We start from the raw sequence: 288,358 nt of genomic DNA, 5'->3' as shown, positions 1-288,358 counted from the left end.
CAAATAATAATTTAACTAATAAACTCAACTGAATGTCTGACTCATTGCAGCTACTGAATTGTGAATGTGAAACTGCAAATCCCATGTGTTTGTTGGCAACTAACATGTTCCCAGCCAGAAAGTCTTCCAGAGAGCATTTATGGGATATCCAAAGAAAATGCTACTAAGATTTGCAGTTTTCAGTAGAAGTGGGATGGCAGGAGAGAGCAGTTGAGTTAGGCTTGGCCAGGCACACCTCAGAAGACTCACCTGGCTCACCTGCTGCCTTTTGTAAGCTGTGATGGAAGAATGCTCCTCCAATGGGTGTTCGAGGCCACCCAGTTGAGTGTCCTGCCTTGGAAAGACAGCAGCAATTCAATCAGGGTGAACAACTCCTCCAATTTCTATGGGAAGACCACTACAGGTGTCAGAATTACTTTGTATCCTTCTACTCTTTTACTGAGCTCTTTTAATGCAAGTAAATGTGAAACCTCTCTCCCGCGGCCGCAGGGCTGTATGGGAGCCCGGCTGGGTGCCCCCGGCCCGGCCGAAGGTGGCCACACGAAGTGCCACTCCCGGATTCCCGCCGGAACCCTGGCAGTGGTTACCGTCTGCAGCGTGGGTGGCGCAAGCGGGATCTCGGCTACGAGGTACCAAAGCAAAGGAAGGAGGAGGGATGCCTGTATAAGTACCAAGGATCTTTTAATCTTCTTTCCCGGTGGGTTCAGGGACAGGCGGCAAAGACAAGGTCCCGGGGGGACGCTGATAAAGGGAGTGGGTGTGATAGGAGGAGACACAAAGCTTACCAATAGCAAGGACCCAGGGAGGAGCGTGGGTTACAGCTAAGCCACTGAGGATCACACAGGAGAGGGGAAAAACCACAGGGGCAAATCATACATCAAATTAAGGAATGACTGACACAGAGAATTCTTGAGATAAGGGGGGTGGTCACCATGACTGGCTGGGGTGGGGTGGGGGGGGGGGGGAGGGGGCGGCGGCGGCAGCAGTTACAATAAGGAGAAACCATTGTGAGGGAAGTACATGGGGGGGGACCGAGGACCAAACCATTATTGAGTTACAAAAGGAATAACTGATTCTAAAAACACACAATGCCACATAAATGCTTTAAAAGAATTTTTTTAAGGAACAAATGATTAGGTGATGCTGTAAAAAATGTGAACCAATGAGAATGAAAAGAACTTACAGATCCCAATTTTCTCCTATGGCTGCAATGACAAATTGTGGTTGGATGCACAGGTAGAAGACTTCCGATTGGGAAAAGGGACTAAAAACTTTTCCATCTCCAGCATAGGAATGTCACTGAGGAAATGGTGTCTCCAGGACTCTGTATCCAGCTTTACATGGAATTTCATGCTCTGTGTCCCCTGCTTCAAAGAGCATCTTCACTTACTAGAAAAGTATCAGAGGGCTAATCTGAATTCTGGAGAACTTACCTTCCATGAGACAGGCAAGAAGTTTGAGCTGTAGTTTGTAAAAAGTTCTTTAGGCAGAAGGGGGAAAAAAAAGATATAAATACTTTAGAAGAAGTGGAATCTTTAGAAATTCAGGAATTGGGTTCAGCATTTTAACTCCTGCTGCAGTTCAATATAAATGCATTCTGCCCTTGCTCTTTGCACTGCTTAGACGTCCTCACCAGCCTCTTATGCTGGCACTTCTCAAACAGCAGCACAGTGATCTGGAACAGTAAATTTAACATTGAAAATTCCACCAAAAGATGAGTATTCAACTGGGATCTGCACCAGGCTTGATTTAGTGAGTTGTTTCAGTGGTGCTTGATTCAGCATGAAGGAGACAAGGACAGGGAAGCACACGTTCATTCTGGTCACTGGCTTCACGTTCATTCTGGTCACTTCTGTATTTAGATACTGAAGGGTATCTAAATGATACTCTAAAGGTAATAAACTACTGTATCCAAGTGCCAAGGGTCACAGTGGGCTCTGTGACACAACACAAATACTTAAAATACCTGGGCTTCACCCTCAGACTTCTGAGACCAAAGAATTATGGTGGCTTTGCTTTAGAAATGCCTGTCCAGTGTTGGCTGCTCCACTCTGTTTGGATCTCTTCATTCTTCTTCTTGACTGTGGTCTTAAATCTATCTAGTGTGATATGTGGTGAAATTAATGCTTTCCATAACATCAAACTGGATCAGTGTGGGAGCACCAGGGGAACTCTGGTACCTACACAAACTTGAGACCAGGATTGTCCCAAAGTATTGCCCGTCACTAATAAAACAGGTGGATTCAATGTTACCTAATGCTTGCTAGTGTGTAAAGTGAGAAATTAAAATGCAGCCCTGTGCACACATAAGATAACATTTGGATGGCAAATGCAATTTCAGAAGAATCCCACAGAAAAATTAAGATTAGAGTAAAAGAGACCAGGTTTTTTTCAATTTAACTCTGGCCCTGCCATCTTGGAAGGGAAACCAAGCTTTGCTCCCAGTTAAATGCTGTACATGGAATATCAGTCACTGGAGTCAATTCGGTTGCTTCAGACTGACATCAGAAAATGACTCAGGAGCTTCAAACCAGAATGTTTGAACAGTGGATGATGCAATCAGTGGAGCTGAGATTTAACTGATCCATAAACACATTCTCAAATATTGAGTATAAAGGAAAAGAATGTAGCAACTTATTAATGAGGGGGAACCATTCTTACGCAAATAAAATTAATTAAGGAATAAATGTGCTTTAAGGATTCATATCCATGTCTCTGTTCAGTAGGTTTTTCCAAGGGAAAATCTTTTTGATTGCATATTCCTTTGCTTTTGTTTCCAATGTTTTTGCAGCTCAGGAACCCAGCAAGTGATTTCATTTTTGCAATGCAAAACCAGTTCTATCCCTTTCCCCTAGGCTGTGAAAAAGCAGGACACAAAGATGGTCTCCACTCCAAGGACTTTTTAGCCTCACTGTAAAATAAAGAGGTAGTGGGCAGACACAACAAACACAGACAAGTGGCCTAGTGAGATCCCTTCCAAATCAGTTCTGAGCAAAAGTTACAGACAAATGTCCCAATCGCTGAATTTAGGAATAGCACACAATTCATAAACAGCACCTTCCACCCCTACAGAGTCTTACAGGCTTCATAAAACAGCAGGATAACACTTGCTGGGATGAGAAAAAAAAGGGTAAATTCTTGATTAATTCATTGACCTCTGGAGCCAGACATGGTCCCTCACTGGAAGTGTGAAGAGGACAGCCCAGAGATAACTGGATGCCAGTCATGACTTGTACCAGATGGGCTCACTATGAAACAGCCAAATGTCTTGGCTGTCCCCTAGGACGTGTAGAATGTCCCTGAAGACACTGCCTGGGTATTTGCTTGCACTCCTTTCTCCTTTCAGTCAGCAACAGGATAATTCAATCCTGGGTGAAAAGAAAACAACAGAGAAAAGATTCAGGAATGCTTTTAGAGGTGAGGACCTGAAACAGCAAACTTTTTTTACAAAAAAAAAAAGGTATTTTTCTAATCTTTATTATTGCTTATTATTAGATTTTCTTTGCCATTGCCTTTACATTTTCAGGAATTGCCATATGGATTTTGTGGAGAATTACAGGAAATGACAACACAGCCATCAACAGAGGAGAGGAAGACAAAGGGAGGAACCAGAAACACAAACCCAAGGAGAACTCCAGAGACAGTTTTCCTTCTGACTGCCATTAGTGCTTGCTGTAAACTTTCCCGTCTCTACAATTTGTAAAAACTAGAAGTTTTAAAAATCCCAAAGTCTTCATCTTTCAGTTCATGCCAGCCTGAGTCAGGCCCACTAATAATGAATCAAAGACACTGCACCAGATTCTGTCCGTGCACTTCTCTGGGGTGAATCAGAGGGAGCAGGATCCCAGTCTGGAGTCTGTGATCCTGCTGGTAGTGCCTGGCTTTGAGTTTGAGCAGCCAAAGGGCTCTTTCCAGAAAAGCTCAGCAAAGGGAAAAGCCTGCTATACTAAACTGAGATTTCTAGTTATCAGTGTGGGGCTGGAAGACAGCAAACACGGCTCTGATTGCTCCTGCTGGTGTAACCTGGGCACACTAAACCCTTGGAAAACAGCCTTACAACTTCTGGAATGAGCTGGCACTGCGTTTGCCTTTGAGATCCATGTGCTAATGCTCTCAGGATGTTTGTGCCAACAGGTTGCCTTAATTTTCAGTGTGTGAGAGACACGATTTTAAACATAATGGCTTCCTCTGAATATTCACCGAGGCCCTGGGGGTGACATGCTTTCAGGCAACTGCAGCAGGAATGTCAATAAAAGGAGCAGTGCTCAAAAATCATTAGCAGGGAATACTTCTAACTATGCTCCTTGAATACATTGTCTTCCACCCAGGCAGCTTGCTGACACTTCCATCTCTTGAAATTTATTGTAACAGTGGAAGTTGGAATTGGCTCAGTTAAAATAAAGGATGTTGGAGCCGCCAGCTAAACCCAGAAGCAAACCCAAATGAGCTGTATGAGCTGTTAGAGGTACAAAACACACAGTGCCTTTTTACTCCTCATATCTCTTTTCCTGCTAATTCTTGGTGAAAAGAGGGACAGAAGCTATCAAAGGCCCTCTGAGTGTTCCTGGCCCAGTAAGGAACCGAAAACAGCATGCAAGCATCAGCCACGTTTTCAGAGTGAAAGAAATCCGTGAAGTCCAATAAAGCTGAGATGAGCAAAGTACAAGAGGCCTTGGTGTGACCAAGATTTTTGTGTGGCTTTGTAGTTGATGGGAATCAATCAGCAGACTTGAGTGAATTTTTGAGGTAACCTTTTTACTTAGGCCTCCTGCAGTCACACTTCTCCAGCTCCTGATGGACACCTGGACAGGGATTTACTCTGAAAGTACTGCACCTTATGCTAGAGATGAGTCAAATGCACAGGGGGAGATACCTCAGCTCAGACTGGAGGCAGTAAAAATGCCTGAAAAGCAAACCCCAGAATGTCCTAGGTGGAATTCACTTGGGTTGTGTGAGCTACATCCTCTCTACAATGCCAGCTTCAGGTGACTTGGTTGACTTATCTGGCTTTTGGCTGCTTTATCCAGACTCCATATTTTAAGGTGTAGGCACAGACATAGCATGAGAATACAAGGAGAAAGTTACTGAAAATTAGTTGCTTGATTACTTAGCAGAGAAGGATGTATGGTGTTGCTGTTGTTAATTTGCTGCAAAATGAAAGTTTGGGAGGAGCTTTTCCCCTTATATTTGCATTTCCACTTTGTCCATTGTGGTAAGGAAAGTAAAATCCTTTATGAGTTACTGTCAAGAGCAAAATAGATTTGGAAGAGAAAACAAAACAAAACATTAAAATAGATTCTGACAGTGAAACAAAGACACAAATATTCAAACAACACCTTCTCTCCACCCAAGGGTCTTTCCCAATCCCCCCTCTCCCCTTCACTCCCAACTCCCATGGGGCACAGGGGTGGGGATAGGGCTGCAGTCTGTCCCTCTCAGCCCCTCTGGGACACTCCTCCTTCCCCCTGCCCCAGGCTGGGCCCTTTCCTGGGCTGCAGCCTCTCAGGGACAGCTGCTCCCCTTGGGGCTCTCCATGGCAGCAGCTCCTGCACTCACTGGTACAACCAGAACACTCCAGAGCTGTTCCAGGATGCCCACATGGATGGTGAGGGATCATGCTGTGCATTTACTGTCTTCCCAGCTGCCACCTTTTAGCTGTGAGTGTCTTTTTCCATCTATGAAAAGTCCCAAAGGCCACAGCAATGCCCGTGGAAGCAGAGAGAGAAGTCCTGACACTCTTTCCTAGACACTAATTCCAGAGATAATCCATGGTGTAGTCAGAGAATCACAGGATCACAGAACCATTTAGGTTGGAAAAGATCTTGAATATAATCCAACAAAACATCAACCCAGATGTGCCAAGTCCACCACTGCACCTTGTGTGAAAGAGGTGTGGAAGATTTTTTTGTTTTTCCTCTCAATAGTGAGCATGTATTTTCATGCCTCTAATTCAATTAATGCTTTTCCATCATCATGTTTCCTCTGCTCATGTTTTTTTTCATTTTAGAGACCTGTCAGTGGAAGGTAATGAAAATGTAAGCAAGGCAGTGTTGTGTGGGAGGGAAACAAACTTTGGTGTTAAGTTAAAAATCACAGTTTGAGGTCTGGGTGCACTTCCAGAGGTAATTCACTTGGTAAATCAAGCAGTTTGTCCTATCATCAAGCTGTCATTTCTAAGCAGTGCTGCAGCAGGTTACTGCCAGAGACTATTAAGCAAGTCATTATTATTTCAGCCCCATTAGCTAAGGGGATACACCTCTCTGCCCAAGGAAAGAAGTTAATCAGCTTTGCCTTGAAGCAGTATATTCAGCCTTTTGCTTCCAAGATATGACTTTCTGCACCATTACTGAAAAATCAACTCAGAGTGAGGGGCAAAGAGCAGAGTGTTCAGGGGTGAGATGGAGAAGGGTGATGAGCCCTTCTTCATCTGTCTGTGTTGGCAAGCAGCAAAGACAGGCATGGGACCAGGAGTTACAGATTCCATCAGGACAAGGATAAAAACACAGTCCTAGTTTCCAAGCTGAACATGGTGAACAGTTTGTTCCACCTGCTTCCCTCCTCCTCCAGTCACTTTTGCAAACTGAGTATTTGCAGTGAAGCTGTTTGGGTGATTTTTATTTTGATAATTTCCCTGCTGGTCTTAGTTAGACACACACACACACACACACACACACACACACACACTCTCTCTCACACTCATTACAGGCTCCACATGTGCCCAGACACACAGATAATGCAGAAAGAGATTTTTTTTTTTTTTTGGTCATCATCCCCACCAACACACCCAGCACTCAGAAACATGAACAAAATGAACAAAGATGGCTCAATCGCCTCCCCTCTAGCTGACCAGGACTGAAGGCTGCTATTGAAATACACATCCACAATGTGGATCTCACCAGCAGCTGGTCTGTGACCTCCCTCCTGCTCAATAAGCAGCCTCTGAACCTCAGTGTTCTCCAGGTGCTGGCACCCAGATCTCTTATCCCAGTCACGTGGAAGCTCACTGGGACTGAGACTTAATTTGGAATAGAGAGGATGGCTGGAAATAGGATTTTATGGGGATGTAGGAGAGATTGTAGTGATCAAGCACAGTCCACTCACCAGTAACGTGGTAACACATATCCAGCTCATTTCTCCTTTATATCCTGTTTTTTTTCTCCCCAGTTCAACTTAGTACCTTCCTTTCCCCACTTTCAATTCTTCCCCTAATCATCCCATAATTAATTTTGCACATTTACAGAATCCCCTTAAAGGCTTAGTCTTACATCCTAAATTTTACAAAATCTTAAAATGCTCTTCCCATGTTAAATCCTGTATTCCATTATGCAAACAAGCTGTTCAGGTGTCGGGGATTTCTGTGGGCAGAATGTCCCTGGCTGGCTCCTCATGGTGGGCTGCATTCCAGGGTGATGGAGTCCTTCTCCTTCGAAGTTCTGTTCATCCCTCTGGTATCATTGTTCAGGTTTTCAGCATGCAGATAGATGCTGTATCTGTGCTTAACATTTTGTGCTCCATTTCCTCATCATAGATGTTTTCACCTCCATCAGCATTTAGTATCTCTCTAATGGTCTATTTTTAAGGTATCTGTGCATGGTTTCCCATTTTTTTTTACCACACTGCTTATTTTTCATGAAGTTTGAAGAAAAAAATGAGGTTATTAGTTTTTCAAACATGAGCAAGTGGCTGTGTCCTGCAGCCCTAGAAAGGGTTATTGCAGCAGTGCTCCAGCAGATGGCTGGCTTCTGTCAGGAATAAAACTTTCCCAAGGAAAACACATCATGCAGCAGCACACTTGTAGGAAAGAGCAGAGATTTATTTCCTTCAGCTATTGAGTAATGCAGCAGCTCTCTTTCCACTCTGGATTCGTTAATGAAAACAACCCTGTGGAGCTCAAGGAAGACAAATATGACAAAGCAAAGCAAATTGCTGACATGAAAAGATTCACAATCCCCTAAAGAAAAGCCACTAAAACTCCATTCCTGGTTCAGCTCTCCTTTTTAAGGACTGGTACTGCTAATCACAGAACCACGGGATCTGCTGAGTAGAAGGGGATCCACAAGACTCATTGAGTCCAGCTAGCGACCCTGCACAGCAGCATTCCCAACATTCCCACCATGTGCTCTGAGAGCACTGCCCAAACACTCCTTGAGCTCTGTCAGGCTCTGGGCTGTGACCCCTTCTCTGAGGAGACTGTTCAGTGCCCAACCACCCTTTGGGGGAAGAACTTTTTCCAAATATCCAACCTAAACCTTCCCCAACACAACTTCAGGCTATTCCCTTGGGTCCTGTCACTGGTGACCAGAGAGAAGAGATCAGTGCCTGCCCCTCCTCTTCCCTCCATGAGGAAGTTGTAACTGCAGTGGGGTCTCCCCTCAGTCTCCTCTTTTGGAGGCTGAACAGGCCAAGTTCTTGTTCTTAAAAATTTTATTCTGGATAAATTATTTTTAGGTCATGCTAAAATAAGTGCTGTTCTCCCTCCCTAGAACCAAAGGGAAAAGGCTGAGAGTATCTCAACAAACTGATTTGTCTCAGCAGGAGAAGGAAAGATGAAATAAGAATGGTCAAGTGAGATGATCTTATAGTTCTTGAGCATTTAGATTCATGAGTTAAGTTGAAGTGAGTGAGGTCAACAGGAAAGAAACCTTCAAAAACTGGAAGCTGTTGGACTCAGGTTGTTTCAAACACAAATGTGCCCTGAAATCTTTCAGTCTCACTGCATGCAAAAGTAGATTACCAGTTCTTCCCAACTATAGAAGTGAAATGGAGAAAAAGGGCCCTGAGTTCAGGTGTCAAAAAGGATGTACCTGGAAGCCCATCCAGAACTGACTCACTGGTGCCATCACTGCTGTCTCTCAATAACTAAGCTGACAAACAATTTGAAGTTTGTCACTGCAGTCAATTAAGGGATGAAGCTACAACCAGGGAGCCACAGCTGTGGGGTGAATCACAGAGAACAGGGTTTAATGGACTTTCAGAGACTCCCTCCTACTCCATGTTTCTGCTCCATACAAATCTGTCCTAGTAGCTCTAACTCAGTTCTAAATTCTAACCCCTGCCTCCCCTCAACCTATATTTTCAAGAATAAATATTTCATGACTATTTCTTTCTGTTTTTACTCTGACAGTTTATCTCCCTAAAGACAGCTGAAACCCACTGCTTGTTGACCTAACCCAGATGGGTATGCAGGAAAATCTACTGCCTTTCTCCTTTCAGCAACTCCTACATATTTCAGGACTTCTGCCACATCCACCCTCAATTTCCCCTTTGCTAGGCTAAACAATCCATTCCTTTCAATCTGTTTTCTTAGGTTATGTTTTCCTGACTTTTGAGCACTCATCCAACTCTCTGAATAATGCCCAGCTCAGCCACTTTATTCTTTTAATTCGGAGCCCAAAGCAGGACACAGCCCTGAGTGTGGTATAAAGCTGAAGTTTAGGAGTTGTGGATAAACAACTTTGAGTCTGCAAATGAAAGCACCTGTTCTGCCACGTGCCTGTTGTCAATACAACATAGACTTTTCTTTTTATTTATTTTTTTTAGTGTAATGCTCTCTCCAGGTGAAGAGGTGAAGGGATTAAACATATCTGCCTGTACTCCAAGTAACTCTCGAGGAATTTTTATTTGGAATGTGAACAAACCCATGAAAGCAGATTGAAAAATGTACTCTGAAAAGTATTTTGAAGGTTCTCCTTCACATTCTATCTGCACCTCAGGAAAAAACAGACCCATAGGTCCTCCAGAAGGGGTATTTTCTGTCTGATGGTTGTCATCTTTGATAAAGGTGGTCCCATTTACCATAGGCAATCACTGTGGGATGCTGTGGGTATGGAAAAGTGTTTAAATCCTATGAGAGAGAGAGATTGGCTAATGCTTTTAAATCTGATAGATTATGTCCTCTTTTAAGAGCCTGGTATAATTCTCACTCATGAAGCTTGATCAGGTTCTCAGACTGATAAATTTTGGGATCCAAAAGTCTGTGACATCCCATTAAAACAATTTATTCACCTTCCTTAAGAAGTAATGGATGAGCAGATACAGGAGAAGTGACTTAATGGTACTTTATGACTTATACTGGTTTTTGGTAAGGCCTGATGTGACATTTTCAGATATACACAATGAGCAAAAGATGACAGGTGGATGACAGATTGGAAAATCACTCCCAAAAGCATTAGTCAGTTTGAATGGAGATGCTGAATCCACAGTTACTGATATGTCTTCATTAAAGACTTCAGTGATGGAAGGGAGTGAATTTTAGAAAATGTGTAGCTTACACCAGGGGAAAAAAAGTTGAGAATAAATTATTCCTATTTATTTATGTCTATTTATGAACAGATGACTATTTGTAGCTACTGACATAGACTTAAATACAGAGACTAATTAGAGAGGTGTGAAAAAGCAGCAAGGCTAGCAAAAGCTTTTGAGGATATGAAATAGGAATACTGAGGAGCAACTCAATAATGCTCTTCAGGACAAACATTTTAATGGGGAATGTTGTAACAGGTCTATGAGTAATAGTTTAAAACTAAGTATTAAGAAAATAATAATTTTTGAGGGCAGTCATCATTATCCATGGTTGGCTTGGTGTGTGGGGAAGGTGAGACCTCCTACAATCATCACAAGCTGTAATCCCTAAATAGGATTTTCAGTCTGGGAGAGGAGCTCCCAGCATTGACAGAAGAAGGAGAAGGTCTCAGGCCCCCTTTGATACCATCAGTTAGATCCTACAGGGGATTCATTCTCTGAAGCTGTACTGAACAATTCACCAAAATTACTGAATCAGTTTTTGTCTCCATTGTAGTATTTCTTTTCATCACTACTGAAAACAATTATAAAAAACCCATGAACAATGTGTTGTGATGGGGCTTTTCACCAGACCCACAAAACTGTTGTAGCAGTAATAGGAGAACAACAAGCTGGAAAGACCAGGCAGAAATTAATGTCCTGTCTGATGAAACAAGAGCAATTCTTTAACTGCTCTGACATTTGGGAGGGCAAAGATGTGGTAAAGGTCAAATCTGCCTTCCCATTTCTTAGCTGCACTTGCTGATCATGATTGATTGTTGTGTCTGGTGCTTTCCACATTTGTTGCCACCAGAAAAGAGTCTGGCCTTTAGTCCCCAGGTGCAGTCCCTGCCTTCAAGCATGTCATGACTGGGCATACTGGGAAAACCTGATGGTCAGACAGTTGTTCTGTGCATGAGCTAGCCTAGAGAACTGGGTAAAAATTTCATGAAGAATCTAGAAAGAAAATCAAATTGCATCACAAAGTTTTGCCCCTACATAAAATTTATCAAAAATCCTCAAAATTAAAATTTTCACATTAAAAATACTGAGTGAGAAAGGGAATTTTCCACAGGAAATCCTTGTAGTGAGGCTTTTCACCTTATGTTGATGCTGCTGGGTTTCTTTCCTTGTTTTATTATTTCTACTATTATTTCTATTATCTTTGTTTCATAGGACAATTGAATGAATCTCCTCATACACCTATCTGTGATTCAAAACACTGGTGTCTAATCCAGAAAATCCCTGCTGTCTTCTTTTTCCTATAGTCTGGCTATTTTTCCTCCACCATAAATTCTTGGGCTTGTCTTACTCTACCTTTTCTTTTGTAGTGACTGTCAGTGGGGATGTGCATGTCCCTAACAAACTGCCTTCCTTTTCCATGCTCTTCTAGGCCCATTTTATATCTGATTTATTGCAGGTAACTCCCACATGTAGATTTCCAGCAATAGGCAGCAGAATTATACAGCAGAAAAGGAAAAATCTCATTCTGGAAAGTATTAATGGGCAGGAAGGTGAATTATTCCATTGCAATTAAAGCCTGTGAGATTTAATTTGGAACACTGGATGTTGTTTTGGGCCAAGATACCAAAGTCTCTCGTGTTTGCTCTTAGACTTCTTATTGCAGCTTCATCGCTTCCTGCATGAAAAAGCAGCACTGGATAATGACCCAAGGGCTTTACCCATGTAGGAAGTATTCTCACCACATCACATCTCATCTCATTTCATCTCACCACACCTTTCACCTGGGCTCCAGTGAGGCATCAGGCTTTGCTGAGCAGTGAATCCAGAGGACCTGGTGAAGGGAGTGAAGCAAAAATCTGATGAGGAGCAGCTGAGGGAAGGGGAGCTGTTGATGCTAGGAAAGGAGGCTCAGGGGGAACCTCATCACCCTCTACAATACCTGAAAGGAGGGTGTAGACAGGTAGGGTCAGTCTCTTCCCTCAAGTAATAAGCAAGAGTTTGAGAGGAAATGGCCTCAAGTTTTGCCAGGGGAGGTTTAGATTGGATATTAGGAAAAATCTCTTCCCAGAAAGTGTTCTTAAGCTTAGGAACAAGCTGCTCAGGGAAGGTGTTGAGTCACCATCCATGGAGGTACTTAGAAGACTTATGGATGTGTCAGGGACAGGGTTTAGTGGTGGAGTTGGTGGTGCTGGGTCAATGCTCCGGAGGGTCTTTGCAATTCTGTGATTCAGTGATACCTCCCTGAGGGAGTGCAGCTCATCAGACCAGCCAAAGGAGCAAGATCTCATCACTTACCTGCTGAACTTGTATTTTACTTTGAACAACACCTATGTTTTTTCATCTGATTTCAGGGAAAAGTTCTATATTGGGATGCAAAGGTTTCCCAGAACAACAAATGACATCAGGAACCTTAGAGGCAGATTGTCTTTTTAATATATTCCACTTTCCTGGAAAGCAACTAGACATGGCCAGCAAAAGTTGGATAATTTTGCCTGTTTTTCAGGCTCCCCAAGTGGCAGGCTTTTACTTTACTTAGAGCTTCCTACAATGCTCAGTGCAGAGCTCCACAGTGGTCAGAAGTCACCTGTGGAGTCTCACTGGGGTGGTTACAAGCAGATCTTGTCCTAGAAAACTAAGTGAATAGCAACAAGGCAAAATTATAGTAATACTATTGCTACCTTAAGTTTTAGCTTTCATATTTTCCAGATCCTGTACTGAATTAGTTTATTTACTCTGAACTTCATATACAATGTTAGCAAGTTCTTTTCACAGCTTAGTTAGACAAAACAATCTTTTTCCAGCCTGAGAACCAGGGACACCATTACAGCTTCAGGCCCAAAAAGTGCAAACAACAGAGAACTGAGGAGAGCAAACTGGGAGGGTGAGACTTCATAACCTGAATCTGTAATTGGACAATGAACCCCAATATGTAAAAGGACCAAAACCTACAAAAGTGTGAAAACTCGTGACTCAGGGTCCATCTTGGGTAGAGCCAGGGCCAGGCTCTTGCACTGCCCAAGGTGTGTCCTTTGAAGGCCTTTTGAATAAATCCCTGCTTTATTCCTATAACTCTGTCTAGCCTCTGCTCTAGGCAACCTCTTTAGGCATCAATAGCAAATCATTAATGTTAGAAGAGAGATCAACCAACTGTACACAGAGACAGAAAGCCTTAAGGACAGTGAAGGAGGAAACAAAACTGCAGATGAAATTCCTTATTGCTAAGTATAAAGTGTATACACAGAATGATAAATTTTGGCCCAGTTGTTAGAAGATGTTGGGATTACAGTAGGTAGGTCCATGAAATGCTCTTAGTAGTCAATGACAAGAGCATGTTGCAACTATGAGGAAAATAACTGAGACCAAAGCAGTAAGAACTAACTCACCACATGTGTACATCATGGCAGGAGCAAATCATAACTCCTGCCTTTGTTACTTCCCAAAAAATTCCCCACCTTAATATGAATAAACTGAAATTTGCAAAGGCACAGAGAAGACTGGCAGGGATAATCAGAATTTTGAGGAGGTTTTCACATGAAGGTCAAGAAAATAGTGTGCTATTGTCCTGCAGGAAACAGAGACTGAAGAGGATATGATAGAGGCTTAATTAAATCGTGGATGATATGGACAGTCAGAACAAGGAAGGATTGCATTCTAGCCTGATAAGGGTATTAAGGGTCATCAAGTAAAATGAATAAGTGCCAAATATATAGAAGAAGTTGGGTTTTTTTTTTGCACAATGTGTCAAAGTTTTGAAACTTGCTGTGGGATCAGCTCAGCTTGTGTGAATTCAAAAAGGAATTGTCAATTTCATGAGGAAGAAATCTACTGAAGGTTGTTAAGTACCATCCTCTCATCTAGGAACAAACAAAAATAAAAATTACTGGAGCAAGGGAGATTATTTTGGAGAGCTCTACTGTAGATTCACTTTGTTTTTCTTTAGGAGTATTCTATTAGCTATTAATGAAGTCAAGATTAGGGACTAAATGCAACATTGGTCTAACTCTGTAGAGCTCTTCTTATATTCTTCCAATTTCTAAATCACACAGAGTACCCCACAGTCTCCAAAACCAGCCAGTAAAATCATTCTTCTGGCTTGCCACTCTGCTAAGTCACCCTACCATCCTGCCCTAAGGTGTCTGATGTTCACTCTGTGAAATCCAACTTTCTTTGAGTGCTCCGTCAGAAATTTGTTCTTTCAACTCCCAAATTTTCCATCTGTTCATATTTTACATTGTGTCTGAAGACCAAACTGTTGATCACTCAACTGTGTGGTGCATTTATATGGACAGAAAAATCTTCAAAATTGCTCCTCTCCCTGCTTTCACTTCAACTTATCCTGCCATTCTGATAGGACAAACCTTGACTTTTTTTTTCCATATCTTTTCTTTCAAAATGTCTTTTTTTTTTTTTCTCAAGACTTTTCTCAAATTATGTTATCTAATATGTTTTTATTTCTTTAAAGGCACCAAAAAGAAATACATCAAAATTCTCAATTGAAAAATGTATTTCATACTCATAGGGGTTTTTTGACCATGTTGCTCAATCTGTAAATTCAGAGCAGCTGGGTGCAAATGTTACTATCAACACTTACAATGATTTTTCTGTATTTTTAAGTCCAACGGAAAGGAAAAAATATGCTCTGCCTAGTAAATATACTATGCATGAGTTATTGATATCCATGTAATAAATTCGTATATTATTTCCTTTTGACCACGTCACCAGCTTGATGTCCTTTAAACTTTCTTCCCAGACTGACTGGAGTATTTCAGACCTAGAAAAAATACCAGTCAGTACCCATTTAAAATAAGTTTTCCTGTTTACGAATTTCTTCTTCATCTCTCAAATTTAATCCTTAAAATTTTCCTTCTATATTTGTCTTGGCTTGAGGCCATGAATAAGCCATATTCAGCCTGGGTCATTATTTTGTCTTCTGTATATAAAAATCTGCAGAACTTTATTTTCTGGAAGTCATAGGAGAAGAAATTTGACTTTATCTTTAGATAAATGTGATTTTTTTTCCTCTCAATGGGACATAAAATATAACTTACAGACCTAGGAGCTACCAAGATGCAAAATTATTCCCAGTGGAAAGTTCTTTCTGCATTGAAAATATTATTTTGCATTGAAAATATCTGGAGAAAAATGTTTCAGAAATATTTCTGGCCTTTTAAAATGGCTTCACAGAGAATGATAGAGAAGGTGGTGTAAGAATGGGAAGCTGTGGTGGAGAGGATAAACAGCACCAGCCTCCAACCATTTAACCAAATATCAGCTGAAAGACTAGTAGAGTGCAAAAAGGAAATGGTTGATTAGCACTTGCTTGGGCTGCCCAGTTTCTTTGTATTCTGAGTTATCCCTTCATCTAAACTGTGCCCAGTGAAAGGTTTTATACCCCCAGCACTCACCCTCATCTGTCTCCTTTGTGTCTGACATGCACGGGCTCCCCTATCTGATTTACTGCTGTCTTGCTGCAGGTGAGCTCAGTTGCAAGATCTCCAGTGTGGCTCTAGAATCAGGCAGGGATGCCCAGAACATGAAGACATTTCACTGGTGTGGAGCTGTTGCAGGATATATCAAAAAGTACCAGCTGGAGAAAAACCATTTCAGATCAAGTGCTTCAAAAGGGTCTTCCAGCACAAATAAGGGTCACAGTGCTGCCTGAGCTACCAGAATAAATTTCTGGTCTTGTAGGTATTGTTGTAAGGTCATGAGTGATGTCAAGAGTCACAGTCATAGAATCCTAGAATGGCTTGGATGGTGAGGGACATAAATGATCATCCAGTTCCAACACTCTGCCATGGACAGGGACAGGTTGCTCAGAACCCCATCCAGTCTGACCTTCAAGGCCAGGACACAAGGTCATTAAACTGGTTAACTGTCTCCTTAAAAATATAAATTTTTAATATGTTTCTTGGCACATTAACTGTAGACTTATAAACATATTTTTCTTCTTCTTCTTCTTCTTTTGGGTCTCTTTTCCCAGGTAAAATTGTCAGAACCAGAGGAAATGGCATCAGGTTGGACCAGGGGATGTTTAGATGGAATATTTTGAAAACTTACAAGGGTTCAGGGTTACCAAGCATTGGAATACATTGGCCAGGGAAGTGCTGGAGTCACCATCCCTGGGGGTACTACAACACTTGAGAACATGGTTTAGTGGTGAACTTGATAGTGCTGGGTTAATGGTTTGACTTCATCTTAAAAGCTTTTCCAACTTAATGATTCTATTATTCTATGATTTTTTTAATTCTTGCTCCTGTTCTGCTTGTCTCTAATTAAAAAATAACTCTTTGATTCCAATGCAACATTAGCTCTAAAGAAATAGACAATATAGGTAAAAGTAAACCTGCCTAGGGACGCAGTGTATAGTCTGTATCTTTTCACTCAGTCTGCATTACATTCTCAAGAAGAGAGAGAAAAAAGTAATTCTGCTCACGTTTAAAGGTGAAGTGCAGAAAACAAAGGATTGGTGATGTTCAACATTGAATTCTGTCCTGAGCAAATATTGATGATGATGGGATCTTATGAAATACTACATTTTTATATGGTTTAGGTATTAACTTATAAAAACAAAGATTAATTTTTTTAATGGGATTTTTATAAAAAAATATTTAAAAGACTTATGTGAAAAAAAAATCAGAAGTTAGTGGCTGAGAGATGGATAAACATGAACACTGTGCTTTAGAGAGATGGAGAACTATGAGACTACCCTTAGATAAGTCAGGAAACAAGAAACACTTACAAGGATTATTTGTGTGAGTTATCATTGTTCTTACAACCATTTTATATTAAATGGGATTCAGGTATAGCTGGGGTTATCAACACATGAACAAACCATATGTGGCTCAAGAGTCAACTGTTTTTTCTGAAGAGTAGGAAGGAAATACTGAAAATTTTTCTCATGATGGTGGTAGATTTTTTCATTTTTGTTACCATTTCTCTTCAATCTTGAAGGTGTTTTTTCAAAACTTACTGAAGGATTAGAAGAAATTTTATTTGTTTTTAAATTAACTTTATGAGTCTTTTCTTCACTATGAGGATTCCATAATTCATGGAATCTGCAACATGTGATGAAAAGTTGTATGCAATGTTCATCTCACAGAAGTTGTGTCAGGATTTAGGAATTACAAATCCTGTAATTCACTAACAACAAGAAAGTAAGATAAGAACAAGACCAAAACAGAATACTGTCATGATACATGATTCCTATAAAACCTAGAGAAACTAAAGTGTGACATGCAGAACAATAACATAAAATATATTCTTCTTCAGAATTTAGTCTTTTCCTTTCATTGCTCTCAATGGGTTTTGGCATAGAAAATTCTTCACTGCAGGGAAGAGAACATTTCTTTGCTAGGTAGACTTTTTCTTAAGAGAGACCATTTGGATCTGCTTCATGCCTTGAAATGTAAGCCTTTAGGGACTATAATACACAATGTGCACAAGAGAATATATATATAGATAAAAAAGGCACAAGAGTATTCCCCAGTGATGCAAATCCTTGTTTCTCAAGAATTTATGGGTTGCTAGCACACAGCTACTGATCTGAGCCTTGAGAGCATCAGAATTTTCAGGGAATTTGTGTGAGAAACCTGTCAGAGCCCTGAGACACCATTAACTGGACAGAAGAAAAAGCCAGTTATATCTGTGATCAAACTGGATGTTACAGGAAGCAAAGGCACTGTGATTTGCAAGCTGCATAATTCCTGGGAGTGAATTACTGCAGGATATGTCGCCACAAAACATTTGTAAGTAACATTTATCTGGATTCAAACGTGGCTGGTAAATTTACCAAAGAAGAAAGGACTGTGAGCTGTTCAAGTCACACACCATGACTTTGTGAGGAAATCCCCGTGCAACAATCACAGACTGAGACACCATTCTTGGGAAGCATTGTGGAATGATTACTGTTTTCCTATACACCTGCTGAGGCATCTGTTCCTGGGGGTGAGATATCAGGCTACACAGACCTTCTTCTCCATGCAGTACATCCAGCTTTTATATTCCTAACCCCAGGGTGAAAATGGAAATCAAAGGCTCACAATCAGAACAGAAAGAACTGCAAAATGTGGGGAAATGGAGTTATGTATCTGTGCATCAATATTTGTCATAATCCTCTGAGCTGCTGATTTCAGTTTCCCACAGAAATCCTAATAAGACAGCAGCTTGAATTGCCATCTAGATGTTCATTCTTCTTCCAGATCATTGGAGACAAAGTATCTGCAAAGAGAAATTATTCTCTTAGTCACCTTGGTACATTGTAAAGAGAAGTAACGACTGAGCTTGCTTTAAGAATGTTGACAGATGATTATTATGTGCAGTAGATGAAATACTAAGTGCTGCAAGATCTAAATACAAACCAGACCACTGCTACAGACTGAGGGAGCATATTAGGCTTTCTTCATTGTACACAACACTCATCTGCCATACACCACTTGGTTTAATCTCTTATAACAGATCAAGCTAATGTGATTGTGAGAAGATGCTTGTTTGAGAAAAAAATATTCTTGGAAAGATGAAGCTTTAGGGAGAAAACCATCAGCATCCCATAGGCTTAACATTTTACATCAGGTAAAGATAGTATTTGATAAAATACTGGGTGGGAAAGTGAAGCAGCCTGAAGAAGAAGCTAAGCAGAAAGCCAGTATAAAAACCAGCTCTCTGGTATGGAAAAAGTTTTGCTTTGCTGCTTCAATCTGGAGCTGAGAAACCCCCTGCCCTTTTTTTTCTTGCTATAGAAACATTAAGGTTGAAAAAGACCTCTAAAACTGAGTGAAACCATTAACAGCATTGCCAGATGCACCACTAAACCGTGTCCATAAGCACCACACCTACAGGTTTTGTGAGCACTCCCAGGAATGGTGATTCCACCACACCCTCAAGCTGCCTGTTCCAATGCCTACCCACCCTTCTGATGCCATTTATGAGGGCTGGAATGGGGTCAGTTGGAGACAGAAGATTCCTTCTCACATTTATAGATGCATATGCAGCATTAAATACTTCATATGTTTTTTGTAGACCAATGATTTCAGCTGATTCTGATGGCAGAGATGTGAATAAACCATGCAACCTCTCCAAAATCTGGGCACAGGTCAGCAAGGCTATGAGTCCTCAACAAACCTCTTACCTTCCTGCACTCATGGATGTTTTCTTTTGTGCCTCTGAACAGATTGCCTAATAATAATAACCTGTGCCTGAAATGCAATCCTGTCAAGAAACTTTAAGCAGCCACACAATGACTACAAACCTCAAGTCCCAATTCAGTAAATACAAAGCAAAGTGCTTTGGTGGCTCAGGCTCTAACTTGTATTGAGGTAGAGATCCCTGCAGGAAACCTGAAAAGGAAAAGCAAAGGTGGTGATCCTTCAATATCCACAAAGAAGTTGGAGACTGAGTTCTGTCCAAGGAGTGGAGGAACAGAGAGATTAACAGGTCTCTTAAAAAATGCAAAGGAAGGCCATGAGTTGGTCTTAACATACAAAAGATAATAAAATTACACTTTGTCTCATTGGCAGTAGCAGGGAAGAGACTGGGCTGACTGAAAATAACATGTCACTGGCAAGAGGGATTAAAGAAGACACTGGAGACCTGCCTTTCTAACTACCTGACAGGGTAGAAATCTGCTCCATTTAAGCACATTTCAAATTAAAATATATGTATAATGTTGAATGCATGTACCCAGCAAATTCTGAAGTTTAGCAAACTGAATTCAGTCAATGATTTCCCTTTGCAAAGCAGAAAACTTTGTGGACAGGTAGATGCAGTGCTCCTTCAGCTTGGGGGTGAGCTGCAAGACAACAGAAAGGACTTTCTGTTGTATTTGTTGCTACCACGTAGTAGACAGACAAAAAACCCCATCAAATCTGTCATCTGCCTCTAAAGCAGTGTGGGTTTTCATGGATCTGAGCAGCCACAATCCTGCTGACACCAAAGGCCTCAGGCCTGCTCTGGGAAATTACAGCAGAGACAGGAACATCTTCATAACCTGTCTAGATCCTGACCCACTGATCTGCTCTAGGTGCAACTGTGTTTATGACAGAATCAGAATGGTTTGGGCTGGAAGGCACCTTAAAGGCCATCCAGTTCCAAACCCCCCGCCACGGGCAGAGACACCTTCTACTATCCCAGGGGGCTCCAAGCCCCATCCAGCCTGGCCTTGAACATTTCCAGGGATGGAACAGCCACCACTTTTCTGGGCAACCTGAGAAAAGATGTTTACAGTCATGCTAAAAAAAAAACAAAAGCATGGGCACTTTTTTATTCTTTGTATGTCCTTTGGGCATGCTTTGAGAGCTTCATTTTGGAGCAGACATCAGTCCCCATCTGGGGAACACCCGGCCCGATGGGGCAGCTGTGAGAGGCTGCGCCGGGGCAGGAGCTGCGGGCAGCGGCAGCAGAGAGGACCGGGGCCGTGTCTGGAGGAGGGGTGAAGGAAGAGCGGCTCCAGCTCACAAGTCAGAGCCGAAATTCAAGCAAAAATATCCCAGCTGAGGGCTTCTTATTTAGACAGTGAGCTCAGGGAGGAGGTAAAAGCAGAAGCCACCTGTTTGCTAAAACAGAAAGGGCATTTCCTCCCGACATGGCGGGGACTCGGCTCCCCCGATTCTCTGCCCTTCGGGGAGCACATTTCTCTGCCCCTCGGACCGGGACCCCCAGTCCTCTTCCCTCGAGCCTGTCCCTCATCACTCACACCTCCCAGCCCCGTGTCCCCCAGCCCACACCCCCGGACCGGTCAGTGCCGGCCCCATCCCCGGCTCCCTCCGCCCCCGGCCCGCAGCGGGGCCCGCAGCCCTCCCCGCCCAGCGCTTCCCCTCCCCTCGCTCCTTAAACCCGCGCTCGCCCTGCCCGGCTCCTCTCCGGCATCGCCGCCGGCCCGGCCCGGCCCGCGCCCGCTGCTGCCGCCGGTCCCCGCTGCTTCTTCTCTTCTCTTCTCTTCCTCTTCTCTTCCTCTTCTCTTCTCTTCTCTTCTCTTCTCTTCTCTTCTCTTCTCTTCTCTTCTCTTCTCTTCTCTTCTCTTCTCTTCTCTTCTCTTCTCTTCTCTTCTCTTCTCGCGCACAGAGGATGCAGCGTTTTGCCAATCCCCATCACTGACATGTCCCTGTGAGCGCCTGTGTGCGCAGGGGGGCTCGGGGGAGTGTGTCTGTCTGTGTGTGTCCGTGTGTCTGTGCGTGTCCGTGTGTCTGTCCGTGCGCTGCTGCCCTGCCCGCCCATCCCCGCCAGGCTGACAGCTCTGCAGGGCGCGCCCGGGTCAGGAGCCGGGCTCCAGGTACCACTTCGGGTGGTGCGGTGTCTGTGCAGGTAAGAGGACATTGCTGGGTTACAAACCTGGCTCCCGGGGCACTGCAACTGAACACAACCTCTGCTATGTCTTTTCATTTTCATTTTTCTCCCCAGCAGGGAGAAATATCAAATTCAGAGGACTAATTTTTTCTTAAACTATGCAAACATGCAGAAACAGGGTCTGTCTTTCACAAAAGAAATATAGGAGGGTCTGTGTTCCATTATTCTTAAGCTGGATTTATTTATTTCTCATTTAGTTAACAAAGTTTTCAGACCAGAGTGTGCTAGGTGAGTTGGTCACCTGAATCAGGTCTGGTGAGCCCTCAAATTGGGATTAGCAGATGCAGAAGACTTCACTGCAGGTGATAAAGCAGTGGCTGAGGGATGTGTAATGCCTTCATTGAGGAAAGCCATGGACAGGAGGTTGAAAGATGTCAAGATTACACTGTAATTACTGTTTTCAGGGTTGGTTCTCCTAACATAAATACCTTGGTGACCTTACACCTTTTTGTATTCTGTCTCTGTGTTGGTGCAGTTTCTGAGTATGTGGGAATACATTGCTGTGTTAACAGGATGTTTTCTCCATATTTATTACAAATGTGCTCTGTGTCACCTTCTGGCTATAGCCTCTAAGCCTTCCTCCAAAGTGCCTAATTCATCAGTTCCTTCTCTTCTGAGTTTTTACATAGCTGGAGTTCTTAAAAGAGTGGAGTGACTGTTGACACTTCACAGCATTAGCATGCACGTGATGCTGTGCCTGTTTGCATATATTTTGATTAAAACCTTAAAATAACTCAGCCCATCTGTGCAGTGTGGACACTAGTGGGATCATTCTCAGGAAGATGCACCTGCAAAATGTATCTGTGCTACTCAATGTGCTCAGTTAGCAACCAGAATTACTTTAGGTGCATGCCTGAATCTCCCTTTGCTCTTTGATGAATGACTGTTTAGACATCTGTTTTGGGGGAGTTTGTATAGATACTAATTGATAAAATAATAGGGAGAAGTGTTGCCAAATAGGTCAGGCAGACAATTGCAAGGTTTATGCCACTTCAAAAGCTAGATGGCTTCTTTTTTTTCTTAAATAATACACATTCAGTAGTTTTAACTAAATTTTTAATCCTAATAACCATCTTACATATTTTCCATTAAGATGCTGCTATTCTGAATATACAAATGCTACTGTTTGGACAGCTGGGGCAGTGTCCTGAGTAACTTCCAGTTAGACATATCAAATACATGAAGGTAGATTTTATATCAATGAAGTGTTTATAGAATATTATTGCAAAAGAAACTCCTGAGTATGTGTTGTAGATTCACTGTGCATCCTCAGTAAGTGCATTGTGCTCGAGTGCTTCTAGTAAGAGGCAGTGTTGGATGTTTTGGCTTCCTTTCTGGTGAAATGGAGAAGAGTCCAATTCTGGGCTTAGGGATGGGCAGCCCACCAGCTGACGAATGCCATCTGCTTTTGTGGAGAATTACTCCAAGGAGCTTGCAGAAAGGCAGCATACTGTGGAGCAAAGGGAGTAAACCAGGTCTTTTGACTTTTAAACCAGCAGATGACAGTGCCTCTCTCTCCTGGGATCAGTTTGGGGCCAAATCTTGTTTGTTTCAGCAGAAAATAATATTCTCTCTGATTTGAGTGATTGTCTCTTGAATCTGAGTGAGACCTGTGCCATGAATGAGCCTTTGGGTTGGAATAGCACATCTGATGGAGGACTCATTGCAGGGGAAGCATCTGTCTGACTCATGTTACTCTGACTTATGTTACTACAGTGGAAGAAAACCTCCCCAATGGGGACGTAACAGAGGAAGAATGAGGTGGAAGGATTAGTTAATTTTTTTGGTCTGTGGGAAGGCTTCTATGAGCTCAGAGACCCAGACAATGAGTGGGTGAGCATGTCTATAGCACCTATACATATGTATTTTCTTATTTCTTGCATTTCATACAGTTTTAAGGCAAACATCTTTGCTACATGCCAGAGCTAGCTTTTGATTCTGGAGATTATGATACTGAAAATAATAGGACTAAAAGAACCCTTTTGTTTCCAGCATGTGATAACTGTCTTGCTAAAATATATTCCTGAGATTTGTTCCATAATTATATTGGCTTCAAAGGACATTGCAATTTGTCATACTGAAACGCTTTCTTCTAAAACTTGTTTTGGTTGATCACTGCTGGGTGATCACAATTCCTCCTGTTTAAAGACCATTCTTGAATTCTTCCCATTTCTCATGAAGAGGAGAAAAACCTTTAAGAAAAAACTTACATTATATCAACATCTTGTCTGTACTACTACACCTGAAGGATACAGGTGGTACTGGGCTATTTCAGCTTTTCAGGCAGTGACAAACTCCCCAGTCACTCTTACATGAACTTTAATTATGTATTGTCTCCTATGACATTGAAATATCTCCTTCCAGGCTTCCCAACCCCATTTTCCATTGCAATGAAATGTAGGGGCGCATTTCTTCTTTAAAACTGCCTCTTTAGAGAAGGCTGATTCCTGCAGGTCTTTCCATGGCTGAGTGAGTCTGAAAACAGGAATGCTGGGTGGTGACTAGGCGCTGGTCACTTTGTTTTAGGCACTACCCTCTGTTACAAAGATGTTTTGAAGTTTGAGAACTCAAATTTGGGGAGTGAGGAAAGGGGGAGACAGCATCTACAGATATCACTGAACTGTAACTAAAGAACTGGGAATTTTTTTTTTTTTTTTAAATTTTTGTAGCATATGTAGGTACAGCAGGAAAATGGACATATTGGAAATTGGTCCTTTTTGGACACAAACTCATTCTGGCAATTTTCTTCATCATGTGCTTCATTTTATTTGGTGTTTTCCTAGAGGCTTCTTCCAGTTGCTGCTGGAAGTTTAGTGATCCACTTCAGTGGAAATCACATCAGGCTTCTGAAGCTGGCAGGAGCAAAGGTTGGCTGAGATGGCCGTCCCAGCTCCGTGAGCTGAGCCAAGCAGAGGAATGTCTTCTGCAGAAAGAAACTTCTGCAAAGATGTCCTCTTGTGCTTTTGGGAGGCTTGTAGGTCTTAAGTCTTAAAATTATCTGCTCAAGGTACACTTAGACTTTCATTCTCCCTTGCAAGCAAGTATGAAAACTTGTAAGTCAATAATAATAACATTTATTTTACAATTTTTGATTCCAAATTTTGTTTAAAATAGAAATATATGCTAGGTTTTGGTTTTTTTTTCAGTGGAAAGAAGACCTTAATCCTAATGTTTTTGACTTATAAATGTCATCAGGGGTCAGTAAATTACAGGAGAAATCAAGGATTTTTACCTTAGACTTGCAGCCCATTGAGATGTAGTCAGGAAGCACAGATTAAGGATGTTGCACTGGCAGCCTTTGGCAAGTCACTGAATCTGTGAGCAGTCAGTTCTTCCAGCTGTGACTAAGAAATAATATTAGAAAGAGGTTTTACATGAATTGTGAACTTAAGTTCCTAAAAATAGCCCAAACAAACCTGAAGGTTTATATAAGTTCAAAGCATCCTGATTTCTTTTTAATTGAATAATATGCTCTCTAACAATTGGCAAGATTTCTAAAATTTGAGTGGTGAAGAGAAACTAGCTGGAGCTGATTTTTTGAAATGTATAGAATCAGAGAATAATAGAACTGTTTAGTTTGGAGAAGACCCCTAAGACCATCAAGTCCAGCCATTAACCCAGCACTGTCATGTCTACCACTAAACCCTGTCCCCAGTGCCACATGCATTTTAAATGCCTGCAGGGATGGTGATTCCACAGCTTCCCTGGGCAGCCTCTTCCAATGCTTGACAACCCTTTCAGTGAAGAAATCCTTCATAATCTCCAATCTAAACCTCCCGTGGTGCAACTTGAGGCCATTTCCTCCTTCCTACCCCTGTCACCTGGGAGAAGGTACCAGCCTCCTCACAGGTCTTATATTCAGAGATAATAAAGGAGCACCAAGACTCCTACAGCCCTCATTTTGTCAGGTCTGTTCCTTTATGTGATCTCCTTTGCCCCTGCTGGTGCAGGATGCCACGGGGTCCTGATCAGCAATTGCAAACCCTGGGCTGGCAATCACAGCAGAGGAGCTGGGGTAGGGGGAGCATGCCCTGATTTCTTCTCCCTGCTTTACTCTTGATGTCCAGCTCCACCAACCAGGCTAAAAAAAAATATCCTGTGAATGTGAGCCATGAAACAGGAGGGATAGCTCTGCCTGTGGGACAAGTTGCTTATTCCTTTCTAGTCTGAATATGAGGTTGGGAGTAGGCTGATAATATTTGTTTTTCAGCATCACTTAAAGGTCAGTTGAATAGCTCCTACTTCACCTAGGAAAGAAAAAGTATGCACACACTTATTGCCCTGAGAAAACTGTCAGTAAGTGGGTACATCACCTACCAGGAACTTGTGTTAGAGCTTAGAGATTTAATCTGGAATGAGGAAAAAAAGAAACCACCCTTCTCTCTAAGAACCATTGTTGGTATACAACACGTATATTGTTTGGTGGACAATTAACTTCACAAATCAAGTGAGGCAAGTAGTGAGATATCTTTTGCTTCCTTGTGCTTCTAGCTGCAACCTAAAAAATAAAAAGGTTGTTTAGGAGATAGAAGTGGGCTGAGTTGCTATTCTTTGTTACATTGAGCTTTTCATGGCAAATACCTGCTATCTTTGTGTACACTAACAAGGGTGTTAGATTTACAAGGCTTCTTTCTGTAAAGTAGAATGAATTCTCTCTAAAAACTTCCCATTTCTTTCCCAGTAGGGAGGAAATTCAGCAGTAAAGAAGGGGCAGGTACCTGTGAGCTCTGGCACTCACTTGTAAACTCTTGCTCTACAGAAAAAAGCAAAGCAGCCTTTCCTGGGAGCCCACTGAGGAGTCACCAATCCCTCTCCAGGGTGTGTGGGGCTGTGGGGCTGTGGCCAAAAAGTGCCAAACCTGGGCCTGATCTGATCACATGCCTCAAAGCTTCTCCAAGCTGTGTTAGCCTTGATTATTCATTAGGAATGAATGAAACTGAGTTATGGGTCATGTTTTGCAAGTGCTGTCAGTCCTGATTATGCAGTGGTGTAGATTTCCTGTGCTCAGGGAGAGCTGTTATCACAGAGCTCATCTACTATGCAGTAGATGTAAGTTATCCTTCTCCAGCTCATCACAATCTATTTACTTTGCATTGATTCAGTTCCTTAGAAATTAATCTTTGATTCTTTGCAGAACAGAAGCATCCCTTGAGTTTGCTTTAAGCAACTTGATTTGATTATTGTTATGTCCTGAATATTGATTCTTAAGTGACTTTAATAAGGGATGTCAAAACTGCCTTATTTCACTTCACATTTGAGGGCAAGTTTAAACCATTGACAGATTTAAATATTTTTGAACTGATGGTCTTTCTTGTAACCCTAGCCAACACTTGTTTGTGGTTTGACTATTTATTGCCCAAGTGCAATTTTTTCAGTGCTTAACCATGATGAAGTATTTGCCAGTTGTCAGCACCCAGGTATTTCCTTCCAGAACAACCTGGTTACCATTGATTACCACATTATATTTGCATATTGATTGCAAAGATTTTCTTTGAGCTGTAAAGTTTAGAGGTACTGGGGGATTTCTGTTGGCTCCATGCTAAGTGTAAAAATAATTACCTCTTGTATGACAGAACTTCACTGATTCCAATTTCACCAGCAGATAAAGGCAACAAATAATCTGTGTGGACTGTCTTGATTGCCAATGCAGTTCTTAGTAATGAAACAACAGCTGGTACCTGTTTTACAGCACCTCTTGTGCTTGGCATTCCTGAAAACCTTGATCCATTTCAATGGCAGGACTGATTTTCTTCACATTAACTTAAATACCTTATTGAATCCTCAAGGAAAAGGACACATAGTTTTCAGTCCTTTGTCATGCTTGATAAAATAATGTTTTTCAGTGTTTATCTTTGCAAAATATACCAGAAAATCTGCAGCAAACCCCACTGACTAGGTCTAGACAGGGTGGTCAGGTACAGTGGTATTAAATTCTGACTGGGAAATTAATTCAGCACTGGCCAAGAGGCAGCAAGGCACAGCCCTTCTGTAGCACCTGGAATTCCTCTGTGGCTGTGTGAGCACTGACAAAGCTCAGATCTGCCTCATTTCCCTGATCTGCTGCAGAGAATGCTCAGTCTGAACACGGGACCTGATGGTGTGGCTCTGCAATGGACAGTGACTTCATGCTCCTGCAGCAAGAAGAAGAAAAAAACCCATTCCTTTTGTAAAGGACAGTGCTGTAACATAGATAATAAATCTGCCTGGGAGGCTGGGGCAGGAGTGAGCTGCTCATTCCTAACAGATGGGTTGACAATCCTTGTTCAAGTCTGGTATTTCATAAATCACCTAGAGTTGTTCCAGGGCAATTTCCCTTGTCCTGCTTTGCTGTTTAATTATGGTACCACCTCTAGAGTGTTTCTGAGAGTGGTTTTTATGCTTTCTGGAGGATTTTCTTAATTATAAGGATCAGTACTTTTATGATTGATTCCCGAAATTAAAACAGTTTACAACTGGGCTTATTTTATCTTCTTTCTTTGCCATCCCTTGGGTTTTTTTACTGAGTACATTTTCTGTTCAGTTTGTACTCAAGCTATTTGTATATATTTGATTACTTTTTTTCTTTTAAATTTGCTGTTCTGCCTTTATTTATTTTTATTGGTGCCTTTGATATTTTTCTCCTTTTCAGTAGATATTTGTACTGCCATATTTTCTTCACTTAGCATCCTTTCACTTCCCTTAGCAGCTGTTCCCAGACTATGGGCCATGACACCAGGCAGGCTGTGGCAGTTATGAGTGGGCTACAAAATTAGGTTGCTAATTTTGGATGTGGTGACACAGGGAAGTCAGAGAGTTGTTGGTTTCCTTCGGCAGTTTTCTGAGCTAAGACTGATAACATGTAGGAAAACAGATAAAGCATCAAGTACCCTTCTACCAGATGCCACTGGGATGATAAACAACTTAAACCTATTTACTCTTGCTTCAATTTCTCCTCATTTCCACGTCAGTGGTTCTGCTCCCTGTGTCTCTCCCAGAGAGTGTTTTTGAAGGCAATAACCTGCTAAGGCAGGTCCTGCCCAGCCAAGGAAGCCACAGAGGGTGCTCTGAGTTTTGGGGAGTTCTGGGAAGTCTGTCCCCCAAGTTGAAAGAATTGCAGTTTTGTGGGCCTTCAGGATTCAGAAGGAAAAAAAAACAACCAAGGACAACAAAACAAACAAACAAAAATCCCCACAAACCCAAAACAAAACAGATCAAGAAAAATCCCTCCAGAAATAAACAGGAATAATTCTGGTTTAACCAGTGTCAGTTTTTCCCTTAGCTCTTTGCCTTTGCACTTCTCTTCATTAGTGACTTGCAGATGCATCATATCATGGGCTCAATTCCCTTAAATAATTGCAGTGGCCCATGACATGGATGGAAATAACAAGGGACAAAAGGCTGTGCCACTGGTTTGTGTGGCATTTAACCCATCTGCCTTGGGTCTGTCTGCCTCAAGCAGAGAGGCTGAGTGTGTGTGGAGATGGGCCTTTTTTGCCCAAGATGTCATGCTGGGTCATCTCACCTTGTTTTAGATGTCTCTTGTTGATCCTCACTTTCAGCCAGACATCCCTTTGCTGCCTTAAAATTGGTGGGAAAATTACAAAGTTTTCCAGAGTAATTCATCTGATCAGTTTGAAATAAATTACTCCCTAGAAGTGTCTGTTTGTCTTCATGGGTTATAGAGGGCTGGCAGGTGGTTTACTCAGATTTAGACAACTTCACTGTAAATCTCTGTATCGGTCAGATGAAACCCCATAATTTCAATCAGGCACAGCAGAGTCTTGGCAGGACTGGTTCCCACAGCAGCTGGGAGTGGCCATGGCCCAATATCAGTCAATAAATTGAAAAGTTCTGTATTGATTAAAAAAGCAGTTTGGGTGAGCAGGAGGGTATGGAATAGCTGCAGAGGGGTGATGTGACTATTTTACCCCAGGTATCAGGTATAGGATTTTTCAGGACATGTGTGAGTGTCAGTGGTGTCACATAGCTCAGTGTCAGGCACATGTAAAGATGACAGAGGGAGCATGAGGCTGTTGGACTGCACATTGTCTTTAAAAACCTCTTTTCTCTCTTGTCCAGGGCCCATGGAAGAGGAGGGATTACACTGGTTTTGGGAAATAACAGCCTTTGTGTTGATTTAGTGCAACTTTAGGACAATTCTGACAGAAAGCCAGTGTTTCTCCTGCATTGAAACCCAAATAATTGCTGGAACATGGCAGGGAACAATTTCCTGTGAAACAGACACTTGCATAAATGATCATTTCACTTATTCCTGTAACAAATAGGACAAGGTTTATTAATTCTCATTTGTCATTAAGAAGCTCCACAGAGCATGGATTTTTTCTTTTGTCAGTCCAATGCTGCCTGCAAAAACTTGGCCTTTATCTATTCGAGTGTCTCAATTAAAAATTGGCCTTTATCTATGGAGTCTTTCAATTAAATAGCAGTATTATGAACACTCTTGATTCATGCCTAGGTGGGAGGATCTGTGCCATTGTGCAAACAGCTTTTCTGCCTCATTACTAGCTCTTCTTGTTTGGCTAACTTGTTTGCCCTGTTCAGATCAGATGATAAAAGCTAATTCCTTCTCTGTTCTGTGACATGATGCTGAATTGGATGGCTGCAAAGATCATAGGAGAGTTTTTCTCCTCCAAGACCATCAGGAAGAATGGGAGATTTGAGGAGGCTGTTAGCCCCTTGGACCTCTAATGCTGTATGCCCATGGGATTAGTGAAATCCTGTTCAGTACAAGGTAAATCTTTCCACACAAGGATCAAGTCTGGCAATCAGGGCACCCTTTGCTCCTGTCCCAGCTGAGATGATGCTTTTGATGCATGTCTTGGACAGCTGAACTGACCTTAATTCTGGCTCTGTCACAGTAATTTGATACAAAATTAACCATAGAAATCACAGAATGGTTTGGGTTGGAGGGAACCTCAAAGATCATCTTGTTCCCACCTCCTGCCATGGTCAGAGACACTTTCCATTAGTCCAGGTTGCTGCAAACCTCATCCAGCCTGTCCTTGTACACTTCTAGGGATGGGGCATCCACAACTTCATCTGAAATCCACCCAAGTCCCCATTCCTATCTAAAAAAAATGGCATTTTAAAGGTGACAGGTGAAGAGTCTGGTTATAACCCTATTTGTCTCACCATCTGCCTGCATTTTTTATTCATTTTCTTAAATATCCTTTCTTCATGAAAATCTCCATCTTGGTAGCTTCTCACATTGCCTGGGAGATGAGACAATGGCAAGAGCAGCACCCAGACTCCTGAGCAGGGGACAAGTGACTGAGAGGGTCTTGTAGGTTTTACAGCAGGTGCCTGCTGTCCTGCAGGGTTAGCATTTCATGCTTCTGGAATTGCTGCTTCAATTGTGTTGCCTACAGTCATTAGCAGAGTCTTCTTCCCAAGAATTTGAATGATTATTGGGTTAATAATGATCTAAACTACCTAATTCACATCTAAGCAGCATTTTCACAAGTGCTAGGACTTGTGAAATATTTTCTTTTACAGGAGATGGTTCTTTTTATCTTATGATTTATCAAAAAAGACAAGCATATGGCCTTCTTGGAGAAGTCAAACTGAACCACAAAACACTCTGAATTTCATCCCCTAGAACACAAGATCACGGAAAGTGAAAAGAATGGGAGTCAAAACCTAAAAATTGCAGAAGGAGCTTGTAAAGTGTTAGATACCAGGGGTAAATTTTCAAAAGTTTGTGCCAATATTTTCTAGGAGAAAGGAGAAATATGATACCCATTTCTTATTAAATAAAAAAAAAATATTAGTCTGATACCTGAAGGAGAGTGAAAACTCACATCTTCCATCAGTGGTCACAGAATATCTGAGCTGGAAGGGACTCACAAGGATCAGTGAGTCCAGCTCTTCAGGGAATGGCCCATACAGGAATGGAACCCACAACCTTGGTGCTGTCAGCAGCAGGCTCTGCCCAGCTGAGCTCATCTCAGAATAGTGGAATAAAGGAAATAAATTCTGAAATAAAATAATTCATAAATTATAATGAAATAAATTCTGGAAATCCTGGAGAATGCAGGCACCAATCCTGCTGCCCACTACTTTATATTTGCTGCCCAATACTCTATATTTAAAGCTCAAAAATTCTTTTGCTAAGGTCCTTCATTTTATCACCTGAATTTGGGGAAAGGCCTCTGACCTTGTTCACACTGATGCTTAGAGAGTAGAAATCAATTCTTTTGGATTTGTTTTAAACAATCTACAAGCAGAATGGGAACTAGTGATAAAAAAAAAAATATTGTAATCTTTCCCGTGAGCTTAATGCTTTCTGGCAATAAATCCATGAAGCCTAAGAAGAATTCTGTCACTAGAAATTATTTTCTGTGATTTAAGGTTTCATCAGTGTCTTTGAAGTTATACAGACTTAAGTGGAAAATGACCCCCAATTTATTGATGTTCTTATTGTGTTGTCTGTAGTAAGGGACAGATTCTGTCATTCCAATAAAAAATTATGGAGTACTTTAATCTGCTAAGAGGTGTGCTGAGAGACCAGTGGGATTGCCTGGACATTGATCCTTTTGTGAGCTGTACTACTAAATCAGCAGAGCCTGTAAAGACTAAATCACAAATCTCAGGTGTGATATTAAAAAAATCTATTGTCTGTGTTGGCTTCCACTGATGTGGTGAATTCAGATGGAATACCAGAACTATTAAAAATGCATAATTTTAAAAATAATAACTTTTAAAATGCATATCTTTTAATGCTTTCAATAATTGTCAAAACCTGTAGATTTAAAATTATGACTTAATTGTTTTTTTTAAAAATTGTATATGACAATATTGTGGGGGGAAAAAAAATGCCATCAGACTGCTCTCTGTGGCAAACCAGGTGAGCTGGAACATTTCTGGCCATATCCTTGCTAGGCAGTTTCATCAGGAAATACTTGAAATCACAGACCAGAACTCACTCACTGACCTGTGAGTGCCAGGCAGCATCTGGATTAAATGAGATCTGCAATCTCCAGTGAGTCCCCCAGCCCACGAGTGCTGATCCTGGCACCAGGACAGGCTCTGGTGGTTCTGCCAGCAGAGGACAGGGGTGTTAAGCTGTGCCCATGTGTTCCCCCAGGGCAGGCAGGCTGAGGGCAGCAATCATGGGAGGCACCACGACAGGGGTAGCCCTTCCTTACCATCCCTCTCTTCTGCAGTTGTGGTGGCTCTGAGGCTACTTTGGTCCCTGGGAGGGGTAGAAACGTTCCCAAGTTCTGCCCACATCCTGCCTGTCCCTGCCTGTTTACTTGCAGGGCTGGAGCCTGCAGGAGAAGCATTCCTAAAGGCAATCCTCTGCTGCAGGACAGAGCTCAGGAATAAGGTAGGTCTGAAAGTGCCTCAGAGACATGTGGAGGAAAAAAAAAATCCTTTTCCCACCTCTCATTCTTTTCCTAAAATCAGAAACAGGATGATATAATCCATTCCTAGATTAAATCTCTGAATTTCCCCTGGAAATGTTCCCTTTGCTGTGAGATTCACACTATGCAGAGGCAATGCTCCTATTTATAACTTGTGGCTGAATAGAAGTCTCTCATTAAGTAGAACAATCTTGGAGTAACTGTTGTATGGATTTCAATGCTTTGGTAACATTTATTTTAGAAGCTTGTCCTCTGCAGAAAGGTTGGTCAGCCCCAGCACCAGGGTCTGTGTAGCTTTATTCCTACTTTGCACTTGTGTATGTCTCTTGGAGTTTGGGGTTGCTTTTTTATATTATTTTTTTTAGTTTTTGGTTTTGTTATCATTTTTTCTTTTTGATTTACACTAATAGAGTTGCAGCTGCACATCAGGATGGAGCCAGGCTCTGAGATATGAGAGCTTTGCCACGACAAAAAATAATTGGTTCCTTCAATTTGGAATCTGATGAAACTGAAGCGTGTTAAGGTTGAATACTTAGCCTGCTCTTGCATGATCTTTCCAATAACTCATGTTCCTTTGAAGTCACTTCATTGTCCTGACTTTCCTGGGTTTGAATTGTTGCCAGTGAAACTGAGTCCTCCTGGTGTAATTCATAGGCAGAAATCATAAAGCTGACACTCTTGCACGCTGGTATGTGGGGAAAAAATCTTTTTGCCCCTAGGATGTTATTAGGAACAAGATGACAACTTGTGAATATTTTCCAGGTATCATAATGTTTTAATATATTGGAAGGTTGAATAACATCAGTGATAACATCACAGCAATGTGTGACATAGTGTTTCTGTTGCCCTGAATTGCAAATCTGTTCTAGCCTATGGTGAACATCAAAAGTTTTAATGCTGAAACTTTTATTATAGATTTTAATACTATTTATGTCTTTTAATACTTTGAACCTTACAAGGACTTTACTCATGAAGTACACAAAACCAGGGAAAACTGTGGTCTTATGGATATCCAGTGGCATTCCCGTGGATATAACTGAATACTTTAGAAAAGTAACAGACTGGTTTTTACAAACAGCATCCCAAAGCAAATCTTATGGAAAAAATTTAATGGTCTGTGAAGGATTTATTTGTGCATATTGTTTTGTATTCCATGGTGAACTTTTCATAAATAGTGCAGTTACAGGCAAGTTAGACAAGCTGCTTCATGTGAATAAATGAATCAATACATCAAACTGACGCAGTGGTGTGGAAAAGCAAGAAGTGACCTATTGTCAGTGAGAAGAGACTTGGGGCTGTGAGGCAGGATATGCTTTTCAATTTGCTTCAATAAACATTTTTCCAAAGACTTCAGGAGTGGAAGTTCAATATAAAGACTGAAGACCTGCGTTAAGCTCCCAATCTTTTGTTTCGTGCACCTCAGAGGGAAATACAATTCTGCCTTCTCTAAGGGGAGGTCAAATGTGAGGAGATAGAGCAGTTGTCTCTCAGACTTGAGAGTCAGAGTTATGGTTCATGTGGATGGGAGCACCAGAGAGAAGAGCTAAGCCCACACCAGACTTCTGCTCAGAGGGTTGGTTAAAATACAGAGACCCAGCAGTGCTCTCATCTGTCTCACATGGACATTTCAAAGGTGGGGAAATCTCTTTGAACAGATAAATGTCAAACCTGTCTGCTGTACTGCATGGGGCCAGTCCTACACAGAAGACTGTGCTGTGGAATGGCATCGTTCATGTGGGATGAATTCAGTACAGTGACTCTACAAAGCCTTCATACCCCATGAAATGTTGAAGTTTTTAGCTTTACAGCTCTTGCTAGTGAGTAAATGCAGCAAGACCAGAATTTCCATGCAGCAAACCATAGAATATCAGAGTGGTTTGGGTTGGAAGAGACCTTCAAGGTTCTCTGTTTGCAATCCCCTACCCTAGGCAGGGACACCTTCCACTAGACCAGATTATCCAAGCCCCATTCAAGCTGGAACACTTCCAGGGATGGGGCAGCCACAGCTTCTCTGGGCATCTTGAGGCAGGGCCTCACCACCCTCCCAGGGAAGAATTTCTTGCTAATGTCTGATCTAAATCTACCCTCCTTCAGCTTAAAGCCATGCCCCCTTCTCCTGTCATTGCATGCCTTTGTAAAAAATATCTCTCCAGGCCTAGCAAATTAGAGTGCTTATAGATTATTTCCTTTCCCATCCCTGTTGTAATATTCTGGGGCATATACCAGTTATTGCTCACAGTGTAATTCTCTAGGATGTCCGATTTGCCTGAGAGATGTAAGTATTTGTGCTGGCATGGAACTTCATTGGAAATGAAAGCCACAGTTCAGCAGTTTAGATTTAAGCCTGCTGAATGTTTGAAAGAAAATTCCTTCCCTGAATTTGGGAGTAACCCCAGCAACCCACATGCCGTGCATGCCAAGTGGAAGAGGGGGTGTGGAGGCTGAACAGGGAGCAGGAGGCACCAAAAAGCCTGGAAGGTCGATACAAGATAACAGCTGAAAAATTCACTTTCTTACCTGGCTTCAAAAAGTGGTTCCTAGTAAAAATACAGTGAATGCAGTTGCTACAGCTACCAACAAGGTTTTGTGCAGAACTTCTTGAGGTACTTACTGTGTAGTTGTACAAAAGTTTTTCTTAGTTTGAGGATTCGGTATCATCTTGTATTTAGTTTTTCTACATTTAACCAGGCACTGTTAAGCACCAGCTGTGTTTTCAGTTTCTGTTCAAAGCAGAAGAAGGCAAGGAGCTTGAACATTTTTATTTTCTTTTTCTCTTTATTGTGCAAGTGAAACACTGTTGATGCAGCTGAGCGAATGTGTTATTTAATTTCTTACTTATTTCTCTGTTTGTGATTATTTTTAGGCCAAGAAACAGCTAATAGCATTGTGGCCTTTCATGGTTACCATAGTACAGAAAAAATTAAAATTCTTTCATGATTAACCACCAGTCGAGCAACTTGTTCTGGGCCCTGGAAGTCAGGGAAGGGTTTCAGATTAAAACATGACACTGCAAACAGAAGAAGAATGCATTCATTTTAGAGATCAAGTGCATCAGGTGAGGGTAGCTGAGCACTCAAGCAGCTTTCTAGTCCTAGTGAGGGAATGTTCTGTCTTAAATCAAAACCAATAGTTCTATAGATCAGGAAAAGTACTGCGACTTTGAACAAGGCATAGATGATATACTGGGATTGTTAAGAATAATTTTGGGTTTATGTTGGCTGGGAGGTTAGACTGCACATTATTTTCTCTTTCAGCTGTACTAATCTATAAAAAAGTGTTGGTCTCTGAATACATTGACATGAATATGACAAACTTTCACACATCAAATTAGATCTCATATGTATCTACAGAAAACAAGTTATAACACCTGTTTTATCTCTTGAAGAACAGGCTGTCAGTCTTGCTAACAAAGACAAAACAGCAAAACAAGCACAATCTCATCTTTTTTTTCTTTTATTGTTTATTTGGCAACAGATAGATTAAAACAGCTACTCTTCAGACAGCAACTGTGTTGAAAATATATGCTTATCTGAATATGATGTCAATTCATATGCATGTCTGCCCATGGCAATGTCTTAGTACTTTGGTATTTTCCTTGGCATCAAAAGGAAAAGAAAGCAAAGTACCTTGCTCCTGAGTGGAGCAGGAAGTCTAGTGCCAAAACAGATGTAGAAAGGCCAAAGTGCTCAGGGTCTTTTTGTAACCTTTATTTTCTGGTGAGGGTTCCTGAGCCTCCTTGCAGTCAATGAGAGCAAAGCATCACTCGCTGGCATTTGGGTCAGCTGAGCCTCAGGGCTGGCTGCATCCAATCCAATTCATGGACAGACAAAACTCAGAGTGAAGTTTAACAATTTTAGACAATCCAAAAGTGCCCTGTAGTTTTGGTTCCCATATCTGTTATATTTCACCCAAAAACAAGACTAAACTCTGCACAGAATGTTCTTAAGCTCTCCCAGTGGAAGCCACTGTTAAAGTTCAAAAAGAAATTGCTTTTCCTAGCTGCATTTTGGTTCTTCTTCCCAAACCTGTCTTTCTTGGACAATATCATCATTCAGGAAGGGGGGGGGGGGGGGGGGACCTGTTTAGAAGTCAAGTTGTGCTTCTTCTCTTCCCCATTAGGCAAAGACTTTGCCCTCAAGTCTATTCCTCCTCTGCCTCTGAGCTTGATAAAATTTCCTATCATTGCCTTTACCATCTTTAGCTGTTGCTGCTTTTGGCTGAATTTCTTATATCACCTTGACCAGACAGACATTTGCTGAAATATTGGTATCTGTTGGAACACCAATATCTAAAGCTTTGCTCTTTGTCTAAACTTCTTTTATTGTGCCTGGGGAAAATAATCACTTCTTGTGAGTAGTTAATTTATTTTACTCTTCCTCATGAGAAAGAGATAAAATCAATCTGACTATGGATTTTTTTTCTTTCTTTTTTTTTTTTTTTCTCTCCACGAACTTGAAAAGAGCTTAGTATAAAACCACATAAAATGTTAGTTTAGACACATACAGCCTAAACTTAATTGAGATAAAACCCAGACAGAGCTCTGCTATGTCTTAAGAAAAAGAGCATGGTGTAAGACCATTTGAAACTAAGCTTTACAGTCCAGGAACACACAGATTTAATTTGTTTTAAGTTCTAGCACTGCTGTCTAGTAGGTATCTCTTTTCCATTTCTGCAACTTTTCCATGTCCTTTCTTCTCCACCAAATTTTCAAATTTTTGTTTTGTTATTATTTTCCTGAAAACACTCTAGGTCTTTATCCGTTTCAAAATATCCTCTCCCCAACTATCAAATAAAGTCTTTGATACCCATATTATCTATGCAATAGCTCTCTCTTCTTTTAAGATAAATATTCAGGATATTGCATATAAAGAGGTAGGGAAAAGGGAACTAAGTAATTTTTTGTAGTTTCAGGTCTTTTTGAGACAGTTTGAGGCCCTTCCTAGTACAGTTAATTGTAAAAATTTTAAATATGAGGGAATGATAATGTTAGGAAGACCTGAGTGTGATGTTTCATTCGTGTGATCTGTAAATTCCTTTTTTCTTTTGTCATCCATTCCCTTTTTGCTTTCTCTTTTCCCACTGCTGTTTTTGAAGCTTGTGTAAAGAATGGCAAGGATGGAAGCAGAGTGGAGAGGATGAGACAGGGTGAGCGCTGAAATGGCCCCAAACCCTTTGAGCCAACATCAGAATTATTGATCTGATGCTGTCACACCCCTAGCCATAAGCACAGACAGGCAGACCCAGCTGCGCTTCAGGGGTAGCTGCAAATATCTTATCAGCTCCTAAGTGATAAGCTCCCTCTTGCCTCTCAGCTGCCTGACATAAGAACTGTGTGTGGGCAGTAGAGCACAAGATTTTGTATCTTATCCTTCCAGTGTGAGTGACAGTGGTAAAGAGAGCCCTTCCTGTAAGAAACTAGGGATAACTTACATGCTTTCTCCAGCTGCATCTTTTCCTGTTAAATTTACTGTTGTCAGACCCCTATTTGCTGTACTATTCTTCAGTGTCTTCAGATCATCTTCTGTTCTCACAGAATCATTAAATGGTTTGGGTTGGAGGGGACCTTCAAGCTCACCTAGTCCTGACCTCACTGCCATGGGCAGGGACACCTTCCACTAGATCAGGCTTCTCCAAGCCCCTCCAACCTGGCCTTGAACACTTCCAGGGATAGGATATCCACAACTTCTCTGGGTAACCTGTGCCCAGTGCCTCACCACTTTCAAAGTAAAGAATTTCTCCCTAATATCCAGTTTAAGCCTGCCCTCTCTCAGCTTAAAGCCATTATCCCTAGTTCTAGCACTACATTGTCCTTGGCAAAAGCCCTCTTTCAGCTCTTTAGGGGCTGGAAGGCTGCTATAATGTCTTCCTAGAGCCTTCTCTTTTCCAGGCTGAACAATTCCAATGATCTCAGCCTTTCCTTACAGGAGAGGTTCTCCATCCCTCTAATCCTCTTTGTGGCCTCCTATGGATGCACTCCTACAGGTCAACATCCTTCCAGTGTTGCTCTAAGTGGGGTCTCATGAAAGTGGAGTAGAGGAGCAGAATCACCTCCCTTGGCCTGCTGGCCACTCTGCTTTTGATGCAGACCAGGATATGGTTGGATTTTTGGGCTGCAAATGCACATTGCTGTCTCATGTCCATCTTATCCACCAGCACCCTCAATTCCTTCTTGACAAGACTGCTTCCAGCCCATTCATCTTATTCATCCATTCATCCATCCCATCTTATTTAGTTTTCCATCTTACTCACAGCGCTGGAGGCAGAAATGACAAAAAAAGTGACAAGGCAGAGTTTTCCTGCAGGTCTCCTTCTGCTGGAATCATGGTGAAATCATGGAAGGATTCACAGTCAGTGATTTCCTGCATGTCACATTCAGAAATTGAGAGGAGTAAAGCGTGGGTTTTTTTCTCAGTCTTGGACTTAGGATCTCTGACACTTGATAAATTCTGCTTCTGCTTTACTCCCCTGTTTTCCCCACACCTGCCTGTCCCATGCTGATGGTGACCATGGTGGTGGGCAGAGATGGCTGAGGCATCAAAGAGCCAACTTGTCTTCACTCAAAACTGACCTGCACTGAGGCCATGCTTCTTATTTCTCTCATTTTATAGGAGTCTGTGTTGATGGTGAAGACATTCACAATGCAGAACTTTGTGGCCAGAGGAGATGACTCTTCCTGCCTGCTCTTAGCCCAGCTCCTTTCCTAAGAAAGAGAAATCTTTCAGGTCAGAGCCAAAAAGAGTCTGGAGGCAGTCACTTCCAAGATTTTCAGTCTTAAATTCTCCACACAGCCTCCCCACTCTGCAGACACCTAAGCTGGGTAAGGTGTCTAACCTTAGGGTTCTGCTGTTGGGGCTTCCAAGATTTGCCCGTGCCTTAAATGACTTGAGTTATAAAATTGTGAGAAATTAAGTGGCAATCCTACATCAGTTCTGGCACCACCTTTTGTTTTGTCTCAGTTCTCAAAATGCTTTGTTGCAATGTCAGCTGTGAACAGCTTTCTACCCCAGGGCCCTGCTGCCACAAGGAGGTAAAGACTGGCCTGTTTCTGGAATACCTGTAGAGAAGGGGCTCCTTGCAATCTCCCTATATCTGTTCAATTTCCCTTTTTCACTCCGGTGTTTTAAAATAGAAATGGCTGTGCTTCTCCTCAGTGAAGGAGAGCATGGAGATTCTCAGCTTGGGTGGCTTTCAGGCAGCAGATACAAAATCTGGGAGTGCTGGATGGAGAGGGAATAGTTCAGAGCTGAGGATGCAACCCTGCTATCTGTACCTCCAGAAGTAATGACAGATACCTCTTATTTTCATGAGCTTTATTCCCTGATCCTTCACTTTTGCTGGTGTGTTGGTGTCCACAGTAGAGTTCTGGGTTTCATTACAAGGGTCAAGACCATGCAAATTAGACCATGGAAAGGATCTGCAGTACTAAATCTTTTAATCAAATACACTTGTTGTTTTTGAACAAACTTTCATTACATTAGATGTCCATCATCTTTTTGGAACACATGGAGGAGGAACTCAGCCACGTGGTTCAAGAAGGAGGCATTCACATTCCTGTATTTGGGAAATTTTCTGTCATTTGGATAGTTCAGCAGGAATGTTGGGAAGTGGTAGGTGAATGTGTGGTACACATCCAATTAGCATGGCCCTGTTAATAACCCTGAGAGTGACAGACAATGGGCATGAGCTCATTTCTGGAGTTTGTAGGGATTCTGGTTATCCAGGCCATTATCATAAGGCGTAGAGCAAGGAATGCAGAGCAATTCTTCCTTGCCCCAGTTAAGAGTTCTGGGAAATGCGTTCACCAGGCTCCTCTTTGTTAGAAAGTATGTTGTCTATTTTCCAAATAGATTTAGGCTGTTACCCCATCCCAATTCCTCACTCCAGCTCTGCTTACTAACTATATAAAGCCATTACATATGGGTCTTTTTACTGACATAATCCTCGACTGTACTAAAAAAGAAAATATTAAATTTCATTCCAAGAGCTGTAAGAACTTCCATGAGGATATAAAAAGCAGGAAATTGGCCCTGTAAGAGTGGAGTACTCTCATATTGAATAGCCTTCAGGGGCTCAGTGTTAAAGGCTTCTTCCTAATAGCTAATGTAGGTTGGAACAGTTTGGCCTCTGCTTGAGAGGAAATGGGATTTGTAGGACTTTGCCAGTACAGGTTTACAGGGCTTAGGCCAAAGGACTGGTGTTCTGTGACCCTGTACAAAATCAACATGCTCCATACATACTGCACTAAGGAGTTTGAACATGCAGTACTGAGGAAAAATCTCAGGATTTTCTACTCCATCACAAACTGGTCCTACCATTACTTTTCTGGACATCATTTTGGTCTTTGTCTTCCTCTTTAATCTGGACCTGGAGAGATGTAGAGTTTAATTTAAATGTATGAAGCTCTGGGAATAATGTTATTTACTACCCCAAACAGCCAGTGTGCTTTATATTACCTTTAGGTGATGGATTTTCCATTTCCAGGAGGTCTGTGTGCTGCAAACCCCACTTCAGCAACAACATGAGAGACATTTCAGCATCGTGCTAGGTTGAAAAGAGGACAAAAAAGTATGGGCAAAGTTTTCTAACTTAGCCTTGTGCAATACAGTCATTATTAGGATGGGTGAGCCGTGCACCTGCTACTTGGTAATGTAGTTTGGAGTGTGTTCTTCCAAGAGCATTCCTAAATTTTTATGTATCTAATAATATTATTGTGCTAATATCCACAAGATTCAAGTAAATTTGCATCCCAAAAGATGAGCCACTGCAGAGGCAGAAAATCGACCAACATATTTTGTAATTGACTTGCAATCTCTGTGACTTGAATTATATACTTGAGGATCTCTTGGGGGTAGAAGAGGATAGTGCAAATATGACAAGTCAACCGACCTCTGAGTATCCTTTTCTCTTGCTAATTCCCTGGTCCATGCTAAAGGGGCTACAGCTTTGCAAAGGAAAGTAAGTACAATTAAGGGGAAAAAATTTGTTCAATTGAAATGCAGCCCTGAGAAGCTACTATGCTTTTTTTTTTTTTTAAGCATCTAGAAGTATTGAACCAATGCTTCAGTTTCAAGTTCAAGACATTCTTCCTGCCTTTGCCAGTGAGTAAATAAACATGGTGAGAGAAGCTGTCAGTACAAGTGCTACAGGTGCTGGTGCCTGGTTCTTGGGCATAGTCTGTTTTCAGGCAGTTTTCCCAGATCAGATGTGCAAAGCTTCCCCTTATCAGCCTCTCCTTATCAGCTTTTCTAATCCCTTCGAACTCTGAGACACTTCCCATGGGTCTTTTCCTTGATAACTATTTCAGTAAGGCTTACCAAGGTGCTTGAGCAACTTCATTTACACTGAACCAGTCTTTTAGATGTAGAACTTATTTTTAAATTCAATCTCCTTGTTAGCTGAAGTGAGAAGGGGTCACCCTTTATGGACTTGGCTGGTCCATAAACACATTAATTCATAGGGTGCAGTGGAGATTTTCCTGACAGTCTGGTCAATGATGCCAAAGCCAAAGAGTCTGTCACAGATTTTGATTCCAGGTTACCTTGGGGTTTTCTTGGGCAATCAGTAAAAAGATTTCTAACCTTGATATGCAAGAGTACAATTTAAATCTGGATTTACTTCCTCTGGGCAAAACACTGAAAAGTTATACTTGGGAATATTGCCTCAAGGTTTCAGCCTGCAGACACTGCGTGGCTGCAGCAGGCAAAAATACACTGCAAAGTCCTCTTCCAGCAGTGAGGATGTTTTAGAATAGCAGGGATTTGGCAGGCAACCAGTAAGGGCTTGTTTTAAAGCGTCTGTGGTAAATGCATTTATGAGGGGTCAATTTGTGGAATGCCTGATCCAAGCATAGGTTAAGGAGTCAAGAGTAGCTGTATTCTAATTCTGACCTCCCCTCAGGGTTCCTTGTGTGTGCACGTGCAGCACCACAGAGGTTTAGGGAACATTTCTCAGGCTGCAAATTAGGAAATGCTCATGTTGAGTTAATCCTTGGAGTGTGCTTCATGGCCCTCTAGGACTCTTGGCTATGCTCCTTTTTAGGATTTTTTCCACTCAACTCCTGTTTTGTTTTGTCTCCTGGACAGGTACCTATCCCTTAGGGAACAGCCATGTATTATTTTTCCCCTCCTAAATGATCAGTATGTACTTTATTTCTCGCACAATCAAACATTTCCAATTGCAGCAATATTAATCATTCATGGGCCTGGGCAGCTCCAGCACCAGGTACCTCAGGGCATTAATAGAGTTCAGCAAAGGCAAACAAATCGATGGGTGGAATGGTCTGCTGATCTTTCCCACTGCCCTATTTCATCTCCCATAAAGCTGAAAAACTGCTTTGGCTCACACTCATGTTAACCATCACTCTGCATCTGATCAGTTTTTTAGGGATTGGGATAGAAGTTGCTTTTAAAATGTGATATAGCCCAGAGAAGCTGTGGATGCCCCATCCCTGGAAGTGTTCAAGGCCAGGCTGGATGGGGCTCTGAGCATCCTGGTCAAGTGGAAGGTGTCCCTGCACATGGCAGGGGTTGGAACGAGATCATCTTGAAGGTCCTTTCCAAGCCAAACAATTCTGTGATTCTATCATTGCAAATGAAGAGAAGAAATGTCCCACCCCCTCAGAGCGGATGTTGAAGAGTTTTTTGCTAGCAGGATGCATGAATGCCTTCATCCAGCATACTGTGGGTCTGCTTACACTCTCATCCTTGATTTCAGCAGACTTTGGCTCAGTTGTAGTTGAGCAAAGTACCTCAGGAATAGCTCTGGTGTTAGCAGAGAATTTTCTGCCCTATTATTCACATGGGTTTTTAAACAATGTCCACTGAAATCAATGTCCCTCTTTTCATTAACTGCAGTTGGCTTTGGATCAGGTCTGGGAAGATGCACATCTTCCAGAAATGCCATCAGATAATTTCTTTAAAAATCATCGAACAAAGATATATGACCCATGGGATGATCAGCAGGGAAGAAAGTCCCATCTCTCTTTTATACAGTTGGCTTCCTGCTCATATCAGCAATAATTTAGATAATTAAATTGCTTAGTTCAGTAGTTGGAAGAAGCACAATCAACAAGCTGACTCTACTAAGATGTCAGATGTATTAGTGTGCTGGGTTTTATATTTGTTTTTCTTTTTTGTGTGTGTGTGAAAAGCTGTATAATTGGACACTGTCTTTTTCACCCCCAGCTAACCTCTTCTTCAGAGGAGCATACCAAAGACATTTAAAATCACATTATGAATGCCAGCATAGTTACAACATTTATATGGCATATGGTGATGTTCAGTGGCAGCAGACGAATGGATGAAATCAAGCACAATAATAGAATCAGCCCCCCTTGAATTTAACAGTAAGACAAACAATTCAGCGGTATAATTTAGTAAAATGCAAGCAAGAGCTCGAATATTTTAATGAGGAGTCTAAAGTACATAACTGGGCATGCTTTTAACATTTAGCTTTGATTCAGTGGTCTTTGTTCTGTCCCTGTAGGGTCTTTGAACTTTTGCTCACATGAGATAGAAAAAAGTTTTATTAAATCACACTCCTGAAATGCTCATCTTACTGTGACTCCAGCTTTATTTTGTTATGTTTTATGAATATTTGTGGCTGAATCACTCCTCTGAAGAATGAAGGAGATCAGAGAAATTGTTCTGCATTGTTCCATCTCTAACTCACATGGGTTTTGCTGTTTGTGACGTCTTTCAAGCCAGGACAGAAGAGCAGTGTTTGGAGAGGCTGAGATTGGGTATATCCAGAGCCAGTGCAAATTGCTTCTCCTAGAAGTGCCATGAAGTTTTCTTCTCTGCCACATTCTCTGTGTCTGCCCCCCTCTGTTTCTTTCATTTTTTTTTGAGATGCCACTCCTAAATAAACAATTTTGCTTCTCATTTTGGACAAAAACATTTTTTATCCTTGTTTTCTGAATTGCAGTGTTGAGATGAGAAATCCAAGTTCTCCTTTGGCTCTTTTTTTTTAATTTATGGTTTTTGCCCTGCATTCCCTAAAGATTATTTACCTATTGTTCAAAACTAGAGAGACCTTACCATGGATTCCAACTGACCTAAAACTCTACACTAACCCCCCCAAAAAGCCTTTCTGAAGTTGAAAGTTATATAGAACTCATGCCTATCTTTTGCATATTGTTTGTTCAGCTGTGAGATGGTATGAATAGCTTTATGCTGTGCTTGTATTTTGGGTGTAGAGAGCTCACTCTAACATTCACCGACTTCCCAGCCAGGATGCCATTCCCACATCATGTTTGCATGTAGCCAGAAGTATTCACTTCTTTTTTTCCCATTAAACTATTAAAAAGACAGACACAGAGTCCACAGTTCAGTAATAAACTTGGACGTGATAGGATTTGTCAGTTCTTTTTGCAATATCCCTTAATGCATCACAAGGGAATCCCAAAGGGATGTTTGTGAAATAAAAAGAAAATGGGAGATATTTTTAAATTATGTACATTGACTTAGGCCTCTTTGAGCAAAATTATTCCGACATGATAGGCTGAACTAAAAATAAGATTAATTAAAAAAAAAAATCCATGTTGGCCATTTGGAAATAGGGTTAAATATAGAGAATTTCTTTGTATTGGATCACTCTGAAAACTAAACTGTCTCAATTTTGGCTCCTTTTTGACCTTTTCTCCTGAAAAGGGAAATCAGCTGCTGCAATTTCAAACTGGGCTCAGTCTCAAAGTGGCTGACTGAGGTGGGAAAGAAACAAGTTGGAAAACCCATAGCTAAAAATATTTTATTTCCAACCTTTCTTATAACACCCCTGAAGACTTCAGAGGTGAAGTCTTTGCCATGACATGCGCCCTGTTGATGTGAATGGGGCAATTTTCTGCCACTGGTATATTTGTACATAAAGTAGTTGCAAGTTAAGAGATTTGGTTCAATTCTTTGTGCTATAAAAGGGGATAAAAATATATATTTTGGCCTGAATGCAAGAATAATATTGAGCCATAAATGTGTATTAAAGCCACCACAAGTTATGATTATAGATTTTAAGCAGATGTTCTGATTTGATTTGTGGCTTTTATTTCCCCACTATTTTTAGCCTTAATGGCTGCTCTGTGACACCTTGCAGCACTCAAAATGCAGAAATGAGTCCTTGAAGTGTTTTGGCAGGGAGGGGAGATGAATGAGGCCTTAGAGACAGAGCCCTCAGGCCTGGCCATGCAGGAAATCATTCTGCTGGGGTGGAATCCCACATGTACCCAGTGAGCCCCATCCACCAAGCTGCATCTGCTGCTCACAGAGCCCGAGTTGTTCTGCTGACTGACACCAGCTGGTGCTCAGCTCCTTTTATCCTGGCCTTGTGTGGGTTAGCAGCTGGCCAAGACTGTTTTTAAGAGTGTATTTATAAAACTTCACAGCCGTGCAAGCCCAGATAGGGAGCAAGGACGTTTTGAGCTCGGCGCTGGAGGTGCAGGATGTCTCTTGGCAGATCTGGTTTCCCAGCTCTTGCTGCCGCCACGAACCTGCTGTCCCATCACTTGTACCCAAAAACAATGTTTCCTAAAAAAATCCAGGGGAGCAGAAACCTTGGGCTGAAGGCTCCCACAGATATTTTAAGTCATGCCTGTCCTGATCCCTCTGCAGGCGGCTGCCTGATTGGTATTTCAATAACGTGCTTATTCAGAAGGAAATTCTAACTCCTGTAGGGCACAGTGGTACTTTCATGCCTTTTTTACCCTGCAGCCTTTTCCAGCTGGCTCAAACCTGAACACTTCACTGTCTGGTAAGGACATCGTCTGGCTGAGGTGTAAACTACAGCACCTGATGGTGTCCTTGGTATTTAGGGTTGGTACATGAATAAATATGATTTTTTTTTAATCTTTCTTGTATTTATGTTCCACTGCTGGCAGATACTTCCAAATTTTATTAACAGTGAATGGCTTATTATATGTATTGCTTTTCTCCTTGTCTGCATATGATACAGACTTCCAAAAATAACCTGGTTTTTATCTTTTGGAAAGAGCCTGTATTTTTTGTGGGGATAAGGATTTATAGCGACATCTTGACAACTTCATAAAGTTTTTTCCCCTTTTTAATTTCCTAAACCAGAGCAACATGCTGAGATACACGGTAGAGATAGGCCCAACATCTGACTGATCAAAACGGGTTTTGAACAAATGCTGATGCCACCATTCTTCCTGTCTGTGATTCCTACAGAACCTTATTGCTTTGAAAAGAAATACCCTAGAAGGCACAATTGACTCTGCAGCAATGAGCTACATCAGACAGTGTCCCCTTCATGACTTCTACCCAGCTATCAACAATGAGAAGCAGACGTGCATGTTAAAAGACTGAGAAGGCACAACTTCCCCAAGAAAATGGAAAAAGAAAGCATTAGAATCCTTAAAGAGGAAAAGAAAGAATCAGGAGATGGGAAAAAGTTTTTGAAAATAATGCCTCAGGCAATGAGAGCTGCAGAGTGGAAGCTGGTTTCTACCTTCTGGGTGTCCAAACAGTAGATCAAACTGCAATGACTTTATGATATAATAAAAAATAATAAAACAAGAGCAATAACAGATTTTTTTTTTAAGTGCTGATTTGGTGTTAGAAAGCACAGCTTAACTTTTAACAGCTCAGCCACTTTGCCTGGCTCATTACAATACCTTCTGACTTCAGTGACTCCACTCAAAGTCAACCCAAACCAAAGACCCTATACTGAAGACAACCCTGAGCTTTTGTACATCTTTAAGCTAAATAGTTTTGAAACTGCTGAGTTTACTCCTACAGGGAAGGACTGATGGCAACAAATACATATGTGAAACAGTGGTTTATTTTTAGCATTTGTCATTTTTGGGGCTCCAGAACTGAAAGCAGTGATGGGTGAAGTGGCAACGGGTTGTGTGTGTGATTTGTAGCAGTTTGTATCTGGGCTCTGTGTTGTGTATCTCCTAATGATGAATGTGTGGGAGGGCCAGGTCAGGAATGGTTTCCACTCCAGTGCGCTGATTGTGTAGTTGGCAGTGGGCTCAATTAAAGTATAATAATCTGGTAATCTCTCTCCTGTTTCCATTCAGCTGCTTCACAGTGAATAGAACCAGTGAACGAGTATAGCTTTTGAAAAGTAGGTGAACTCCTGCCTCTTTGTCTGAGCAGTTTATGTCTAGTCAAGTAAAATGACAGGCAGAAGAGGCGACTCTCCAAAACGTTGCTCTCATGCTCTCATCATTACTGCCGTTGGTGCTGCTGTGAGATAACACTTGCTCTTTATTTCCCTTTCTAGGCTGCGGGTTGGATTTCCAGCAAGCTTCGCACCCCGGAGAAAAGAGGAGCTGATGTGAGAAAGGAGATATGGATACGTCCGTGGTGGGAAGGTGCCGCGTGCCCCAGCTCCTGGTTCTTCTCACGTTGGTGCTCAGCGGGGAGAGAACCGCGGCACAACGAGCAGGTACGCGCTCCGCTCGCTGCCTCACGCCCCAGAGCTGCTGGGCTCTCCCGTGATGGGAAGCCATCAGTTCTAGGAGGAAATCTATAAACAACCCAAGTTATTTACTGCTGGAAATACATAAAACAGACCTTAGGGATGGAGAAAGCTCAGGAGTCAAGGCTGTGACTTACCTGGAAAGTTTAGCTCAGCTACCCACAGCAAGAGGAGCAGCTCACCACAGTTTGCTCTGGATGTGCTCCATCTACCCCAGACTGGCATGGAGATCACTTCTTCCATCGCCTCCTGTGGGTGTCAGATGAGACCTGGTGAATCTTCTGCCTGGCTGGGACTTTCTTGTGAGCTAAACAGGGCCAGGGCATTGTTCATACCCTCCCTTGATCCAAGATATTTGAAGGATGTGTTGATGTGGTGCTTAGGGACATGGTTTAGTGATGGACTTGACAATGTTGGGCTAATGGTTGAACTTCATGATCTTAAAGGTCATTTCCAACCTAAATGACTCTAGGAGTCCATGTTTCTCTCCTGTCTGGTTATTAGCATGGTCTCTGGCACAGCTTTTGGCCTGGGCTCATGACCCCTCTCCCCCAGATGCCACTGGGTGCATTAGAGGATGGTGTAACTGAGGGACTGTTCTTACAGGGGTCCTTGATAAGGACTCGGTTTTTGTGTGGCAGCAAGAAGAGTTATTGACATCAGTGATGCCACACCTCAAATGAAAAATGGCTGTAGACCCACACAATTTTTTTATAAGAGTCCAAAGCCATTTTGAGATGGAGGTTTTCTATCTCTTTTTCTAGGAAAGCTGCTGTTCTGTGAGCTTGGGTAATTTATAAGAAAGGAAAGACTTTTTTAGGCCTTTTTCAGTTTAAGGAATAGCTGCTTTACAGCTTTCTTATGTGATCTCTCTATGGTTTTTTTGGGTGAAGTTTACCAGAAATAAATACTTAGGAACCAAACAAAGTGAAATCTCACTTTTTTTTTCTGCTTCTGGTCCTGTCACAGGCAGAATATAGTGAAGCCATTTATATGTTCATTCTCTACTTACTTTAAATAATTTTGGGTTTATGGCTTGTTTGTGAACTATTTTTAAAGGAAATATTGCAAAACAGTTGGTTCAGTGTATGAGTAGATGAGCACAACTCCTTGAATCATGCTCCCGGAGAGCATTTCTGCAATTATAAAACTGAAATTTTGCTTTTTTGAGTTATCTCCCATTTTCCCTTGACATGAATGGAATTGTTTCTGCCAGTAAAAAGTACTGTTATGTCATTCTTGGAAAACAATCAATTTTGTCCAGCAGTGGACATTAGAGCGCTGAAAATGTAGATTAATATTTACTAAGAGCATTTCTGCAGCCTTTCATCTCACTGCCACCAGGTCTGTAAGCAGAGAATCACCACTGCCAAAAAAAAAAAAAAGATCCTGAAAGACCATGTTTTTCCTCCCTGCAATATTGCCTTGAATAGGCATCACTTTTTAAACCTTAACTCCCCCTTGTTTTAAGGCTCATTGCCCTTGAACACAGACAGGATTCATTCTGTCTGTTCTGTTTGTTTTGAAATTGCTGTTCTCTCACCTGCTGAGAGTCATTAAAATAAGTAACAGGAAGGTCTTGCGGGTGTTGCTCTCTAGTTAGTCTCACCTAATTAACATTCTTTCAGCCAGAATAGATTAATATAATAATGAATTTAGGAAGGAGGCAAGGTGGGAAGTGTAAGCTTTTCTTACCTTTTAATATTTTTACCTTTTATAGTCTCCAAAAATCAAGCAGAACCACAATTGAGAGCCCAGCTGATATTCACAGATGTAGCTTGCATGCCATAACATAAAATGGCACAAACCATCATCTCCACTCTCATATTGCCTTCAAGAGAGTTTCCCCAGACAGACTTTTCTTGCTCTGGAGTTAGAGACAAGCACTCCCCCACTCACAAAATGCCATCACAGAACACAGTCCCACATGCCGGTTTCGGCTGGGACACAATTTTCCTCACAGTAGCTGCTGTGGGGCTGTGCTTTGGATGGGTGCTGGAAACAGTGTGGATGACACAGGGGTGTTTTTGTTACTGCTGAGCAGAGCTCACACTGAGCCAAAGCCTTTTTTATTCTTCCTCCCACCAGCCAGGAGGCTGGGGAGCACAAGAAATTGGGAGGGGACAAAGTTGGGACAGCTGCCCACAACTGACCAAAGGGATATCCCAAACCCTATCATGCTCAGAAGTAAAGCTGTGGGGGGCACTAGGCTGGGGACTACTGCCTGGGGACTGTGACTCAGTCAGTGGTGAGCAACTGTTTTCATTTGCATCACTCCTCTTTCTTGGGTTTTATTTATATATCATTGTTATTTTGCTTTTCATTACAACTTCTTTTTATTTTATTTTATTTTATTTTATTTTATTTTATTTTATTTTATTTTATTTTATTTTATTTTATTTTATTTTATTTTATTTTATTTTATTTTATTTTATTTATTTTATTTTATTTTATTTTATTTTATTTTAATTAAACTTTCTTCTCTCAACCCATGACTTTTCTGCCTTTTACCTTTCCAATTCTCTTCCCCCCAGTCCTGCTGAGGGCAGTGAGTGAGGGACTGTGTGGTGCTTAGCTGCCAGCTGGGGTTAAACCACAACAACAGGTTGTTTCCAAAGAGATCCCCTGTGGATGGGCTGGTCCCAATGTGATCCCAATCCCGTGTGCAGAGGTCATTCCCACAGGCACTGCAGCAGCTGGGATGTGCTGGGATGTGCTCTGCTACAGAAGTCAACACAGCAGCAGGTGATGCTCATTTCTCATCACCTGCCACGCTCCATTCAATCACTCTCATGGTCATCATGCAATGCCTTGAGCACTGACCTACTCTTTTATAACACTTTTTAGTCTTTTCTGAAGGCAAATCCTCTCTGTGCAGCAGAGCTATCCACTCCTCCCTTTCCAGAGCCATGGGCTGTTATGGAATTCTTCCATTCCGGGCAAGGTGACAACCCTGGGATGAGAAAAAGATCCAGAGCTAATTTGTGTCAAAATCTGAGTGTGAGAGAAGATTTTGTGACCTTCCTGTAGGTTCAAAGGCTGGAATTCAGTAGGAAATGTGTAATTTTACCACTGGTCAAACATGCAGTTGTACTTTGTGAGACAAGAACTTCTGGAGAAGCAATGGTTGGCAGCTGTGACCAAGCTGACTTTGTGGAGCAGCTTTCAGTCTTAAAACTCTATGGTCTATAATACAGGTTTAAATAAATATAAGCATATATATATACATTTTGTCCAGTTATATTAATAACTCTTGGGCATCAGTGGCACTTTTATGGATTCCTGACTTGCATGTATCCAGAAACAGCTAAAAAACATCTCCCAAGAGATCTACTTTTTTTTTTGGCAGATGTCTGACAAATATGCAACCAGTCTGGATTGATATAGGGCAAGCAAGTTGCAAATAAAATAGCTTTTTGTTCTGGATTATACAGGCCTCACATTGCAAATATCAAGGCTGGAGGCAAAGGGATGGTTTTGGGGGTAAGTAAACTTTTCCCCTACAAGGCAGCTGCCCTTTTGGAACACATTCCAAAATTCAGTAAGTCATCCTTTAGTCAATAGGCAGTGGCAGAAAGCCTCCAATTTGAAATAATCTTGTTATAGACCTGCTACATCAACATATCATGCTGGGCAAAAGAACAGCTTCTAGCTAAGCATAAATGATTTATAACATTAATGCAAGAGTGGACATGAAGGCTTCATTACTCAGGGTCAGGATTGGCATAGGCAAGGTCAGGACAGGGCTTTTGATCTGTCCAGGTCATTTCAGAGCACTGCCTGAGCAAAGGCACTGCGATGAAGTCAGAGAAAAATATCTTCATGCAGGGGGTGTAGCTGAAGGATTGAGCAGAATTAGTTAAAAGCAGAGGAATGGAAAGGGTTTGCATTTCAAAGCCAAGTCTGTGCTGCTCTGTAGATGTCCTGAAACTGATGAGGTGAATCACAAGGAAGAAGGGCTGGGAATCTGCTCTTCCTCTGCAGGATAGGGAGAGGGTTTTCTGCCTTTTCCAAATTGCTCACTAGGGAGCTGTGTCTAGGGAAGATTTGGTGTCTGGTCCTCTGCATTCATTCTCCCTTAACACTGTCTTCTGTCTCTTTTGCAGGCTGCAAGAGTGTTCACTACGACCTTGTCTTCCTCTTGGACGCCTCCTCCAGCGTGGGAAAAGAAGATTTTGAGAAAGTTCGTCAGTGGGTGTCCAATTTGGTGGAGACCTTTGAGATTGGGCCAGACAAGACCCGAGTAGGGGTGGTGCGGTACAGCGATCGGCCGAGCACAGAGTTCGACCTGGGCAAGCACAAAACCCGTGAGGAGATCAAAGAGGCTGCACGACAGATTCAGTATTATGGGGGCAACACCAACACTGGAGATGCTCTCAGGTACATCACCACCTACAGTTTTTCCAAAGAAGCTGGTGGGAGACTTAGTGATCGAACTGTTAAAAAAGTGGCTATCCTTTTGACTGATGGAAGGAGCCAGGATTTTGTCTTGGATCCAGCCACTACAGCCCATCAGGCTGGGATTAGGATTTTTGCTGTGGGTGTTGGAGAAGCCTTAAAAGAGGAACTTGATGAGATTGCTTCAGAGCCCAAGTCTGCTCATGTGTTTCATGTCTCTGATTACAACGCCATCGATAAAATTCGGGGGAAGCTGAGGAGGCGTCTCTGTGAGAGTAAGTAGAGCTTTCCTTTCTGCAGAATTAGAATACGTTCAGTTAGCATAGATATGAATATTAGATATCCTAATTTCATATAGATATGAAAAGATATGACTGTTTTCTTTCATGCTTATACTTCATTTTCATGTCTTCTACCCAGTTCCACTCTGTAAGAGATCACTGTTCAAGGCCAGGTTGGGTCCAGCTTCAAGCAGCCTGATCCAGTGGAGTACTGCTTATGGCAGGGATCTGGAATTCGGTGATCTTTAAGGTCCCTTCCAATACAAAGTATTCACTGATGCTGTGATTCTATGATTTTACTACAGGAGATGTGATGGGTTTTTCTGGCAAGTCAGTACTAATTATAGGTCAGCTTCCACAGTAAACCATGAATTCCCTTTTGGCTCTGATATAGTTCAATTACTTTATAATAATTTGGACTACTGAATATGAATAGTGATGTCTTATTTATACCCAGATTTTGGTTTACTTTGTATGGGACCCTTTTCCCTCTTCTTGCACTGTACTGCGAAGAGAACCCTCTGGGCACTGCCGGGGATGATCCTAAAGGAAGCAAAGGGATGTTTGTGCTTTTCTGCCATTCAGCATCTCAACTCTACTGACAGCTGTGTTCTCTAGTGCTCTGGCTGCCCACAGCAGAAGCATTTGTGATGTTTTGAATGGCTTTTAATGGAGAAAAGTGTGGGGGATTTGCACTGCATAAATGACCCTGATTTTCCAGCTCCTTGATGAAGAGGATGGGAATGGCATTGTGGCTGCTGTCTCCCAGCACTTTAATAGGAGCAGCAATCACACAGCCTGTGCTTCCACCACTGATAAATCACTCTCTTGTTCTTAGTGGCTACATGAAAGCTGCCTGGTTATCCTGCTTTTTGCAGTGTGTGCTGTGATTACTGTGAACAGGCCTCGTAGCTGATGTTGTGAAGATCTGTTATTGCTTTTTGGAGCTTCCCTTTGTAAAAAATAAACTCTGGACTTATGTAGGGTCCTTAAAGAGTGACAAATGCAAGTAGGCAGAGTCTATTTGGCATTACCCAACAATATCAAGATGTTTCTGCTTTTTTAGCCTAAACATAAGTGGGTAATGGAGGGTGTAATCCCAATACAAATGGAAGTGATGGGGAATAATAATTGTAAGCTATGCAGACTGAAGGAGCTTGGTTTTTTTCTGTGAAAATCTTATGTAATCATACACACAACTGGGCTCTAATAGAAAATGGTGAACCCTTCCAATTGGCACACTTGACAAACTCAACTTCCTGTTGCGGCTGTTGAACACCAAAACCATGATTTTCCTTTGCAATTCTGTTACTTTCCTTTTCCAAAGCAAGTGTTTACCCTGCTTTGTACCTGGGACATCATTTGTCACCTGCTCAAAAAAATCTTTTCCCTGCCTGTCAGTGTATAATACCTTCTGTCTGTGGCTTTCTGAGCCCATCCACACAGGCCAGCATAACACTTTTCCTTCTATTGCAAAGGATCACCGGGAGCATCCTTCATCCTGGATGACAGTCACTCCCCAAGGTGCTTGCTTCTACCTGCACTGCTGAGCTCAGTGAGAAATGGGGCTGTGCTCAGTTCAGCACACATCTCTGCTGCTCCTTCCTCCTGGGGGGAGGACTCCTCACACTCTTCCTCTGCTCTGGCATCAGCTTCTCCCTCCATGTGTCCACAGGTCCTGCCAGGAGTTTTCTCCACCATGGGCTGTGTCACAACTTCCTTCAGGCTCCTGTGTGGGGTCCTGCAAGGGCTGCAGGTGGATCCCTGCTCCCCCATGGACCCCCATGGGCTGCAGGGGCACAGCTGCCGCTCCACGGGCTGTGCAGGGGCTGCAGGGGAATCTCTGCTCTGGCACCTGGAGCATCCCCTGAGCCTCCTTCTGTACTGGTGTCTGAAGGGCTACTCTTCTCTCACAGTCTCACTTCTCACCTCTGACTGCAATTTCTTCTGCACAGTAACTTTTTACCCTTTTACCCTTAAATGTTACCCTACAATCCAAGAGTCTTCCCTGAATTTTTCCTCCTGCATTTAAAACAGGGAAGGTGCTCTTTAGCAGAATCAGTGTTATCATACTTATTTAATTTATTGATTTGCATGCAGAAAGCTTTCAAGAGGCATGATGTTTAGATCAGGTCTAAAAAAACATGAAAATGTTGCTGAAACAGAGAATGAGGTAATGAGAGCACCTCCAGCAGAAATATTCTATTAGAGATCAGTGAATTTTTTGTTACCTCCATGTGTGAGGTAGAAATGTTTTGGGGGGTGAGAGAATGGAGATGGAGAACAGGACCAAGTGATTTCTTGTGCATGCACCACTTTTAAATTCCATGTTAATGTAGTAGGGACAGGAAAGGAGTTCTCTGTGCTGGCTAGGCCTTCTACATGTTTAGAAGATCAAACTTTTAACAGCTGTTGCAGTTACCTTTCAGTGGTTTTAATGACAGCTCTGCATAAGACACAAACATACAAACCACGGGGTGGGTGGAAAACGTGACCAGGGCTCATGCCAAGCTGCTGTTTATTTTGTGCACATTCTGAGACAAAAGCATATATTGCCACAGCCAGGTTCTGGTTTTAATAGACATAATCCTGTGTAAGCTCCAGGGAGACACATGAATCAGGGTGGAAATGGGAGGAAGATTTTTTTGTACTGACCACTGATGAGTCCTCCAGCCCTGGTACTGCTACTGAAATGGGAAGGGTTGTGAAGTGCTGCAAATGCTGGATTTCATGCCAGCAGCTGCTCAGAATTGCTTGTCTCAGGTCTCCCTGGACATCTGGTGTAGACTCTGTCATTCCATCTTGCTATATTTGACTGAATTCATTGCTAAGAAGATGTCATTGAGGGCATTAATAGCATTTTAGCTTTCTTTTGATCTTGTGGCAGTAAGCATAGCATAATTAAAAAAAAAAAAATCAAAAAAAAACCCCATGTCTGCTCAGTAGGACATTGTGGCAGGAGGAGATATTTTTGCCCCACATCTCCATTACATTTTGGATTATAGTTGGCTGGCAAGAATGGGTGATGCTTTCGCAGGAAAGCAGGAGAGATAAATTCAGCTAAAAATTCCAGAGCTGCTACATGTTTCCTAAATACAGTTCCTGCTTATATGTTGTAGGGATAACAACAGGCAGCTATGGAATATTTAAAAATATACTAGACCAAAGGACTGTCATCACTTGAATCTCAGATACTTTGCAAACAGAAGGAGATGAGTCTGAATTGAGTCTGAATTGTTTCAATAATGAGCTGGTACCAATGGTTTGCCATTGATTTCTGTTGATTTAGTGAGGTCTGTGATAAGATATCAAAAGCAGTCACATGTCCAGATGACTCACAACATTTATATTTCTATTTTTACACGTCTTTGTTGACTTTGGGTTGTATGTGAAGTGCATAAATATAAGACTTATGCCACCCCTATTCTGTTACTGATGATGAAGGGCTTCCAGCCTTCAAAGCAACACCTTGAACATCCATCAAAAGGATAGTCTGAAAGCTTCAGATGTCTTTTTTTGAGGTTGTCTTTGCCCAGGTTCATGATATATTCACAGAAGAACAGCAAGCTGTTTCTTTTTGGCCCTTAGTGCTAAAAATACCTTATGCACAGAGACCATGACAAAAGACAGGCATCTGAATTGCCATATCTTGATTGACAGTTCCTAACAGACTTACCAGTACAGTCAAATATCACAAAAGTACTGAAATACTGGAACATATAAACACCTAAGGATATATTCCACATTTTGCTGCTCAAGAAGATGTCCAGATTAAGTGGAGGTACCAAGAATTTGACCGTCACCTGAAAATCTAGTGACTTTCAGATGGCTTTGGAAGTCTGTACAAAGCTCAGCAAACAACTGCTGCTTTTTAAAAAGCTGCAGCTGGACAGTGACCCAGCTGATGTCACCTCTGAGATGTCCTGCTGCTTCTTGATGCTGCGCTCCCACAGCTGTCCTGGTGCCTTTCTCAAGCTCTGTAACATCTCCTTCTTCCAGCAATCACTCATGGCACAGACCACAGGATCACTCATCCTTTCATCACCACATTTGCTGGCTAATTGCAGTTTCCTGTGAAGGCATGAAATGTCCGTGACAGAATTTCCAACTGATTTATCCTTTACTTGAAACTAAAGACAAAAAAGACTTCTCATGGATGTCAGGAGACAAAATGTTTGCTTAGTGGTGATCTTCTGCCATTTAGTTGAGGGACTGTCTGGTATCTTTTGGCTCCTGGAAGTGCACCACAGATATTCAGATATTCTTTTTCTCTTACAGAACCTTTTATTTTCAAATCAAATGTCTGAAACTCTCAGATCTAATTTTCCACTTGGACCAGTCATCACCAGCTTAGAGAGAAATGGTTCCAGAGCTGGTGTCTGGCAGGCAGCTTTGAACTCTTTGGATGAGCTGTGGCTGCTGGTTGTCCCTTACTTTTTCCACAGATCATGCAGAAGTGATTGTTCTCCCAGATCATAACTACAGCTCTGTTCTGGCATTGTGTAATCTCCACATCATTTAAATGTTGCATGTCCAAAGAAGGGCATCACAGCTGGTGAAGGGTCTTTATCATGAGTCCTTTGAGTGAAGGCATAGGGAGCTGGAAGTTTAGCCTGGAGGAGAGCAGCTGAGATGGAATCTTATTGTCCTCTACAACTCCCTGAAAGGATGATGCCTTAAGTTTTTAGCTTTTTTATTTTTCAGATCCTGTACTGCATTAGTGTATAACTGAACTCCATTTAGGGTGTTACTAAGCTCTCTTCACATCTTGGTCAGACAAAACAATCCCTCCAGGCCTGACAGCCAGGGACAGCCTCAGACCCCGAAAGCATCAGCAAAAGTGAACTGGGGGGAAGCAAACTGGGGGAATATGACTTCATTACCTGAAGCTGTAACTGGATCATTAACCCCTCATAAGCTAATAGACCAAATTTATATCTCTCTGAAAAACTTGTGACCATTGTCCGTCTTGGGTGTGGTCTCTGTGAGGCTTTTGCACTGCCCAAGGTGTATCTATTGAAGGCCTTTAATAAATAAATACTTTATTTTCTAAGATCTATTGGGGGCCTTTAATAAATACTTACTTTATTTTCTAACTCTGTCTAGCCCCTGTTCTAGGTAGCCATTCCAAGGCATTATAGCCAGATGTGGATTTGTCTCTTCTCCCAGGTAACAAGCAGGAGGACAAAAGGAAACAACCTCAGGTTTCACCAGGGGAGGTTTAGATTGGATGTTAAGAAAAATTTCTTCACTGAAAGGATTGTCAAGCAGTGGAAGAGGCTCTCCAGGGAAGTGGTGGAGTCACTATCCCTGGAGGTATTTAAAAGATGTGTAGGTGTAACACTTGGGGACATGGTTTATTGGTGGACCTGGCAGTGCTGGGTTCATGGTTGGACCCAATGATCTTAAGGGTTTTTTCCCACCCAAACATTTCCATGATTCTAAATAAATTTTTATTTTCCTTGGGACTCTGAAATGAATAGGCTTTTTCTGAGAATTACAACAGCACTGTTTATGACCAGCCCCACTCTAAAAAAGGAAATCTTATTCTCCCGAACTTCCTTCTCCCATCTGCCAGCAGATGCATCTATGTGGCCCCACCATGAACTATAGCAGGAAGCCAATGAATATGTTTTTCCTTTCCCAGATTACTTTTACTCAGATTCGTTTCACCATGCTGTCCCAGGGGAGGAACTGGCACAAGGTGAGAGCAGCTAATAGGAGCAGAAGACCTGGATGGTGTCCTTTGGTACAGTGCTAGCTCATATCAGCCTGATGAACTTTAGTTAAGGACTTCAGAAAACAAAAAAATCCTTCGTGTGCTCCCAAAGCAGACCTGAGCTTGTGATCTGCTTTGCTCTGGTTTATGCTGTATATAAAGTGGATTTCTGGGTGGGTTTTTCCCATTCAAACTCCACTTCTAGGCTTCAGCAAAACTTGCTTGCCTTGAATAAACATTTTGCTTAACAAAAATATCCCACTGCAGATGGATCTCTTCAGGATCCTGTCCCATTTTCCTTAGACAGGCTTTCCAGTACACATAATTGTTGCTGTTTTACTGCTGCCTCAGCTCCTGTTGGTTCAGGGAGGGATGGCAGAGCTCTCCTCCTCAGACAGGCTGTGTCTGGCTGGGAGCATCTTGCTGGGGGCTGTTGGTAGGAGGGATGAGCAAGCTGCCACCACCTTCACTTAGAGACAGACTGTCTGTCAGTGCCTCCAGGCAGCACTTTGATATTTCTGTGCACTTGGGTAGCTTTTCTCCTCCAGAATGGATGTTAGCTCTGTTAGAGTTTCAGAGAGTGATTTATTGATTTATTTTCACTCCCTTGTACATTGGAAAAAGCAATGTCTTAGACATTGCCTTCAGGTGATGAGGGTATTTCAGCATCTGTGGCCTGATTTCTTCTTTTTGCTGAGGGAGAAAAGATATGAATCCAAAAGTCATCCAAAATTCAGAGTTTTAGAAATAAGTCTGTGACAGAAAATGGTTTTACTTCTTTTCTTTGATGCAGTTTGTGAGAAAAGAAGTCTGTTCCATACCTGCAACTTCATACAGACCACTTGGAATATTAATATGGGACTCTGAAGAGAGGAATATAATAAAATGAGATCAATTAAACCTTTTGCACTTGCCTTTCTTATCTCTAGCTTCTATCTTTAGCAGTTACAGGCAAATAGTAGCATCATAAACCACAGGCAATTGCTTTATGTAAAACAGTGAATCTCTGGACTGCCAAAAACATCTTGTCTGAAATCACAAAATCTGCCTGGATGATAACATCTCCCTAAATTGTAATAGGTTTTCTTGCATTTCAGACAAGAAAGCTCTCTGAACAATGTTTGATGTACAGTAAAAATAATTGTAAAGACAAAGACTCAGATTAAAGTAAGTCCCAGATTTAGAAAGAAATATTGAGGCAATCAGGAAAAGCATGGGTCTCACAGCCCTATGAAAAAGTGATGTGCTGCTTGGAGGAAAAAAAAAAAGGGGGGGGGGGAAGTGGTGACTATGAAAGCCATTTCTAAATAATGTAGAAGTGAAGGAGAACTACAGAAATAGGAACAGGCAAAAAGCTGGAACATATTCTTATATGCTGGAAGTATCTTGTTTTTCAACCCTTTCTGCAGCCCACATTGATTTTGCAGGAGCTGTGGATGCTCAGCACTTTCAATATTCAGCTGTGGAGCCCAATACTTCTCCAGCTGCAGTCAGAAGGAGGCTTTCTGTCTGCTCCAGTGGAGCCCAAATGATGGGGCAAATGAGACAGGTCATCCTTGGGGCAGCACTGTTCCTCCTGGTGTGTTCTGTCTGAGGGACTGCTGAGGAATGCTCAGCAGAAAGAACAACCTCTGAAGATGGCCAGATGCTCAGCAGGAGACTGGGGCAAGGCACTTAGAAACCTCTGAGGCTTTAGGTTTAGTTACAGGCTTTTCTGTCCAAGAAAAACAAAGCAAGGAGGAGAAAACCCTTGGCATGTGGCCTTCACAAATCTTAAATGCTTTAAATTTCAGCAGATTTGTACAGTCAGGCCTTTCTTCCTCCTTTGCTTACAACCCCTAAACTGACCTGAAAGGTCACCAGTTACTTATAGTCTTAGTGTTCTAAGCCTGCTTTGTGCTTAATATTTATGCTTTATGTGACTATTCACATCAAAATCTAACTCCCAGCACAATCTCTAAATGGCATAGACCATTGCCTGCTGTGGTTAGGTGCACCTGCAAATTAAAGATTTCGTCTGCTCTCCTTTGATTTGGGGATGTAGTTCTTTTTAGGATAGGAAAAGTCTGGGGAGGTGCTATGGAGATTTATTCCCAGTTCTTCTGATGGACCTGGTAAAATTTATGGGAAATTATAGAAAATCTTGAATCTGCATCAGAGCATGCAATGTAATAAAGTAATAAGATTTTAGACTTCTAAAAACCAGTGGGTTTCCTCAAACCCCCAGCCCCTTGTAAAATGAATATTTCTGTAAACCCACTATAGCAGTGGTGAGCTTGGGCTCTCAGGGCTGGGGGGACTTTCTTTTGCTTCTGGCTCCATAAATTCCAGCTTCAAAGTCTTGTGAGGAGTAACTGCAATGGGAGCTGCAGATCCTGTGATTCAGCCTAATGAGGGAGTCTGGAGATACCATGGTAGGAACTGGATTTCATAGAAGGATGAAGTGTTTGCTGGTAATGGGCTGCCTGTGTCACCTGGGAAAAAGTTTGGCACAAAAACTGAGTTTTCTCTTCAAATAGATTAACCAGAAAATTTGTGACCTGTCAAGGTGTTGAATCAAGTGCTTCACCTGATAATTGAAATTATTTTGGAACAGTTTCACAGGCAGAACAGAACTATAAGACAAACTATAACACAAAACTCTGTTCAAAGCTAGTTAAGCTGTCACATTAACACCTGGAACAAAATGGGCAGGACCACCTATTTTTAAGATCTGGGATGAAGCCATTACTTCCAGTTTTGTGTTCAGCTGGGCTGTTTTTAGAAGCCTGTGTTATTTATTTCTGTGATCAAAGCAAAGCCGGGCATTTAAGTTTTAATGGCTTATTTTGAAGCTGTAGATAGATCATAAAATCCAGAATGGCCTGGGTTTGAAAGGATCATCTCATTCCAATCCCTTTGTCATGGACAAGGACACCTCCCACTAGACCAGGTTGCTCAGAACTCCATCCAGCCTGGCCTTGAACACTTCCAGGGATGGAGCATTGGTTGAACAGTTCTGTGATACCTGTAAACCTTGAAACCTTGCATGGTGTCTCTGCAACAGAGAGATTCATGATATAACTAGAGTTCAAACTCAAGTGATAGAATGATTTCCTTTTTTATCCTTTGGCAATATGAAGCGGTGTATCTTTTCTCCTGTGGAAGTTTGTAAATGCTGTTGAATTTCAACCTTTTTTTTTTTCTTTAAATAAATCAAGACAACAAACAGAATTGCATTCTAATGTACCAGTCTGTTGAGAATATTTCTTGCTCAGTGGTAGAGCTGCAGTGTGGTTTAACTGGTGAGCTATTTTTGTTAGTAAATTGCAGGGTTAGTGGTTCAATCCCATCAAGTTGCCTACAAGTTATTCCCAAATACCAAATTCGTTTTCAAATCAGTAAGCTTGTTTATGATGCAAAACAAAAGCAGTGGGAGTGCTCTGACACCTTGGAGAACTGCTTTTTTGATAAAGTGCTAATTAAGTTCTTTACAATGCAATTAAGAAATTGTTGCAAGCTCTGCTGTATTTGTGTACTTTAAAATGCTGAAGAATAGTTCTAAGTTCTGCATAAAATATTTTTTGGCATGCTGTATACTTTGGGAACTGTGAGTACTGCTGCTAATCCTGGCCAGAAGTAGGGAAGGTCCCTTTCAAGTGAGGTAGCTCATTTGGATAAGGTGATTTTTTTCACTTGTTGTCCTTGTCTGTTGAACAGCAGGGTCATGGGGCATCAGATTCCCATACTCCATTAATTTCCTTATGGACTAGTCAGTTTTGCCATAACTTCATCTGTACTCTAGGAAACAAAGGAATTTATATATAAAATGCACATATATGCAAATATGTTTGGGTATGTGCATAGGACACATGTTTGTTTCTATATGTATAAACTCTGAAAAATAAACCTGTGTCTTTTCAGCCTGAAGTAGCAGTCTTTTTTTACAGTGAGGTAGATAAAGTTATAACATGGTAAAGCTCTAGAGAGGATGAAATACAGGACATTTTTACTTCAGACTACACGCAATCAACCCAATCCACCACCTCTGGGTGAGACTTCATTTTGCTACACTACCATAGGAATCACTGTGCTTTGTTCCTCCAGGGTTTTACAGCAAGATGGAAAGCATTTATTAGTTCTATCTACATATTAGTTCTAAATCTACTGTAAAAATCTCTCTGATTTGGCACTGAAGATGCAACACCTCTGTCAGAGGCTGCCACACTAATATGACACAGGTGGGATGGTGCAGCAGAATTTTAGTCACTAGTGCTAAAGCTTTGTGGCAAATGACTCTAATGGCTTAGATCAAAGGGTGTTCCTGAGCTGAAGACTGAAGTTGGATCAGAACTGAAAGCCTCAAATAGAATTAAACAATTTTGCATCTTTATATTCAGGTATCTTCAGGAGGATTCATATCATCTTACTGCAGTAGCCAGAAAGTTATTTGTCCGTGCTCTTTTGATAGTCAGTGGAAAGGAACAGACATCTCAAGAGAATATTTCATCTTCTTTGAGGATGACTGTTTGAGACAGGTGACATGATTCGACCTCTGAGTGCCTCTTTCTTTTCACTCCCTTTTGAGAGAGCTTATATAACTTTCTCATTGGATTCTTCTCTCTGACAGCCAACAGCAAAAGAGTTGAATCTTTCCCTTCCATGTTCTGGGAATACAATAATGTTTGTTTCCTTATGCCTGTAAATTCAGTCTGATGGAATTTATATTACTGATGGATATTCAGGCCAGTGTTGCAAGCTGAGGTGGACGTGCTGCAATTCTCACCCAGCTCCCTGATCCTGCAGAGTTTGTGCAGTTGAAGGAGACAATGTCAGTTTAGAGAGCTGTTACCAAGTACTACCATATGTTTAGGGTCAAACATTGTACGGCCAAATTTATTTCATCCCTAAGGGTCTACTCCTGAGAGAAGAATGGTTCCCTCTCCCTCATCTTGGCTTCTGCCTAAATCTTGTTATAAATTGGTCCTTGAAGTTACAGTATCATGATATTACCTGCTACAGTCTGTTGACTCATTTATAGCAAGGAAAAAATACTTAAAAAAAAAAAAAATAATGACCGCAATACAATTAAGAGTAACAGAGACAGCTTTTTAAATTGCTATTGTTGAAAGACATCTTTGTTGCTAATAGCTTTGTTGTTGTTGTTGTTAATTGAAGCGTGAATCCACTCATGCTTAATGATCTTTCCACTTCTCACTGTAACAAAGTCAGACCCCAAACCAGACTGTACTTTACTGGCACCAAAATGGGAAGGATGCCAACTCAGACCAGCTTGAATGTAAACCAAACCCATGTTGCTGTTGCATCCTGGTTGTCTTCCCACAGAGACAAGCTAAAAATTCACTTGGAGGACCTGGTGAACAAACCCAGTGGAAGAACTGCTGTGATAAATTCATCCTGCTATGAATGGCTTTGAAAAGCTGACTTTGAACCAGTGGAGTTTTGAGTATGGGTTATGGTAATTAAACAATCTTTCTTATCATCTGATAGAAAAAAACAGAAATGGCTTTAAACTGAAATAGATTAAATCTGGATTAGATAGTAGGAAGAAATATTTTGAGGGTGGTGAGGTACTGGAACAAGTTCCAATGGACCAGGGCTTTGGTGTAGCTGAAGGTGTCTCTGCCCATGGCAGGTTTAGAGCTGAATGATCATTTAAGTTCCTTCCAAACCAAACCATTCTATGACTCCATGAATTATTAATTATAATTCACTCTGAGTGCCTTTTGCAGAAGTGTCCCTGTAAATGGCACCTCTGCAGTAGAGTACTGGTTTTGGCTGGGATCTAGTTAATTTTTTTCACAGAGGCTGGTGTGGAGATATGTTTTACATTTCTACTGAACACAGCATTGAAAATATAGAGATGTTTTTGTTATTGTTGAGCAGGGCTTGTCTGATGGAATAAAGCATGCCTTGTCTCAAATACTTTGACTTGTATATAAACATAACACGTATAAGAAGGATCGTGTTAGAAAAGGGATGTGCTCAGGGCTAACAATCTCTCGGGGACTGAAATGATCCAGAGCAGTCGTAGAGCCAGAGATTCCTGAAAGTCTCAGTGCTCTCTGGTGCAGCACACTGATCAGGGACTCTGGAAGGTCACTTTTGGTGACCAAAGGTCATTTTGGTGTCTAGAATAGGAAACTGGATGTCCTTTTTTTTTTTCAGTTCCTGACACCATATTTCCCTATATATTTTGGCAGTGTCCAGCCCCAAAAGCAAGAGGGCAGATGTTGGCCATAGTGTTCCTTCCCCAGTCAAGCTTATTGACAATCTTCAATCACCACTTCCACTCCAGAGAAATAACCCCACTTCTACACCTGTGGATCTGTTGGAGCTCATGACTCTAGTGAAAAGGGCAAGAGAATATCAAAATAGAAGGAAATCATCATTATTCCTGCTTGTAATGAATAGGATAGGAGTCTTATTTGAATTGTGAGTGTATAATATTCACAAAATAAAACAAAATGTACTGGAAAATTTACTGTGTTAGTTTATTCAGGGATGTATCTGCTAACTATTCCTCCAAGCTATCAGAGCTCTGTGCTGGAAGAGTGAATCATGCATGTTGATTTTTAACAAAGTTGTTTAAGGACAAGTGTAACATTTACAGAGCTGCAAATCTTTCAAAATTTAACATAATTTACACTGGCTGTTCTGATTTCTATTAGCAAGCATTGAAGCAGATGCCTGTCTAATTTACCTGCCTGATAAACTGTTCTTTGTAGTGACCTTAATAATATCCTGAAGAATTAATTTCCTGGGCTAATATTATATTTATAATTTATTTATCACCAGCTGAGTATTTACGTGCTCACAGCTTTACAAGCTGTAAGACACTGTGGCTTCACACAGTGTAAGATGGTACACAGGAATCTCTTTAATGTATGACTGGCTCAGAATCAAGGATTTTTATCATCTATAATTAGGAGTTTATCCCAGTGGGTGGGATGTTTTTTTCATCGTAAATCCTTCTGCATACTATTATTTAGTTAAAAATACTGTCCTGTGTGCTTGCTGACAGCACAAGAAAACAGAATAGGAGCTCTAAATAAATGGAATTTGTAGATGGGTTGCTACACCCTCCCACCACATTCACCTCTGCAAACTATTTTTGAGTTGATTATAAGTAATTTGGCTCTGGAGGTCGATATTTTTATTTGTTCTAGGGGGCCTGTAATAAAGAAAAGTCTCTCAGATTTTTACTTTGATTTCTGTGGGCACATGACTTGACCATAAAATGTTAGGTGCTACTGAAATGTTGAAAAATATCTCCCACTCTCACAGGGTCAAGAAAATTCTTCCTTGTTCAGATCCTAGAGAAGGTTGTGTCCTTCATTTTTTTTAAGGTTCCTTAGTTTGTCTTATAACTAAAGTATTAATTTCTGTTTCGGAGCATAGAGTAGTTTCACTCCTCTGTATTTATGCTCAGTAATATATTACTGCTAATCATTTTCCACAAACTAGTAGTGTGCCAGATAATAAATGTTTAATTAACCAAACATCTGAGAAAGTATTACACTGACTTGTCACGACTTTGTGCAGCTATTTGCATACATTCTGAGTTATTTCTAGTGGGTCCAGTGGTTTTCTTAAGCTTACACAGCAGGGCACTAAAAGACCTCAGAAATAAACCTTGGCTGAGCAGATTTACACATGGTGCAAATCCTCTCCTTGTGGGGTGCTCTGAAGATTTTCCATGAGAGGTTTGATGCACTCAAGTATAATGAAGATGCACATTGAGTCACAGAGATCCAACTCTTAGTCCTAAAAAACCTCCTGTCCTTCCAGCAGGGAAGGCATGTGAAACAACTGCAGAAACTCTTAGCAGATGGTTCCTTACTGCAGGCTGTCTGCAGAGGTTTTACCTGTGGGGGCAGGGGAGGGGTTGGGGGTGTCCCTACACCTTCTTCCTGTGCTCAGCACAGCCCAGCTCTCAGGATGAACCTGGCCTGGCCCTGCAGGGTTCTGGATGGTGTTTCTGCTCATGTGTGTTCCACTGCTCCCTGACAGGCACTTCCAGTGTGAGGCTAGGCTGAGGCTGTGCTGGTGCAGCTCAGGAACGGTGCAGGAGCACTTGAGGCTGTAATTGTGCAAGGCTGACCCTTTCATCTTCTGTTCTTTCCTTTTTTCTTCTCAATAATTGTCTCCCCTTCACCACAAAATGCACAGGAGAAGAACAGCTTGTCAGGAAGTGTTTTCTACCCGTAACTCTGTGGTGGAGTGAGAGGGAGAAATGCCAAGGGGAGGAAGTAAATTGATGTCAGTAAGTTCATAGTCACAGAGGTTGTTTTGTCTGTGCTTTCTCTTCCCCCACCACCCCTCATTATGGAATAAGCTCCCAAGTAACCTGCTATCACCAGAACACTGGGAACTGAAGGCACCAAAGGCCCTCTCCCCTTCATCTGCTTTGTCCCAGGGGCTTGTGACTTTTCTCCTGCAGCTGGATCTGGGTTCCAACTGAGCAGGGTTGATCAGTCACTAAGGGGAGGGGGCTGGCTGCTCATCTTCTTGTGGATTTCTGGTGAAAAATGGTCACTGATGGAGGAGTCCACAACTCCCATGGACTCAAGCATCCCCCACAATCTATCCTTTAAATAAGAAGTCTCTCTTGGCGTACAGACATCCTTTATTTTCTTCTCTTCTGGACTCAGTTTTTTTTACAGCATCCACCTTTTTTTTTTTTAATGTATGTGTATGCACACACATCCATATATATAACTGGAAGTGAATGGAGTGATTTTCTCTCAGTTTACACAAATAAAATCTAGGGAATGGAAACCACAGGGGTGGATAAACATGCTATTCATGCTGGGTGGATCTGTGCTCCCATGGGGGGAGGTGACAGTCCTAATTTCAGAATAGTACAGACTGAGCTTTCATTAAACCAGTACTTGTTTAATTATATAATTTTGAATGGGAAAGTGGAAAGTAAAGACATATATCTGCAATGAATCTATACTTATAATTTCTTAGTTTTGTTGGGTTTTTGGTAGTTTGGGGTTTTTTTTTTGACATGTTGATAATTTTCCTAGGGTTAGTGGGACCCATGAAAGAGCAGCTGAAGCCAGTATAAAGAAAACATTGCCTGTGTGTTTTCCTGCTCTTGGGCTGAGCTTTTAATTTCACTTTCATCTGGAATTACAGGCTGGATGCTAAGTTTTATCCTCCCTACACTTCTGGGTTTGTAGGTGAGGAGGAGCTCTGCTAGGGTGATAGCATGAAGAATTGCTTAATGTCAACTTTCACCAAAGAAAACAGTGCTGTGCTTACTCACCTGTGAGTCTGCCAAGTAGCATTTAACCTTCCCTGCTTGATTGACTCATTCTGCTATGGCAGCTCTTTTTAATGAAGGTGGAGCATAAAGTGATGAATTCCAGCTGTTGGATCCTTTCTGGGTTTGAATGGGCCAGCGCAGGTGTGGTTCATGTAAGGTTCACCATGGCAACATTAACTCAAAAGCAATTACATTTAGAACTTTATTATAGAAATATGGAATGGGTTGGAAGGGACATTAAAGGTTATCTACTTTCATCTTCCTGCCCTGGACAATGATACCTTTCACTGGATCAAGTTCTTAGAGCTCCATCCAGTCCAGCCTTGAACTCTGAGAGGAATGGGGCACCCAGAACCTCTCTGGTCAGCTTGTCCCAGTGCTTCACCACCTTTAGAGTAAAAAGATAATTTTTCTAATATCTAACCTAAACCTAGTGTCTTTCAGTTTGAAGCCATTCCCCCTTGTTCTGTCACTCCAGGTTTTTATAAAAAGTCTCTGTCCATCTCTCAGGTGTTGAAAGGCTGCAGTCAGGTCACCACAAAGCTTTCTCTTTACCTCCTGAAGAATCCAAATTCTCTCCACTTTTCTGCATAGGACAGATACTCCATCCTTCGAATCAATTTGGTGGCTTCCTCTGGATCTGCTCCCACAGGCTGATGTCCTACCTACATATATAAAGAGGTTAATGCAAATAATAGATTGGATGTACATGTGCAGCTTTATGGTTGTCTGGGCAGATGTGTGATGGAAGCTTGGGCTTGCTCAGTATTTGTGCAAGATGTCAAGAGAACCATGACACCTGTTGCCTCCCACTTGAGGCGCAGCACGGCGGCAACCTCTTTTGCCACTCGGTCCAAATACTCGCATACACCAATGTGGTTGACTGTACATGGGGTTTATTAACCATTGGGTAGGGGTTTTTATAGCAGGGGCCAAAGGTAAAGTAACGGTAAAGGGGGAAGGGTCCCTGCTTGCCCATGACATCGCGACATTTGTGCACACTGATCTCCCACATTTCCCCCCCCTTATGGTTAGTTAAAAACATGACAAATGTGAAGGTTAAAACTGACAGCAAACATAAAAATGTGCTGAAACTGAACAATATAACATAACAAACCCGAACAAACAAAATGTTAACTAGCCCCAACTGGTTTGTAAAAACAACAACAAAAATAAAACCATTCAGGACTTCTTCCTTAGCTTTGTCCTCTTCGCAGAGGTTCTGGAAACCTTTGGGCATATCGATTGTTCCATTAAGATAAAGTCAGAACCTGGCCAGGGTTCCAACTCTATCTGATGGACACTACTTTCCATTCAAGTGGAGTCCGAACCTGGCCAGTGTTCAAACTCCACTTGATGGATATTGTTTAAAATAAGGCTTCCAAAAACAACATTTAACTATGATGTCCCTTTGTTGGGGTTTCCTCTGCGCCGGCCCCTCCTTTAACTCAGCCACTGAGCCGACCTCGGTCCGCCATCGGGCTGCTTGATGTTTCGCCACAGCCCTCAGGACGCGAGGTATGCGGGCCGCTGGGGCATCTGGGGATTCAGTCCTGTAAAACAAGCTTTACAAATCTTATTAGTTTTTGCCCTGAAAGTCTGGTCTTATCGACTTAAGTGGGCACCATTTAATTTTATTGTCTCTTACGGCTGCGTACCCTCGCCCTGCGAGTACTAACCTCCAGCCTGTCTCCCACTCTCCTAACTCGTTTTTTACCATTACTTGTGGGCCTTCCTCTAGTGCCTGGGTTGCCCAGTGCCTCTGGGCAGGACTTTTTGATTCATCTCCCCTGGGGAACTGATTTAAAGCTAGCAAGGTGGTTGCTAGGATGCGCGCTTGATCTTTCGGAGGGATGGAACTGGTGAAACCTTCAGTTTTTGCTAGCACCTCCAGTTTATTTTTTAGAATTTGGTTAGCCCACTCAACAATGGCCTGTCAGGTGCTATTATATGGTATGCCGCAGACTAAAGTTATACCCCACCTCAGCGCGAATGCTTGTGTCGATTTCGAGATGAAACTCGGGCCATTATCTGTTTTGATTTGCTCTGGGATGCCTAGCCATGCCATGGCCATCAGCCAATGCTGGACAGCTGCCTTGGAATCAGTCCCTTTGTGCTGCGTGGCTACGATTTTTACACTGTAGGTGTCGACTGTCACTGCAAGCCATGCTCGGGGCTTCAGCAGCTGGCACAGTGTAAAATCAGTTTGCCATATTTCACCGGCTTTGGTGCCCCTAGGGTTGACGCCGCTGGACCAGAGTGGTGATTTTTGGCAATAGGGGCATGTGGCAACAACATGCCTCGCGTCGGCAGTTGAGATCCCGCATTTTGTGGCAAGTGCTTTGGCCCTGATATGTAAGGATTCGTGCAACTGACGGGCTTCTCTCAGCGTCCACAGCCCCTTTTCAGCGGCATCTGCTTTATTGCTCCCGGTCTGAAAAAATCCCTTGACCGGACTGTGGCTGTTGATATGAATTACAGACACGGTGCCCTTTCGTGAGTAGAGTGCTTCTTCCAGCAATGTAGCTGCTGCGGACACTGCTATCCAGGGCCCGGCCATGGCTAGGCAGAGTCTGGCCACGAATATGGAGTCTGTCATGATATTGAGATGATCCTCCAGAAACAGTCGGCATACTAGCGCCACGGCGGCTGCTTCGAGCTGCTGAACGGAAAGTGTGGGGTCTGTTGTTTTAATGCAGCGCCACTGCTCCCCTGACTGCCACACCACTGCTGTGGTGGAGGTTATTGAAGATGCATCCATGAAGACTGCTGGTCCTGGTCGGTCGATTATCTTCAGTGGGAGGTCGAGGTCTACCACAGCAAGTAGCTGCGTCCAGGGGGGCTTCGCTGCATAACAAACTTCTCCCCCAAATCCAGCGAGGGATATAGCCAGGTGCTCTGACATTGGCAGCGACTGTGTGGACAGTTGCTTGCGGAATGGTAGATGTATTTTAGTGGGTTCTGTGCCCAGATGCCTCAAGGCGAGCCTCCTGCCTTTCATAATGAGGCTACCAAGGTACTCAATTCCTGGGGAAAAGGCACGTAATGGTTTCCCCAAGACCACCCATTGTATTGGCTGGGCTTTTTCAGTTGGGCCTTGGGCTAGCACTCCTACTCCCCCTCTCTTAGTCATGTGGACATATAGGTCGACAGGCGTGTTCTCGTCCCATCTGGCGAGCGTGCTTGTCGACATCTGATGTTCAATGTAGTCGAGTGAGCTCGCTGCTCCGGGGTCAGTGTCTTCTGCTCCTATGGGCTCTTCCCCTTCAGGAGGTTGTTCAGGGGGCCCATGATCTCAGGAGGGACCAAAACGATGTTACGGAGCCACTGTAGAAATCCCACCAGCTGTTGCACGTCATGGAGCGTTCTGATGTCTCTGTGGATTTTTAGTTGGGGAGGGGTTACATAGGAGTCAGAGATTCCTACCCTTAGAAAGGTCACGCATGGTCCTCTCTTTATTTTTGCATGGGCAGTCTCAAACCCATGGGCTTCCAAAGTTTCTGAGACCATAGACACCAGTCTGTCCACTTGACTTGTCGATGGTGCAGTGACGAGGATGTCGTCCGTGTACTGGATGACGGTTGCAGTGGGATCATTCTGCCGAACCGGTGCCAGTGCTCGGTCTACCGTGATCTGGCAGATGGCAGGGGAGTTGACCATTCCTTGAGGAAGGACTCGCCATTGGAAGTGCAGGTTGGGCCGCTGGCTGATTGGGAAGGTAACGGAGAAGGCGAATTGCTCCTTGTCCTATTCATGCAGGGGGATGGAGAAGAAACAATCCTTAATATCGAGTACCGCGCAGGGCTGTCCTCTTGGTATTACTGAATTCATTGGTAGCGCAGTTTGGGTTCTGTTTCTTCCGTCTAAGAAACAAATTTCTTCTTCAGATATCTTGGGTCCAGCAGAGGAGTTCCAGGCAGGAGTGGATGTGGAAGTGGATAGTAAAAGTATTTTTCTCAGAGCAAGAGCTGGAAGAGGATATCTGTTCCAAAGGACTTAAGGAAAATACATCTGTCTGCTAGTGTGGGTTCAACCGTCAAGCAGCGCCTGCTGTTGGTAAATTCTGGAACCATTAGTGTACATTTGAAAGTTAAGACATCAGATCAGGACAGCTGCTTTGCTGTTAAACCCGAGGATCTTTTCCTTTTTCCTGGCGAAGACCAAGTAGTGAGTGTCCAGTTTTTTCCAAAAAGCACAAAACCCCCAAGGTTCTTGAGGAAGTGCCGGGCCACGATGTGAGGGGTGAGCTCCCAGCTCGAGTCTGACTCAGGTTCGGAACTCGACTGGCTGAAGACTTCTGGGCTCCCGGACCTTCTCATTAGGCTTTTACCGCACCCCTCCTTCTTGGCTTTGGGCCGCTTCCTCCCTCTAGGCTCCCCCCATCTCCTCCTGGAGGGGGCTAGCATCTTGTAAGCCTTAAAACGCGAGCTCTGAGCAGTCTCAATAACCCCTCCGTGCTTTTCCTTTCTCTCTTGTTTGCGTGGACGCGGGTGCGGTCGGCAGGGGCAGAGAGGGGCTGCAGTACAATGCGGGCACGCGCTCTCCCCACTCCGGGGTTCACCATCCTGCGGCGCGCAAGGCAGAGGCGCCGCCCAGGCCTCGCCAGGCCCTGAGGTAACGGCAGCACCCCGTGCCCCTGAGCCAACGGCTGCGCTCTGCGCCTCAGCGGTAGCGGCTGCAGTCCGCGCCTCTTGTAACAGTCCCTTCCAAAATGACTGCTGCTCCTCTGCTGCCGGTGCGCCCGGGCTCGGGAGCCGGGGAGAATGTTCCCGCGGCTATAAATTCCCCCACTCAGCAACGCCATGACCCTGTGCGTCCGCCCCCGTACTCAGCCAAGGCTCTGCCCACGGACCGCCCTGTACGGCCTCCCACCTTCCCGGCTCCAGCCGAGATTTCTGTAGGGCCCGCATGACTTTTCCCCATAATTTTAGATTTTCCCCCGACTCTGAGGACATTGCTTCCTCAGCTAGGGCGCGAGTACAATTGTCCCACACCTCCGGGCATAAAATGTGTCCCGGCTGCCCAAGAACCCCTATCTGCAGGAGCCTTGTCACAGCGAGGATAAAATCTCCTGGCTCGCAGTCCACCCCTGACTGCCTAAAAACTTTAAAAATGACCTCAGCGCGAGACTCCATTTCACCTTCGCCGGTCATTTGGGGGCGTCCCCCCCGCCGGAGTCGAACCCACCGCTCCGGCCGCCGTTCACCCGCCCAGGCGACCCCCGTCCCCCGGGCACGTTTCTTCCTTCCCAGGTTTCGGCACCACTTGTTGCCTCCCGCTTGAGGCGCGGCGGCAACCCCTTTTGCCACTCGGTCCAAATACTCGCATACACCAATGTGGTCGACGGTAAATGGCGTTTATTAACCATTGGGTAGGGGTTTTTATAGCAGGGGCCAACGGCAAAGTGACGGTAAAGGGGGAAGGGTCCCTGCTTGCCCGTGGCATCGCGATATTTGCGCACACTGATCTCCCACAGACACCGAATCTTATCTTTAAATTACTCTTTTATTTGGACTTGTACATAACCTTGTACTGACTAAGAAAATTCATGTCATATTAAATTCTGACAGTGGTAATGATCAAAACTCCCAAACCACCTGTGGAAGAATATATGATGAGATATGACTGTCAGTACTCATCTTGCCTTTGGAAAGTATGGAAACATGGAAATAGAGGGCACATCATCAGTGTTAAAATTTGTTGCACTGATTGTCTGAATCCCATCAGCAACACAAAAGTGGAAACTAGAAGCTGCTTCTGAAGGGACTTGTAAGATTCATTTTTTTCTAACTGAGCATAGTTAATACCTGCAAAAAGATCACCTGTGGGCTGGTTGAGTGTGCTCTGACTTCTTTAAAATGCAAGCTGATGCCTTTTTAAGAGATGAGGTCTTGTTCATCTCAGCCTCAAACTGCTGGCTTTAACAGCATTTTCTTCTGAGAAAGGAAAGATTATTTTCCAAAAGAACAGATATTGCTGTGGAATATGAGATGTCTGATGTTGTGTGCAAGAGGCCTTGACGCTGGTTATAGTTTTCTGTAGATGTAAAATTTGTGAGTCTGGCAGACAGATGGAAAACAAGCTTTGCTGAGAGATCACCAATATATTTTCCTTGTGCTCTCTCCTAGCAGAAAATCCACCAGAACCTCTCTATTAGACTCTGAGCTTTCAGACCTTGGAGGAAGGATGTTTTAATCTCAAAGTGTCTACATATATAGGAATGTTTGCAGCATCTTGGTCCTGCCATGGGTGGAAGATGGGAAGAAAAATAAAATTGAAAATGAGGCCTTTGATTAGAAGGCAAACTGCGCTCTATTGGAGGTGATTAGAGACAAACTGTAAACTTTGTCTGGCCATAAGGCAATAGAGTGATTTTCTTGTGTGGTGGCCTGGAAGGCTGCCAGGCTGTTTCTCAGTAACTAATACAGAGTCAGTTATGGGCACAGAAAACAACACCACAAATCCAACTCATTCCAGGGAAAGGGCTCAGACACTGATGGTGGTGATCCCTGCAGGGAACAAGTTTTCAATTTCCCAGCAGGAGCACCAGGTCTGTGTCACTCTCCCCAACCCATCTGCTTCCCAGAGAGGCAGTGGGGAACAATTCAAGAGAAGCTGCCTTCAGATCATTATGGAGACAGTCAGTTCTTTGAGAAGCTAATGATGTGATGGCTAGTGAATGGCTGGGAAGAAACAGATCCAAGATGGATCAAGTCTAACTATTAAAAGGGCTCAGGTTTTCCTTGTCTTATTTCTTACCTCATACGAAAATTCCCTCTTTCCCTGTAACACCATATTAAATCATGTCCTGCCCAAAGACATGCAAAGACCTGTGTGGGCCTTTGTAAGATGGGGTCACTGCAATCTGGAAGGCATTCTGCCCATGACAGCCACCACTATGAGCTTAAGGCAGCATCCTGTGAAGCTGAAACTACCAGTGTTACAAGTGACCACAGGTACATTCTTTTCTCCTTTGTGGGAGTTGTAAAAAGTGATAAGATCTCCCTGAGCCTCCTTTTGTTCAGGCTGAACACCCCCAGCTCCCTCAGATGTGTTTTTTATCAGACTTGAGCTCCAGACCCTTCCCCACCTTCACAGCACTTCTCTGGACATGCTCCAGCAACTCTGTAATCAATACTTGAGTAACTCAGCCAAGTATCTGCTGGTTCTGGAAATCTCCATGTGAGCTCTGGGATGGAGGGAGCTCCTTTTAACACCCCAGCTCTCTCTGTGGATGCTTGTGCTGAGCGGCAGTGATGGAGGGCCTGACTCTTCATGTGCACACACAGTGCAGCCAGGAGAAATGCCACCCAGAGGGATGTCCTGGGTCAGCACAGGCCCTTGGAAGCCACACCACTGCCAGTAAAAGTCCTGGGCTCTGGCACTGTCCCACCACAGCCCATGGGACACTCAGTGGGATGGGTTCACTCTGTGCTAATGAGCTCTTTCTAAACAATGACCTGACATGGTTCAGGGAATAGCAGAGCCCCAGGCCAGGAGCCTTTCCCTAATGGGCAGTGGGAATGTGGCATCCCAATTTTGGGTGGATGGGAGTAGGGAGAATAGTTTGGCTCTGCCTTCCTGCCCTCCTGGCCAAAGAATGAGTTTGGATTGTATAGAGATATGGAAGTGCTGAGCATTTTGAAGCAGACAGGATGCTTGAATGGGGAAGCATTGGTCCATACTACACTATTTTGGGGTGGGTGGGAGTTTCCTCAGCTAGTCATAAATACTGTTGCCAGTTTTTGTGTAGTGGCACAGCTATCAGGTTTGTAAGTAGTTCTTAGGCAAATCACATTCTTCATGGTAGTTTCTTTTCCTGAGTGAATTTGGGGTTTGGTACAGTGACCTGTGAAATCTCATCTGAGATGTTGCTGGCATGAGAAGCTCTGTGAAATAAAGTTCTGACCTCATAGCCAAAGCCAAGAATATGATCATGGAGTCAGAGAATCACTGAATTGTTTGGGTGGGAGGGGAAATTATAAGATCTTCTAGTTCTAACCCCCTGCTAGGGCTAGGGACATCTTTGAGTCAATCAGGTTGCTCAAAGCCCCATCCCACCTGGCCTTGAACACTTCCAGGGATGGGGTAGCCACAGGTTTTCTGGGAAGCCTGTACTAATGCCTCATCACCTTTATAATAAAGAATTTCTTTCTTATCCTCATATCTAATCTAAACTTCAGTTTAAAGCCTTTTCCCCTTGGCCTGTCACTACCTGCTCCTGTAAAGAGTTCCTCTCCAGATTTCTTGTATTATGTGAAGGTTTCTCTCTGCTTACCAAGCCAATGCTGTCCTTGACTTCTCCACATAGAGAACTTGATGCAGCTGCATTTCCTACTTTCTGCTTTTACTTCTGTGTGATTTATCTAGATTTATCTCTGTTCACCTGAATGGCTTCACATCCTCAGACTGAGTTTTGGGGGCTCACAGCTGTAACAGGACACATTTGTTTGATAGCAGGCCTTGGTCATCAGGGATAAAGCTGACTTTGAGGTGTCCTGTGCTGTGCTTTTAGCTTTGTTTCTTTGTGATCAGCAACAGCAGCAAATGGGAGCACACAAAACAAAACAGCCAGCTACATTCCTCACTCATTTACACTGATCTAAAACCAGATTAATTTCACTTTAATGAATGAGCAACTAAGCAAGAGAGTTGGCCTATCACCATACTTTGTACTAATTAGTATTTTTCTTACCAGTGCCTGCAGAAAAGCCAATCTGTTTTGTATTCTGAGCTGAAAAACACCCTCTATGGTAATTTTCATCGCCGGCATGTATGTCATTCCTCTGGGCTTCCGCAGCCTCTTAGAAAAACCTGTTGCAGGGCAAAATAATTTCACCAAGCTTCTGGTGCTCAGCAAGCGTGGGGCACGGAGGGCTGGACATGCTCTCTGCCGTGGGGACTTTCCTGGAATTTAGCTGGCCCCCATTTGCTCATGGCTGGGTTTTGTGGTAGCTGCTTTCCATGCAGAATAGCTCAGCTTTTGTGGCATCCCAGCGCAGAGCAGCGTGAGTGGCAGCTGCGCTCCGCGGCGAGGGGAGCTCTGCCTTTGTTGGAGGGGAGGGTACTTGCTCCCAGTTATTCAGAGCCTCAATTAAAGGAGGCAAACTGTGGTTATTAGTTGTGCTCACTGGGGCAGAGCACAATGAGGTCGGCTCAGTGTGCAAGGGAACCCCCTGGATGGCTCAGGCAGCCCAGGCCTCCCAAAGACCCAGAGAGAAATGGGGAGGGGAAAAGGACAAAGCTTGGGGTGCTGGTGCCAGGCAGGGACACTGGGGCTAGAAGTGTCAAAGGCAGCCCTGCTCCCTGGAGGGGATGAGGGCGATGCGTGGGAATGGCACCGGTGCCAGCAGATCTTGGCAGTGGGGCCTTTGTTCACCGGCAGGATTTGCTGAGCTGATGGATCCCATTTCCATTGCCCCAGAGGAGAAGGTGGCAAGGGGCCAACTGGTCCACACTGGGACTTGTCCAGTGTGTTTTAGAGTTATTAAAAGGTTCTTTTAAGAAATGGATTAACTTCCTCAGCTCTGTTTTTCCGTCTTCTGCTTTCCCCTCTCATGTGTGTTCTGATAATTTTTATAATGAACTTGCAGTCTCGTCGTTTCAGGCTTTTGGACACTCTAGTTAATGGCAATTATGCAGAATATTTATAATCTTATCAAAAAGTGCTAATGAAAAGCTTTAATGGGTCTAGTAATTTTCTTGCAGCAGAGTTCACTGTTCCTTCCTTCACAGAGAAAGTCCCAGCCCAGCATGTGCCCTGACACAGTTCTGCAAGCACAAACTCTTTCTCCCATGATCCTCACTAGAAACAATTTCTTCTTCAGGTCAGCACCTAAAATATTCACTCCCAAAGTCAGTACCTCAGCAAGCCGTGTCAGATAAACTTCCACAAGCCTCCACCACATTCACTTAAAGGCTCAAGCCTCTCTTTAAGAGGGGAGGAATCCCACATGCAAAAGGAGCTGTGCACTTAGGATTCCAGTTCCTATGATAACATTAGCTCCTCTTCCAGTTCTCCCTCTGCATGGATAACATAGAACTGCAAGACAAATCTTGCTGAATAGGCAACTTCCCCAGGAAGTAAAGCTGAAATATCATTTTTCCACCTTCCTTGAGGGACAGAATCTGTGATCCAGGTGAAATAACAGCTCTGATTGCTCAGTAGTTGCACAGATGCCTAACTCCTCTGGAGCATGCACCCACACCTTCTCCATTGCCTCTGGATTTTATAGGCACCTGGAAATGACCCTGCAGGGTTGATTTTCTCTCTTTCTCCCTGATAAAAAACCAAAGCTGGTTGCTCTGTCCTTTACTGGGTGTTTGTGAGCTCTCCTGGCTGTTCTCTCTTTGTGTGCAGGGACACATGGATATCCCAGCCAAGCTCTGGCCCTGCTTTTATTTTGCCTTATGCCCAACACACTCCCTTTTAAAGTCTGGGAAATAACTGCTAAAGAGCTCCAAGAATTACTTTTTGAGGCATCAACTATACAGGTTATAATCTACCTTTCTACCAATGCAGAAAGGGGTAGGATTACCTAAGAAAATAGGTTGGATATTAGGAAAACATTATCCACTGACTGTTTAAGAATTGGAACAGACATCCCAGGGAAGTGGTGGAGTCACCATTCCTGTAAATTTAAAAAAAATGAGTGGACTCAGTGATATGGTTTAATGGACATGGTGGTTAAAATGTTGGAGTCAATGAACTTGGAGTTCTTTACCAATCTTAATGATTCTGTGATTCAGTTCTTCTACAGAACAGGGTTTAAAAAACATTAAAGAAGTAGAGTCTGGCTGGTTCTCAGTGCCTGTGTGGCTCTTGGGTGCAATGACAGCATCTTCACTTCATCACTGAACAAAGGTGAAACCCCCAAAGTGGCCGTGCTGTAAAGAATCCTTGTGGATCCCCACACCAAGTGATGCAGACTGAGGATGCAGAACTGACTGTGAAATTCCACTTCTCATCCATGCAGCCCCACCTGATGCAGCAATTCCCAGCATATCCTCTGCAGAAGCATCACTTAGAGAGGGGGAGAAAAAACCTCCAAGAGGAAAGAAATGAATTGGTCTTTGGCCTAAATTTGAATGGCAGGTTTCAGAGATCCTTGGGAAAATTTAAGTATGTGTAAATAAAAAATATTTTTTAAAACCCCAGGCTTGTTGGACATGCTTTAAAATGTTTAGTGACCTTGCAAAAACACTTTGTGGGGATCAGTTTTACTACAGAAAGCTTGCTGAACTGCTGCTGAGGCATCTGATACAATACAGTAAATCTCCTTTCCTGAGGCCACAAGAATTTTTCTGAAACCCCTTTCCTTCTCAGGCTGGAGAGGAGCATGCACAACGAACACCATGCTGGATGTTGTCCTTCAGGACTCAGAAGAAACTATTGAGCTAATACATTGTACTTCTGCCTGCAATTTCATTTTATTTTAGATTGAAATGTCAATTCCAAATCTCTCATTCCTAGCTGACAGCAGGTAAAATTATCCCTCCCCCACACCATATACCCCTAGGTGCATGGGCTAGCAGACACTGTGTTTTGCAGGAAAAGAAACCTCTCAGAATTGATTTGGGATCTCTTAATTAAATGCCTGTCATAGGGAAAACACTAATTCATCAAGATCAAAACTTCTGGGCAAAACCAATTCAGATTAGTTTTTGATCATGGAGAAGGATTGGGAAAAAATCTTTGAAGCTATTGAAATGCTTTATTTTAAACTTGAGGGTTTTTTTGAAGTGGAGAACTTCTGGTTTTGGTTCAAAATATCAATTACTTAATATGTTTTAAAAAATCAATGCAAACCATGTTCCCCTTTGGAGAGTCAGTGTGCTCAGCTCCCTGGAGGGGGACGATGGGGACAGGTACCACTGGGCTGACTTTGCAGGTCCTCTGGAAAGACAAATTCCCTCATGCTGGGATGTCCCTTTTGTGTCTGTGCAGCTGAAAGTTTTACAGCATTAACTCATCCTGCCATGTCTGTGGGGAGGCTTGGGTTGTGCTGCTGGCAGACTGGAACAACAATAGCACAATTTGATTCCAGGTATGTGAATAAGACAGCACAGGTGTATTACACAGTGTGGCAGCCCTGTGTTAATGCAGAGGGCTTGATAAATGGGTTTTTTCCTGGCACAAATAAGCTTTTAGTGGGGATTGAAGATCTCAGTACTCAGAGGTGGCAGGGCTATAGATGCTGATTGATACCCATGTTCTTTCTTCCTCTTGACTCCTTTCTTTTTTGTGCTCAGGTTTGATTCTTTCCCTTTTCCTTTCTTGCACAGTTGTCTTGTCTGAAATATCTTCTTAGACCTCCTCAAAAATGAGTGGTTGACATTTTTGAGCAGGGAAAACCCTGTCAGGAGAAAGAAAGAGGAAATTGGTATTTGAACTGTGTGCACCTGGCTTGAGTAACACAGCCCAGGTTGTGCCTGCTTTTATTTATTTATTGCTCACAAATCCTTATTTTCCAGGCTCCACTTGTTACATCTTTTGTTTAGCAGAGTGTGGAGCGGGCAGATGCCCTCAAAACCACTTCTGGTCAAGTTGCTTTTCTCTTGGCTGCTTTTTAGGCTTCTGAGGAGAGATTGCTGAAGTGCCCATGGGAAGAAAGCACCCGGATCTTATGGAAACCTCCTTAGAAAGTTTGGGCCTTGTGGCATGTTTGGAACTGGCAGGTGAATCAAGCTGTTTGGATAAAATTAACATAGGACTGAAGTTACCTTCCAAAATTTAAGTCAGAAGTGAACCCAGTGCTTTCAACCTGGCTATTTTTAGGTCTGTCTGAAAGCTGGAAAACCCAGATAGACTCCTAAAAGTCTCTAAATCTGTTAAGACCTTTGCAGATTTCAATGGTCTGTTTAAACTCTTTGGAAGTAAAAAAGTGAACGCTGGGCTTGCTTCTGCCACCCTTCACTCATTTTGAGTAATTTCTTTTTCCTGGTGGACTCTGTAGCACCCTGGAAGGCAGAGAGGGAGCTCTGAGAACCAGCAGCTTGTGGTGGCACCTGATCTTGGACAAGTCCTTTTTCCTCATGATCAATCATCCTCAAGCTGTTTCCATTGGTGTCACCAAGGTTTAACCCCATGAAGATTATCAGATGGATGTCTTCCTCTTAAAGGATCTCTTCTGAAGAGCTGTGCCACCACAGAAGTGTCCCACTGCTTTCTCTGGCTGCTCTTAAGGCTGGCACATGCCTGCCACTACCTTCTGCCTCTGTGTGGCCAGTTCCATGCCCTGCCCAGGAAAGGCCAAATTCAGCAGGATGTGGACAGCAACCAGACAAACTGCTGGGTTTGCTGAGGTGCATCCATAAAATAGCATCCTTCAGCCAGGGTGTGATTTTAACCTGGCTTCTTCTAAGCGGAAACTAAAGTCACTTACTTTTCCTAAACCCTCTCCATTTTGCAAAGGCGATGCTACTGTTCCTTACAAAACAAAACCAAACTCTTAGCCAGAGTCATGTCTTGTATTTATACAGAAATTTCTTTGCTTTCTTCTTTTATTTATACTGCTGCTGGTCAGAGTCCCAAAGCCACATTTAGAGTAGCCCCCAGAAATACCCACATGGAAGAAGATACTGTTCAATTTGCAGTCGTATAATTACACCAGAAGAGTAATGGCAGTCAGAGCCCCTCTTTAAACTCATCCTTGAGCTATATTTCTCTCTTGGAAGTTATTTGAGAACAGCTAGTGTATATTTATTGATCAGCTGAAAAGCCATGAGCTTTGAAACAAGTTACTTCTAATTAATTCACTTTTGGAACTACTGTGAGGGAACAGAATGCCTTACCTGGATTTCCCATTGTTATTCTGGACAAGTAATTGCTTTTACAGAAACTTAACAAATAAAATAACATTTGTGGTCTGCTGAGAATTTGCTTTAAAAAAAATCAATTATAAACTGTGACTTGGCATCTCAGCTTTCTGGCAGTGCTCAGAGGAGGAGAGTCCATGCTCTTGTCTCCGTGTTGTGGCACATGGGAGGATAATGGACAGACTGTCTTGTCCCTCCAGCCAGCAGTGGGAACTGATGGCTTCAGCAGATCTGTATCTGCACCGCTCCATTGGGCTCATCTGGGGAATGTGCCTTTGGTGAATGCCCAGTGCAAGTGAGATTGATGGGGTTTTATAGCAGAAATTCTGTATTGTTCCTATTCAGTGAGAACCAACCTACCAGAGCTTCACACCAAGTTTATTTTTAATCATCCCACTTGTTTCAATTACAGGACTAGCACAGAATTGCTATTTAAAAAACAAATAAAAACCCTAACTCTCATATGTTGATGGCATTTTACAATGTTTGAGTCCATTCTAAAATCAGTCATTGCTGTAAGAGATTTTGCATTTTTTGCTACTGCTGCTACCAGCTCCCTGTTGTGAAATTTGCTGCTGGCAGAATTTTGCTTCCATATTACTTAGCACAGGAGAAAAAAATAAGAGAGATCTGCTTGAGTTTGTGAAATGCTTCTCCTGTTTCTACAACCAGCATTTGCATGTGTGGTACTGATCTCTCTAAGTTTTTAAAGAAGTGCAAAGCACAGATGTTTTACCTTTGGTCTTCTTACACACCATAGAAATCTCATTGTTCATTACTCAGGTGGATATTGGAATTGATCCATGTCCAATGGTGCAAAATCCAAGAATATAAAAACTTTATTTTCTAAACCTTAAAGAGTGAGAAGGGGAGAGAGAATGATGTAATTTTTTATGCTTGGCAGTTCTGTGGCTGTGAGATGGTGGGCAGGTGAGACAATCTACCTGGAGTGCTTTCTGTTCCCTCCACAGACTGCTCATTCCCACCTGTACCCCTAAAGAGGCCCTTTGTGCTGATCTCTTCTTTCTGCACTCTTGGGATCCTCCCTTTGGTGGGTGGGGTTGCTTTGTCTCCCCACAGCCAGGTGAGTGTACCTTTGATCTTGGCTCTTCGTCTGGGACACAAGGCCAAGCAGGAAACCTTTCTAGCCTTGCAGCACCCTGTTCTCTCCAACCTCTGAGGCACAGGCAGCAAACACCTAAAATTGTGCCAAAAGAGCCCAGCAGCTGCATCAGGAGTGACGTGTTCCATCTGTGCCAATAGAGCAGCCACTGGGGCAGGGCTTGCTGCTGTGGCTGCTGGCTCCTGGAGGGTGTGCTCCAGTTCAACTCCACACTGTCATCCTGTTAAATATTTTATGGGCCATTAGCATGAAGACATGCTCATGGCAATTCATCTGCTAAGGCAATGGTTGGCCACTCAGGAGAATTGGTGGCTCACTCCAGTCAAGGACACTTAGCATGGTGAAGCTTCACCTCTTTCCCAAAATGAGAGAAGGAGGTGGACTCGTGTCCCAGAGCAGCAATCAGCTCCTGGCCTGGATGGAGAGCAGCTGCTAATTGCTTTCCTCAAAACCTTGTGCTGTTTGCTGACAAGCTCCTTGGCACACAGTCTCTGTGTTTGTTTAGGGGCAGACACAAGCAAATTAGCTTAGAAGTGCCAAGGCCTGATGCTATTTTCATAGTTCCCAGAGTGCCACTTATTCCCTGTGGGAGCATGTGCAAATTAATTCTGTATGCTGCTCACTTAAATGGTGCTAATTGCATCAGTCCCCTTGACAATATCCTTCTGCTGCCAGTCATACTATGAGTTTCTAGCATTTGTGTGGGTGCATTAGAAGGGGAGAGGTTCTCTGAGCACCCTGCAGGGCAGGTATCCTTTGGAAAGATGACTCCTTACCAAGATTCAGGAACTTCTCTAGAAAATTTTAAACAGCATCTGAAGCTGACTTTATGGTTGGATTATGGGGTCAGCCTAGGGATGGGGCTGATGGGCTGTAAAGGATTCCCTGTGCTGGTGGAGGTGTGTAGCTGTCACTTGTGTGCTGTTGGGGTGGGAGCACCTCTAGGAGCATTGTCTTTTTTGGAATCAAGTTCCAGAGCACAGGGCAGAGAGAAAGGAAAAATAAAAGAGGCAATTGATAGTAACAGAAGGAGAAGAGAGAGATGCTTGGATCCAGGGTCAGAAGATGGTATAAATGCACAGTGCAGCCTGCCACATTGTGGGGAAAACAGTATTTTTTACATCTCTCCAATGTGAAACTCCAGTGTGAGGCAGGACAGGAACAAAACTGTGGGAGAAGAATTTAACCTTTTTTTTAAATTTACTTTTTCGCCTTCAAAAGGACTTCAAGTTTGCAAATGCCAGAACTCCCTGTGTTCCTGCTGTCCCTGTTTAAACAGGATACAGTGTTGCTTTGCTGTGCATGCAGCCCCCTTCCCACTTTCCCATTTGCACTGAATGCATTTAAGGATTGGTGGCCTGTGACCACAAAATCAATTAGCATTGTTGCTTTTGATCTGTCTTAGAGAACCCTTAGCCAAGGATGATATTTATGGGCTATATCTGAACTAGTGACTGTAAATGTGGCCAGAAGCATTCCAGGGCAGTGGAATGCACTCCTCTGCCCTGGGGTCCAGCACGTTTCTCCCCAGGCAAGCTGACACTCCACTGGAACATGTCTGGGGCCCAGATGGGAACTTGCAGCATGCCAGGGAATGTTCCTGGTCAGCAGCTCTCTGGGTTTGGAGGCTAAGACCATTTGCTAGCAGAGATATGGGCTTGAACATGCCTTGGCCTCAGTGCCCAGGAATGCACCCAACCATGCTTGTTTTAATTGGATGGATGTAACTCTGGTGCCTTTGATACATGTCTAATTTGGGAACTGTGTGTTCCTAGATTTCCCCTAGAAACAATGGGAAGAAAGTGGCTTTTTCAGGGCTACATCAGGGCACCTAAATTTGGTTTCTACTCTGAATTGCTCTTTGAAGGAGCCCTGCTTCTCCATTCTGTAGAAAGAGCCTTTCAAAGAAGAGTGTCCTCTTGCCTAGACCTTAAATGAGTGTTGCAGGGGAGCTCTCTGGGGTATAATACCCTGCAGTAATTTTGCTCACTCTCTGTGTGGAACACACCATCTGCTGAACAGTGCCAGCACTGAATGGATGGTCACACAGAAATTCACTTCTTCTGGCCTTTGTGCTGAAAAAGGGGAGGGAGCCCTGTGGACACAGATCCCAAGAGTCCCACTGCAGTCACTTGGGACTTTCTCAGCAGACAGGGGAGCCTGGGGAGCAGTTCAGCTGGGCACTGGTGCATTTTCAGAATAATGTTTTAGTGGAAAAATGTGACAGCTTTATGAGGAGGAGGGGGGGCTGTGGCTGTGTTTTCTCCACCTGAAAGCTGTGCTGTGGTGAGGGTTTGCTATTCCCTTTTCATTTCACCATCAGCATTTATGAGCTCTACAAGAGAGCTGGAGAGGGTTTTTTGGCAAGGGTTTGTAGTGATAGAAAAAGGGTAATGGTTTTAAATTGGAAGAGAGCAGGTTTATATTAGATACCATGAAAAAATTCTTCACTGTGAGGGTGGTGAAGTACTGGGACATGTTGGCTAGAGAAGCTGTGGATGCTGGATCCCTGGAAGTGTTCAAGGCCAGATTGGATGGGGCCCTGTGAAACTTGGTCTAGTGAAAGGTGTCCTTGCCCATGGCAGGGGGGTTGAAAACAGAGGATTTAAGGTCTCTTCCAGCCCAAAGCACTCCATGATGCTCTGATTCTATCACTGTAGTGACAGAGAGCCTTTGTATGAGAGCAAATATGGAAACCTCATCCAGCATCACTGCAGGCATTATTTGAAAGAAAAAAGACAGAACCAACCTTGGCTTCAGCAGCCACAAACAAGTGATTTTCCTGGCACTGATGGACTTCAAACCCCATGGTGTGAAGATTCAGTGTGATTTCAGAAAGGAAAGGAGAGTTGCACAAGGCATTGAACTGCAAGGTGTAATCATATAATTGCTGTGATGCTCTGTTGTACCTACACCTTGCTACAAATTATAATGTTAGTACAGACACTATTGCAGTATCATTACACTGTCAGGGCTGCCTGCCTCTGTAGCTGCAAAAAATGCCACATTTTTCCTTATAAATTTGTTTCCATGGTGGGTGGCACTTTATGGATTGTGTTATTTTCAGGGAAAGAATATCTGACAACAAACATTTGCCAAAAAATATTCAGTTAATATGGGCAGAGAGTGGAGGCATTCTTTCAAAAGACACATTTTTAAAAGAGTGAGGGGAAAAAAACCCTTAAATTTGTAAGCTATAAAATGGTCTATGTGTGATGTTTTATAAAAGAAAAGAAAAGAACAAATAAAGGTAGTACTATATATAGGAGTCATCAACTGACTGCAGGGAATTAAATGTGCTGGAGGAAGTGCTGCACAGAGAACTGCCTGCGTAATTAAAGAACAGAGCTAATGGGCTCTGGGAAAGCTCCTCTGAGAAACTACTTTCATGAAATATTCTTGACTTTAGGAAAAAGGTTTCTCACCAGGCCCCTTCCCCTTTAAATGCAATCTTCAATGGGAAAATTATTTCAATGCAGAAAACATTTGCAATACTATCTACATTGCATAAGAATATGAAACCCACCCACTCCTTAACCCAAATTCCTCTTTCTCACCAGGCTGTCTGCCTGTAAAGTTTTCTGCCTGTAAAGTTCAGGGAGACAACTTTTAGGGAAGCCTGCATTTGCCCTGCATTGCTTTATTCATGGGCAGGATTACAAGGGGCTAAACTTCAATGTCAGGGTATGAGACATCTCAAATATTTGGATTGGGAGTATCACACCTTTTGAGAGAAACTAGAGAATTTCTCTTGTGGGAATGGAATAATGATGGAGATTCAGTGTCTGAATGTCTGCCAATGCACTGGGTGCTGCTGAGATTCTGGAATCCTGAAATTCTCAGTCTGGAAAGGAAAAAAAAAAAAAAAGAAACATGATAATAAATAATGTTTGCTTTAACCTTCTTGTGTTTCCATTCTCACCTCTCTACTTTATTCTTGTGGAACTTGACAGCTACACATGTTCAGCATTCATTATACACCAGTCCCCAGAGGAGCCCTTGGCAGCTGAGGGCTTGCTTATCCTTGAAAGAATTAAAATGAAAAGCAAGAAACTGTTTCAGCAGAGTCCTATGGACACAAGGATGGAAAGCTGGCAATGGGGATTTGTGTTTCCACTTTACAGAGAAGGTTTCTCTATAGAAAGCCTTAAGGGGCAGCAGAATCACACCATTCCTGGCCAGAAATTGCTATAACATACACAATAGCCTGCCTTCCTTCCTTCCTTCCGCCACTTTCTTTCCGCCACTTCCTTCCTTCCTTCCTTCCTTCCTTCCTTCCTTCCTTCCTTCCTTCCTTCCTTCCTTCCTTCCTTCCTTCCTTCCTTCCTTCCTTCCTTCCTTCCTTCCTTCCTTCCTTCCGCCACTTCCTTCCGCCACTTCCTTCCGCCACTTCCTTCCGCCACTTCCTTCCTTCCTTCCTTCCTTCCTTCCTTCCTTCCTTCCTTCCTTCCTTCCTTCCTTCCTTCCTTCCTTCCTTCCTTCCGCCACTTCCTTCCTTCCGCCACTTCCTTCCTTCCTTCCTTCCTTCCTTCCTTCCTTCCTTCCTTCCTTCCTTCCTTCCTTCCTTCCTTCCTTCCTTCCTTCCGCCACTTCCTTCCTTCCTTCCGCCACTTCCTTCCTTCCTTCCTTCCTTCCTTCCTTCCTTCCTTCCGCCACTTCCTTCCGCCACTTCCTTCCTTCCTTCCTTCCTTCCTTCCTTCCTTCCTTCCTTCCTTCCTTCCTTCCTTCCTTCCTTCCGCCACTTCCTTCCGCCACTTCCTTCCGCCACTTCCTTCCGCCACTTCCTTCCTTCCTTCTGCCACTTCCTTCTGCCACTTCCTTCCTTCCTTCCTTCCTTCCTTCCTTCCTTCCTTCCTTCCTTCCTTCCTTCCTTCCTTCCTTCCTTCCTTCCTTCCTTCCTTCCTTCCTTCCTTCCTTCCGCCACTTCCTTCCTTCCGCCACTTCCTTCCTTCCGCCACTTCCTTCCGCCACTTCCTTCCTTCCTTCCTTCCTTCCGCCACTTCCTTCCTTCCGCCACTTCCTTCCTTCCGCCACTTCCTTCCTTCCTTCTGCCACTTCCTTCCTTCCTTCCGCCACTTCTGCCACTTCCGCCACTTCCGCCACTTCCTTCCGCCACTTCCTTCCGCCACTTCCTTCCTTCCGCCACGTCCTTCCGCCCCTTCCGCCACTTCCGCCACTTCCTTCCGCCACTTCCTTCCGCCACTTCCTTCCTTCCGCCACGTCCTTCCGCCCCTTCCGCCACTTCCGCCACTTCCTTCCGCCACTTCTGCCACTTCCTTCCTTCCGCCACTTCCTTCCTTCCGCCACTTCTGCCACTTCTGCCACTTCCTTCCTTCCTTCCTTCCTTCCTTCCTTCCTTCCTTCCTTCCTTCCTTCCTTCCTTCCTTCCTTCCTTCCTTCCTTCCTTCCTTCCTTCCTTCCTTCCTTCCTTCCTTCCTTCCTTCCTTCCTTCCTTCTGCCACTTCCTGCCTTCCACCTACCCACCCACCCACCTACCTGCTTTTGTCTCCGCTCCTTTCTCATTGTCTTTTATTTTCCTTTTTGTTTTCTCTCCAATTTCCTTAAATTTCTTTTGAAATAGCTTGGAGGCAAAGAAACTCAAACAATCAGATCACTTTTCCAAACTTGCCGCCCGATGGTTACATTTTAATTGTAATAGGTTATTTAATGTTATTTTAGTGTTAGTGAATGTTCCTGAGCCAACACATTCTTCTGACATGTCTCTTTGCAGAACATGTACTCTGTAGGACATATTGTCTCTTGCTTTTAAAATATTTGAGAGCTTTAGGATCTTTAGGATTTTTTTTTCTTAGGGAAAGTTCTGAAAAAATGATGTTTGAAGGCTTAAGTCCCTCCTCATCAAATATATTTCAGTGTGATTTACTTACAGAAAAGGGGGGATCTGCAGTTAAATTACTCTCAGAAATGCTTCCTTCAACAAGAAGCTCTTACAAACCAAGGACACAGGGGTTTCCTGGGCTGCCAGTGCCCATGGGCAGCTCCTGCCCAGCCTCTCACCCACCTGCACCCCCAGGTCCCTCTGGGCAGGGCTGCTCTCAGTGCCTTCCCTTCCCAGCCTGGATGGATACCAGGGGTTGCCCTGACCCAAGTGCAGCACTGTGCCATTCACATTCTCTGAAAAAATTCCTTTGCCCAGGGTTTTTCTTCTGGGAAGCTGAGAAGCCTCAGATAAAAAAGGAAAACAATTCTCATCTCATTTGCTTCTCCTCTGTTTTACTCATGTGGAATGTGTTTGGAGATTGTTTACCCACATGTGATTGTTTCATTGGATTCTGGTGTGAGTTGTTTTGACTCTTTGGCCAATCAGTGCCAAGCTGATTTGCGATTCTGAAAAGAGTCACAAGTTTTCATTATTAACTTTTTAGCATTGACTGTGTATCTTTTCTTATTCTTTAGTATAGTTTAGTATAGTATTCTTTAATATAATAAGGTATCATAAAGTAATAAATTAGCCCTCAGAGAACATGGAGTCAGACTCATCATTCCTGCCTGCCACAAGGGTCCCTGCAAATACAACACAGCACCAGCACCTGGTCTTTTTAAACCCAATGAGATTTCCATGAGCCACTTCTGGAGCTTGTCCAGGTCCCTCTGGATGGTCCCATCCTTCAGCTGTGTCAACAGCATCACTCAGCTTGGTGTCATCCACAAATTTACATTCTCAGAGCTTCCTAGTACCTCTACTTATGGGCCTTTGAAATGTTGATAATGTAAGGCTATTAGAAGTTGAAAAATGGTCCATATGTAAGGTATAGAGCAATTTTCCTGATCTCACTCACAAAAAAATAATATTTGATATTGAAGCCAGTGAATAAGGTATTACAGAGAAGGAATTAATATGTATCCCTATACAAGAAGTATAATTTTATGAGAAAGAGGTCATTACTAACAAAACTAATTTTCTTCTGTGGAGTTACAGTTTGGTTGATATGGTAACTACCTTGATAAAATACATTTGTTCTTTAATAAAGAACATTTTTTCTTAGGCATGGTTACTATGTTTTGAATTGCATTTGCATTAAAAAGTACCACTCTACAATGGATTAAAAGCTGACTGATCTCATGTAGCAGGTGTCAGTGGAAAGTCATCATTCCTGGTGCAACTGTAAAAGAATATTTAGCACTTCTGTGCTATTAAAAATTTCCATGAACCCCATGGATATAAATGCAAATTCTTTGCTGATAAAAATTTTGGATAAAGCAAATGATTGACAGAATATTATATACGGTTGCAGACAAGAAAGAAGTTTTAAACAATACATATTTAAAGGCAACTGCAAGCAGAGGATGTAACAAGGAGCAGAGGCTGAAAGCTCAGATCAGTCAGCTGTACTTTCTCTTCTGTAAATCTGTAAAGATTTACAAATTAGCAGAGCCTTAGCTGCAGTGCAGATTTTTTACTGTCCCATTTTCTGTGGGTGCTCATTGCTGCAAATCCTCCAAGCATCACAAGTGTTTACTCAGAGTTTTGCCTGGCAGTAGCAGAAAAAATGGGCATAAATTCTCTTTGACACTAAAATGTTCATCTGTGTCAGGAGTTTCATAGAATGGCTCCAACAGAAGGAGGGCAGCTTTGTCTTGCCTTCACAACAATACAGATCTGGGTGTGGCAATGAGACCTGGTGGCTCCTTGGGACTGATGGATGCTGTCAGTCCAGCACTCTGCTCCTTTGGACATACAGAGATGTTCTGCTAACTTCGATGGGAAAGTACCAACTTAGTCTGAGCCTCTGTGAATTATTTTGTGGCTGGAAAGACACTGGAAAGTGAGCATTGCAATAAACTTCTTTCCCTTGCCAGCTATTTATGCTCATTCCTTAGATGCAGGCAGGAGGGGAGGAGTTAAAAGGAGCACAGGACGTTTGTAAAATACAGGCAAAAGTGAGGCTACAGTTCTTTAAGAGGTAATAAAAGATTGTCCCTATCACTATCTGCCCATGTGAAAGGTCCCTTCCACACTTTTTGAAAGCCCCTTTTAATGGAAGGTGCTATAAGGTCTTCCTGGACTTTCCCTTCTCCAGGCTGAGCAACCCAAGCTGTCTCAGCCTGTTTTCACAGGAGAGGTGCTCCAGGCCTCAGATCATCTTTATGGCCCTCTAATAAGTCCAGTGTTATACATATAATGATATATATTTATTATTGCTGTTGTTGTTGTTACTATTGTTATGGTTGTTTTGTTATTGTTATAATTATAATATTGAACATGTACAGACCTGATATCTCCACCAGTTCTTCTCATTAAAATGATCCCTTGAGCTACCTGTCCCCATTGTTTACAAGTGTGCAATAACCTATTGATCTGGGAAAAGAAAGCATAAATAAAAGTTATTTCAAAGATTTGGCAGGAAAGGGGTGGATATGTAGACGGTTCTCTGTGGAAAAGCATTTGTCTGCAATTGTGTTGACACTAATTGGGAGCATGAGAAATGGCTGACAAAGACTGGGTATTTTCATGACTTTTTATAACCTGTGTGTAGGGGTGAATACTCTGTAAAGTTTTAGTCATCTTACTCCAACTTCTGCTTGAACAAAGTCAGGGAGGTTTTCCAGAGTAGGAGCTGTCCTTCCTGAAAAGTTTGGGCGGCACCCCAATGTCAGCTGGCCTTTCAGAACTTCCCTTCCTGCCAAGCTGCGAGTGGAAGCACATTCTGTATTTTCTAAAGTTTTTTTGTAACTTTCATGCAGATTTACAGACTGGAGAAAGACACAAACCCAGAGTGTTGTCCCAACTGATGGAAAGGCTCAGTTCATCTATTCTCCCTTCCTGTCTGGTCAGGCAGAAAAAAAGGGCTGAGAACTAGACATGGTGTACTGGGTTTCTTGTCCATAATGAAATTAGGCTACAGGGGAGAGGAAGGGTATTTAGGATGTGCAGATGGGATGGAATTATTGCTGAGGTGCCACGTGCAAGTTCTGAACAAAACCCAGGAGATCAGATCAGCCTTTGTTAGTTCTGCAGCTTCCACAATGATGTGTTTCCTTGGGATAATTTTGTCCTGGTCCTTTTGCTTTTCAGATGTCCTGTGTCCAAATGTCCATGTGGAAGGAGACCGGTTCAAACACACCAATGGGGGCACTGATGAGATCCCAGGTAAACAGACACTCATTCTGCTCTCTCTCTGGGAACTGAAATAGCACAACTGTGCATGTCTCGTGTGATGCTCTGATTCATTGCACTTTTCCTAGATGGAATTTTCTTATTCCAACACAGGTTCAGTGGTGAGAAAGTGTATTAGAAACTGTGAGGCTCCAAATGAGTTATCTGTTGACAGCCAACACCAAATTGATCACAAACTTTCTTTTGATATGACATCAAATTAAAAAGCCAGTGGAGCTTAGTGGAGTGCAATAAGCCTCGGAGATCACTTTTTTCTCACCACTGCACATTTAGTGAGTTTTAATGTCCATTTATTTGATCTGTGATTGTTGTGGAAATCCAAGCACAGTGGTAATTACCACTGGAGAAAGGTTTATGTGTGCATTTATATAAATAAAAGGTTTTCTGAAGCACTGGTGAGAGATCAAGGGGAAATACTGTCTGGTGATAGCTCTGCTTTTCTGTGAGCTCTGATTTATCTTTTCAGCCAGCTGAAGGACTTAATGTCAGATATTTACATGGGCTGTGCCTCTTTTCTAGCCTCCCAAGACTGCTTGAGCTGCTGGCAGAGAAAAGGTGCCCATCAAGGTTGCATTGGGAATAATTGTGACTGACCCACTGCAGTGGAAGGCTGAAGGTTCTTCTGCAGCTTGATTCTGAGTAGAAATGCTCAGTGTTTGACAGCTTTGCTACTCATTCAGAATTTTTTCTTTGGAGGATTTTCACTGCCTGCACAAAATACCAGCTCCAACTGTGCTGTCTGTGGGCAGCTTATTTTGGCTGCATTCTGATTAGATCTGAGCCTGTGATAATGTTGGGTGGTAACATATTTTGTGACATAATACCCAAGCAGATTATCCCCAAACACCTATTTTGAATTGCTGTCTGTTGCTGGGTCCTGTACTAACCTGTCCTGAAAGTCCTCCTGTCTCTGGGCTGGCAAACTTTGGAGCAACTCAGCCCTCCTGAGTCTGAACGAATCTATCTGCAGTGGAAGCTGCTGCTCAGAATGAGTAGGAGGATTGTGCCCCTTCTCAGATGATCACCTTCTATGTGATTCTTTCCAGAAGAATGGAGCTACAAGTGGATTCCTATTTCCAGTTTATGTTTTTTGATTCAAGTGCTACCTAGTAGACTCTATACTTTTATTTGACTTCCAGAATATATCTTTTGTTGAGCAATGACAGGACAGGAATCCCAATTCAGATCTGGCACCAAAGTTTTCGGTAGAGTGAGGTGTAAATGCCTTATATATATATATATATATATATATATATATATATATATACATATACATATATACATATACACTCCTGTAATATTTTGGAGGTATTTTTTTCTATTATCTTCAAGTCCCTCTTCCCTCCTAGGAAAGAAGTCAATATTCAGAATGTTGAGATGTTCTTTTATGTTCAGAACATAAAAGATGACTTTGCTGTCTTAGATCTGTATGCTAGTTCAGGTTGGAAGGATCCCATGGAAATCATCTAGTTCAAACTCCCACTCAAAATGGGGTCTCCTTCAAAATTTGGCCCATTTTAAAATTATATCAGATGTCTGAGGACCTTGTAGAATTGAATTTTCAGTTTCTTTAAAGATGGACACTTCACAGATCCTCCTGGCACTCTTCCAGTTTGGTCAGTATCACAGTGATTTTCTTTCCCCCCACCATGTTAGGGAATTCCATAAGCAGAAAATAATTTTTTTGCAACATCTGGTCAGGCTGATGATTCAGGGCTGTCATTTATTTGACCTAAGGGATATCTGTTCACTGTAAATGTTTACTGTTGCACTCAGTGTCTTAACAGATTAGTTACAGCATTTAATTAAAAGTGACAACTTCAGTCCCTCACCACCAACGCAGAGGATTGTAGAAGGCTCCTGACTGCTCCAATATGGTGGGAAAACTATTTATTTCTCATCTTGTTACTGGTGATCAGGAAAATGTGTGCCTCTTTCTTGGAAAAACTGGAAGAGATAGGGTGGGTCTGCTAAGGATTGTTGTGCTGCTGGAGATGGATCATATAAATCAAATTGCTGTTCCACTCCCTATGTGCTCCTTACTTACTCCATAGCATCTTCTGGAGACTCTGGGCTCCTGGGTTTGATTCCAACAGAAGAACATTACCTTCTTCCAGCTGAACTGGAACATTTCAGTTGGCCCACTGTGCTGTGCTCCCCATTCCAAAAGGATGTGTTGTGCTGAAAGGCTTTTGTGTTCCGCCCCAAAGGGGACTGCACTTGAGCTGTGAGGCACAGCCTGTGTCCTGCTCCCTCACTCTTGGAGGGAGGCTCAGCTCTGGGATAGCTGTGGGTGACAGATCTCAGGGGGAGGCTGTTCCTCTGCCACCCAGCTCCTCATGTGTACAAGGATTTCGAGTTAACACCTGTGCCTTGTGCTCCTCTAGGAACCAGAACTGCTCCTGGCCCAACAGGCTCCTAAAACCGAGCTTCAGAGCTATACCTTGCACAAATTTGTTTATAGATGGACACAAAGTGCAGTCTCATGGAGTAAAAGTTGCAGTAAATCTCATTTTGGGGACAGATAAAACAGATTTAAAATCTTAGATTTAACACCTTTTCCTCTCTCAGAGAGGGACAAGACCTCAGAACTGAGTCAGAGTGCCAAAAATCTTTCTGAGGATTTTGAAATTCTTTTTTCTTATATTTTTATTGGGTGAAATGCAGCAGCAGAAGGCCCAGACAATTGTCTCACACAAGGCATCACCAATTCCAGCCCATTCTTGCCTACCCTACCTGCATGCAAGTTAAATCATGACCTGCTACATTTAGTTCTGTGTTTGCATTTAAGTGGATGAATTGAGTCACTCTGTATAGCAGAAGTAAAAATAGAAGCTAAAACACAAAATGAGCTATAAAAGGAGGAACTCTGTGAGATAAAGGGAAACAATAGTGTGGCTGAGGTGGAAGATTCATGGGATTTTTTTCAGTCAGAGGCTGAGAATAGGAGTGAGGGTAGTGAGGGTGGCTCCATGCAGAATCAAATAACTGCATCAAAAAACCCCATTGTGATCTGGAGAAGAGCCAAAGCTCTAAACTGGTGTTTTCCTTTTTAAAGACAGATGATTTCAGTTTTTTAGACAAACTGGACTAAGTAAATCTCATCTATCTGCTTTTGGTGAGTACTGCATTGAAAGGCACTGCTAAAGTGAAAAATGGTAGATAAATAAATGTAAAGTGAGCCAGAAACTGCCTGGCAGGGAGACAATCAGAAGTTTCTAGGAAAGGGAATGAGTTAGAGTGTGTGCAGTGATGAAGTCCTTCAGGGTCCAGTTTTAGGTCTAATTTCCCCTGTGAGTTTCCACTCTCTGGATTGGGATCAATGGCTCCAAAACCCAGGGATTTTTTTCCAACTAACTTGATCAGTTTAAAAGGCCTGTTTTGGCAGGTATGGACCAATATCAGGGCTATAAACTATAAACTCCTCCTGTGTGAACTGATGGGGTCTTGGTCAGCAACTGTTTGTGCATCACAATCCTGTAGAGCTGGGGAAATACAAAGGTTGTTACTGGACAAGGTAGAGAAGGGAAGAATTCCTGAGACTGGACCGGGCTTTTGGTTACTGCTCATCTAGAAAAGTTTGCTCAGACCTTAGTTCAGGAAAGATGGATTCAGCCTTGAGGAGCTCTTAGTGTGTTCAGGGGCCAGAGAGAGGCAATTAAAATCCTGGGTTTGGTTAATCTTGCAGTGTGCAGGTGGAAAGGGGAGATAATATTGCTCTCTGCTAATAAATCAGGAGAACAGCAGGAGGGAGATAGGGGAGCCACTCAAGCTGAAGGACAAAGGCAGCAATAGGAAATGACTGTCAGCTGTTTAAGACATACATCCAAGACATCAGAAGAAGGCTGAAGCTGTCAGAGATATGAAGCACTGGGACAAGAGGTGAAGTAGCACTGATGGAGACAAGCAATCAGTGATGGATAGTCCTGAGTCCTCTCAGAGCAGAGGTTTGTACTCTCTGACCCTCTGGTCTCAAAGCATTTAAATAAGAAATCTCCAGCTGTAGCACTCAGGAAAGGCTGTCCCAGTGAAATGGGGTTGCATGAGCAAGAATAGATAGGCAGCTTTACTACTGAGAGAATTTTGTCAGTGAAGTGAAGCAGCACCTGTTTAACAGTACATAACGTGTGAATTCGGAATATAACACTGAATATGTTGCTGAATGTATTAGAGATCAAGAGGGAATTTTGAAGGAAAAGAAGGAATTTACTTAGAATATCACTTTATCATCCCGGAAGTCTGATATTTTAAACAAATGCTTAATAATGGTTTAAACAAAGTCCTTAGAGCATTCTTGTGGGAACTATGTTTTGAATAGGTTTTTTTTAAAGAGAAATAAAGACAAAAGAAGGTTTAACTCATCTGCCCTAAAATGCTCAATAACACCTCCCTCCCCCTCCTAATTGTATTTAATACTTATTATTATGCTGAATTGTCATTTTCATTCTATCAGCATTTAAGAAAGGGTTATGACCAAGCAGGAAAACACAATGATAATATTTTGCATCCTGCAGATGTGACCTTTGTGTATTTTAGGAGCCATAATATTGCATCAAAGCTACATCTGAATATTATTTAAAATGAATTATACTTGGGGTTTTAAGACTTCACATTTGAATTATTTGTATTTTAGACGAAACCTGCTGGACATAGGATTTGGTTGCAGAAATCTGGATGATCCCTAGAATTAAGAATGAGCTGAGCTCTAGTCCTGAACATTACCAGAGGAGATAATACTCCTCAGCAGACACTGGCTGCTGCTTTCAGGGAACTCTGCCATGGAAGTAAAGAAAGGCCTGAAGTGATTTCCTCAGAGTGCTAAGAAAAATAAACCCTGGGAAAGGACAATTCCAACCAACACATGGCATCACACATCCCACACTGGATGGTGTTAATGGGGCAAGGGAGGAACATGAAAGCCCTGACTTTAACTCCTAAGCAGCCACACAGGCTGTGTGTGTGAACAACAGCAGAAACTGCATTATGGGTTGTGCCACAGACTGACCTCAGCCTCCAACTCTCTTCCCTGTCTCCAAAACCTCCATGTGAAGATGACCAAAATTCCAAAACATTTATGACCTGTGTGTTTCCCTGTGACTCTATAAAGGGTGTTGGGGCATTTTACAAGGAAGGCACTGGTTGTAAAACTGGTCCCCTACAATTACAGACTGCAGTGGCTGTGTTTAGCTGTCAGTGTGTCTCCAGCTCCGGGGCTTTGCAGCACAGGGTTCACATTCCAGAGATGCCAGTGACTCTCTAGCTAATTACAATATCCCTGGGACTATTTATATTTGCCCACTAAAGCACGTGGTGGCATGAGAAAACTGGAGTGTCCAGGCTGCTGGACCTGCAGGATGACAGATGCTCTCCAGGGGAAAAAAGTGTATTTGTGGTGCCTGTGTGGCAGGCATTGTGCCCTCCCTTTGCACTTGGCAGTCTCCTTGGGAAGCCCCCAAGGTGCCAGTGGATAGTCCATGAATTGCTGAAGAGATTTGTGAGTTATCACAGCCTTGGGACAGGGGATGCAGAGACACAGTGGTCACCAGCAGAGACTGCCTGTGTGCAGTGCTGGTGGAGCAGACACCACCACTCTCCTCTCCATCCTTGGGGCTATGCACACACAGGCTGGGCTGGAAGCAGCTGTGACATTTGTGAGAGATGGGGCAGAAGGATGAAGCTTTGCACACTCTGCTCTTGTGTTTTTCAGTGACCCATTACTAGGCAGTGCTAACGGGACAGGGCTCAGGGCTTCTTATTTCCTCCTCTCCCCACCATTTCTCTAGGAAGTCCCCCAGAAAATGTGAAACTGGTCTGAGCTGAATTTGAAACTGAGTTCCTGACATACAGACACCTGGCAATAGAGACTGTAAGTCCTGAGAAGCAAACAGGGAAAGGAACAGCTGACCTGCAGTCACAGGAGCTATGTGAGTCTCCTGTGAGCTGGAGAAGATGGCTGGACTTGTGCTGTGAGGTGGATTTGTCCTCTGGGCTGGTAGATGAGATACCTGCAGTGCAGGTGACCTTACTGAGGTCCTGCTGGCTCGTTTTTTAGGAGTCTCTGTACAAGTCTTATGAAGAGCAGCTGGGGGAACTGGGGGTGTTTAGCCTGGAGAAAAGGAGGCTCAGGAGGGACCTTTTTGCTCTCTACAACTCCCTGAGAGGAAGGTGTAGTGAGCTGGGGCTCAGTCTCTCACGCCAGGTAACAAAAGACCAGAGGAAATGGCCTCAAGTTGTGCCAGGGGAAGTTTTGTTTGGATATTAGGAAAAATATCTTCACTGATAGGATGATCAAGCACTGGAACAGGCTGACCAGGGAACTGGTGGAATCATCACCCCTGGAAGGATTCTAAAGGCATGTAGATGTGGCACTTGGGGACATGGCTTAGTAATGAACCTGGCAGTGTTAGGTTAATGGTTGGACTCGATCTTAGAGATCTTTTCAACCTTAATAATTCTGTGATTCTACCATTCCACTGTGCAATACTTAACCTTAACACTATAGCCTAGATCACTGCACTTAAAAGGTCTTTGAAGTTTTCCAGAGGTTGACAAATGGTTCACTTGTGTTCAAAGACATTTTAATGTCTAGTAACTCTAAAAAACTATAACAGGTCAAGCAGGCCAATAATTACCAATAAACCATTTGTGGTGTCAAAGCATGGCCACTGCAGGCCTGTGGGCTGGCTGTAAACTGTGCATGCCCAGTGTCCAGACCCACCAGTTACCCTGCATGGGGACCTTGGTTTCTCTAGGGTTTGTGGTCAGCCAAGGAATTTCCCTTCTAAAGGAAACTGAAGAATTGGTGAGTGAAAATGACAACAGGGAGTAGGGAGTCACCAAATTGGGCATTGGGATTAGGAGCCTGGAAATACTGGAGCCTCCTCTAAAGTATGCACAATCAGGGTGACACCAAAAGAGCTGGGATGAGTTCTTTGAATTAGAAAAAACATTTTTTAAATTAATCTTTTTTCTTAATAAGGTCAAAGACATAGCTGTTACACAAGGCCATGGATCTCAATGGGTTCCTGACACAGTGAATGACCTGAGAACATCAGGTCTGTGCTGGAGCAGGTAGCCTGGCTGAACTGCTCAAAAATGTCAGGAAATATGGAGATGGAAAGCTGAATTTACTTTAAAATGTGCTTCTGCAGGAAGTAAACTGGTAACAGCAGAGCAGTCCCTGTGAAAGCCTTTCTCTGGTCTGAGTGCCAGCAGTGACAAATTCTGGCACCTGCATTCACAAAGAAGGTTTAGCAAGAGTTAATCATGCACATGAAAGTGATTCTTTGACTGGTAGTATTTGCTTTCTCCCAAAAGTTAAACAATCCAAGTAGTTTTCTTATTCCAGTGCATTTGAGATTGATGAAAAGGAAATAAATTCAATTTTGACTGTTCATAGCCCAAGAAGCAACTAATCCTTTGGCTATAAAAAGACTAATAGGTTGTCTAACTGTGATATGCTTATAGATATTTTTCAGTCTAAATATTTTATATTAATTCTCCTCCAGAAACCATCCCATGGATTTTTCATCAGTGCAAGCTTTCTGGTTATTGTGGACACATGAGGGGAAGAAGGCATATATAGGATCTGAATAAAATACTCCTAATTCTTGGACTTAAATTAGTCTGTCTGATGAGAATTCTCTCTGATGACAGCAGTGCACAGGTTTTGGAGTACTAAAAGTTCTAATCTGTTTTGTACTGGTCACCTGGCATAAGCAACCTTGACAGTCTCCTGAAGAGTAGTCCCCACCTGCTTTCATGTTACTCCTTGATCATCAAAACCTAAAATTAATAGAAATATTTTTGTTTTCATGAACAGTTTATTGGTTGAGTTTTCTTACAGCCCAGGCAGCATTACAGGAAGAATCTAGGAGGTCTTAGTAAGATGTTTTTCCTTAAATGTATTTTCTTACCTTAAAAGTAATACTAAAATTAAAAAGTAGTTGCTTGTACTGAGGTCCTCCCATCCCTATCCCAAGGATTGATTTTCCAGATGTGCCATTTTATGGTTTTCTGGAGGAACACAGAGCACCTTGACACCTGAGGAACTCAAAAGAGGCTTTCAAAATAGAGGAACTAATTAAAACCAGAACCTAATACAAATAGTTTCAGGTAATTCAGCTGGTACAAGCCTATCTGGCACACAAAGGACATCAAAGGAGTAATGAACTCCTGTTTAATCTTGTAAATCACTGGAGCAGGAAGGAGCTGAAAGAGGGCCTGTGGCACCAAGCCGAGTGTCCATTACTGAGAAAATGGAGATGACTTCAACACAAGAAAAGCCTTCAGTAATGAGCCAAAGAGTTCAGTGTCAAAACCAGCTTTCAGTGTTGCTCAATATGCCACTTGCAACTGTTTGAAAACTGAAGAGGCAGAAGGGTAAGAGAGAAGCAGGGGACAGATGCAGATAAACAGAACAATGCACCACATAAAGTGTTGTGTTATTAACTTGGGATCAGGTGTTGAAAGGTGCTGCCTCAGAGGCAGCTGCTGTTTACATGAATTTATTTCCTGTTTTTACAGCAGGCTAGGGGTTAGATTACAACAGCCTTTACACGAGGTGGGGTGGCTAGGATTGTGTATTCACTTACTTGCTTCTTTTTTTTAATTCCTTCTCCTATCTTTGGCATAATTTTCTTACTGTTTTATATTCATTTTATCTTTCCTGAAGTGTTATCTTTTCTTTCTTGTGTAAAGATACCAAGTGCTGTATTTTTCCCCTCTATTTTGGCTGAAACTTTAGACTGATATTTTTGAGAGTGGCCCCATATTTCAGTTCAGTGACTGCCTGTTCACCTGCCTCACTGCCTCTGGAAGATTGCTCCTTTTTGAAGTATAACTCCATTGTACACCTCAAGTAAGGTTTCTGCTCCTCATAATCCCAAATATGGATTGGTGCTCAAGCTGAGATCAAACTCCTTTTTGTGGTCTGCATGGGGCTCTTGTGGCTTGTTCCTTTCCTGAGGCCAAGGAAAAGTAGAAATTGTGTCTTCCAGTGCTGTGAAGAAAAGTAAGCAAACCAGAAACAGTAAACTAACAGCCTGAGTGGTGGCATCATGTACCGGGGTAATTCTGATGTATAAATTTTATAAAACGGAGACCATCTAAAATGTGCTCTAAATATTATTGAGTATGACCTAGAAGGTTCTAGGCTTGCTGGAAGATACCTCTTTCATGCTGGGGTAAGACCTGTTCCATCTGCTTTAGCAAAACCTCATCTTTAGCTTAAGCTCTTAGCTGCTCTCCCGTCTGGAATATGGGGATCTGGTGAGAAGAAAGTTGGGTCAGCATGAAGTGCTGCTTGAATCCCAGCTGGAACATCAGTGGAAAAAAAGGTTGATAGCAAGAATCTCTTTAAAGCACTCTTGAGACCCTCAATCTATAGACTCTGGAAAGTTTTATAGTTCCAAAATTCCCTTGCAAGCTAACTAATTTTTTAAGTGACCTGTTCAACCCATTTAGTCATCACTACAGTGCTTCATGCAGGGCTTGTGGGCAGCCAATAAATCTCTAGTTTGTTCCTCCAGAGGTGCTGTCCTTAATGTTTTGGGGGTAAGTCAGGGAACCACTGCTGACTGATGATGATGAATCAAACCTCTGGGAGAGCTGAATGTTGTGTGAATTACCCATGCAAAAATTAACTGCTTCTTTTCCCATCTTTTCTGGATAGGTAGAATACAGTGAAATAAACAGGGCAAGAAACAGAACTCTTATCCTTTGTAAGTCTTGGAAGTAATTTCTTCCGACAGCCAGAGATAGTTGGAAAAAAATTGTTTACAAACATTTGCAATAGCACAGGTCTGACCAGTGAGAGCTTCAAGACTCGTGCACCTGCTCTTGTGCAGTGCCTTTGACACTGCTGCATGACAGGCTTGTCTCTAAACTGGAGAGACGTGGATTGGACAGATGGAATTGGGTGGGTTGGCATTCAAACTGGAGTGGTCAATGGCTTAATGTGGAAACTAGTGGTGAGGGGTGTTCCTTGGGGTTGGTATTGGGCTGACAGTGTTTGCCATTTTTTTGACATGGACAATGGGATTGAGGCACCCTCAGCTTTGTTTGCTGAGCACGCCAAGCTGTGAGTGCAGTCACACAATGGAAGGAAGGGATGGCATCCAGAAGGACCAGGAGAGGCTGGAGAGGTGGGGCTGCACCTCATGAAGTTCAGCAAAGCCAAGTACAAGGTCGTACACATGAATCAGAGCAATCTCAAGACCGAATCCAGGCAGAGAATGCATTGATTGCAGCCCTTGAGGAGAAGGAGTTGGGGTTGCTGGTGGATGAGAAGCTTAACATGTCTCAGCCACAAGCACTTGCAGCCCAAAAAGCCTGACATGTCCTGGGCTGCATCCAAAGCCCTGTGGGCAGCAGGTTGAGGGAGGGGGTTCAGGTCCTTGATTCTGTCCTTGTGAGACCCCACCTGGAGTGCTGCATCCAGCTCTGGGGTACCCAAGAAGGATGTGGAACTGTCGGAGAAAGTCCAGAGGAGGCCACAAAGATGCTCAGAGGGCTGGAACACCTCTGCTGTGAAGACAGGATGAGAGATCTGGGGATGCTCAGCCAGGAGAAGGGACAGGGCTAGGGAGACCTTCTTGCAACCTTAAGTACTTAAAGAGGGCTGAGAGGAAAGCTGGGGAGAGACATCTTAAAAAAGCATATGGCAATCAGACAGGGGTAAATGGCTTCAAACAGGAAGAAAGTAGGCTTATATTAGATGTGGTCAAAGATCTTTTGAGATGGACACTTCAGTGAGATCTTAAAAAGTGGTACAGGCTCAGCTCTTGACAGGGTTACTTTTCCTGTGGAGGAAGAAATGTCAGGAACAGCAAAAATACTGTAGCAGATAATGGCTACAATAACAATAACAGCAAAACATTCTGAATAAAGTAAATGGTCTCTCCTTTGGGGTTTGGACACTGCTACTCCAGCCCTGAATTGAACCACATCTTGGCTGTCCAGAAATAGCTGCTTTCAGCATAGAGCACTGTGGAAGACAAGGATGCCAAATGTTTAGATAAAGGAGAAAAAAAAAAAAAAAACCTCACTTACACTCTACTTTGACATAAGTGATTGCTGGACCTATCTCATTAAATACACCATATAACTTTATTTTATGGCATGATAACATTTTTTTTCTCTTTTTTTAGAGTATATATTAGCACAGAAATTAAATAAGATAACAAAAATGAGGGCTCCTTACAGAGGCAATAACCTTGCAGACCATACTGGAGGAGTTAAAAGGGACACTGAGAGCATACGTGCTCTTTCCTGTGGGCACAGGAAATCTGTGAAAACTTAACTTTCAAAAGTGCAGAGATGTCAGACAAGTTCATGTATTTGCTGAAAGCCTCCCAGGTGTTACTGTTTTTCATAGGAATTCACACACTGAATAAAGTTCAGTGCCATTGACCATCCTCCAGTAAAAGAAGCATGAGCTATTTTATCACAGGCTACACTGATTGCTGTTTTCAGAACCACTGAACCAGCAGGCAATGACAACTCCCCTGATCATGGCCATTGGTGACACTTCATCAATGCATTGACAAGGTTGATATTTCAGCTGGGAGTCTGAGCAAGACCAGAGGATGGAGCATTTCCTGCAAAAGCTGCTTTGTTTGATATTAGTGCTCGTGGCTGGCAATCCACTGGAGTAAATACATTCCAGACACCACACTCAAGGCTGTGATGTCCAGTGTCTTTCCTGATCCCTTTCTCACTTTCCACATTCCTCTCCAGGCTGTTGTCTCATGAAAAACTTTCACAATTAGAAGTAGCCCAGTTGTTCCCCCTGTGAGTCTTATTTTGGGTTCTTGGAAACACAAAGCCAGAGACTTTTTTTCAGACAGCTGCTTTGGGCAAAACAAGAAGTCAATGACTCTGTCCTGCTTTGAGAAGCCTTTCCAAATGTGCTCCTTGCTGTGCTTTCTGGCTATTAAAACTTACAATTTTTTGCTCTCTTTTTCTGTTTTTTGTGGATTTTTTGCCCTGAAGACAGGAGAGTCATGAAAATCTCAACCTGCACAACAGCTTCCACCATGCTGCCCATATCAGATCCCTAATGGAGCCAAGCAGAAATGCAGCCCATATTCAGAGCAACCAACCATGGTCCCTTTAGTTGGGTCTTCAGATAAAAATCTTGAGAAAATGTTGTAGCATCACAGAATGAGTACAAAGCTGTTGGATCACCCTTTGGCCATGCTTTGGGGCGTTGGTTGCACTGTGGACGTTTGTCCTGTAAAAGAGAACCTGGCTGCATGTTGCAGTTAGATGGTGTATAAATTGTCCAGTGCCAAGTTTTGCCATCTTCTCCCTGCAACAGAAAGATCTGGGTGTGTTTTCTGATTCTGGAAAACAGGCTGCTTCCTGTAAGGGGGTTATAACTCTCAGGCAGTGAGACATTCGGCTGATTTGATCAGCAGAGCAGTGCATAAGAAATTACTTTTCAAGCCAAGTATGCTGTTACAAATCTGAGCTTCTCTTTCAGCTCACTATTTTAATTTTAATATGGACTAGGGTCTGCTGGCTTTCAGGAGATGTAATCATGTTAGAGGGTTTCAGTGGCCACATATTGTTTTAGAAGCTCTAATGAAGTAAGAGGCTTAAGATCAAAGAGCATTTTATTAAATGCCACGTTTATGGCATTACTGATCAAGCAGTTTATGAGCCATTTGGGAAACCACACCTGCCCTGCTATACAAAAAAACACCTTTTAAATCAAAGCAGCTGAGAACAGGAAAATCCTATCTCTCACCCTGTGCTTGGGCATGGTGCAAGAGGTAACAGCATCTTTGCCCTTGCTAATTTAGGCAGGTCTGTTCTTTCCCATTCACTTGTAGACAAGACTGGGAAGTTACATGTGGCATTTCATTTTCCATATGCTGCTGACAATATGGTGCCTCCTTGGTGGTGGGAAAACCAAAGAACAGACTATTTCTGCTGTAACTCCAGCACAGAAATGCTGTGTGACACATTTAACTCTTTGGGGAAAGATCTCATTGAGCAGTTTTTACTGCACTGTTAGTGAACAAACACTGCTAGGTGAAATGTCCTGGTCAGGTGTTGCAGAAATGATCACAGAATTGCTTGTTTTTTACATTAATATTGTAATTCAAGGCTAAAAAGTTAAAATTTCCATGCTGTTTCCCTCACAATCCCAGTTCCTTTCCTAAAGTCAAGGGAAGATAATCCATGCAAAGGGCTTCCAGGCACACAGAACAAACAAAATGACAGTAATACCAGTAGTAATACTAGTACTAACAGCAGTAATACTGTTAGTACTAAGTAGTTGTAATAGTGATGATAATAATATATTTGCTTGTCCTTCAGCTGAAACAATCTTTGAGATTCCCTAATTCACAAATCCATTTGAAGGTTTGCCAAGCTGTGTGTGTTTCTTTGTGTGTTCCACTTGGGTAATCTACCTTGAGTACTTTCTCAGCTCAAATAATAATATTTTAGGTTTGTTTCTTTCTTTGTTCTTCAGAAGAGATTTTGAAAATCATAGCTGGTTAATCAAGCTGAATCTAAAAATCTGCAACCTTTATGCAATTCTGATGGCAAATAAAGCAATGTGAATAGAAGTTATGTGGGATTGGTTAATGTTTTTGTCCTCCCTACCTCTGCTTTACTGCTGGCACAAAATGGATAGCATTCCCCGTAAGCAGGGAATCATTCCAGACAACTTCAGTAAAAATTCCTGTCTGTTTGAGCTCCCTTTCTGCTGAAAGGAAGGAGGCACTCCAGGTGGGGGTTCAGCCTGTCTTCAAGATGTGTTGTCTTAATGACTCCTAAATTTCTCTGCTGACTCACAAGGAAACTGAGGAAACCTGCATCCATCATATGTCTCCTTTTCAGACAGTTAAAATTAGGTGAGATACATCTCATTCTTGGCAGAGCTCTTAATTTTTTAGTGCATGGCCTGATGACAAATTTTTTGTAATTCTACTGAAATCTTTCAGCAAGCAAAGTGTCCTTTACCTTTAAGGGCTTTGGTTGCAAATCCAAGAGTGGAGGTTATCTCACCAGCTGGGCAATATTTAAATTTGGCACAGAATAAATGAATACTGTGATTAAAGTAAAAAAACCTTTGCTTTTGAGTGTGGCCTCTGACACACCTAAGGACTTAACTTTTCCCTGGATCTGCATTTAATTTTCCAAAGAGCTATCCTTGTTCATCAATTAATTAAAAATAGAGAAGACAACTTTTAATTTGCCAATCCATAGTGTGAATAAAATAAAAAAAATCCTAATATGATTTACTTTCATGCTTTATCCAATCCTAAATGTAAATGGGATTATGTTGTAAGGGCATGACTTTTTTTCATTGCACCAAATTCTGTTTGGAAAGTAGTTTTGATATCTGTGTTTATGTTTCATGGTGTTATTTAGGCTTTTTAAGTTGCATTTTCATAGAGAATTCAGGAAAAAAAAGAAGAGATTGATTGAATCTGATGCTTGTTTCCCCTGGAAAAGCATACCAGTGTGCACTGCTTCAGAGCTGCTCATGATGTGAACGTTCATTTGAGTGGTCAGAGATAAGAAGAGCAGCTTTGGGTCTGAGCTAATGATGGGAAAACTTGGCAGGAGCTTCCTGTCACTGTGTCTTGCGCTTGTGCTTTTTTAGCAAGGGAGCTTTACAAGACTTGTGAAATTAGCAGGATTTCACAGCTTGGGGCTTCTGGTGAGTGGACATTAGGATGTCACCTGGGCAGCATTTCAGCCTTCTCCATCCATAGCTCCTCTCCTGTGAATAGTTAACAATTTCCTTGCCCAGTCAGAGTGGTCTCTCCCTGCCAGCTGCCCTCAATTTCTTCCCTCAGCTCCTGTGGCAGTGTGGCTGAGGGATATGGACTGTGTGGGGGAATGAGTGCATGGACAAGTCATGGTGTTGTTTGTGACAGCCAGGAGGGAGCTCTCATGTTCTGGTGGGGTCTGTTTACCCTGATTTACAGCGGCAGTCGTGGCTGACTGCAGTGTGTCAGAGGGCTGTATCACTGGAGTTGCTGCAGAGGTGATTATGAGGTGCAGCCATGAGGCTCTGGAGCACTTTAACTGCTTTATTTGCCCTCCCAAATGCCCAGTAATAGCTGGAAATAGAGTGGACAAAAAGGAAAAGCTGTTGACAGCCAGGAAAGTTACTGTAATACTAAAGGGCTCAACTTGGCACCAGGCAGCCATTTCTGTCTTTGCAAACAATTAAGATTATATTTCCTCAGAAGATGCAATTTCTTCAGAAAAAAAGGTCCAGAAAATGATGAAAGCTTTACATTTTATTTGCTTTTTGCTATTTTGATTTGCCTCAGTACTGGCCCACACAGGTTTTTGCACCTATTTATTCATATAAGTGTGAAGAATAATATCATTAGGTTGGTTCCTTTTCCTGTTGAAGCTGTTTTAAAGCTCTGCAGTGCCTTTCAGCCTGAAAGGTTGAGAAGGACAACTAAGAAACCCAAGAATCTTCAGGCTTAACTTCATCACATAAAAATGTTTGTCTCTCCTAGAAAAGTTTCAAGAGCTCGCTAACTGAACAAAGTTGAAAGAACTGCCATAGTTTAAAAGCAATTTATTCAAATAAGCTACACTTATGTCACCAGGTTTGTGTGCTGGAATTACCAAACCAGGAGTTACTGTGTGTAATTGTGCATGTGTGAGGGGGAGATAATGTTGGAATAGCCTGAATAAAATTATAGCATATATTCTCTGCTCAGCTGCTCACAACCTGTGTTTTACAGCACCTTTGCCTGTAACTCCACAGTGTGTTTGGTTCTGGGAGTTTGGATTTGCACCTTGTGGAGCCAGTTTGGAGCTAAAAGCAGGATGTTTGCATCCACACAGTTCTGCACCTCCAGGAACTGGATGCATTCGTGGCACCATTGTACCCCCACTGTCCCTCACAGGGTTTAGCACCTGGGACTTCATGTGACAAAACTGCATGTTCCTTGTGCCTGGGACCATGTTGATGCTGGAGCTGCATAAACTCACTCGTGGGTTAAGCTTTAAGCTTAAGATTGAGCTAAATCTTTAGCTTAAGATTGAGATAAAAATACTTTGTTAGAACAAAGTCAGAAACTTTAGGCAGCTTTCTTCCACCAAGATTAATAGTTCATGATAATGATAAATTGTTTGGACTAAGTTTTATTAAAATTATATGAAAAATGTATGTGGTCAAATTTCCTGGACAAGGAGTTTTCAGTAAAGGCCTGGACCATTGGAGTAGATACACAGTGGAGGTCCGTGAAAAAGATGAGAGGGCTGGAACACCTCTTCTGTGAAGAAATTTGGAGAAAGTTGGGGATGCTCGGCCTGGAGAAGCAAAGGCTCCAGGGGGACTTTCTCATGGCCTTTCAATATATGAAAGGGTCTTGCAAGAAAGAAAGAGATCTTTTATCAAGGTCCATAGTGATGGGACAAGGGGCAACAGTTTTAAGCTAAAAGAGGGTAGATTTAGATTGGAGATAAAGAATTAAATTTTTACAATGAGGGTCAGGAGACACTAGTCCAGGTTGCCCAGAGAAGCTGTGGATGCCCCATTCCTGGAAGTTTTCAAGACCAGGCTGGATGGAGCCTTAAGAAACCTGGTTAGGGGAAGGTGTTGGTGATCTCTGACCTGGCCAGCAGTGGAGCAGCCAGGGATGGGGCAGAACAACAGCCTGGGGGATCCGCGGGGCGCGCGAGGAAACGCTCTGGTCTCGGGAGCAACACGGTGGTGCGGCCGCGTGGCGCAGCAACAGAGGAGAGACAGGATCCACTCAAGTGCCAAAACTGGAGATATTTATTAAATAATTAAATACATAAAAGGGGCACAAACGAGGGTGCAAAACAAAACATAAGATTTCAGAATATTCTGAAACATTCTGCTTCAGAAGACCCTTCAGTGGCATTCAACACAGATATATATATAGATATATATAGATATAGATATAGATATAGATATAGATATATAGATATATATCTATATCTATAGATAGATAGATAAATAGATAGATATACACATACAGTCTCTCATAGAAGGTTCTGGAAGCCGTATGGCCAATCATGGGCTGTTGATCTGCATGGCCACTCCCAGTCAGTCCCAGTATCCTTTGCTCTTCATGATGGTTGTGACTTCTCCCAAAACTTGGTGTTGGCACTTGGTATTGGGTCATTGAAGCACCTACTGTCTGCTGTGTGGTCAGCTCTCAGCCCGTCCCCTTCAGGACAAGCTCCTACACCTGCCCATGGCAGAGGGGTTGGAACAAGATGATCTTTGAGGGTCCCTTCCCACCCAAAACATTTCGTGTTTTCTCTTATTCTATGAATAAATATTTCAGTCTGCACCTCTGCATTTTTCTGCACGGGAGTTAATGAATTATGCAGCATCCTCAGGGTGCTGTGGCAATGCAAAAATTAGCTACTGATTTCTGGAAAACTCTGTTCAAGCTTGTGACAGATTGAATTTAAGCTTGGTTTTGAGTTCTTGGGCTGAGAGGATTAGATCATATCAGAATTTTGTTTGGCTTTTCCCAACAAGAACAAGGCTCATTACTGAAGTGTTGTTTGAAGGTTAAGAGATCCATGTAAGTATGATTGGAATCACGTCCCACTACCTGATTAATGTCTTTTATTTCTATTTCTATAGCACATGGGATTGATTAATGTCTTTTATTTCTATTTCTGTAACACCTAGGATTTGACCTGATGGATTCGTTCAGCGTGAAGCAGATTTTTGGAATGAAAGAAGATGGGATTCAGAGTGCTTATGTACGGCTTGGAAGCTTTCCTGTTGTTCAGAAAACTGAGTGAGTACTCTGGGTTTTCACTTTATTTCCATCTGAACCTCTGCCTTACATTATTTGGTTCCTCTAGGTTAACTTTGTAGTAGTTATCTGGTACCTACAGGTATATTTCTGCTTTGTGCAGCTGTTTCAATTCAGCTGGCTCAGAATAAGCACAACGTGGTCAGGAGTCTCAGCAGTAACTACAGGCTCCATCCTGGCAGAATATGAGTTGTGTTTGGTGTAGCTCAGTGGTTCTGAGAAGCAGATTCCAGACATTCACAAAAGAACTTAGGGCTACACAAATAGCTTCTAAAGGGAATATTGAATATATCACTCCCATTGAGATAGAAATTTGCTAAACACAAGAGACCACTTGCTGGTAGATGCTGTGACCAGTTAGCAAATATAGATTCTGGCCTTGTAGAAGAATGAGCAGGTTTTAATCCTGTGTCAATGTGGAGTCAGTCCTCAGAGCCTTTTAGGACCTAAGGCTGCCAGTTGTGACACAGTTTATCCCAAATGTTTCTTTGGGTTGTCACTCCAGCCCTGCTAGCATTAGCCTTGAAAAGAGTGAGTGCATAATTTCACTGTGTAACTATGAACCATAGATTAAATTGTCATCATTAACATTTTCGCAGTAAATTTCTCAGTCCTGGTTTGAACTTCAGCTTAAAAAAATAAATAATACTTCTTACTTTCTTATGGAGAAATGTTATTTTTTATTCTGTTTTTAGCTCTTTTTCTCAGCTCACTGCATTTTTGAGATTGTTCTATGAATTACATTTTCTTGATTTCACAATTTTTTTTTCATCCTCAAACCAACAGGACTGATGTGCTCTTCTTTTCATTCCCCCTCTTTCTCCATGTTTATACAATTAAAAAAAAAAAAATATATATATATACTGAGAGGAAAACTGCTTTCTCTAGAGTCCATAAATGATATCAAATCTAAGGGTCATAAATAGAGTGATGATCAGTGATCTGATTCAATGCAGCCAGCTAAAGATATCTTAGGTTTGGTATATGTATAACTGGTCTGAGTGTGGATGGAAATAAACCATAAGCCTATTTCACTTGGATGGTAAGAAACCTATTTCATTTGACTCACTGTGATCTCTGGGTTCTGGGTGATACTATGAAAAATTGAGCAATTCTTGGAGTATAAAGAGGAACTGTCAAGTATGAGCTGATAATCTTCACATCACACAGCTCAGTCTCCACTGCTGCTGTGTCCAGCCTTATTTTCCATAATTCAGTCAGTAGAAATGGAGTGAATGACAGTTTGAAGATCTGTGAAGCAAGTGTGATGGTGAGAAATCCAAGAACTGCAGTGTAGACAGGTAAAATGAAGAAGCAGCCAACAACTGAAGAGATCATTCTCTGTAGGAACCTCTGGGAAATCAGAGCTTGGTGAAGGGTCATGGCAGGCTGAAAGGCAGTGGCTGCTTGGCATCAAAAACCAGCAGGGAAGAAGGGCATGCTTTTAAGGATGAATCTAATTAACCACTGGAGAAAGCACAGATTACAGAGAGCTGTCCATTTGAATTCCTTTTTCAAAGTAAGGGTTGAAGAGCTTTTTTGTTGTTGCTGTTTCTGTTTTTATTTTCTCAGAAAGACTGAGGGAGTGAAGCCAGACCAACCAGCTATGACGGCTTTCCATCTGCTCAGATTACACCCATTTATTTGTTGTTGCTGTTGCCCTTAAAATAAGCAGAATATTTTATCACCCAGGACAATTAGAAGTAAAATATCCCTAATTTTTGTAGATTGAAATGAATAAAATTCCTTTTGAATTATTCTGAAACATGGAATTCAAGGAGGATTTTTACATTTTCAGCCTTTTATATTGTAACTTTCACACTCCTGTGGTTTGGGAATGAACCCAAATGGGTATAACGCCATGGAAGGTGTTTGCATATTTGGTTCATTTTAGCATTTGTATGCCAGGACTCTGAGATGCTGCATATAGGGTCATTGCTCACAGAAAATGAAATCTTGTAAAGCTGCTCAAAACCGATAGCTGGAATAATCAACCAAACAAAAACATCTGTCGTGGCTCACAGATAACCTCCAGCAATGTTTAGTAACTGATAGCAACATCTCACAATTAGGTACAAAATCATTGACTGAGTAATATATGAAATTCACTTTATTATCTGCTTAAAGGATTTGTATTCTTTCATACAAGCAATAGTACTTTTACAAAGTGCCAGATTAGCTGTCTGGGAAATGTGCCTACTCATCTTCTGATCTGTAACCTACAACTATGAACTTTCTTCCTTTTTGTGGTGAGGCATCATCTGTGAGCAAACAAACCTAGCAGCCAGAGCTTGCCTTCAGTCAAGGACCTGATCACTGAGGGACTCACAGGGCTCTGCAGCTGTCTGAGGACTGGCCCCAGAATCTGGCTGGTGGTTTTTCCCACTCCTCATGTTACTGGGGCTGTCCTACTGGTGTTCTTGGCTTCTCAGTCAATCTTCTGGCCAAAACTGTGCTGCAGACTTCTGTTTTTGGATGCTCAGGTTTGTTTCTCATAACTGGTGTCTTGCCTAATGCTGAGATTTTGGCTCACCCTTTTGTTCTGTATCTCCTAGTTGTGACTCCAGGGCCTTCCCGCTGGCCATGTCCATCCTCAGGTTTCTCTTGTCTGGTCTTGTTCTGACTTGACCATGATCTTGGCTACCACCTCACAGAATTACCTGATGCTTGGCCAAGCTTCTGGTCATGATCTATTTGCTCTTTGTATTGGCACAGTGTTGTACCAACACAGAGTCTTGGGTTGCTTAGGGCATGATACCTTGGTGTGTTTTTCTGTGTCTCCTGATGTCAGCTTCGACTTTGGTTGCCTGCCTTAGGTTTCTCCATGAGCTCCTGCCCTGGTCTCATCATTTGTCCCCTTCTAAGAGAAGAAGTTGTACAAAAAGCCACCAAAAACTCCCACCCATTGAATGCTTACTTTTTTCTTACCTTTCCCAAACAAATATTGCATATTAAAAAGAGCAGAAACAAAAAACCTTGTTCAGCTTAGAGAAGGGAAGACTCATTGAGGGAAGATCTTACCCATGTGTATAAATATTTGATTGGGAGGAAGTAAAGAAGACAGAGCCAAAATTTTCTCAGTCATATTCATTGACAGGACAAGAAGGAATGGGAACAACTTCAATTGATGAAATCTAAACACAAGAAAAACTTTCTTTAGATGAGATGATCTCAAGAGGTCTCTCAGTGTCTCCTATTTCTAACAAGGTAAAGGAGATAAAGCATGGTGGAGGTGGAATGACTGAAGGCTTTTTTGGTCTTGTAGTGAGTAAAGGACTGTAGGGAGAGCTGAGAAACACAGAAAACACAGCAGCAAGCAGAGGAGAACAAGTTGTTCACATGGCTTCTTATGGAAAAAAAAGTTGTTTGGGGAATATTAAATGACAGTAACTGAGATTCAGGACAGATTCCTTTTTTTTTTTTTTTTTTTTTTTTTTTTACAGCATGTAGGACAGAGAAAGACAGGAAGAAATTACCTAGAGAAGATGTATCTATTCCATACCTGAGGTTTCTAAGTAGAAGTCAAAAAGATATCTGCCAAGGATGTATGAGACACAACCTTCTATAGCCTTTTCCTTTTCCTTTTCCTTTTCCTTTTCCTTTTCCTTTTCCTTTTCCTTTTCCTTTTCCTTTTCCTTTTCAATTCCCCTTTCCATTTCTTTTTTCTTGTGTTTTTTTTTTTTTTTCCTCCTGTCATTCTAAGAGCCTCTGGTGATGTGAAGCATGTTTAAATGAACTGGCTTCCTCCAACTTGCAAATCTTTCATATTAACATGAATTTCATATTAACAGGCTTAGCTGTTGTGAAATTGTCAAATTGCTCAAGTACATTAAATACACTCTTCCTCACCAATTTAAATGTTGTTGCATTCAGTGTCTGAAATGAGAACTGATAATTTTTTCCATCGTGTTATTATAATGTAGATCTCATGCTCATTGTCACAGATGAAAGCTCTTATTGCAAATTAAAGCATGTGAGAGGGGTGCTGTGTATTGAAAACCAGCAATGGTTAAAAGAATTTTCTGCCTTCTTATTATTTTTTTTTTCTTGTAAAAGTTGTGATTCACCTGACCTTGTAGTTGAGTTAATTGACTCTTGGAGTAACCTGCAGCACTGGGGGATTCTTTTGTCCTGGAGTTTTATAAGGGCCTTTTATGCAATCTATCCTGTTGTCAGAATTATAGACCAAGGAGCTGGCAGAATGCTCCCTGTAGGTACCAGGCATCCAGCAAAGTTCCACAATATCGATCATCAGTTCAATTCAGCCTTGTGTGAAAGAAGAACATAAAACATTTCTGGAGACAGCAGCTCCTGCTCTTGGATCCCCAAGTAAAGCTGAACTTCTAGATGCAGAAAATTTTTAAGTGAGGAAATAAGTTAAAACTGCTAACAAAGTTTTTGTTATTTATGTAGCGATGCAGCTCTGTAAAAGATACAGAGACCAATGGCTTCAGAAACAGCTTTGATCACATCTTCAAAGCAATGAGAGTGTCTTCAGATTTGCTTTTGGCATGAAACCTTTCTCTGCTGGGAACTTGAAACTTGTTCCTCGGCAGCTTTAAAAACCAGTTGAGGATGGCAGGTAATGGGTCATTATGGCTTTCTGTCAGTTTAAATCTACCTGATGGGCTTTTTGTCAGCCTTGTGTGATGAGGTGTGGCCAGACTCACTGGGATGTTTAGGTACCTAACTCCCAGTTATTTCTCTGGGTATTAAACATCTGAAAACACTTTTTGAAATTAAGCTTGCATAATGATACTCCTGTTCCCAGCTCAGAGCTGTCCAAAACCATAAAATCCTTAAGCTTGGAAAAGCCCTATAAGATCACTGAGTCCAATTGTTATGCTACACTTCCATGTTCACCACTAAACCATGTCCCCAGATGCCACATCCACACTTTTCTGTGAACTTTTCCAGGGATGGCAAATCCCCCACTTCCCCAAGTAGACTGGTTCAATGCTTGACCACCTTTACGGTAAAGAATTTTTTCCTAATATCTAGTTCAAGGCAGTCCTCTTTCCAGATCCTACTTCTGTTCACTTCCAGGTGCTCCTTTGGCCCTTATTGTAGATTTGCTAACTTCCAGGCAACTGGGACCTCCCTGGTTAAAAAATCTAGTACCATGAAGTGAGATAGCCTTGTCTGCTCTCCTAAAGGAAGGATTTCTTAAGGGAGCTAGTGGGAGCCTGGTTCAGTTTTCTTTTGTGTTGGAAGAATTCAGAGAGTCTCTGTCTCCCCAGAGGGAAAACCAACTTATAATAGTGCATAACCTGCAGGGGTACTTTATACAGCAAAAGCCACATTAGTGGATGAAACCAGTGTGTTCTGAATTTATAACTTGGCTTAAAAGATGGGAGATTCAAAGCACAGATTGAAATATGAGCGAGTATTTTGGCATTAGGAAAGACTGGATCTCAACATTTGCTGCAACTGCAAAACAGTATTCTGGAAATTTAGAGGACTTTTTGCTTTCAATACAATTAAAAGCTTCTAGTTTTATGTGCCTTGGACTGTGCCAGTTTTTGCATAGTGATGGATCATGTTAACTATTCATTAGGACCATGTTCCATAGTTTGTTCTTCATTAATTGCTGCCATTATGTTTTGTTTTGTATCAAGTGCTTGTGCCTGACTGCTCAGATATCCTGAAGCAAAGGCATGGTATTTATGAAGGGTTTATTTGGGAATGATTGTAGGAGCAGGTTGGCTTGGGCATGAAGGACAATGTTAATTGTGACTCTTCAGGTGGGAAAAGAGATGGCTTAGAGGCATTACAAGCAAAATTTGAAAAATCATGGGTGGCATAAAAGATAGAAAAAGATTAGGTTCATTGTGTTTTCCCTGATAAGAACTGAGTTAGGTCCTAAACAAAGAGGAGGAGGCTCATTATGCAATGGGCAGCAGTGGGTGATTCCTTGTCAAAGGGATGTGGTGAATGTCATAAGTTTACCTGAGCTCAAGGGAAGGATGCAGAAGTCTATGTGAGATAAATCCATAAAAAGCTATTGATATAGAACTTGCATTTGTCTCTGAATTATATACCTGGATTCCAAAGATCCAGAGGCATGAGAGAGATGTTTTTTCTGTTCATTCTCATTTTTAAGCATCCACTAATGGCTAGTAACAAGAAAATAGCGATACTGGATTAGTTATCCCTTCTGTCCCACCCTGCATCCCCATGTTATGACAGGTTTTATGAAGGAGTAGAGAAAAACAGTGTTGGATTTTTGGTTACTTGATATGTTTGCTTATGTGCAGAGGCTGTGGTGTCACACTGAGTAAATCTCTGCCTGATATGTTTGCAATGTTTGATTTGAGAAACTTCTGTTTTCTGGGGCTGCCAGCTAAGGAACGAAGACATGAGCTGTAGTGCCTTTTTTGGGGCAGACATTATAATATTTGTTGCTGTAATTTGGTACACTTAGAGGGTTTTGGGTGTTCCTGGCCATTCTATGAAGTCACAGGTCTCCAGTACATCTAGAACAGAACAGAATTATTTAAAGTTTTCATGAACAGAAGCATGAAGTGAAAAACAACCTTTTTTAACATAATGGATACTCAACTGCAGTTTTCCATTATATTTTAGCCAATTTGAGAGCTTCACTATTGGAATGATGAAAGGGCTCCATAGAGACAGAACCTGGAGGGCACAAGCTCATGTTCATCTCTCTTCAGGCTTCCAAATAAAGCAGATTTTTTAGAAACCATAATGATACTTTTAGAAAGCATTGCTTGGGACCTGGACAGAGTTTTAGAAGTTCTGCTCTTCACTGCTAAGCCTGATACATTGCTCTCTTTCCCCTCCCTGTGCCAGGGATGTATTTCCACAAGGCCTGCCTGATGAATATGCCTTTGTAACTACCTTCAAATTCCGGAAGGCTTCCAGGAAGGAAGACTGGTATATCTGGCAGATTATTGACAAGTATGGCATACCACAGGTAAGAGGTTCTTTTACAGCCAGCAGGAACAGCCTTTTTGTTTTTTGGGGTTTTTTTTTTTTTGCTATGAGCCTTAACCCCCCACTCCTTTTTCTTGTGACCTGGTAAAAATCCCGTCTTTTTTCGGTGGATTTTGCTGCAAATATTTTACCTTTAATTCAAACCCTGAATAAATATTTGTATATACCTTGGTTGCTATTAGGATGCAGATAAATGTGTTACTTGGAAAGGGGGACAAAAAAATACCAACTTTGCTCTTGAAAGTACTGTTGGGTTCTCAGTTGTTTTGTTCAGATAGTTCTGCTTAGGGAAAATATTTTGCCTTTTTGGGAAAAGGTTGTCACAGGGATGTACTACAGAGCAGTGAGTTATGTCAGGTTTTGAGCAGCCTTCTAGGTGACTTGTAAATGCATTATGGGTTCCTGCTCTGGGTGTGGGTGTGGCATCTGTTATAGTTCCAAAACCCTGAGTCCTGGCAGCTGCACAATTTGATCTAATAACTTTCTTTCAAGTACTCTCAGGTCCTCAGAAAAAAATACAATCATGTACTAAAGGGCTGTCTGTCCCTACACAACAAGTTTTTAGCAGCTTGGTAGAGTTTAGGTTTTTGAGGGTGCTTGAGGAGGGAGTGATTTGGATGGGCTGTACATTTTTCTGCTCAGCATCAAATATAGTGGTGATGGCATTACCCAGGACTCTAAAGTGGGCTGTCAGCATGGGCTCACATAGCTGTGTAATTCAGTGTTGCTGCTTTGGGACTGGTGTTTAAAAAGATTTTGGGAACTATCAGTGAAGAATTGGTACAGTTTGAAGAATTAGATAACTGGGCTTGAGACAGTGGTAACTTTCACTTTATATGAGAGTTATTATCAGCTGCAGCTTCCTTAAATGAAATGTGATTTACTGTGTCACAATGCATTCCTAGGTACTGCAGAGTGAGAATGTGTCTATGACTTGGTATTTCTTGCAGGAATTTAAAAACTTGAACTGCTTAGGTGTGAAGAGAGAAAAACACTCAATATTACCAGTAATATTTTCAAAAGTGCCTTAAATTATGGTACCAGAACTGCCTTAGAGCCCCATGAGCCTTGTTTCATGTGGAGTTAGTCGTGGTTTGGCTGCTCCCTTGTAGACCTGCACAGCTCACAGATGCAGAAACTCCTGAGCCAACACTGATCCAAACTGGCATTCCCAGCCAGCACAGTGCTCAGCTGCATGGAGAAGTTGGGTCAGATGTGGAGTCAGCCTGCCCTGGGCTGCTCACATCACTCCCAGCTCAGTGCCAAGGTGGCCCTGTAGCTTGTGGACACACCATTCCTGGCTCTGCCTGCTCCATTCCCTGCTGCTTGCTGCTAACTGCCTGACTTTGGTAAAAGAAGACACCAATTTGTAAATTAACTCAAAGTTGCGTGTCTTCAAAAACCTATTTTTGCCTGCTCTGAAGCTTGCAGTACAGAGGATGGGGTGTAGTTTCCTGTTCAAAGCACCTGAAATAAAGTGTGGGCAGTGGCACAGCTCAGCAGGCTGGTTTCATATGAGGTATTTTTCCATATCCCATGGGACAACTGAGGACATGTGATGGGAGTAAAGAGCCTGCTGGGAAGCAATGGAGGAGAACATGGGGTAGAGGGATTCAAACCAGGTTCAGCTTTGGGGAGATGCCTTTGGGGAGGTGCCCATGACCTGCACTACCACCCAGCCATGGCAGCAAGGCAGCCTGTGCTGAAACCATGCCAAGGGTTGTACTCACAGGAGGAGGCTTTAGCTGGTTGTGTGAAATAGGAGTCTCTTCGAGCCAGGTCTCATAAGCTCTTGGAGATCTATTTCACACCCAAGATAGCTCAGCTACCTTAAAAGGCATAAAATCAGCAGGATGGCTTCTGTGGCAGTGTTGGGAACCAAAAGATTTTAATAAAGGCAAAATAACAAACTCTTTACAGAGAAAAACCGATTTAGGTGCAAGAGGCCCTCCAGCCCCTGGTAAAACACCTCACAAAAGAGATTTTTTTTTTTTTCTCCTAATTTTCTAGTAAATTGCCTAGGTAGGACTTTTTGGCTCCTGTCCAATTAGTTATCCTTAAGTTTGAGGTGAAGTCCCCTAGGTCTTATGAGATGCCTTTTCACTTAATCGAGGAGAGAAACTTCTAAGCTTATTTCCTTTTTTAAGGGGACAAAAGATAGTTTTGTCACTTTGTCAACAGAGGGCGCATTCCTATAGTTGTGGGTCTGCCCCGAAGCCTGTGGAGCCCCATCTTATCTACCAGCACAAGTGTAGGCTCCCTTTCCATGTCTCCCACAAAATTCCATCCTCTGCTCTTCGCTTTCCATCTGCAGCCTGTGCCATCCCTGGCTTTGGGCTATGGGTGATGATGGAAAGCAGTCAGGAGGAAGGAGAAGGCTCTGTTGCTCAGCAGACCCCTCCCCTGTTTGCTTGCAGGTGTCCATCAGGCTGGATGGGGAGAACAAGGCTGTGGAGTACAACGCCGTGGGGCTCACCAGGGACGCCGTCAGGGTGGTGTTCCGAAACGCGCGCGTCAGCGACCTGTTCGACCGCAGCTGGCACAAAATCGCCCTCAGCATCCAGGCCAAGGCTGTCTCGCTGTACATAGACTGCAAGCTGGTGCAGGTGCTGCCCATTGAAGACAGGGAAAATATTGACATTCAAGGAAAGACTGTGATTGGCAAACGCTTGTATGACAGTGTCCCCATTGATGTAAGTACTGCGCTTGCTGGTTAGAGCTGGGTAAAGGCTCAGCTTTGGGTTTGCAGCCTGTGAATGAGGGGGGTCATGTTGTAATTGACCCTTTTCTTGAGGCAGCATTGCTGAAATGTTACCAGTGTTACATAGCTAAGACAGACTGGCACCTTATGATGTACAGGACTTGCTGTATTTTTATGTGAGACTGTATCTCCAAAATAGGCATTGAAAATGAGAAATTTATTTCATGTTTCTGTCTAGTCACAGAATGTGCTACAGTTAGAAGCAAAGACAAAACTGTACACAAATAACATCAAACTGGGTACTGACCTACACAGAAAAGTCTTCATCTGATCTTGGCATTATGAATGTTTCCACAGGTGATAAAAAGAGATGGAGGAAAAAAGAAAACTTGTTAACTCAAAAGAGTTGAGATACATTTTCCATTCCTCAGATATTAAATGACCCTTAGTACAAATGAACCAAAGTCAAGACACACAGGCTGATTGTCCAGCAGCAGTGTTACCCTGGTATAATTTATGTGTGATAGTTTGGTATTTCAGACTTGTATAATCTTTCTTGGCTGTGCAAAACGGATGGGATGTGCATATCAAATGTGTTCATAACATTTCTCACACAGAAATAAATGGTCAGAAGATGCAAGGCACAACAGGAGGAAAACAGACCTTGTGTCTAGATGAAATTCTAGGAAGCATAGATGTGGCCAAGATGTGTCTTCTCAGACAGAAGTTTGGCCAGAACATAAGGATTAGCATGAAAACCTGCACCAGAATTTGAATAGGCATTTTCAGGGTCTTATTATCTCAGCTCTTGTAGCATGCTGAGGTATTGGTCTATTATTGATAGGGAGAGATAGAGATTGGCTACAGGATCCATAGAACCGCTCTGAAGTTTGCACCATCTGGTTTTTGTTTGTGTTTGCCCGCCCTGTTTGTGTCCAAGCAAAAGGACACAGGGTCTTAAATAATTCACTGTGTCTGAGACTGCTGCCTCCCTTTGTCTCCCAGTTTGATCTTCAGAGGATGGTGATTTACTGTGACTCCCGGCATGCCGAGCTGGAGACCTGCTGTGACATTCCCTCTGGACCAGTAAGCTCCTTTTTGTCATTGATTCATTTTCACATGAACACTCTTCACTGAAATCTATTACATAAACCAGGGAATATGTGGCAGTGTGGGATTATAATTTTTGTTTAATAAGAGTGATTGAAACCTCACTGTGTAATTGGCAGTGTAGCAGCTCCAGAGGAGGGCCACTGCAGAGGGATGGGTATGAGGAATTTGAAGTTTCCTAGTTCCTCTTTCCTTGTCAAACTGTCAGGGGAAACAAAACCCCAAAGTGATGATAGAACAACAGAAATGCAGCTTGAAATATTCAACGTTTCCCACTGGTTTTATTTGGAAGCATCTAAAAACAGTGCCAGTTGCAGCTTATTTTCCTGTGCCCAACTCTCAGTAGAAACTTCCACCCTCCTTTCACTCATCTCCCCTCAGTCTTGGTTAAAGAGGTTCATTGTTCATTTTGCCACATTTTCCCCTATTGCTTGGATGAATGGCTTTTGTGGGATTTCATTTTTCAAGAGGGCACATTTGGCTGTGTGTTACACACAGCATTTGTCTAAAGTGGGTGGACGGGGAAGCTTTCCAGCACCAAAGCTTTGTCCTGACCTTGGGTGTCTGGGTGCAGTGCCAGGTCACGGTCCTGACGGAAGCACCTCCCCTGGAAGTGAGGCCCACTGTTGGCAGTGAGCAAGTTGGACATCTCAAGATTTTCAACTGCTCCTGTCCTCCTGGACAAAAGGTGAGTGCTGAGATGAGTGTGTTTCATTTGGGATGTCTATAGAGGTAAAAGAAGTTTCCCCTGGTGATTTCTCTTTGCATAATTCAGTGATTCAGGTCATGCTGGTAGTCCTGGTAACAGCACCGAAACAAAGTGATTATTCTTACCTAGCTCAGTTATGTGTATCCTTCTTCAAATAAAACAGATTATGAAGGTAAATGTGGCCACATTGAAAAGAATCTCATGGCTTTTAAAAGCAATGTGCTTACTTTCTCTGGCTCTGACTGGGACCTCTGAGAAACCAGCTCCATTGTCATTGCTCCCGAGGGCAGGTCAGCTTTATTATCTTCTCTCCTTAAACCTGAAAACATTTTTTCTTGTCCTCCTGTCCTCCTAGGATCAGACCCCTTGCTTGAATATAAAATGAGAAGATAAGTTTGATTAATGATGTCTTTTTTGTCTTAGGGGGAGAGGGGTCCACTTGGCTTTGAAGGTCCCAAAGGTCAAAAGGTCAGTAATATGTGCTAGTTCATTTGGTTAATAAAAAACAGCAACAGCAAAACAATTTCAGAGTAAATTGAGGATTTGAAGATTGTGAGAAATGAGAGTCAATTTAATATATGATTAAGTTCAGACAGTTTTGGATGGGCCTGGAACTGCAGAAGTTTTTTATGATCTTTTATCTTTAATTTACGCTTTAGGCTTCTCTTTTGCTGCTTTACATCATTCTTAGAGTAAATGTGTTGCAAAATTCTTTCCTGTAGCTTCTAAACTGGCATTTTTGCAAGTTACTGTTATTCACCAGGTCATGCACAGCTTCCATGGCAGGTCACCTGAAACAGAGGTGCTGCTGCCATGCTGTGCCTTTCTCAGCAGTAATACACGTGCATAGTTTAGGTAGCAGCCTTCCAGTCACACCTCAGAAAGTTTCTTGAGACTAGGGGTGAAGGATCAGTCTCAATCTTTTATCCTTAGCAAGACTGCCTGAGTCATGATGTTAAATATAGTCCACTTCCCTCAGTACTCTTCTTCCTAGATAAAAGGGTAGGAGAGTGGTTGTGATGTCTGCTTCAAGTTTCACAGTGCAGCCTTTGTATTACCCTGCCTGTTCTGCAGGCCTCTCTGCTATACAGGTGTGTGCACTCAGCACAAAAACATTTTCCTTCTGTGCCTGGTTACAGAAAGAGCTGTGAGGCAATAGACTCAAAGGAAGGACTTGTACAGGGAGAAAACAGAGAGTCACAACATGGCTGGAGAGGTGGTGCTGGTGTTTCCCAGTTTTACTATCTGTGAAAAGATGTTTGGGGGAAAAGTTATATTCAAAACTATTTCCATCTGAATCACTTCTGCAAACTGAGTCACTGAATTTCTACCTGTTTGGTGAATAACTGAGTTGCATCCCACCAAAAGTCCCTCAGTTATTATGAAAGACTGTGGGAGGGGAAAGGAATAATCTCTGGGTTTTGGAGGGCCAAACATTTTCAGAGATGTGCTGTCTTTTGACAAAGCTTGATGTGCCTGTGCAGACAAAGGTTCCTTATGCCTCCATGTGTATATACATATATATATATATATATATATATATATAGGAGCTTTCTGTTTTAATCCATGACAGCTTAAATAGTGATGGGCTATTTTAAGGAACAGCAAAGCCATGACTGTTGTGGGGAGGTTGCAGAAAAGACAATGGTGATAATGATAAACGCGCCCTGCAGCAAGATCCCATTGTCTTCCCCTGCTTTGCCAAGGTCTGTGTGCTGCTGAGGGTGTCTCAGTGTGTCACATGGGTCAGTACTGGGGTGCAGGACACACTGGTGGAATACAGAGGGGTGTGTCTACAAGCACAGCACCAGAGTTTTCTGGAACAGACCCCAAAAGGACTGCCCCACTCCTGCAGATGTGACTTTTTCCTTGGCTGTAGTGGTTTGAGACTTGTTCACAGATAAGGCAGGACTGTGTCACAGTCTCAAGGACCTGGGGATGATACCATTTAAATATAGGATCTGATGACAATTTAGTATAAATGTGATTATTTGAGACAAAGGATTTAGCTTCTCTATCTGCTAAATAAGGCAAGTTGTAGGTTTTTCTCCCATCTTGCAAAGATGTTGTGATTCAATAACAAATACCACTCTTGATATCAGTTCTTACATTGCTATTGCCAAGGACCAGCTTATCACAGACCTTGCTCTATGTTCAAGAATTAATTTTAGCTCTCCTCCTCTCTCCCTGCAACATTACTGAGCTACCTGGGCTAAAATCCTGCTCTTGGCAAGGAATTCAGTGCTTATTTGCAGCTTGCCAACATTACCACCTGGTATTTATTAGAGAAAGATGAGGATAATGTGATTGTGATCTTCTAAGCTTTCAAAGGCAGGGAGAAACAGGAGAGCTTGCAGTTATCAAAAAGTGGAAAAAATTTCTGGGAGATAAACACCTCTGCCTCAATGACCCACACTGCCAAAGTGAGGGTAATGCATGGAGACACAGCTGATGTGTTTTGGAATGAGATACGGTGAAGAATTGGATTGGGAAACAGCTAGGCAGGAAATAGCTGTGGCAGGACTGGCTAATATGTCTGAGGCTGGGTCCTATTGACAAATTTTAGATGCTAATGACAACCCAGTCTGATTTATTTTCCTTCCACAGTCCCTCTGCAGGCTGTGTTGTTTGCAGGCAGCCAGGATGGCTGGTTGGGGCCCTAGGCTGATGATCAACAGGCTGCTTCTCTCTTCCAGCACTGCTATTGATCCAAGTGTAGACAAAATCCTTGCTCTGTGAGATGTGTTTTAGTCCACAAAGAAATTACCAGTCTTACCTGCCATTGTGAAGTTTGTGAAGTCCAGTGTATGAGACAAGTTCTAGCAGGATGTATCTTTTCCTCCAAATTTGAAAGGCTTTGTACTTTCAGTGACTTCAAAGAGATGGTCACATAAAAATTTTTGTGAATTTTACCACAGCCTTCTTAATTGACCATGATATAATTTCTGTATATATGCTACCTGCTCTGTGAGTTTTCTTTCTTTCAGCAAAAAACAAAGCAGAAAGGTTAAAGAAAGAAACTTTCATATTTCCTGTGCTTTCAAAAACATTTCTTCACCTAGGGAAAATAAAGGATGATCCTGGCAAATGTTTTCAGTTCCTAGTGCTGCTAAGCACTTTTTTGAGGGGGCATAGATCAGGATAAATTCAATAGAGACACAAAATTAAATCCTGCTGTGGTCCATGTGGGGGGATTTGGGGAGAGCAGGGGTCATCAGACTTATTGATGCTCTGGTACTAGAGGATCCTGCTCCAGGTCTGAGACTTTTTCAGCTTGATTTTAAGTCTGCACTGAAGTCACAGTGCACAGATAGGTGAGAGATGGGGTGCTCAGCACAGCACGTTTCTGGTTTGTACATTTTGGGTGAGAATCAGGACGGAGCTGAGCAGAGGTGTTTGGGCAGAGTCCTCTGCTCCCCAGCAGCTCCCAGTGCTGGAGGAATTGAAGGAACTGGTGGCAGCACAGCACATAGCCTTAAACTAGTCCAAATAGTGGATATATCCTCCCCTGGTCTCCTCCCTCTAGTTTTGAGAGTACAGAGCAGTGTGTGAAAATTATTTACAAGTATTTTTTCTGTACTTTCTGCGTTTGGCACCACTTTAAGTTTTGTATCTGATAAATATTTATGAAATGTTGGATCTTCTTTGATTCTTCATCTCTTTTACTTCTGTTCTTTTTAGGAGAAAAGTGAAGAAAAAGTTTTGCTTGATTTTTGATTGACCATTTTTCTCTTTTTCTCTCTATGTATGTCCTTCTCCAGGTATAACTTTTCCAACCATCATAAGTTGTATCTTTCCAATTGTCTCTTTTCTATGTCACTTTCCCTCTCTCCCATTGGAACAAGCAGGAATAATGACTGTGTGTGCTGCACACTTGTGGGAGGAAGGGAAAGGTTAGCTGATTCTGAAAATTTAGTGTGATTGAAAACAAGGGGTTTGGATTACAAAAATAAAAGCTCTAAAATCTTAACAATATTTTCCGATTAGTTTTTGCACATTTTTGGCATGTACCCTCTAGGTCTTCTGCAAAGTACCTTTGCAAATATTTCCTCTCTTAATAAAAAATAAGAGCTTTTGAAGTACTTCACAGGAGAAAACTCTCTGCCTTGCCAGTGCACTCCAAAGGCTTCTACCAGTATTTTCATATGAAAAATAAAAGAGAAAATCAATCTGAAGACTTGGATGCTTTCAAGACATGCAATTAGGTACACCCAGTCCTTAGGGCAGGAGCTGAAATCTTGGCTGTAGAGACTGGTGGGACCAAAAGTGTCCATTTCAGTCAAACCCTTGTTGCATCACTTTCCTTCTATGTCTAAGAAAGGAATGAATTAACTATGTGATATTAACACATTTTCTATTTCAAGGGAGAAAGAGGCATCCCAGGGCTTCCTGGTCTCCGAGGAGAAAAAGGAGAGTCAGTAAGTAAGAAATACCTGATGATTTTGCTAAAGGAGATGAAAATGTAAGTTGTTGTTTTATCCTTCATGGTGAGAAGCTGCTCACAGCTTTGTGTGCCATGCTCAAAGCTGTTCCCTCTGCTGGACCTGAATCCCAGGAGGAGCTTGATCTCCCTGGCACTCACTGACCTCTCCTGGAGAGGGGCAAATGGAGGTTTCATCCCTGGGTACAGCTGATAACTGACTTAATATTGACCTTCTCATTAAATATGTAACTTGGATGCACTTGATTACCACAGCTGCACATCTGCTAGGGGACAATATGAGGCAATTGAACACAAAGAAGATGCAAATCTCTCTTGACTTTTTACATTCAGATGACCAAGACACAGCCTCCCCCAGCTGTAATTAATGCAAATGCCAGGCTGAGATTTTAGGCAAAAAAATCTTTAACCCTACGTAAAATTCATTCCAGTAAGCGTTGTTGGCAACTTTGCTTTTGGAAATGTAACATCATGCTCTTCCATGAATAAAAAATAAGATGTTTTTCTGGCTGCAGTAAGAGAATTTGGGATAAGTTTTCAGTTTTATTTGTCACTGAATTATTATCAAGGAATTATGCCCAAAGAAAATTGCTTTCCCTATAGTAGTTTTGAAGTGACTTGTATGTCTATATATAAAGAGATGGATCTTGAATGCATAACAACGAAAACATGAAATATGTATTTGTAGTGTTGTTTGATACCCTTGTTCTCAAATTTACATTTTCCCCTCTTTTTTTGTTTCATTTCTAGGGCAAAGCCTATGGCATAGGAGAAAAAGGAGAAAAGGTAAAATCTAATCCTTCACTGGTCCAACAAATGAGTTGCTTGCTGTTGCCTGCTGTAGTTCAGAGGTTGCTTTTGGAGTGCATAGGATACAAAAGATGTGACACAGTTGGATCTTTGTAAGGAACCTTTATGCCTCCTTCTGCAGACAAGTGTTCATTGCTTTCTCCCCTTTGTGTTCTTTGAGTTTCTTTGTGCACTGAGCATGGAAAATCTGATCAAATTGAAATCATAATCTTTGCTTTGTGTAAGCAGCAGTGAGTTTGTGGAGAATAATGCACAAAAGAAATTGGCCAGAAGGATGAAAAACAGAAAGAAAGCATAATTTTGAGTTTATTGAATTTTTCAGCAGGATTAAATTTGGCTTATGAGAAGTCTGTCATAGTCTTTCTTCCAATTGGATCTTTTCATTAATAAACGGAATGAAAAAAGCTGAATATTTTTTTACTTCAAATATTAGGCAGGACAGAGTAATAAGACTTGGAGGTTAAAACTGAGGATATGGAATAACCACTGAAAATTTCTGTATTATCTATCTTGGAAAACTCTTTCATTGGTGATCAACAGTAGGAAACAAGTATCAAGACTGGATTAATTTGCATTTTAAAAAGATGGTGATTTCAAGGCAGTTTTGGCTACAAACTTTCCATTCTGTACAAAAAAAAAAAAGTCTTGATGCCTCGACTTCAGAAGAGAATTAGCTATTTCTCTCTGTAGCTCTGTATCACACCTGGTTGAGAGTGTTTTTCTTATGATCAAAATGAAATTTCAAGTTGCAAGGAACAATGGAAAAAGATTGGCAGGATAGGAGACGAATGTATTAGGAAGAAGTCAAGGTTCATATTGAAAATGAGATTAAGAATCTGTTGAGATGTTTTTCAGGGAATCTGTGGCTACTGAATTGTTCAGAGAATTTCAAACAATATTGGATTGTGATTGGAAAGGAAGAATGCTGCACTGGAGAGAACATGGCATTTATGCCCATTGCAGCTTCTCATTTGCTCTTTCTATGGTTATGATATATTGATTGTATATAGTGGTAATTCATCATGTGAAATTACAATCAAAATGCCAGTTGCTCATGGCAGGAAATTTTATTGAGCCAGGCTAGAAACATGGGGGCCATAAAACCCACATCTCTGCATTCATTTTCCTGCAATCCTCCCGCTGGCAGACGCTATTTAGCCTTTGAGACTCAGGATTCAGCCTTTGGAAACCAGCTCGTGTTTGTCAGGTGGTGAGAGCCAGCAGCGTGGTGGGAAACATAATGTTTCTGGTATTAGTTGTGCTGTAGTTGAAGCAAGTTCTTGTTTTCTTCTGTTTTGAACTCTGCAGAAAAATGTCAGAAAACTGTCATTCCATCTGTATTATTTTCATGCATAGACAAATAGGTTTGCAGGTCTGGAGGAGGAAAAGTAGAGAGATGTCACAGTATGAGCAGAACTTCTTCAGCTGGAGTAGCCAAACAGCATTGAGTGCCCAAAGAAATGTGTAGGCTTGGAGGATGCTGAGTTTATGGTCAGCTTGTTGTGTTTATTTGGTACCTCTGCTAGCTGAGGCAGCTTGTTCTCATCTATGCAAGGAGAGTTTATGGGACCCAGGGTGTTTGTGCCCCATGTGCACCCAATGGCACACTGTCAGTGCTGTTCCTGATGCAGGGCAAAGATTTATCAGCTGTATGTTGCTGCTTGATTAAAAAGAGAGCCTCAGGACATAGAATCATAAAATCATAGATTATCTCAGGTTGGAAGGAATCCATATGGATCATCTAATTCAACTCACTGCTCCTTCCAGGACTACTGAAAGTAAACTGTGTAACTGAGAGCACAATCCAGATGCTTGAGCTCTGATGGGCTTGGTGCCATGACCATGTCCCTGCACAGTCTGTTCCAGTGCCCAAGAAATAGCCAGAACCACAGGGAGCAAGGCTGGAAGTGCCTGCAATGCCATTTACCATCAAAGTAGAATAACCTATGAAATCAAAACCTTCCCAGAGAGAAGAACATCTGAAGGAGAGGATTCTTATGTCTCCTTTGTTTGCCTGCTGCTCCACAATGGCTGCAAAAGCAGGAATTCTTGTTTCTTTCTCACTTTGGCTGTTACAGGTTTGTTTCCTTGATTTATATGGGTATGATCCAGTGCTGGAAAGCTGGATCAGAGATGCTGGACTTAGCTAACAGCTGCAGTCCGTGTGGTTGTTGCCATGCATGTGCTGTGGGATCCTTTAAAAGGACGAGGCTCACCTCCTAAATGTTGGTGTAACAAAGTGGTCTCACCTTTGAAAAGACCGAGATGACAAGATTAAAATCACCCCCTTATTATAGTCCTGCTCTCCAGCTGTGCCCGTGCCAAACACCTGTCAGACCATGCTGTTGCCAAGTACTGTTTGTATGGCATTTATGTAAGGTCTGAGGCATTTGTCAGAGGGAAAATCCTGTGCTTTTCCAGAAGGACAGGAGAGGTACTGGCCTTGCTTCTGCAGGTCATCACCTTGGTTATATCACCAAGTTAAAGCCAAAAGGATGCTTGTATTAGCATATATAACATGTCAAGCACATCATTATTTGCAAACCCCAAGAGAATAGCAGCTGTGGCTAAAAACCTAATTCATGTTGACATGAGGACTTGTGTAACTTTTAAACCCAGGAAACTCACTGTGATGGTTCAAGCAGCAGCCTGGCATGTTCTGCCAGGCCTAAATAGCTCAGAATGATGGAAGATGCTTTTTTTTTTTGTACAGAAACATGCATATGCAGCCAAGTTATTGTGTACAAATATAAAAAAAAAGAAAATACCATAATGCATCTACACGTGCCCTTGTAAATCCCTCTCAAGTGGATTTCCTGGAGAGGTGGGATTCACCTATTGCCTGCTCTGTATTGGATCTTAAATTTCCATTGTTGACTGTCACCTTTCAGCCCTTGGAGTTCTTAATCCCTTTCACATTAGATGTAGTCTGTCATATTTCTGCTCTATGAATCTATGTCCCTTTACTGTGTGTTCATTCACTTTTGCAAATGCTTCTGTTGTTGAACTGATGATTCTGAGTGGGTAAATATCCAGTTCTGTAACCTCATCACCATGAAAGGGAATGCTTTATCTTTGTTCTGGAGGTTATTCAAGTGGCTATCTGCTAAACCAGATGGCCTGATTCTGGAAGGGTTATAACTCACAGCTCAAATCTCTACTGATTCAAGAGGAGCAGGGGCAGGAGAGAGTGAGGGCATCAGGAGCAGCTAGAGAGCATTTCTAAGGACCATTCAAGCAAAAGGGGCTTTCAGTAACTCGATCAAAGTCAGAGAATTCATGTCGGACAAGGGAAGTTCTGTAGAGCATGAGGTCTGCATTCCTGGGGCACAGCCATCCACATCATGAGCCAGCCCTTCTAATGTCTCCGTGCAAAATTTAATGGGGAGGTTCTCAAAAACTTCTGCCTTTGTCTTGCAAAGGACTGAGCATTAAGCAGTGGTGCTGAGACACCCTTCCAGCATCCCAAAGGCCAAGAGCAGTGAAAAGCTTCTGCAGGCAGGAAGGTGCTTGGAAATGTGATGAATTTAGGGGGATTAAGAAGAAAATCTGTCAAACTTTGAGTGGTATTGAGATATTAGTGTGAAATTATTTTTCACTCTTTATTCTGTTGTAAAACTGAAGGGAAGGCAAACCAAGCTACTTGATGGCAAGTTTAAAATAAAAAAAATGAATTTCCTTTTCAACCAGCAGTGATTAAAACACCTCTTTGCAGAGTGTTCTGGAGGTTAAAATTTTGTGTTTGAAACAGTGCATATGAGTTAATTAGAAAGAGACATCTGTAAACCTCTAGTGAGTGCAAAGACATTCTCTGCTTCAGGATGTCAGTAGAGCTCTGCAAAATGTAATTGGTGACAGGACAGGTTTGAGAACTCTCCCATGAGCAGAACTTAAGCAGATGGGCCAGGAGCTCACTGCACCTTTGTTTTGACTGCTGATAGCTATTCTTAGACATTTGTACAACTCTTGAATATTCCTAACACCTTTGTTGCCCAGAAAGGGACAGAAACTTCTATAGTTTGTTCAGGGCTTAGACCAACACTATTCAAACCTGTTGAAGAAGTGTAGGAAGCATGAAAAAGGTGTCATCAAACAAATGGATCAAGTGATCACTACCATGATTTTTCCACAGGAAACCAATTAATCAGAGGAAAAAACTCTAACCACGAGCACTCATCTTTTGCAGAGGTGGTGGATGAAGGTTTCATTATGTTTTGCACTGGGACTTCCCTCACTAATGAGTTTCCAAGAGTATCCAGGCTTTCCTTTTGTGCTTTCCTTCATGCTAATAATCACACAGGCAGCAATGAATATGAGAAATAACTTTAGTAGATAAAGTCTATATTCTCCTAGCAGTTTTTTTTCATGCTAATGACTGATAAAAACACAGAAGGACTATTATAGTATTTCTAAGGAGAATAAAACCTCTGAAGAGGCTTGGCTTATTAGAAATGCAGTGATTGCAAGGCCAATCATAGAAAAGAAAAGCAGGCAGACAGTTCAGCCTCTGGGCTAGACTGTGGGACGTCCAGTCTTGGAACTTGGCTCTAATAACCTTGAGCAGAGCAGTTAGTCTTTGTTCCCCCAAAATTAAGCTGAAGAGCCTCTTTGCCTCCAGGTCTGTATCTCTTGCCCGCTAAATCCTTCTAACAGAGGCTTTGCTTCCCCTTCCCTTCTCTTCCAAATTGGAGGTATTGCCATTTTTAGGGCTTCTGGGAAAGCTGTGAAATCTGCTCTGTTAGATACAGTGTCTCCACACACAGCCCTGTGCTCTGTCTGCCCGAAGGCAGCTGGATATACCAAAGGCCTGACCTGAAAGCCCTGCTGCTTTTTTACCCCTGTACTGTGCTGTCAGCAGGATTTACCAGATTAGCATGAGCACTGTGCCTTTAGATCAGGGCTGGCCAGCATTCAGCACCCTGGGACACAAGAAAATGAGTGCAGTTCTGCCTTAAAAAAGTGCTGCAGGCTGGTTCAATGGAGAAAGAGAGCTTTCATCTGTGTATTTTTAAGGGATGCATTTTGGGACCAGGAGGATGGTGTGAGTGATTTACTGGCAGGTAAAGCTCACACTGGCAGGTAAGGCTCAGGGTGGCAACGATATTTTTGATCCAAGGACCAGAGGTGAAAGCTTGAAAACAGCTTCAGTACAAAGGAGGGGAAGCAACCAGCTTGAACTTCTAATAACAGGATGTGTTGTCTGAGCTCTTAAATGATGTGGGGCCTAAGCTTACATGAACCAAGAAATAGTCTTTATTCCTGCAACTTCCAAATTAAGCTGATGTGTGTCCTTTTAATTGCTGAAATGGTGAGCCCAGTGCAGGGAAGATGCTCCAGTGAGGTTACAGACATTGCTTGGGCTACTGTGGTGTTCAGGTAGTGTCACCAAGTCCCCAGACTCACAAATGCCACCCAGTTTACTCAAGACTGGAGAGCTGAAGGGTTTCTCCAGAGAGGCTAAGTCAGAAGCAGGCTGCAGGAACCTTGGTGCATCAGAATCCATGCTGGCTCCTTCAGTGAGCACTCCTTGACAGTAACAAAATGGGAAAACATCTCCAAGTTTAGAGGTAATATTAAGTTGAAATTTGAAGAAAAAAAAAAAAAAACAAAAACAACCCAATGCCCTGTCACTGATGTTCCCTGGAGACAGTGGCTATGGAAACATTGCCTCCTCAGGGTTGAGTTCTCATGTTCTTACTGCTCAGTTCTTCTTATTTTATCGCAGAATAAAAGGTAATGTGAATAAAACTGACCTGGTAAGGCAAAGTGAAAGCACAATCTGCAGAGATTTTTATACATATGTTTTGGGTTTGTTTTTGGTTTGGTTTTTTTTGGTGCTGGAACTGTTCCTTGGCTCAGGGACTATTCTTAGCTACTGAGTGCTGGTTAAGAGCACTTAACCTCTCAGTCCAGCACTGAAACTTCTGTATAATATTACCTCATCTACTTCATAAGGCTGTCATGCAGTTCACTGGAGTTTTTCATATCTGTGATTTCTTCTCAGAATCCTCATATCAAAAGATGAGTTCTAGTGAAGTTACTATCTGCCATGCTCAGTATGTTCTGAATCCTCTTGTGTATGTGGCCAGTTTTGGTCTGCATGCTGAGTATTTTTGTGTCCCCTTAACTGTAGTTAAAGCACTTTCTGCAGAGCTAAATAACCATGGTTTGATGCAGTTCTTTTTCTTAACCATAATTAGAGGGTTTTAGATAAATTCTGTGGGTTTCTGTGACCCAGAATAACAGCTGCAGATTGCAATAAACAACTCAAAGTCAGCTCACATACTTATTGTGATTGTGACAGCTTAATTCTCAGCAGTGTAAGACTGCTAGGAACTTGGTTCCCTTTTCTTTTTTTCTCCCTTTACATAAACTTAGAAAACATGTATTTCTTTTCAGCATTGCCCCCTGGCTGGCTGGTACATTGCTGGTATGCAATGACATCTACTGGCAGCCAGAAGTTTGCTAAGTCTCCAGCACTTGTTTCTTTAGAGGATTTCTCTGCTAAGATCCAATGGCAGTGAGAAAGGAAGCATGTGAGAGAGATTTGCCAGCTCCATGTTTCTTCTGAAAATAAACTGGGAGGGTGTATGGATTCTGTAATTTATATATCTTGTTGGAATGCAGGATGCTCCTGAGAGTGATATTGTAGTGGATAGGCATGGGTTATCTGCCTGTTAGGTGGGAAATAAAACAGCTTTCCCAGCAGTCTGGAGCACACCCTCTGAAGCAGGGTGTTAGCAGCTTGTAGCCTAAAAAATCGCAGAGAGCTGAAGCCTTGGACAAAGCAAGTTGCTAACACTGGTCCATCAAAGGTATCCTAAGCATTCCCTGCCCTTCGCCCTGCTGGTTAATCTCTCTAGTTAAGCAGATGGCTTTTCCCCTTTCCACTGATCAAAGCTCTTGCTGGGCTGTTGTTGGTTTTGTGATGGCTGAGAAGGTGCAGATGCCTTGGTCATGGGTTCCGTGAAGAGGCAGGTAAGGGCAGCTGAGACAGGGCAGCGCTGGATTTTGTGCTGTTCTTGACTTGCCCAAGTGCAACTCTGGACACCTTTAATTTCCTGTTCTGGGTCTCTCACCCTTTTTCTTAAGCACTACCTTGAGATTTTGTGTCTCCCAAAGCCCACAAGCCCTTCTCTCTGTGGCATTGGCAGGAAGATGGTGTTTTGGGTCTCAGACCCTGCTGAGTAAAAACTGTACTTGTAGTACTAAGTGCCAGATGAGGAAAATGTGAGGATTTTTCATTATAAAAGTTTGTTTTCCTGCTGAAGCTGTGTGTGGACCCTTAATGATTGTTAATTCAAGGATATCTGATACATTTGGTGTTGGGAGGTTTGGGTCTCTGGAGACTGGTTTTTTTTCTGTCCTTGTCACTGGGTCTGAAGAAGATCCCTTTTCCCCTTCCCATACCTGTTTCCAAGTAAAATGGGAAGAAGGATCATGACCTTTGTCATAACCTCTGAGATGAAAAAGACCTGGGTAGCAGCACCACATCATAAAGAAATAGCATAAAATAAAAAAATATAATTTGGGTTGGAAGGGACTTTAAAGATCATCTAGTTCCAAACCCTGTGTCTGGCTAGATCAAAGAGATTTACAGCTTTGGCAAAGACTTGACTGAGCAGCCTCAGGTGTGTTTGGCAGTGAACAGCAGTGCATCACTGCAAGTTATAAGTAGGTGGTGACAAGGCTTTAGGCAAAGGTTCTCTTCAGTTTGGGTGTGACATTTAAAGAGAGGTGTGGAGAAATATTGCTCTAAAAGAACAGTGAGAAGAATTATCAGTGATTTGGCAAATTTGATAAGCAGGGAGAGATTTAAAGGGAGGAACTCTTCAAGGAGGAGAGGAATCATGGACTAGATGCAGTTAATCCTGAGGAAAAGCTTTGTACATGTTTCAGGAAGGTACCAGAAGATAGACTAAGGGGTGAATATGGAATATCAGTAGCAGAAGATGGATAAGAGCAGAACAACACCAGAGTTTGGAGCGCTGTGATGCATTACTCCTCTGCCCTAACGAGCTCTTCTTGGACCTACTGAAATTGTTAAGGGTTATGGGGAGATCTGAAGCATCAGAAACTTCCCAGAAGCAGAGCAAGTGGATTTTATAGATTATTCTTGCAAGAAAAAGTATAAACCAGTATGTGTCAAAAGACCAGAACCATTTTCTGTGTACTTTTTATAGATGAAAGAACTTTAATTTGTCAATGCCATGATACATGACTGGAATATTTTTCTGTTTCAATGAACACTTCCCTCTGGTACTTGGCAAGCTGTTTGTCTGGTCTTGAGTAATGTCAGGTGCTGGTAAGGAGCATCAGCTTGTGCTTCAAGGCAAAGAAGTTTCTGGAGCGGAGTTATGTTTTTCATATTTTAAGGTTTCTAGGAAATGTGTCTTTAATTGAAGACCCTCTTGCCCCAATCATGCAAACAAGAAAAAAGGAACTTTTGGGATCTATTAGTCCTACTTCTGCAAACCCAACTCATTGTAGTCCAGTATATTTGTTGGGTTATTCCTCTGTGCAGTGGGATTATAGTACTGATTGTTTCCAATTATATTTTGCCTCCTATTCATTATGTTCAATCATAAATAGCTCTGCAAACTCTTGACTGTTTCTTAATTTGAACATTTCAGCAACTGTTGAACAGGAGTATTTCAAACAGAAGTGCTCCCTCTTGTACTCCCTGTGCTCTCTGCTGCAGAGTTTCTTTCTTTATTTACATTCTCCACTTGGCTCAGCCTGGGTTGGAGATGAAGCAGAAGTTCAGGAGCTATCAGGGGTGTCTGACCACCCCAGTCTCTCAGCAATCACCTACTTAGGAAGTAAAGCAGTGTCATGGTGGGAAAGCAAATAATATGAGGCTGATGGACAGGATTCCAGGCACCAGTGACAACTTTGATGTCTTTACGATGTTTCGGTGTTATTCTGAACTCTACGCTGACCCTGATGACTGTAGAGCTGTGCCACATGAGTGAGCTGTGATGCATCTTTTCTCCTGCAGTACCAAGCTCAGAGGTGACCATGTGTCAAATTAGCTACAACCCAGCTGTTGCTTTACTTGTTTTTATGAAAATCTGGAGTATCAGGTTTCTTGAGAGAAAGATATCTGTTGGAATCTCTGAAAAATGGGACATCTGGTCTCTCCAGAAGAACTGTGATCATAAAATGGAGGGTCAGAAGGACCCTTCTGGTCTCATGGCGGGGCGTTCATAACATTTGTGATAAGATGCAAGGGGTTAGAAAGCTTTTGAAAATTAATATCTTGTGGGAAAGTACCTTTTGGGAAAAATTGAATTCTATGTAATGGATTAAATAAAATCTCTTGTACATTTGAAATATAAAATCCACAAATGGTTATCATTTAAACAGTTGTTTGCACTGGGCTGGATTTCCTGATAGTCTGGCAGAACCTATGACTTCTACTGACCCCTGTGTATCATATCCACATTCAAATTCTGTTTATTATATCAGAATATAACATGAAGACCCAGAAGAGATTTCCTTCATTTCTTTCTTCTTCTTTACTTCAGCAAAGTCCAAGTTGAGATGAATGTCTTATTTTATGTGGAAGCAGAAGATTAGGCCACTTTGGTGTCAAATTTGCCAAGATATTAACAGGGCTTTAGGATTATTAAGTGAATAGAATCCTGCATCTGGGGACTGAGGAAAGGCAGTCATTTGTGCTGCCTGTCTGGTCAGCAGCTTTTGAAAATAGAGCTAGGTGACATACATCCACTGAAGCTTTGCCTCTCAGCTGATCTGCAGATCATCCCTGGCTTTTAATGAAGCCATGATCTTTGCCCCGCCTCTCTAAGAAAAAACCCTCAAAAGCACCCCACCTCTAAATTTAAAGTATATTTCAATAAAATATTTATTATGTCATTGGTTTGTTCCCTTGAATGGAGAAACCCTGAAGAGAAAGATATTGCATTCTTCCAGACCGTGAAGTCTCTTGGAAGTATTCTAAGACATTTGAACCTGAAGACCCCACTCAACATCTCTTTCATTTTCCCACTTTGTGTGACTCATCAAACACTGCTAACAATTCAGTGTGCAACCATGGATCAGCAGTAGGACAGCTACCCATCATCTCCTCATTTATTCTTCATGAACATCAAGCTGCCAAGGTAGATGCAGGTCAAAGAGCCAGGAGAAATAATAAATGTATGGTTAAGGCACTGACCTGGGTCACAGGAAATCTGGAGTGAGTTTCTGTCTTTGCCCCACACTCTGGGACCTTTTGTCTGTCCTCTGCTTTGCTGTACCTCTGACTGATCACCCTTGTGAGGTGACAGCAATATTACAGTCGCTGTAACCCCCTTCTCATTTCACAGGGATGCTGTGAAGTTAATTAACAAAGGAGGGGAGTGGTGAAGTGGTGACGTTGGGTTAGTGCCACCACTCCACAGTTCAATTTTACTTCTGTTTCCATTTCATCTTGCCCAGTTTTTTTGTTTCTCTTCAAATCTTGATATTTTTTCTCCTACTTTGGCTCTAGACCCCCCAGTTTGTGCAGCTGCCAACACGCTGAGTGTGTGATTCGTGGGGTTCTGCTTGGCAGATATTTTGCAGGTCTCCCAAAAACACTTCCAGTGACAGGGTTATAAATTTTAATTTCATACCAGGATTAGAAAAGTGTCGCTTTTCTAATGAAAAAGTAAGATGTAAAGCAGTTTGGAAGATAAATAAAATGTATGGAACTGACCTTAGAATGATCTGTCTTCTGTTGTCTGGTCTGTATGCTGAAGGAAGAGACTGGTGATTCATTTGAATTTGACAGGCAAATGAGAATCTAACCATGTGTTTCGGACTGACTTTTCCCCATTTTATTTTTTTGTTTAGCTTGCTCTATTTTCATTAACATAGGCCGCAACCCAGAGTTGCAAATAAAATATGTGATTATAGGCCACAGCTGTTCTCAAGTTAGAAGAAATATTTGTAAACTTGGCAGCTGCTTGAGGAGCTGCAAATAGAGGAAAGAAAACCATTTAAATTTGAGTGGATTGCTTAAAAACATCACTGAGGAATTTTTCCTTTATGTGCTTCTGATGTCTCTCAAGGATCAGGTAATACTGAATTGTTCTATCTCTACATCTCTCCTTATACCTGCAGATTCCTTCCTTCTCTGTTTTAGGTCTCTTCAGAAAAAAATTATTATGAGGTTGGATATGGCAAAATCTCTGCACTAGTTTTTCCCACTCTGATGAAATAAATCATCTAGCAATTAAGGTTATTTTTTCAGTAATTTCATCATTATCTCCACTCAGACACAGCAGGATCAACATGGGATCTTGTACTGGTTTTTGGCTGGGGTGGAGTTAATTTTCTTCATGCTGGATGATATGGGGCTGTGTTTTGGATTTGTGCTGATAGTACAGAGATGTTTTTGTTATTGCTGAGCAGGGCCCACACAGAGTCAAGGCCTTTTCTGCTTTTTGTATGGACACATTGGGGAGGAAACGGGGGGTGCAGGGGAGCTTGGGAAGAGACACAACCAGGACAGGTGACCCAAACTGACCAAAGGGATATTCCAGACCACGTGACATCAAACTCAGTGTACAAAGTGAGGGAAGGAAGGAGGAAGGGGGGACATTTGCAGTGATGGTGTTTGTCTTCCCAAGTAACCATTACCTGTGATGGGGCCCCGCTCTCCTGGAGATGGCAGAACACCTGCCTGCCCATGGGAAGCAGGGAATTTTCCTCTTGTTTTGATTTGGTTGTGTGCTTGGCTTTTGCTTTCCCCTATTAAACTGTCTTTTACTCCACCCATGAGTTTTCCAGCTTTTACTCTTCTGATTCTCTCCCTGATCCCACTGGTGGGGGAGGGAGAGAGAGGCTGCCTGGGGATTGGCTGCTGGTTGGGGTTCACCATGGCAAATGTGGATATAATTTGGTCAGTGACCATAAACATAGGGTATTCCATAAACTGTGGGGTAGTGGGGCTCACTGTAACCCAAGTGAGGTGAATTTTTGCATGACCCACAACAAATTAAGGTACATGTGCATATGGTGAGTATGGAGGGATCACTAACCTGGAGCTGGCATGGTCTGGTAAATCACAGGATGCTGGTGTACCAGGAAGACATCCTTCTTCAAATATAGAAATGGAATAATTCTGCTGATGTACACAAACTAACTAAGGAACCTCTCTGAGTGTGTCTGTCCTTACCCAGATCACCTTTTTTTTTTTTTTTTTTTTTTTTTGGCTGAAGCCAAGAGGAGCATTTTTATTCTTCATCACCCCAATCTTCTGTCTGAAGCAGCTCAGAGTTGCCTGTGCTTTGAAATTCCTCATGATGTGGCATTTCCTTCAGTCCATTGAGTCTGGACAGCCCATGTGCCTACATGAGCCCTGCTCTGAGAGTCCTTGGAAGAACAGAGGCAGTGGTTACCCCTTCCTTTGTATCCATTGTGGGGCTCTGAATGCTTCCATTTAAAAGCAAATACAAAGAAATTCAAAATTATATCCTTTTTACTGAATTCTGGTTAAATTTTTTGTTTTCAGTATGGCTCGGAAAGCCTTCTTAATTTTCTTTCTTGCAGAATTGTTATCGATTCTTTGAGGAATGAAGGATGGAGTTTTCAGAGTGACTTTTCTAGTGCTGTATCCTCAGAGCTTGCAGTATTTCATTTTTTAAGAACTTCCTAAGCCAAGCTTGTTTGTTGCAAATGCCGTACTTGTTACTGCAAAATACCTCACAGGTACCATTACCTGCACATTCAAGTTTTTCTCCACAAAACTATTGACCAAAAAAGCAAAAGGCCACCCCATCTAAAACTACTCCAGAAAGTACAGGCTAAACCTGAGGGAAGATGCCTTAAAAGCTATAGTCAGTTCCCCTCTTTATCAGTAGCCTCTTCTTTTGCTGATGCTTCTCATTTCCCAAGTTCTTGTTACCTTCTTATCGTGGTCCTGGTGCTTCTCCATAAAAGGACAGCCTTTGAATTTCAGATATTCACAAAACAGATAGGTGACAAGAGGATTGCATGGCATAAACAGCTACGTGTGGGTCACATGTCACCACCTGATTCCCATTGTGTTGAAGCTGGGAGTGCAGCCAATCTGCGGGAATACAGGATTATTTTAATCCCTCTCAGTAGCACAACCACGTCTGGCCTTTATGCAAAGAATGTGATGGACTTTTGTTACCCAGGGCTGAGTGCCAGCTGCCAGAGCTTACCTGTTGTCCCAGTGTGTTTCATCCCAGAGCATTTGCAGACAGTGTCTGCCTGGCAGTTATTCCACTGCCCTGTGCTCCTTTCCTCTGCTTTTTCTTTTTCATATTTACACAAAGCTTGCAATTTTAAATGGTCAAGCAAATGGAACAGGCTGCCCAGGGAAGTTAAGGAATCACCATCCCTAGAAGTGTTGAAAAAACATGCAGATGTGGTTTAGTGGTGGACTTGACCATGCTGGGTAAATGGTTGGACTTGACATGGGAGGTGTTTTCTGCTCTTAATGATTCTACTGGAAGTCAGCAGAAGGGGCAGAAGTAGGAGTTCTTCCCATTCTGTAGCATTTCCAGTGGTGGTTCCCCAGGGGATGTTAAACTCGTCTCTAGAGTCTAGGTCCTGTGCAGTTTTCTCCTTGGAGAAAAACTGGAAAAGCTGATGGATACTCTCCTGTCCTGCATGAATATTTCTGCGAGCACCGTGCTTCAAACTTATTGACTGCTCCTAGGATTAATTTGTTCAGCTTTGCCAAGCAGTTGCTATTTCATGGCAGGAAAAAAAAAAAACGGCAAGAGAGGAAGCTAATTAAGAAGACCTTATGCAAACTCCTTTTACTCTGCATAGAAAAGACACAAATTGTTCTCCTACCTGTGTGACATACTTTGCCATGGAACAACAGTTCCTTCAAGTAATATTGATCTCTTAGAGCAAATTATTTCCTCAAAAATCACGTTTTCTATTTGATGGGTTTTCTATCTCATTAGAGAGCCGTTCCAATAGAGCAGAACTGCTTTTTACCACCAGCTGCACTGCAAATTTTGGAGTGCTTTGTGCAGGTTCAGTTAGCAAGAAATGTGATTGTAAAGACTTTAATTTGCATATACAGGACAGATACTTTTCAGATACTACCTTTTGTTTACCTTTAAGTGCCATATACACCTATATGTAAATAAGGCTGGATTTTGACACTGTCTATTGTCAAAATAGGGAACCTTGCCCTAGGAATACATCCATCTAAGTCTGCTAGACTAGACTTCTGGAAAAAAAAGATTGCATGTGGTAGAATTTGGCCTGAATTTATGTACATATTTAGGTAGTCTTATGTGTATGCAGACAACTTCTTAGCCAATTTCATGCTCTTGCAAAAGGATTTTTCTGTGCTAGTGAGTTTTTACAAAAGCAGATGGGAAAAAAGCTCCTAGTCTTTTGTCCTAATGAGAGTAGCTAGAGGGAAAAGAAGTCCTGCATTTGAATTTTTCCAAAATTTTCCATATCAATTTCCATGCCATTTATTTCAATTAAAAAAAAAAAAAATCTATGGCATTGGGAACTTGGCACTGTAGTAAGTTGGCCATGCCAAACTTCAAGTTCTGATGCCTTGGAATATGGCAACAGGAGGGTTTCTCAAGGAAGAAATGCTTCAAATAATTTTTTTTTAACAAGGGTAGATCTCGAATCTTTTTCTTAGAAAACTGCTGGTTCTGGATGCTAATTACAAAAAGAAAGGGAAGGAATGCACTGGAATGGAAAACTGAAAGTGAACCTATTCAAATATGGGCGAGTTACAGGTGACTGAGCACAGCATTGTTACAGTGAGGGTGAAAAGCTGGACTCAGTTCTCAAGAGATGACAACTGCACTGTCCAAAGCACACAGATATACCACAGAATGATATGGCATTTGATATGAGGTATTTCTTCCATTGGTGTTGTAGGGTGAAGAAGGCTTTCCTGGCTTTCCTGGACTGAAAGGAGACAAAGGAGAAAAAGTAAGTCAAAGTATTTATTAATTTTATTCTGAAAAGTTTAAGAGTTTATAAAGCTGCTGTGGAAGTCTAATGAAAACTGACCCTACTCTAAGTATTTTGTTTTACCTCTGTATTATATTTTGTTTCGTTTTGTGTAAGCAAGGTGCTCAGAAAAGGAGATTGTGATGTTGTACTTTTTTTCATCGCAGTGCAGCCTAAATTTTTTAAGTTTTAAAGTTTATTGATGATGCTCATCCATGTTTGACAAATATGTGGAGAGCTCAAAGGCATGAGCTTTGACTAAACTTTGTAAAACTCCAAAATACATAAATGTAATAGAATAGAACTCAGTGCTAATACACACAGGAACACTAGAGTCTCTTCAATATGAGACACAGAAGGCCAAAGATTACTATGCCTTCACTTGCACTGAACATAAATAACTTTTCAACTGTGATGGCCTTTAGCTGCTTACTGTGTCATCATCTTAAGAAAAACAAAAATTAAATGCAGTCACTGAGATAATTCTGTTTACTAGTATTGACTTTGAACACATTTTTTGGAAGTCCCTTAATCAAATCCTAGTTTGCAGGAGGAATTTTAGGAAGTTAAACTTTTTCCACCTCTTATAAAACAGCAAATGTTCCAGATCACAGGCAAGATGCCTCTCCAAGTAACATACAACAAACCACAGCCTGCAGCACCCATGTAATTTCTCACTTCAGCCTTCTTTTGTAACACGTCTAAGACAAAACGGCTGCAGTGCCTAGAACTGAAAACACTAAGCCAGTTCCTCACAGTGTGTTGACTTGTCTGTTGTTTGTTCCACTCTCCATTTGTTTTTTAAATTACCAGCTGCAGGCAGAAAACTTGCTTTTTCTTTACATTTGCTGCTGTTCCTGTTAGCTGGGGAGCTACCAATCTCAGCATATTTAGTTCCATTCATCCTGGTGCATAGGAAGATTTTTAAATGGTAAAATTTTGAATTTAAGTGGTATTTGGCTTTCTGTTTCTTTGTTTTCTACACCTTTGCATATTCACAACTCTGGGACTCACTTCCCAGTGGCCAGGGTCATTCCTAAGGACTGCTTGAGTATATCAAGGCTTCTTTTCCATTTGTTTTTAAGCCTAATACTTATGTATATTATAGCTTTGCCTAGAGGCTTCTGAACTTTGGGATGAATGCTGTATAATCAAGGAGGAAAAAAAATAAAAATGCAATATTTGAGACAATGGAATGGTGAAGAGAGAAGCTAAGAGAAGATGATATGATAATATTAAGATGACTCAGTTATGTGTCTAATTAGCTCCAGAGCTTTTATATTAATTTATTCTTAAATGAGTTAAGTGGACTAGAGTGCCTAGTTCCTCATTAGCAGCTCATCAATCATCCCTAGTGTGTTAATGTCAGCAGTAGCTCCTCCAGGAACTGTAAATAATAAATGTTTGTGTTGAAATGTTTCTCCTCATTTCTTATTCTTCTCTAGACGTGCTGCTCGTGTCGCTGCACTTGCAGCGGGTGTTAATGCTGTGCTGATGATAACTCTGTTGTTGTCACAGGGTTCCCTGGGCTCACCTGGCCCCCCTGGGAGGGATGGAGCAAAAGGAGAAGCTGTAAGCCTTTTTGTTCCTCCCATGTAATCCTGCTTTTCAGTGTGAGGGAAGCAGTGGGCATCAATCTGCTTGCAGTGGAACACGTCTGGGGGATTTGTCTGGCTGTTTTAGGAGCAGCAGAAAAAAATGGCAGGAGGTTAATAGCCCCAAAACTCTCACTCACATGTCTGCAGCCAAGGCAGATGTCCTATGGATTAACCATGGCTGGAGGCTCCAGGGCAGCTCTGCTGTTATTCATTAAGGAGGGAGAGGGAGCAGCCTGTGGTTTGGGACGTGCTGGTAAAGAGCTGCAGCTGCAGAGCCTGGCCACGAGTTTTATGGCTGGCAAAGAGTCCTTGGCTAGCAGATTCAGCAAAGGTGCAAGGGACCATGCTGCTTTCCACAGCAGCCATGGTCTGGAGAAACTGGAGTCATGGTCACAGAAGAAAAGACATCAAGTCCTCTTGTGCACTGATAAATACAAAGAGAAGAGGAGGAGGGCATGGTTAGTTCAAGGAAGGATGCAGTGTACCAAATACTGCCTGTGAGAGGACTACAGTTGAAGCACAAAACCACAAATATGTTTTCCAGTATCTCATAGAAGCGTGTTTTAGAGCCTTACATCTTTTCCCTTGCTTGATCACCATCCCTTAGAAATATCTTCAACCTAATGTTGAACCTTCACCATGTCATTCACTTTGTGGCAGTCACTTGATGGCAACTGAAGGAGCTTGGGAAAGGATTCTCTGGAAGGCAGGTATACACAAAAGGAGACACACAAAGCAAAAAAGCTCTTTTCCTTACATTCCATTTCTTTGTTCCATGATTGTCCTACTTTGGAAAAACGGAATTTTTCAATATTTCTTGCAGAACTGATGCAACTTCATCACATCACACATGGCATGGGATTGGACAGTGTTGTACTTGCAGAATTCCTTATAAGATGGGTTTATACACTGCAAGGTGACAATTCAAGAACAAATGCATTATGCTGGGTCCAAGGAATCCATCCCTGCACACCGTAATTAGTGCAAGCTGCTCACAACTTAGGGAACTCATTTTTTTCTACTTGGTTGTGTTTTGAGAGTAGATGAAGAGCTGCTTCAGTTTTCATTTTCTTTCTGCTTTCATTTTTGTGAGGAAAATACATTGTAAACTTTCAGATCTCTGTATAATGGCATTCAGGATTGTCAATATTTCTAACTGCATGCACGGACTAGTTTGAGCTATCTAGCCTTTATATATAAAAGATTTGTGTTTAGCAGTGATATTTCTGTTACTTGCAGGGTGAACGAGGACAGCCAGGAGCATTTGGACTGCCTGGGCCAGCTGGTCCAAAGGTAAGCTTTCCTTTCTTCTCTGCATGGACAGGCATATTTTTTTCACTGATTTTTTATGTTTACATGGCTTGAATTACTCATTGTTGATGACATTTGATATTCTCACTGGTGAATTAAGAAACTCAAAATGCTCATTTTCATCAGGGGTCTGCTAAGGTATCAGCAATTATGGAAAGTGTGTAAGAAGAAGAAATAACTTTGTTCAACAGTGTAGCTGGAGAAGGTGAAGAAAACATGTTTTGGGACACATAAACCTTGTGTTGTATCTTCTGTAGCTTTTCCAACTCTCACTAAGATGCTGAAGAGAATTATTTCCCCTACTCTATGACTTGAAAAACAAGATCATGTAGGGATCCTATCCTGAATGTTTCTGTCTATTTTGGGAGCTTCAGTTTTGCACTAGTGAACAGTTCCTTAGTGATCCAGAACTTGAGACAGTCCTTATATCACTGGGTTTGCTTCAAACAAGGTGCTTCCGAATGCAGATTTAGTGGGACTTAGCTGAGCACCAGAAATGCAAATTTTGAAGCAGCAATTCTTTAACCTCCTCTCAAATCTCAGCTCTCCTTGCCTTGTTCTCAGGTTATTGAGGGGATAAATACCCCTCAGGTGGTTTCAGCCTTGTTGTTATAACACAAAAAGTAGATGGTGCATTGTGTCAAGTGTGTTTTTAGGGGTATCACACACAGCAAGTTCAGCTCATCCTGTGAAAGGTGCTGCAAGGACAACAGTTTGCCTGAATTAACTTCACTCAGTTCTGTTCCTGTACAAGCCAAGACCTTTGAATATCTCATCTTTCTGGAAGAGCCATTTCTAGTCACCTAAATCTCGCACTGAGTTCACTGATGCCACTATCCTCAGACAGGAGTTAGGTACCTCAGCACCTTTCTGGGTGTAGCCTTGACTGTCCCTTGGCTCTGTCTGAGAGGACTTGATGAAGCAGGTCATGTTCAGGTCCTCTGTGTTCCTCAGCTATGCAGAGCCCTATCTCCAAAAGGTGTTTTTGCATAGAGGAAATTCGCCCTCTCCCAAAGTCCCACCAGGAGAGTATCAGAACTCATGAGGAGTTTGTAGATTAGCAGACATACTTGGTAGCCATCCCAGGGTTCTCTGTGGAAACTACATTGGCTTCAGCTGGGAATAAATGACACATGAAAAGCAGGGCTGGGCTGAGCTGAGTGGAGGCACACTGAATATTTTGCCCTTAGTAGGATTTAGATCTTGGAGGAAATGAACTGAATTTATCACTCACAAATGCTTTTTATCTGCATCTCTTATATCAAGTAAATAAATACATATTTTCTCTCTGTCCTGCATGTCTCATGTAGTGGAATTACAAACCAGCAGGCTATATGATGCTCTTTGTCGTATGAACTCCCTCACATTTGCTTTGCAAAGCTTTTACAAACCAAACTAAACTGAGGCGCCTACATTTTCCTCAAAGTGGAATTGATCCTGCTCCAAATTTCCCACCAGGTTCTTCAGGAACATGCAGTTCAGCCAATCAATGAGGCAATGCAGAATAGAAGGAGTTCAGATCTATGGGCTGGACAGGACAGGTGCGGTTTCGGCTGGACCTAAAGACATCTGACTGGACAGTGCCAGGTGCTCTTCCCAGGGAAGACATGAGCTTGGCCAGCCCCAGCCTCTCACAGTGCCTAAATATAAAATTATTGTGTGTTTTCACAGTGACTTTCATTTACCTCAATGAAGCATTGGCTGTGAGCAGTGTCCTTGAGCTGGATTCTGGCCTGAGCTATTTTAAGAAATAACCCTGAGTTGCTGACAGGGCTTTAAAATCTAAACCAGGAATCCACATTACTCCTCAGTGTAAAGCCTGAGCACTTCATCAATGTGCAACAAGGTGAATAAGGATGGGTGGAGTTGGCAATTAGAGAAGTCACATCTTCAATTACTGGTGTAATGATTATTTAGAGGTTTTTTGCCAGATCACTTATTTTTGGCATCAATATAGCAGCTCTGGGCTCTACCCCAGGCTGCATGGAGAGCAACGTTGCAGTTTGTCTGGTTGGTTGCCTTGTGATCCTTCCTGTCTCAATCCATCTTCATTAGCATTGAGCCAGACAAGCCCAGTGTGTGCTCAGCAATGATACCTGTGCCCCAGGAAATTCAGCCCCTTGTTTATCTCCTTATCAACTTTCTTTTAAGAAGTTGTCTTGTACTTTTTACTCGACCTTGTACTTGTGTGAAGCTTCCAGTAGCACAGATAAGAGTCCACCAATGAAATGGCCTTGGTGTCATCCCTGGTTTTACTGGTTTTGCTTTTCAGTGATGTGTCTGGGGGAGATTGTTCCTAGCTCAGTGTCTTCAGCATAAACCTGTAGGGTTTGGAGTGGGTTTTTTTCTTTTTCATCAAACTTGGAGGGTAAACCTCTTTGTTTCCCAAGAAGGATGTGTGATCTTCCTGGCTACAAGCTGGACACAAAGAAAAGTTATCAGAGTCAGCCTTGTGCTGAAGTGGTGAAGCTTCTGGTTACAGATGTCATGGTAGTCTGAGATGGCAAGAAATATTCACTGGTCAGTGGGGAAAACTCCCACATAAATATGAGGGACCTCACAGGTTAATTTAAATGGAATAAGTGGGTCCAGAGAAAAAGGGCCATATCTCAGATTGTTCATTTTACAGTGTTACAGCAGAGAAATAAAGTTTGGATTTTTGAGATCAGACCCTTTAGCCTGCAATATCCTGCAGCAAATATTCAACCTTTTCCTTCGTTTTACCTCCCCTGTATCTCTTATAAAAGGATAAAGAGGTTTTTGTGGTTGTCATTGCTGTGGCACAGACATAGCTATAGCATTCCCATCTGAACTGACAGTTATCCACACTTAATAGAAAAAGCAGAAGGAGAGGGGGAAAAAAAATCAATCCTTTGAAATAAAAAGTATTAGGTAAGAGTTTCATTTTGACAAATTTCCTTCTTGCCTGCTGGAGCTGTCGAAGGTCTCATGCTTCTCTGGTTTACCAGACATGATCTCAGCACAGGCCTTGAGTGGGTTCAGCACATCTCATCCAGACAAACCCAGTTTCTCTGTAACTTCTGCTGAGTGTTACAACCACGTTTTGTGTAACAGGACTGAGTTAGACTTCTGCAATTTGGATGACTTGGAGCAGGACTCTGTTTCTCTTGGGATTTTGCCTAGACTTTGGTAGCAGTATTTTTCTGCAGGCTGAAGGAGAGATTTAGGTGCATGCCTGCTATTAGAGGACTTGCAATGCTTCCTGACTTTGCAGAGGTTCTCTTATGTCTGATCCCAGAGCTATCTTTGCTTGAACCCTGCTCTTGTTAACCTGCGCTGGGGAAAAAAAGCCTCACTTCTGCTACTAACTAACTGCAAACATGTCTTGCATTTTTTATTTTATTATCTTTTTAATATAAAACTTCTATTAATAAAAAAATCTAGTAATTAAAATTATTTAGTAATAATAGCTCTATCTGTTTTGAAGCCTTATCCATTACAGCCACCCCCTGTGTTAGACAGGAGTTAAACAGATGAGAGTAGTGTGAAGGGGAAGTGATGTAAGTAAGAAAATAATCAGTCAAATAGGTGATATAAGATGCCAAACCAGTTCTCAAGGTCAACTTGCCAGGTCTAGGCTGTCTCCATGGGACAGTTCTGAGGGCTGAGCCTGTTCAGCTGGGGATCCAGATAATTTTCTGGCATTGTAAGACACATAAAGGCACACTGTGAGTACTCTCCATTATGATGTACATTCTCCAGGGCGAGTCAGGGCACTACCAGCTTAAAGACTGATGAAATGCACCTGATCCTCTTGCATTTTTTCTTATCAGTAAAAATAAACATTAGAAAATTTAGTTCTGATATATTTCTTTTCATTTACTCTTCAAAACATACAACATTTTGCAGACTGTGGTCACTTTACAGCAACGTATACCTTTGCTTTGTTCCATTAACACTATGTTAAGGAGCCCAAACAAGTGCTGAGTGCAACAGCTGACATTGCTAAACCTTCTGAAATAACCTGTAGAGAAACCTGTATGGGACAGTTTGTCTTCATAGGTTAAGTCTGAAAGCAGAAGGATAAAACTTGCTAATGTCTGAGGGGACAGAGGAAAATATTGGAGTGTCAGTTTGGATAAGTAGTTGGAAAGTAACACACCACTCCTGTATTACCACTGAGAGAGTCAAGAAGCCTCAATGTGAGCCTGGAGGAGCAACTTTCATTTCTAACTAACTAATTTTATTCCTGGTCTTTTATGTGAAAGAATTTCTGGTGGCTTACTGTATCTCAATTAATTGCCAGGGATCCGAGGGAAAACAGGGTCCTCCAGGCATCAAAGGCTACGTAGGAGCACCGGTAAGTCACAGCTCTTGTTCAATTTCTAATGCTCTAGAAACTTTCTCTACTTTTTCAGTGTGTTCTGCCCAGATATATTTTTTTATAATTAAGCAGTCTATAGTCTGTCTCACCACTTATCTGCACTATGTCCAAATGGTGAAATTGTCTTGACTTCACTGAGTTTCTTCTGTCTTCTTTAATTGTGAACAGACCTGTAGCCAGTAGAGAGGTGTCAGCAGAAATGACCTGATTACTGCTGGTGATCTTGTGATGCTCCCACTGTAATGCAATTGCTTTGGTCTGTGATCACACAAAATTAATATGGTGCTTTAAAACTTCATCAGAGCCCCCCAAAAAATACCACCTCTCAGCAAGTTTCCAGTCGTGTTTTCAAAGCTCTTTCTTGTGGCCCCAGATTGGTAAGCAGCCTTTAAACTGGTGTTGGAAAGGCTGACTGGATTTTCTTAGATTTGCAGACCCAGATGGGGGTCATCTCCCACAGGCTGGGGGATGAAAGGATTGTGAGCTGCCAAGAAGTACTTGGGGTGCTGGTGGCTGAAAAGCTGGACATGAGCTGACAGTGTGCACTTAGAGCCCAAAAGCACCACAGCCAGTAGGTGAGGGAAATGATTCTGCTCCTCTGCTCTGCTCTGGTGAGACCCCACCTGCAGTGCTGCATCCATCACTGGGGTCCCAGCACAGGAAAGATTCATGGACCTCTGACAGCAGGACCAGAACAGGGCCATGGAAGTGGTAGGAAGGCTGTAGCACCTCTCCTGTGAGATAAGGCTTAGAGTTGAGGTTGCGCAGTCTGGAGAAGGCTCTAAGGAGACCATACTGTGGCCTTTCTATATTTAAAGATGGCAAATTTTTAATAAAACCTGTTGTGATAGGACAAGGGATAATGGTTTATTATGTAAAAGGGGTGAGATTTAGATTGGATATAAAGCAGCAGGTTTTTACTACAAGAATGGTGAGACTCTGGAACAGGTTTTCTGTGAGATGGTGGATGCCCCGTTTTTGGAAACATTCAAGGCCAGCTTGGACTGGACTCTAAACAACCTGCTCTAGTATAAAATAGCCCTGCCCATTTAGATGATTATGTAAATTAACCTGAAGGCCGAATATACCCAGACATGGAGCTCTCATTTGCTTGGAGGTAAGACTCCACTATAGTGTAAAGTAAACTGAAGTTTAAATTAGTACAGCAAGAAGCACTATAAGTTTTGGCAGATCTAAAGAAGTCACTACTGTCTGAGCACATTTGTGTCTCTACAGCTATTAGCTGATTGCTCAGTTTCTACAATAAAGATAAAATACAAGGTATTTGCTGAGCTAAAGAAAGGTGAAATCCTTTTTTGCCCATTGAGTCAATTGTCTGTGCTAGTGCCACATCAAACTGAGCTCCAGCAATGTTTCTGGTGTAGCTGGGAGGAGATGAATTATGCAGTCCTGAGGAACACTGGCATTGCATTCACAGCACAAAAATGTGCTGGGCCCCCAGGACAGAGTGCATCTAACCATTGCCAGTTCTCAAAGCTACCTGCTGTCTGTCTGGCTACCATATCCAAACCCCCCAGGAACAGGAATTCTTGCTTGTTTATGTGATAGGTTTTCTCATCAGTATTGTCCTTTACCAAAGTTCTCATTGTTTACAAGAAACTTGAAAAATGCAGAGCACTGATTGTTTTCCAGACCATCTGCAGCTGTGGTGTGTTCCCAGTCCCTCCACTCTGCTGTTGGCAGGAGGGTCGTGTGTCTGCAGGCAATATAATATTACAGATGTTCTTGGGCTCACAAGCAGTCCCTGCTCTGTGAGTCTGCTTAGATCATGCCTACGGCCAACTTTGAGGACTGGCAACACAGAAAATGTCCTTGAGGTTCACTTGAATTGATTGTGCAGATGTGCACACTGGTTTGGTGACTAATTAAAGGAGGTAACTATGCCTCTACTTGGATTTAGCTTTATAATCTTTTTTTTTTATTTATTTATTTTTTATTTTTAGGGTCTACAAGGAGAAAGAGGAGAAAAGGGAACACGAGGAGACAAGGTATTCCTGCTGCATGCTAGGAAAAGCCAGGCTTTCCCTTTGCCCATTAGCTGATGCAGACTACCAGGCAAGCAGCTCTGGAGAGGGATGGAGTTTCCTCACTGCACTGCTTTTCAAAGTGCTCCCCACCTCCCATGGGTGTGTGGGAGGGTTTTTGGGATCTGTGCTGTCTACTAAGAACATGTTTAGGGACTTATTGTGTGTGTGCGGCTAGGGATGGAGGAGAGTGAGGGGGAGAGGAGTGGAGCTTGCCAGTGTGGAGATCTGAATGGGTGTTCACATTGTGTGCACAACCTGAGAGATGAGAATGGTCACTGACTGCCACTGACTATGTCTGCATATAGCATTTTCCCATCTCATTCCAGTTTTTCACATCATCAACTTCCTATGTTTCTTTTTTCTCCCATCCCCATGAACTCACTAGCACTGAGTACCAGGTAATTTGTACTATGTCAAAGGCTTCAACCAAATGGAATTGCTTCCCAGTTCCATGTTCTCTCCTGACTGTGAAGAGCTGTTTCACAGGTCACTCTGGGATTTGAACCATTTTTGTGGCTTAAGGAAAAGACCAAATGCTTATTATACCTGAAATGGGCATTTAAAAGGAGAGCTGGGCAGGCACAAAGCCTTACTCACTTCTGTTTGCTCATTGTGTTCAGAGAGACCTCAGATGTGCACCCACTTCTGCTGTAGACCCACCTGGCAGTGCTCAGGGCCCCTCAAAAATGTTTTGTCTTGCTTATGACTCGAGCCAGTCCTGACACAGATTTATCTCAGGGAGGGTCTGGCAGCTTTGCCTCTGTTTGTGTCAAGGAGGGAGTCATCGTCTTGCTGGCATAGCCCTGTTCCCATTTCTCAGTCTCCACCTTCTTCTGGAGAGGAAGTCCAGCAATTAACACCAAACTTGCCTACTGAGAAAAGTTATCAGTAGACCCTTAGTGGGAGATATTGGATTTCTCTTTACCAACAACCTTTCTGCTGTTTATGATAAAGTAGCCATGATCATATTTTGTATTACCTATCCTCGTTATTGCAGCTAGAGCAAATGGCTAGACTGTATCTTTGTCATGCTTTTCCTTCAGACCTTTGCAAAAATGCATAGGTGTCCTGTGTCTAACCAGTGCCTCTGCTGCTTTTCCAGAGGCTACATTGTCTAATCTGCTGGAATATTTGGCTCCTGGAAGAAAATCCATCTTTCTGACATCACTGTGATGGGAGAGGAAGCTGGAGCTGTGTGTGGGCAGGCAACTGACTAAGCACAGGAAGATCAGAGTAGGGAAGAAATTAATTCAGTCTTCTTTCATTAGAAAGATCTGCACAATTAGAGGTGCCCCCCATCCTTTTTATTTTTTTTTCCTTGAAGCAGCCAAATCTCTGCTACAACAATTCTGCTTCAATTTTTTTCCAGGTTTTAATGATGGTCTCAGTGCACCCACTGCCAGCGCTTTAACTTTTACCAGTCAGTACTACTGTGAAAACAGTGGGCGTAAATTCAGTGGGCCAAATATTTTCTTGTCTGCTCTTCAGTCTGTAACCTCAATACTGACACCTACGCAACCTGTGTTTCTTTGTGTCTGAAGAGAAAAGCGGTTATAATATCAGATGGGAGCACTAGTTCATGCACTCAGTATTGTTTTATCAAGTCTTCTCCCTTACTACCAAAAAAGCCCTAAGTATCCCATCCATCTTGCTGCATTATTTACATATCCTGGGACCTCGCCTGTAAATGTTGAGGTTTTATAGCGAGGTTCCCAAATCCAGTAGCACAGGTTACACCTGCACTTTAGGAAAAGCACTGCACCATATGAGGGATATCCCATGCCCTCTTGCGTCCAATGAGCCCATTGTAGACCCCTGGACAGATTCCAGACAGATAATTCTGATGCACTGCCCTGCTAACAGGAGCCATATCTATGTGTGACACTTGGCTTTGTAATTTAGGCATGCCTAGCAGCTAAGCATGACAAAGGGCATTGCTTTTGCTGCATAATCCTATGTCCATCCTGCAAACCCCTGTCTGTTTTATTGAGAAGGGATTGTGTAAGTAGGCAGCAGGACTCTGCTGCTGCCAGATCCCTCTGCAGTGGGCTTTTTTCTCCTTCAGCCTTTCCAGGGCCCTACTGACTCCTGAGTAATCATTTTTCCAACAGATCATTAAATTTTCTAAATGGTACAGGTCAGAGAGCAGCACTGAAGTTTTGGCAGAATTGTCATTTCCCCTAGTTGCTTGTGAATCTTCACCATTTTGTTCAACTGGTTAAAAGAAGATAAAACAGTAGAACACAGGAGAAAGAAATGGAGTCTTAAAGTGAAAATTTGAGAATGAAACTTTAATGTGTTTGCTCTCTCTGTTGGGAGAAAAGTACCTTTCACTGAGTGGCCTTTTTTAAAGAATGGAAAAATAATAAAAAATATTTATAATGACAGATTTTTCTGAAGAAACAGCACAAAACACAATTGTTTGGAGTGTTTTCAAATAGCTTTTTTTGTATTTGCTTGTATAAATAATACATTTGCCTTTTCCAGCCCCCGTTGGTAGCAGTAAGAACATCGACACTTTTCGTTTTGGCAGCTAAAGCAGCGTGTGTGAAGTACTCATTGCTGCAGTGTATTGATGTTAAAAATTCTCCTGGGAACTCACTGCACATTTTGTCAGCAATATACCAAGCTGTTGCTTGCTGAAAGTCTTAAATTCAGGATATTTGTAGTTCAGGCAGTGCAAAGGAAAGCATTAATGAGGAAACAATACCTCCAAAGCAAGTGGATCTGGGTGTCTGACACTGGTTTTCAGCTGATTTCTGGAGGATATTGGTCTCTCTAATTTCATTCCTTGAATACATAATTTGAAATAACATTTATATTGGAAGATTGATTGACTTTCTAAGGAAGAAAAATAAATAATTATTATCAAATCCATTTCTGACTTGGCAAATCAATGTACTTTACAAAAGAAGTGAATTAAATCCAATGCTGTAAGTGTGGGTTTGAAGGTAATAACAGTGATCTAACAGAGTTTAAGATACAGAAAAATACTAAAAAACCAGCATAAAACTATTAGTTTTCTGTCACTGCTTGTACTTGTAGAATTTCTTTTTACATGCACATTCATGTTCACATTGGCACTCTGAGTGTGTTTGATAGTTTATATTCAGCTGTGTGTGAAGGATCCAAACAAAATCTGCATTTCATTTTTCAGAGGTTTAAGGACTTTAGAGAGTACAAGTCCCTGTCTCTAGGAGTTTTAAAACTAACGAGACTGAATGGTCAAAGGCCACAATCAGTAGGAGAATAGTGAAGTTCAGCACAAGTATATAATTGATCCAGTTATCTCTATCAAGAACCTTGATTATAAAATATGAAATATGTTGAACTTGAATATGGAAGAACAGTAGAGATCAGGGACAGAATCCAAAATTATCCTGTAAATATAATCCCCCAAAGCAGATGACATTGAGAAGGGACAGCTGCAGAATGTTTCATACACATAGGACAACAAATTGCAATTATGGATTGGAAACAACTGATCAAGGAGCTGTCTTGTGGAGGGGGTTTGGTATAAAGTAAACATTGTCCTGTGATTTTAACAGAAAAATAGACTATAAAACATGAAAATATGTTCCTGCTCAAAGTTAGTCTCAGGTATGTTGAGTTTCATGCACCTAGCTACAATGAAGACGTGTAAAAATTGGACATTGCACAAAAGGGAGCAATAAAAATGACCAGAGAACTGACAAACATGCCCATGAAGAAAAGTTGAAAGCATTATGGTTGTTTAGTCTAGAAAAGTTTGAAGGGGGAGTTTTGTAAATCTTCAAATACACAACAGGTCATTGTAAAGATGAAGAAAAAACTTTCCTCCGTGGGGGGGTTTAGGGAAAGACTTATTAGTCTGGAACTGCAGCAAAAAAAAAAAAAAAAAAATCAGGTTTAGGTTCAGGGGGAAAACCTCATATCTTCAAGTAATAAAAATAAAAAAATAAAGTGGTGAAATCCATTGCATATGGAGTTTGTGGACTGTCCAGCTCTGGAGACATACAGGAACAAAATAATTGTTCCCCCAGGTTACAGAAAGGAAAGGTGAAAAATGAAAGATGTTTCTTTACTGGGTAAAACCAACCTATTGCTGGATTGCTTTATTAGTTTTGTAAGAGCTGTTCTGGGCTGACATTCTGCTGGAGCACATTGTCCAGTTTACACAAACCCACCTCAGCAGGCAAAGGAAGTCAACACAGAAACCTAGCACATACCTGCTTCTGGTTGCAGCAACTTTTCATGGTACAGATGTAGGAATTTCAGCTATTTTCTCCATGGGACTAGCTGGAATTTTTCTCCTTATTCATCACTCTTGGAGCAGACAGTATGGGCATCACCTTCAGGGCAGTGACCTAAACAGTACAGATTTAAATTATAGTGGTTCTTTCTCTTCTTTTTCCAGGGAGACAGAGGCCTGGATGGATTCCCTGGAAAGCCAGGTGTGGAGGGGAAACAGGTATGTGGCAAATACTCAAAAACTGGAAGTTTCTTTGGGAAGAGTGGAAGTTGACCCTAAAACAGACTTATCCTGGTTTGTTGCTGAATCATGACAGTACCCAATCATGTCCCTACTCTGAGGATCTTTGGTACAGTTTTCTTTTTTTGTTTGTTTGCTTTTAGAATTAAACTAGAATGCAACTTACACTCACAGGAAATGTGAGTCCTTTAAACGTGATAGTCTAAATGTTTGTCTTAATTTTCATGAAATACATAAGAAAGCACTCAGAAAAATTCAGTTAAGCCCACAACAGGAAGGGAAGAGAACTGGATTTAATATATTGCATTTGTTTTCAATAAAAAAAAAAGGCTTGGAACTATTTACATTTTTAAAACAAAAAGAAAACAGAAAATGGCCTAGAACATCAGTACATTTCTGCTTATCAGACACACACTGCTTTGTCTAAAACCACTATCTGTAGATTCCACAAGACTGTTTTCATTACCCAGGCAATGATACCTAATGAGAAGCATCCTTTTCTTCCAAGGACCCTCTGGTCTATATAGCAAAGGACAAAATAAGAAGCAGAGGACAGAGGTGATTTGCCAAAAGCCATGTAGCTAATCACTGCCACCCTTGAGCCTGATACCTCCAGGGTGCAGCATCTGCATCCTGCTCTGCTCCTCAGCTGCAGTTTACCTTGTACCAAGAAGTGTGTGTCTAGTTAGTGTTTATCACTATCCTTGCAAGATGGAAATGTTTTCCGGTGTTACAGATGAATAAAGAACTGGTTTATACTTGCAGCAAATGTAGATGAAGTAGGAAATTGCAGAGAGATGTCAAAATGGATCCTTTTTGTTTAGTACTTCAAAGGAACAATTTCTCCAAGTGAAACCCTGTTACAGAAATTGAGATTTCTGAAGCATTTCTTCCTTTTTCATGTCTAGACACTTAGAAGGGGGTAAATCTTCATGCCTGAATTTTATAATAAATTTTGTGCTGATATACTCACTGAACTGCAATTCTTCTGAATCAGCTGAAATTGGATTGGTGTTGTTATGGTTGCTGTGGCATCTCCATTGTTATTCTCTCTCCTCTCTGTGCAGCAGACTAAAAGCTGCTTCATGAGTTCTGTTAGCTCCTGCCCAGTGCAACAGGACATCACTGTGCTGCCAATACCTGCAGCCTTATGTTTCTCCTGCACTTTAGAAACAAAGAATTTTCCTTTAATTTTACTTCTTTATAGGGCCCTCCTGGCAGCCCTGGCCCTCCTGGTGCTAGTGGGACCAAAGGAGACAAGGTAAGTTGGGATGGGACACACAAAGTGGATTTAGAAACACATTTGTTAATTCTTCCTTGGGCTCTCAGTGCTGGAAATATCAGGGCTGTTGGACTAATATTTACCTCATCTGTATATAACAAAAGTTTATATAAATTTATATGTTTAACTTTTCTGACATGGCTTCAGTCTGAAATGGGTGTGAGTGTTAAAATGTATCTGTTTATGACTTGTCTGCTCTTAGTTTAATGCTGATAGTGAGAAGAGAAGGAAATAGAGTGTGGTTTGGGTCAGGAAATCTTCCTCATCTAAGAAATGTGGGTAGAAATGTCAATATGTTTGTGTAGAAGCTGTTTTTCTCACCCAGGAGATGTAAAATTGACTCAGAAAGTGACAACAAAATGCCTCTGAGCCTCCTACCTGCAAAATAATTATTCACTTCTCTCAGCAGCAATTTTGACCTTGTTATTTTTCAGAGTTGTTCAAATATTCAGGGCAGACTTATGTTTCCCTCTCTGTTAGAGATGATGCTGTGGTTTTGGTATTTCCGACCCAGCTCTTCAGCAGGAGTGGAAAGGCAAGGCCAGTTCTGGATTTCTTTCTCTGTTTCTCCTCTGGATTAAGTCAGTGACCCTTATCCAAGAATGCGGAGATTGGAAGCAATTCCCACTATTTTCTTCCTGCAGTAGTGATCAGTCTTGATCACTTCATTCATATTTCTGAACCAGCTGCAACTGGTGCTTCCAGAAGATGTTTGTCTCCTTGGTCTGATATTTTCTGAGTGGCTGGTGTGTGTCTCTTCACTAGTTCTCACATAACATGAGCTCTTTTTAGAACAGGCCTGTTTGGATGGGGCAACCAGATCTAGTGGGTGGCTTGTCTGCTTGAGGCACAGGGGTGGAACCAGATATTTTGGATTGATGGGCCAAGGCAAATGGTATCAGGTTCAACAAAGCAAAGTTCTGGGTTGTAAACTTTGGCCACAACAAAGCCCTGCAGTGCCCCAGGCTGCAGACAGAGTGGCTGGAAAGCTGCCCAGTGGGAAAGACTCTGGAGAGCTGGCTGACAGTGGCCAAAGCTGGCAAGTGCCCAGGTAGGCAAGAGGGCCAGTGGTCTCCTGGCCTTCTGTGTCAGGACTAGTGTGGCCAGCAGGACCAGGGTGGTGATTGCCCCTCTGTGCCGGGCACTGGGGAGGCCACACCTCAAATGCTGTGAGCAGATGTGTGGCCCTGTTGAGATTGAGATTAGTGAGAAATGTCTCTGCCCAAATTAAGGTGCAAATGAGACCAACTATCAAAGTTAACAATGGGGATTTTATTTACCAAAAAATGGGAGGAAGAGAGATAGAAAGGAATAAAGAGGAGGGTGAGAAATGAAGTGGGGGCAGAGGGGGTTGGGAGAGAGATGAAGCGGAAGACAATCCAAGACACTTGGTTCCAGCAGCGTCCTGTTGGTCCTTCCTCACCACATGTTGGTCCTTCCTCACCACGTCTGTTCTGGGGGTCTCTGTGGTTCTTGTGGAGGTGACGGCTCCAGGTCATACTTTCAGGGTTCACACCTTTCTCCACTCCTTGTTGTGGGTATCCAGGGAGATATTTTCCTATTTTCCTATTTGCCTTGTGAACGTAGGATGCCTTCCTTTGGCTGCAATGCTGAGGCCCAAGGAGCATTTCTCAGTTCTGAATGCAGCCTTGGGGACAGGGTGGGGATGTACCCCCCCCCCCCCCCCCCCCAGTGCAGACAGGGCCTAAAGTCAACTTCTGTCGGGTTCACAAGGCAGTGCCTTCCTCAGCCGGCTCTCCCTCACCATGTTGCCTTGTTAATTTCTTGTGGATGCCGGGCTGGGGCTGGCAGCAGGACCTACCTTAGCACGTGGTTGCCTAAGGGCAGCCGGCATCACTGGTGACCCTCAGGCTGCTGGCCCCGGGCTCACTCCTCCGGCTGCCCCCTGAGGCAGCTGAAGGAGAAAAGGCGGCGCAGAGCCCGCCGGGCCCTCTTGGCCATGGAGCGCCACGGCCGTGGGGCCGGGAGCTGCGGGACGGCTGCGCTGCCAGCGGGGCAAGCAGGAACAGAGGGAGCCAAGGGCTGGGCAGGCACCGGGCAAGCTCCTGCCGGCGGCTCATCCCCGCAGGGCTTTTTCTGAGGAGTGGCGGCCTGGGCACGACCAGCCTCCGTGCCTGCTTCATCAGCCTCGTCAGCAGGATCGGCAGGCAAAGCAGAAACTGCAAACATGTTTATGTCTTCTGACAGAGCCATGGGGAAAGGCTCACTGTGCCCTTCGTCGCAGGGATCGCTGTCCAGGGGAGAAGCTGCTGGCTCTGCTCCCTCCTCTTGCAGTGGGAGGGACAACTCGCTCTCTGGCTTGCTGTCACCCTCTCCTTCACTGACTCTGTCAGGGAGCTCTTCTCCCTCCCACTCTGCCAGTAGCTGGTCTAGCCGAGTGTCCCTGGACGGCGCATCCTTGTTCTTAAAGAGAGACCACAGCTCTTCAAAGAGGTCGGGAGGCACAAGCTGTGCGTAGTTCTCGGTCTCTCCTGTGCAGTCTATGGTCCAGCTGCAAAGGCTGTGCTGGACCGAGGGGCTTTCTGCATCCAAGGAGGAGAGGATGTCGTCTTCCAACTTCTCCAGCTCCTCTGCCTCGATATTCAGAAGATGCTTTGAAGCATCCTCAGGCCCCATGCACATCAGCTTGCCATCTGCAGTTTGCTCAGGCAGCTGATGAGTTTCCCTGTCCTCAAAGGGGCTTCCAGATGAGGGAGAAGCTGAGAAATCTGAGCGTTCCTCAGGCTCTGGTGTGAGCAAAAGCCCACAGTGCCCCTCAACCCAGGGATCTTTGTCAAGGGCAGAAGCTCCTGCCTCTCCCGCTTTCTCTTTCAAGAAGGCAAGGGATGTGCTCTGAGGACTGCTGTCGCTGTCTCCTGCAGCCTCTGTTTCTGGGAGTTTTTCCTCCTCCCACTTTTCCTCTGGCTCTTTTGGAAAACTGTCCCAGGGCTGCAAGTTGTCAGAGACAGGCTGGTGCTCTGCCAACTGGGCAGAAGACAGGAACTCAGAACAGTTTCCCATCTCTTCAGTGGCATCTTTGGTCAAGCCAAGAGCACTGGGCATCACCTGGGACATTGCATTCACCTCTTGGCAGACACTTGACTGCTCCTGCGTCCAGGGGGACGTGATATACCCGTCCTCGCGCATGCACGGGACAAGGCCTCTAAATTGGTCTTTATAGGTTTTGCCACCATGCTCTTCCTGCACCTCAGTGAGCTCCTCCCTCTCGGTGCACTCCAGGTGCTCCCAGGCAGGCTGGGTCCCTGTGCAGAGCAGCGTGCCACCCGCACATCGCAGGGGTGGCAGGCGATGGCCCTGCCTTGCTGCTGACCCTCGCCAGAGCCGTTCAGCTGAGCTGTCCGGGCAAGGTGTTTCCTGGGCCCTGTAAGCAGCCATAGTGCCCCATGGAGAAGGTGGCACTAGGTCTCGGTGGCTGCTTCCTATGTGGCCTGCGGACCATGCTCTGCCTCTGGGAGAAGACCCAGAGGCTGCTGGGGCTGCTGGCAGAGGGGGCAGCTTGTTCTGTGCTGAGGCTGCTCTTGGCAGCTGAGGGCTGCGCTGGCATGGAGGTGTCACTGTCAATGGAGGGCCATGGAGAGGCGGCAAGTCTGACACAGACAGTCTTGGTGTCCATGTGACTGTGCCGCTGTGGGGCACTGATTGCCCTCCCTCCTGGCTGTCCTCCTGTGTGTAATATCTTTGGAGTCTCCCTGAGGTGACTGGTCTAGGGAGCAGTATGTCCCCTTGGAGGGGCGTGATGGTTGTCCAGGTGACCTGCAGAGCTGCCTGTGGCTGCCTGTGAGTCACCTGTGGGAAGCAGGAGGTGTTGTCTGATGGAGAACGCTGTGCCCCCTGCATAGTTGCAAGCCTGGCCCTGGCCCCAATGGCAGTACTGGCCACAGCAGCCGGGCCAGGCTGGGTTCCCAGCTGCGCTCGCTGTCTCTAGGCCATTCCCTCACCCCAGCCCTTCTGGCACCGGCTCCTCCCCAGAGCAAGGCCTGGAGCCAGGCCTGGCTGCCGCTCTCTGCCCCCAGGGCTCCCCCAGATCCCACTGCAGCCTTTCCCTCCATTCCCATCCCTCACCTGTCGCCGCTTGGAGAGCAGCAGCTGCCCCTCACATGACTGGTAGTGGGCATTTGCCTCATGTCTCTTGGACATCTTGGAAGTGCTCTGACGAACACTGGCCAAGGGCACCCGGGAGAGCTGCTTCCTCCTGAGGAGCTGCTGCCTCGTGAGAGAGCTGCTGCCTCCTCAGAGAGCTGCTCTCCTGAGAGTGACAACACAAGGGGTGTTGGCCTACAAAAGCCCTCTGGGTCATGGCATGGACCCCTGTCACAATAGCCTCTGGGCATGATGTAACTGCGGGTCACAAAGGGCTGGTGGGCACGGCCACCCCTCGTAGGCCTGGCGGTCCCCCCCCACGACCACGGCCAGGTCTCGTAGGCCTGGCGGTTTCCATCGAGATGTTGCTTTCTTTGGCCTTTGCTCCTCTACCTTGACTACACTTGTTTGACTCCCAGTGATTTGCAGCACTCCTTTGTCCCCTCCTTGAGTTTGTCTTCTAAACATCCCCAGAGAAGCCCTGTGCCTTTCCAAACGGCTTTTCCCACCCAGCCCACCATATGTTCCACCCCTTGGGCCCACCTCCTGTAAAAAGATAATCAGGAAGGCAAAATATCCTTTTGCACTTCATCTGGCCACTACTGTAAAAGACAATAAAAAGTGTTTGTCTACAAAGATCAACAAAAAAGGAGGGCCAATTAAGCCTTCTGGTCCTAACCCTGACGGTTGACCAGTGGCTTCCCCGAGAACTGGCCCTGGCGACTCTGATGAGAGAGACTGTGCTTGATCCAGTTGTTTGGAAAAGCAACTTTAATGTAACAACAAAGCAACAAACTAAACAGTGTGTATAGTATGAGGAATGAACCAGAAAAAGCCAGAGTCCACGGCCTGCAGGATTTCAGAAAGGGGAGGGGTTAAGGCAGGGTCTGAGCAAAGGATCCAACAGGAAAGAGTGATTTGGAAGATTACAATTAATGCAGCAAAAATTATCCAATGACAACACAGGGAACTTAGGACTTTCTAGTAGTAACTTGAATAGCTGAACTGGAGGATCATGGGTGGGAGCTTGTGCTCACCCTAACTTCAAGAGGGTTTTCCCATGGCCTCAAATTGAAGTCTCCTTGATTATTTAAACTGACCCAAACAAGCCAAGAAAAATCTCCATTCTTTATTTGATGCAGAGGGGAATATGGTCATGACAAATGAGGAAAAGTCTTCCCTACCTAATGCCTTCTTTGCCTCAATCTTCAATAGCAGACTGGTTATGCTGAAGCCAAGCAGCTCCCTGAGCTGGCAGACAAGGGACATGGAGCAGACAAGATCCCCTGTAATCTACAGGACGTCTTTAATGACCTGCAGAGCCACTGAGACACTGACAAGTCTATGGGGCTGGCTCTGAGTCCCCCAAGGGTGCTCAGGGAGCCACAGACGAGGTTGCTAAGCTGCTCTCCATCCTTTATTATCAATCCTGAGCAGTCACCAGGGTCCCACTTGATTGGAGGTGTGCCAATGTGACATCCATGCCTAAGAATGTCCACAGGGAGGATGTGGGGAACTGCAGGCCTGCTAGCCTGACCTCAGGGCCCAGCATGGTTCTGGTACAGGTCATCGTGACAGGGATCACGCCCCCCCCCAGAGAGGACAACCAAAAGATCAGGACCAGTCAGTGTGGGTTTGGAAAGGCAGGTCCTGCCTGAGCAACATGATGTCCTTTGAGGAGCAAGTGACCTGAGCTGAAAAGCTGTGCATGGAGTCTCCCTGGCCTCAAGCAAAGCCTTTGACTCCATCCCCCACAGCAGGGTCCTGCAAAAGCTGTCAGCCCAGGGCTTGTGCAGGGGCACTCTTTGCTGGGTTGGGAACTGTCAGGATGGCCGTGTCCAGAGAGTGGCTGGGAATGAAGCTGCATCGAGTTTGCCTACAGTCCCTAGTGGTGTCCCCTGGGCCCAGTCCTGTTCAGTGTCTGTCCTTCTGATGTGGACGAGGTCATTGAGAGTAACTTCAGTAGTAAATTTGTGACAACAACAAGCTGGGTGGGGGTGTCAACATGCTGGAGGGTAGGAAGACTCTGTGGGGGGGATGTGGACAGTCTGGATAGATGGTGTGATGCTGAGTTTCCCGAAGAGCATAGGCCTGGGTCCTGCCTTCATGTCCCAACAAGCCCCTGCAGTGCCCCACTCTGCAGACAGAGTGGCTGGAAGTCTGCCCAACGGGAAAGGCCCTGGGGATGCTGGCTGACAGCAGCTGGACTTGAGCTGGCAAGTGCCCAGATGGGCAAGAAGCCCAGTGGACTCCTGGCCACTAGTGTGCCCAGCAGTACCAGGGTGGAGATTGTCCCTCTGTGCTGGGCACTGGGGAGGCCACACCTCAAATGCTGTGTGCATATGTGTGCCCTTATTGGCATGCAGTTAGAGAAAGATCCTTATGTTCGAATTAAGGAGCCAGTGAGACCATCTCCTGAAGTCAACAACAGGGATTATATTTAACAATAATAAGGAGGAAGAGAGATGGAAAGGAATAGAGAAGAGGAGGGTGAGAAATGAAGTGGGGGCAGAGGGGGTTGGGAGAGAGATGAAGCAGAAGACAATCCAAGACGTTTGGTGCCAGCGGCGTCACGTCAGTCCTTCCTCGCTATGTGCTTGTCTGCACTGGGGGTCTCCATGGTTCTTGTGGAGTTGAGGGATTCTTTCTTTCAGGGTCGTTCTTTCAGGGTTCACACCTTTCTCTACTCCTTGTTGTGGGTATCCAGGGAGGTGTTTTCCTATTTGCCATGTGAAAGGAGGATGGGAGTGCTTTCCTTTGCCTGCAAAACTGAGGCCCACAGAGCATTTCTCAGCTCTGAATGCAGGCTTGCATTCAGATGGGGATACCCCCCAGCCCTAAGGACAGTTTCTGTAGGATTCTACAAAGCAGCGCTTCCATCCTTCCTCAGCTGGCTCTCCTCGACCAGGCTGCCTTGCTGCTGCCTTGGAGCTGAGGGGTTTGGGATGGCTGCAGGACCTACCTTAGCAAGTGGTTGCCTAAGGGTGAGCAGTCATCTTTGGGGATCCGCCTGGTGCTGGCCCCGAGCTCACTCCTCTGGCTGCCCCCTGAGGAAGCTGAAGGAGAAAAGGCGGCGCAGAGCCCGCCGGGCCCTCTTGGCCATGGAGCGCCACGGCCGTGGGGCCGGGAGCTGCGGGACGGCTGCGCTGCCAGCGGGGCAAGCAGGAACAGAGGGTGCCAAGGGCTGGGCAGGCACCGGGAAAGCTCCTGCCGGCGACTCATCCCCACAGGGCTTTTCCTGAGGAGTGGCGGCCTGGGCACGACCAGCCTCCGTGCCTGCTTCGTCAGCCTCGTCAGCAGGATCGGCAGGCAAAGTAGAAACTGCAAACATGTTTATGTCTTCTGACAGAGCCATGGGGAAAGGCTCACTGTGCCCTTCGTCGCAGGGATCGCTGTCCAGGGGAGAAGCTGCTGGCTCTGCTCCCTCCTCTTGCAGTGGGAGGGACAACTCGCTCTCTGGCTTGCTGTCACCCTCTCCTTCACTGACTCTTTCAGGGAGCTCTTCTCCCTCCCACTCTGCCAGTAGCTGGTCTAACCGAGTGTCCCTGGACGGCGCATCCTTGTTGTTAAAGAGAGACCACAGCTCTTCAAAGAGGTCGGGAGGCACAAGCTGTGCGTTGTTCTCGGTCTCTCCTGTGCAGTCTATGGTCCAGCTGCAAAGGCTGTGCTGGACCGAGGGGCTTTCTGCATCCAAGGAGGAGAGGATGTCGTCTTCCAACTTCTCCAGCTCCTCTGCCTCGATATTCAGAAGATGCTTTGAAGCATCCTCAGGCCCCATGCACATCAGCTTGCCATCTGCAGTTTGCTCAGGCAGCTGATGAGTTTCCCTGTCCTCAAAGGGGCTTCCAGATGAGGGAGAAGCTGAGAAATCTGAGCGTTCCTCAGGCTCTGGTGTGAGCAAAAGCCCACAGTGCCCCTCAACCCAGGGATCTTTGTCAAGGGCAGAAGCTCCTGCCTCTCCCACTTTCTCTTTCAAGAAGGCAAGGGATGTGCTCTGAGGACTGCTGTCGCTGTCTCCTGCAGCCTCTGTTTCTGGGAGTTTTTCCTCCTCCCACTTTTCCTCTGGCTCTTTTGGAAAACTGTCCCAGGGCTGCAAGTTGTCAGAGACAGGCTGGTGCTCTGCCAACTGGGCAGAAGACAGGAACTCAGAACAGTTTCCCATCTCTTCAGTGGCATCTTTGGTCAAGCCAAGAGCACTGGACATCACCTGGGACATTGCATTCGCCTCTTGGCAGACACTTGACTGCTCCTGCCTCCAGGGGGACGTGATATACCCGTCCTCGCGCATGCACGGGACAAGGCCTCTAAATTGGTCTTTATAGGTTTTGCCACCATGCTCTTCCTGCACCTCAGTGAGCTCCTCCCTCTCGGTGCACTCCAGGTGCTCCCAGGCAGGCTGGGTCCCTGTGCAGAGCAGCATGCCACCCGCACATCGCAGGGGTGGCAGGCGATGGCCCTGCCTTGCTGCTGACCCTCGCCAGAGCCGTTCAGCTGAGCTGTCCGGGCAAGGTGTTTCCTGGGCCCTGTAAGCAGCCATAGTGCCCCATGGAGAAGGTGGCACTAGGTCTCGGTGGCTGCTTCCTATGTGGCCTGCGGACCATGCTCTGCCTCTGGGAGAAGACCCAGAGGCTGCTGGGGCTGCTGGCAGAGGGGGCAGCTTGTTCTGTGCTGAGGCTGCTCTTGGCAGCTGAGGGCTGCGCTGGCATGGAGGTGTCACTGTCAATGGAGGGCCATGGAGAGGCGGCAAGTCTGACACAGACAGTCTTGGTGTCCGTGTGACTGTGCCGCTGAGGGGCACTGATTGCCCTCCCTCCTGGCTGTCCTCCTGTGTGTAATATCCTGGGAGTCTCCCTGAGGTGACTGGTCTAGGGAGCAGTATGTCCCCTTGGAGGGGCGTGATGGTTGTCCAGGTGACCTGCAGAGCTGCCTGTGGCTGCCTGTGAGTCACCTGTGGGAAGCAGGAGGTGTTGTCTCATGGAGAACGCTGTGCCCCCTGCATAGTTGCAAGCCTGGCCCTGGCCCCAGTGGCAGTACTGGCCACAGCAGCCGGGCCAGGCTGGGTTCCCAGCTGCGCTCGCTGTCTCTAGGCCATTCCCTCACCCCAGCCTTTCTGGCACCGGCTCCTCCCCAGAGCAAGGCCTGGAGCCAGGCCTGGCTGCCGCTCTCTGCCCCCAGGCCTCGCCCAGATCCCACTGCAGCCTTTCCCTCCATTCCCATCCCTCACCTGTCGCCGCTTGGACAGCAGCGGCTGCCCCTCACACGACTGGTAGTGGGCGTTTGCATCATGTCTCTTGGACATCTTGGAAGTGCTCTGACGAGCACTGGCCAAGGGCACCCGGGAGAGCTGCTTCCTCCTGAGGAGCTGCTGCCTCGTGAAAGAGCTGCTGCCTCCTCAGAGAGCTGCTCTCCTGAGAGTGACAACACAAGGGGTCTTGGCCTACAAAAGCCCTCTGGGTCATGGCATAGACCCGTGTCACAATAGCCTCTGGGCATGATGTAACTGCGGGTCACAAAGGGCTGGTGGGCACGGCCACCCCTTGTCTCGTAGGCCTGGCGGTTTCCATCGAGATGTTGCTTTCTTAGGCCTTTGCTCCTCTACCTTGACTACACTTGTTTGACTCCCAGTGATTTGCAGCACTCCTTTGTCCCCTCCTTGAGTTTGTCTTCTAAACATCCCCAGAGAAGCCCTGTGCCCTGCCAAACGGCTTTTCTCACCCAGCCCACCATATGTTCCACCCCTTGGCCCCACCTCATGTAAAAAGATAATCAGGAAGGCAAAAGCTCCTTTTGCACTTCATCTGGCCACTACTGTAAAAGACAATAAAAAGTGTTTGTCTACAAAGATCAACAAAAAAGGAGGGCCAATTAAGCCTTCTGGTCCTAACCCTGACGGTTGACCAGTGGCTTCCCCGAGAACTGACCCTGGCGACTCTGTTGACAGAGACTGTGCTTGATCCAGTTGTTTGGAAAAGCAACTTTAAAGTAACAACAAAGCAACAAACTAAACAGTGTGTATAGTTTGAGGAATGAACCAGAAAAAGCCAGAGTCCACGGCCTGCAGGATTTCAGTAAGGGGAGGGGTTAAGGCAGGGTCTGAGCAAAGGATCCAACAGGAAAGAGTGATTTGGAAGATTACAATTAATGCAGCAAAAATTATCCAATGACAACACAGGGAACTTAGGACTTTCTAGTAGTAACTTGAATAGCTGAACTGGAGGATCATGGGTGGGAGCTTGTGCTCACCCTAACTTCAAGAGGGTTTTCCCATGGCCTCAAATTGAAGTCTCCTTGATTATTTAAACTGACCCAAACAAGCCAAGAAAAATCTCCATTCTTTATTTGATGCAGAGGGGAATATGGTCATGGCGAATGAGGAAAAGTCTTCCCTACCTAATGCCTTCTTTGCCTCAACCTTCAATAGCAGACTGGTTATGCTGAAGCCAAGCAGCTCCCTGAGCTGGCAGACAAGGGACAGGGAGCAGACCAGATCCCCTGTAATCTACAGGAATTCTTTAATGACCTGCAGAGCAACTGAGACACTGACAAGTCTATGGGGCTGGCTCTGAGTCCCCCAAGGGTGCTCAGGGAGCCACAGACGAGGTTGCTAAGCTGCTCTCCATCCTTTATTATCAATCCTGTGCAGTAACCAGTGTCCCACTTGGTTGGAGGTGTGCCAATGTGACATCCATGCCTAAGAATGTCCACAGGGAGGATGTGGGGAACTGCAGGCCTGCTAGCCTGACCTCAGGCCCCAGCATGGTTCTGGTGCAGGTCATCGTGACAGGGATCACGCCCCCCCCCAGAGAGGACAACCAAGAGATCAGGACCAGTCAGTGTGGGTTTGGAAAGGCAGGTCCTGCCTGAGCAACATGATGTCCTTTGAGGAGCAAGTGACCTGAGCTGAAAAGCTGTGCATGGAGTCTCCCTGGCCTCAAGCAAAGCCTTTGACTCCATCCCCCACAGCAGGGTCCTGCAAAAGCTGTCAGCCCAGGGCTTGTGCAGGGGCACTCTTTGCTGGGTTGGGAACTGTCAGGATGGCCGTGTCCAGAGAGTGGCTGGGAATGAAGCTGCATCGAGTTTGCCTACAGTCCCTAGTGGTGTCCCCTGGGCCCAGTCCTGTTCAGTGTCTGTCCTTCTGATGTGGACAAGGTCATTGAGGGTAACTTCAGTAGTAAATTTGTGACAACAACAAGCTGGGTGGGGGTGTCAACATGCTGGAGGGTAGGAAGACTCTGTGGGGGGGATGTGGACAGGCTGGATAGATGGTGTGATGCTGAGTTTACAGAAGAGCATAGGCCTGGGTCCTGCCTTCATGTCCCAACAAGCCCCTGCAGTGCCCCACTCTGCAGACAGAGTGGCTGGAAATCTTCCCAGCGGGAAAGGCCCTGGGGATGCTGGCTGACAGCAGCTGGACTTGAGCCGGCAAGTGCCCAGATGGGCAAGAAGCCCAGTTGTCTCCTGGCCACTAGTGTGTCCAGCAGTACTAGGGTGGAGATTGTCCCTCTGTGCTGGGCACTGGGGAGGCCACACCTCAAATGCTGTGTGCATATGTGTGCCCTTATTGGCATGCAGTTAGGGAAAGATCCCTATGTTCGAATCAAGGAGCCAGTGAGACCATCTCCTGAAGTCAACAACAGGGATTTTATTTAACAATAATAAGGAGGAAGAGAGATGGAAAGGAATAGAGAAGAGGAGGGTGAGAAATGAAGTGGGGGCAGAGGGGGTTGGGAGAAAGATGAAGCAGAAGACAATCCAAGACGCTTGGTGCCAGCGGCGTTACGTCAGTCCTTCCTCACTATGTGCTTGTCTGCACTGGGGGTCTCCATGGTTCTTGTGGAGTTGAGGGATTCTTTCTTTCAGGGTCATTCTTTCAGGGTTCACACTTTTTTCCACTCCTTGTTTTGGGTATCCAGGGAGGTGTTTTCCTATTTGCCATGTGAAAGGAGGATGGGAGTGCTTTCCTTTGCCTGCAAAGCTGAGGCCCACAGAGCATTTCTCAGCTCTGAATGCAGGCTTGCATTCAGATGGGGATACCCACCAGCCCTAAGGACAGTTTCTGTAGGATTCTACAAAGCAGCGCTTCCATCCTTCCTCAGCTGGCTCTCCTCTACCAGGCTGCCTTGCTGCTGGCTTGGGGCTGAGGCGTTTGGGCTGGCCACAGGACCTACCTTAGCAAGTGGTTGCCTAAGGGTGAGCAGTCATCTTTGGGGATGCGCCTGGTGCTGGGCCCGGGCTCACTCCTCTGGCTGCCCCCTGAGGCAGCTGAAGGAGAAAAGGCGGCGCAGAGCCCGCCGGGCCCTCTTGGCCATGGAGCGCCACGGCCGTGGGGCCGGGAGCTGCGGGACGGCTGCGCTGCCAGCGGGGCAAGCAGGAACAGAGGGTGCCAAGGGCTGGGCAGGCACTGGGCAAGCTCCTGCCGGCGGCTCATCCCCGCAGGGCTTTTCCTGAGGAGGGACGGCCTGGGCACGACCAGCCTCCGTGCCTGCTTCGTCAGCCTCGTCAGCAGGATCGGCAGGCAAAGCAGAAACTGCAAACATGTTTATGTCTTCTGGCAGTGTCTTGGGGAAAGCCTCACTGTGCCCTTCGTCGCAGGGATCGCTGTCCAGGGGAGAAGCTGCTGGCTCTGCTCCCTCCTCTTGCAGTGGGAGGGACAACTCGCTCTCTGGCTCGCTGTCCCCCTCTCCTTCACTGTCTCTGCCAGGGAGCTCTTCTCCCTCCCACTCTGCCAGTAGCTGGTCTAGCCGAGTGTCCCTGGACGGCGCATCCTTGTTGTTAAAGAGAGACCACAGCTCTTCAAAGAGGTCGGGAGGCACGAGCTGTGCGTAGTTCTCGGTCTCTCCTGTGCAGTCTATGGTCCAGCTGCAAAGGCTGTGCTGGACCGAGGGGCTTTCTGCATCCAAGGAGGAGAGGATGTCGTCTTCCAACTTCTCCAGCTCCTCTGCCTCGATATTCAGAAGACGCTTTGAAGCATCCTCAGGCCCCATGCACATCAGCTTGCCATGTGCAGTTTGCCCAGGCAGCTGATGAGTTTCCCTGTCCTCAAAGGGGCTTCCAGATGAGGGAGAAGCTGAGAAATCTGAGCGTTCCTCAGGCTCTGGTGTGAGCAAAAGCCCACAGTGCCCCTCAACCCAGGGATCTGTGTCAAGAGCAGAAGCTCCTGCCTCTCCCGCTTTCTCTTTCAAGAAGGCAAGGGATGTGCTCTGAGGATTGCTGTCGCTGTCTCCTGCAGCCTCTGTTTCTGGGAGTTCTTCCTCCTCCCACTTTTCCTCTGGCTCTTTTGGAAAACTGTCCCAGGGCTGCAAGTTGTCAGAGACAGGCTGGTGCTCTGCCAACTGGGCAGAAGACAGGAACACAGAACAGTTTCCCATCTCTTCAGTGGCATCTTTGGTCAAGCCAAGAGCACTGGGCATCACCTGGGACATTGCATTCACCTCTTGGCAGACACTTGACTGCTCCTGCGTCCAGGGGGACATGATATACCCGTCCTCGCGCATGCACGGGACAAGGCATCTAAATTGGTCTTTATCGGTTTTGCCACCATGCTCTTCCTGCACCTCAGTGAGCTCCTCCCTCTCGGTGCACTCCAGGTGCTCCCAGGCAGGCTGGGTCCCTGTGCAGAGCAGCGTGCCACCCGCACATCGCAGGGGTGGCAGGCGATGGCCCTGCCTTGCTGCTGACCCTCGCCAGAGCCTTTCAGGTGAGCTGTCCGGGCAAGGTGTTTTCTGGGCCCTGTAAGCAGCCATAGTGCCCCATGGAGAAGGTGGCACTAGGTCTCGGTGGCTGCTACCTACATGGCCAGCGGACCATGCTCTGCCTCTGAGGGTAGACCCAGAGGCTGCTGGCAGAGGGGGCAGCTTGTTCTGTGCTGAGGGTGCTCTAGGCAGCTGAGGGCTGCGCTGGCATGGAGGTGTCACTGTCAATGGAGGGCCATGGAGAGGCGGCAAGTCTGACACAGACAGTCTTGTTGTCCGTGTGACTGTGCCGCTGAGGGGCATTGATTGCCCTCCCTCCTGGCTGTCCTCCTGTGTGTAATATCCTGGGAGTCTCCCTGAGGTGACTGGTCTAGGGAGCAGTATGTCCCCTTGGAGGGGCGTGATGGTTGTCCAGGTGACCTGCAGAGCTGCCTGTGGCTGCCTGTGAGTCACCTGTGGGAAGCAGGAGGTGTTGTCTGATGGAGAACGCTGTGCCCCCTGCATAGTTGCAAGCCTGGCCCTGGCCCCAATGGCAGTACTGGCCACAGCAGCCGGGCCAGGCTGGGTTCCCAGCTGTGCTCGCTGTCTCTAGGCCATTCCCTCACCCCAGCCCTTCTGGCACCGGCTCCTCCCCAGAGCAAGGCCTGGAGCCAGGCCTGGCTGCCGCTCTCTGCCCCCAGGCCTCCCCCAGATCCCACTGCAGCCTTTCCCTCCATTCCCATCCCTCACCTGTCGCCGCCTGGAGAGCAGCAGCTGCCCCTCACACGACTGGTAGTGGGCATTTGCCTCATGTCTCTTGGACATCTTGGAAGTGCTCTGACGAACACTGGCCAAGGGCACCCGGGAGAGCTGCTTCCTCCTGAGGAGCTGCTGCCTCGTGAGAGAGCTGCTGCCTCCTCAGAGAGCTGCTCTCCTGAGAGTGACAACACAAGGGGTGTTGGCCTACAAAAGCCCTCTGGGTCATGGCATGGACCCCTGTCACAATAGCCTCTGGGCATGATGTAACTGCGGGTCACAAAGGGCTGGTGGGCATGGCCACTCCTTGTCTCGTAGGCCTGGCGGTTTCCATCGAGATGTTGCTTTCTTAGGCCTTTGCTCCTCTACCTTGACTACACTTGTTTGACTCCCAGTGATTTGCAGCACTCCTTTGTCCCCTCCTTGAGTTTGTCTTCTAAACATCCCCAGAGAAGCCCTGTGCCCTGCCAAACGGCTTTTCCCACCCAGCCCACCATATGTTCCACCCCTTGGCCCCACCTCCTGTAAAAAGATAATCAGGAAGGCAAAAGCTCCTTTTGCACTTCATCTGGCCACTACTGTAAAAGACAATAAAAAGTGTTTGTCTACAAAGATCAACAAAAAAGGAGGGCCAATTAAGCCTTCTGGTCCTAACCCTGACGGTTGACCAGTGGCTTCCCCGAGAACTGGCCCTGGCGACTCTGTTGACAGAGACTGTGCTTGATCCAGTTGTTTGGAAAAGCAACTTTAATGTAACAACAAAGCAACAAACTAAACAGTGTGTATAGTATGAGGAATGAACCAGAAAAAGCCAGAGTCCACGGCCTGCAGGATTTCAGAAAGGGGAGGGGTTAAGGCAGGGTCTGAGCAAAGGATCCAAGAGGAAAGAGTGATTTGGAAGATTACAATTAATGCAGCAAAAATTATCCAATGACAACACAGGGAACTTAGGACTTTCTAGTAGTAACTTGAATAGCTGAACTGGAGGATCATGGGTGGGAGCTTGTGCTCACCCTAACTTCAAGAGAGTTTTCCCATGGCCTCAAATTGAAGTCTCCTTCATTATTTAAACTGACCCAAACAAGCCAAGAAAAATCTCCATTCTTTATTTGATGCAGAGGGGAATATGGTCATGGCGAATGAGGAAAAGTCTTCCCTACCTAATGCCTTCTTTGCCTCAACCTTCAATAGCAGACTGGTTATGCTGAAGCCAAGCAGCTCCCTGAGCTGGCAGACAAGGGACAGGGAGCAGACCAGACCCCCTGTAATCTACAGGAATTCTTTCATGACCTGCAGAGCCACTGAGACACTGACAAGTCTATGGGGCTGGCTCTGAGTCCCCCAAGGGTGCTCAGGGAGCCACAGACGAGGTTGCTAAGCTGCTCTCCATCCTTTATTATCAATCCTGAGCAGTCACCGGGGTCCCACTTGGTTGGAGGTGTGCCAATGTGACATCCATGCCTAAGAATGTCCACAGGGAGGATGGAGGGAACTGCAGGCCTGCTAGCGTGACCTCAGGGCCCAGCATGGTTCTGGTGCAGGATATTGTGACAGGGATCACGCCCCCCCCAGAGAGGACAACCAAGAGATCAGGACCAGTCAGTGTGGGTTTGGAAAGGCAGGTCCTGCCTGAGCAACATGATGTCCTTTGAGGAGCAAGTGACCTGAGCTGAAAAGCTGTGCATGGAGTCTCCCTGGCCTCAAGCAAAGCCTTTGACTCCATCCCCCACAGCAGGGTCCTGCAAAAGCTGTCAGCCCCGGGCTTGTGCAGGGGCACTCTTTGCTGGGTTGGGAACTGTCAGGATGGCCGTGTCCAGAGAGTGGCTGGGAATGAAGCTGCATCGAGTTTGCCTACAGTCCCTAGTGGTGTCCCCTGGGCCCAGTCCTGTTCAGTGTCTGTCCTTCTGATGTGGACAAGGTCATTGAGAGTAAATTTGTGACAACAACAAGCTGGGTGGGAGTGTCAACATGCTGGAGGGTAGGAAGACCCTGTGGGGGGGATGTGGACAGGCTGGATAGATGGTGTGATGCTGAGTTTCCCGAAGAGCATAGGCCTGGGTCCTGCCTTCATGTCCCAACAAGCCCCTGCAGTGCCCCACTCTGCAGAGTGGCCGGAAATCTGCCCAACGGGAAAGGCCCTGGGGATGCTGGCTGACAGCAGCTGGACTTGAGCTGGCAAGTGCCCAGATGGGCAAGAAGCCCAGTGGTCTCCTGGCCACTAGTGTGTCCAGCAGTACCAGGGTGGTGATTGTCCCTCTGTGCTGGGCACTGGGGAGGCCACACCTCAAATGCTGTGTGCATATGTGTGCCCTTATTGACATGCAGTTAGAGAAAGATCCTTATATTCGAATCAAGGAGCCAGTGAGACCATCTCCTGAAGTCAACAACAGGGATTATATTTAATAATAAGGAGGAAGAGAGATGGAAAGGAATAGAGAATAGGAGGGTGAGAAATGAAGTGGGGGCAGAGGGTGTTGGGAGAGAGATGAAGCAGAAGACAATCCAAGACGTTTGGTGCCAGCGGCGTCACGTCAGTCCTTCCTCACTATGTGCTTGTCTGCACTAGGGGTCTCCATGGTTCTTGTGGAGTTGAGGGATTCTTTCTTTCAAGGTCATTCTTTCAGGGTTCACACCTTTCTCTACTCCTTGTTTTGGGTATCCAGGGAGGTGTTTTCCTATTTGCCATGTGAAAGGAGGATGGGAGTGCTTTCCTTTGCCTGCAAAGCTGAGGCCCACAGAGCATTTCTCAGCTCTGAATGCAGGCTTGCATTCAGATGGGGATACCCCCCAGCCCTAAGGACTTCTGTAGGATTCTACAAAGCATCGCTTCCATCCTTCCTCAGCTGGCTCTCCTCGACCAGGCTGCCTTGCTGCTGCCTTGGAGCTGAGGCGTTTGGGCTGGCCGCAGGACCTACCTTAGCAAGTGGTTGCCTAAGGGTGAGCAGTCATCTTTGGGGATGCGCCTGGTGCTGGGCCCGGGCTCACTCCTCCGGCTGCCCCCTGAGGCAGCTGAAGGAGAAAAGGCGGCGCAGAGCCCGCCGGGCCCTCTTGGCCATGGAGCGCCACGGCCGTGTGGCCGGGGGCTGCGGGACGGCTGCGCTGCCAGCGGGGCAAGCAGGAACAGAGGGTGCCAAGGGCTGGGCAGGCACCGGGCAAGCTCCTGCCGGCGACTCATCCCTGCAGGGCTTTTCCTGAGGAGGGGCGGCCTTGGCACGACCAGCCTCCGTGCCTGCTTCGTCAACCTCGTCAGCAGGATCGGCAGGCAAAGCAGAAACTGCAAACATGTTTATGTCTTCTGGCAGAGCCATGGGGAAAGGCTCACTGTGCCCTTCGTCGCAGGGATCGCTGTCCAGGGGAGAAGCTGCTGGCTCTGCTCCCTCCTCTTGCAGTGGGAGGGACAACTCGCTCTCTGGCTTGCTGTCCCCCTCTCCTTCACTGTCTCTGCCAGGGAGCTCTTCTCCCTCCCACTCTGCCAGTAGCTGGTCTAGCCGAGTGTCCCTGGACAGCGCATCCTTGTTGTTAAAGAGAGACCACAGCTCTTCAAAGAGGTCAGGAGGCACGAGCTGTGCGTAGTTCTCGGTCTCTCCTGTGCAGTCTATGGTCCAGCTGCAAAGGCTGTGCTGGACCGAGGGGCTTTCTGCATCCAGAGAGGAGAGGTTGTTGTCCTCCAGCTTCTCCAGCTCCTCTGCCTTGATATTCAGGAGATGATCTGAAGCATCCTCAGGCCCCATGAACATCAGCTTGCCATGTGTGGTTTACTTAGGCAGTGATGATTTCCCGTCTCCTCACAGGAACTTCCAAGTGAAGGAGAAGCTGAGAAGCATGAGATTTCCTCAGCCTCTGACATCGGGAAAAACTCATTGTGCCCCTCACCCCAGGGATCTTTGTCGAGGGCAGAAGTTGCTGCCTCTGCCTCTTCCTCATTGAGAAGGGGAAGCGATGCATCCTGTGGTTTGCTGTCCCTGTCTCCTGCAGCCTCTGTTTCTGGGAGTTCTTCTTCCTCCCACTTTTCCCCTGGCTCCTTGGGAGAAATCTCCAAGCCCTGTGAGTTGTCAGAGACAGACTGCTGCTCTGGCAACCAGGCAGGAGACGGGAGCTCAGAGGCTCAGAAGTTTCCAATGTCTATGTTGGTGTCTTATGTTGAATTTGGGAGCCCTGTCCATCACCTGGGCCTCTGCATCTGCCTCTTGGCAGACACTTGACTGCTTCTTAGTGCAGGTGGAGTTGGTGAACCTTTCTTCACGCTGGCATGGGGCAAGGCCTCTAAATTGGTCTTTATCGGTTTTGCCACCATGCTCTTCCTGCACCTCAGTGAGCTCCTCCCTCTCGGTGCACTCCAGGTGCTCCCAGGCAGGCTGGGTCCCTGTGCAGAGCAGCGTGCCACCCGCACATCGCAGGGGTGGCAGGCGATGGCCCTGCCTTGCTGCTGACCCTCGCCAGAGCCTTTCAGCTGAACTGTCCGGGCAAGGTGTTTCCTGGGCCCCGTCAGCAGCCATTGTGCCCCATGGAGAAGGTGGCACTAGGTCTCGGTGGCTGCTACCTACATGGCCTGCGGACCGTGCTCTGCCTCTGGTAGAAGACCCAGAGGCTGCTGGGGCTGCTGGCAGAGGGGGCAGGTTGTCGCTTGTCAAGGCTGCTGTTGGCCTGTGTTCTTGGCATGGAGATGCCCCAGTCAATGGAGGGCCATGGAGAAGCGGCAAGTCTGACACAGACAATCTTTGTGGCCATGTGACTGTGCCGCTGAGGGACACTGAGTGCCCTCCCTTCAGGCTGTCCTTCTTGTTATGGATTCGAAAGAGGCCAGATTTTGAGAAGGAAAAAGGCTCTTGTTTATTAAAACTATCTACAGAGAAAGGGGAGTTTGAGATAAGCCTAAACTCCCACAAAACAACCCAAAATAACAACATGTCCCAAACACACTGAGTTCACCCCCAAATATTCTGTCCCTCAAAAGGAGAAAAACCCTGTACCCCGCCTAAACCGTCATTTTATAACCCCTCTCAAGTCCAGGATTGGTGGGTTTTGGATCCGCGCATTGATTGGTTGTCTTCTGGTGTTCTCATTGGTCCTTATTGATATTCATTCTGGACCAATCATTTTCTCGGGGCGTCAAAAGATTGGTCAAGTTCCCTCTCCAATCACCTCCCGCTCCCCTTCGACTATCGCCCTCACCAACCCTGGACCTGCCCTCCCCAGGACTCACAACAAACACCCATCAACTCACCCAAAATAACAATTCCCAACCCAGCCCCAATTCAACAAAAATTGAACACCATTTATAACATCCTGTTTTCCATGTCCTGGGAGGCTCCCTGAGGTGACTGGTTTGGGGAGCCATTTGTCCCCATGGAGGGGCTTGGATGGTTGTCCAGATGACCTGCAGAGCTGCCTGTGAGTCACCTGTGGGAAGCAGGAGGCAGTGTCTGATGGAGACAGCTGTGTGGACACTCTGTTCCCCCACATGCTTTCATGGCCCTTGTCTCAAGGCAGTTGCTGGCCATGGCAGCCGGGCTGGGCTGGGTTCCCAGCTGCGCTCGCTGTCTCTGGGCCATTCCCTCACCCCAGCCGTCCTGGCACCAGCTCCTCCCCAGAGCAAGGCCTGGAGCCAGGCCTGGCTGCCACTCTCTGCCCCCAGCCCTCCCCCAGGTCCCACTGCAGCCTTTCCCTCCATTCCTGTCCCTCACCTGTCACTGGTTGGACAGCAGCGGCTGCCTCTCACAGGACTGGCAATGGGCATTATCCTCATGTCTCTTGGACATCTTGGAAGTGCTCTGACGAACACTGGCCAAGATCACTCAGGAGAGCTGCTTCCTTCTGAGGAGCTGCTGCCTTGTGAGAGAACTGCTATCTCCTCAGAAAGCCGCTCTCCTGAGAGTGGCAACACGAGGGATTTGGCACTACAAAAGCCCTCCGTGTCACGGCATGGACCCCTGTCACAATGGGCTCTGGGCATGATGCAACCACGGGTCACAACGGGCTGGTGGGCACGGCCACCCCTTGCCATGTAGTTTCCATGGACATGCCCCTCTCCAAGAGTCCTGGGGCTTTCCATGTTGACACCCCTTGTCACAAAGGTGTGGTTTAGCCCTTTGCCCTTCTACTTAGGCTTTGCTTTTTCCTCTCCCAATGATCGCTGCTCTCCCTTTTCCCACCTTACGTGTTTCTCTCTTAAACATCCCCAAAGAAGCCCTCTGCCCTGCCAAACTGCTTTTCCCACCCAGCCCACCATGTTTCACCCTTTGGCTCCCACTTCATGTCACAGATAATCAGGAAGAAAAAACTCCATTAGCACTTCATGTGGCCACTACTGTAACAGTCAATAAAAAGTGTTTACAAAGATCAACAACAAAGCAGGGCCAAGAAAAATCTCCATTCTTTATTGGATGTGGTGTGGGAATATGCCTACAGGCAGGTAAATTCTTCAAGAGGACAAGCAGCTCCCTGAGCCAGCAGACAGGGTTGAGGAGGAGATGAGAGCCCCTCTAATCCTCTTGGAAGTCATTAGTGACCTGAAGAGCCACTGAGACACTGACAAGTCTATGGGATTGGCTGGGAAATAGATTGGCTGGGAATCCCCCAAGTTTGCTGATGAAGTTGGTGGAAGAGCTCGCTAAGCCACTCTCCATCCTTTAATAAAAGTCCTTACCAGTCGTGAGATCCCACATGGCTGGAGGTGCCAGTGTGACACCTATGCCAAAGAAGGACTGCAGGGAGGTTGAGGGGAGCTCCAGGCCTGTCAGCCAAGGCAAGGTTCTGGAGCAGATCATTGTGAGGGGGATCACACAGCCCAAAGATGGCAGCTGAGGGATCAGGCCCAGCCAGCGTGGGTTTAGGAAAGGCAGGTCCTGCCTGAGCAATGTGATGTCCTTTGAGGAGCAAGTGACCCACCTCAGGACTGAGGGAAAAGCTGTGCATGGAATCTTCCTGCACTTGAGCAAAAGCTTTGACTCCATCTCCCATAGCAGAGTCCTGCAAAAGCCGTCAGCCCAGGGCTTGGGCAGGGGCACTCTTTGCTGGGCTAAGAACTGTCAGGATGGCCATGTCCAGAGAGTGGCTGGGAATGGTGCCACATTAAGGTGGTTTTTGGTCACTTCTGGTATCCCCTGGGCCCAGTCCTGTTCAGCGTCTGCCTGTCTGTCCTTCTGATGTGGACAAGGGCATTGAGGGTACCTTCAGTAGTAAATTTGTGATGACACCAAGCTGGGTGTGATTGTCAATGTACTGGAGGTTTGGAAGCCTCTGTTGAGGGGATGTTCACAGGCTGGATGGATGATGTGAGGCTAGCAGTTTTGAGAAGAGCCAGGCCTGGGTCCTACCCTTGTAGGGCCCTTGCAGTGCCCCAGGCTGGGGCAGAGTGGCTGGAAATCTGCCCAGTGGGAAAGGCCCTGGAGATGCTGGCTGATAGAGGCTGACTGTAAGCCGGCAAGTGCCCACATGGGCAAGGAGGCTGGTGGCCTTCTGGCCTTCTGTGTCAGCACTAGTGTGGCCAGCAGGACCAGGGTAGTGACTGTCCCTCTGTGCTGGGCACTGGGTAGAAGTCTTCATTCAGTTCTGGGCACCTCATGAAAAAAAAGTGGTTGAGGTGCCAAGACTGTTGCCGGAGAAGGGCAGTGCAGTTGATGAAGGGTCTAAAGGGTAAATCCATTGAAGAGTTGCTGTGGGAGCTGGGTCTATTCCGGGGAAAAGAAGACTCAGGGGAGACTTTACTGCTCTTTACAACTCCCTGGCAAGTGGCTGTAGCCAAGTTGGGATTGGTCTCTATTTCCACATAACCAGCAACAGGACAAGAAAAAATTGCCTCAGGCTATGCCAGGGAACATTCATGTTGGACAGCGGGAACAATTTGTTGACTGAAAAGTTTGTCAGGCATTGCAAGGTTGTGCCCAGGGAGGTGATGGAGTCAACATCTCTGGAAGTGTTCCGTGGACACATGGATGTGGCACTCAGTGCTTTGGTCTTGTTGCCATGGTAGTGTTCAGTCAAAGGTTTGGCTCAATGGCCTTGGAAGTCTTTTCAACCTTAATGTTTCAGTGATTCTATCTTTAAGATCTCTTCCAACCCAAACTATTCTATGATGCTCTGAATATACAACAAAGAATAATTGAACTTAAGAGAAAAAATATGAAATATATGCTGGGTCATTCAGAGACCTACATGAGTAATGAACAAATAGAGTGTGGAGGGAAGCTATGTGATAAATGTAACACCAGTCTGTGCCTAAAGGAAAGGATAAACCTTCTGTATGCACAGTCTTAAAGCATAATAAATGGTGGACATTGCTGGAGAAAAATGAACTGGAAGAAATTGATAGCCTAGATGGCAATAAATCATGGGAAGAGGGTGTAGCATCCCAGTGTCCCACAACCACTATGTCATGAATTGCTCTATAAAATGACTTGGGAAAAATGGTATCATTTCTCACTTTTTTTGCAGTTATTTTGTTGCTAACAAATAAAAGTGTTTTGACCTCCTTAATATCTGTCTCTTTGGGGGTCTGTTAGAGATCTCAGCATCAAACTGTTTGTTTGTGTGGTAAGTTTACAGAGGAAATACAAGATTTTTTTGAAGCACAAATCTAATGCTATTGTGCATCCAATGCATCGTTCATTTTAAGTCACTGAATGTCATTAAAACGTATGTAAAACATCACAGTAACACAGATCACAACCAGTTTCTGCATGTGTTCATCTGCAAAGAAGAGAAAACAGAGTTAATTGAGATTGTATGTCCAGATCTATTAATTATGAGATGGTATTGAAAATTAGAATGTACAACAATAGTTAGAAAATATGCTCAGGATGTTGCTTTTACTTTAAACTGTTGTGTATTGTGCACTGTTGTGTTCTATGGATATTTTTTTCATTTCTTTCATGTTTCCCTGCAGGGTGAACCAGGACTTCCAGGATTGCCTGGCACTTCAGTAAGAATTTTTTTTTTAGCTTTCCCAGATTTTGTAGCATTATTGCATGAGAAGTAGAAATGCAGGTTGGGAGGATCTCGCTGAGAGATGTTCTTAAATACTTTTTTTTAAAGAAGTTTTTAAAAGTGAAGGTTTTTGAGGAAGGCATGTGACAGGTTCCAATGAGGAGATGCTCTGCCACAATTCTGGGAGATTGTGAAGTGTGAAGACCAGGACTTGAGGCAATGAAAGCATTGCCTCAAGTGCATCAGACAGAGCAATACTCTGACAAGACTGTGTGGTTTCTGACAGTTGTTGATTCCAAGTGGCCTTTGGTACATAGAGCCTGGGCAAGTTATAAAAGCAAATGAACTTTCAGTATTGAGTAGCTGAGTGTCTTCAACATGGACTGAGTGTGTGAGTTGGTGCACGAGAAGAAAAAGGCAGTTTCTGATGAGAGGGAATGATCTTTCCTTAGCTTGTATCTGGAAAAGTCCTGGTGGAATATCAAGACAAGTAGGACTTGATGTGCTGAAATCAGAAAGGCACTCATGAAAAAATTAAACAGAAAAAAGAAGAGTGGGGTTTATCTTTATTGTGGCACTAGATTAACATTCTTTGTGCATCCCTCTGCCTTCAGCAGTGACTTCACTGATGCCAGAGACATCTCTGGCAAGGATGTAAGGTTGTAAGGTTGTCTAGAGACTAGTATTGTCTGTATGAAGAGGTTGTCTCTGAGTGAATGGATAAAGATTTACCACTAAGTATGCAGAGGAGAGGTCTAGAACTGAGTTCAGCATGGGCTGGTAACAAAGCAGTTAGGGAATTTAACTTTCAGAAAAAAAAAAAAAATAGGCTCACTGATAATCATGGGAAAGTCAGCAGGCAATTCCCTTACTCAGAATGTGGTAGAAAGTAACAGAATTAGAAAACTATGAAAAAATCAAGGTATTTGGGTAAGAACGTTTTGCTGTCCTGTTCAAATGTGATATTAATGATGGGACAGCCAAGAAATTTTGAAAGATATGTATAACATCTGAAAATGAGTTTAACTGATGGGGCATAGCCCAAGCCAGACGGCTTGTTATGTGATTCCTTTTGCACTCCGTAGATCTTTGTGATTTAGAATAAAACAAGATCTGGAGAATTTACTAACTTATTTATATAATGAGATAATTAATTAAGTTCTTACTGTTTATACAGCCACTCAAATCACTTCACAGGTGAGAGAAAACCTGTTAGTCTGAGCTCTTTAAATAGAAAGCATCTCCCAGCCTGCAACAGCATTTGAGGAGCTGTAGGAGTTGTCATGCAACTTGAAGGAAGAGCAAGGGCAGAAAAATACCCTGTGGGGGCCCATGTTACCTCTGTCACCCTCTGCCTTGTATTTACTCTTTCCATCCTTTATGACTCTGCATTTCTATTGCAGGTGCATACTGAAGGCCTAAAAGGAGAGGAAGTAAGAGAGGCTCAATATCTCTTCTTTCATTGCAAGGATATTTTAATGTAATTCTGTTAGGTTAGATTTTGCTGTAAAATAGTACTTTAAAGGGAAGGTGAATGGAAACATTATCAGGACATCAAGAAATAAATTTTCCTATTTACAGTGGAGAAAATAATGAAGAAAGGGAAAAGGGCAATGTCATTCTCAGATGTGAATCTTACATCAATGAGAAGTATGAATTGTAGAGTCAGCTATGCAATTATCTAAGGACAGGGATGTATTAACAGTAATGTTAACCTGTATTTGAGTTTTATGCCTAGTTTATCTCTGAACCTGGGCACTCAAATAGGGGGGACATACCCCTTGTGTCAGTCTGTTAATCCAATGTATAATATATATATATATATTTAAATTTTGATTTTTTTTTAATTGGTGGATCTGTAATTTGCATTTAGCTGTTACTTAATGCAATTGTATGCGTCATGTAAATGATACTTTAAAGCCCTTCAGAGCTCTGTAGGCTTGGGGGAAATGCTGGTGGGAGCTGCTTATGTTCTTCTCCACCACCAAACCCCAACCTAGAGTGCTGTACTGGAACATCCAGGATATCCCAGCCTCTTCAGCAGAGTCACTACCTTTGGAAAACAAGAGAACCAGATATAGATAAGTGCCTGTTGAGTGTGGGTGGCTCAGTCTGTCTGCAGCCTAGTGAGTGCTGATAATTCGAGTAGCCAGAGATTAAGTAGAAAAACAGCTGGTCTCTGCACTGGTTCTTCAGGACTGGTGGGGAAAGTGGTGGCACAGGTCCTGTAAAGACAGAAAATGTGTCTAATGTGCCCATGCACATTTTCATAAAGATACTTTAACACTTTTTTTAAAAAAACTCAAACATTCCTGTAGGGCAAGCCTGGGCCACGAGGACCACAGGGCCACCCTGGACTTCCTGGACCTCCAGTAAGTTGTTTCGCTCACTACTTATGATTTCAGAAGCTGAAACTCAGGCTGGAGTGAGGCATATGAAAATCTTATACATTATTCAGGCTCTAAAATATTTAAATAGTGCCCACAGCCTCCAGTTTTCTTCATTGCTGGGAGGAGGCGTCGTGGTGTGGATGGCCTGTCTGAACACAGGGAAGTGACAACCAGGACATGGGCAGACTTTGCCTTAAGGCTGTTGTCATGCAGAACCTGATCATTTTTCTATTTCTAATGCCCTGAAGAGCTGTATGGACATTCAGCACATCTCAGAGAGGCACTGACTGATGATTTGTGAGCTGTCATGTCATGAAGGTCAGGGAGTAGTTGCTGTCAAAGGGGTTGGCATTATGCCACAAGGTCGTGGCTGAAATACTTTCTGGATGAAAACTAAGAATTGAGTATGTGTGTTTATATTTCAACACAATTTTTACAACAGTTTGTACATGCCAACATTCTTACTTCTGACTTAAATTGTAGCCCATTCTAGTTATATTTTATGACCCAGCTCTGCAGGATGTCTCAGTTCAGACTGTCACTGCTGCCTCATTTGTAAACACTCTGTGTTTCTCTCTTGAATTGCTTGTTGTGTTTCACTGTTGATTGGCTTTTGTAAAATTGATGGCATTGTGAAGGTGTGTTACTTAGGTAAATCTGGTTTGAATTATGCTATTTAAATATAGTTGTGTGCTCTGTATTTAATCAGGGCATTGTCACTTTATCTTGTTTACTCATTCTCTTCTGCTCACAGGACAACATAATAATCAGGTAAGAGTTGTCTAGGTAGCCATGCAGTAATGGTAGCACAAAACAGCTAGGAAATCATTTATAGTTCACTAGTTTTTTCTTATTCTGTTAACTTTACAAATCTTCTCAATTTTCAAGGGAGAGCCTGGTCTGGAAGGCAAGCCTGGAGTCCCTGGTTTGCCAGGTCAAAGGGTGAGTTGCTTCTTCTATTTAATCTGAGTCTCAGGAGGCTTAGGAAAGCTTTGTTCAATAAGGTTTGCTACTTTCATCCACCTTACATATACTTGTCTACTTATATAAGGATCCTGAGGCCCAGATCCTTACCCATAATCCCTTATTCATTGTCCAGGAACTTTCAGTACCTCTTGGAGTTGACAGGTTGAATGCAGTGCAGGTTCTTTCTTGCCGTTTGCTCTCCTGTATTTATACCTGCTCCTTACTGTTAAGGGGAGGCTTGATATGACTCTGAGTGTGTAGAACCACTACTAATGTGGTCAGTTTGAAATTTCAGAGAAATGCTGTTGTCCTGGAAGTCAAATGAGTGTAAAGATTCTTGCAATATTTATTATTTTCTGTGCTGTTTGGTCTGTACTCAAAACGAGGATCCCCAGAAATGGTAGCTGGTGTACCATTCTCTGGCAGGAGCTTAGTTATCCTATGTTTGAAAAAATCTTGGATTTTTTTTGACATGGAATTATGTCTTCATATATTTAAGTACTTCTAAAAGGTAAACTTCAGAGTGGGCCTGATATTACTACACTCATACTCTGAACCTGCTTTTCCTTGCTCGTGCCTGTTCATATGAAGAACATTTCACTAGACAACACAGAATCAGAATATCCTGAGTTGAAAGGCACCGATCAGGATCATCGAGTCCAAATCCCAGCCCTGCACAAAGCAGCCCTAAGAATCCCACCATGTTCCTGAGAGTATTGTTCAAATGCTTCTTGAACTCTGGCAGGCTGGGTGCTGTAATCACTGCCCTGGGGAGTTTGTTCCAGTGCTCAGCCACACTCTGCATGAAAAACCTGATATCCAGCCTAAATCTCCCCCAATTCAGCTTCATGCCATTTCCTGAAGTCCTGTCATTGGTCACCAGAGAGAAAAGATCTGTACCTGCCCCTCCTCTTCCCCTCACAAAGAAGCTGTAACTGCAATGAGATCTCTCCTCAGTCTCCTTTTCTCCAGGCTGAACAGACCAAGTGTCCTCAGTCACTCCTTATAAGGCCACTCTCGCTGCCCTCCTCTGGACACTTTCTAATACCTTCATATGTTTCTTATATTGTGGCACCCAAAACTGCCCCCAGGGCTCAAGGTGAGGCCACCCCAGTGCAGAGCAAAGTGGGACAATCCCCTCCCTTGCCCAGCTGGTGATGCTGAGCCTGATGCCCCCAGGACAGGATTGACCCTCCTGGCTGCCAGAGCCCTGCTGAATCCAACTTTCCACTTACCAGGACCCCCAAGTCCTGTCCCACAGCTGCAGTCCATCCTCATTCCCCAGTCTGTCTGTACATCCAGGCTTGCCCCATCCCAGGTGCAGGATCTGGAACTATGGGTTCACACCAATCACCATAGAATTGGTGATTGTCCAGTCTATTTGCCAAGGTCTCTCTTCAGGGCCTCTTTGCCCTCAAGGGAGTTGACAGATAAGAGTGAAGTGAGATACTTGCTTAGCATTTTTGGAGGCAGTCTCTTGGGTCTCAGTACTGCTGTTTAATGGGTCACTTTTAAAGCATTCACAGAGACTTGATGATAGCTCACTCCTTAAAGGAGATCATGGGGTTTGCCTGCAGTGCTTTGAGTCAGCACCAGGGCTGTTATCAGCCTGTGTGAGAACCTGTGAGCATAGGCGGGTAATGAGCAAACAGTACAGGGAAAAAATACACGCCTTACTAAGAGGCTTTCTACAGACTGCCCATTGGATTGTGTGCTGTTAAATTTAGCTGTAAGCATGAATTTTAGGAATCTTCTCCTTGAGAAGATAGTGCAAGCAGCCTTTAGTCAATGCCTCAGCAGAAAAGGGCATTTGCTTTCTTGTAATTTCCTAAACATTAGAAAATATTGCTTTAGCAAATAACTCTGCAGTGCTCTGCCCCTAAGTTGGTAAGTTAGGAATTATCCTGGTTTTAAAGCCTGCTGTGAAACATTGTTTCTTGAATAAGATTAATAGAACATATTAGCTGGGTAAAGGACAGTGATCCGTCAGGATTTGCAACAGGACAGAAAATGCTCCTGTTAATGATCATTTGATTACAAATGTCATCTGTTCTGTCTTTGAATTTTTCCCTAGACTCTGTTGTGTCTAGCTAGTTAGACTTCTCCTAAGGGTCTTTATTAGTCACCAAGCATCTTAGATGAATAGATATATTTTTTTAATTAAAGGCCATTATTCAATGACTGAATTCATGAGATGAATCAAAGTACTGGTCTTGGTGGATCTACACAGATCCCATTTGGGGGCAGGAGGTAACAATTCCAACCTGAACCAAGCAACTGGGTTGTGTTCGTTTTATTAGTCAAAAGTGCCTGGCAGTTGATATCTGCATTTTGTCAATGATACCCTCACATCAGGAGCACACAGTGTGAAGAAAAGTGCTCTGCTATTCTCATGTGACTTATAAGACCTTAGAGTGACAGACAATACTGTCCTGATTTTATTAAAACTGCCCGAAAAAGAAGAACTCTGAGAGTCTGCTTTCACTGTTAGGGTGGTTTTGTGGTTTTCTTCCCTCTTCCTGTCCTTCTTTTTCTTCTGTCAAATTAAAGAAAACTGAGGTGCTTTGGTTCTGCTCTTAAGTCTTTGATACCTGTTCTACTGAAATATTTGTTGGAAATAAAACCAAATTTTTTTCTTGGTAGGTAAAAAAGGTGCAGGCTTATGACATGCTCCAGGAAAACATGCAGATATGTGGCCAGTACAGACTAAACACAGGGTTCCTCTTAAGTGTACTCAATAATCTGGATTTCAAGAATTTGCCTCTTTTTTAAATGCTACAATTTCACTCAAGTGATTGAAATTTCAGAAAGAGACCAAGAGAAAACATTTATCCTGCAGCAGTCATGATGTAGGAGCTGTTTAGACCATTTTGAGTGTGTTAAGCTGCAGTCCAGCTTAGTTTTATAAAATTACATTGATAAAATCTGTCCAAGTTCAAGGCACAATCAGTACAAAGAAAAAATAATACAGGAATCTTATGGGGTAGTAAGAATAAACTTGTGAAAAGAAAATTAATGGAAAATATATTTATAAGATAGTAACATTTAATGAATGTACTTCTCCATGTTTAAGACTCAGTGTACACAAGTCAGGCAGATAAGTTACAACAACAACAACAACAATAATAATACTAATTTAAAAATAATATTAAAAGTTTAAACTGCGAACTCCTGGGTTCAGGGTGCATTCTCCAGTGAGAGAAGCAGTGTTCAGATCACGTGTCAATGAAGGAAAGGTTTGTCCCTCTCAGCTGTCCTGGGAGATATAAAGTTAACAAATCTGTGGAGGGCTGCTGGGTTCTTCCTATGTTTGATGGTGGAAGAAATACAGGAATTTGATTTTCCATTCTTGACCCATCTCTCACCTGAGTGGATTGTTGCATATGATTTTCCTGTTCAGGCCAGTCACAACTTGAATTTGGCATTTATGCTAGCACTTATATTCATTCACAACTAAAGATGTTTTCTGCGTACTTTGTACCAAATCCACCTGTGTTCCTGGGCCAAACCTCAGAGAAAAACATGCTAAGAAAACATATGTGTATTCTGGCTATTGGACAGCAAGATGGGAAACAGTCTTGGGCTGAGGCACCTTTGAATTTCCCCTCCAGCAGAGTGGAAATGACATTTTTCCTTGGTTTCCTGTCCTCTGTATAGGAGATAACTTTCTGCTGGATGGTTGTGTTCATATTTATTTGTGGCTGTTTGAAATGTTCAGATGACTTTGCCTGCCCTGGCAAACTTCAGCCATGCAGAAATCAGACTGTAAGCAAGTTAAAAAAAAGGAAAAGAGATTGATGCCATAGACTAAATGCAGAGTGAAACTGCAATTGCCAGTGAGGTAAATATATGAATTTCCAATAAAACACACATTTTAACTGTGCTTTTGTTCAAACTGCTGATAAAGGCAAATAGGATATATTTCATATTGTCAAAAGATACCCAATCTTACAGATTTACCTGATTCTTACTGTAGGAAACAGAGCATAATTTCTGGGTTTCTCTGTTATATTATTAGGCAGTGTACATTTCACTGAGTTTTGCTCTCATAGGTATAATTTCTCCCAGCAAGTATTTCTGTCCTTTACAGACAGACTATGATGCTTTGGAGCAAATCTGTTGTAGCTGGATTTCAGCTAACCTCCAAATGGCCCACAAGTCCCTTCAGAATAGGAAACCTCTCTCAGTCTCTCTGTCTGTATAATTATATGTTGCTTTAAGAGATTTCTTAATGGTTTGAAAAGATCTGAAGCTTCTCAATATTATACCCAAGGAAAGAATAAACAGCTTCTCTTGCATCTCTTCTGGAGACAGAACAGTTGGTTGATGGGACATAAAGGCATCAGTAACACTGTGTTGTTTTGATGGACACAATTAAGGATGCTTCCTATGTTCCTGGTGCCAAATCCTCCTCTGTTCCTGGGACCAAGCCTCAGAGGAGGACACTGCAGCATTTCTCTTATGAGGAAAACAGAGAGCTGGGCCTGTTCAGCCTGCAGAAGTAATGACTGAGGGGGGACCTCATCCCTGTCTGTCAGTGTCTGCAGGGAGGGATCAGAGCAGGGTCAGGAAGTTCAATCTGACTGTGAGGAAGAACTTCTTTACTGTGAAGTGACTGAGCACTGGAGTCTTCCTCACTGGAGATATTCTGGAACTGTCTGCACACAATCCTGTGCCTGTGCTCTGGGATGGTCCTGCCTGAGCAGGAAGGTTGGACCAGATGACCTGCTGTGGTGCCTTCCAACATGACCCATTCTGTGATTCCACGATTCTCTGATTCTCTGTTCTGGCCTCAGTGTTGTAACTCTGGAAGTAGCTACCTTGGCATGGGGCTCCCACACGGATAGGAAGCTGGAGGCGGCTCATCTCCTGTGTCTGGCCCCCCACACCACATCCTGTATGCTTTATTCATATGCTTACATATTTATTTAATGAGTATTTTAACAGTGCCATTTGCATGGTCACCTTGGCAGTGGGCAAAATGATAATCTTTAACTGGAAAACATATGTTAAATCACATGGTGACATGAGTCCTTCAAATTAAAAATGCGATCTTGTTGGCTTTGACAAGAAAAGAAATGATGGATGTTGGAAAAGTAGAAGGAACATTTATGAACAGTGAGTGTGCTGGAGTACATAATTCAATTTTTTATTGATATTGAGTCCTGCAAATCATTACAAATTCCTTCTGATACCCGAGGACCCTATAATCACTCCTTTAATATTCTTCTTAAATTCTTCTGTATATGGACGCTGATTTTCATTGTTTTAGAGTGGAGGGTTGCTGGGGATTTTTTAATGAGAAAAATAATTAAAATAACTGATTCTGACCCATCAGATAATAAATCTCAGTCACAGCTGAGGAAAACATAATGAAAACTTGTTTTGTTTTTGATGGTTTTGGTTTTTCATTAATTTAAGTCAGCAAAAAACTGATGTTAATAGATGCTGTTTCTGCACATCTTTCAATGAAGAAAAATAAAGGGAAGATTTTGTATTTGACCCTTCACATTATCAGGGACATTAAACTTTGTTAATTATATTTTCCTTCTGAAAAGAAAATCAGTGGATGAGAAGCAGAAATGAGGGAGGAAAAAGTCTTTCAGATATTTACATGACTCCTCTTGTACCCTCCCACTGTATTACTAACAGCCTTAGGAATATTTATGACTCAGTGTTGGCTATATATGAGGGCAGAAGAGATCATTTTTATAAAATATGTGACTTACCTAAAGTAACACAGCAAGTCACCTGTTGGGTTAAGAAACAAATCCAACCTCTGCCTTAACTCCAGTGCTTACTCCATCTTTTCTTCCTCATTTTTCTCATGTTGGATTTTTTCCTTTTGAATTATTTGAGATCAAACTCATGGGGACACAGAGGAACAAGGTGACCTTGTCTCAGGGTTGTATTCCAGCTCTTGGCTTGTCCTTGCCTTGCACCAGTGGAGTTCTCTGGTTCCTTTGAAGGGATATTTTGTACTTGCAGAGGAGTCCATGAGCTCTGCCTTTTGGTGCTAATGCCACCTTTACCTAGAAATGCCTCATGGACTCCTGTTTCCCAGCTTAGAGATTGTGAATCTTTTCTATACACCCATGCACCGGAATTTTAAATTATTTTTTTTCTAAATGCACACAGCAGTGCAAGGGACCAGAGGGACACTGCTTTACCTCTCAGCTCATGTTTACACTTGGCACTTCCCTTGGCTGCATCTCAGCACCATGACTTCCTTACCCCGCCCTGTAGGGGGAAGCCAGGTGGGATTGCAGAGTGTAGGAGATGCCACAATGTGCGTGAGAACAGCTCTCAAGTTATTGTCACAATCTGGGAGATACAGGATTGTTAAAGACAACTGGGGTTTCATTTCCAAATGGTCTCTGTTGTCTTCATTTCTAGCTTTTGCGTTTTGTGTACCCACGTTACATTGTTTTACCAGTTTGGTGGTGAAAGGCTTTGAAGAATCAATAGTAGCCTTTGGTCTGCTGTCTAATATGTGCTCCTCTGTTGAACATGCAGGGTAAAAAGGGAGAACCAGGATTCCCAGGAATCAATGGTCTGATTGGCCCTCAGGTAAGCAATGATTTCTTTATTTTCTTATAATATGGGAAAAACCAGATTTGGTGGCAACAGGGGACATGGAACTATACAATGCAGCATGTGTGATTGTTCTCTTTATACTGTATTTGAAGTTCATGTTTCTCCTTTTAAGATGCAAATAATTTATCTTGTTGAGATTGAAAGATGTCTGTCTGTCTGTCTGACAGCAATTACTTTTACCTTCCAGAGTTTTTCAGCATCTTGCAACCAGGACAGCTGTGTTGTATGGGATTTCCCCATTGCTTGTGCTTAGAGCAGCATCCTCCCAGAGGGAAACCACTAATTTCTGTTTAGTGAGAAAGGGACATGTCTTAAGTTAATGACCCCTTAAATCCTTCTTTTTAAAGCTTTTGGCAAATTAGAGCTCCAAATTGTACCATAGCATCATAAGGGCAGCACAGAGTACTTTATGTTAAGAATCACCACAGAGGATTCAGCTCCACCATGGATCAGCCCGTTTGGCCTTGTGTTATAATAATGCTGACACCTTTGACATAGTTTTTTGCTAACTTTGGAGACAAATTCAGCAGACCTGAATCACTTTGTAGGGTCACTCCTGCAATAAGGAAAATATCTACCGGAATGTCCTAAAGCAGGAAACATGAAACCTCACATTGAACTGACTGCTCAGAATAAAACTGAGCATTTCATTTGTTCCCCTTTCAATAGTAAATTAACAAACTGGACTTTAGCTTTAGGATTGTGTTTCAATAATTGCTAAAGTTGGGGGAAGAGGGATGAGCTTCCATTGCTACAGCTGTTGGTGATGTACTGCAACTGCTGTAGCAGTGAGTGTTTTAAAGGGTGGTTGCTGCTACTGGTTCCCCAATAAGCATCTCCTATGGAAAAGCCGCTTGGGTAAGATTCAGGGAAAGCAGTCAAGTCCACTCACCACACTCACTCATGGCTTAGGTCAGCAAAGAGAGACAGAAGTGCCTTTTATATGGCCAGTTCCAGCAAGGTTTCTTTCAGCACATGGAAGGGAAACCAGAGGCAAAAGACAAGACCATGCACTCTGCACAAGGTTAAGTAGGGGAGGGCACGGGGGCGGGACAAAGGGCAGGGCAAAGGGCATTGGCCCTGGGGGAAGATGGGGCTGGCACCAGGGGTACCACAACCAATGGGTACAGGGAAAGGAGAAACCAGGGAAAGGTGGGACATATGGGGAAAGGAACTGGGATGGGTCAGTGTTAAGCAAGAGCCCATGAGGAAGTCCTTTCTGTCTGCCCAGGTGGGGTAAACTCTATGGTAAGTCTCTCCAAGGCAATGCTCTGGGGATTTCCCTAAGGGGAAAGGAATCACTGCTAGACAGCAGATCCTGACTGCTCATTTGTTTGCTCTGGCAATTCATGTCCTTGTAAGCAGGAGGAATGATCTAGAAGTGGTTTGTGTGACAGGAGTTTTGTGAAGAGCTGTTCACCTGTGGGAAGTGTCAGAGAGGTAAGGCCCCATGAGGCCCCATGCAGGTGAAATCCCTTGTGTCCAGCAGGGAACCGTGCCCTGCAAAACACCATTTGCTACTGGTTTTCATATTTTAAGACTTTTTTCTTTTGGTACAGTATCTAATCTGCAAGTATTTCAGCAGCAGCCTGCAAGAAGGAAGACAGTGTTTCTAATGGATTTAAAAGATTTTAGAATCATAGGATATTCTGAGTTTGAAGGAACTCAAAAGGATCATCAAATCCAACTTGTGACCCTTCACAGGACACCCCAAGAATCCCCTCCTGTACCTAGAGCATACAAAAACTCTTCTTGAATTCTTGGATTGTTGAGTCAAATACCCTGCTTTTGTTGTGTTATTTTTCTTAGCTTGGTTGGTTGTTAGGGTTTTTTTAGTTTAGTTTGTTTTGTTTTTTCTTATTTTCCTTCATTTTGGAGGAAGATTTTTTTATCCATGTATTATTTTTAAGATACCTGACAGTATCCACCCAAACAATGTCACACCTATTTAGCTCAAGTTCCTGCAAATTAAACATATATGTGCATGTGTTAGCAATTTTATAAATGTATCTGTGAAAATTGCTGACATAGGATTAAGTAATTTTCCTTTTTGCACAAGCTAAATAATGTTAGGTAATTTTATGTTAATTAAAACTGCACAAAATGCTTGCCCCATCAAGGGATACTTAAATTGATTCTTCCTCCAAGCTAACTGCGTGAAAGGTAAAATATTGTTCCTATTCCTGCAGTGGCACTCTGTTCTAGACATATTACTGCAGATTTCAATGTTTCTCTTTAATGAAAATGCTTACATTCACTTTGTGACAAAACTATTCAGCTTAACAGCACTTTTTGTGGCATTTGATTTTTAAAACATTTTATCAGCATTTTCTTTTCTTTTTATTTCTTTTTCTTAATTAGACCATGCCCCAAAAATGCCCAGGAAGAAAAGTGGTTTTCTTATACTGTAGTTACATGGATATTCATTCAAGTTATGTATGGAAGCCTGTGTCAGCTCTTCCTGTGCTGTCCCCATGGTGTTGAGGGACAACTGATTTGAGTTTGCTGCACATAAACTACATTAGAACACAAAAATAGTTTCCCTTTCCTCTGCAATTTTAAATTTATGTTTTCTGACCTGATTGCCCACATTGATACCTGTATGGACAAGGGGAAGGGGTTGATAGAGGAGCTTTAGAAGGCTCATTGTTGCTGAAGGACACAGGAAAGATCTTCTGAAGTTATTATTGGGCTTTGCCAAGGAAAATCGTTGTTGTGGTGCTCAGTCCAGCTGAGAAGTCACAGATCAGGCAGCTGTGCAGGGGAACTGACTTAAGGGCTGCTCTTGTGGGACCCTACCAGCTCAGGATATTCTCTTATGCTATGGTCCAGTGATGAACTGCAGGTGAGATGAGTCAGTCCAAATCTCAAGGTCCATTTGGGAGATTATTTGTCAGACCCTGAAGCAGCACCTAGGAGGCAACTCCCCTGCTAGACTGGGGATGTTTTGTGGCCACAGGGTAGCTTTGTCTCTCTTTGCACACACCAACTCAAACCAAATTATAATATAAAAATATTAAAAATATTTAAAAATATTTATTTTCCTTCCAAATCAGCTGTGGTGGTGAACCTGTCAATTTGCTTATTTGTTTCATGTTGTCCGATCAGCACCTTTAAAAATGAGCATTTATTTTCCAGTCATCTTTACAAATGGTGCATCTTGCAACATCATTAAGCCATGGAATAGAAACTCTGGATATTTTTTCCCATCTGGACTTGAGCAATTTTCTGGCAGCAAGGACACAGACACCTGAACTTAATAATGTCTTTGTGTTGTTATTATTTATTTGTACTATTTTAGTGTCTAGGAATCTTAATCGTAGGCCCAACTTTTATTGCAGTAGGATGTTCAAATGCAGACTGAAAAATGAGCATTTCTGCAAAGAACTTTAGGCTGAAATAATTGTCTCAGGCACTCTGAGCTGTATCACTGAGTTACCAGGGCTGGGGTTTGGCTCCAAATGCAAGCACTTTTTGGGTTGAGAATGGGGATGCAGGTGCCTCCTCCTGTTGATGAAGATCCAGTTAATATTGTCAGTGGATCCTGGAGCTCTCTTAAAACAGGCACCTACAAATGGGCCACTGAGCCACTGTTGAGGCTCCCCAAGCTGAATGGGTCCTTGCTGGCCACATGTGAGACAGAAAAATACATCAAAAGTCTTGGAAATTTAAATAAAAATGCCATTGCTCTGCCTTGCAATACCTCTGGGCTGTTGCTGAGGCTTGCCTTGTGCTAGATAACCTGGTGGTGTAAGTAAGACATGAGAGGGAGACCAGTACAAGCTGTACCTGTTATGGTCCTGGCTGGCAGTGATTTAATTAGTATAGACTTGTCTGTAGGGTGTGAGCTCAAGCCCAGCTTTCCTAAAGTAATTCAGGAAATAAATGATCTCCTCTGAAACACACAGTGTCCTTAATGTCCTTTTTATAATGCAGGTTAATACTGCAAAATGTAAGAAATGGATGTGGGCCCCAGCTGCAAAGCTCAGATTGAATTCAAACTTTCCCAGTGCTGCTTGGAATTGGAAGATAATGCTCAGAGCGATCTTTAATAAGATCTATACCTTTAAAAAAATAAATTAAAAAGTCTTCACCTGTGAAGATTGCTAATCGTGCTGAAACAAAAGACATTAAAGGAGGTTTTTTAGTTGTTTTTTCTCATTTGCTGCACTGACTCAGTAAACCAACTCCAAGCAAACACATGGGGAAATAAATCTTCTTCTGTAGACAAAAGAGATCATGTCCATAGCTTACACTAAGTGATTAAATTAAACAAACACTGCCTTTCACTGGAAGCAGGAAACTCTCCTAGAAAGACTGCTATGTACAAAGTCAACTTTATTCCGTACTTTTCAAGAGCTGCAAAGACAGTTTGGAGAATTTTTTGTTGACAGAACTTTTATTTTAAATTTAATGTTGGTACTCCAGTTCCAGTGCCACTGATTAAGTGACTGGAGACTGGATCCGTGTATGAATTATGGCACTGTCACTGATGCTGACTATTGGACATATATTGTAGACAAATGCTCACATCTGTTGGCTCCTCAGGCTTTTGATTTTTAGTGTCATCATCAGCAGCTTTTTTTATAAGTTCTCTTACCTTTGTATTGATTTGTGATGCAGGGTTTAAGCAGAGAGAGAAACACGGTGCTCTAATGCAGCATTACAGAAAATATCTCAGTAATAATTTCCATTTCAGATTGGATAGAAGGAAAATTTTCTTCACTGAAATGGTGGTCAGACACTCGATCAGTCTGCCCAGGGAAGGGTAGAATCACTGTCCCTGGAGCTGTTTTAAAGAAGTGGCACTTGGAGATGTGGTTTGGCAGTGACTTAGGCACCCCTGGGCTGATGGTTGGACTCAAGGGTCTTACAGGTCTTTTCCAACCACAATGATTCTCTGATTGTATAATTCCAATTCACAGCAGAAGTGGCTGGGGTGAGAAATGAAGAGCAGATTTGATGAGATGATCCTGGAATCCACTCAGATGCCATGGAGGAGAAGTGGAGCTCTGGAGTGGCAAAGGACATAGTGAGACGCGTGGGCTGCTCCACAAGACTGGCTGCAACAGCTTCCTTTCTGATGGGAAAGGAATGTAAATAAAGCAAAGATAGCACAAAGACAACAGGAGGGGTCTGTGGGGTCTTTCTAAGAGGTGAAATTGTGGGGAATGTCTTTGAAGAGGAGACAAGAAGAGAGAGTGGAAGGGGAAAGGCTGTCAGTGCCTCAGTTACTCATTTTGCTCTCATTTTGGCAGCAGACAGAATGCTCCTGTGTGTCTCTTCTTGTTTGTGAAGTGCTACACTGCATTAACAGCCCAGACCAGAACCTGTTTTAATATGGGTTAAGGGCTTATCTAAACCTTTGTCATAGTGTAAGAGAGTCCAGACAACAGCATAGAATAATACACATATAATATGTCTGTTTAGGCTTTGCCTTCAGGTGTCTGGGAAAGCCATCAGACTTTGGTTTTCATTGTGGAATCTCATTTGTTCACCTCCCTTTAAGGCTTAGTCATCCCTTCTTTCATGGAAAAGAGATTTAGGCCCAGCTGCCAACTGTTGGAGTCACAGACAAAAATTTCTGTTCCTTCTCAGAGCCTCCTTAGGGAGTCCACAACCTGAATCTTAAAATCCCTGCCTTTACCAGCCCATCTGCCAGCAAGGTACACAATGGAAGAGGAGAGCACTGGAGAGTGGATTCTGTAGGACAGACACAGCTGTCTCTCCAGTATGAACAGTGTCAGATTTCTTTCCTGAGCACTGTCACTGCATTACATTGTCTAAGGAATGAGGCCGGATGAAACACAAGCCTGAAAAAAATCCACCCTCTACAATGTTTTTAAAGATATCCTATCCCAAATCACACATGCCTCTACAACATATTTAGATTTTAGATTTTAATGAGCATTTGCAATATTTTTGTTTCAGAACAGCAGTTTGAAAATTTTCTGGTCTAAATATTTTATTAAAAAATTCCATGTTTTGAATTTGTTTTCCAAAGTGAGTTTGTGCTGATCTGTTCTAAAATCAAGTTTTCATGTATCACTTCTTGCTTCAACACTTACAAACCACATGTCAGAGTGTTTACCAGCCAGAGAAAAAAACACCCTGTGATTATTTTCTTCTGGTTCAAGGTTTTAACAGGACAACACTGTGCTCTGGATTTGGGATAGGGACTCTCATCTGTATAACTCATCAAATAATCTTTGAAAAAGGTAGTTGTATAAATCAGGTGCTTTAATCTGGATTCACTTAAAAATGGAAGCAAAGAAAACAGATGGTATGAGATTTTTTGGGGTAAACATTACACACAGTCCTGCTGCTGTAGTTTTATCATGTTTGGTTTTTTAAAACATAAATAGATTCTGTCAGTTTGATGAATTCTAATATTTAAAAAAATATTACTTCCTCTGGATTATACTCAGAAATCAGAAGGGCTACAAAATGAGATGTTGATATACAAGTGAAAGAGAAATTCTCTGCACAGCAGCAAAAGGGAGTGCTTTAAAAAGGGTATTTATGATGTATTTCTGCCATTTTATTTCACTTTATCCCAGCACTTGCTGTAGCCAGGCTGCAGAAAGCAGGAAACCCAGTAGGACAGTCGATGATTGCTGTGTGTAGTCAGCTGCAGCAGGCTGCCAGCACCCTGTGCATCTCCAAGGGAGAATGCTGGCCATTCCATAAAACTGTTCTTTCTGTGTCCAGCTCAGAGAAGATTTTATCAGAAGAGCTTCCCATTAGTGGGGGTAGTATTTGTTGGTACAACACATGGTGAGGCTACCTGTAAACCAGTTTGGGTATGATATTCTAGGTATTTATCTCTTGGAGGACAATGAAATTGAATTATTAGTAGCAATTTCAGAAAAGGATCAGATCAGTGGGATTCAATTTCAGGACTTACAGTTGCATAAGGTTATCATGATCCAGTATATGGAAAGTTTTAGAGAGTAATTAAAAATTGTTTTGGGTAGTTAGAATACCAAGACTTACTGGGAGAAAGAGGTAGGATGAGGAGGATGTAGCACTTCACATTTTAGGGATTATACTGGTTGCTGGAAGATGCTGGAGTAAGACTTTGCTTTTAGATCATATTGACCCTTGCCAATTCACTGTGTGGGGTAACACATCATACCTGGCATTGCTTGGGCTGAGGCTGGGTCCTGACTGGGGTTTTTAACCTCCTGATAAAAATTCCCTGCTGTAGGGCTAGGAAGGATGTATTTCCTGGTGTGAGACAGTTCACTTACTGACACAGTGAGAGCAAAATTAAATTATTAGGAAGGATTGATTTAATTGTCAAGGAAAGCCTGCAAATTTACTCATAGTCCAGTCTGAATCAGTTTGTAGTTTTTCTGAAGTTTTACCTTTTTTCCCATTGCTCCCCCCATTCCTCATGGAAGCCCCCTCTTGGAGCCCATACCTTCTGTGCCTTGTGGAGGTGGAGCAGGGCCAAGCAGACTTTCCATGTCCTTGGTGTGTGTTTGCTCCATCCAACTGTGGCTGCACAAAATTGTGTCTGTGTTTAGTGTTTTCTCTTGGGCTGAGTTTATTTGGACTGTTGAGTATTTTCCTTGAATGGTGAAGCCTTTTTAAGTGAAGGGCAGTCTTGTCCAGGTGTCTCCTGATAGGTGTAGAATCTTTAACTGCAGGATCCAACTGCAGGACTCCCCAGGAATTAAATCATCAGCATCAGTGCATCTAAAGGTGCAACTTTTTGGGGATGTTTTGCTTCATTCACATTTGAGGCACTCTACAAGTGAGAGTGTTGTTGACTGGAGAGCTCCATGTCTGTTCTGAGTTGCAATGAGGCAAGTGCAGCTGCAGTTCCCTTTTCTGGTCTCTTTGCCCCATCTATTGGTGAGAGACTGTCTTAGCTCCTGGCTGATGTGAATGTATTTTGTAAGATTACTTATTTGCCATCTCTGCCAAACCATGCCTAGAATAGATCCTTCTCCTCACTTTTTTACATAATTTTTTTCTCATCATCTCCATTTTCCATTGAAAATAAATGCTAATATTTATGTATGATTTTTAATACCAGGGAAAATACTGTCTGGCCAATTTCTGTCTTGTATCAGTGGCTCATTTTCAAATCTTTACAGAGGTTTTGGGCGGGGTGGTTTGTTGCTTTTTAAGTAGAATCGCACCAGTACTCCCCTTATGCTGAAAACTGAAAATTAGTAAGATTGTCATGTTAGAAAGACAGAAAGAGGCATCTAGGGTAAAATTTCAGCTCAGTCTCATAATTATTTCTCACAGTGTGCTCAGGTCCTGATACAAAAAATGCATGAACACATTTCATTCTGAGCATAGGAGAAATCCTGTCTTGTCTGCAGGGGAGGCTGGCAGTAACAAACACCTTTGTATCTCTAGCAACATACTAAAATTTGTCAAGGCTGGAAACAAATCTGTCATGGGAAGCCAAATTTAACAATTTCCTTGGTGCATAAAAATAGATCTCTCTTTAAACCAGGTAGCTATTGAGAGAGTATTTCTCCTAAGAGACACAGTTAAGATATTTCCAACTGAGTGTGTTCATCAAACTATGAGATTGTGAGAATCCTTTACTACCTACCAGGTTGATGTCAGGAAACAAAATGGTAGCAAATTTTGTTTTAAGACACTTGATTCATTGCAGCATTTCTCTTGGACTCATGTTTTTAAACCTACCCTCCCAAAAAAAGCAACCTCAAATCACAAACCTCTTCATTCGTTAGTTGCTTCAGCAATTTTTTTTTTTTTCCAGAGGTAAATTATTCACTTTGAAACAACATGAATCAAGGTTGACTTTGTCTGGATGCTCCAAGGAATCCCACTGGTCAAGCTTTGTGTTTTTGGTTACCCCTGATGGCCTTCCACTCCTCCTTCTCTTGTACTGGAGTGGAGGATGGAGCTTCCCTTGCAGCAATGGCAGCAGTGGCTTTAGCAGAAGAAAACGTTCAACCTGTGTTCATGGTCCCTTGCTTTGGCATCTTGCACTTTTTGGGTAGAAGTTAAGCAGACAAAGCTCAGTGCTTTTGCCTGTTTCCTACAGGGCCCCTATTAAACAGGGGAGGACCTGAGGCTTTCAGCTGCTACCAAAAAATTTGATAAATTTGCCTTGTTTCCTCTCTTGCAGGGACCTCCAGGGCCCCCAGGCACTGCTGGACCCCCGGGACCCCCTGGGCCACCAGTAAGAAACCCTGGGGGGTTTTGTTTTATATCAAGGAGAAGAAATAACAGCTGGAAAAAAATTTAGGTCATGGATTTCAGAGGGAACAGAGTTAAGGCCTCTGGCAATGTGGGTTTTCTCTTACATTTTCTCTACTGCAAAGCCACAGCTGGTCCTAGAGCACAGCTTCTCCCTGCTGAGGCTTGGAACCACACTGGTGCTTCCTGGGTATAATTCAGGGTCTCCAGGGCTCCCCACAGCAGTGACCTGACTGCAGTGGAAGGGAAAAATGTACTTGAAGTGAAAGCAGCAATCTCCAGTGAGACTCCTGCAGAGAACAGAAATACTGATTTATTTTTTTTCCTGATTTCATTTCTCAGGGACTGCCAGGAGAGATTGGAGTTTCTGGTAAAACTGGACCACCTGGACCAGCTGTAAGTGTTGAGGAACTGTTTCCCTCACCTCAGAGTTCTCATTTACTTCAGATAATTTAATTCTGAAGTCTGCTTTGTTTCCCATATCTTTTTTGCACACAAGGTTTTGACATGGGCTCCAATACTGTCACTTTTAATCTAGAAATTATTCTCAGGTACCCTGTGTGAAAAAGAATTTTACCAGGTGCAGCCCCACTATTCCTATGCAATTGAATCATGATATTTTCTTTATATGATACCTTTCAAAATTTTGCATTTGACACAATATTGTTTGTTCACACCTGGTATTTTCTGAATCTCACCAAATTACTCATGTTTAAAATCTCAGATTTACCAGAGTGTAGCAATTTCTGTTGTTTTTAAGTAATAAAAACTGAATAAATTAATACTTAGTACAGAATTGCCACCTAGAGTCTGCAGTGTGTATGGATTGATTGACACTTGGAAAGGGGAAGACTTTTTTTTTTTTGCCATTTTAAATGCATGACAGGAAGTAATGTTACTGCTTATCTTGCTGAGCCACTCTGACACAATGTGCCATAGGATTTAATTTTAGGTATCTGTCTACTGTATAAGAAATTACCAAGATTTAAAAGGAAAAACAGACGTAGAAAAAAAACCAAAACCCATATATATATCTACAGGTAATAGAGACTTATAGAGAATAAGCTAAGATATAAGTAAGGTACATAAAAAATGTAAAGATCCTCAGTACATAAAAAATGTAAAGATCCTCAGTACATAAAAGTTCTGTACTGGAGTTTCTCTGTAACAATGCTGACATCCAGTGGTCATTCACTAAAACTGGGATACTGGAAGAAAAGGCAAAGCAAATAGGTACAACGTGAGAATTGTTGTGTCTTTTGAGACAAAATAGAAAAAAAAAAAACCCAAAAATGCATGAGGGGGTTTTTCTTTTCTTAAACTTAGGTGGGTGGCAGGAGGGATGAGCTGAGCATATTTATGCTGAGTTTGCTGGTAACAATTTAAGGAATTGGCACTTAGAGCTTATGTTTTGCTCTTGTTTAGGGGCTGCCTGGCAAAGATGGACTCAGTGGGCTTCCTGGGCTTCCAGGTCAAAAGGCAAGTGACACCACAGGCACTGGGATTAAGCTGCTTACCTGGGTGGATCACTGGGGTGAACAAGGAAGGGAAACAGGAAAAACACAGCTGGGCATTACAAACAGTCAGGAAATCCAGTGACCCTGGCAAGTCAAGGCATAAACCCAAGGCACAAAGAAGAAGAACAAAGAAGTATAGCAGGCTCCTTTATTTTCTCCCCGAAGGGCTGGAAAGAAGAGATGCCATCCTCCTGAGCCTTCTCTAGGTCTGTGTGGCAGAAAGTTGGTTCTTTATTATTTCCTACTTCTTATACCCCATTTGAAATCTTTTCCAAATTATGGCTTGGGGAGTTGTCTCCTCCATTGTCTCTGTATTGGGAGAAGGGAGATAGTACATGTAGAGACAGGAGACACTTGCCTTCTCACCCCCCTGCAAATAAGGGACAAAGAAATGTACCATGTTTTGACTACAAAGGCCAAACTAGGTTTGGGGGATGATGATTATAGTAAAGAAAAGAGCTCTTAACTATCTGTTTCCTTGGATTGCCTTGGTAGAGGTTTTCTTGCTTCTGATTTTTGATCCCAGGTCTAGCAGAGTCCCCAGCTCCCATTTATTGATGAATAAAGGTGAGGAATTTGCAGTCTATAACATATTTCTGATGTTAAATAAACTTTGGATTTTATCCCCACATTTGTGTAGCACTTACTGCACTTTCCAGCTGTGTAGCCACATTTCAACCACTGCATCCTCTGCTGTCCATGCTGATGCCACCCACATTGGAAGATCAGTTTTAAAGTATTTACACAATGGATCCAGTGACCAAGGCTCCAGTCCCAAAATTTTGTTTTTTTAAAACACTTTCTAACTTTCTAACCACATACAATTTGAAGAAACTGAGTGGAGGTGTTTTTTCCCAGATAATTCACTATGGACATCTTTAATGCAACAGTGATTGTGTTTTCCCGGAAATTCTCCAGTAGGGTGCTGCAGATGTGATTGCAAATGGCACTAGAATAGAAAAACATTTCAAGAAGATATTCTCATATGGCTCCATTTACACCCTCAAGGTGATTCTGAGGAACTGAGTTAAAATATTCCTCACCATTGCCTGCAAATGTGCTGCACAAATACCAGAGGAGTTTGTGCATTGACCTCTTGTGTTCCCTGCAGGGAGAGCGAGGGGAAAAGGGTGAGGAAGGCTTTCCTGGAAAAGCTGGCCCTAAGGTAAGTGATTGTACTTCATAGTCTTCTGAGTATCCACTGAGTCAACCAAGGTGTGATTTTGGAAGTTCTTATACTGAAGTCAGGAGAAGAAGATTCCTCTGAAGTTGGAGACATAAGGGGATGAGCAGATGGGGTTCACTGACTTTCATGGTGTTCCAAAATGTCAACCCTTGTTTGATGCTCCTCTCTCAAGCCTAGGTGTGCAGGGGCATCTAACCTGGACCTTGCATTGGCTCCCTGCAGGCTGCATTCCCCAGCCATCAAAAAGGCAATTTCAGAGCCTTGTGGGATGTAGGTAGAACAGCATGGAGCAGTAGTGACCACATTTTGCGAATGAGGAAGTGTTCTTACCAAAGGGTCAAGTCCTTACAATGTTATAGATTTGCTTTTGTTTTTCCAGGGTGAACCAGGGAGCCGTGGCCAACCTGGTGAGCAGGTGAGCAGAAGAACAATCTTAACAGCAAACCTGATCTGTCAAAAGTGTAGTCACCTGATCATGCAAGTGACTACATGAGATAACAAATCCATTTGCCAATGACAAGATCTCTGCATGTCACTTGCAACTGTGATTGAAGGTGCAACAGTTGTGTTCATGAGACTTATGGTTGATTTTAGAGGTCTTTTCCAGCCTTAATAATTCTGTGATTGATGGAATAAGGCTACACGTCTGAGGCACAAATGGAGATTTATTGGCATAAGGCACTCATTAAGTTAATAACAGTTACCCCACTGTGAGTCTGGATTGTACTACTGCTATTCCAAAAGTCCTTTCAATCTGCCTGATAGGTATCATTCAGTTCCCAGCAAAGTATCCTTACCTGGTATCCCAGGTAGGGGGGAATCACCACAGCATGGGCAAATGATTTCCCAGGAGTGTTTTCATCAGGCTACAAGGGAGGAGTGGTTTCTGTGCCCTTCCTTGATGTCATTTCAATGTAGTTGGGCAAGCAAACTACCAGGCTTAAAGTTTCCAGGCAGGCTTGGTCCAAGTGCAACAAGGGGCCAGACCCCAACCAGAGCACTGTCCCTTGGTCTGAATCATCGCCCCACACAGGGCTATTTAAAATGTTAACACCACCTTCCAAGACATTTTCCCCTCTCTCCACAATGTGATTTTCTCCTCATGTTTCTTAAATGTTCCCTTTCTTGTTGTAAGTTGAATAGTGCTGTCCCTGAGAGGACTTCACTTCATACATCCTCTGAATTTTGAAAGTAGTTTGCTAATAGCAGGTATATGAATGCTGTTTCTTCATCAGTTGTACATCACTCTCCAGGTACCATTCTACACTACATTTCTGTGTTACAGATGAGAACATCATGTTGGCTTATGTCAGATATTTTACTAAAGTCAAGATACATCAGGAAAATGCTTTCTTCTTGTCTGCTTAATTTTCATGTCTAAGGAGGGAACTGGATGGCTTTGGTACAATTAGTTTTTAACAAATCCACATTGGCTGTATTGTATTATCATTCTGTCCTTGAACTCTTACAAACTCACTGATATTTTGCTTTGGGACCTTTTCAGAAGCCAAATTTACACCATGTTTTTTTTTTCCCATCTAAATTCTCCTCTGTCTTGTTCATCGTTAGATGCTCTGATTGCTCTCTGAATCCCTGTAATTTCTGGGATCTCACTGTTATTTCCATTCCTGGAAGTGTCCAATGCCAGATTGGAGCAACCTGGGATAGTGGAAGGTGTCCCTGCTCATTGCAGGGGGCTGGAACTAGAAGATCTTTAGGTTCCCTTCCAACCCAAACCATTCTATGATTCCAGGATCCCACAGTGGCTCTGAGAAAGCACCATTCCATCTGCCACTAAATGCAGTTTTCTGTAAAATTCTCCCAACATCACCCAGATGTTCTTAGTCATCCTCAGTTACTACAGTATCTTGTTCCTCACCTGATTTTGTCAACAGACCCATTGCACCTCTGCCATAATAATCTCTTGTTCCCCCATACTTAAGAAAATCTCTTTAGAGCAAGGATTACCTTTTCTTAGTTCAGTATTTGTACAAGACAGTGAATTTGGGTCTTGTCCATGACTGATCTACTTTGTGATACTGCACTATGAATTCAGATAGAAAAGAATTATAAATAGGAAGCCACATGGTTATTTTCAGATTACAAACTGGGTCACTTGGGAGCTAAATTTGAGAGTACTTGATATATTAAGGAGAAACCACATGATACAGAGATCATAGTTGTTCCAATAACAAGTATAATAAAGCAGAAACTCAGAGGTAATGTTCAAACAGAAGTAAATCCAAATGTGCAATAGTGCACTTAGATTATTCTAGATCTGTTCATCAGGTGACATCTGTACTGTTCAGGTGAATACACTGCAGTTTTTGCATTTCCAGACTACACCAGATCATTATGATGAAAATAATAGTAAGATTGTGTTTCTTTTTCTGCTTTCATTTGCTTGCTTGGTCCTGCTACAGAGCAGCATGTAGGAAATACATCCTAAATTTTGTAGCATCAGTTAACAGGCTGAGAAGTCTTACTTGCTGCTTTAGGTAAAGGTTTAAAAAAACTTAGTAATTATTTTATAATCAAACTACTCTTATTCTCTCTCAGCAAACTACATCTACAATCAGTCTCATGAGAAAACTCAGGCAGGGTTTTTCTTACAGCATTCAGATTTTTCACACTTTGTCTTATTTTCAGGGTGAAGCAGGTTTTCCTGGTCCTAGGGGCTTACCTGGACTGAGAGGAGAAAAAGGAGACCGGGTGAGTGACTTGGAGCCACAAATTGATCTTTTTTTGGCCATTTAGCATCAGGAAGACCTAGGATGTCTTGAGTGTTCCTAGATGATGTTGTGCCTTGGTGTGATGGCTGTGGTGAGCAGCTGATTGGAAAGCAGCAAGGTTACCAAGTACCCAAAAAGGTATTCCCTGCCTAGTGACTGTTCCCAATTAACACAGAGGTGCTAATGAACAATGTCTCTCCCAAATGGGAAGAGTTGTGCCATGCTGCTTGTGAGGCAGTTGCAAAGGTTAGAACTCTATAGAGGTCAGATTGCACTTCAGAAGTCCCTTTCAGAATTACTTGCCTGATTTAAGGACATTTAAAATTCCGATAACAACAAAAAAATTACTAATCCACCTCATCACTGAGCCCTGGAAAAGGCTTCAGGGCTGAATTATTTTCTGATGGCTTAACTTCTACCCAAGTCCTGGTGTCTACTTCATCCTCTGGAGAACTCTGGAGACATCTTCATGCCAGGAAATATTTGGATCAAAGGCCTGAAAGTAAATTTAGCCCCGTCAGTGAGGTCTGTAATCCTGATAACTGATGACATGCTTGAATGTGATAATGAAGGATCTAAAATCAACTGAGGTTTTTCCATGCAGTTCACTCCATTTTATGCCTTGTAGAGCACAGGTTACAGAATGTATTCATGGCAGAGGTTTAAAACTAAATGGTCTTTAAGGTACCTTCCAACCCAAATCAAAAACAGTAATATGAATATTCACTCTGGGTCATAACTGCTGGTTTGCTGCCTCTTTTCCAATTGGGGAAAAAAATTTTGCTTTTTATAAATGCATCAGGCAGTAGGATCTTCTACAAGCAAGTTATTTTAGGATTGGTGCTTTCCTTTCTGTGAAATCAATTGATATTCATTGGTTTTGAAAATATAGTGGATTTTTGAAGCCATCTTCAAAATGTTACATTTTTAATTGCTTGCTCTACATCTTGGAAGATAGATAACTGAGAGTATAAAATATTTTAGTGAGGCTGCTGCATTAAAATCAAAATGTGCACATTTCTTGCTTTCCTATCCCTGCTTTTAGGGAGAAAAAGGAAGAGACGGTCTCCCAGCAATGAAAGGTGAAAGAGGAGAAAAAGTAAGTCATGAAATGACCCTGATCTCCCTTAGAAGAAAACAAAGGGGTAGAGACAAGTGATAGAGGAGGGTGAGGAAGACTGGAAAATTTGGAAGACTTTTAGCTGAACTTTACAGAGAAACAGCAGAAATAGCTGTGTGTGGAATGGAGACAATAATTTATTGAGCAATGAAATCTGATGTAAATAAGGACAATTTCATTAATTCAATGAAAACTTTTTTTAAAATTTTATTTTTTTAAAATTTTCTCATTTTTTCAGTTTTATAATTGGCTGATATGAATGAGTCTAGAACTAAAATCTTAAAAGTCTTCGGTGCCTGTCTGTGGGGATAGAACAATAACATAAGGAACAGTTTGGCCTTCTGCTGTCACAACACCATTAATTTTAGTGAAAGTGAGAGAAGTAGACAGAGGTAACACGTCCACCAAAATTTGCATTCAACCCTTGTGAACATGAAGGTGAAGAAGAAGCATTCACCTTGCAGATGCTTGTGGGTACATAGTGAAAAAACTGCCCTCATTACAGAGGCAGTGGCATTCAGGATGTGGGTTCTTCCATCAGTCCTCAGTTTATCAGTGACTCTCACCTGTGGAGTGGTGGGAATTCTTTCATGGGTGATCCACTGACAGCAATAAGGCACCTAAACCTCCTTTACCTGGGAGTTCTTGGTAGTTCTTGGCTCTCAAGTGTCAGGGGTCAGATGTTTGTAGAGCACAGCCCACAGGAATGTCAGTGCCAGGGCTCAGGAGATCCTCTAGCAACAGCATAGTTTTAACTCAAAATTAGGGGAAAACTGGATTTAGCAACTTAAATATTTGATTAATTTTTTTTTAAATGAATGAAAGAAGTTTAGCTAAAACATGTTCAATCAAGACTTTTGGTCAACTTTAATTTAAAAATCAAATTAAACTCCGTATCCTAAACTGGATGGGGCAACTTTAGACATTCATCAACCTGTGAAGTCATGTTGATGATAAAATCATAGAGGGATGAAGACAACAGAATGAGAATCCTGCATGCAACAAAGCAAGGACAGCAAAAATTCAGCCCAGAAGTGTCACCGAGCTGGGGGTTGGGTTGCCTCTCATCTGGCAATGCTGCATCTCTAAATGATTAATTTTATTGGGGCATCTTTTTATGTGATTGGTTACATTTTTTTCCTCTCTCCAGGGTGACACAGGTTCCCCTGGACCCCCAGGCTTACCTGGAACAGTAAGTAAGATTGATTTTGGTGCTGTAGCAATATTCAAGGCATCATTGAACTTTCTCCACAAAAATTCTCAGAAAAAATTTTCAAGGTTCTTACTTCTCTGCAGAAACTTTGGGACCTATTTGCTCTGAGATTATCTCCTTTTGTTTCAGAGAAGCAATATCAAGGTTTATTTGGTCTTTTTATTTTTTTGTGAGGTTCTTCTGCCTCTTTGCAAAAACAGATCAAGAATACATAAATGTATTACTTTCAAAATGAAGATGCAAAGTTACTTTGGGAAGCCTGAGTGTAATTACAATGAAGTTCATTGGTGATTAAATCAGCACCCACTGAATGTAAATACACAAACCTCTGAGTTCCCTCTAAGAAAACCTGAGTAAGCAGCTTGGAATGAGCACTATCGTTGCAACTAGAGGATTTATGCCAGTCACAGATCCTCCAAGACATCCTCTCATCAGCTGTGCTCACCACAGCTGGATACAGCTGCCTCATTCACAGATTATGGAGAAAATTTGAATCAAGGTCTGTTAGTTGGTGAAAATCGAGTGCCTAAAGACCTTGACAGAGTAATGGAGTGTTGGAATCTGAAATGCAGTGAATTCTTGGAATTTTGGGCCTGTAAGCCAAAGCTTAGAGTTAAACACAGGATCTGATTTAAGACCTTGGAAAAGGCTTCCAAACCTAGGTGACAGAAGCGAGAATGTGGATTTATAGTTTAAAGCAGAGACACATAAAGAAGAGGAAAGTTTAGAGTTTAAGATATAGAAAAAATAAAAGTAGTTACAAGGTAAGCAAGAAGTTTAGAATACAGTGCTGTAGATTTGTGTGTCATAACGTGATTGGCTAAGAAAGGTAACACTAGCGTGAGTCCATAAGACAAAATATTTAAGGACTGGGTCAAAAACATAATTATCCTTGTTGGCAGTGTTTTTATTGGTCAATAAATCTTTAAAAGGTCCTGTAACTAGAGGTCTTGTGACCTTCTGAACCATGCTATGAAGATATGAGCCAAACTCACCCTGCCTGCCTGTGTAGAAGATAAAAATAAATCGCATTTACTTAAAACTCAGAGGTCCTGTCTCTAACTCATTCAAAATTCCTTCCAAAATCCCCATAATGGAGAAGGTGGTTTAATTTATTCTCTGCCATTAGTTGGGCCTCAGTCTATGCCAGAGCACTTCATGGTGCTTTGTGTAGAAAGACTCCACATGTATCAGACAAGAATAACCCAGTCACAACACCAAAGATGAATCTGTGTTGGTAAAGGCAGAAAATGCAGCTCACAAACAAATACTACATGGCTGGACATGGAAATGTGTGCCACTGCACAAGCTTCCTGTGCTTGTAGGGAGAAATTATTTCTATTTGTCATGGTTTAGGAATGGTAGTCCCCAGTTTAGCACCCCTGACCACCCAAGACCCCAAAACCACCCTCTGGTCACTCACTTCCACTTCTCCCCTCTTCCACCCATGTGTGCCAAGAGAGGAGAACTGGATGCACAAAGGGAAAAGATTGAGGGTTGGGATAAGAACAATTTATGGAAACAGCAATAAGATAAGACAACAAACAATAGCAAAACAAACAATATTAATAACAAAAGTGGACAAAAGAGGGAGTGGAGCTTGACTTGACTGCAGCCATCAGGACCAGCATTACCCCACTGCTCCATCTGCCTTGCTTGCTCCAACGAAGGGGATGTCCTTCTCTTCTCCAAAGTGAAAGAAAGAAGCCCTTTCCTCCACCCCTGGCAGTGGCATAAGGTCAATAATGTCTTGGCCATGCTCCCTCCCAGTGATCTAGGCTGGAACCAGGGCACTGTTTCAGCTGTTAAAAGTAGGTAATGCTTTTGACAAGTCTTCATGTCATCAAGGTCTGGTTTTTTTCTTCAAAATTTTATCAGCTTTGAGGAAAGATACTGTCTCTTTCTGCAAAGCTTTATCATTTCTTTTTGTGGCTATTCCGTCAGAGTGACTGTGTATTCCCATGAGATTTCATGTACGTGGTACAAAGCAGAGGGAGAGCACACCAAACTCATTCATGGTATCAGGAAATTTAATAACACAGAATATGGCTCTAAATGGAAAAGTGAGCTGGAGATTTGCTAGCAGTAAAATTGCTATAAAGTCTAAAGATTGATTGTTTTTTCATCATGGTAGGACACACAAGATAATCTTGAGTTTATATTTCAGATATTCTGGGACATGTAAGATATTTGTGGGCTTCTTTCCAAACAGCCAGATGTTACAGTGGGTTGCTCTTTTATAAACCTATTTATGGAATGTATGGAATGTGCAATCTGTAATGACAGGAGTATACGTAAACTATAGCATTTTAAGGAAAATAGGCTCTCCTGGTTTTAAAACTCTGTTTTCTGTTCCAGCCAGCCTTCTTCACCCCACACCCCAGAATTCCTGTAAGTAACATCTCTCTCTCTCTCTCTCTCTCTATATATATATATATTTATATTTTTATTTTTATTTTTATTTTTATTTTTATTTTTATTTTTATTTTTATTTTTATTTTTATTTTTATTTTTATTTTTATTTTTATTTTTATTTTTATTTTTATTTTTATATACACTCTATATATACACTCTAAGGAAACATTCAGAACGATGACATCTTACATGGTCTTTGTAGTGCTACAGTCACAGAAATAGTTTTTCCTTTTGCTTTGAGTACATTGCTCTGGTAAATGAGCTGCAAGGCAGTAAGAAATAAAAGGTTTGAAGTGTGCCAGCTGTTCCATTTGCTGGGATTTTTCCTTGTGCAAGACGGCTGTGGTGACCCCTGTCACAGCACAGCTCTGCACTTAGCAGTGTGAGGGAGGAGAAGGTAAGAACAGTTGGATGTACAGGTGTACACATTAAAGTGTCAGAAGGAGGTGATGAGCCTTAGGAGGGTGTCATGGATAATGTTACAGAGGTGGCAGGACCAGCAGGGTGCTTACGGGTGTCATGTGCTCTCCAAGAACTAATCCTTGCCCCTGCTTCCCATTGAGTGTGTGTTGTATTGTACCAGGGAGCTATTTCCTATATCTTCAGGCTAGTCAGTTAGGATTGTGAAATTCTTGGAGATGGGGTGAGAGAACCACAGTATTGGTCAAGTATAATGGCTGTAAAGAGGCAAAAGCAGTAAAAAAAGAGGTGGCTCCTAACTCTGCCTTCTTTCTCCCACTGTGGACATGCACAGCTGAACCCCCACTGCACTTGCTTTCCTTTAAGTAGCACAGGAATTACTGAGGTGTAATGAGACTACAGGAGGACACTGTTGAGAGCAGGTCATGGGAGCTGTTAAGTCGTCTTCTGGGCCAGGCTGAGGGCAGCTGGCAGCTGTCACTCTGTCTTTTCTGTGCACTGAGGTGTAGGTAAGAAGTGGGTGGCAGTGGATTAAGAGCAGCTGCTAGTGGGCAGCACCAGCAGGCAGTGGTAACAGCTTGGCAGAGTCATGGATTTGGCAGAAGGGAAAGGCCTCACAGGCAGATTCCCTGGTGGGTTGTGTTAACAAAAGCCAGTTGTGTTCTGGGCTGCAGCAATGGCCAGCAGGTCGAGGGAGGTGATTCTGCCCCTCTGCTCTGGTGAGATCCCTCCTGGAGTGCTGCATCCAGCTCTAGAGCCCCCAAAACAAGGACATCTTGGATGTCTTGGAGCAAAGCCAGAGAAGGCCACAAAGATGATCAGAGGCATTAAACTGTCAGAAGGCAGGTTTAGGTTAGGTATTTGGAAGTAGTTCTTTAATGTGAGAGTGCTGAGACTCTGGCCCAGGTTGTCCAGAGAAGATCTGGGTGCCCCATCCCTGGAAATGTTCAGGGCCAGGTTGGATGGGGCTTAAGTGTCTTTCCAATGGCAGAGGGGCTGGAATGAGATGATTTTAATGTCCCTTTCTCCCCAAACCGTTGTATGAATCGGGCAAGAAATCCTTTCCCTGCCCATGTCTGTGGCTGTTAGGTTTTGCACTGCTGTGCAAGTCAAGTATCAAGGAAAAAGCGGAAGAAAGGAAAATCTTAGAAACTTTCCCCATTTACCTCTTGCATTACTTCTTCACTTTGCAATTTTGTTTTCCCTGGTAATGTACATCCTTATTCCCACTCAGTAACACCATCCCTGCTTACAAAGGTACTGACCTGTGTCTGTGCTTTGTCATTGTGCTCTCTTAAAAGAGTTTCAGAATTTGAAATGTCATTACACCAAACAGCTTCCAAGTACAAACATACAGACTTGCAGCTTTAGCCCCTTTCCTTGAGCTGCTTTAAGTGATCCTGATGTTTTTCTGAGTGACACTAGATGGCATCAGGGACTGCCTGGTTAAAAGTCGATCTAATGGGATGCTGTTTGTAGAGTAAAATTCCTCCCATTATTTACCACAGATTATAATATTTATTCATAATGCATAATTAATGCAAGCATAAGTAATATTTATGAAACTACACTTATTTTGTCTGTTAGAGAATCATTTGAAAATGGACTGTGAATTCCCAGGTGTTGCAGAAATGATTGGCAAATTGCAGACGTAAATAAAATTCAGACTGATTTGTCAGGCTCTGCATCTTGCTTGTGTGTGTAGCTTAAATCACTGATGTTCTTACTCTTCCTTGATTGCATAATTGAAACACTTGGTATGATAAATAATGAATAGGTAATGATTGCTGTTGCCTGAATACATACGTTCATAACAATATACAAAAGTGAGTATTGGTGTAGTGCCTGGTTTATTCCAGCTAGTTCCATAATTGTGTGCTTTCCTTTTCAATTTATAAAAAGCAGACATTATGGATTTATTGATTATTGCTCTAGACCACAGGACAAAGCTGATGAACTTCTGTCTGAATGCATATTCAATTTACTGTAAGGAGGAAGAACAGGAATAAATTAATCTTATTAGGCAGTGATGGTGGTGCATGAAGAAATGTACTGACATTGCAGGAGGGAGAGGAGCCTGCGGGGATGTATGGAGATGTTAATAGAACTAGAGATCAAGAATTGCTGTGTAGTGCCCACCTCTGGAAATGCTCCAGATGATCACTGATCCACTCTTTTATAGGTGGAATAGGGAACTGTATCTGGGATCACTGTAGTATGACATCAGGGCTGTGGTCCTACTGAGAGGTAGTGCAGTGGCGCTGGTGCTTTTGCTATTGTTCACATCATGTGGCCTTTTAAAATGTTAGAGATTAATTTTTTGATTTTAGGTATATTACTCTTCTGCATGAGGGCAAAATGTTCTCCTTCTAAGCTGAGTATTTTTTCACTTAGTATCAGAACAGACCAAGAAGTCTAGTCAGTGTTCTCCATATCTTAGTGTGGCATTCAGTTTTGACTCATTGACCGCAAGGTTCTTTGAAGAAGCTACTTTGTGTCAGAAATGGGTAACTGATTGAAAGAGCCTGCTTACTAAACAGGACTAGTGTGAGTTCCAGCCCTGGAAGTAACTTTTATTTCTCTCTTTCTCTTATTGTTTTATATCAGGGCGAACCTGGACCAAAAGGGGACAAAGGAGATCGAGGAATGACTGGAGAACCTGTAAGTACAGCCAAGTACTTCAAGAGAGGACATGAAAATGGTCAGTTTTGGAGGGAGAGGGTGGGACATGTTCCTTCTGTAGCTGGGATGCTTCTCTCACCAGAAATAGCCACAGTGGTGCTTATCTTTGTAGTGCCTGTAGAGGAAGCTACATGACTACTGGAGTTTAAGCACCTCATCTGTAGTTCTGGGCCTTAGTAGCTGAAAAGAGGACTGTGGGATTTGCTAGGCAGAGCTTGCCTGGCAGTAATTTATGTGCAGGATTTATTAAGGGATTTTGAAGTGATGTGGCCAAGCTAAATTGTGCATTTGGGTACTGCATTTGTGTTCTGGACTTTCTTGTTCTGGATGGAGCTCCCAGAAGAGACAGAGCCCTGTGCAGCGACAGCCTCTGTAAAAATCATACTTCTCTCATACAGCCTCTGTAAAAATCATACTTCTCTCAGTGGAAAGAGCTCCTTTACCTCTCCCTCTGTTTTGCAGGGATTACCTGGGGTCCCAGGTGAGCAAGGTGTGCCAGGACCTGCAGGAGTACAGGTAAGAGGGACCTTGAAGAAAATCTTTGACATGACTAGAGTGGAGTGCCCTCAAGGTCTGTATCACTGTAAATAATCCTTCCTGTACACACCAGCAGCCCATTTCTTTTTTCTCACTGTCATAAGTTTGGGGAGTTCTGTACAGGTCTTTACTTCTGTTGGACTGCAGGACAGCAGGAGGAAAATCAGCTCAGAGATACATTATCTCTGTGGCATGGTCAGTGTTGTCTGAGGGACTTCTTCCAGCTTTATAGTCCTTCAAGAGGGCATCTTGTACTGCTGCTACCAAACCACAGGTCTTGCAGATAAATCACATTTCCAAAACATTGCAGAGCAGTCAGATTCAACCCTAGCTCATCTGAGCTGGAATGAGCAATGGTTCATGTGAAATGGTTCTATGGTCTCAGTCATCTTCAGAAAATTTATTGTGTCACACAAAACTATTTCTAATCAACACTGAGGTGTTTCTTTTCAACATGGGTAGGTGTTCACTCTGCCATCATATATGCTGTGCCCAACCTGTATAATCAGCAATACTTGGGCATCAACACCAAACCAAACCAAAAAAACCCAAAACAAAAACAATAAAAGCCAAAAATGTTTCTCAGGGAGGGAAACCACCATGTAAAGATAAAAGTTTTAGTAATGATTAAATTACCCAAAATGTCTCAACAAAAACCAAACAAAACCAATCCCCCAAAAACCCAAGAAAAAACACAGTAATGCCATGCAACTTTTAACTAACATCTGCTAAATGGGGGACAGTTCAGTGTCCTGCAAAAATTCTTTAGAAAAGGCTCTCTGATATGTATGATTAGGACAAACCCTCTGCATGGGGATGTCTTATTACCATTTCTAGATGACTGATGTTTATATTTCAGAGCTGTAGGTTAGCCTTCTGTGAAGGGAGACCATCAAAGTTCAGCTGGAAATTAAGTAGTTGGTAGGCCTGAGGATAGGAAGGAGTTTTACCCAGATTAATACCTGCAGGTTTCAGCATCCTGTGCTGAGAAACAGTATCTGAGCTGATCAGTCATTAGTAACTCTTCTGAAGTCTCAGGATTTTATTTTTGTAGTTCCCTTTCTTGCTGCATAGAGAACTGGGAGCTGTTTCCTCAGCCATTAATTCCTCTGTGAATTGGTTAACAAAACCAATTCCTAGTACACATTCAGGCATCTTGAAGCCTTTTTGTTTGGAGGAGGTCTCCTTCCATATCTAATCAGCTGATATCTCTCCTTTCTGCACAGGGTGCAAAGGGGGAGAAAGGAGCCCGAGGAGAGGCTGGAGCCCCTGGAGAGACTGTGAGTAACTGCTTCCCTCTCAGCATTTTCCCCTGGCAGTGACACACCTGAAGGGACACTGACATCAACATCTTGTGGATTTGCAGTCCCAGGCTGCTTGATCACAGAGCACATCCTCATCCACAGCTGCAAGAGGCTGTTTGTGGGCAAACAGGACCATCTGCACCAAACAGATCAATGCCCCATTCAGCCCAGCTCAAGGTTGTGCATCTTTTCCTGCTCAAATCTCTCCCTGCCTAACAAAACACTCTTTTGTGAGTGAGTGTGACTGTACTGCAATGTCAGCCCAGCTCAGGCAGCCAGCTGGAGCAGGGAGCTCACTGCTCAGCAGCAGCAGCAATTGGTTTTTGATCGTGGGTGCTTTTAGGCTTCACTGTCAATTCTGCTGTTTTTTTTTTTTAATACTGGCTCATCCAGAAGACTCATCCCACACCCATTTTTGAGGCATTTGTTGTAGGGAGTGCTGCTCTTGTCTGTCTGTGTGCTTAGGAACAGTGAAGGATTCCAGTCCAGTTTTATTATTGTAAGAGTACCTAAGACCTTTGCAGCTGAATAAAAGACCTCAGATTTTCTTTGCAAGCCAAGAAGGAAGAAACACTGGAGAACTGTTTGAAATCATGATTGAGAGAGGTGACAACTGATTAGTTGAAGGAAGGAATAGGAAATCCAAATCATGCATCCTAGAGCTCTGAAATTTCTTCTTCCACCTTTGTGTTCATGGTTTTCTTTCTTGGGCATGTGCTTATGCATTGTCCCTAAGGAGTGCTTTGACCCCAAACCCTGAACTGCCTATTTTCAGGAGTCTTTCACTCTTGGTTGAAGGATCCTTTGGTATTTTGGAGAGGAGGAAAAAAAATGGCAAAAACTATTCCACAAAAACCCATTCCTTGGTTTTATTTCTTTGTATAACCTGGTGGTTCAGAGGATGTTTATGATATGGAAATGCAGGGATTTCCAGGCATTCTCTTTTCTTGCCATCCTTCCACAGACTGCTGCTGCTCTGAGTTGGCTCATAGACCAGTGACTGTAAATAACACAGAGCCTTTAAACCTCTGCTATGAGCAAAGGCTGAGAGGATTGGGATTGTTCAGCCTGAAGAAGAGAAGGCTCCAGAATGATCTCAGGGCCCCTTTCAGTGCCTAAAGAGGAAATACAACAGAGCTGGAGAGGGACTTTCTGCAAGGACATGGAGTGATAGGACAAGGAGGAATGGCTTCAAACTGAGAGCAGGTTTAGATTAGTATTAGGAGGAAGTTATTTCCTTTGAAGGGGATCAAGCACTGGCACAGGTTGCTGAGCACCAGCTGGTCTAGAGGAAGGTGTTCCTGTTTATGACAGGGACGTTATTATCTGGTTTATGAACCAGATGATGTTTAAGTTCCCTTCCAACCCAAATCTATGATTCCATGAAACCTCTAAATACAGCCTGATAACCCCAAGCATGCATCTCTGTTGGGACATAAATCCCCACATATATGTCCTCTTATGTCTCCCACAAAATTTTGGGGACACACGTGGGCTTTTTCATGCTACAAAGCTTTGACTTGCAAATGGATAAAGACCTGCAATTCAAAACTATGCACCCTGGATGGTTTAGGCTACTTCACCTGTTTAATGCAAAAGAATGTTTTCAGGTTTTCTTCCCCACAGCAGAGAAAGGTAGAATTGTCAACAAAGCATATTTGGTTGACCTACATATTTTTTATGATAAATCAACATTCTTTACTCTCTTCTTCTGATGTTTCTGGCCCAGACTTTCCTTCCTGTATCTGAGCTAGATTTAGGATTTCTTTTAATAGAAGGTACCTTTAAGCTCCCAAAGAGAGCCTTCATCCATTTTGTATTGTTTCATTACTCTTTACACTAAAAAGTTTCAAACAAGTGTGCTGTTTTTTGCCTTCTTGATGTACACACCTTGTCTGACATGAAATCTAATCTCACTTGGAACATCTTGTTCCTATGGTGATACAAATTGTGATATGCACACTCACACAATTCATTTTTCTTATAACAGGGTTTGAGTGGACCAGCAGGGCCCCCAGGTCCAAGAGGCTTGCCAGGAAATGTGGTAAGTATGTACCAGTGTATTTGTTTTCCCATATGTGCCCTGATTTCTTTATTTAACCTATTTAGTTTTCCCTTCCTTGGGGATTACTATGAGGTTCAAAAGGCTGTATTTCATTAAACTTGTTTCTTATGGCTGAATTGAAGGATCTGGAGGCACCTGGGAATGGTGTATCCATTAACTATCTTCTCATATTCATTTTTTCGAGGGGAGGAGCAGAGCTGCTTCATTCTTCACCAAATTGTTAAAAGCAATTTTTGCTGCCAACTCTTCAAGAGAAAAAATTCAATGTTTTTTGTGTCTTTGGTTTTGTTTTCTTTGCCTTTTTTTCATTTGTCCTCTCCTTTTGTAAACAAGAGTTCTTGGTATAAAAATAACACAGTAAATTCCCACTTTTATTATGGAAGCATGTAGGCATTTGAGCCTAAAGACCTTTGAAATCAATGCAGTGTCCCCTTACCTGGGGGTTCATCACCACTATTCATTTGTGCATGACAGAATTTTTCGTATTTGCTAAAAAAATCTTTGGAGAAACTCCACTCCCAGCTCCACTAGGGTAATTTTCTTTCTAGTTCCTGGGTTTCACTGGGCTTAGACTGGAGTAGGTGAAAAACAGCATTTAGACCTCAGGATATGATGTATTCAGGCACAGGGGTTATACCATAGCACTGTTAGAACCAGAGTTTATTACCTGGGCAATCCAAGAAAACTTAAATTGCCCTTCAACTAATTGTTGAGATACATTTGATTTAATTGTATTAATGTAGTGATTTAATTTCAAACTGAAAGGTGATATTGAAAATTAAGAACTTTTCAATTTCATATTCCATTAAGCAAACTTCTATACCAGTAATACCAATATATTACCTATAAAAGCCAATATAGTTGGAAATAATTTTTACTGGTGCAGAAAGGAAAATAATTATCACATCCATTCTGAGGTCAATCCAATCTTAATGGTGCCAGGACATGATTTCACATCCTTAAATGGAGTACCATTCTAAATATGTTGTGGTGGGTTAGGAAGTTACAGTACTTAATTTAGAGCTCTAAATCATCTATATTTTGACACAGAATCCTTTGAGACCTGCCAAGATGTTAAAAGGATTGAAAACTGAAATAGAGGAAGAAATGAACACAGCTACATTTCCCAGTGTTGGGAGGTTTTTGGCTTCTCTGATACAGGGGTGGTGATTGGGGGTTGTTGGTAGCATATTAGGAGCTACTGAGAATTTCACAAAACAAAAGAAATAGTTACTGGTACAACGCACAAATCTGGTACAAGCTCAGTTTCTGCTTTTTCTGTTCAGCTATTTTTTATATTAAAAGAAATTCCTCCTTTAAGGACCTCTTATAGACCTGTGGTATTCTCTGGATTACAGGTTTTCTGTACTGGGAAGTGTAGAGCTGATACTGACCCTTGAAATAAACTATACTGAACCCACAGGTCTGCCCCTTTGTTTAAAATCCAATACTGCCTACAAAAAGCTTCTAAGCTTCAAAGTTCTTTCCTCTCCAGGGTGTGCCTGGAGGCCCTGGACTCCCAGGAAAGGCAGGAGAAAAGGGGGAAAAGGTGAGTTGCTTCTTTGATGGGTTTGTTTCTTTTTTTTTCTTGAGCATTTTAAGTAATAGGGACAGATACTGTCTGAACTGGGAAATTATTTCATAGGTTCATGGATGGTTAAGACACATGGGTTCATGAATTCATCTGGTCTGAGCTCCCCTATTACATGTGCTGTAAGGTGTTAACCCAGTTTCAACTTAAGAATTTACCTAATAAACCACTGAGATATGAGTGGATGTAGTGAAGTCACTGCAACACAATTATGGTTTTCATTACCTGACAAGAGTGGGCATTTGGTGTTTTAAGAAACTCCTATTCATCACAGAAAATCCAAAGCTGGAAGAAAAACTGGCTTTCTGTTGTCTTTCATGAGCTTTCTGAATTCAGAAGCTTGTGTTTGGTCATGTACCCCAGAGTGCCCAGCAAGCCCACCCCATCTAGGGTCCTGATCTTTATTTTCAGTAGTAGGAATGATTTCACAGAAACATGATTATCTATACCCATGTATTTGGGGCTTAAAAGGGAATGAATCCCAGCTCCTTCAGTGAAATCTTCTTCCGAGTTACTGAGCTCTGCCTCAGGGTCATGTGAGGACCAAGGGCTCTCTCATTCAGTGTTGCAGAAAGAGTGATGCACTTCACCCCCAAGGAAGAAGAACAGTTATTTTATTGATGTAAGACACCAAGTTAATAAAGTTCAGTGGTAAATGCCACAGTGATTCAATGCAAGGTACACTTGATTATTTACTGCATTGAGGACAGGGACAGACAAAACTGTCAGGGAGACCCTTCCATTGAGTCATGAGGTTCAGAAAGGATCCTTTTGTGTTCTGAACTCCTTCCCAGAGAGGAATTTAGGTGTGGCTGCATCCAAAGTTAGTCCCAAACTTGATCAATATTTTGTCTAAAGCATTATATGTGTGCAACCAATCTTTTATATCACTTAGCTAAGGTTTTAGAGTTTCAAATGCATTTATTCCCATTTTGTTTGCTGAGTATCTGATGTGATAAGGTGATAATTTGAGGGGTCACCTTGAGAGGCATCTGTGCTCAAGGGGAGATCTGGACATGCAGGTCACAGCAGGCCCTGGGCTGTGCACTGTTTTTTTTTGGGGAGGGGGTGGGTTTGAGATGGTTAGCCCATGTTTTCATGCTGGCTGTAAATGTTAGTTGCTCCCAAATTTGCGAGGATGTTGACCAGCACTGTGGTTAGGAGAGCACATGGCACAAGCCAGCCCTCACTTGTAAGGTTGTTATCTGCCTCCCCAGAACCCACTGTGAGTCAGGAGCAGCCATCACAACCAGAGGCATCCAGTACTGCTGCTGCTGCTGCTGCTGGGTGTCACTTGGGCAGGGTTATGGGAAGCAAAGGTCAGGTTGGGATCCGGGCACATTCCAGCACTTCTCAGTGTCACAGCAAGGATAACCAGCTTTGGTGAGTTCAGGTTGGAGTGTTCTCCATGGAGAGAGCACACCACCACATATAGCTGCTTCCCAAAACATTTTTGCTTCTTCTTTTACTTTCCTTAATGGAAATTATAGCTGCCTTGAGGTTACTGAAGGAAAAGAATTCCCATTAACAAGGTTTTCCTATGATGCCAAAAGAAATCCAGGTAAGACAGCTAGGAAAATAACCATGTCTTTCAGTTACAGTGAAGGATCTGAGGTGGTTATTGTCTAGTATTTTAATGATTCTGATGGCTTCTCTTCTACAGGGTGATCCTGGAAAAGAAGGAAAAGTGGGTTTACCTGGGCCACCTGGTGAGCCAGGGCGTGCTGGAGAGCCAGGTTTGCCTGGGAAGGGTAAAGATGGAGAGAGGGTAAGTACTGGTGGCAAGCTTTGTGCTTGGCTAGTTCAATATGAGACAGTCAACCATGACTCCTGCAGGAGAGCATGGATTCACCTGAATCCATGGAAGGCCTGCCTGTGTCAAATGCTCCAATCTCATCTGTGCATTAAAAAAAAACAGAGAGAACTGAAGATTTACATTTCTGAAGTTTACATTGAGAACAGAGACCTGCACAAGGAGTAACCGTTGTCCTTGTGACTAGTACAGAAATTATTAGCTTGATGGAAGTTCCCTAAAAGCTTTTAATTCTTGCCCAATTAGCAGATTGTTTAATTTGGTTACATGTGGTCTGTAAAATATTGCCAGGACAGTGTGAGCTCAGGAGGGCAGTGATGGGAGAATTGCTGCCTTGTCTATAGCAAAGCCCAGGCTCTTGTTTGGCTGGGTGGTGACTGTTTTCTTGGTTTGCTTTTGTCACTTTAGGGGGAAAGAGGACCACCAGGCTTGCCAGGACCCTTTGGACATAAGGTGAGCATGGACTTCATTGTGGACTGCTCATCTTAATCACTTGAACTGGAGAAAAGAACATGGTGCAAACATGGTGTGTGTGCCACTGGAAAATACAGTTTGCAAAGTTCTGACACAAAAATCCATTTCTTGCCTTCTAGAGAGTTCCCTTCTTTATTCTTCTAGTGTGTCTGTGGATGTAAATACTCAGCTATGAATTAGCTGTGTTCACTTTCCACATTTAAAGTGCCTTCCAGTGCTGTAAGAATTTAGCACAGATGGAGGTCTCAGTGCACACTTTTCAGGGGAAACTGTTACTGGGACCCTTTAATCCACACAATCAGGGAGACACTGCATTTCTCAGGGGTGATCTGCTCCCAGGACCACCTGTCAGCCCTCAAAGAGAACTTTTCCTTAGCATTCACTCCCTTCACCTCTCTGCAAGGAGGATGTGAATAATTTTCCAGTAGAACGAGGTAGTCCTGGTTTCCCCTCCTGTATTGTGGCAAAGTCTGGCTAGTTGTAGAGGTTGATGACACTAACTTCTGCTAAAAGTAATGTTTATTCCCTTATAAGCACACAGAGAAGAGGGAAAGGAATTAAACAGCAGAAATCTTTGATTTTGGGAGGATCTGGATTGTGCTTGAAGGTTTAATCAGACATTTCAGAAATTGTCCTCTTCAAAATGACCATTTTCTGATGTGGACTGGAAGAAGAATCAGATGTTGAAACAGGTTCTGTAAATGATAAAAGCAGGATTATAGCAGTACACAATCCATCTACATCCCATATTTTTGAAATAACCAAACTGCTATGATTTTTTTTTAGCTTTGATGCATTTTGTACAAATGCATTGTAGTCTTTTCTATATATCTTTGACAGTTCAGAACACAGACCTACACCCACACAGACACACACTAATAGACTGAGAATTAATATAAAACTCAGAAAAAAAGCACTAAAAGAAATCTCATTAAGTATTCTATTCAATAGCAACAGAAGATGATAAAAGTCTTAATTGTATGTGGGAAAATACTATTGAAATTTTTGTATTAAAATTATCTTTCTGAATAAAATAACTGATAAGGGATGTGTTGAGTGTTTGAACTAATCAGAATGCATTTTTCCTCACTGCTCTTGCAGTATTATTTCTTTGTAGTAAAAGATTAGCTTAAGAAGAAAGCAAGAAAGGGGACAAATAGGAGATATTGCAGATTTAATTTTGAGTGGGCAGAATCCACAGGTAACAATTTTTCTATCATGCTTCCATATAGCTAGAAATAATGTCATAATAGATAGCATAAATAAGATTGGTTGTTATAAATCTACTGCCAACGTGAGACCAAATCTCCCAACTGCAATGCAATCCATAAAAATCTTATTGATTTCTCCCTATAACTAGAAAACAGATGTTAAATTAAAGTCTTACAGCTGAATTCTTTCTTAGCCCTCTGTCTGTGGTGTACATTGAATAATGTCAAGCTGTTTTCTGTGCTATTCAGGTTTTACTTTGAAAATCTGTTTTTTAGAAGGGAAGGCTCTCCTTTTCTAGTACAGTGCTCGAGAGAGAGTGGTAGAAGTGTTGACTTATATTTTACCAAAGTAATTTCTGTGAGTAGGCCTGTGTTGGTAAAGGACAGGAGAATATTAAGATGCAGCAAAACTTCCCTAATCCTGTCTTCCCCAGATAAATGATCTATGTTCAGCAATTTTTGTGCCTTAGCCTTCTACCACAGAAGCACAGAGAGAGAAAAGTGATTTATGGTGCTTAGTGCTTCCCCAAGCTCAGCAAAGTGCCTGCTGCCCTGGTGAAGTCCCTGGTTCTGGAGGTGTTTCTGGATGTGGCTCTTGGGGGTTTGGTTTGGGGTGATTGAGGTGCTGCTGGGCTGGTGGTTGGACTTGAGAGGTCTTGAAAGTCTCTTCCAGCCTTGGTGATTCTGTGAAATGCTGGAAATTGGATGCAGTGCACTAAAATAAATGAACACACGTGCAAAGGTTGTGTTTGCACTCAGTTCTGTGATGTGATGAGGCACACTCTGAGCCTGCAGAGGTGGGCTGGTGCCCCTGTGGGGGAAAAGGACACTTTAATGTCATGATGAGACAGTAACTGTGCTGTGTCCCCATGCTGCCACGAGCAGAATCTGTCCCTCTGTGGGCAGGATCAGGACCAGATGTACCCATGTGACATTCTGGTGTACCACCTGCTTGCATTTCAGCACATTTTCTCATCAGTGCACAAAGCTTTTAACTCTTTCCTTTATTTCAGGGGGAGAGGGGAGCTCCTGGCCTCCCTGGACAGCCAGGAGACAGAGGAGTGCCAGGAATTGGCCTGCCTGGACCCCCTGTAAGTAGCAGGTCCCTCTGCAATCTGTAATGAGGTAGAAAATCAGGCATTGCCACCTGCATTGTCTGTGCTCAGCTGTGCTGAGAGCCTCTGGGACATTTTGCCTTCTGAAGGTGCAGATTCCAGAAGAGTCCAGAGGCTGCCATTTGAAACTCACGTGTCACATGTCTGCTCTGAGGGCTAAAAGTGCTCTGAGATTCATTGGTGTCACTCCTGAATTCTGACTGGACTGTCACTCCTGAATTTTGTGCATCATCCTGGCTGTGGATGTGAGAGGAGATCTGTGCCAAGGCAGCATCTCTGGCCTCCTGGACAGACACAACCTTGCTGTTGGAAGGGATGAGTGTGGCACACATGCCCACATCAGTGACACAGTGGCACTCCAATAGCAAAATACAAAATCAGATTGCTGAAAATGCTGTGTTCCAAGGGGGGCCTCCTGCCCATAATTTCCCACAAATATTTGGTAGGTTTGACCTCATCCAGCTCTGCCCTCCTGACTGTCAGTTGGTCACCTGGTGTATAGAGGAGTGTGCTCAGAAAATTTGGATTTTCCTTTTGCTGGGCTTTGATCACTCCAGTACTTGTCATGTCCAACTCCTCTAGGAATGAGGGGGATTTGGCAGAGCTCTGGCAGTAGTCCTGCTCAGAGACCTCCAGCTAGGCACTGACTTTGCTAGTGAAATATATTTAGAAGGAAGCAAATGCTATTTCTGGCTGAAATTGCAAGAGGACATCTGAGCCCTTCCATTCTTTTGCAATACCTCATGCATGTCATGATCCTGGACCAATCATCAATGTTTGGTTATTAGTGCTCTGTTTATCTAGATATAAATGTCCCAGTTAGTACAGGAAGTTGCCTTGAAATGATAAGTCATATTGCTTTGTAATGAGTTGAAAAATCTGAATTTCTGAGGTGCATGTCCACTTAATATTTACTTTTACCATGCTGAATTCTGAGTTAGATCAGTCAGGGTTGGTCCTGTTTCACACTGTGATTGTATCATGGCTTTTATGGTCCTCACAGGGTTACCAGTGACTGCAGATTTCCTGAGTGTCCTTTGATTTATCTAAGGATCTATAGATTTATCTATGATTTATCTAAGGAACTGTGGTGTTCTTGCACTTCTCAATGTTCATCCATTAATTAAATTTAAATGAAATTAACAAATGAGTATCTGGCTTGTTTGAAAATCACTAGCAAGTGGATAGTCTTTAATTACAGATTTTTAGATTCAGTCCAGGGCTAGATGAGTTCATGTCTGCATCCTAATGTACACAGGATGACAAAGTTGTTCTTCATTGGGAATTAGCATCCTCATCTCCATAAACACAAATTACTAAGGACTTGACTCCAAATGCAGACATCTCTTGTCTCACACCAGAAGATTGGTTTTTTCAGTGTCTTCATTATTTGCCCACTGTCAGGATGTGTAGCCACCTACACACCACACTGTTCTCAAATGATATGTTTTATTTATTTAATTTGCTTTACTAAATGCTTCTTTTAAAAAAGGGAAAAAAAACCCCCAACAAAACAACTACCAAACCACTCTTATGATGGGGTTTTTTCCACTGTAGATTCATCATAACCTCAGCTCCAGTGCAAAGACTGGAATTGGAAAAAAACCCAACTCTGTATAACCTTGAATCAAGCAGACTGTCACAAAGACTGAATCCCACAGTAAAAAAAAAAAAAAAAAAACCAGAATAAAATCAGTGGAGTTGCTTCAGTGCATATTACATGCTGAATTAAAGACGTCAGCCTCTACTCTTTTTAGCAATGTGACAAAATTGTGTTTATAATACTTCAGCTTCAGAGCTGAGAGCCAACAACTCTTTTTAATTGGAATCCTCACCCTGTTTCCTCCTGTGCCCTTAGCCTCTCTCAGGCTTTGCTCCCTGCACAAAAAGTATATATAGATGAGGATTTTTTTTACCTTATCTGCTGAAGTATTGAGTTACAATTTACATAACACTGAGCCATAAACTTGAGCATTAGCAGAGTGTGTTATTTCCAACAGAGTAGGGGACAACTTGGACAAATTGGGTGAATTCACATGTTTATGCTGAAGCTGCCTAATGCATGGATGCACAGTATAAGAAGAAAGGTTTCAATTTTGCCCTGCCTTGCCTTGTGGGTATTAATTAAATTATGCATTAAGCCATTTCTTTAACATGCACTAAGGTGTCTTCTTTCATGGAGACATTGTGAGGATTAATGAGTTGCTGTGCCTGAAACAGAAAGCAGAAAGAGAGAGGTGTTAGAGTGATAGCAAATTTATTCAAGCCTTGTTTTGGGTGTGTTTGGAATACCAGATTGAGTCATCCATGATGGATATGGCACTGAATCACTTCTGTGGAGTTCCTGTAGAAGTGGGTACCTGCCAGTGGCTCCCTCTACTCAGCTGCACATTTTAGGTTGCATCCCCAAACAGACAGCATGCACAAGCCCATTGCCCTCCCCCTGCTTTGACCTAAATTAAAGAGCACAGAAGTCCTGTGGGATGTTTTTCCTTGTTTAAGAGGTAGCTGAATGTAGTAGTCTTCAGAACCTGGGGGAGTTGTCCTGTCCCAGCCCAAGGGATGTATGGATGCTGTGGTTCTGTGTCTCCAGACCCAGCCAGGAGCATGGATTGTCCATGGGCAAAGTGCACACTCATCCACACTCATGAGAGCAGCACACAGTCCAGAGCAGAGAATAATGCTTAATGCAGGACTCACCCTGCTGAATGAGAATTTTAAGTGTTTTGATTGCTGTGTCTTTTCTGTTTGTAGGGCCCTGCAGGACCCCCAGGAGACAAAGGGTCACTGGTACAGTATGTCTTTCTAGCTATACCCAAATTCTTTGGGGAGGGGACAACCACACTAATTATGTTTTTGCCAGTCATTTCTTGAGGGCAGATGTAATTGCTTTGGTTTTGCTCGAGGAATGGTCACAGGGTGGCTGATCCACCAGAACTTCTGTGTATTACCAGGTACTTTTCTGCTATATTGAGTTGTGAGAAAGAGTTGATCAAGAGCCTTGGCATGATGGAAATGTTTCCTTATGTGTCAGTGGTCCTAAAAGAGAAATAATGAGTGACTTGCTTCACCCTTCTTTCAAAAAATTATTTTAAGGCACATAATTCAAGGCATATTTCTTATAGCCAAAGCCTCAAATGTTTAAAAGAAACCACTTTAGAACATTTTTCTTACTTAAATCTTACAGATTTCAGTATTCACCAAGCGCACTTTAGTCCCTCAGCATTCAGTTTTTCAAGGATGCAATCCATTGGTGTGGCACAAACAACTGTGTACCATGGTCTCAGTAGGCACTGGCCTGAAACTCCAGCACAGCAGCCAGTCCTTCCTAGCAGTGTGATAGCCTGGAACTGAGAGATGGACCTACTTTTCTCCTCTACTGTCCTGTGCTCAGTCATATTTTCTCCCTGTTCTAAAGCCCACCCTCTGTAAAGAGTCATTATTACCTCTCCAAACAATGTATGGGAAGCTTGACTTTAGTGATGCACATGAAGTCCCTTGAGGCACAGAATTGACTGATACCAGGATAGTGCAGTGTGAGCTGTAATTATATTTTTTCTTAAACTCTCTCATAGTTATGTAGGTGCTGGTTAATTTTTTCCACCAATTACTGTTAGGTTAAGGACTTCTCTTCAGCTAAGAAGCACCTCATAAATACTACTCACATTACTGGGTTTCTCTGTTCTCTCCCTCTCAGGGTCCCCGTGGTGTGCCTGGGATTCCTGGACCACAGGGGCCTCCTGGCCAGGATGTAAGTAAAATAAAAGTGTAAGTGCTCAGGAAATTGGTCAGTGCTTGCATCTAATTTCCTTAAAATTTTGTGCTGAAAATCAGCTGCAGTCTCTGGGTGTTACTAGGACTGTCCAAGGGATATGATTTGCAGAAATGGAGCTCTTACAACTCAGGATGTCAAAGGGGAAAATAGTTGGAATAAGGAGGATTGCTTCAAGGAAAGTGGGGCTGATCACTGAACCATTTTAAAATGACACTGGAGAAGGGACCTGGCAGCATACCCTGGGGAAAGATCCCCCACTGGAAAACGATGGTGGTTAGGCTGTCTAGGAACTTCTTAGAATCCACTGAGATAAGTACCCTTTCTGTTAAAACAGGGCCACAGCTGTTAAGTTCTGTTTGAGTTCATTTTGCTGCTGCTGTTGTGCATGTTTGAGACATTTTAACCTCTTGGTGCATTGTCCTCCCACTGTCTCAGTGGTGAGTCATGGAACTGAGGAACAGGGAGGAACGTGGCAGATTCCCAGCTGGAAAGCTGGCCCCTCTCCCTGCCTACTTCCACTTCAGTACTGCATCAGGAAGAGGAGAATTTTTTTCCCTCTATGATGTGGAAACCAGTCCTCTGAAGGAGGCTCTGAAGATTTGGAAGGGCTTGATCTTTGGGTTTAAGGGAACACTGTAGGGAGAGGGAAGTGACCTCCTGGAACTCTCCTTCTCAATGCTGCTCTGTAATGCTGTTGTGGCTGAAATGGGTACCAGCTCTCACCAACTCCACAGCAAGCACTTTCCAACCCTAGTGTGGCTTTACTGACACCCATCAGGTGGCCTAGAGGGGGTACTTCCCTGTGGAAAGAAGGTCACATTTCCTTCCCACCTGCTTATTCCCAGAGTGGTTGTGGATGCCCCATCCCTGGAAGTGTTCCAGGCCAGGCTGGATGGGGCTCTGAGCATCCAGGTCTAGTGGAAGGTGTCCCTGCCTATGAAACAAGTTTGCAACTGGGTGATCTTTATGGTCCCTTTCAACCCAAACCATTCAAAGATTCTCTGACTCTGTACTTTGTCACAAGACAAATGATTGAGCCAGGGTTTTCTTCCAGAGCCCATGATAACTGAAATGGTCCCTTGTGTCCCTGGGCAGACAGAGATTTGGGATTGATTGTGTCCTGCTGCCTGTCCCTAGGTCTCATCCCCTTGCCTCAGATGTTTGAAATTTTTAATTAAGATGTTTTGAACAGGAGATAGGATAGATGGGTTTGTTAGAGCTGTACTGTGTGAGGAGAGTGCCTGAGACAGCTTTTTGGAGTCTGTTTCTGGCTCTGCTCAGATCACCATTGGCTGGTCAACTCTTGGAGATGCAGCACTGAGGTCTTTACATTTTTCTTTTCCCTGCAGAAAATTAATCCAAACAGAAACATTCCTCAGGCTACTTATAAAACCCATGCTTTGTTACACTCACTGCTTTAATTGCAATCAATATGTCTTTTAGAACCTTTCTGTATTGTGTGATCACTGGTTAAACCATTCTGTCTGTGTTTCAGGAGGTATAATTGGAGGTACAGGGCATATTCCAACATTTCTTGGTGTGTCAGCAGGGATAACCTATTTTGACAAGATCATGCATTTGCAGTTCCCTGATCTCTATCTTTATTTAACTAGCATAAGGAACTTTTTGTTCTGCTTCTGCACTCTTGTGTGCCAATGCAGTGTTCTTGTATCCTCTGAAACATGTCCATTTTTGTACTCTGCTGTGTTCAAACAGGATATCATTGGATAGGAAAGCTCCAATTTGAATTGCTAATATGAATTTGCTGTGTAACTCCCAAGCCATGCAGTGTCAATTCCCTGAATGACTTGCCTCAGTGTCTTGTACTTTGCTGTGGCCTTTGCAAATATATTCCATGTTTTTTTTTTTCTGAGACTGGAAAATTCTTTTAAATCACATTTACATACATCAAAGTTGCAAACTCATCAGATGCTTGTGGAAGTCTCTGCTATCAGTTGCATTCTCTGATATAGCAAATCAGATTTATAACTGAATTTGGGGAGATGAAAGAGTCAATGCTATTTTTGCAATAGCTTTGGCCTGAATTCTCTCCCACTGGTAATTAAATTGGAGTTTTTACATTACTACCTTCTAGATTTTTTTCTGGTCCCCTAAAAGCATGTGTCATATTTTTTTGGAATAGCCCAAAGTCACCTTTTGAAACATATGTTGGCTACTCAGTCATATCAAGAGTTCTCAGGACAGTGTCTTTTCTTTTTAAAATTTAGTTTTTGAAAATACTTGCCTAGTTTTACAGTACAATTCTGCTGCTTTGGCCTTGTTCTGTGCCTTTTAGAAAAAGCCTTGCTATTTGTTTGTCCTCTAGAGTTTATTATGTCCATAAATCCCTATGAATTCTCTTTTTCTGCAACAAAGCTGGGACATGTTGTCTTCTTCCATATATAAAATTTTCTTGTCTTTAAATTTGCATTTTTTTTCTGATTAACCAAAGCTCCAATTCTCAGAGCCTGAAAAGTGTGCTTTTTTTAGGTCTTTTTTACCCTAATAATACAACTAATTTTTTCCATAACAGAACTACTACACATTGTGCCTACTTTAAGGACCTCAGCCACTTTAAAAAATTACTTTCTCTTGCTTTTGGAAAAAAAATAAAATCCAAATCACATTTAAATCTGGTGGTGTTCCTGTATCAAACATTAAAATAGTGTAGCCTTAAGTACCTTCTGTTGAAGAAGTTGGCCAATCTCCTAGTCTGAGAATTATAAAAGAGTATTTCTACATGTTCAGTGATGTTATATGCAGGGCTGTCTCCTCCAGCTGCTGCAGAGTAGGTCCCTCCTGCCTGGTTAAATTAGATACATGGAAGAAATTCTTAACTGTGAATGTAGTGAAGCACTGGAGCAGAATGCCCAGAGAAGCTGTGGCTGCCCCATCCCTGGAAGTGCTCAAGGTCACGTTGGATGGGGCTTGGAGCAACCTGGTCCCGTGGAAAGTGTCCTGCCCGTGGCAGGGGCTTGGAATGAGATGGGATTTCAGGTGCCTTCCAAGCCATCTCATGATTCTATGAAAAGTTTTATTAGAAGATGTAAAATGACAGGACAAGCCATGGTGGGCAGGTGCAGGGCTCAGCCAAAAAAGTGCTCAGCCAGCTCTGGTTTACCAGCCCCTTTTACACCATTCTGTGTCTCCCCCCTCTTTGTTTGTTCCTCTGTCTTCCTTTGCACAGCCCCTCATGCATCTCCCCAGCTCTATCAGTCCCTCAGCCCTCCCAGTTCATGGTCCTCCAGTTTAGAGTCTGATCACTTGCAAGGTCCAGATTGCTCTCCCAGCAAGTGCAGTCTGTGGTTTTTGATAGGCCATCAGTTACTGCCAGTGACAAGATCTACTTCTTCTTAATCTGTGTGTCTTGGAAAATTTAGTTTCTGATTTCCTCCTTTTCCCTTAATTTCCCAGTTGACAAGGTCCTGGATGAGGTAACCTTGCTGCAATAAGCCTCCTCATATTTCCACATGCCTTGATCAATTAATGTGAATGTCCAGGTTTGCTTCCCATCACTGCCATCCTTTTTTGTGTGTCAGGTTTGTGTCCTTGACATTCTAATTTATGACTTTCTCCTTCTCTTCCTTTGTTGAATTCAACAAGGTCCTGGACCAGGTATCCCTAAAGGTGCAGACACTCTCTGGCCAGCCACTCTTACACTTCATGTTGTGGGAATCATCTCTTCTCCCCTGCCTGTCAGCTGGGAGATAAATGTTTCTGTTCAACACACCTATTTAGTGTCCTTAGATTAGGAAACAATCTGAATGAGATATTCTCTTATCCTCCTATTAACAGTGAGGGCACCTGTTTAATAGGATCTTTCTGTATTTTGATTATGATAATTTGAATGAACATAAACACTGAATTAATCACTTTTAAATTAGGTTAATTATTTATGGTAACTAAGTTCCAGCATTACTGAAAAGTTCATCTTCCCCCTGTGTTTGCTTTCATAATTGCAAAACCTTTGTGGATGCATAAATTACTGCCAATTGATTTGAAGAGCAGAGTTTGCTGTTCTGAGGTTGATTTTCCCAACCAGTTAGAAGGACAGTTCCAAGGAGCCTTCATGTTTGTTTTACTTACACCCCTAACCAGGGTACACTTATTAACCCACCTATTGTCTCTTTATTGCTGTGACATATAACTGATTTAAGATACTGCATTTCAAGTTTAATTTTCTGTCTTGTAATAGAACTATCCCACCATATGCCTGTGTGACTTACACTCTTCCCTATACACTTACGTTTCCCTACAGACTTTCTTTGAGTATTTTACACAAGCACCATTGACCTGAGCATTATTTTCCCCATCATAGGATTTTGCCTGTTAACTGCAACAGCATTTAATTTCTTCTTAGTTACAGATTCACAGAATAGTCTGAATTGGAAGGGACTCACGAGGCTCATCGAGTCCAAGTCTGAAGTGAATGGGCCATGAGGGGATCAAACCCACAACCTTGGCATAATTAGCACCATTTGCCAACCAACTAAGCTAAATATTGTTTTTTAGCATTATCAGCAGCACAGTTTCCATCAGTTCCCATTTAAAGACCGTTCCTGTGTGTCAGATTTTGCAGACTGATGCTCTGGATACTGTGCATCACACCTCCTCATGGCTGACACACTGTACTGGTGTGCTGTACCACTCATTGGATGTGCTGCTTTGTGCTGGCCACTCTTGGCTTCAATCTCCTGAAAGTGTTCAAACTCTTAGAGTTTTCCAACACTGGCTGTAATTTGGGTCTGTGCATTTTCCACATCGTGTTAGCATCATTTATTTTCTGTGCCATGCAGTTTTTTGGGTCAGACTCATTTCCTTTTTCTGAATTTTCTGGCTTTCTATTTTCCAGTTCCCTCCCCTGTTAGCTTGTCAGATGCAGTTTTAACTTCTATGTCATCATTCTGACATTTTCATTCTGCTCTGAGCAATGTGAAGCTGCATCAGGGAGGTTTAGGTTGGTTATTAGGAAAAGGTTCTTCATCCAGAGGGTGGCCAGACACTGGAACAGGATCCCCAGGCAAGTGGTCACAGCACCAAGACTGACAGAGTTCCAGGAGCATTTGGACAGTGCTCTCAGGCACCTGATGTGATTCTTGGGATTTTTGTCCTGTGCAAGACCAGGAGCTGGACTTGATTTTGTGTGGGTCTTTTACAACCCAGGATATTCTGTAATTCTGTATTTGCAGCTTGTCTGTTTTTGTCGGCCTTTTCTAACTCCAGGCCTCTAGAGACCGGCAATATTTCCTCTACGTTTGACTCTGCTTCCGTTGGCCTGTTCTCTGATAATGCACCATGCTGCAGTGCCATCATCTACATCTGGTTTGTTCTGTTTGGCTCCCAAACGTGTTCTTCAATGGACATTCTCTGTTGGCAATTTTGTGCCTTTCAGTTTTTCTGGGGAACTTTTTCTGGGGATCCAGGGCTTTTTTCAGGTTTGTCAGCCATGGCACAGAGCTTAATCTCTTTTCCTATCTCATGTCCATTCTTTTGGAGATATCACCAGCTCTACATCGTACAGCATGCAAGAAAATGGGTTCATCCCTTTTTGTCTCAAGGCACTCTGATGCCATGTGGACATCATAGCTGTGCTTAATCCTTTCCAAGGATTTCCATTTTATTCACTCGCTTCTTGTGTGTCGTTTCACAAACCTAAGAAGTCTTTTCCTATATTCTTTTTTTAAAAGATCTTTATATACTCAGATTACACCACTAGTGTCATGTTCATATTTCAGATCCCAAAGCAGAAGGCTGTCAGTGAGCCCTGTGGCATATATTTGTAGCTGTGCTACTAGTCAGCATGAAAGACATTTCTGAACTGTGTTTTCTGTCTTGCTTTCTGATCCAGGATTATTCTCATGGCTCAAGTTTTTGCTTTGCATCACACTTTTAGAGCAAGTTCTGTGTGAGTCTTCCTGAACAAAGTAGGTCTGGGAATATAGGATCTGTGTAATTGTTATTTAGCCATCCCTCTTCCCATTTGCAGAAGTGGCTGAGAATACAGTGGAGAGGGTGCCAAAAGCATGACCTGACAGCATCTGTGAAAGGGAAGGGACTTTGGGAACAATGCACAGTTCTCTGGATTCACCTTGAAATTCTGTGAAAGATGGAAGGCTATAAATGACTAAAATGATTACTTATATTTACTCAATTCCCCAGAAGGTCTTTTGAGGAGAAATGTGAGCTAAACATCTTCAGACATTATCTTCTCTTTGTTCTCACCTGCAGAAGGTTTAGTTCCTCAGGAGACAAGGGTTTGTCCATGAACTTCAGTACTACTTCTGGTCCACTTTAGGTCCATTTCAGTGTGTGTTTAATTTTTGTCTGTTAGAATGCCAAGGTAATTGAAGGGTTGTTACTCATCCAGAAGTATTTAATGTAGACATAGAAAAAGATAATGAATATATTTTCCCATTTTTTCTCTCCTCTAGCAAGACATACAGTATTTAAGTACTAAGTGAGACTCAAGGATGAAATTCAAGTTTGCCCTGTAACTACAGTTGTGGTGTATCATGACACACAGTGGTCTTCAGTCATGAATCCCCATCCCCATCTGGTTGTCTGTGTAAATAATGCAATGAACTGATTGGCAAAATGGAATAACCTGAGAACATGGCAGAAAGAACACCAGTGTCCTTCGTGGCTAAGCATTTGACCAAATTTTAAAGGAACTTTCCATATGGAAATACTAGATGGTCTCAAAGAGTAGCTCCTGCTGAGCCTAGACTGACTGAAAGCCACTACTTGTACCTTGGTCAGCATCCAGATGTTGATGCAACCCAAAAAGCCAATCAAGTCTTGGGCTGTATCAAAAGCAGCATGGCTAGGAGGTCAAAGGGAGGGGATTCTGCCTCTCTACTCCACTCTAGTGAGACCCCACCTGCAGTGCTGTGTCCAGCTCTGGAATCCCACAGCACAGGAACTGTGGAACTGTTAGAGAGAATCCAGAAGAGGCCACCAAAGCAAGTGAAGGAATAGAGCAACTGTCTTACAAGGAAAGGTGGAGAGAATTGGGTTTGTTGAGCCTGGAAAAGTGAAGGCTTCAGAGTGACCTGTTTGTGGTCCTCAGTACCTGAAGAGAGCCTTGAAGAAAGATGGAGAGGGACTTTAGACAAAGTGTGAGAACTGTAGGTAACCAAGACAGCCAAAATCCAGGGCTGAAGTGTAAAAATAGATTTATTCCATTACCACTCTGGCAGAATGGGGACACATACACTGCAAAGTTTATTCCATCTTAGTAGGGGCAAAAAGTGCTCAGGGTAACCTCAACACTCCTTATCTCTCCTTCTCCCAGCAGGGAAGCCCCAGCCTGTAAGGAATGCCATTTAAGTTTTTTTACAGCATTCTGTTATCTTCTATAAAACCTCCACTTCTCAGGACAAACAGAAAACAACCCAAAGAAATCACAACTTGTAAAATTTTCTACACCGAATATTGTTAGCATCCACCAGCTGCAAGGTTATCTTTAGTGAAAACAACTCTGTTTTTCCCTTCTCATCAGATCTTCCACTTTGAACCTTTTTCTTGCCACACAAGGGGAGTGGAAGTAAAAGGGATAATGGCTTCAAACTGGAAGAAAGTAGGTTCAAATTAGATATATGGAAGAAGTTCTTTCTGTGAGGTTGGTGAAACACTGGCACAGGTTGCCCAGAGAGGCTTTGGCTGCTCCATCCCTGGAAGTGTTCAAGGCCAGGTTGGATGGGGCATGGAGCAACCTGGTCTAGTGGAAGGTGTCCCTGCCCATGGCAGGGGGATGAATTTAGATGGTCTTGAAGATCCCTTCCACCCCAAACCCTTCTATGATTCTATGAACATTCTGGGTGGCAAATCTGGAACCATCCCAGAGAAAACCCCTTGTGGGACTTCTGCAGAATAAACAAAGCTGAACACAAATAAGATCTTTTTAGATGGTCAGAAGAAACTGTTCCATTAGGAAAAAAATGATCAGGAAGAACAGCTTTTGTATATGGTAAATTTTGTATGCTCTTTAAGGTTCTCAGTATGAATAGAAATGCACTTGCTTAAATGATGGCACAGGGTGATGGACCAGGTGGATACAGGAATTCAGCAGAAAATGGTTTGGGGAAATGTCACCAAGTACCCTTAAAACTGCGAGGATCCTCACAATGCAGATTATTGTCACCATCTGAGACATGACCAACTGTCTTGTTCAAAATATTTGGTTCCCCAAGTGATCATTACTTTATGCAAAGATTTTACAAACATTTTTAAACATGTTTTGTTTTTAGCAAACTTAATTCCTTGTAAATGACATGTAAGAGATGCACACTGAGGGGTGGAGGTTGTCCCTTTTTCTAATTCTGCCTTTCTGGACATAAAATTCTGAGAATGCTGGTAACTTCTATGCCTTCATCTCAAGAAAACTGATACCACTACACCTCAACAAACAAAAAACCAACCAACCAACCAACCAACCAACCAGCCAACCAACCAACTAAACAAATTGATTTTGCTTGTTGACAGGTGCCTTCAGAGATTTAAAACTTCATCCTTCACACCAGAAAAGTTCATAGTGTTTCCTATCACCAGAAGTCAAGCTAAAGCAATTCCAGTCTCTGTGTGACTTAAATGAGTTTATCAAGGGTTTGAGATGATGTTCAAGTTGCAGATATTTGGAGTAGTTTGCTGTCTGTCACATGCAAGGAGTAGTGCTGCTCAGCAGAAGAAAGTAAAATGTGTGCTAGTCCAGATCAGTCAGCAGAGTGCAAGAGCAACCAGGGGGTTATTGTATAATAACTTCCCAATTTTTTTCTTTTTCTTGATCTGTAGGGTGTACCTGGAAATCCAGGGGAAAGAGGACCTCCTGGAAAACCTGTATGTAACTTCAGTTCTGTGTTACATCTTCCTTTTAACTCAGTTTCCACCTGTACACCTCACCTCAGAGGAAGACTTGGGTGCTTTTCCACTGTTGTTTTTCCCAGCAGAGCAGTAGGAAAAAGTCTAAAACCCCCTAAAGGTTTAGTGAAGGCTTTGGAATGGTATGAGAACAACTGGATATTCTGCATGTAAATAAAAGCCAAAATTTTAAAGGCAGTTTCTTAGCACCACTGTACAGTACCCTCAGCAAGAACTCATCTCGGGTTCCAATGAAAAGCGTTGGTAGGGTAGGGTGGGAAGTACAAGTTTGACCCAGTGAATCCCAGACAGGATAAGGAAAACCAGTGACAATCCAAGAACATGTTCAGGAAAAATTCTCATGTCTTGATACCTCTTAAAATTGCCTGAAATAATGAATTTCTCATTCCACAGGGTTCCCCACCCCTGCTCACTCCAGAGGACATAAATCTCCTGGTAAAGGTAATCAGGTTTTGATGAAGGTGGGAGTTTATGTCTCTGTTTGATTCAGACCTAACACTGTGATGGGAGAGTATCTGAGCTACAAGTGCAAAAGGTGTCTTTAAACACTCTTTCAAAGCTCAAGACTTACAAGTCTCCTGCTTGCACTGGTATCAGGACACAAGCTCACAGTGGAGATGAAAATCTCTTCCCCAGCAGTGAAATGACCTACAAAGTTCTCTATAACATCTCTAAGAATTTCTCAGCTCTTTCTGAGGCATGCATTGCAAGGAGAGATGGGCATTATCAAGTTAAATTATCTAAACCAGAAAATGGAAACCATTTTAATAAAATGCTGGATTTTTTCACATACACCTTCAACAGTGACTGGAGTAATTTTGGGTAATTGTGGGTGCAAATTTAGTTTGCATTGTGAATCTAAAAAGATGCAGGTAATTAACCCCAGAATTAGTTTTGATTCAAAAGTGATAATCTGTCTGCCTTTACTCTCCCTGTAGAGAATTTTGTGAGAAATTAGTCAGTCTTTAATAGGTGTTGACTGAAAAATCTCTTTAGATTTACATGGGCTGAGTTGTGAGTTTTTTAAGCTGTCTTAAACCTGGCAAGAAATCTTTTCTTATTGATTAAAATAAACTAAAAAATTACCTTCTCTTACCAACCACATTAACCAAAGGACTCTTTTAAGATTGCTACTATGAGATTACTCTTCATTGAAGAGCTGTCTTTGTTTTGTGGACCCCAATATTGTTCTTGAGGTTTCACTGTAAGGTGTTGCTTGGGACTTCTGATCTGGACAAGAGCAAGAGACTCATTCTTGGGTACGGGATGTCCCTTTGATGTTCTTTCATTTATTTCCTTCCTTTACTTCTATTTTGGTTAAACACATTTGTGCATTTTTTCTGCTTGGTATTTTTTCACTCCACCCTTGGTAGAGAAAGCAGCACCTATCGGTTTTTCCTCAAGCACTTACATTGTAAGCAGATAAATGTGGATGTAGGCACTGAGACTCAGAAGGACAATTTACCCCACAGTTTTGCAACAGATAATTGAAAGAGTTGGATGTTGTAGCGGGGGCTCCTGACTCTCCACCTGATGATCTGTTTTGTATTATGCTCTTATGGGCAGGATTCCCTCCCTTTTTACTGGAGGGAGTCTGCCTTTGAAATGGAATTGTCATAGATGGATTCAATTTCCTGAGGATAGCTGGAATGTAAAGGATACTGAGACCGTGCTTCAAAGATGTTTGCAAGGAGGGAGTTAGTGATTCTCCATGATAAAATTTGGCCAGGACACTGTGACATTCACTTGGTCTTCACAAACTCCATTGGATGAGTTGTCCTTAGTCAAGCTAGCTGCTGAATAATTCTCCTGCAGAACCCTTTCTGACATTGTGTTACACCTGATTTTTCCCTAGAAACCTGCCCTCTAAGCAGTAACACAGATCTTTCAGCCTGGAGCAGACAAAGGCTTCTAGTGGTCTTGTAGATTCAAACCAATGTTTTTCTTGATAGTCTTTCTAGTCTCCCTGACTTCCCCATCAGGAAGAGCTTTTCCTTGGTTTCCTGATCCTGGGTGACCAATTAGGACCCAGAACTGATAGGAAACTTCCCATGGGAGCAGGTGTGAGCTCAGCTGCTGACCCCCACTCTGCTTCATACTGCCCTCATTGGTTCTTTAAGGCAAATTCACCCCAATCCTGATTTAAAACACCAAAGGTTTAAGAATTATACCAGCACCACAGTGCTGCATTCATAGTGGGTATCCACAGGGTCTGCTAAGTGCCTACAGCCTATTGCTGACATGTTTTCCCATGTTCTCTCCCAGGATGTGTGCAGTGAGTGCCCTCCTGGCCCACCAGGACTGCCAGGCATCCCAGGTTTCAAAGGGGATAAAGGTCTCCGAGGACCACCAGGGAGAGATGGCCAGGATGGGAAAATGGTAAGAGAGCTGAGGGAGTCACCATGCCTGGATCTGCTGGGACCTTGTTTTTCTATTAATATACTTGATGGTTTCTCTATAATATGATTAATTTACTTTTCATCAACAACCTGCTGAATCCTTTTTAGAGGCCTGTGGAGTAAATGAACTAAACTAGTGTTTACCTTTACCTCTTGTGCACTGCAGGGGATTGCTGGTCCCAGAGGTCCTCCAGGCCCACCTGGGCTCGATGGCCCAAAGGTTGGTTGGTTTTCTTCACTTGTCTCATGAAAGCTTATTTGTGACTAATTAGTCACACTAACTATTTTGGGAACAGGTAACCCAAAGAAGTTGTGAATGCCCCATCTCTGGTAACGTTAAAGGCTAAGTTGGATGGGGTTTTGAACAGCTTGGTTTAGTGGAAGGTGTCCTTGCCCATGGCATAAGGGATTGGTTCACTTTAGTGGTGTCTTCTGCCATCCCTTTGTTCACACACAGACAGGCAGACACATCTAAAGGGTCTGATTCTTGGTGTTGAATTTCATTACATTAATGGATAGATTTGAGAGTAAGTTTCAACTCACATTAGGTGAGAAACAAATTAAAGCCCTAGCAGTAGCCACCATGCATGTTCCTCTCCTTTTTGAATCTTATGACCCGGAATCACTTAAGTTAAGGCTGCAAAGAGCTGCTGGGCTCCAAACACACCATCTGCCCTGGTCGTCTTACCCAACAACTCCAAGAATTTCCTGAAAAGTTATACAGGAAAAACTTCTTTTAGCTATATGGTGCTGCTTCATGGTCTAGGACATTGGTGAACATAAAACTTCCGTTGTTTGAAGTATTCCAATAATGTCACATTTCAAGCATTTCTCATAAAGTGAGCTGTCACCTTGCAGTGGAAGACCCAAATTGCTCTGCACTTTTGACTCTGTGTTGTATTGTCCTTACTAGCATCATCCAAGCTCTTAGGTCCTGCTCTGAAAGACGAGCAGTAGAACTGCAGCTCTTTGCTCATGAGCAGCTTCAGTCATTCTGGCCATATGAATTAGAGCTCTTTTATTAATAAATAGCAACCCTCTTTATCCCTTTTGTCTCCTGGCTCTCATGTAGCAAACTAGTGTATTGTTTCCATGGCCAGCATTTCATTATTGCTCTGTGCATTGTTCACACCTTGTTCACCTTTACCTCAGTAATTTTCACTGCCTTGTCACACTGTGAGCACTGGTAATGCAGACATGCACATTTGAGTCAGTTGTCTCTGCCATTGTCTCTAGAACAGAAAGAGAAAGAGGGGAGCACTTTCTGGGTGTGAATTTTCTGGCCCCTTAGAAGTGCTGGTTTTATTGCTGTTGTCCCATAAGGGTGTGGGCACCTTTGTTGGACCAGATATTCTTTATCAAGATGTGATTTAGTGAAGTGCCTAATAACCTGCCTGGTCTTTAAGGATGTGTAAATTCCTCTTTATGCCTATGACAATAAAACATTAAAAACCAGCTATGCTGGCTCTGCTGAGAGGCCATTTTCCACATATATTCCTGGCTCCAGCACTGGTAGCGAAAGTCTAGAGAAGAATTTAAGAGGAGGGCAAGGAGGGCTCAGTCCTGATTCTTGAGTTTTATTCTTGAATGTCCAAGTGCTTTATGAGAGAGGTCAAAAAGCTGTCACAACATTGAATCTCATTGACTTTCACTGGCTCTTTTTTTATTACCAGGGTGCTAAAGGAGACCGTGGCATGACTGGGGAAGTAGGAGAAAAAGGTGAACAGGTAAAAACAGAGTGTGCTTTCCAGCAGTGCTGTCATTGTGATTGGTCCTTCATCAGTAACTCCTGTGATGCCTGTACAAGAGCACCCTTCTCAGAGGCAGAGGAGGAAGATGGGAGCTCTTCATCACTGACAAACCACAAATGGGCTCTGTCAAAGAGTGGAACCATAGCAATCCTCCACAGATTCCATCCTCATCTCCAATAAAAACCTCCCAGTACCATCTGTTTCTTCATCTCAGGACTGAATGCATTAAATTCTCTACATTACCTAACCCTTACTCATTTCCTTCCATAATCCCTAGGTGATTTCCAGGAGTTCAGGTGTCTTTGTAGTTAAAAAGCCAGTGTGTCTATTTGTCTTAGATGATAAATGTAAGGAGGACCTCTTTTAGGAGGGACTGAAATGCCACAGGAAAGATGAGAATGGTTTAAATTAGAGTAAACTTTTATAGTTAATTTTGCCAAGAGCTGAGTCACTGGTTTAAGGTGCAAATCAGCACCTCTTCAATGTCATTTTTAGGACATTTTAAGCAGGCTTGGTTTCCCAACTGACCTCCTGTCTTGTGCAATTCCACAGTATCTGCTCTCATCTGCCATTAGCACAGACTAAAATATGCATGGCAAGAAGTGCACCTGAAATTTAACTGTGTTATTTTTGAAATGCATGCTTTGAAAACCAAGGTTTCACTATAAAAAGCCTTTATTCCCTTATAACCAGTTCTCTGTGAATTGACTCATTTTGATGTTACTTCACAAAAATCACCAGTTAACTTTTATAAAAGTAGATATGTGACTCATGCATAAATAAAGTCTTTGATTTCATTCTGCAGGGCCACCCTGGAATGCCTGGCTTCTCAGGGGCTCCTGGAAACCCTGGTCCACCTGTAAGTTCCTCTGTTGCAAAGATGGTCCTGTAGTTTCTTGCTGATAATGGGTGTTGCAAGCTCCATGTGGTGCAAAGGACCGTTCCCATCTGTCAGGGCAGTGAATTTGCATTTTCCAGTGGGTTTCTAATGATCCCCTGAGTGTGATAGAGTTCCCCACTCATGGTAATTGCTATTTAATACATTGGCCACTTTCCATTGATTGCTTCAATTCATTCTGTAAATTGTTGCTAAGCTTCACTTACTCTCTTTATACAACACAAAGATGATGATGAAAACTCTTCCATAGGGACTATTTAGTACATGTACAGGTGCTTTCCTGTATGTGGGGTAAGTTGTTAGTCTAGAACTAGCAGATCTAAGAGCATTTTAGTTCTCAGTTTTGCACAGTGGTATGAGACTGGATTTTCTCTTATTTTCATGTTGTGTGAGTTACTTTTGAATTAAAAGGCCTTTTACGTGTCCTTCTCCATCACAGTCCTCATTCTTAGATTCTGCTCTCTCCATGAATAAAATTATGCTACTTTGTATTTAAAAAGGGGTGATAGTGCAGGATCAGGGCTGAGATCACTTGGTTCTCCTGCTGGCTCTCCTGTCTTACTCCCTTCAAGTTTGGGGGTTTTTTTCCTGAGTCAAGGACTTTTCTCTCCAAACCACCTTTCATTGCCCAGAGTCATCACAGCTCATATTGCTGCTTACAGTGCAGTTTGGCTCTGCTGTGCTGAGGGTGTGCCACCTTCATCTGTTCTGGGGATCAGCACAGCCTGAATTCGCATTGTACTGACTAAATGACAGGACATAACTAGAAAGGTGGAATTAGATTAAAATTCTATATTCAGTGCCTAAAGGATGTTGGGTGCTTTGCTGCTGTGACAGCACATGAACTTGCTTGGTGGGTGATTGGGTGATTTGAGCTCCCATGAGACTTATTTTAGGAGAAGTTAATAGCAGACACATTTGCTCTGTCTCTATTAACCTAATACTGCTACAACTACAGAGCTGAACCAGAGGGATTAAAACACTTTAAATTGTCCTGTGAGACCTCCTGAACAGACTCACAGCCAAAGGAAAAGTAAAACTGAGCCTGTCAAAACAGAGCAAAATGTGATGTCCCCTCTGCAATTTTGTTCTTCAGCTTTTGCTGACTTTTCCCTCTGTCTGCATTGACTTGTGGCTCCAGGAGTTTGCCTGCCACAGTGTGTGCTTCATAATTTCTGTTCTACCATAATTGCTGTTCTTCAGAGTTATTTTTGTCATGATTGGATTTTTTCCTATTTGTCCCCTGTTTTAAGAAGGAAGAGCCAAGACCAAACTCAAATATGTGACTGTTTCTGGCCTTGGAGGCTGATTGAGTGCAGAGGTTGGCACTGCTTTTCAGTGATGAATGAAGAAATGGAATAAAATGTTAAGCTGAGTGATTAAAGAAAGCTCCAGAGTTGCCAGCTATGGTAGGGAATGTGTTGAATAACATAAAAAATGCATTAATCATTCACGTTGCTTCTGCTTTATTTTGTTTAGGGATCAGATGGGGCACCAGGACCAATAGGACCAGCAGGAAACCCAGGAGACATGGTAAGCTCTGAGCTGTGTGCTTGACTGCTGGCTTCACCTAGGTTTAGGTCTGTGAAGTAAAGCTGAGCTGGCATCCATGTAAAGTCCTTTGAAAGCTCCCTAAAATAAGCAGCCTGCAAGTAGAACCTCCACAAATAACCACAGATTACTGTTTTAGCCCTTTTTTTACTCACCAAATGACATTCCAATTTACCCAGAGGATGGTCCAGGCCATGAGACCTTTGTGGAGGTTTTTGTACCTCTTGTCTGTCCTTGCTATTAGCTGCCAGAACAGGATTCCTAAATCTGTTAAATGCTTCATGACCTAAGGCTAATACCTGAACTCTGTGTGGGGATTATCAAAATATAACCAGCAACCTGTTAGAGGATGTCACAGACTGCTGAGATGCTGGAGCCTGGCACTATTTCCTGGCACCACAAAAAATACCAGAACAGGTATAACTTTTGAGAACCCCATGAAGAATTTTGGAATTGCTGTTTCATTTTAAGGGTTTTCAGTTGCTACTTTATGATAGTGTGTCAGAAAACCCTGGGAGAGTCAGGTGATCTGATTGATGCTAACTTCAGTTTGAAAAGTTGAAAATGAGCCTTCCCTGAAGAATACTCCCTATTGAGTTGGAACAGTTTAAAACTGTGTAATTCCATTACGAATTTCTAGAGCAAGGTTTCCTAAGGGAGAGGGTGCCTTTTGCAGAGCCATTTCACAACCTGAACTTCATCATAAGTAAACAGTGATGGTCCTTCTGATGGCTGTTATGAAATCAGTGAGCATTCTCAGAGAGGCCAGAGAATAAATGAACAGGCTGGCTGAAATTCCATTTCAAATGGGTGATAAGATTGTGATACTGTCCAATCCTGTCAGGTAAGGGGATTTTTTGGGATGGTCAGCAAGGTACTTCTGGCAACTACTCATTTAAAAGGTAGGTATTTATAAAATACACATCTGCTTCCTTGCAGGCCACCCCATCCAGGAAGTTAAGGATGAAATATTATATATAATTAAGCTTCAGAAAAAAAAATATTCTGAGTGATTTCACAGGTTTCTCAGTTTGTAAGAACTCAATGATAATTGTGAATTTTTAATGTGTAAAGAGAGCCATCCATTCTAAACTGGAAGGAGTTCAGGAAAACCTCATGGACTGTGTGACATGGGCTACAAGACCACCTTCTCACAGTTGTCCCCTGTCAGACTCTACATGTGATAAATCTTCATCTTCATCTGATAGACGCCTCTGAGGAGCTCGCCTGAGCCTCAGTGTTTGTTCTTTCTTTCCAGGGCAAAGATGGTCCCCCCGGTCCACAGGGCCCACCAGGGCTGCCTGGACTTCCAGTGAGTGTGATTAAGCTCCTTCTAATTCAGTACATTAAATTATTCATGCACACATAGGTATGTAAAACAAAGAGGTGACACTCTGAGGTGCTTGGGGAGCCAGGTGTGGTCTGTAGCAGTGTCTGTCATGCTGATGCAATGTCCTTCTTCCAGGACAGTATTTGTTTTTTTCCAGGATCTGTATTTGATCACTTTAAAGCAAAGTGTTAATAACAATGTGAATCAGGACTGTTCATTGCCTGTCTTCTCTCAGGAAGAAATACTTTTATACAGAGCACAGAAATCAAGTTATAACTCCAGTGTAAGGGCACAGGGATTCATAGACTGGGACATTGACTTTATCTGAATTTAGTCAAAATGATTCCTTTGCAGTGACTCAGGTTCAAGTGCACCTTGGGCATAGACTCATCTCTCCTGAAAAATGTAACAGTACAACATTTTAGGATTATTTTAATCTGCCGTAAGGATAGAGCCAGAGATAATTCTACTGTAAAGTAGCCTACCTGAAGATAATGGCATTATAATGATTTATAACAGTTGGTTTTAGAATCCTGATTTATGGTTGTTGGCCTGCTCACCTTGCTGGAAAGGGAAATATTGCCATATTGGAAAGGGGAAGAGGTTATGCCGTTACAGGGTGTAACAGGGAGAGGTTTATGGCCGAGCTATAGAAGTAGGGAGGTTTTTGGAGATTTAGGCAAACACAAGCATGTCATGATGAGCAGACTTCTCACACTGACAAAACCCCCACCAATCATCCTTGTCAATTTTATCCTGTTTTGCATTTCATTTTACAGGGCATTGCTGGGAACGATGGCAAAGATGGCAAACCAGGATCTCTGGGGGAGCCGGTAATGTAATTTAAAACTGTTTTGCTCAGTCAATCAGAAGCTGCATCCAGTTGTTGTTTTTGAAGCTGCCTATCTATGGACTCCTTAGGGGGAACAAGGAGCCTGTTTGCACATCTGCTTTTAACACCAGAAGAACTGTATTGTCTTGAGCGATTTATAGGCATGACACATGAGCAATCTTGAAAAGAAACTGTGTTCTTTTACTTTTACAACTACCATAAATACACTAAAAGTTAGTGACTCCACTTTTACAGCTGTCTTAAACACTGCAGAGAAAGAAGGTTGTCTTGTAACATTAAGCCTAGTGATCCATCCTTTGATAGAAGTTTATGGGGCATAAAAAGTTTAGAGGAGGAGTCTTTAAAGAAGGTTTTTTTCTGGATTGCTCTGAAACAGTTCTGTAGCCCAGAATTAGAGGATTTATATTTGATTTTCTGTACTTAGTCTATACTTGCATTTGCTGAGGGAAAAAAGCTGAGCCATTAAGTTGTTAGCTAAAAGGCAATGTTAGTAAATTTGGCAGTGAATGTTATTTCTTGCAGCTCTGTGTGTTACATGAAGAATGTGCTTCAAGTATCAGGCATTGCCAGCCTCTTCCTGTGACTTGCCTAATGGGACTTAGTGGTTCTGGGAACAGCCAAGTTCCCAGGCATTAGGACAACTGCTAAGTAGAGGAGTGCTTGTCACAGAAGCTGCAGATAGTTTGTGTTTGCACCAAACCATCCCATTTCTAAGTGCAGATGCTGATTTTGCATGTGCTGATTGGTGCAGCTCTGACCCTGCAAACGTGCACCAGTACAGAGCTGTAAGGTGCCTCAGGACCTCAGAGTGCAGATGACAGTGCAGCTCGAGGTGTGTTTGGGAATGTCTGTCCCTGCTGTTCTCCCTGCAGACTCAGATTCTGCTGGACAAACCCTGGGCACCCAGTTCTCAGTGATGCTGTGTGTCTAAGGGAGGGTACTGGGAGGTTTCCAACAGCAGTGAGGTGGACCAGGGGCTCTCTCTAACACAAGCATTATTGTTTCCCACAGGGAAAGCCTGGAGAACAAGGGCTTCCAGGCCGGGAGGGTGCCAGAGGATTGCCGGTGGGTGCTGCTCTGAGGGGTTCCACCCACTCAACCCCCTGTACTGTAGTCAGGGAGCATTTCTTGGGCACATGAGGTTCTTTACTGATGCAAACATATCACCAGTCCTGACATTGTGACTAAACAAAATATATAAATAAGCAACAACAATAGGACACTGACTGAATACTGAATACTTCTGAATACTTCACATTGGAGAACAGTAAATCCCTAATCTAGAAATTAAAGCATGTAAGCTCATGACACCCCTCAAGCAGAAGTCACAACTGTAGCCCTTGTGTTCTGTTACAGGTCCTCTGAAAGAGTGGGGACAGTAAAATTTAGGGTTAAATAACGTATTGGCTGGACACACCAGGGATACACAGAGCACAGCCTTGGTTTTACAGCTTAAGGAGCCATGGAAAACTTTTCCTGTGATGTGGCCCTGCTTAATTACTCCCTGGGTCACAGCTGTTCCATGCTGATCAGTCCCCAGTAACTTTTGGCAAAACTAGAAAGGTTATTAAATGAACATTCAAGCTAGAGTTTTCTTAGTCTTTCCTGAATCAGGGTGATAGATAATTATTGATTTCATTCCCTTGTGTAGGGTTTCAAAGGACAGAGAGGAGATACAGGTCCCCCAGGTCCCCGGGTAAGTAACAGGTACCTCATGCACAATCTTTTGGAGAAAGATTGTGGGAATTGAAATTGCCTTTTCTGAGGCAGTAGGTAAAAATGATGACAGTGTTTCATGTGGCTGATGACAGTGTTTTCAACTATGGGCCACATCTATGGCATAGAAATGACAGCAGCTGTCTTCATTCCCTCTGCTGATCTTCTGATTCCAGGAAAGGTGAGGCAGCTGGTAGAGCTGAATCCTCTGACACTCCCTTTGAGATACTCCTTTATGAGTAAGTCTCAAGGATGCCTCCATACCACATCCTTCTGGTAAAAATGCTGGCAAAGTGAGGACCCGTACTGCACTTGTTGGACAAGTGCTAGCTCTCCTCCACAAATGCTGAAGAAGTGCAAAATAAGTTCAAGTACAAAACTTACAGAAAAGTGAATAGAAATGTCTCTTTGACTTAGCTTCCTGTGGGTCATAAAACCCAAACCTCAAGTCCTGCATGAAAAGTTGTTCTCCACTCTGTTTGGAGCTCCTTGGTCTAAAAGGGAGAACACAAATGATGGATGTTCTTCTACCTAATTCTGCCTTTTTTACAGGGAAATAAAATTCTCTGCTTTCAGAAGCTTATGTGAAAAATCCAGTGCTGGAGATCCTCATCTCTTCCTCATTATGATAGCTTCTGTATCATGAATGTGTTGGTGGTTTTCAGTGCCAGCAGTAGCAGAAGCAAATAATTTGCTGGAAAGCAGAGCACTGCCTTGTGCATCACTTACAGGAGATGTTTCTGAGTTATTTTTATAAGCTGCATGTCATATAAGATGAACGAGGCTCGGTTGGCTTTAAAAAAATTTTCACTGAGCTCAGTCACACATTGCAGAAACCCCATACCACTTACAGTGGTGATACTGGTCTGAATTTGACCTTGAGCTGATCTCTTCCCTTTTTGCTGAATTGCAGGGGGAGCCAGGTGTGACAGGTCCTGCTGGTCGTGAGGGGCCACCAGGGAAGGATGTAAGTGCACCATTTTGAGCAGAAATTAATCTCCTTCTCCCTGACAAATGAAAATTTTAATTCACAGTGACCCTGACCTGAAACAGCTGCACAAACTCCAATAAAGGGTGAATTACTGCAGGGAAAGATTTGTGCAAAGATCATTAGGGGAAACAAAGAATTAGAGGGCCTTTGTCACTGCTCAGCTGCTTGCACTAAGGTGTCAGATATATCTTTGGATAAGCAGAGAAATCAGCATTGTGTGAAACCCAGGCTGTGCTTGGTAGCCATGGACCTGTCTTCTGGCACCCATCTCTGAGCAGAGCTTTGCTCTGCAGGTCCCACCAGGCCAGGCTCTGTCACGCTTCCTCTGCCACAGCTGTACCTGACTGACTCTGTTGCTCCACTGAAGTCTGGGAAATACCTATGGAATAAGTTGCTGCTGCTCAGAGGAAAGAAAGATGGAACAAACATTTCCTCTACCATGACTAGTGTCAAGGGCAGTCATATAAGAAAGTCCTGGGAGGGAGCAGCTGACGTGGGATCCTGCAGCAGCAGCTGAGCAATGTTCCAAGCAGCTGATGTGCCACTGCCATGGGACCTGGAGAAATGGCTTCTCATTTGCACCCCTTTGTGTCACTGGAAACTGGTGCGCTGAAAATGGTACCTTACAAAGCAAAATGTAGGGCAGACCAAAAGGAACCCCTCAGAGGAGATGGAGGGAGCTCTGAAGCCTCCCTGCAGAGAGAATAGTCTTGTCAAATCTTGAGAAATTTCAGAGAATCTCTGTCCTTAAGAAATACAGCTTTAAGATAATCTGATAATAACCTGATAGAAATGGTTTCTGCCTGTAATCAGGTTGCATTTAATGTTAGGTGTTTAAAATTCAAAGGGTTGATCTTCCTCATAAATAACTAAAAAGGGGCAGTGAGATTCCTTTAATCCTGTTTTCCCTAATATGTGAACAGTGTAATTTAGCAGGAACCTTTTAAAATGTTTGTTCACTTGCCTCTGTGTCAGATCTTTCTCACTCACCAGAATACTTTTCTTCCTTTCAGGGTGATCCTGGTCCCATAGGACCCCAGGGCCCTCGAGGACTCCGAGGGCAGCCGGTGAGTTCTCTCTCCTGACAAGCCATTTCTAGAGGTCCATAATAGTTTACAGAATGGTTTGGATTGGAAGGAACATTAGAGATAATGTTGTTCTAACCCCCTCCCCTTTAAAGGGATGCCACCCACTAGAGCAGATTGCTCAGAGCCCCATCCAGCCTGGCTTTGAAAACTTCAGGGATGGGGCATTGTGTGTGGTGGGAATGTTCTGCAGTCCAGAACTCTAGCTTGAAATAAGAGAGTTTAGGAAGATTCAGATAATGTTTGATTAAAACACTTCGCAGAAAGACAAATAAGAATATTATTGCTAGAAACTGATGAAGACTTACAATACTGCGAGGGACTGATGGTTGCTGACTCAGTGGGAAGAACAGTTCAGTGGATTCTGTCAGGATGCAGAGTCAGAAATACTCATATTTCAGTCCTGCCTCTGGGATCCTACTCACTTCTTACATGATCTCAGTTTTCAAAGGTGGACACTCACTGTGGGTGCCCAGGCTGAGTTTTGTGGGGTCCAGTTGTGATACTATTCACCTATACTGTTTTATTACAGCTTCAGTGGAGAAATAGAAATCTACTTGACATTTCAAAAAGTCTCATTTGAGATGGCTCAGAAATTACTTTTATTAATTTCACAGGGTTTAAAATTCTGTCTTAGAAATTAATCCTTATCAAATCTGAATTGATATCTCTGTTGCTGAACCAAGGCACATCTTTAGTGTGTTGCAATGAGTGAGTTCCTTTCCTTCTTGGAAGACCTGGTAGTGAAACAGATTCCACAGCATGATCAGGGGGAGAAAATGCTGACTCAGCAATGCCAGGAGTTGGAGCAGCAGGTCCCTCCAAGCAGGGGGGGTTGGAGTTTAGATTAGACTGCAAGAACATAAGGAGATCTCCTGTGTCTACCTCATAATTTATCTCGTTACTCCTGTACTGCTGTCATCACTCACTATCGTGTCATGCCCCTGCACAACACTAGCAGTGAGTAAAAATACTTGAAGAGATAGAAATTATCATAACTACAGGCCACATTCTTCTTTGCAGAAGAGTTACTTGTATGTTGTTCTTCCTTCTCTTTGTTATTTATCTAAAAAGGAGTGTGAGGCATGATTTTGAATATTGACAGTACAAGGGCTGGTCTTTATGGTCAACTCCAATGAAGGGAGAGACTCTGAATGTTGAGTTGAGAGAAAAGGAGTGTAAAACTTAATCTCACCAAACTTTGTGTATGATGAGCTCAGCTGCTTTCTCAAGGAACAGTGAGAAACAGGTCCTTTTATAGGATTATTTGGCTCATTCTGAATTGTCTGGTATTAGGTAACTATCAAGTGTTAGAACAAGTGTTTCTTTCCATTCCCGAAAAAAGGGGAAGCCTGAGATGATTTAAAAGAGTCTTGTCTGAACAGTGGTGACCTGGAGCAGCCAGAGGAGGTGGCTCCATCCACCCAGAAGGATGCTGCATATGATAAGGACAGGGGTTCAGGGAAGAAGGAGAAGAAGTGCTGGTTTGGTCCTCCTCCAACCAATTGATTTGGGTCCACATACTGATTTTTTTCTTGAGATCAGCCATGCAGTCAGGGATGCAGAAGCTGTGAGGTCAGTTGGAAATAAGATACTTCACACTCTGTCAGGAGAGGAGACTGAACAATGCTAAAGAAATCCCTGCTGGTGTAGGTGAAGCTGAATACTTCTAGTTTCAGGATGCATTACATCACTAACCTTTTTTCTTTTGACACAGGGCAAAAATGGAGTGCCTGGATCTGCAGGAGAACCTGGCCCAGCTGGTATCCCAGTAAGTACCACAAATGCAGACTGCTGCAGCCAGGAGAGGTGACTGATGAAATGTAGGTGGAGTGGATTAGTGTAGCTGGTTACCATCCCTAAGGTTACCATGTCTGAAGATGGGTGATCTGAAAATCAGTAGCTGGCCACAATTTTGAAGGGTGTTTGGCTACGTTCCTGGAATTTAGATGCTAGCTGGGTCATCACTTTTCCCAGTGAAAGTTAAGTGTTCACAGCAAATGGAAATGATTGATTGCCTAGCATGGAAAAAAGATTGGCATGCCTCATCTTCACCAGTAGATTTAATTTTGCCAAGCAGAGAGCATGCAGCCAGCAGAGAGTTGTCACAAGGAAGGAGAGGGCCTCGGGGAGTTGGCTGGCTGCCATTGAGGAATACTGGTAGCAGAAAAATCCTCACAGGCACTTGAGGGAAGAGCAGACAGTGGGCAGTAAACCAGGATCAGGAAGCATAATGAAACTCCCCTGAGGCCATCCTGTGAGGAAGAACAGCTTGGAAATGAAGAGCTGTAAGAAGGACGGTGGTTTGGGGTTTTTTTTGTGTGTGTTTTTTTCCTCTGTTCTGCTGCTGAAAATTGTCCAGAATTCAGCAAATCCATGCAAACATTCCTTTGTGCCCAGTAGCATCTATCACAATGCAGAGCTCTTCCCTCTCTTTGCCCATAGAGACAGTACAGCTTGCTGGACTGTGGGATTAACAGGACAACAAAGGCACAGCAGAGGAATGTGAAAAGCTGCAGCAGGACTTCACTCTTTTTGACCCTTGCAAAGTCATAAAGCCACCCCAGCCTTGCCACAGACTTGTGCCTTGGTCAGGCATCTACAGGGATGTCTCAGAGAAGCAAATACCACAGAATCACAGAATCACCAGGTTGGAAGAGATCTACAAGATCATTGACTCCAACCCATGCCCTAACACCTCAACTAAAACATGGCATGAAGTGCCACATCCAGTCTTTTTTTAAACACATGCAGGGATGGTGACTCCAGCCCCTCTCTGACCAGACAATTCCAGTACTTTATCACTCCTTCCATAAAATAATTTTTCCTTATATCCAACCTATATTTATTTCCCTTGGCGCAGCTTAAGACTGTGTCCTCTGGTTCTGTCAGTTGCTGCCTGGAGAAAGAGGCCAACCCCTTTCAGGAAGTCGGTTGCAGACTAGAACCACCTTTCAGGAAGTTGTAGAGAGTGATAAGGTCACCTCTGAGTCTCCTTTTCTCCAGGCTAAACACCCCCAGCTCCCTCAGTTGTTCCTCACAGGATTTGTGTCCCAAGCCCCTGACCAGCCTTGTTGCCCTTCTCTGGATGTGCTCAAGCATCTCAACATCCTTCATAAACTGAGGGACCACATCTGGACACCCCGTTATGTGTGGCGAGGTGGGACAGGGTGCTGCAGTCTGAATCAAAGAACAAGTGCCACAGGCTTTTTGTCCTTGACATAACCTCTTCTTACCTTCCTGAGACTGCTGCCATTGCTTCTTGCCCTATGGATCCTTGCTCTTGCCTTTTCAAACTTATTTTCTTCTTTTTGTTACACCTAGCCCTGTTCCCAATTCCTATCACTGCTTTTTTACCTTCTGGGTCTTTATCAGGTCACTGTGGCTTTGGGATGCCTCGTGAATGCCAAGTGGGAATTATTATTTTAATCATCATTAAGTTATCACAGTACCTATATGATGTGACCCAGGGACTCAGAGGCAGCTTCCTGCACAAACAGCACCACAGCAGTCTTTGCTCCACAGGATTTAGAGTCCAAAAATAACATAGGAGATTGAAAAAGGATAAAGTCAGATGGATGAGGAAGGGGAAATGATAAGACTGTTGGTCAGCAGAACAGACAGTCATCTCATCATTATCATTCTCTGTCATTAAAATGAATCCTCTCCTTTTCATAAAGGTTATTATGGGAAGTGTCTCCTTGTGCTGTACATTAATCCATTTATTTTGAAATGCACTAATTTCCTTCACAGTGTGGCATGACAAGCCAATATTTTATATTTCTATTTTGAAAGAAAGGTAAGGAAGGTTATCATGCCAATAAAGATTTTTTTCCACCTTCACCATTGCTGACTTGAAATCACAACGTAAAACCTGCCAGGAGCCTTCTCCTTTTGCATTTGCTGTTTGACAGTGCCCATCACAGTTCACACTTGCTCATGCTTAAGCCCACATACAGCAACACAATCCAGCCCCTGAAATCTTCAGGGCAAGTTACACACCCCAAATCCATGTGCTTTGTGCCTGACAGGCTCATTGGTGCTCATTTTGCATGAGTTTTACTCTAAGAAGGGCTGTGTTCTGAACCAAAAAAGTAGGGGACAAAGTTCTGGAAGTAAAGGTTAAACTAAGAGTTAAAACCACATCAGAAATGTGCATGAGACAGTTCTGTATCATGAACTGTCATTTCAACTGCCCTGATTTGCAAGGAAAAAGGGACAGTTTGACAGAATATCACAAGAGATAAGTGAAAGAGACATAAATTGAACCTGGAAATAAAGGAAAAGGAGAAGCTCCGTAGCTGTTGGTTGTATTCTTGGATTTGAGTAGTATGACCACCTGCAATGTTTCCCAGTCATCACCCATCACAGCATTTCCACTCTCAAAACCCCCTTATAAACCATGTGACACCACAACACCCCTGGAACACACCTCCTGCCCCTGCCATAATTGTGCCTTTTCATTTTCTCCCAGGGACCCTGCAGAACTTATTAATAAGCAACCATGGTGCCTGAAACCTGTTTTTTTAAAATACTTTGTTCTTCCTTGTCAGTTTAGGGAGTCCTGCTGCTAAAATGAAATTTCCCAGTTCCAATGTATGTGTAAATGAATGCTCTGGGAAAGAGGTGTTGGGGAAAGGTGTGCTAGTGTCTGTCTCATTTCTGTCCTAAGGGTCCCAAAGGAAATAAAGGAGAAACAGGCAGTCCAGGACTCCCTGGCTTTATAGGACCCCGAGGACCACCTGTAAGTATGTCTGGGGATGGATTAGATCTTCTCTTTACCTGCCTTTAAAGGTTAGACAGGAAGATGGGACATGGTCACCTTCAGTTAGGTTAAAAAAAAAAAAAAAAGCATAAGCAGGATATCTAACAAATCCAGAAGCCATATAATTTTACTTCCAAAGGAAACTGGACTGCAAAAATAGCATTTTTTATATGGATGAGCAACCATAATCTCATGTATGGAACTGGTACCTGCCAGTCAGCCCTGATAATGTGTGCATTAATCAGACTGTTTCAATAGTCTTCTTAATATGGGGTATTTAAGTTTTCAGACTACACCTCTGCATGAACCTTAGATGGGCTAAATGGGGAAATTGTGAGTGCTGATAATAATACAGGTATTTCTGATATTTGCTGTTCTGAGGGAAATTCCTTTGTTGCCAGCAACAGAGGTACATTGCAATTAAAACATTCATATATCTCCCAAAGTGATCTAAAATAATAAGTAATAAACCTATACCCATGACACAGCCTCAGAATCCAATATCTTTAGACCTTGCAAGGTGAGTAAAAGATGTTAAATTCCACTGGAAGGATGGAAAAAGTAAATGCTAGGTAATTTTTTTATTTCTAGATTTGTTTTGACAAAAAATGATAATTTAAAAGATTTTTGTGTGTCTCTAGCAGAGCTGACTCTTCCACAGGATGGTTCTTTTTTTTTTTTTCCTTCTATATTTTTTTATATTTAATTTTATAATTTGAAGGGGAGCTTTTGGATGCAAAGAAAAGGAAGAAATACTTCTCTGGGCAATTAATTTTAAGCAGCAAACACAGTGACCATTTAAAACTGAAGTGGGCCTAAGGAAAACTCAAGTGAGTTTAATGCAGCCTTATTTGGATCACACATTTCTTACTAGTTCCATTTTTCATGGAGATGTGTATGGATGTTGATACAGCTGAAGATATTATGTTTCCAGAGGAAAATATCATGTTATAGATATGATCATGTGTGTTGGCTGCAAACAAATTTAGAAAGATTATTTTTTCTATACATGATACGGGAAAGTGGCCAGAATTTCAGCAGTAATTAGTTTAATGTTCATTTTGCTTTACCTGCAGTTCAGGACTGCAGTGATTTTTTTTTCCATTGAAATACTAAAATGGAAACTATATTGTCTAATTAAGACCTTATAAATGCAAAAAAAAATGTATAAATAATTCTACAAGGGTACTTATTCAAATTAAGATTATTTAATATAGTTCTGAAAGACAGGTGAGCACTTAAGCTTAAAATTCCTTAAACCTCTGTATGTGTTTTTCCAGCTGGTGTAATACAAGATGGTACTTCTACCGACAAAATTTACTTCACTTACATCTTCAGACACTTATGGGTATAATGCTGGTGCTCTTTAAGTTAAACAAGACCATATAAAGTGTATGAAGCTTTGGGATTTGTTGGTAAGAAAAAGGAAAAAATGTATTGAAAGCAGGAATATACTACCTGTGAAACATCTGCCCTCAGCTGGTTTGTTAGAAATTACTTCCTGTTATTTACGTTTACATGGGATGCAAATTCACTAAAAAATGCTTTCCAAATAGCAGTGTCTGTCCAGGAATGACCAATAGCAGTAGAGTAAGGATAAATCATGCAAACCTGCTACTGTGTAGAAGAAAACTTGTGTTGTTAACACAAAGCAACACTTATGGTTATTACATGGAGTCTTTCTTCCAGCTCCTCCAGTGTGATGCTAAATCCACTTTCTGTGTTTCTTAGGGAGAACCAGGAGAGAAGGGTCCTCCTGGAAAAGAAGTAAGTTAAATTCACAGTGGTTTCAATGTAAGACTGACGTCACAGGGAAAAAATCAGCAAGGGTATTACCAGGGTTGCAGCAAATTGGGTTTTTTTAATAGCATGATTTGGGTTGGAAGGGATCTTAAATATCATCTGTTTCCACCCACCCTGCCAGGGGAGGGACACTTTCCACTAGACCAGGTTGTTCAGAACCCCATTAAACCTGAGTTTGAACCATTCCAGAGATGGGACATTCACAGCTTCTCTGGACAACCTGTTCCAGTGCTTCACCATCCTCACAGTGAAAAATTTCTACCAGATATTACCCTCTCTGATTGTGAAGTCATTTACCTCTTGTCCTATAACTACAGTCCCCGACAAAGAAGTTTGTTTTTCTTATAAACCCCTTTTTAGGGGTTTATAAGAAGGGAAGGGACACAAAGGTTCCCCCAGAACCTTCTCTTCTTCAGGCTGAACAACCCCAGCCCTCTCAGCCTGAATCTACAGGAGAGGTGCTTCAGCCCTCTGGGCATCTTTGTGGCCTCATTTGAGCTTGCTCTAACAGGTTCATGGCCTTGCTTATATTCTGGCACCACAGCTGGACACAGCACTTCAGGTGGGGTGTCACCAAGGGGAGTGAAGGGAGAGAATCACTCTCCTCAACCTGCTTGTCATGTGGCTGGGGGGAGTTTGTTGTTTATCTGGGGTTTTTCTGGGGTTTTTTTGTGTTTTTGTTTTGTTTTGTTTTGTTTTGGTTTTTTGTTTTTGTTTTTGTTTATTTTTCCTTTAATTGTTGATAACTGAGAGCAAAAGAGAAAGCTCTCAGGAAACTGTGGGGTTATCATGGAAATAAATTTTCCTAGGGTCACAGGAATCATTACAAAGGCATGTCTTTCATTATTTACTCTTATTATGGATGGTTCTTTTATGCTTACCTTTATTTTGTTGCAGGGCACACCAGGGAAACAGGGTGCAATTGGCTCCAAAGGAGAGAGGGTAAGTTGGACAACATTACCAGTTATTTCATGATGATGAAATAAAGAGAGCTATTCTCAGTTAGGGCCTGGGGGCAGAGGGCATTCAAAAGCAAAGCCAGTGCTTCCCAATCTTCCAGGTCTCTCTTTAATCATTCTCCATCAGAACAATTTGTGATTCATTTGTAGTGCACCAGGTGTTGCACTCAGAAACTTTGCCAGCTCAGCCGTGAGTGTTTCTCTTTGTTTGGAAATCAGAAATTTGCTTCTTATTTTGTGGTGGTAATGTCCTTCTCTTCACTTAGGGCGACCCTGGCATCAAAGGTGAAAAAGGCCTTCAAGGAGAAAAGGGCCCTCCAGGTGATCCCGGGATACCTGGTCATAAGGGCCATCCGGGGCTGATGGGTCCCCACGGACCTCCAGGAGACACTGGGCAAGTTGGCCCTCCCGGTCCTCCAGGGCAGCCAGGATTTCCAGGACCAAGGGTAAGGTTGCCAGAGAAAGGCTTTGTATAGTAATTTTGCTGCCATAGGGATCAGAGAAGTGCCTCATAGTACATTGAGGATGACAGAAACTGGAGCAGGAGTGTGTTTTAACGGAGAGGCAGTGCTTTTAGCTCTTAATACCCATAAAGGGGAGCTCTAGCACATCTCTGGGAATCATGGAATCATAGAGTGGTTTGGGTTAGAAGAAACCTTGAAGAGCGTCTAGTTCCACTCCCCTGCCATTGATGGGGACACTTTTTACTAGTCCAGGTTGCTCCAAGCTGTGTCCAGCCTAGCCTCGGACACTTCCATGGATGGAAGTTGGAAAAGGCTTGTGTGGGTGTTGACTTGCACTTCAGGGGAGCTAAATAATCCAGATTCATAGTCAGTGTGGCCAGTTGCTGACACCTTTTACCCCTAAATGCCTAAATCGGGTCCTGTGATGTTGGCTGTGGCACTGGAGTGTAGAAAAAGATTCTTTCTATGAGGGCAATAATATGTAGCACTTCGTACAGAGGACTAACACCTTCCTTTGCTGCTGGTTGTTGCAACAAAAAAAATGCTGAGCAGTGGAAAGGTCACTGCTCTATTCCTGGAAGTCCTGTAGTCAGCTCATCAGAATTCATGAAATACTATTTTTGTTTAATATTCTCCCTCTTTCTTTTTTTCCTCTCCCCTGTTGGGAAACAATCTCACTACTGAGAATGCCTGAGGGTGGCTTATGTTGCAGAATGAGGAAAACTCCCAACAGCAGTGTAGCCACTGTGCCCATCCTGAAGATGAATTGGAGTTCATCTCCAAAGAGAATAAACAGAGAATAATTTCTGATGTAAAAACTGACTAAATTTTAGACAAAGTATTTCTTTGTGTTTGAAATCAAGTGATGATTATGGAAACTTAATTTAACTAATGGGGTTAAAACTTGAAAAGATAATTTGTAAGCCTTTAAAGTATGCTCCGCAATTATGTTTACTTAGTGGCATATACACTGAGAGCCATCAAAAATGCTTAGTACTTAATGATAAAATTGTTTCTTTTGTCACCAGTGACACATCTTTTTCTCATGTAAAATTTGTGTCAGGAAGGAGGCAGTAAATGAACCAGCTCTGTATTTATCAGCAATGCTATTGATTAAAATTGAAATGTCACTTAGCTATTTATTAAGATATCATTTTTTATTGAAGAATAATTTCTGATTCAGAACAGCTCACTAGGTTTTCATAAACATAGAGAACACAAACTGCATCCTTGTATGTTAAAAGAGTAAGTGTGAGGGAAAAGCAACACTTTTGCAAGCAGTTGATACACAAAAGAATGCAGTCTTTAGGTTGACCAGAAGTGTTTTCTAAACTGACAGAAATGCAAAGAATTATTTCATATCAAAGAAATGAAAAGTGTATTTCAAGTGGAACATCTCACTTTCTGATTTATAAAATAGTTGATCTTTCTGCTTGAAAATGATTTATTGTTTAAGCGTAGCTACAATTTTCTTTTGAGTTCTTGCAAAGGCAAGAGTCTGGCAACCCTAAAATCTGTTTTTTATTATTATTTACTTGGAAAGCCACAATCTAAAAAAATTCTTCCACCTCTCAAAAGTGCTTTCCTAATTTTTTTTAGTTTCATCATCCAGAGTTGTAGTTCACATTACTTTGAGTTTTTACAGCTATTGCAGCTGTACAACAGCAGCAGTACAAAGAGAAAGGATGAAAGATGCTGTGCCTTGGGAGCTGGGTAGGGGGCCAAGGCCAGACAGCCACATGCCCTGTCTCTGTTCAACAGCCTGAAATCAGACAAAGCCTTGTGCTGGTTTGGAAGAATAGGTATCATATGCATAAACTGGCTTCTGTTTCCTGAGATAAGGCCTGTTGGCAGGGGATACATCCAATATAAGTGTTTTCCGGAAGTCCAGATAGCCAGCATTAGAACCTTTGGGGCAGATGTACTCTCTGCAAGGAAACATGCCATGATGAAAAGGAACATAGTATCTCCACTGTGATCTGGTAGGGGAGAGATGTTTCCTCATGTGACTTCTACAGCTTCTACTATGAGTGCATAAGGAAGGAGATTTTCTTAAGGATGGTGATGGGAACAGTGCTGCAAATAGTGCCTTCAGACCAGGTTCCCTTCCTAAACCATTGACCCATGGTTTTCCAGAAGGCTGGAAACTGAGAATGCCTTTGACTCAGTCCTCACAGCTCATTCCTGGAAAGGCTGTCAGGCCAGGGTTTGGGCAAGGGCACTCTTGGCTGGCTTAGGAACTGTCAGGACGACTGTGACCAGAGAGTGGAGGGGAATGGAGCTGCATTGAGTCAGCATCCAGTCACTATTGGTGTCCCCTGTGCCCTGTCCTGTTCAGTGTCTGTCCTGCTGATGTGGGCAAGGGAATCGAGGGTACCTTCAGTAGTAAATTTGTGATGACACCAAAGTGGATGGAGTATCTGGAGGGTAGGAAGGCTCTGTTGGGGGGATGTAAACAAACTGGATGGATGGTGTAAGGCCAGTGGAATGAGGTTCAAGAAGAGCCAAGCCTGGGTTCTGCCCCTGTGTTCCCACAAGGCCCTGCAGTGCCCCAGGCTGGGGCCAGAGGGGCTGGAAGGCTGCCCAGTGGGAAAGGCCCTGGGGCTGACAGTGGCTAAACGAGAGCTTGCCAAGGAGGGCAGCAGTCTCCTGGCATGCTCTGACAGCATTGTGTGGCCAGCAGGACCAGGGTGGTGACTGTTCTGCTGTGCTGGGCGCAGGGGAGGCCACACCTTGAGTGCTGTGTGCAGATGTGTGACCTTTTAAGATGCCATTAGTGACAGATGCCAATGCACCAATAAGACCATCTACCAAAGTTAACAATGGGGATTTTATTTAACTATGAATGTAGGGTAGAGATATAGGAATAGGAAAGAGGAGGGTGAGATGGAAAGAACAGGAAAAGAGAGGGTAAGGGAGAGACAAAGCAGAAGACAATCTGAGACACTTGGCTCCAGCAGCGTCCTGTCAGTCTTTCCTCACACTGTGCTTCTCTGTTCTGGGGCTCCCAATTGTTTTTTTCGAGGTGTTGGTGTTCCAGGGTCAGCACCTTCCTCCATTCCATATTGGGGGTCTCAAGAGAGGCATTTTCCTATTTTCCATATGAAAGGAGAATGGACATGTCTTCCTTTGCCTTAAGTGCTGAGGCCCAAGCAGCCTCAGCATTAGGAGCATTTTGTGGCTGCTAATGCAGCCTGAGGGATGCAGCCCTAAATGCAGACTGCGCCTGGAGTCAGCTTCTGTGGGATTCTACAGGGCAGTGCTTGCATCCTTCCTCAGCCAGATCTCTTCAACCTTGATGCAGCCTTGCTGCTGGCTTGGAGGTAAGAGATTAGGGCTGGCAGCAGGACCTACCTTTGGAAAATTGTCACCTAAGGGTGAGCAGTCATCTTTGGTGACCATCCTGGTGCTGGAGCTGAGCTCACTCCTTAGGCTGCCCCCTGAGGCAGCTAAAGGAGAAAAGCCGGTGCAGAGCCCGCCGGGCCCTCTTGGCGATGGAGCGCCACAGCCGTGGGGGCAGGGGCTGCAGGACTGTGGCTATGCCAGCAGTGGTAGCAGGGACCTGGTGTACTAGGGACTGGGCAGGCACCGGGCAAGCCCCAGCCAGCATCCCAGCACCACAGGGCTTTTCCTGGGGAGGGGTGGCCTGGGCACATTCAGCCTCCATGCCTGCAGCATCGACCTCCTCTGTGGTATCGGCAGGCGAGGCACAAACCGCAGACATCTTTGAGTCTTCTGGCAGTGCCATGGGGAAAGGCTCACTGTGCCCCTCATCACAGGGATCGCTGTCCAGGGGAGAAGCTGCTGGCTCTGCTCCCTCCTCTTGCAGTGGGAGGGACAACTCGCTCTCTGGCTTGCTGTCCCCCTCTCCTTCACTGACTCTTTCAGGGAGCTCTTCTTCCTGCCACTCTGCCAGTAGCTGGTCTAGCCGAGTGTCCCTGGACGGCGCATCCTTGTTTTTAAAGAGAGACCACAGCTCTTCAAAGAGGTCGGGAGGCACAAGCTGTACATAGTTCTCGGTCTCTCCTGTGCAGTCTATGGTCCAACTGCAAAGGCTGTGCTGGACCGAGGGGCTTTCTGCATCCAAGGAGGAGAGGATGTTGTCCTCCAACTTCTCCAGCTCCTCTGCCTTGATATTCAGGAGATGATCTGAAGCATCTTCAGGCCGCGTGCACATCAGCTTGCCATGTGTGGTTTGCTTAGGCAGCTGATGAGTTCCCGTCCCCTCACAGGAACTTCCAAGTGAGGGAGAAGCTGAGAAGCGTGAGGTTTCCTCAGCCTCTGACATGGGGAAAAACTCATTGTGCCCCTCACCCCAGGGATCTTTGTCCAGGGCAGAAGTTGCTTCCTCTGACTCTTCGTCATTGAGAGGGGAAAGCGACGAACACTGTGGGTTGCTGTCCCTGTCTCTTTCAGTCTCTGTTTCTGGGAGTTCTTCTTCCTCCCACTTTTTCCCTGGCTCCTTGGAAGACATCTCCAAGCCCTGTGAGTTGTCAGAGACAGACTGCTACTCTGGCAACCAGGCAGGAGACAGGAGCTCAGAGGAGTTTCCAATGTCTCTGTTGGAGTCTTTGTTGAATTTGGGAGCTCTGTCCATCACCTGGGCCTCTGCATCTGCCTCTTGGCAGAGACTTGACTGCTCCTTAGTGCAGGTAGAGTTGGTGAACCTTTCTTCACGCTGGCATGGGGCAAGGCCTCTAAATTGGTCTCCATAGGTGTTGCCACCATGCTCTTCCTGCACCTCAGTGAGCTCCTCTGTCTCAATGTGCTCCAGGTGCTCCCAGGCAGTCTGGGTCCCTGTCCAGAGCAGCAGGCCACCCGCACATCGCAGGGGTGGCAGGCGATGGCCCTGCCTTGCTGCTGACCCTCGCCAGAGCCTTTCAGCTGAGCTGTCCTGGCAAGGTGTTTCCTGGGCCCCGTCAGCAGCCATAGTGCCCCATGTAGAAGGTGGCACTAGGTCTCGGTGGCTGCTACCTACATGGCCTGCGGACCGTGCTCTGCCTCTGGGAGAAGACCCAGAGGCTGCTGGGGCTGCTGGCAGAGGGGGCAGCTTGTTCTGTGCTGAGGCTGCTCTTGGCAGCTGAGGGCTGCGCTGCCATGGAGGTGTCACTGCCAATGGAGGGCCATGGAGAGGTGGCAAGTCTGACACAGACAATCTTGGTGTCCGTGTGACTGTGCCACTGAGGGGCACTGATTGCCCTCCCTCCTGGCTGTCCTCCTGTGTTCCATGTCCTGTGTGTGTCTGTCTAGGGAAGAGTCTATCCTGATGGAGGGGCAAGATGGTCACCCATGTGACCTCCACTGCTGCCTGCAACTGCCTCTGGGGCACCTGTGGGAAGCAAGGGGAGGCAAGAGATGGAGGCGGCTGTGTGGGCATGCTGTCCCTCCTCCTTCTCGCAAGCCAGGCCCTGTCCCCAAGATAGGTGCAGACCACAGCAGCCAGGCCAGGCTGGGTTTCCACCTGCGCTCGCTGAGCCATTCCTTCACCCTGGCCTTCCTGGCATCTGCTCCTCCCCAGAGCAAGGCCTGGAGCCAGGCCTGGCTGCCGCTCTCTGCCCCCAGGCCTCCCCCAGATCCCACTGCAGCCTTTCCCTCCATTCCCATCCCTCACCTGTTGCCACTTGGACAGCAGCAGCTGCCCCTCACATGACTGGCAGTGGGCGTTTGCCTCGTGTCTCTTGGACATCTTGGCCATGCTCTCACAAACGCTGGCCAAGATCACCCAGGAGAGCTGCTTTTACCTGAGGAGCTGCTGCCTCATGAGAGAACTGCTGCGTCCTCAGAGAGCTGCTCTCCTGAGAGTGACAATATGAGGAGTTTGGACCTACAAGAGCTCTCTGGGTCACAGCATGGACTCTTGTCAGAATGGCTTCTGGGCACAATAGAACCGTGGGTCACAAGTCCTGGTGGGCACGGCCACCCCTTGTCATGGAGAGACATGGAGACATCATTGGTCAGAAAGGCCTGCTTTAGGCCTTTGCCCTTCGACTTTTCCTATGCTTCTTCCTCTCCCAATGATCTACTGCTCTCCCTTTTCCCACCTTGTGTGTTCCTCTCCAAAACATCCCCAAAGAAGCACTTTGCTCTGCCAAACTGCTTTGCCCACCCAGCCCACCATGTGTTCCACCCCTTGGCCCCATCTCATGTAGAAATACAGTCAGGAAGGCAAATACCCCGTTAGCGCTTCATCTTGCCACTACTGTAAAAGACAAAAGTGTTTGTCTGCAAAGATTAGGCCAAGGCCAAGGAAAATCTCAGTTTTTACTTGCATTTGTGGCCAGAATACAACTATGAAGGATGAGGAAAAGGCTGGGCTAATGAATGCCTTCTTTGCCTCAGTCTTCAACAGACAGATACATTCTCCAGGGGACAAGCAGTCCCCTGAGCTGGCAGTGACCAGGAGCAGACCAGACCTCCAGAAATCCCAGAGGAAGTCATTAGTGACCTGCAGAACCACTGAGACACTGACAAGTCTGTGGAGCTGGCTGGGAGTCACCCCAGGGTGCGCAGGGAGCTGGCAGGAAAGCTCACTAAGCTGCTCTCCATCCTTTAATATCAGTTCTAGACAGACATGGGGTCCCACATACCTGGGGTTCCCAGTGTGACACACATGCCCATAAAGGCCACAGGGAGGATGCAGGGAGCTGCAGGCTTGTCAGCCTCATCTTGAGGCCCGGTAAGGTTCTGGAACAGGTCATCGGAGGGCTGGGGGGGAGGGCGTGAATCACACGGCCCAGAGAGGACAACCAAGGGATCAGACCCAGCCAGTGTGAGCTTAGGAAAGGCAGGTCCTGCCTGAGCAATGTGATGTCCTTTGAGGAGCAAGTGACCCTCCTCAGGGCTGACAGAAAAGCAGGGGATGGAGTCTCTCTGGACTTGAGCAAAGCTTTTGACTCCATCTCCCACAGCACAGTCCTGCAAAAGCTGTCAGCCCAGGGCTTGGGGAGGGGCACTCTTGGCTGACTTAACTGTCAGGATTTCTTTGTCCAGACAATGACTGGGAATGGAGCTGCAACGAGTTGGCATTTGGTCACTAGCAGTGTCCTCTGTGCCCTGTCCTGTTAAGAGTCCCAATAAGGCCCTGCAGTGCCCCAGGCTGGGAGCAGAGTGGCTGGAAATGTGCCCCATGGAAAAGTCCCTTTGGTTTCTGGCAGACATCAGCCGAATGTGAGTTGGCATATGTGCAGTTGGCATACGTCCAGGTGGACAAGGAGCAGGGTGGCCCCCTGGCCTTCTGTGTCTGCACTAGAGTGGCCAGCAGGACAAGGGAGGTGATTGTCCCTCTGTGCTGGGCACTAGGCAGGTCACACGTTATATTCTGTTTTCAGTTCTGGGCCCCTAAGTTCAGGAAGGACATTGAGGTTCTGGAGCAGTTCCAGAGAAGGGAAAAGAGATGGTGAAAAGTTTGGAGCCCAACTCCTGTGAAGACTGAGAGTGCTGGGGTTGTTCACCTTGGAGAAAGGAGAAAGGGAGGCTCAGGGGAGATTTTATTGCTCTGTAGGACATAGTCTCAAACTGTGTCAGGGAGGTTTATTTTGGACACTGTGAAGAATTTCTTCACAGAAGGGATAATTAGATACTGGAATGGGCTGCCCACAGAAGTGGTGGAGTCGCTGTCCCTTGAGGTGTTTAAGGAAAGATTGGACGTGTCACTCAGTGCCATGGTGTTCAGTCAAGGGCTGGACTTTATGATCTCAGAGGTCTCTTCCAGCCCATTTGATTCTGTGATTGAGTCCCTTTACATTCCTCTTTTAAGCAGACCCTGCGGCGCTGTGTGTGCTTTGGGTGATGACATGGCATCTGCTGAGCCCTTTATGGAGGTCTTAGTTTGCACATCATAGAACCACAGAGTGTTTTGGGTTGAAGGGACCTTAAAGAACATCTGCTTCCAACTGCCCACCTAGCACAGGCAGGGATGCCACCCACTAGGTGAGGTTGTTCCAAAGCCCACCCGACTTGCCTTGAACGCTTCTAGGCATGGGGCATCTGCAGTTTCTCAGGACCCATTCCAGTGCCTCGCCACCCTCACAGTAAAGAATTTCTTCCTAACATCTAATCTAAATCTTTTCTCTTTTAGTTTAAAATGGTTCCCCCTTGTCCTATAACTATCTGATTCCTTTACTGTGGTTATCTAATCTCATCACTGTGATTCTGACTCTTTAGGGAGAGCCCCCATCTCTAGAGACTTTGAGGAGACTCATCCAAGAGGAGTTATCCAAGCAGCTAGATGGTAAGTAATCAGTACCAGGAAGCCAGAAGATGGATCTGAGTGTATGAAAGGTGCTTTCCAGAGCTGTGCTGGAACCTAAACTTCTCCTCCTTAAAGAAGGTAGTATTGCAGCAAGTTTGCTTGGAAGATGTGTGAAATGAAATGTGCTTTACAGTTCCCCAGGCTTTGATTTTCCCAGCAATAGCACAGAAAGTAATCAGAGTAAATCATAAACTTTCTTTTGAGGTCCCAACTGGAGAAGAAATGTTCATGATTTTTGCCTATGACTTTTGATGCTTGTCAAAAGTATAAGAAGACGGGCTGGAGGGGATATGGGCTGCTGTTTCTCTCAAAGTATGAGAATTGCAGACCACTACTGATCTCATTGACAGTGAGATGCAGAGCTGTAGTCCTTCTCACACAGCTCTTGATGCAGCTGACACACAGCAGCAGGCATTTTGTTCCATGATAAAGATCACAGGTAAACGGGGTGATCATTTCACAGATTTTATTTACACACCCTCAGTCTTCAATATCCACACCAGTCTGGAAGCATTTAAGATCAATGAAGAGAAGACAGAACACTCTTCTCCCTCTGTTCTGTAGAATGTTTACGTCATATTGAGTGTTTTATGAGCTCTCAAGGTTGCTGTCATGGTGTAACTCCAGCCAGCAGCCAAGGCCCATGCACCACTCACTCCCTCCCCCACCAGCAGGATCAGGCAGAGAATCAGAGGAGTAAAAGCTGGAAAACTCATTGGTTGAGATGAAGACAGTTTAATAGCTAAAGCAGAAGCTGTATCCAGAAGCAAAACAAAGCAAGCAATTAACTCCCTGCTTCCCATTGGCAGGCAGGTGTTCTGCCATCTCCAGGAGAGCAGGGCCCCATCACAGGTAATGGTTACTTGGGAAGAAAAACACCATCACTGCAAATGTCCCTCCCTTCCTCCCCTCATTTTGCACACTGAGCTTGATGTCACATGGTCTGGAATATCTCTTTGGTCAGTTTGGGTCACCTCTTCTTCCCAACATGCCAAATTTCCTCCCCAATGTGGCCGTATAAAAAGGAGAAAAGGCCTTGGCTCTGTGTGGGCCCTGCTCAGCAATAACAAAAGCATCTCTGTATTATCAGCACAAATCCAAAACACAGCCCCATACCAGCCACCATGAAGAAAACTAACTCCACCCCAGCCAAAACCAGCATGATTCTTCAGGGTCTTAGCACTGAAATGGCAGGCAGTGTGTGTGCCTGTCTGGAACAGCCTGGAACAAGAAAAGCTTTCTCCCTACAGACCAACCATGTAGCATCTCTGCATCACAGAAGCAGTAGGAAAAGGCTCTCCTTTTCAGAGCAGCAGTGGTCCCAGTTTAAAAGGGATTCACCATCTGCACAACTAAAGGAAGGGACATTTCAGATTCTTGGAGGACAAGGAGCAGAGGATGAGAGAAAGGTTTACCATAAAGTATGGAATTTAGGAGAAATTTAAGGCTACTAAGAAATGAGATTTAAACAATTTAGAGAGGATCAGGAATTCATAATCATGGATTATGGGGGGAAAGAAAATGGGTGGCAGTGAAAAGTTGATCTGTGACAGTACTTGGGACTTTACTGGGCCCCTGGTTCTGGCTTTCCATCTCTTGGAGCATAGCCCTTCTAGTCTAACAAACCCATTTCCTCTCTTCACAGCAAAGCTACCCTACATCCTGGCTCAGATACAGCCTGCACAGGTAAAAGCATCCCATGGCAGACCAGGACCTCCTGGTCCTCCTGGGAAGGAAGGACTCCCAGGAAGAACTGGCCCTCCAGGAGAGCCTGGCCAGCCTGGACAGACTGGGTCTGAAGGGCCACCTGGACCAATTGGTCCCAAAGGTAAGTGAAACTTGGTGTGTTGGAGCAGTCCAATGAAAGGATGTGTCCACTCGACTTTGGCATCCACCTTTCCTTTTAGTAGCTTATAAATTGTCTTCAAAATGCAGGTGTTGGAAGTGACCTCAGTCTGTTGAACCAGAGGTGTTGAATATGACCAGCAATTGCTGGTATGTTGCACCTCTGGCCAGAACTAGAGTAGGGCAAGTCTTCATTCCCATTTAATGTCCTCTCTCAGAGGATTGGCCACAATTAGGAACTGTTTTTACCAAATACATTAGCTTCAGTGTGGATGGAAGACCTATACTAGTGCATAGTTCTGTAGACCACACTCATAAGTTCATATTTTTTCTTTCCCTCTCTACAGGAGAAAGAGGAGCAAAGGGTGATAAAGGAGACACTGGCATTGGTCAACGAGGGGAAATGGGTCCCCCAGGAATTCCAGGTGTGTTATTCAGAACACCCCACAACACAGATCACTTAGAACCGCCACCAGGACACAGGTCTCTGCTGTACTATAGAGATGATCAGGATGACATAAAAACAGCATATATGATTTCTGTAGGACGTGGCCCAAAGGAAAGAACTGTATCATTAACATCATATCCGGCCACCTTTATTTCCTCAGTCTGATGAATGAGTACAATGAACTATCTCAGTTACGGCTAAGTTAGCTGACCTTTGGGTCAAATCCAAAGTGAAGCTTTAAATATTAGATGCACTGTGAAGTGTTTTCTCTGTCCTTGGCAGAGTCTTCCTGTGACCAGTTTGAACCCAGAGGTCCAGGCAGCTTCAGATATTTTAAAAGGTCATATTGAACACCTGTGCCTTGGGGATACAGCTTCTGCTTTACTATTACTGACAAAGCAGCAGCAAATGCAGTTTGTCTGCAGTCTGAAATTAGGCACCATTGATAAGTTTTGCCCTCACTGCTTTCTTGGGAAAGGAACTATGGGAAGCCCTCATAACCCCAGTGTCTGCATCTGGCAGATTTGCCTTGCATTGCCTTCAAATAACAATGTCCCCACTATGCTCTGCACCAGTGAATTATCTCCCCAGGCTGGCTCTTGCCTCCACTTTCCCATTCTTACCTCCTCTCTGTGAGGACTGTATGTCATTAGTAGTATCGTGCATCTCAACGACTTCAGCATGGAGGTAGAAGGAGAGCAGCCATACTGGAGCTGAGCATCCCAAGGTCGCCATAGGGAGTGGAAATCTCTATTTCAGAGGAGACACTCTGAAATGTATCCTAGGATATATCCTTGAGATACATCCTAGCCAAATCCAAACCTATGGAAGCTGCTGTCTGCATCCCAGTTTGGCAGCAAAGCTGTCTCCTGTGACATTACACGGCTGAGTACTGCACACTGGGCATGTCACTCTGGTGCCACTCACCAGGGCATTTTGTTTCTCTTTCAGGCCTCCCAGGGGAGCCTGGTTATGCCAAAGACGGGATGCCAGGACCTCCTGGCCCTCAAGGTGAAGCTGGTGTGCCAGGTATGGCAGGACCCCAGGGACCCCCAGGAGCCAATGGACAGTGTGACCCCTCTCAGTGCGCTTACTATGCAAGCCTGGCTGCCCGGCCCTCCAATGTGAAAGGGCCATAGTGTGCAGAGAGCACCCCCAGACTTGTTTTGAAAACTTGAATTCCTCACACCTGCCAAGAGCTCTCCAATGTCTTCAGCTGCATTTCTTTCGCGGGAGGCCTTCTAAAGCCAACAAATGCTGCCGGTCGGTCAGATTATTTTTATGAATTATAATAATTATTATTATTATTATCTTTGATGTGATATGTGAACTTATTTTTTTGTTTTCTCTAACATCAGGGCATATTAAAATTCTAAAAATAAGTGGGTTTTTTTCTCTTTTGAAAAGCATATAATAGCAATGTGTTGTGTGACTGTTTATGCAAAACCATTCCAATGCCAAATTTTTTGTCTGTTATCTGATTAATTTTTTCCAAAGCTTTATCCCTCACTCTTTCAGCTCAAATCAAATCCTGCAGCCTGGAGCATTAACTGTGACACACAGGCACAGGAATGTTGGTGCTATTTGCCATCCACATAGCAGGGAGGAAGATAAAGTCATACCAAATCTGGAAAAGGTGTCTCCAGTACATCCAACTCCCAGTGGACAATTTTGAACAGCTAGTGTGTGCTTTCCAGAAGATCCCAGGATCTTCTGCTGATAAATGAATCAATATTCTATAGGAGCTACTTTTTCATGGAGTCATGTGGGATTTCATAGTAAAGGCCTGAAGGGATGCACAGAAGACCTAAAACTTTCTGTACTGGAGAGTTTTATTCCAAGAAGTAGAGATTACTTAACTCTGTCAGGGAGATGCATTTGCAAAGTTATCCTCTGTCAGGTTAAGGATGCCAAATCCCCTGTGCAATGTCAGCACATGCACAGCTCCCTGCCACTGCTTCACCCAAAAATCAGCCAGAGCAGCATAGAAAGCCCCCAGGTATTAAAAACTCAGGAAGACAGTTGTGACCCAATTCACTGTTTTGGTTGATCCATTATGACAATAACTTGGCACGTTGTGTTACTTAGAGGGCTGGTGCATAGTGCAGCCTGGTCTTAGAGGTTGTTTATCTCTGATGAAAGGATCAAAGCAAAGAGATGTTCAGAAACATGGGGGAAATTGTGTTTGAGGGTGAAAGCAACAAGCTAGACAGTGGCCATTTCTCTCTATCAGCTAATTGCCAAAATCAGCCTGAGAATGCAAAGATAAAGTAAAAAAGAGATGTAGTCTGAAAAGACCTTCACAATAGGTCATTAGTGAGCTTAAGCCTCTGACAAAGTCATGCCCACCCACTAAGTGCAGATCTGAGAAGTGATCAGGCCTCAGATATGTGCCAGCCAGCAAAGCAGCTGTGTTTTCAAACCTCTTCTGCACAAAGCAGTTTGTAGTGAGAGATGGGAGTAATGGACCTGACACAGGCACTAAGTGCTGAATGTGTTTGGGAATCTGGTCTGCTCTTCTGGAGACAGAAAAGAGGCACCCTGCCCTGCTAACACATTCTCCATATGGCATGGTGCTTCCAAACTGGCCAGCCCAAGCAGAAGCCACAGCTGTTGATAACCAGCCCAGAATCATACTCTGAGGCTAAAGCACAGAGATAAGCTTTTGCCAGTTTTGGAGTCTTTTCTCACCCAGTAGCAGATAAAATTTGCCTCTGCTTTACTGAAAAATAAAATTAAATAACAAGTACAAATGCCAGGGTTAAACAAAGTCTTTACTGTGTAGCTCTTAATGGTGCTATTTTTGCTATTTCCTATGCAAATAAACTGTTTGATTTGATTTTACTGTGTTTCTTGCTATGGAAAGACCAATTAAAGTGAAAATACCATGAAGTAAAAGCTTGCCACTTTTAAGTAACTCTCAATGGTATAACTGTTACTGTACTGCATCTTGGGTTGGCTTGCTGGATTTTAGTATTAAGCAAACATGTTGATCACATATTTACAGAAGCATTTTTCTTAGTCCAGGCTGAGATTTCATGCCTCCAGTGATGAGGCAGAACAGGTCCCTACTTGTGGGCACTTCCTAACATGGGAAGAGACATTGTTTCAGGTAAATGTGATGGTAATGAACAAGTGTTATGGAGGTCAAACATGTTAACTGAGCCATGCAAATGTGTCATTTAATTCCTGTCATTATGATGACCCCTTCATCTCTACAGGCTCTCATCATGTGTGTCTGATGTGCCATGCATGCCATAGAATTCAGTACATTCCAGTGCACCATGAGAAGGGAATCTACATAATGATGTTCTGTTAAACAAATTTCAGCATCTTTAACTCCTGTGAGGTCATAGAATTGTTATAAATTATCAAATCGGTAGCCAAATTTATAATAAAATTTAACAAAGATTTATTGGATCATTAACAAAAATAGAATTTCAAAAAACCACCACAGCCAAGGCAGCATTAACCCCGGGTGTCGGCGCTGGGTGAACCGAGATCCGACCGACAAAGTGCCAGCGTCTCCCCAGTGGTTCACCCCGACTGCTTCATGCAGCTAGCTTATATACAGTTTATTCTGCCTGAAGCAGAAATGACTGAATGTTCCTTTGTGTCCCTTCACATGTAGAACTGGGGCCATACCTATGCAGAAATATACAAAAGTCAGTCCAGGTGTCTGGATGGTTGTCTGGACTCTTCGGAAGAGCCTGCATTCACATGTAGCAGCGTGGCGTGGCGCCAGGTGCTTGAGTGTGGTAGATGCAATCTTCCCAGGTGCAGGTCCTCGTGAGTGGCTTAGACATTCCAGGGAAGTCAGCAGTCATGGCCCGGGAAGGTTTCATTCATACGTTAACAGACTTGATATTATCCTAATGTTGTCCGGGAACTAATTGAATAGAAATAAGACTCTGCTCCCAGCCAGGGTGATCAAAGACATAACTTGGATATTAAAATATTTTATACGCATATATAGCATGAATTATCTCTACCATATACTACAGAATCATAGAATAATTTGGGTTGGAAGGGAACTGTAAGGGTCATCTAGTGCAATCCACAGTAGGTGAGATGGTGCGGTGGCATCCAGTTGAAGGAGATGAAAGGGTTTTTTTGGTAACCTATTTCATTTGAACGTCTGTGGGAGCCATTTCCAAGAGTCTCTATTGGGAACACAAGGGAAGCACTTGCATCTTTAATAGCAATTGAAAAATCTGCATCCACAGACTACATCTCTTGAGCATTTTCCACCCGTAAAAGGGGACACAGCCTAATTCCCTTTGCTTCAGCATATTCCCTAGCATATGGCTATCTGCTCAGTCTGTTCCCAGAGACACCCCAGACAGTCTCTGTGCCCTGAATTCAGTGGGTGCCATTTCCCTACTTTTTCTTAAACCTTGTTTTCTCTAAGCCAGTTAAATGACATTTACCAGGCAGAATCTGTCTTTAGAGAGCAGAGAACATGAGCTGCAGACCCAGATCAAGACCTGTGTTTGTACTCACCCAGATTTTAGTCATCAAAGGGAGGTTTCTGTAGCTGCCACCTCTTACAGAAGCAAGCCCTACAGGAATGTGCCTAAAAGGACACCTGCAATAACAGGTAAGAAAGGAGGGTGTATTTGGAGGATTTCAAAAACTGCCACAGTTTTTGCTTCAGTCTGTTTTTGTGAATTTGCAGTCTTTGGAAAGGTGGCCTGAGATTACTTTTCAAAGTAGGTCTGCCATCTGGGAAGCCAGTAAACCTACAAGTACAGCCCTGGGCATGGTCAGAAGCTGCTCTCCAGAAAATGCAGGTGCCTCTGTGCCTGACAGGTGACTGTGTGTGTATTGTCTGTCCAGCACTGTGCCAGGTGAACACACAGCCAGAATGTGGCAGGTTAGACAGGGACAGTGCTGGTGGCTCTCTCCTAACCACCCCTGAGTAAGGGAAAGTTGTGGCTTTGGCATCTCAGTGTTCCTGTGTATGCAACCAAGTGTGTGGTAAATCACCATACAGTCTGTTCACTGAGTCTGAGGTTTAAACCTGGGAATAGACTGATTTTTTTTGTTCTATTTTGTTTTGGCCCTGTGGCAGTATACTTATAAAATTGCATTAGAGAGCCCAACAATATATTATTCAGATTTTTAAAAGGAGCACATGGGATTTATGGCACCACTGTCAGTTGCTTTATTTTTTTTCCTTTTTTAAAATCATGTGTAAATTACAGTAATTATAGCAAACAGACCATTATTTCATCAATTTTTTGCCTGTCAAATAAACAAATTACAAAGACAGAACAAAGCAACAGGATCATTTGGGGAAAATAATTTTTTTGTATTAAATTATTTACAATTTCTAAACAGTTTTGAATTAGCTGCTTTTTGGAAGCTGTATCAAATGCCTGTGGGCTTTTTTTTTTTTTTCCATAGAGACAATACTGTGTCAGCTAAGCCCAAACTCTGTGCTCTGGCCACAGAACTGGTTAGGAGACAAACACAGACTTTACATTCTAAGCAATTATTTTAAAAAAAAAAAAGTTTACAATTGTTTTTAAAAAAAAACCCTAAAATAGAGTCTTCTGTTCATTCAGCCTTTTAATGTGGAAACTGGCCAAGCTCTGCCCTGTTAAAGATTGCATTTGACAGCTTCTGGAGCAGGACTTGTTGCCAAGGAATGGCTGAGTGTCACCATGCACAATACATGGGGCCAGAGACACTGACAGGGACTGGGACTGGGACTGGCAGGTGTGATGTAGGACCTAGGGGAGCCTTCCCAGAGCTTCAGTGGGTGACCCCAGGGGAGGGCACATCAAATAATGTAAAATGTCTGTGTCTGGGTACCTCAATGCCATGCTCAGTCTCTCACAGTGAGATTCAGAGTCACAGAACATAGAACCATAGAATATCCATAGTTGGAAGGGACCCACAAGGATCATCAAAGTCCAGCTCCTTGACTTTAATGAGTCAAGCTGTGGTTTGACCTGCACTTTGGTGGCTGCAATGAGAGCTCTAGAACCTGGAGATCCATTCAACATAGCCTAAAGTATTCAGCTGCAGCACTCAGAGCCCTGTTGCCTGCATTAACTACATCTCCATGGAAAAGAGATTTTCTGGGAGCTGTCTTTATCTTCCACCCTCAGTAAATAGCATGCCCCTCTGAGCTGGTTGGGGATATTCATGCTACAGGTGATGGCAGGTTGGGTGCTCTGTGACCACCAGCCAGGCTGCTCACAGAGAGAGGGGCAAGGTTATGGCAGGAACATGTACTGTCCTTGGGCAATGAAAACTTCATTAAAATTACTGCACTCACTCAACAGTTACAGACTGAAAATAAATCTACTTTCAGCCTCTGTGAGCTGGAGCCCAGTGCTGAGGGTTAAGGTGGTTTCTCCATGGCATGGCAAGAAGAGCAGCATAAGGATGAAGCCAGTCTGGAGTTGAAGGCAGGCTCCTGCTCCAGTCTGCAGCCCTGTACAGGGGTGAGCATCCACCAGGAGTCCTCCTTGCTGCTGCTTCTGCAGAAGTGCTGGAGGAAGAGTCTCTCTATCAGCCACCCAGTTGCCTCCTATATACTAAATTTGGTAGCTGAGGCCTTTAAGGCAATATGGGTCCATCAGAGTTTGTATTTTTCCTTTCAACACCTTTGTAAATGGTAAAGTTGAAGCAAGAAAGCGCCTGCCTAATTTTCTTGATTTGGTTTAAACCTAGAAATCACATACATAGCAGATACTTGTCTTCTGGCTTGTGAAATGGGAGCAACTGCTTAGAAAAGCATGAAGATGTGATGAAGAAGAGAATTCTTTTGGTAGTAGCTTTACAAAGCAGATTTTTGTTGTAAGGGTTAACATCTAAATACCTTGGAGGGCTTGGCTCCACAATATTGATGTTGGCAATGTTGTTGAAGTTTGTCTGAACTGAGAAAGAGACCATCCTGCTGGGTCTCTAGGGGAATATGTGTTGAAAATGCAGGCTCTTTCTTGGTACTTTACATTTTGTGACATGAGCTTTATGTAGAAAGCATTAGGGGACAATTAGGAACATTAATCATACCCCCAACATTCCTATCAGCATCAGGAAGATGGATGTCCTGCAAGGAGCAGAGCAGAACCTGCCACCTTCATAAAGGAAAGCACCGGGTCAAACTCCAGGTTTGAAAAAGTGCAGCAAGAGAATAGTGCCAAACCCTCAGAAACTTCTTTCTGACAATTACCTTTGTCTCTGCATGACATGATGTCTGAAAGACTCGGGTTTGGATTTGAAGAGAAAAGCATGTTCAAACAGAAGGCAGCACATACAGCAATTTGGTTTATTTCACAGGACAGATGTATTTGACAATGTGTTCTTAGAGACACATTTTTCCCCTTAGCAATGTGGGGGATGGTTTTCAGCCAAGTCTGAAATTATTGTCAGTGCAATAACTTCTTCAGCACCTTTTTGATGGGAGTTGAGTCTTATTTTTGCAGTTATTTGTGAGGTCTGTTGGAAAACAACCTTCTGCAAGTGAAAATCTCACTTTTCCTTGGCTGCTGCATTTGTGTCTGATGTACAGATATTTCTAAGTTATTGTACCCATTCATGCTTATGAAAAGTTATTAGACTCTCTCAAGTTCTGCTGAATTTTTTTCTTGTAAAATCCATCCCTGGAAGGTTTCAAGGCCTGGTTGGATGGGGACCTAAGCAGCCTAGTCTAGTGGATGGCATCCCTAGCCATGGCAAAAGGGGTTGGAACTAGATTGTATTTAAGTTCTCTTCCAATCCAAAGAATCCTGTGATTCTATCCCAGGAGCCTAAAATGGCTAAGCAGCCTCACAGGCAAAGTGATACTGTTTTCTTTTACAGGTGCTGAAAATTTATCTGGAAGAAATCCAGGGCTTGATTTCAAAATGATTACGGTATTTGCACTCTGAATCTAAGTCAAGGGTGACAGCTGGTATATGCCAGGCCTTAAAATGTGTATTTCAGGGTGAAAAACAACTAGAATCTAGAAAGTAAGAGAAAGAGCTGAAAAAGAATCCCTTAATCCTCTTGCCAGCATTGTCTGAATCGACAGCTACCACCACTCACTTACCTGTGCAGCCACACACTCCCCTGGTGCTGGAGCACAGGTTCCAGCAAATTCAGGAACATCCTCGCCTGAGATGATCAGAGCTGAGGAGGCTGGGAAAGCAAAGCTGATGTGCAAGACCTGACCTTCACAAGACCTGATGTGGTAGACCTGCTTAGACCACACCTATAACACATTGTCTTCTACCACTAATGGCTTGTGGGTCTCCATCTCAAGGAGACTCTTTCCTTGAGAAACATTTGAAATGGCTGTCTTAAGCAGATATTTAGCTGAAAGGCTTAAGGATTAGAGAGTGAAGTAAAAAAGGGTGGCTTTCTCAGCCTGAGGCTTCAAACCCACAATTTTCTCCTTCCAGAAAAATGCCTTGCTCTCAACATCACATGCTGTGCTGAATGGCTTGGGATAAACCTGGCATTTTACACATCTACAAAACCTTTGACAGCAAGGAATAAAAATTTGCTTTTAAATATGCCTGAGGAAGTGCAACACAAGAAAAATGGTATCTCCATGGTGTAGAGGTTTACACACTTAGCAGGAGGGAGGAGGACCTCCAGATTTCAAAACTGATCTTCTATTGTGTTTGCTGAATGTTAAAGGCACAAACTGACCTGAGGACAAGATATGTTAATGGTTCCCAGTTCCCACACCACCAGCTGTTACTCTGTCTCTCCTTCTCCCAATTATCATGTTTTTGTCCCATTTACCATGTGCCCTATCTACTCTGCCTTGCTGCTTCCATTGCAATCCCAGGCAATGTAAATTCTTCAGGCAAAGGCATCCTTGATGCTTCCAGGAGAGAGCTACACACAAGCAGAGATTTGAGCACACCTGCTGAGGGGCAGTTTTCCCTGTCTGACCACTGCTCACTGGTTGCAGCTGTGAGAAGCCACGTCACAGCCCAGGAGCTGGGTTTGTGGGCTCTGCAGAGCAGGAGGGGAAACACCTGATCATGTGAGAATACCAAATGTTTACTCAGTGGGATGGATCTGAGCAACTCACTCTGTGTGTTGGTAATGTGCCCAGCAGAGCACAAAGCTGACAGAGAACCTTGATCCACCAAAAACCTCAGAGGTTGCCTCTGGACCATGCAAGTAATTGTGACTGACAGTCTCCATTCAACCAGCTACTGTTCTGGTGGAATATGGATGCAGTCACCTCTCCCAGATGCACCTCTCCAGGTCCCGATCCACTCTGGAGGTACCTTAAGGAGCACGATCCGAAATATGAAGGGAAGAAGAAACTCAAGATCTCTGGCAGACAGCTGCTGTCAGTTCCCACACAGGTCTTTGGCTTGGAGCAGCTGCAAGTGCTGGAGATGAGCCCAGAACGAGAGGGCTGACTGAGGTACAGGATGGAGCTGCTTCCCCAGGAGATCAGCCGTTTGAGGAACCTCACCTGCCTCTATGTGGACTCCAACAACTTGAAGAAAATCCCCGCTGAAATTGGCACTTTGAGCTGCTTGGAGAGGCTCACTCTGAGCAACAACAGCCTGAGCTCGCTGCCTGCAGAGATGGGGGCACTGCAAAGGCTGCAGAGCCTCCACCTTGCCAACAACAGCCTCACTGAGTTGCCTGCACCCCTCTGCCAGCTGAGGAGCCTCACCTTTCTGGATGTGAGTGACAACAAAATAGATACCATACCCTCTAGCATTCGGCATGTGGAGAAACTGGAAACATTGCTGTTGCTCTTTAACTCACTGGAGAGCCTTCCTGATGATGTCTGCCTTCTAAGGAATCTGCACACACTTTGGCTGGGAAACAACCATCTACGGTCCCTTCCAGCAGCCTTTGGGGAGCTGGTGAACCTGGACTGGGGCTACAACTACTGCTCATGCAATTTTGAGGGGAATCCACTGGAGAGTCCTCCCCCTGAAGTCTGCAGCAGAGGCCCTGAAGGGATCAGAGACTATTTCTCATCACTTCATAGGATTTGGAAAGACTAAACTACTGGTGTCAGTCCTCTTGAAGTGACTGTGATGGATTTATCCTGTGCAAATCATCTGCACAAGTAAAATGTGTTTCAGACAAAAAGGTCTGGTGAAATCATTCTATGGAGCTCAAAAGCTTCTTCTCTGCTGTAAGGTGATTTTTCTGGCAGTCTTTTTTTTTTTTTCTCCTTAAACAAGTATTGAACAGTGGTATACACCTTTCAAAAACTCATCCAGGGACAATTGTAATATTTTTTTGCATTTTTAGTGGCATAGACTTATCTCAAGAAATGTTGCAGACAGTCATGCAGTCTGAGAAAATAAGCAAGTCTGAAAGGATAGAGTCAGGCAAACGAGTGGTATGTAAATAGCAATAATCTGTACTCTTTGTTTGCACGCTGGGTTGGGGCTTGAGTCTGGACTGGAAGTAAGTGCAAGCTGAGATTCTGGAAGCTTTTAAAGTCATACTTACTTGTGAATTTGGCTTTGCTTCAGGTAGCCCAGAATCTCATCATTTTCCCTGGTATTTTGCATTAAACACAGGTTGAATCAGCTCAGGCTTCTGTCTGGCTCTGGATAAAAAACCACCTGTATCCGTGTCCCACAAGATATTGTGCAAACAATGTCTCCATTCCTTCAGCAGGACATAGTGTTTTCCTCCTGAAGAGCAGCATCAGCTGGCTCTGCAGAGTACAGGCAGGGCTCTCACACGCTCTGGAGGCAGCATGGACATGGGTTTGATGTGCCAGCCCATCCAGAGCAGACCTCAGAGATACAGCTCCTTGGAGCTTGGTGATGCACAAGGGTAGCCCAGATTTAGAGCAGGCAGCACTAGCAGAAAAAGTTTCCACTTCCACTGAGTCTGGGAGTGTTCAGAGCTATTAAAGTATGAGTATGCAAACTTCCTGCAAGGGAACATTCTGAAAATCCCTGTCATAATCATAAAAGGCTTCATCAGTGTTACATTATGGAAATTTGCTGAGACTCCTTTCTGCTTCATTTTGCTCTCTCTTCCCCCTATCATCAACGTTTTCCTCCCACCTCTCTTTAACTTTGCTCTTCGTGGGTGTTTTCTCTGTGGCTACACCCTCTGACATTTAAGTTTCATTATTTTCTCATCATCAAAAGCCTCTCATTCCCTTATAAATCCTTTTCTTTGCCCTCTGTCTCCTTTGTTTCCTAGGTCTCCTTTGGCCAACACACAGAAAGATGCAGTTTAGTGTCTTTCCTGGAAGGAAGGGCTGAGTCAGGTCTGGTGGGAGCTCAGCATGTTCTTACAGCATTCAGAGAAAAAGGGAGAAAGGCAGAGAGATTGATACATAGGCCATTAATTCTCTTGTTCAGTGTCCTGTCATTTTCTTCTCTTTATAGCAAAGATCAGCGCAAGGAGATCTGAATCAATGCTGAAATTTTTCTGGGTGACAGAAGCACAACTCCAGATATGCTTAACACAAACTGATTTTTACATTGCTCTGCCCCTGACCTCTGTGAATTTTTCAAACCAGCTGTGACTTTTTGGTGTCATGGTAACCAGATTCATTATATCAGTGGGCTATCACACACAGATAAATGAGTGCATGGCAGTAACAGGCACACAATTACATCACACCAGGTCATTCGATTTTCCTGCAGCTGATTATTTATAAGACATGTGACATGGAAAAGAAAGGAGTAAAGGGACTGCAGTGCCTTGCTCAGTTGGCTCTTTCTGTGGCAGCAGGGAGAACTGGAGATGAAAGAGTAGGAGAATGAACTTCAAGACTGCCATTCAGGGTTTTTTTCAGAGGAGATTTGGGACAGTGTGTGAAATATCTCCTGAAGCTGATGCCAACTCAGGCAGAGGCTGTATCAAGGTGGCAAAATTGAAGATGTTGAATGAGTGTGGTCTCACTCCTGTTCCTGTCATTTATGCATTCTCCAGACTCATACAGGTCTTGTTTCCCCCCTATTTAAGCTATTTCCCCATTTCTATCACCCCATTCAATAAGTGCAGGCATTGGGCTTTCCTAAAGCTTGCCTGGTACAGGACATGAGGTTAAAGGCACTATGAGCAGAGGGGCCCAAGTAAAGACAAGGTTATCCCCCTGGTTTTGGAGACGTGTGAGAATTAAATTCTAGTAACTGTGGTCTTTTAGAGGATTGAGCCTAACACACAAAATCCTTCCAGAGCATCATCTGACACAGGTGCTAAGAGGGACAGATTTCTTATGTCCTCTGTCAAGCCCTTCAGATTCAATGTTGCTGTTTTTCTTCTACATTGCACAGGGTTTGGGCTTGAGGTTCCATTTCCAATTTTGACTGCCTTTTCCTTCTGCATATTGGTTGGTGATTTCTGAAAGGCAAGCTGACTTCAGCTTCTTTGGGGACTGCACAGCAATTCAAAGCTTTCACATTTGGTTTTAGCCAATGAGGATTCAAACATTTTGTTTCACTAATCCTCTTTCCAAAACCCACAAACATAATTTGTGAAGCCTGATTGTGTCTGTTAATAATACACCTGTCATGGCTGGGAGTGCATGGAGCTAAAACAAGGTGAGTTAAAAAAAAAAAAAATCTTTAAAAAACAGTGGCACTATTGCCATTATAATTCTCTAGTCTTTTGGGAACAAGAGAAATTCTGTGAAACTAATGCAAGTGAGGGCACTTTGACCATGCCATCAAGCTGCTTGAGCAGATTGAATATGTTACTGAGAGATGTCCTGACACCTTGCTGTGTGTTGCCCCTTCCTTTCCCTTTCTCCTGATTGCTTCCAAAATCCCACTTCCCAAAGTGGAAAACCCAATAGTTCATATTCTTTGCAGTATTCAGGCAGCTGTGTTAATGACATAGTTTTGTAGAGCAATAAGTAGATCCCAGTGTTGTCATTAAGATGGCATTAAAATCTAATCTCAAACTGCTTATCCTGCATTTGTTGTATTTTATGTATTGTTTCTAAGCATCCTCTTTTGCTTGTGCTCATTAAAACTTCAAATGTTAATATCAGAGAATGGTAAACTGCTAGGATATAGGCCCCTGGTGAAGAGACATGGATATAATCCATACTCAGGGGCAGGGGGGAGGAGGGAGAGGGGGAATTGTTAAACCTGTCATTCAGTGTTGATGGGAGTTGTGCTTGCATTTCCCTTTACCCTGTGCTACACTGCAAATAGCCTGGCCTAGGAAAGCATCGTCCCCTGGAACCACAGAAGACTTCCACTGGAAAACTTTGAACTCTTGCAGCAGAACAGTAATGAAATGTAAAAGCAGTGAGTGGAAATAGCTCCAAATAGAAATTCGGGGAAATATTATATATAAGGGCAGAGGGCTTTTTAATTTAACATACAAGTACATAGCACTTCACAGGCTGGTAGCTCAAGCTGGACAAGTTCTGACTACAGATAAGCTGCATATTTTTAATGCTGGAGAGTTCACCTCAGGATACAGCAGATTCTCTACCCCCTGAAATCTGAAAACCCCAGTCTCACTCACATGAAGGTATGACTGTATAACATTTGCCTTGTTTTATGCAAAGTCAAATTTACAAAGGCTCCTTATATCTCTAAAGTATATGTTTAAAATCTATGGCTACTATAAATCTAAAATACTAGATCCCAGCATTTACCTTTTTTTCCCCTCAATTTGCCTTTACATGAAATTCAGCTTTTTAATTTTTAATGACTATGAACAGTACTTAAAAATTCGAAGGTTCCTAAGTTTTATGATCAGGGCTCTTGTGGCCAGTGATGGAGTCTCTGAGCTGGCAAAACAAAATGAAAAAGCAGTTGCTGTTCTCCTCATGCCTGTTAGAGTCAGCAGAAGATTTCCAAGCTCACAAATGGAAGGCTAATTTTCCACTTCTTTTAAAGGTCTTGAGGTTGATCAACTGGACATATTGCATAGTAGGAGACTTCAAAGGAAACTTGACTTTGCAGACTGCCAGAAAACAAAGGACACTGCATAACTGTCCTACATGAATGACAAACATATTTGGTATCAGGAATGGTAGCTTGTCAATGTGCTGTTGTTGGGAAAAAGGCCATCCCCATCAAGAGAAGACACTGTCCCTGCTGGCTGCATGGACTCCATCACCACCTGCCCTTCTGTCTTCCTCTGGGCTTCCTCTGGGCTCTGCAGCCTCATCTCAGAACTCGAGAGTCCACCTTCAGCAATGACAATCCTCAGGTGATGCAGCACTGAGTCGGTGAAAGAGGCTCAGGTCTGACAGGAATGCAGAGGATCAACAGGTTTAGCAATCACTGAATGCAAATGATTCCTCATTGCCAGAGGAACCACATTCAATGGAACATGTTTCCCTACACCTGGGCAATAGTACCACAAGAGAAACAAAGCAATCTGTCATGGACAACTTCCATACCCTTCAGCACATTAAACTGCAGTGAAAGCCTAAGTAGCATATCTAATGAAGATCACTCTAAGCCATACAACGAGTGAGTTTTGACTCCCCAGAGTGTTCTGCCCACAAACCAATAGACAGTGGTGCTCAAATAAATGTGATATCCAAGCCATTGATTTCTTATGTTTAATAAAGATCTCAGCATTCATCAATAAGCTTTTTATTTTTCTGCCACCCTATGGAAATTATAAAATGTGTTGCCATTCTCACTTCCATGCAAACAACTTTCTTTGAACAGTTCAGGCAGCAAGAGGGGGAGAGACTGATGCCACAAGCAAAGCCCAGATGGAGTAAGATCTCCCACACTGAGATTTTGTACTGAAACTCAGTGGGTATTGCCAGACTTGAGACAGAGCCAGTCTGGAGCTCACTGCTGCTGAGATTCCCAACAAGATCCCACTTCCAGTCCTTTGGTGCGTGAAATTTATGAGAATTTGCTTTCAACAGAATGCACTGACTCCTGCATCAAAGGTATTGATCCAGCTGAGGTTAGGCCATTAGCACAAAACTGTGTCTAAGAAATTTTCCAAGTGTTTTGTAAATCTCACTGTTAAAAAATTCAAACTGAAACTTCTAATTATGAAGAAAGCTGCTTTTTGTTTTTGTTTTGTTTCATATTCCCTGGAGACTTAGAAAACAGATTATTGTACTTTTGTTTGCAACAAGACCTTTAAATACATGAAGCTTGTTGAAGAGCTTCTTGTAAGACCTACTAAAGTTAAATAAACACAGAGCCTGCCAGTCTTTCTGCTCTGGCCATTTTTCTTTACATCTCAGGTAGTCCTCTTCTCCTCTGGACTCTTGCTGCACACCTTTTTATTGTGCTGACACATTCGAAACAGAATATGACATGGTATCTGAAGTCTTTCTAGTGACAAAGGAAGGACTGTTGCACATCTTTAATGTTATAACCCTGTTTGTTCACTCCTGCATGGTGGCAGTTTCTTTTTCTTTTTTTTTTTTTTTAAACAAGGAATTAACCTTGTCATATACTGCAATTCCACACTTTGCTTCAGAGCTGCTGTTGGCAAATTTTGGTATTTGTGTATAGTGTAAGCTGAAGTCTGTGGCCTTGCACTTTTCCCTGCTGAATTTCAGCTTCCCCTTTCCCACCCCAGACATGTTATACAATTCTTCCAAATCATTCTAAATTCAAACCCTGTCCTCCTGCACTTACGATGTCTCTGAGCGTTATGCCATCTGAAAATTTAATAACCATGCTTTCTTTTCTATCATCTAATTCATTAATGAAAGCATATGCCAGGACTGTATTCAGAAGAGACCTGACTGAACTCCATTTCTGCATCCTTCCACTCTGACAAAGCACCATTGATAACCTTTCTGATATGTTATCAAACCAGCTTTGCATCCAATCGATCACAGTCTCATCTAGACCAGGCTGCCGGGGCTCACTTATGACAATGCCACACGCAACCCTTTTGAAAACCTTAGTAAGGGGGTAAGATTTGTGACAGCTACTTCTCCTTTATTCTTAAGGCCTGTTACATTGCTAAAAGTGGATATTAGATCAGTTCAACACAATTTATTCTTGACAAAGCCACACGGGCTACTTGCCCTTGCTGCTACATGAAGCAGCTGTTTCACATTTCAAGCTGTGACTTGTTATCTTCCAACAGCTTATGAAATGTGCATTTGTTGCAGAATCTGTGCAAGTCTCAAAGGCAGGTGAGGATCATTTCCCATCCCTATCGCCCAACAAGAAATTAATGCAACAGGCACTTGCTGTTTCAACCTCAGCGGAAAAATTCAGGGCTGGTGGGGGACCAGGACTGCAGCAAAGCCATCCAGGCTGGAAAGATTTGGTAGGGTTTGTTCCATGTCATGGCCAGTCCTGACATGCTCTGGGTGGCCCCACAGTGGGAGTGGAGGGCTGCTCTTGCAGTTTGGGGAATGCAGTTCAGAAACATGTGGGGTAACACTAATTTCCATTTGCCTGCTTGGCTGCTGTGCAGAGGACTTCAGTCTGGTCATGACTCAGGGAAAAGGCAGTCACTGGGAATGGGGAAAGACACAAGTCTCGAGGTACCTAACCCATTTTGGTCTTGTCCTGTTAGCTGGGAGCTCTCCTTGACTTTTTTCCTGTGTCCTATTTTCAAATGGATGTCCTTAATCCTATTTCTCAGACTCAGAATGGGCCTGAGCAGCATGAAATTTCTCAGAAGGCAGCAGGAAACTAAGAGTTTTGATCCTGAAGTAGCTAGCTTCAGGAGCTCACAGCATGTGTCTGTGTGTGTTCCCTGGGCAGCTGTGTCAACTAGATGATATCTGCACCCTTCCACTTTTAAAAAGGCTGTGGCTCAGACATCTTCTTTTGATGTAGTTGAAAGGAGGATTCCTTTTTGTTCTCAACACCAGTGCTGCCTGTTAGGAGGATGTCCCTTTGAATTGGGTCTGTATGTTCAGAAAGAATAAGGGGGAAAAAAAATTTATCTCACATGGTTTAAATATATGCCAGACTGATTGCTCCTGCATCATTTTCACACATAAAATACTGTTGCACTTCAGCTATTTCTAAACATCCACACAGTGATAACAGCAGGGTTCTGTGTCTATATTATTCTATGTCTAAACTTTGCTATTGGCAAAGTTTTCTCTTCAGGTCTAAAGTAGGCCTTACCCAGGTTGAATAACTGATTTGTTCCTAGAGCACTAATGAACCTAAATTACTCTTTTTTTTTTTTTTTTTTTTTCCTCAACTACAAGGTTCAAGCACTTTGAGCATGCCCTTGATTCACTTTCTGTTTGGTAGTGTCTGGGTTTGTGCAACTGTGAAGGGAATATGGGACTGAGAAGGCAGAGCTTCTCTGAAGACTCTTTTAGATCTAATGACTCTCAGAAAGCTGCCTGCTCTTCCAAGGACTTAGACTTGATGACCCTGCTTATTATTTCCAGTTCCATGTTCCCAGTTGTCTCTTTGTTTATTAGATTATATTGCTTGTTGGGAACATGCTAAACTGATGTTCTGTACACTTTTTCTGTTTGAAATGTCATTTTTCTTTAGCTTTTTGTTCTGTTCTTTGTATTGTACTAGTTCTGCACAGTTCTGCCACACTCTGCACAGTCATACACACTGGAATTTTTTGGTTGTTTCCTAGAAAACTTTTGATGATCTGACTGAAGGAAACTATTAAATAAAATAAGTTATATGATTCCATGTGTATGTGTATATTAGGATTCTGCATCCTCATTCAGCAGAGCCATTAGGCAGATGCCCTGTACAGATCTCAGTCCTTTGCCCTGTTTTAATATTCAAAGCACTTTACAGACTCTTCTGGATGTCATTGTGTTCATGCCAGACCTTCAGAGAGAAAGGATAATAATGGTCTGACATTATACAGGAAAAAATAACATTTGCTTTATTTGAATCAGGTAGATTGTCACTGGAAATGTCTTGCATTTCAGACTGGTAGAATAAGCATAAGCCAAAATGATTTTTCTGTCTAGAGAACACCACATAGGGTGTTCTGCAATTTTCTAAATCAAATGTGCTTTTCAGTTTAAAAATCTTCCCTTGTTCCCTCTCAAATAGATTTAAATAAGAACAGAGCTTTATTTCAGAATTATCAAACATTTGTCAGTAACCCAAACCATTCTATGATTCTTCAGTTTTGCATGGGCACCCTCAACCTCCTGCCCAGGCTGCAGCTCCCTCTTGGGCAAGTTTCTTCTCTGCCCATTCCATGTCATCTTGAAAACTTTTCTCTTCCAGGCATGTTTAGTTATTCTAAAGAAGGTACAAGCTTTTCCCTTCTTGGTGCTTTTACCTGGCCAGGTGGTTGCACCCACAGCAAAAGAAAATCAGCAGGGCCGACTTTTTACTTCTCACCACAGCCTTTGAAAGGAAAACACATAAATTACATGTGAGTTTTTCTCTCTGAGCAATTCTGAATTCCTTCACTTCTTTGTAACTCCCTCAACTCCAGCAGTTCTTGCTCTAAAAATAATGTTTGTTTTTCAATTAAAATCATCTAATTTTTCAGCTAATATATTATTAAAACTAAACATGTTTGGGGCTGAATTACAAGTCTCTGGGGGGTAAAGGATCCCAGTACTAAAAGGGAAAGATGCAAAGTCATTGAGTATGAAAGAGCAAGTTTGATCTATAGTGAAGTCTGCTTTTGTTCCACTTGCTTCTGTACAACTGCAGCAATTTAGTGCACTTGACCTTTACTGTGAGATTTAGAAAGGAAATGTTTGATATTCTGTTCTATTTTCAAGAAACCTATGAGGCAGATAAGTAATGCTTCTGCCTTTTCCAGATTGTTCCCTGAATAATTTCTTTGATACACAGTCAGAATTCAGAGCCCTTGATTTCTTGCTCAACAAACTCTTAGGAAGTACCAAACTGGCGCTGAATACAGTGAATTTTGACATCACAAGTCCCTGCACTCCAGTTTTCAATAGGTGCAAATCTGCCTACCCTGAGTGTTAGACTTTTGACTTTGTTTCCTCTGTAGTTTGTATGACTTGGGAATCAGTTATAATTTTCACATGAAAATACCTCTACGGGAATCCCATCAAAAACCCACACAGAGTCTGCAGCACAGAAATTAACCTTTTCTGCCCTGTTCACTGGTGAGCTGTACTGACTATTATATGAGGTGGATGAATCATGGATGAGAAAGACATTGATTTAATTCTTTCCATGTTTATTTTACTCTTGAATTTCAATACACATCTGTAAATACCTGCACAGAGCATTCCTTTTTGAAAGACAGAGTTGGAATGGTATTTCCAATTTCCATTAAAGTTTTACATCCTGAGCTTTGCAGGACCATCACTATATTAGAGCACTATAAAATATCTACACAATATCTATCCATAAACAATTGGATGAAGCTCATATACTGGGAAATGCACTAAGAAAGTGCTGCAAAGCTGCACATACATGTTTTAGGCCATAATTCAGAACCAGATGGTGATGGTGAACACTCAGGGGATGTGTTCAACTTGATGGTTAACACCAAGGGGAAAGGACTGGTTTTTAGGAAGGAGCCTTTTGAGGGTAGCATCCAGGCCTTTAAGAAGCTGAATTCCATCCATGCAGTGAAGTATGTAATCCAGAATCCAGTCTGTGGCACTGGCCACTTTGTATGGTCAAGACTGATCTTTCTCACAGAATAACATCTCTTAATATTTAATGCTTTCTCTTTAACCCTCCCACTCACTTCCTTTTCAGTGATGTTTACTGAGTAAATCCCAGGTGCATTTTTTCCCCATTATTATTTGGTGTCTTCTTTCCTTCCTTGCCTACTTTCTCACTAAGTGAGTCCATGAGGCAAAGTGCAACCAACAGCAACCCAGGCAGTGGAGTTTTAGGCTGGATTGTGTTGCACCTGTTGAAGGATGCTTAACTTCTGTACACAAATAGCTTTTCCAAAATTGTTTCCAAAATGAAAATGAGATTTCATAACAGCAGGTGTTCTTGTGTCTCTGTATTACTGTTTTTTTTTTTCCTGATGCAAGAGAATTTTATGCAGTGTTCAGTATATATTATATTGTGGATTCATAAACCCCCCACAAATAACAATGCTAGAGATAGCAGCAGGGATCAAGAACTACAGCATATTTGTGTGGAGAAATTCTATAAATGAAAAAGTGCCATGAAAATGCAAGGCATGAATACATTGCAGACTCCTCAGCTTACAGACCTGTCAAAGGTCTCAGTAAATGTAATTACATCAGTCACATGTTTTCTTCATGCCATGTTAACAGAACAGAAGGAAGACACAGAGTATCTGATAAACTCCTTGGACCAGATTTAATTCAGTCATTCAGATGTGGAAAATAAACTGCATACAGAAGTATTTTTTGCTGCCTTTATGGTGAATTATCACAACCGTAAGTATTCTGGGCCGTTTTGTATCTGCTTCAATAACTGAACAGAAAAGCACACCCTTGCCTCCAGAAATTAAAATCAACTTAGTACAAGACTATGGTCAATAAGCATTCATGTTCACACTTGTCTGTCTGGGCTAATGCCAAGGGATTTGAGAAAACAGCAAGTGGAGAGAAGATATCAAATTGCAGGGATTGCTGTTAAATCTCTGCTTACTGGACCAAGGCTTGAAAAGTCATCAGGTAACACGGTGAAGAACAAGCCCAGCACAGCAAGGGTCACAGGATGCTTGTCTTTACTAAGGGAGAGGAGTGATGTGCTGAATTAGGTACAGAGGAAGACAAGGCAATGACATTACACAGGCAGCTTGATTTAGCTGCTGTTCACTGGCCCATCAAATGAGTCTCAGGGTAGACTTGATTCTGTATGCTGGCCCACAGCAGCATCTCATTTTATACAGATTTTTCTGGCTGCTGACTGTTTTTATCAACATCTCTAGAACAACAACAAAAAAAGAGCCAAGTCAGTAAGATAGTGTGCAAGTTATTGAAGGAGCTTAAATCCTTTGGTTAGCAGCAGTAGTTTCTATCCATTTTTTATATAATGACTGTGGAAGTTGTCCGTGAGCAGCAGAAAGTGTTTTCAGAAAAGATTGCTTTTATCTGGCTGACAGTCTTCTATTTATAGTTGGCAAATATTTCATGATTCAGGTTTATGAGAACACTGTAAACTTTGGTATCATGACTTTAGCTTAAGCCACTGACAGCCATGCAGCAGGTTGCACATGAGGATTTTTGATGGGGGGGCAATAGAGGATCCAGCACTTACCATAATTTCAAAAATTGAGAGCTGCTAGCCACAAAGACCAATAATGAAGAAAAAAATGTGTAATGCCTCAGAAAGTTAAGCTTAATACTTTGTTTTGTCAATGAATAACAAAAGAATTTATAAGTAAGGTACCCAAAAGCTGTGAATCCCTTTGCTTGAATGCATTCAAGTATAATGCTGAGGAAAAGGATCCCAAGCAGAAAGTCAACATTCTGCATCTCAGACTGTGGGTCCTGCCTGACTCTAATCAGTGATAAAGATGCATTGAGCTCTGTCCTATGGGATGCCTTACCCAGAGTACCCAAACACCCTAACCCTAACTCTTTTCCCCCACCCCCTCCCCCCCTGTTGGACAGGTCTGGAGAACAATGACATTACAATGCTGTGTTCTTCCCTGGGTGCAAACCAATACTGTCCCTGTGTGCCAGTCAGACTGCTAGGGGAAAAGGATTTTTTTAAAAGTGCCCTAAAAATTAAGCAATGAGGAAGGGATCTTTTTCAAAGCTGAGACAAGAATAAGGATGTGAGTTTTCACTGTTTCCCACTCAGAATTGCAGGGTTTGCATGCCATCCTTAGTAGTGCAGGGAATACCTTTTCCCAAAGAGATTAAGCTGCACCAGCATCTGTCATTCAGATCAGTCCATTATTTATGACATGAGAGCTGTCAGGTTAGATCCTAGACATGTTCCCTGCAGGCTTAAGCCTTGTACCCCAGGAAAGCACACACAGAGAGTGTCACTGACATCCCACGGGAGTCCAGATCTGCCAGAGATGGATTACAAGAGCCTTTTAGAATAGACAGTGAGGGATAATAAGCAGAATCATCATGGCAATGTTTGGAATGTGCATCTTTCACATGCCTTG

General features: G+C 43.3%; 1 protein-coding gene across 1 annotated transcript; it reads left to right on the top strand.

Moving 5' to 3' along the window:
* Window positions 1-48,221: 48,221 nt before the first annotated feature.
* Window positions 48,222-269,338, top strand: COL22A1 (collagen type XXII alpha 1 chain). Its single transcript, XM_059867554.1, has 64 exons — window positions 48,222-48,353; window positions 52,493-53,059; window positions 92,040-92,114; window positions 109,810-109,921; window positions 116,753-116,876; window positions 119,314-119,589; window positions 120,603-120,683; window positions 121,282-121,395; window positions 121,840-121,884; window positions 125,781-125,834; window positions 126,608-126,643; window positions 141,554-141,607; window positions 143,147-143,200; window positions 144,466-144,519; window positions 148,805-148,858; window positions 150,847-150,891; window positions 155,327-155,380; window positions 156,609-156,662; window positions 180,096-180,131; window positions 181,540-181,569; window positions 182,455-182,508; window positions 183,415-183,468; window positions 190,009-190,062; window positions 199,214-199,267; window positions 199,627-199,680; window positions 200,710-200,763; window positions 201,913-201,966; window positions 202,367-202,402; window positions 204,637-204,699; window positions 205,765-205,818; window positions 206,990-207,031; window positions 209,411-209,443; window positions 212,495-212,548; window positions 213,032-213,085; window positions 214,333-214,386; window positions 216,401-216,454; window positions 217,971-218,024; window positions 219,730-219,834; window positions 220,288-220,332; window positions 222,578-222,655; window positions 225,434-225,469; window positions 226,377-226,430; window positions 235,245-235,289; window positions 235,725-235,772; window positions 237,597-237,710; window positions 237,897-237,950; window positions 239,404-239,457; window positions 240,287-240,340; window positions 241,859-241,912; window positions 243,189-243,242; window positions 244,040-244,093; window positions 245,125-245,178; window positions 245,765-245,809; window positions 246,743-246,796; window positions 247,834-247,887; window positions 249,623-249,676; window positions 252,578-252,649; window positions 254,402-254,437; window positions 255,371-255,415; window positions 255,699-255,878; window positions 264,060-264,126; window positions 265,793-265,975; window positions 266,340-266,417; window positions 267,392-269,338. Exons 1-64 carry the CDS (start codon window positions 48,257-48,259, stop codon window positions 267,577-267,579), a joined length of 4,851 nt encoding a protein of 1,616 aa, XP_059723537.1. The 5' UTR covers window positions 48,222-48,256; the 3' UTR covers window positions 267,580-269,338.
* The last annotated feature ends 19,020 nt before the right edge of the window (window positions 269,339-288,358 follow it).

The sequence above is a fragment of the Haemorhous mexicanus genome, chromosome 1 (assembly GCF_027477595.1).
Source record: "Haemorhous mexicanus isolate bHaeMex1 chromosome 1, bHaeMex1.pri, whole genome shotgun sequence".
NCBI classification, from domain to species: domain Eukaryota; kingdom Metazoa; phylum Chordata; class Aves; order Passeriformes; family Fringillidae; genus Haemorhous; species Haemorhous mexicanus.
Note: the sequence above shows the minus strand (reverse complement) of the source record. Positions and strands in the feature narration are given on the sequence as shown.

Excerpts from the sequence above, each read along its gene's own strand:
- COL22A1 (XM_059867554.1), top strand. The coding sequence starts at position 48,257 with ATGGATACGTCCGTGGTGGGAAGGTGCCGCGTGCCCCAGCTCCTGGTT. Across the intron at positions 121,885-125,780 it reads AAGGTCCCAAAGGTCAAAAG|GGAGAAAGAGGCATCCCAGG; the intron begins GTCAGTAATATG and ends TTCTATTTCAAG. Across the intron at positions 207,032-209,410 it reads CCCCAGGCTTACCTGGAACA|CCAGCCTTCTTCACCCCACA; the intron begins GTAAGTAAGATT and ends TTTCTGTTCCAG.